Source organism: Scardinius erythrophthalmus (assembly GCF_964197995.2).
Source record: "Scardinius erythrophthalmus genome assembly, chromosome: 9".
NCBI classification, from domain to species: Eukaryota; Metazoa; Chordata; class Actinopteri; order Cypriniformes; family Leuciscidae; genus Scardinius; species Scardinius erythrophthalmus.
In genome coordinates this window covers 5,058,210-5,305,832 of record NC_138229.1, presented here as the reverse complement: position 1 = coordinate 5,305,832, position 247,623 = coordinate 5,058,210, and the positions used below count along the sequence as shown (strand labels likewise).

At 38.7% G+C, this 247,623-nt stretch overlaps 14 protein-coding genes and 1 pseudogene across 20 annotated transcripts in view; 3 read left to right on the top strand and 12 right to left on the bottom strand.

Annotated features, from left to right (window-relative positions):
• LOC308696695 (polymeric immunoglobulin receptor-like) overlaps nt 1-2,037 on the bottom strand; it is a gene marked incomplete at its 5' end in the record, with an annotated part of 37,724 nt that extends 35,687 nt beyond the window's left edge. Inside the window, 2 exons of the mRNA XM_081375590.1 lie at nt 832-1,143; nt 2,034-2,037. Coding sequence (XP_081231716.1) covers nt 832-1,143; nt 2,034-2,037 — 316 coding nt within the window. The remainder of the gene's footprint in view (nt 1-831; nt 1,144-2,033) is intronic.
• A 2,920-nt stretch (nt 2,038-4,957) lies between these two features.
• On the bottom strand, nt 4,958-38,997 carry LOC308695353 (polymeric immunoglobulin receptor-like). Of its 2 annotated transcripts, none has more exons than XM_081373473.1 (10): nt 38,851-38,997; nt 37,430-37,738; nt 37,009-37,317; nt 17,240-17,548; nt 17,111-17,141; nt 10,911-11,005; nt 10,728-10,780; nt 6,191-6,253; nt 6,032-6,088; nt 4,958-5,947 (listed from the first exon to the last, which is right to left on the bottom strand). In XM_081373473.1, exons 1-10 carry the CDS (start codon nt 38,903-38,905, stop codon nt 5,900-5,902), a joined length of 1,329 nt encoding a protein of 442 aa, XP_081229599.1. In that variant the 5' UTR covers nt 38,906-38,997; the 3' UTR covers nt 4,958-5,899. The 2 variants fall into 2 exon arrangements, with proteins under 2 accessions (XP_081229599.1, XP_081229600.1); XM_081373474.1 differs by lacking the exons at nt 37,009-37,317; nt 37,430-37,738; nt 38,851-38,997 and adding exons at nt 16,893-16,946; nt 17,650-17,964; nt 18,145-18,289.
• Nucleotides 38,998-53,630: 14,633 nt separating this feature from the next.
• LOC308695894 (polymeric immunoglobulin receptor-like) lies at nt 53,631-68,941 on the bottom strand. Its single transcript, XM_081374159.1, has 10 exons — nt 68,755-68,941; nt 68,278-68,613; nt 67,900-68,196; nt 67,479-67,512; nt 66,808-66,849; nt 54,932-55,020; nt 54,366-54,418; nt 54,191-54,280; nt 54,038-54,104; nt 53,631-53,952 (listed from the first exon to the last, which is right to left on the bottom strand). Exons 1-9 carry the CDS (start codon nt 68,855-68,857, stop codon nt 54,048-54,050), a joined length of 1,101 nt encoding a protein of 366 aa, XP_081230285.1. The 5' UTR covers nt 68,858-68,941; the 3' UTR covers nt 53,631-53,952; nt 54,038-54,047.
• Nucleotides 68,942-69,678: 737 nt separating this feature from the next.
• On the bottom strand, nt 69,679-71,340 carry LOC308695895 (polymeric immunoglobulin receptor-like). The gene is made up of 5 exons (XM_081374160.1): nt 71,198-71,340; nt 70,796-71,113; nt 70,374-70,682; nt 70,235-70,271; nt 69,679-70,012 (listed from the first exon to the last, which is right to left on the bottom strand). Exons 1-5 carry the CDS (start codon nt 71,256-71,258, stop codon nt 69,985-69,987), a joined length of 753 nt encoding a protein of 250 aa, XP_081230286.1. The 5' UTR covers nt 71,259-71,340; the 3' UTR covers nt 69,679-69,984.
• A 4,649-nt stretch (nt 71,341-75,989) lies between these two features.
• Nucleotides 75,990-88,078, bottom strand: pigr (polymeric immunoglobulin receptor). Of its 2 annotated transcripts, XM_081373680.1 has the most exons (8): nt 87,874-88,078; nt 85,385-85,729; nt 84,239-84,320; nt 83,901-84,127; nt 79,228-79,306; nt 77,337-77,431; nt 77,080-77,129; nt 75,990-76,764 (listed from the first exon to the last, which is right to left on the bottom strand). In XM_081373680.1, exons 1-8 carry the CDS (start codon nt 87,920-87,922, stop codon nt 76,681-76,683), a joined length of 1,011 nt encoding a protein of 336 aa, XP_081229806.1. In that variant the 5' UTR covers nt 87,923-88,078; the 3' UTR covers nt 75,990-76,680. The 2 variants fall into 2 exon arrangements, with proteins under 2 accessions (XP_081229806.1, XP_081229807.1); XM_081373681.1 differs by lacking the exon at nt 77,080-77,129 and having other exon boundaries at nt 87,874-88,050.
• A 285-nt stretch (nt 88,079-88,363) lies between these two features.
• dad1 (defender against cell death 1) lies at nt 88,364-94,740 on the bottom strand. Its single transcript, XM_081374031.1, has 3 exons — nt 94,463-94,740; nt 91,815-91,963; nt 88,364-88,501 (listed from the first exon to the last, which is right to left on the bottom strand). Exons 1-2 carry the CDS (start codon nt 94,671-94,673, stop codon nt 91,833-91,835), a joined length of 342 nt encoding a protein of 113 aa, XP_081230157.1. The 5' UTR covers nt 94,674-94,740; the 3' UTR covers nt 88,364-88,501; nt 91,815-91,832.
• A 708-nt stretch (nt 94,741-95,448) lies between these two features.
• Nucleotides 95,449-102,142, top strand: abhd4 (abhydrolase domain containing 4, N-acyl phospholipase B). Of its 3 annotated transcripts, XM_081374029.1 has the most exons (10): nt 95,500-95,620; nt 95,740-95,792; nt 96,491-96,533; nt 96,607-96,695; nt 97,077-97,181; nt 97,268-97,556; nt 98,619-98,803; nt 99,869-99,980; nt 100,644-100,830; nt 100,914-102,142. In XM_081374029.1, exons 4-10 carry the CDS (start codon nt 96,656-96,658, stop codon nt 101,001-101,003), a joined length of 1,008 nt encoding a protein of 335 aa, XP_081230155.1. In that variant the 5' UTR covers nt 95,500-95,620; nt 95,740-95,792; nt 96,491-96,533; nt 96,607-96,655; the 3' UTR covers nt 101,004-102,142. The 3 variants fall into 3 exon arrangements, with proteins under 3 accessions (XP_081230154.1, XP_081230155.1, XP_081230153.1); XM_081374028.1 differs by lacking the exons at nt 95,740-95,792; nt 96,491-96,533 and having other exon boundaries at nt 95,449-95,620; XM_081374027.1 differs by lacking the exons at nt 95,500-95,620; nt 95,740-95,792 and having other exon boundaries at nt 96,313-96,533.
• An 11,254-nt stretch (nt 102,143-113,396) lies between these two features.
• tgm1l1 (transglutaminase 1 like 1) lies at nt 113,397-150,200 on the bottom strand. Of its 2 annotated transcripts, XM_081373899.1 has the most exons (15): nt 150,058-150,080; nt 149,305-149,404; nt 141,135-141,421; nt 140,852-141,043; nt 139,180-139,431; nt 135,060-135,178; nt 133,955-134,062; nt 131,075-131,252; nt 129,346-129,484; nt 128,916-129,108; nt 127,792-127,945; nt 122,348-122,632; nt 116,302-116,462; nt 116,033-116,169; nt 113,397-115,165 (listed from the first exon to the last, which is right to left on the bottom strand). In XM_081373899.1, exons 2-15 carry the CDS (start codon nt 149,307-149,309, stop codon nt 115,018-115,020), a joined length of 2,358 nt encoding a protein of 785 aa, XP_081230025.1. In that variant the 5' UTR covers nt 149,310-149,404; nt 150,058-150,080; the 3' UTR covers nt 113,397-115,017. The 2 variants fall into 2 exon arrangements, with proteins under 2 accessions (XP_081230025.1, XP_081230026.1); XM_081373900.1 differs by lacking the exon at nt 149,305-149,404 and having other exon boundaries at nt 150,058-150,200.
• A 12,856-nt stretch (nt 150,201-163,056) lies between these two features.
• LOC308695377 (uncharacterized protein) lies at nt 163,057-164,679 on the bottom strand. Its single transcript, XM_081373495.1, has 4 exons — nt 164,645-164,679; nt 163,782-163,834; nt 163,543-163,662; nt 163,057-163,414 (listed from the first exon to the last, which is right to left on the bottom strand). The coding sequence occupies exons 2-4, from the start codon at nt 163,831-163,833 to the stop codon at nt 163,314-163,316; spliced, it is 273 nt and encodes a 90-aa protein (XP_081229621.1). The 5' UTR covers nt 163,834; nt 164,645-164,679; the 3' UTR covers nt 163,057-163,313.
• Nucleotides 164,680-167,700: 3,021 nt separating this feature from the next.
• On the bottom strand, nt 167,701-170,121 carry LOC308695545 (alpha-elapitoxin-Na1a-like). Its single transcript, XM_081373723.1, has 4 exons — nt 169,917-170,121; nt 169,260-169,325; nt 168,732-168,851; nt 167,701-168,222 (listed from the first exon to the last, which is right to left on the bottom strand). Exons 1-4 carry the CDS (start codon nt 169,990-169,992, stop codon nt 168,107-168,109), a joined length of 378 nt encoding a protein of 125 aa, XP_081229849.1. The 5' UTR covers nt 169,993-170,121; the 3' UTR covers nt 167,701-168,106.
• A 5,763-nt stretch (nt 170,122-175,884) lies between these two features.
• ly97.3 (lymphocyte antigen 97, tandem duplicate 3) lies at nt 175,885-177,429 on the bottom strand. The gene is made up of 4 exons (XM_081373709.1): nt 177,254-177,429; nt 176,905-176,957; nt 176,485-176,607; nt 175,885-176,384 (listed from the first exon to the last, which is right to left on the bottom strand). Exons 1-4 carry the CDS (start codon nt 177,310-177,312, stop codon nt 176,275-176,277), a joined length of 345 nt encoding a protein of 114 aa, XP_081229835.1. The 5' UTR covers nt 177,313-177,429; the 3' UTR covers nt 175,885-176,274.
• A 676-nt stretch (nt 177,430-178,105) lies between these two features.
• On the top strand, nt 178,106-182,259 carry crygn1 (crystallin, gamma N1; the record flags this gene model as incomplete). Its single annotated transcript, XM_081373926.1, has 4 exons — nt 178,106-178,126; nt 179,386-179,634; nt 180,713-180,858; nt 182,124-182,259. The coding sequence occupies 4 exons, from the start codon at nt 178,106-178,108 to the stop codon at nt 182,257-182,259; spliced, it is 552 nt and encodes a 183-aa protein (XP_081230052.1).
• A 10,111-nt stretch (nt 182,260-192,370) lies between these two features.
• Nucleotides 192,371-194,021, bottom strand: LOC308696694 (cytosolic sulfotransferase 3-like; annotated as a pseudogene). Its single transcript has 6 exons — nt 193,994-194,021; nt 193,730-193,833; nt 193,044-193,164; nt 192,761-192,859; nt 192,507-192,681; nt 192,371-192,417 (listed from the first exon to the last, which is right to left on the bottom strand). The product of its transcript is annotated as a cytosolic sulfotransferase 3-like (transcript).
• A 5,599-nt stretch (nt 194,022-199,620) lies between these two features.
• Nucleotides 199,621-213,862, top strand: acvr2bb (activin A receptor type 2Bb). The gene is made up of 11 exons (XM_081375047.1): nt 199,621-200,136; nt 203,813-204,020; nt 205,850-205,959; nt 206,652-206,803; nt 208,115-208,258; nt 208,372-208,515; nt 208,683-208,828; nt 208,937-209,051; nt 210,229-210,367; nt 211,593-211,723; nt 212,576-213,862. The coding sequence occupies exons 1-11, from the start codon at nt 200,094-200,096 to the stop codon at nt 212,777-212,779; spliced, it is 1,536 nt and encodes a 511-aa protein (XP_081231173.1). The 5' UTR covers nt 199,621-200,093; the 3' UTR covers nt 212,780-213,862.
• A 14,849-nt stretch (nt 213,863-228,711) lies between these two features.
• Nucleotides 228,712-247,623, bottom strand: part of scn12aa (sodium channel, voltage gated, type XII, alpha a) — a gene marked incomplete at its 5' end in the record, with an annotated part of 74,237 nt that continues 55,325 nt past the window's right edge. The window contains 11 exons of the mRNA XM_081375048.1: nt 228,712-231,304; nt 231,602-231,872; nt 231,966-232,066; nt 232,160-232,301; nt 232,696-232,749; nt 233,746-234,018; nt 238,380-238,502; nt 241,257-241,430; nt 241,651-241,805; nt 241,912-242,029; nt 245,682-246,104. Of these exons, the coding sequence (XP_081231174.1) occupies nt 230,073-231,304; nt 231,602-231,872; nt 231,966-232,066; nt 232,160-232,301; nt 232,696-232,749; nt 233,746-234,018; nt 238,380-238,502; nt 241,257-241,430; nt 241,651-241,805; nt 241,912-242,029; nt 245,682-246,104 (3,066 nt within the window). The 3' untranslated portion in view covers nt 228,712-230,072. The remainder of the gene's footprint in view (nt 231,305-231,601; nt 231,873-231,965; nt 232,067-232,159; nt 232,302-232,695; nt 232,750-233,745; nt 234,019-238,379; nt 238,503-241,256; nt 241,431-241,650; nt 241,806-241,911; nt 242,030-245,681; nt 246,105-247,623) is intronic.

Here is a 247,623-nt window from a genome sequence, read left to right as displayed (position 1 = left end):
CACATGCCTGTCCTGTCTCGTGTAGCACATGTGGTGTTTGTGTTCCTGTCTCTGTTTTGACCCCACCCTCCTTGTTATCTCATTATTGGTTTCATTTGTCCCACCTGTTGTTCCCTCATCACCTGCCTGATTTGTCCCTTTTATAAGTTCCTTTGTGTTTGCAGTCTTTGTCAGATTGTTGTCTTGTTTACGTCTCCTGCTCTCCTGTGAAACCCCAGTATGTGTTGTTTTTGACGTTGTTTTGTTTGATATCATGTTTTCCCCCTTGTGGGTTTTTGTTTCATTTTATGTTTCTATATGACTTTTTGAAAGTTATATTAAACTCTCTTAAAGGGGTTCACAAACTGTCTACATATGTTCACCATGGTCCATTTCTATGATAAAGAGTATACATGCTAATCTTATAAATCTGTAAACTAATCACATCTTAGTAATATAAGTCAAAATTGGAATCACTTTCAATCTTTTTTAAAAGTATTTTTTTTTTACATATGTATCATTAGATATTTGAGTATGTTGAAACCCAATTCTTTAAAGGTGTAATTCGGTTTGCTTGTGTGTACAGAAATACATATTATAACCCAACAACACTTAGCCTACCTTTTATATTATTTACAATGTTATCTATAGCTTCATTATTTCATTTTTATATTGTATTATATTATATTTATAATAAATATATAACCCAACAACAACACTTACCTTTTATATTATTTATAACGTTATTTATAGCTTCATTATTTCATATTTATATTATATTCTGTTTTAACAAATTGCATTGTCAGAAAAAAAACTGTAATTCGTATCGTAATTTGGAAAGAAGTTTTTTACCTGATTGTACCGTCAGATACAAATAATAACCAGCGTCTACAGTGCCACCAATCTCCACAGCGCACCAGTAATATCCAGAGTCGGAGATCTCCAGTTTGTCCCATCGCACTGTAAAAATACTCTGGTCTGGATAATCAGTGATGGAATATTTTCCTTTCTTTCCTGCATATATATGGCAAGTGCCCCAATTTCCCCCCCAACACAAATATTTGCGGTTTTCTTTATGTTGTTTATCATACACACATGGAAGAATGCCAGATGATCCAGATTTCACTGCTATATTAAGTTTCAGTGTATTAACTCTAGCAGCACCTGTAGACAAGAAGAAACGGGGGAGAAAACATAAAACACAAACTGCACATGATGTAGTAGAATTATAACTTTAACCATTTAAAAATTTAACAACAGACTGTACAATGGTTTAGTCAGTAGCGTACCGTGGGGTTTCAGTCAGGGCCTTCAGTAACGATCTACCCCCCCCCCCCCCCCAAAATAAAATAAAAATACAATCATGCACTGTATGCACTGCGTAACATCAACGACGAGACAGCTGATCTTCAACCTCAGCGCACACGTACACCACTGTACATTATAAAAGCTGAGCTGAAACATCTCGCGCACGGATGTAAGTTAGTAATACAAATAAATAAAACATCTCCGGTTAACTAGCAGGACATTAATTTTCGTTTGTTGAATAAGATGCATTCTAGCGCTGAAATGTGTTGTTCAAGCTGAGTGCTCGTTGCCGCTGTTATCAGTGGCGCGGATACAGTGTTCTCTTGTGGCTCGCGCACAGTTTTCACTCAGATGCGCGCTTCAATCTAGCGCCGTTGCGGAGACTTTCTATTCGTTGAAATCTTACAAAACAAAATGCACACAAACGCCTTGCTTGATATACAACCACTGATGAACATATTCGGTAAAATAAAAATAAAGAACTATACAAGTGTGGACTCGAACCCATAACCTCTGACACACTTGGCTAAGGTTCTACCACTGGACCATCGTCGAACACTAAAGTTGCATAGTTATCAATGGATTTACTCACGTGGAAATTCTCGGTATTAACAAAATTGGTAGATCTAGAATGACAAATGTACCCAAAATGACCCAATGTACTAATAAAATTTATTTCTGGACATCGTAATGTTATTTTTCCTGAAAATTGTTATTGTACACAAACATGTATTGTATCTGCCCACCCATGTCGATGACATCAGCGCGGGCTAGCCGTCGACACATCGCTGGGCCTCTGGGGCGTTCTGTCATACGCATCACAATTTGATTGGCTGATAAAACACGTCAGTCAAAGTTATGATCAATTGGAAAACGGCAGCTTCAACGGAAGGCTAGCTATACTACTAGTGCTGGTCCACGGCGTTTAGATGACATATGTAAAATCCAGCTCAGACTCACAAAAAATAACCATATTCTTTCTGGAAATATAATTGTAACGTACTGATAGACAGTAATTGAATTTAGACATGTTCAGACACACATTAATTTAATTTTAGAAAAAAAAAATTCTATTTTGACAGGGCCAGCAGAGAAGGCCCTGCTGGCTCTGACGGCACACCACTGGGTTTAGTAATACTTTAAACAAATTTTTTTTTATATATATATATATATATATATATATATATATATATATATATATATATATATATATATATATATATATATATTTTTTTTTTTTTTTTTTTTTTTTTTACCTGAGATGTAAAGTAAAATCCCAGAGAGAATCAGAAGGTAAATCATGTCTATAGCGGAGTGTGTGTGCTATAGCTGAGTGTGTGCGCTATAGTGCAGTGTGTGTTCATGAGAGGAGCTGGTCACTTCTTGAACTGTCTCTGTTTCCTCCTGTTTCCGTTTCAGAGCAGAAATATCATCATCGCCTGAAACCACATAAGCGTCAGCAAGTGAACAAAGTAGCAGCAGCAAACTCAAACTAGCCACAACACAACAACAATCAACATTTTACTTATGGCTAATTTGATTTGTGAACAGGTTAAAGCATGTTAAAAGATACTGTAGTAGTGGTATAATCTGAATAAGCAGATTCTCTTGTTCAATTTGATATAAAACATTTACTTAAAAATACTAAATAAAACACTTTCTTCACCCACAATTACTGAACAAAAGTTACATTGTTCAAGTCACCATTTTGACAAAACTGTGAAAGTGATTAACACAAATTGCTATGTTTTGTTATTTAGTTTTTTAATCATGGGTTTTACAATATATATATTTCAAATATTACAACACAAAATATTTCAAAACACAATTCATAGCAAAGAATATGGGAAATTATATTAAAGTTTGAGATAAAAAGTATTGCAAACATCCCCAGTGTCTCATATTTCCTTGTCATCCTTTAAAATATTTAAAAATGTGTTGTGGCTACATTGGTTCCTGTAGTGAGCATGCAAGTAAAATAATAATGTGTGAGTGTGAATCTGCACTGTGGCCTTTGGACAGAAACCAACCACAAAAACACACGAGTCAGTAAAGAAGCAAAACATTCACGCAGAGACTGACCTCAGCTCCACTGGCACTGTTCACCACATGGACATCAGATACAGTGTGATACATATATGGGCAGACAAAAAAAAAAGATGTCTCTGTTGACGGCCATTCAAAAGAAAAAAGTAGTGTATATCCAGAATATATAGCAACATATTACATGCACCAGACGACAGACCAGGGACGGTTGTAACATTTTTGACATTTCTGTCTGTATCTTGGAGTTTTTTTAAGCAAGTTCAAAATGTGATTCAGGAACTTGTTACAAGTGTCAGCTATTAAATGACATGGCTGTTATCTTTGCAGCACAAACAGAAATATGTGTGGCTTAGTTTCAAACGAGGAGTGAAATGTTACAATACACCCAGCATAGTCCGGGTTAGTTGAAACATACCCAGAGGTGAGATGTAACATTAGAAAATGTATAAAAAGTTAATTTTGAAAGGTTTTTATTCAACACAAGCATTTTAACATAATTGGTGTGTGTGTGTGTGTGTGTGTAACAAAACTGAATAAAATGAGCAAATGTGCACCAGCTTCAACAATTGAACACTATTTGTGTGTTTGTGTGTGTTGTAGTTGCAAAAATTGGAAGCGTTAACGTGTTAAAATCATTTCAGGTCTCCCTATACACATTACAAAACAAGACAGGACAATAGAACATGAAGCCAAAGGCTATCAAAACAGAACACACACACACACACGTTAGGTTTCAGTATGTGCTTGGTACGTTTTTCGTCTTCAAACCAAACTTGGGTCTCCAGCCAAACTTTAAATCCCGTCTGGCTAGCACACTTCTCATAATGTTTACGCATTATGTCAGTAGGTGAAGAGAAGACGGTCCGTTGAACAAGCGTCTGGATGCAGTCTCAGGATAAAGACTTGATGCTTGATGACTTGATACTTGAGTCAATGGTGTTAAAGTTAGAATCAATTTCTTCCATGTTAAACAAAGAAATGATGACAAACTTGCAATTTTAGTTTGACTCTGTGATGGTTGAGGAAGTTACACATGTCTTGATGTGTTGAGGCCTGTCTTGATGTGGTGTGTGAGCTCTGAGGCCGGGTGAGTTCACACTCGAACAGCAACCAGAAGACGCAGAAAAGAGAGAGGAGAGACTGGACTTTAACTCTTCATTGAGCCAATAGGAACTTAACCCATCACAGAAAACCTTCTGCATTTTTACATTATCAATGTCAAAATATCACACAATTTTCTGTCTTTGAGGGGACATTTGGAGAACGACAAACACATGGGTTTCCATGTTTTATGGGGAGTTTAGACATAATGATTTTTATACTGTACAAACTGTATTCTATCCCCTAACCCAAAACAATCCTACACATCTCAGAAAACCTTCTGCATACATTTTCAAAAAACATAATTTAGTATGATTTATAAGCTATTTTACTCCTGGGTTCCAAAAAAAGTCCACAAGATCAAAATTTCTGCTATTTTCTGGTACACTTTGTGCTCGTCACACACACAAACACACACACACACACACACACACACACACACACACACACACACACACACACACACACACACACACACACACACACACACACACACACACACAAAAGGAGTCAAAATATTTTTTGAACTACAAAATACTTTTATTTTTTTATTTTAAAATGTGCATGTTTGTAAAAATGCAAATGGAAACAGAAACAGAATACTGTACAAGTAAACTAAAAGTTTTTTTTTTTAAAGTGAAGAAATGATACTCACACACATATATAACTACAAAATATATAAATACTGTTAAAAAAGACTATCACATTTCAAAGAAGGGTAGTTATGAACTTGACTAATAGATTCATTTACGGTCTGTATAACGCTGTTCATATGGGTCCTTCTGAAAAACAGGGCAGGGAGGGGGATCAAGCAAACGTAAAGTTAACTTAATGTGTTTGTGATCTGTTGGATGTTCATGTAAAGCAAGCCTAAAAAACTACTCTTGTGATAGTTAGTCCTGTTCTGTTCCTGTGTTATTCTCACTGTTGGTGTCAGTGATTAATGACACCTCTCTATGTGGATCTTATCATTTGTTAACCCGTGTAAACTAGAGGAGGGAAATCGAGTCTCGTATCAATCGCTTTGACTCAATTCTCAAATTAGATTTTTTTTTCTCAAAACAATAAATTCAGATCTCTGAACAATTACTTTCTTGTTCATGCCAGATTTTAAATTCTTCTGCATTTAAGCAAATTGAACACGTTTTGACGTGTAAAAAGTACAAAATATATAACACTGTTAAAAAAGACATCCCATTTCAAGAGACAAAGAAGGCTAGTTATGAACTCGCCTAATATATTTATTTACAGTCTATATATATATCGCTTTTTTCTTGAAACCTTGCATCTGTTCATATGGGTCCTTTTAAAAAAAAAAAATAGGGGAAGGAGGGGGATCAAGCAAACGTAAAGTTAACTTAATGTGTTTATATCTGTGGATCTGTTAGATGTTCAAAATTTAAATCATGTAAAGCAAGCATGAAAAAAAAAGCCTTCTGTTCCTGTGTTATCCTCAATGTTGCTGTTAGTGTGGAGCCACAGTGCTGTATATTGTTCCACCTGCTGGAGGCTTCTGGAAGTACGAGATCATTTTCAATATATTGCCAGCGGTACAATTAATACTGCACATGAAATCATATATTTCTGTAAAACTTACTGCGTCACTCACAGGACCATCACCAATAGTACTGTAGGTTACGTCCTTGTTGGAATCCTGTGAGGATCGTAATTGAAAATTAGATATATTCATGAAATCTTACTCTTAAAATGTCATATTTCTGAGCTATCGTGTTAGTAGTATGTCTGGTTTACTTACTCTTGGGCGTTCATCATCTATAGTGTTGTATATCACATTATTTTCTTCAGGTTTAGAGTACATCTGCATTTCACACAAACACACAGAAAACAATAAGCAAAAATAAATATATATCAACACATGACTCAATGGACACATGGTTCCATGGCCAACCCAATGTAATGATATGAGGAGTATGGGGTGGGGGGTAAAAATGTTTTCTTTTCTCATATTTCAGTCTAAAAAGGTTTTGTCTGACCTGGAGACTAATGTGTAATGGGGATTGTTGCATTTGTTAACCTGTGTAAACAAGAAGAGGAAAAAAAGGTGTCTTGTATCAATCGCTTTTGCTCAATTCTCAAATGAGAATTCTTTCCCCTCAAAACAATAAGTTGATCTCAGAACAATTACTTACTTGTTCATGCAGTATTTAAATTATTATTCATTTAAGCAAATTTAACACGTTTTGACGCGCGAAAAAGTAGGCCTACAATTGTTTACAATTTGCACAATAATAAAACATTTTCCTCCATTCGGTCTCCTGATGGAGTTTGGGTTCCTTGCCACTGTCACCTATGGCTTGCTTAGTTGGGGACACTTATTCAACAGTATTATTGATCTGACTGTACTGACGCCGTTGGATGAGAACTGAACTGAACTGGACGATGACATATTTTTTGCAGAACTGCTTTATAGACGAAATGAACTAATTCAGGTATTGATGATCTTTACAACGGAACTGAATCAACACTGAACTGAGCAACAGTAGCATTTTCCTGTTATCACTGCAAAGCTGTTTTGTATAAAGCGCTATAAACAAAGGTGACAAAATTTCTGTTCACCATATAAGAACTTACAAAAGGCATGTAAATGAATTTTCAGTTTAGACTGCATAAAGGGAAATAAATAGGTGCGTTCACGCCATGTCGTAATTACCACAATTACATGATTTAAACTTGTAAAAAGCGTTCACATCCTCATAAAGCTCGTAATTGCAGCTTGTAAGATGTGAACTGTATGAGAGCTCCTACTTATAACACGTGACTGCTGTACCACCTGACCACTGCAGATTCATTCCAAACTTAGCCCACATCATGCTGTATGAATTCCAAACTGCTTTTTTGCACCCTTGAAGGGCACTTCGAGTTGCCTTTGTTGCCTTTGGCTTGCTCAGTTGGGGATATTTTGGGGATATTTAATTTGATTTTATCAATCAATAAATTCCACTAGAAACAAACCTTGATGTATTATTTTAATTTAATACTGTGAAGCTGCTTTGATACAATCTGTATTGTGCGCTATACAAATATACTTGACTTGACTTCGGGAAGGGGACGCCATTTGTAGCAGCGTTCCAAATGAAAGTGAACAACTGAATCGCTTCACGAGCCCTTCAACAAGTCCGTTAGCAAAGGGAACTCTTGCGATGGTCACTTCAAGGAAGTAATTTAATCGTTTATGGTCATGTGACCCATGGTGACAAGTCCTTGTGCACGATTCATTTTAAATCTGGAAATGGCGGGGGAGTTGGAGTTAATGTATAAAATAGAATTATTCAAGATGTTGTGTTGTGATATAGCTATTACACACATTTTCATGCGTTTCATATTGAGCTTAAAAAAGTTTCAGGTTCTTGTTTAGAAAAGTTGTGAAAATGCTATCGTGGATTTTTTCTTCTGCTATTAGAGTAAATTCGAATAGAAAAATTATATTTGCTGTCATCTCCCATGACAACTTCTGCTTGTGAGAAACACGGAAATATAAATTGGGTCCATTATGTACGGTGGCCGAGAAGGGTCACAACACAAGCAAACGCCACAACAACTACATATTCAGAAAACTCCTCCAAATTCAGAAAACACATGCAAACCCCACAACAACTACATATTCAGAAAACACATGCAAACCCCACAACAACTACATATTCAGAAAACACATACAAACGCCCAGAGCCGGTTCTAGACATTAGGAGGCCCTAGGCAAAATTCATGTTGGAGGCCCCCCACCCCCAATAAAAAAAAACACTTGAAACAAATATGATTCCTAACCTTTTTATTTATACAACATTTAATTTTAAAAGCAGTATATTTTTACTTACACAGTACATAAGTTTGGACACATTACTATTTTTAATGTTTTTGAAAGAAGTCTCTTATGCTCATCAAGCCTGGATTTATTTGATCAAAAATACAGAAAAATAATATAGTGAAATATTATTAAAATTTAAAATAATGGTTTTCTATTTTACTATACTTTATATTTCTGTGATGCAAAGCTGAATTTAGTGCCACGTGATCATTCTGATTTATTATCAAATGTTAGAAATGGTGCTTAATATTTATTTTATAACCTGTGATACTTTTTTTCAGGATTTTTGATTATTAAAGAGTTGTTTTAAAAAAGTCTTCACTATCACTTTTTATATATTTAACACATCCTTGCTGAATATTCCTGTTTTTTTTTTCTGTATTTTTGATCAAATAAATGCAGGCTTGTAGAGCATAATAATAAACTTCTTTCAAAAACATTAAAAATAGTAATGGGTCCAGACTTTTACCGGTACTGTACATATTAATCAAACTTTATCTACGGTAATCTCTTTTTTGTTTAATGAAGATGTTATTGTTGTTGTTGTTATTTTGCTGTTTTATTCAATTTATTCACAGTTCCAGAATCCCACTTCAGTAGATGAGCATAAGAGCTTTTATATTGCATTGCTACCTTATGCTATACACAAATCAAGTGGAAGAGAAAGACACGATCGCTACTGAGCAGAAAAAAATATATAAAGTGCAATTATTGGCGTAATGTCAGGAATCTAATCATCAGCAGAATTTAGAAGATAGACCCATAGATATGAGATCCTTTAGACTATTTGAAACATTTAAAAATGTTGTAGTGTGTTGGCTTTTTAACTTAGAATACAGACGTCTTGTCTTTTAATTTTGTAGCTTTTTTACTAGTCAGCTCCCGACGCGATGTTATTCATTGTACGCGCAAATTCAAAGCGTCGCGTCTGGGCACGTTAATGACGCTCGCGCTCTTTTAAACTCGTAGTAAAGCGGTGAATGTTTTTCCAGAAATGACGCTGATCTACAGTACAAGTTTATATTTAGAATACATTGCAATCACTCCAAAATAGATGACGACAACTCACACACCTGCATTATGAGCTGTGCTTCTTTGTGTGCTTATTAGGCTTTAGCCTCGCAGCATCTGATGGATGCGTTCGTTACTTTCAGAAGCTGGCACACATTAATTGGTTTAACTGCAGTAATGTAACAGTCTATGGTTAAGATAAACATCGTCACTATTTTTAGTGAATTAATAAATATTGAAATAAATTGTAGATAGGACATTTGTACTTTTTTTTTTTTTTTGTCCCTCTGTCTGGGCCCCATCCCGCCAATCGGGCCCTAGGCACGTGCCTAGTTTGCCTTTGCGTTAATCCGGCTCTGCAAACGCCACAACAACTACATATCGAGCAAATAGGGAAACGAACTGCAAACTGCAAAGACACAACGGAAATGTTTCCAGGGGGGCCATAATCAGTGACGGCTACAAGAGGCAAGTGTTTCCAGAGCCCGTCCACTCCGGTACCAGAGCACATCGACAAGTCTGTCATAATAAAAGAGAAACACCAGAGAATGTCTAATAAGGCCGCAGACGGGCTCTGGAAACACTTACCTCTTGTAGCCGTCACTGATTATGGCCCCCTGGAAACATTTCCGTTGTGTCTTTGCAGTTTGCAGTTCGTTTCCCTATTTGCTCGTGCTGTGAATATTTGCAGCGTACATGATGTGAAATCGACAAAGTTGTTTTCTGAATATATAGTTGTTGTGGCGTTTGTATGTGTTTTCTGAATATGTAGTTGTTGTGGCGTTTGTATGTGTTTTCTGAATTTGGAGGTGTTTTCTCAATATGTAGTTGTTGTGGCGTTTGTTTGTGTTGTGACCCTTCTCGGCCACCGTAATTATGGGAACATTACTTTTGAATGAATTCTAAGAATGATGTATTAATAATGTAATAATGTATTCTCAGAACTTTAGCTAATGTTCTGGCAAAGTTCACTCAAAGTTATAAACAAACGTTCCTACAGTATGCTAATAGAATGTTTATATTCTTTATAATGTTCTTGTATAATAATGTTAATAATGTTAACTTGAATAATAATAATGTATAATGTTTTGAGCAAACGTTTTGAGACATTATTAACATTCTATTAACATACAAGAACGTTTGTTTATAACTTTGAGTGAACTTTGCCCGAACATTAGCCAAAGTTCTGAGAACGTTCCTTGTTAGCTGGGATATTTTTTCTGTGTTCAAGTTTGACTTTTTTTCCCAGTAAACGTTTAACTACTGTTTACTATCTGTTTCTATTCAGCTCAGTGTGATACACAAAAGCATCAAGCTAGACAAAATTGACATTCTTGCATCGTATTGAAAGAAGCGAGTGTCAACAGAATAAACAATTTAACAAAAATGAAAAAACTGTATACACTGATATTGTCATATGAACATTTTCATAACTAGATGCTATAAATTAAGGACTTACTGCGTCAATGGTTCTGCTGTCGTTTCGCTCTCTGTTTTGGTGTTTATCTTGCTCTTTATTTAAAAAAAGGGGAAACAACAATATGACATTAACAGAGGTTATGTATGTGCTGTTGAAATAAAAGATAACATGGCATGAAATTAACTTAGAAAGAATTAAGAATGGAGTGCAGGTCAAACTGACTCTGTTTCCGTCTCCAGGTGAAAACACCGACCAGAATCAACAGCAGCAAAAGTGCAGCTGAAACTGGAAGCCACACAGTCAGAAGACCTTTATCTCTGTGGGAAACAAGAAAACGTACTGGTTACTTTCGTAACCTCGGTTCCCTTAGAGATAAGGGAACGAGTACTGCGTTGCAAACGCTATGGGAAAACTCCTTTTCTCGAGAATATTGAAGCCTTTATTTTAAAACGCATTTGCTACAGCACAGGCGAGAGCATCAGACCCACGTGAGTGAGCTGATAGGCTGTGCTGTGGGCAACTGCACGAACCAATGGCAGATAGACAGAAGCGCGCGAGCCAATCAGGGCGCTTGGCGCTCTGTCACTGTCAAGCGCGCGAAACTACACGTGACCATAACATATAAATACAGATAGAATCCGCCATTTGACAGGTATAATCGACTGAAGCGACAAACCTGCCATAAGAAAAAATAGCACGGCAAGGCAACGCAGTACTCGTTCCCTTATCTCTAAGGGAACCGAGGTTACGAAAGTAACCAGTACGTTCCCTTACGAGAACGTTCTCTCGTACTGCGTTGCAAACGCTATGGGAACGTTTCCATTTAAAACGCCGTGCTATTAATCTTTTGGCCGCTCTGACTCACCAGAGTTCCGGGAAGTACAGAATAGCCAGGATAAAAAGAGACCGAACATCGGGCCCATCAATTATCCGTAATAAAGACTGGCCAGAGCCAGTCATTTAACCCACAAGGTGATAGCCGTGTGTTTAATATCAAACTAGTCTGGGTCAGCAGAGCCAGAGTCTAGACTGAAAAGACTGTAACTGCAAAGCAGGGACATTAAAGTTATAATTCATCGGATCTGGCCAGAGCCAGTCACTTAGCCCACAAAGTGAAAACCGTGTGTTCAATATCAACTAGACTGGGTCACAGAGCCAGTGTCTAGACAGAAGAACTGTAGCTACAAGCAAGGGCATTAAAGCTATAATTCAACAATGTGGACGGAGCGGATATCCGGCCGCCGCACATATGCTATAGATGGGAATACCCAAGTGACCATGGTTCAAAACTAGTCTGGATCCACAGAGCCAGAGTCTAGACAGAAAGAACGCATGTCTGCAGAGCAGGGACATCCAGCTTATAGAATCTCACAAATGTGGACGGAGCGGACCAGCCGGCCGCCGCACAAATGTCTTCAATGGGAATACCACTTGACCAAGCCCACGAAGAGGCAACACCTCTCGTGGAATGAGCTCTAACACCTATGGGACAAGAGAGGCCCAGTGAGGTGTAAGCCAGGGCAATGGCGTCAACTATCCATCTGGACAGTGTGGTTTTAGTGACCGGGAGGCCCTTGGATCGGCCCCCGAAACACACAAAGAGCTGTTCAGACTGTCTGAAAGAGGCCGAACGCTCCAGATAAATTCTCAAAGCTCTGACTGGGCAAAGTATGAGAGAATCGCTATCCTCCTCGGAGGAGGGGAGAGCTGACAGAGAAATAACCTGGGCTCTGAACGGAGTTGAGAGCACCTTAGGAACATATCCATGTCTTGGCCTAAGAATGACCTTGGAGTCATTAGGACCAAACTCCAGACAGGAAGCGCTGGTAGACAGCGCCTGTAAATCCCCTATTCTCTTTACTGACGCCAGTGCTAGAAGCAGGGCGGTTTTCAGAGAGAGAGACTTAGGATCAGCTGACTGAAGTGGTTCAAAGGAAGGTCCCTTAAGAGCCCGCAGGACCAAGGAGAGGTCCCAGGCCGGAACAGACGGTGGCCGAGGCGGGTTAAGCCTCCTGGCGCCCCTGAGGAAGCGAACTATAAGGTCGCTTTTTCCTAAGGAGGCCCCGGCTTCCAATACGTGAAAAGCAGCAATGGCTGCCACGTACACTTTGAGAGTGGAGGGGGAGCGACCCGCGTCCAACATCTCCTGTAGAAAAGACAGTACTCTTGGTACTTCACAAGTGTATGGGTCGAGGTCTTGAGCTAAACACCAGCTGGAAAACACTGACCATTTACTGAGATAGAGGCGTCTGGTAGACGGAGCTCTAGCTTCCTTTATAGTATTCAGGACGCCCTCTGGGAGGTTCTGGGGTACCCGTTGAGTGGCCATACATGTAGGGCCCATAAGTCGGGACGGGGATGCCAGATTGTCCTGTTGGCCTGAGTCAGGAGGTCGCGCCTCACTGGGATTGGCCACGGGTCTGCTACAGACAGCTGCATCAACTCTGGGAACCAAACCTGGGTCCGCCAGAGAGGAGCTACTAATAGCACTGCGCTTTTCGTGTTCCTGATCCGTTCGATGACCTGAGGGAGCATCGAGACCGGGGGGAACGCATAGAGAGGAAGGTTGGGCCAGTCGTGGGCCAACGCATCCCTGCTCTTTGAGAAAAAGATTGGGCATTGACAGTTGTCTTCTGAGGCGAAAAGATCTACTTCTGCCTTCCCGAAGACCTCCCAGAGTAGGAGAACTGTCTGAGGGTGGAGAGACCATTCCTCTGGGGGAACTCTGCCCCGAGAGAGCATGTCTGCTCCTGTATTCAACGTGCCTGGCACGTGAGCTGCCCTGAGCGAGCGCAGATTGGTGTGAGCCCATAGCAAGAGCTGTGAGGCTATGGCAAACAGGTTGCGGGACCAGAGGCCGCCCTGGCGATTTATGTAAGAGACCACCGACATGTTGTCCGTCCGTACCAACACGTGGTGTCCCGCCAGGTATGGGAGGAATGTTTTTAGGGCTAGAAAAACTGCTCTCATTTCGAGGCAGTTTATGTGTAGGCGTTTCTCCGAGCTCTACCAGAGGCCGGAGGCAGGCCTGCCCTCGTACAGAGCTCCCCAACCGGAGTTGGAGGCGTCTGTTGAAATCATCCTCCTCTCTGAAACTACCCCCATGCTTACGCCCTGCTGGTACCAGCTGGCGTTTTTCCAAGGGGCCAGGGCTTGAACACAGCGGTCAGTATGAGCCAGTCGTCGAGGTAGTTTAGGATGCGCATTCCCCGCTGTCTCAGGGGGGAGAGAGCTGCATCCATGCACTTCGTGAATGTACGAGGCGCTAGTGCCAGTCCAAATGGAAGAACTGTGTACTGGTATGTCTGCCCCTCGAAGGCGAATCTCAAGAATGGCCTGTGGTGGGGGTTCACTTGAATGTGAAAGTAAGCGTCTTTCAGATCTACTGAGAAAAACCAGTCGCCTGGGCGAATCTGCGTCAGGATATGTCTGGTCGTGAGCATTCTGAACGGCCATAACATGAGAGCCTTGTTCAGATGTCTCAGATCTAAAATGGGTCTCAGGCCGCCGTCTTTCTTTGGAACAAGAAAGTATCGGCTGTAAAAACCTGACTCACTCAGAGAAGGGGGGATCTTCTCGATGGCCCCTTTCGCCAGCAGACTTAACACTTCGGTGCGGAGGACATGACTCAATGTGCCTCTTACCGTGGTTTGTATAACCGCGCGAAAACGCGGTGGTCTGCGGGCGAACTGAAGCGAGTAACCATGCTTTATGATGTTCATCACCCATACTGAAACTCCGGGGATAGCTTGCCAAGCTAGAGCCCGCAGAGCTAGAGGCATTATCATATCTGGAACACCCAGAGTGGGGGGCTCGGACTGACATGTATGCATGTGAGAAATTATGCTCGATTTGTGCTTTGTGTGGGTCGCTGTTAAAACAGCGTTTGTTTGCAGGGGTGCGTGACATGTGACGGGCCCATGAACTGCATTTAGAACTGCTGCAGCCGCCTGAACTGAAGAGGGAGCCGTGAGCAGTAGTCGAGCGATTTTTGGGGCTGGTCCGGCCGCAGCGGGACAGTGACCCCTCTTTGTGCCGGTTAGGACGGCTTCTTGGGCTCGTGATCGAGCGTCAGCTTCGGCCGCGGGCCCTGGCGCTTAGGGAACGGGAACCGTTTCGCTGGCTTCATGTGCTTACTGGTCTCAGCCGCTGGGCGGGGCTGGAGGACCTGGGACACCACTTTCTCAGGTCGCGGCGTGCTCTTGGGGCGCCGTTGGACTGAGCTGGAGCGCTTTGGTAGAAAGTGTCTCATGGCGCTGGAAGCCTTCTGAGCTTCAGTGAAGCGATCGGCGAAGCCGCTGACAGATGGGCCGAAGAGACGTGAGGCTGTGACGGGCGAGTCGAGGAAGGCAGATTTATCCGCGTCCCTGATCTCGGTTAAGTTTAGCCAGAGGTGGCGCTCCATTACCACTAGGCTGGCCATATTGCGGCCCAGGGCTTGAGCGGTGGTCTTCGTGGCCCTCAGTGCCAGATCCGTGGCACTCCTGAGGTCTTTAAATGTGTCTAGGTCCGGGCCTGACTCATCCATGGAACGGAGAAGTTTGGCCTGGAAGGCTTGAAGCGTCGCCATGGCGTGAAGTGCAGAGGCGGCTTGACCGGCGGCAGCGTATGCGCGGCTGGCAATGGCCGAAGTAGTTCTGCACGGCTTAGAAGGGTGCACCGTCTTAGACCTCCAACTACCTGCAGTGGGGGGGCATAAGTGTGCAGCGACCGCTTCCTCCAGTGGGGAGAGAGACACATATCCTTTCTCTTCAGCGCCGTCAACAGTGGAGAGCGTAGAAGAGGCGGATGAGCGCGTTCGCGCTGAAAAGGGCGCGCGCCAGCATTTTGTGAGCTCTTCGTGAACCTCAGGCATAAATGGAGCGGCGCGCTGACGAGGGGCCTGCTGGCGCCCCGGCAGGTACCATTCATCGAGGCGGCTTCTGGCGGGATCAGCTGGAGAAAGCCAATCGAGTCCCAACTCGTCAACAGCGCGAGACATGACACGGAGAAGTTCGGCGTCAATGCTCGCTCGAGTATCAGAAAACTCTAGCTGAGAGGGGGGGGCGGGGTCCGCGGAGCCCGACCAATCCTCGCTCAGATGCCGCCATAGAAAGTGCGTCATCGACGTCATCCGGAGATGCGCCGACAGAGACGAGTCCAGCCGCTTCAGACGAGGGGCGCTGCTCGCTCCGAGAGAACAGGAAAGGCGAAGAAGGCGTGGGCGAGGCACGAGGAGAAAGGCCCGGCGTGCACTCGCTAAACTCACCGCGCTCAGGACGCCTCTGATCGCGCCGCTTCTTCCTACGGGGCTCGTGGGGCGCCGAAGACGGAAGGTGGGCGGAATCGGTCACCGTCGAAGACAGCCTTGAACGGAGAACGGAGACAGGCATCCCGTCGCAGAATTGGCAGCCGCCTTTCATGAGCGCTGCCTCGGCGTGCTCAGGGCCGAGGCAGGCCGCACACTGGGTGTGTCCGTCGGATGCATGCAGGGAGACCCCACAGCTCTCAGATGGAGAGAGGCATTATGCCGCGCTGTGAAAACAGCGGTTTGCTCTTTTAGATAAATATGCAATGAAAAGGATATAATTTTTCGTCGGATGCCACAGGGAAACGCTCAGCTGGCGAGATGCCGGGATGCGAAGCTGTTCCGCTGGACGGCTTTTCCACGACGAGGGCTTCTTACGACCGGAGAAAATCAGCGACGAGGTGAGTCGAGCTGAAGGAGATTAAATCTGTCAAATGGCGGATTCTATCTGTATTTATATGTTATGGTCACGTGTAGTTTCGCGCGCTTGACAGTGACAGAGCGCCAAGCGCCCTGATTGGCTCGCGCGCTTCTGTCTATCCGCCATTGGTTCGTGCAGTTGCCCACAGCACAGCCTATCAGCTCACTCACGTGGGTCTGATGCTCTCGCCTGTGCTGTAGCAAATGCGTTTTAAAATAAAGGCTTCAATATTCTCGAGAAAAGGAGTTTTCCCATAGCGTTTGCAACGCAGTACGAGAGAACGTTCTCGTAAGGGAACACTTTAATATCGGTTCATTCAAAAAGCTCAGAAAGAGTTGTGGAACTAATTCAGCTGAATAAAAGCACCAGAAAACAAGGCATCTGGACTAAATTTCCACCAGGCCATTAAACTTTAAGGCATTTCAGGCTAATAGTCTTAGAATTAGTTTAACCTTATTTTATTTTATTTTTATTTTAAACAATACAGATGTATTACTTTTGTTCATTACTGCCTTCAGCTTTACTATTATTCTTGTTTCCTGTTTCACTTCTGCAAAGATAGAAAAAAAAGAAAGAAAAAGCACTAGGGCAATAAGGAAATGATTATGTAAGCATTAAAGAGAAAGAAATTGAGGAAGTAGAGCATTGATGACAAAACAGCCAAATATAGAATAATTATATGAAGGTTTTAATGAGAAATATTTCAGTACTAACGAGTCTCTCGGTTTGTCTGTGGCCCCGTTTACTGTTAAAAGTAAAATTTGAAAAGTTTACTGCAAAGCAATTTTAGTTGTGTTTTATTTAAAATATAGTAGAAAAATATTTATTATTGAAATATTTTACCTGGTTCTGCCTCGATTACAGTGAGATGAACAGGATTCAGTGCCTCTCCAGCAGAGCAGAAGTACCATCCAGAATCACTGAGTCTCAGTCCAGTCATCAACACAGTGAAGGAGCTTCTCCCATCATCACTGATCTGGACTGATGGATTCTGGGATGTGTCAGTCCTCTTCTCAGTGTAACAGCTCTGATCTTTATATCTGCACCACTGTTTGGATTTATTCTGATATCCACAACTGTAGAAACACTGGACACTGACATTATCACCTTCATGTCCAGATACACTGCTGCTCTTCACATACACATCAGGAGCTGAACACATAGTCATTTGAGATTATTAAAAGCATACAGTATGTGTGAAGTCAGAGAATTTGACATTAGAATGTGATTAAAATAATTACAAAATCTCATACCAGACTGAACCCAGAGATGAAGCTCATATGTGACAGTCGGTTTTCCATCAGTCTCCATAGTACAATAATAATCCCCATTATGTTTTGAGCTCTGCAGGTTTCTCATAGTCACAGTAAAGAGACTCTGATCAGGATGATCAATTACTGACAGATTCTCCTCTGTTGTGTTTGTGTATGTACGATTAGGAAGGGTTTCTGAGAACCAGTATTTCTTCTGTTGTGGGTTTTTCTCATCATAATGACATGGGATGGTGACAGATTCTCCAGTCTTAACAGTTATGGTGTGATTTGACCAACCGCTGAAGCATTCAACACCTACACAAACAACACACAAACCGTTATTATGTCCAGGATTAACAATAATTCACTCCTTAATTTGTTCTATTTTCACATAAAACACATTAAAAGCATAAACAGCTGAGCATAACATCTGTCATTCCAAAATGATAAACAGGATCCATTAGAAACAAAAACAGCACAACATTTAATACTCACCTAAAATGAGCCAAAACCCGATTGAAATGTAGATCATTTTTTCCTTCGCGTATGTGGCCATTGTGAAAGTCTCTCTTCCTGTATCTTGAGTTGTCTAACTGTGTTTGTAGTGACTGCTGCACTTCCCTTTTCCCCATCATATAACACTCAAACGTCTTGCGCCATCTGGTTGTGCAGTGAGGATAGACTCTAGATTTCAAGTTATGTTCTTGTCACACTTTCATTTACATCTCTGTTTCAGTCTGGGGTTGCAGGTAGTAACACACTAATTTTTATCAATCACAAATAATTTATGATGACACTTTACCAGCACCAAGCTCCATTTTTCTGCCTGAGAACATGATGTGTGATCGTTTTGCTTTTTGAGTAATTACCACAAAGAAATAAACAATGTTTATTTTAGATATCCAACATTTTTCTTACGCAGGCAAAAGTTTTGGTTCTTCTAAATTTAAATAATATCTGTTTGATTTGTATGTTGACAAGTTAAAGGACAAATCAAGTGAAAAATGAACCTGGGGTTAATTAACACATGGTTACCGAGTCGATCGTTCCCTGCGATGCGTTTTCATGAAAATCGAATGTAAAGAGTTTTATCTTTAAAAACAGATTAGCTCATAACAGTAGTATATGGGGCACAGAGTAAGTAAAAATAAATCGCTAGTTAATACCACTAACAAGGCTCAAAATAGCCTCACACTAACACGGCAACATAATGAGGGTCCTTACATACAAACCGAAGCATTGAGAACTTTGTAAGTGTACAGACAGTTTAATAAGAAGACACTTTATAAAGACAGTACATTACGCGTTGACATGCAGGATCCATCTTGGAAAACAGTCTCGACTAATCGAGCAACGAACGGCGTCGATAGGATAGCTGGTCGATAGGAATTACGTTTGTGAAATCTAACGTAGCACGCCGTTCGTGGCTCGATTAGTCGAGACTGTTTTCCAAGATGGATCCTGCATGTCAACGCGTAATGTACTGTCTTTATAAAGTATCTTCTTATTAAACTGTCTGTACACTTACAAAGTTCTCAATGCTTCGGTTTGTATGTAAGGACCCTCATTATGTTGCCGTGTTAGTGTGAGGCTATTTTGAGCCTTGTTAGTGGTATTAACTAGCAATTTACTTTTACTTACTCTCTGCCCCATATACTACTGTTATGAGCTAATCTGTTTTTAAAGATAAAACTCTTTACATTCGATTTTCATGAAAACGCATCGCAGGGAACGATCGACTCGGTAACCATGTGTTAATTAACCCCAGGTTCATTTTTCACTTGATTTGTCCTTTAATGCTTTTGCCCCATAGCGGTTACAAAATTAAACCCATGTATTTTGCATACATTATTTTTTTACTTTTTTTTTGTGATTCATCTCTGCTCATCTGTGTGGATGAATGTGGTTCACGGCACAGCTGTACACAATGGAAACAAGTGGCGTTCACTGCAGAACCAAATGACGTCCAGCTTCCCTCTCTGGACATCATGGCTGGAGTTTGACCTGATTCAGGTTTAGGGATAGGGTTATGGGTAGGGATAGAGTGTGGCGGGATCTTCAAGCTCCACTGCAGTGAGCAAATGAAAATACAAAAAAGTCATTAAAGTTAGACATAATGAATGCTTGTCTGATATTGTCAAACATTTATAATAAACTCATGCTACCGTTAGAGAGTTACTGTATACTATTGTATACTGAATACTGTAGTTATCCATAGCACTGTAACATTGGTTAGTGAATTTACATTATATCCCATTTTGTTTGCTAAAATTCAGTCAGTTATTATTATTTTTACTGTAAGTATAAACTAAGGGTATACTTATTCTACAATTATGATACAACAATCTTACTTTTGGGAGCAATTTAGCGAACACACGTAATAATAGTGTTCCAATACATACTGTATAGGCTTTTTAAAAATCACAGGGTATACATATCTGTGCATTTATACAGTAAGTTATTTATATATTTATTTTTGATTGCAAAAGTGCATATGTTTTAGTTTGGGCTTACATGTTTCAAGGCAAGTAAAAATAAAACTATGGCATTTTTTTAATTTTTTATACTGGGTAAATATACTCTTGTTACATGTTACAGGGTAAGTGTGACAGCGGGCCTGTAAATTAAAGTGGTGCTTGTTACCCTCTTTTTCCATGTTACAGGGTAAGTATACATATAATACATACGCGAAATCTAATATCACTGACTCAGAATCCTTTATTTGAAAGACAATACATATGTCCCTTATACTGACATGTAAGTACATTATAGGTAGGCCTACACTATAATTACCGAAAGTATCAGCACAAACGCTTCATACCAACTTTCCATCACGATGGTGGAGGGGTGATAATTTGGGCTTCTTGCTGTATTTGAGTCGACCATGAACTCCTTTGGGTACCAATGTGAGGGCATTTGTCCGACAGCTAAAGCTTGATGGCCAAAATTGGGTCATCCTACAGGACAATCTGGGGCGCTGTAAAGGGGGGGTAAACGATGACGATTCTCGGGGCCCATGACTAAGAGGGGGCCCAGAGAAGCCCCCAATAAAATTGTGGTGCTAAAAAAAAATATTTGATAGTAAAAATTATTAACTTTAAATGATTCTATTTGCTGTTTCCTGGTGTCAAAAAAATGTATTTGTTTAGGAAACACAAACGTCCGTGGGCCCCTCTCCCCCTCTCGATTATCATAAAATGGTTCAGTCCGCCCAAATTGTATCCAGGCAACACAAACAGCTTGACTTCACTTATAGCGCAGGTGTGATGAAGTATCATAGAACCGAACGGTACGTTGGACCATTTTTCCTGCCGACCAAAATTTCATTATTTCAAATGTAGGCGCGTTGCGCGTGGCAAGCGCGCTCATAATGTAAGAGACGCCGGCGCGACCACAACATTGTCCAAAATCAAATGTGCAAACGTAATGTAAGCGGAATGAAACTGAGCTACTCGTTATTGTGTGGTTGACGGACCGTTGTTTATCAGTTTGGACCAAAGCAGCGCGAGCGATCTTGATCAAGCGACACTGTTACACAGCGGTAATAAGAGATCCAGTAAATAAATCATTTTAATTCGCCACAGAAGTAATAACATCGCTGTAAGATCTAGTGAGAAACATTCACATTTCTCCGTTATTAACGGATCAAACAGCGCGTGGAAGCCAGGAAGAAACATTGTGACATGAATGAACTATCTAACGTTAGTGTCCACAGATCAGCAACATTCACCATGGATTTACTGTAGTAACACTAACTGCAACCATGGAAGTTTGGCAGGAATAGTAGGCTATAATGCCTTCAAGTAACATTACGTCGGTTTTATTTTGACATTATGAATACAATTGCTGCCCTCAAATGTTAATCTGAACTAAAAATAGACCTTTGTTTATAACTACTACAATATTAGGTTACATTTCATTTTTTTCCAAGGAGCTGTTTTGTTTATGCTCCTAAGAAGAGTCTATTATAGCTCCATCATTGGTCAAAGTGTATTAGTTTTAATAAATAAAATAATAATAAAAAAATTCTCTGGCATTTATTTATTTTTGCTGTATTCGAAAAAGTACCAAACCGTGACACAAGTGTATCGTATTGAACCGAACCGTGAATTTTGTGAACCGTTACACCCCTACTATCTATATCTCTCTTACCTATCTGTCTACCCCTCTGAAGCAATGGCTGAAGCAATTTGAATGCTGAGAAACTTTACTAAGACGTTTTGAAAAGTTAGTTCATCTGTTTATTGTTATGAATGTTTGATATTTACCAAAAACATCACTTTGCAGTGTGTTGTTGAATGAGTTTTTTTTTATAATAGGCCTAAATGTATTTTTAATTAAACATTTGTTAGTAATAGTCATTATTGGGATTTGATCTGGTGTTTTACGACTGCATAATGGGTGCGATGTAGGTGGTGTTAAAAAGGTCTTTAAAAAGTCTTAAATTTGGGGTGATCAAACCTGGGGAAACCCTGGAAAGGTTTTCTAAATTGTTAGTGGACCGCCCGTGACAATGATCGTAGCCTACAGCACTTTTCTGTGCGTACGTACGCTTTGTACATGAAGCCCCAGGTCTCTACGGTAGCATTTTTCGACAAGTTGGCACGTTTCGATAGAGCAGGGTGCAGGGTGGACGGCTTTGCCTCACATACTGTACATACAAATATAAATATATGTGAATACACTATATGACACATGTACAGCTATGCACAGTATATACATTATACAGTACTGAAGTAGTGCAGTATTACAGAGGACAAATTACGGGTGTGGACATGGGATGGAGTTCAATTGTCTGATTGACTTAAATATATGAGAATGATAGTCAAAATACCGTAAACCATGATTTTATGTAAATTAATATGAAAAAAGTCTCAGCTGTGTTGGGGGCCCTGTCAAGATTATTTTCATGGGGCCCAAAATCCTTAGCAGCGCCCCTGAGGACAATGATCCCAAGCACACCAGCAAATCTACAACAGAATGACTGAAAAAGTAGAGAATCAACGAGTTGCATTGGCCCAGTCAGAGTCCAGACCTCAACCTGACTAAAATGCTGTGGCGGGACCTTCAGAAAGATGTGTATAAACAGATGATAATTGATGCTAAGGTGGTTCTACAAGCAACTGAGTCATAGGGTGAACTTAGTTTGTCACACATGGCTTCTCAGTTTTGGCTTTGTAGTTTACACGGTGTAACGAGTTAGCTCAAAGAAATATTAATAATCAATCATAACTTGTTATAATTTATTATGAATATTTGGATCAGTTTATAGAATTAACTTAATGTAGTAAAATTAATATTACAATCAACCCACCTGTTCGTCCAGTGAACACTCAGTGTTAATTGTTTATTAATTCTAAGAAATATTAATTTCCGGGGGAGGGAAATGTCTTTCTTATTGTACAGTACTACTAAGAGCCTGTAGTCAAAATCTAAATCGTAAAGTAAACTTTGTTGCAAGCAGAGAATCAGAACCAAATACGTATTGTGCACAAGTGTTATTAACTAAATCATAAACATAACTAATCTAAACACACATACAAACATGCATAGGTAAAATGGTGAGTGACAGAATGGAACCGGAAGCAGGAAATGGGACTATGGAAAAGATCCATTTGACTATGAAAAGATCCATCGTCTTACCATTTTCAGAGCACCTCATTAAATGTATACTTGCTTGGTGTTTGCAGTGGAAACAATTCTTGAAGTTCTTGGAAAAGGATGTTGATGGTTCGGTGAGTGTCAAACGTGGAAGTTGCAATTGTTTTATTCTCCGTTGGATGAAGAGGATATGATGAAATTGAGTGGTTTGTTTGACTCTGTTCTGGTTGAAGGTTTTCTCTCTCTCCATGAGTACATGGCTGACCACATGTAGATTGTGACCTGCCGGCCCTGGCCAACCAAGGAGTGTGGAAGTCGAAGATGGTTGCCCATTCAGTGATGGTAAAGTTGCAGTTTTCTTCTGAGTTGTATTGAAGAAAATAGAGTGTGACTCTGTTGGGAGATTGAAGGCATAGCAAGCTGTGACATCAACCAGAAGAAGCAGCAGTGAAGGCCAGAAGAAGAGGGGGAGTCATTAATAAAGCCTGAGAAAGGCCCCACCTCTCCGGGTTTGCTTGACCAATGAGAAAGGTGGAATTTCCAAGCGGGAAAATTCCTCTGTGGTTGATTTATGAATCATTGTTTTAAGCGTGCTCATTTGCATGTGCAGCTGGATTGGTTTCTGATGAAGAAATTAAGAAAGATTCTTGTAATACTAATATGTTGCGCAGCTATCGGCATATCATGTACACAATCATTTCGATCTTCAAAGTATCAATTTATAGAGACCAAACATGGTATAGGTGAGGTTACATTGACCGTTGGCTCTATCATAAAATACATAGCATAAAAAAAAGAAGAATTAAAAGACACTACACAAGACAGTAAATCATTCACACAATTTTCTGGGATGCATGTTTATTTATAGATCAGTTTGTCTATAAATGAATGCAGCAAAGTCTGTTTTGAGGTCTGTTTCTGTCTTCCCTATATGTCTCTGCCTTGACCACATGACCATATTTTTAACAGCAACTTATCTGATCATTGCATTTTGAAATGTAGAGTTGGCATATGAATGAACAAAATGTGGTGTTGTTGAGTTAAGAGATTAGAACAAGTACGTTAAGTATCGGTAAACGATTGTTAGCAATTGTAAAAAAAAAAAAAAATAATAATAAAAAATAATAATAATAATAATAATAATAATTTAAATACAGATTCAGACAGTAGGAAAAGATAAATACTGTAGTACAATAAAAGACAACTAGAAAAATGCATTTCCGGAGGAACTGCAAAGTGTGCTTGCTCGGGTGCAGTGCACTAACGTTAGCAGGTAGTGGATAGATGCGAGATGCGAGAAAAAATGCGAGAATGCGAGAAAAAATATGTCAAACTGTCTTTTATTTTCGAATTTAATTCCTCAATCAGCGCTGGACCGGCATTTTCTGTCTTCCGCTGAGCACTGGCCGTAGACAGATCATGTGTTTTACCCTGTCAATGCAGTGGTCTGCGTTGCGCTGATCTTATTCACACTATCGAGTGTAGGTGCAGCATTCTAACATTGAGTCACAATGAGCTGTTTATGAAGAAATTATCCGCTTCCTAATTCATTTTAATCACGAAATTGAAACATTAAAAAACAATTTGCTCTTTATGGTGTGCGTGTGATAGAGCGCGGCAGCAACGAACCATCAGCTTGCAGCGTAACAACATTGAATGCTCGGCCGAAAAGCTGATCATAGCTGTACAGGGCGCCTTATTATTTTTCATCTCCATAAATATATCTAGTAGTAAAGCTAATGCAAGGGCTAGAAATCTAGTAATCTTTTGCTGATACTTCCTTAGCTGTGTCTGAAACCGCTCACTCGTTCACTAATCCCTACATAGTGAATGGCAGTTGAGTGCACTACATCAGCAAAGAATTTGGACGCTGACATGATTATCACGCGCCAGAGAGCTCGGACAATTTGTCATAAACATTACCTACCCATCTTTAATATTTCCTTTTTTTGGCTGTATGAATTGTATGTAACCATTGTATGCATGTATTTTTCACGTTTATTGCGTTATTTGATTAAAAAAAAAAGATAATAAAAACACTTGCTTGTCATATTTATTTACTTTTTTCATTTATATGTGAAAATAAAAGAGAACAAAACACTACACAACACATTTGATTTTTCAAATATAGATATAACGGTATATATAAATAAATAACCAGGCGTCTGGTCTTATAAATGATTGTTTTCTAACTCGCGTGCACCGTTGCCATGGTGACATTTTTGTTTATTTTTCATTTGCGCTCTATCGCCTTATCGTGTTGGATTGTGGGAAATAGTTTCTCAGCAAGTGTACATCGTATGTACACTCGAATTCAGAGAGGATTGTGGATAAAAGTAGTGAAGAATGTAGGGAATGATGTCGTTCACTCAGAATTCGGACACCACTACAAAATGGCCGACACCCTAAATAGTGCACTATATAGTGGATAGGGAGCGATTTCAGACACAGCTCTTGTCATCATGGAGAGCGCAGTTCATGGTTGCCGCATAGCAACGACAGACGCCACAGGAGAACAAGCGAAAGGAGACAGCGGCGCGCTCGCGCTTTCCACTTGTTTTTACACATCTAATGTGCGTTCCATTCGACAGGGTCAATGTTCACTGCTCCCCTACTCCCTGAGCACGGTATATCAGTTGAAGTGGACTTCACTGACAATAACCGCTCATTTGAAATGCCCAGCAAATGTCATCAAAGAAAGTCAACGACGGAGTCGCGCAGATTATGATATAACAAATACATATAGGACTACATTCATATTTTATTTTTTTTATTATTATATTATATATTTACAATTATATTGCACTATTTTACAACTACCTAAAATAAAATCACTTTACTTCACAAACTAGCTAAGCTGGCTGCATTCACGAGGTAAATTATAATCATCATAAATAGTATATGTAATATTCACAACAATTATGGGGCGCCGTTTGTAAAGCGGCTCACGCTGAAAATAACAGCAACATTTTGTCACATTTAGCTTCAAACAATGTTTAAAAAAACTGGTATGAATTTTTTGACGGTCACTTTTTACCACATTTACAACAATATTTGTCAACTTAGAGATATTTTAAATAGTTAAATCTAAATATTAAATGTTACACCTAAATGTTAAATATCTAAATGCTAAATATAAATCTAAATGTTAAATCTAAATCTAAATCTTAAATCTAAATATTAAATCTAAATCTAAATGTTAAATATATATGTTAAATCTAAATGTTAAATCTAAATATTAAATCTAAATCTAAATGTTAAATCTAAATCTAAATGTTAAATCTAAATGTTAAATCTAAATGTTACATCTAAATATTAAATCTAAATCTAAATGTTAAATCTAAATGTTAAATCTAAATCTAAATGTTAAATCTAAATCTAAATGTTAAATCTAAATCTAAATCTAAATGTTGAATCTAAATGTTTCGGGTGAAACTAAATATTTAACTAATATGCAAATTCAAAATGCCGGTAAGCGGAAGTGCCAAAATAAAAGCTTGAGGTGGTCAGTGTGTGTTTATAGCATGGTTTATAGTGTCAAATAACGAATAAAAAAAAATCTCATAATAATAACTATAATATAACGATAATAACTACCTAAAATAATAAACACGTTTGGAGAAACTGTAGAGTTTCGTGATGAGAGTAATGACATGACATTCAGTCAAAGTGAGCCCCCTAGTGGCCATAGCTGGCTATTATGGCTACAGGTCATAAGTCCCGCACTTTTCATAAAAGTGACACTAGCCTACTCTTCAAATAAAGTTTCTCCAAATGTGTTTATTATTTGAGGTAGTTATTATCACGATAATCTATGTCCAAGTGTCCATTTCCTCGGATGAGATGTTTTTTATTCGTTATTTGACACTATAAACCATGCTATAAACACACTCTGACCACCTCGAGCTTTTATTTTGGCACTTCCTGTTACCGGCATTTTGAATTTGCATATTAGTTAAATATTTAGTTTCACCCGAAACATTTAGATTCAACATTTAGATTTAGATTTAACATTTAGATTTAAATTCAACATTTAGATTTAGATTTAGATTTAACATTTAGATTTAACATTTAGATTTAACATTTAGATTTAGATTTAACATTTAGATTTAACATTTAGATTTAACATTTAGATTTAATATTTATATTTAACATTTAGATTTAGATTTATATTTAGCATTTAGATTTAACATTTAGATTTATATTTATATTTAGCATTTAGATTTAACATTTAACATTTAGGTGTAACATTTAATATTTAGATTTAACTATTTAAAATACTATTTAAGTTGACAAATATTGTTGTAAATGTGGTAAAAAGTGATGTAAAAAATTCATACCAGTTTTTTAAACATTGTTTGAAGCTAAATGTGACAAAATGTTGCTGTTATTTTCAGCGTGAGTCGCTTTACAAACGGCGCCCCATACAACAATAACCGTTAAAAATACTGTCATTTGTATAACAATGGCGAAATGTATTACTTACACACATACGTAAACTCCTCCATCGTTAGTTATGACCGTTCTGACTAGTGATGACGTGGTGCGCGAAAGTTGGGTGTGTGATCATCGCTCTCCACTTCCTGTGAAGTGATGTATCGATGTTCCCTTATTCCCTATGCCGTGCGCAGTGCCCTTCGAACTGAACATGTTTGCTCCCTTCGGATTAGACTCTAACTTAAGATGGCGGAATACCCTGTGAAGTCCACTTCGCAGTCCACAACGCACCTCTAGAGCGACGTTGTTGATTGTTTGAGCATGTGACTGCGCGTTTCTCCTTGTTTTCTATTGTTATGCGCAGCATATTTCCCGCGCGCACAAACACAGCCACAGACAATTAATTGTTTGTTCGGTTATCGAAGAAGAGCATGATGTATTTTGTATAAAGTTTTTTTTATTTTTTATTAACTGCTTTGAGGATTGGAAATGCACAATTCATGCATACAAATCTGTATATATTAATAAATGAAGATGATTAAAATAGACCAATGCAAAAAACGAAATTCATGCCTGCATTTATTAAGACAAACCTGGTAAAAACGAATGCAGTCCATATACACTGACTTGGCTGCTCTGTGAAATGTAATACAACAGTGCCACCTACTGTCTAAATAAATGCATTAACATCAAAAGGTGAAACACTTGCATAGACATAGGTAAATGGGTTTGTCTATTAGCCTGAAATAAAAATAAAAATAAAAAAAAAATTCAGATCTTGTGCTTCCTCACATTGGAGTATCGAGTTAATGTACAAAGTTTGGTTTCGATACGTGACAGCGTTCCTGAGATATGAACTACTTCCTGTTTTGGCGACTACGCCGCCGATTTCGTTTGGCTGTGACGGGCAAACGCTTCCGAAAATCAAAAATCCTTCTAGTAACTTATGTGAGGCTTGGTCCAAGGATCATGTACGTCCAGTTTCGTGAAGTTCGGACCAAATTTGTGACCTGTGAAACTTTAGTTTCGCTTCCTGTTCAATCCACTATGGCGGACAAACGACATGGACTTGTGATGTCATCTTCGCGAGCAACTTACACCGGTACTGACCGAACGTTTTAAAGTTGGAACGGTGTCTCTGTCTCAAAGGGCCTAGGCGCAGGAGCTGGCCAAAATTTTTCTCCCGGGAATAATAATAATAATAATAATAATAAGAAAACTTAAGAAGAACAATAAGTGTGCTGCTTTCAGCAAGCACACTTAATTAACCTTTGTATTTATACATTACATTTATTTTTGAAGAAATATGTTATATAAATTGAACATTTATAGTTGCTTTGTTAATTTTTACACAATCTATTATGTCTTCCCCTAACACCATCACACATTCCTCCTACACTGTAAAAAGTTTAACTATTATTTACTCAATTTTATTGGTGAAACATTTTTACACTCAAAAAAATTGAGTAAATTTTAAAGCTGTGAAATCAATGAAATATACTGTATGAATTGAGTAAATGCAAGTAAAAAAATTAAGTAAATCTGAGTAACTGCATCTGGTACATTAACAAATAAAATTGAGTAGAAATAATTTAACATTTAAACATTAAAAAAACAATATTTATGAGTAATATTAACTGTTTTTATTAATGAGTAATATTAACTTTTTTATTTTCTCTAAACCTTTGTAAAATAGTACTCCAGACAACCACCATTATACATTACATTGGCCTTTATTTTCAATGAGTACAGCAATACAGCACATTTTAGACTGTTTTTTCATGTATACAATATTGCCTGCATTTAAACTTATTTAACAAGTAAAAATGAAATATTTAAACATTCAGGTAGCCTAATTCAAGTGTAATCAACCACTCTGTTATCCAATATCCACCGAATCTGCGCTGGTCCTCGTGCCGGAGAAAGACTCGCGCTCTGCGGGTGAACTTTGAACTTCATACCGCCATCCTGCGTTTCACTCACAGTCACTGTCTGAGTAGTCTCGCGTAGCCAGACCTCCAGACTGACGGCTGAAGGTCTGGAATTCATAGCAGTTTTCTTTGGCCAAGGCCCGCCCATAAGGCCGTTTGACCGACATGTCAAACAACCAATTACAGTTCGTTTCGTTCAGCGTCACGTTTCGGGGCGTGGAAATGTCCCCACAACAACAGACCGGCGTGCAACAAGTCAGTCAGCATAGAAAATCAAAGAAGGAGAAGAAAACAAGCAGTAAGTCATTGAGCTGTTCGTGCACGTATACTACGTTTAGCTGATCTTGATAAATGCTCATTGTCACTCATGTAAACACAACAGTTTTTCTTCCGCAATCACACCGAAAATAAACGCGACACTCGCGCCCCCCGGAAATCCGATAAAATTCAACCAATCAGATGACGACTTCGACATTCCTGAAGTGTTTCCAGTTAAGTGTACCATATGCATCAGACGTTTAGCCAACGTTCCGTGGGCGTGACGTCTGAGGCTGAGACTACTGTCTGAGGCACAGCCGAAATATACTGCGAGCGACTGACATAACCTGCCAATAAACAAAAAGTGATAGTTCTGAGGACATTTTATCATCCAAATGATAATAATTATATTCATTATCATTATGAAAGTCAGTCATGTGTTTATGCAAAGCGTTTCAATCACGCAAAAAGACAAACGCGGCTCTCGTCTCGTTTAGGTGTCGAATTACGCCTCTGTAGGCTATGTTGTTTTGCATTAAATATGATTTAAAGCACAGTAATGATTTTATAGATAAAATAAAACATACACCAACCTGAATTTCACAGTGAAAATGCACAAAATCTGCGACGCTGAGAAGAGAGCTGTTGTTCTGGAGACTGGAGAGTTCAAACAGCCACGCTCACTCCAACCGTCGAGTTTTCGTCACGTCAGAGGGTGGGGGAGGGGGGGGGCATTGTTTAAATTGAGTAAACTTACTCAATTTTAAGAGCGTGTTAAATATATTAATAATATTGATTTGAATTAAGTATTTTTTTTGTTTCTTGAAACAGATCAGTTTAATTAAACATTCTCAAATATTTTGATAGAAATTTCACATATATATTAAGTATATTATAAAGAAATAATTGGTTAGTCAAATACTAAATTATTTTATTGAAAAAAACTTAAATATATCTGTAAATTTTAGCTAAAATTAACTGTTGGATTTTTACTCAATTATTTTGGTATGTTTAACTCAAACAATCAAGTAAACGATATACAGAGATTTTATTAAGTTAATAAAGTTAAAAATTTCTGTAATATTTACTAAGCCACAGAATAATTTTTTACAGTGTATTGCTCTTCCACGACAATTCGAGAATTTAGCCAAAATGTTTGAGAAAAGCTGTAATTTCCAAAGTGCCACTGTGAGTTGAAAAGTGTTCAGTTCCTCTCCTGCAGAGCTCTCAGTCCAGTCATTCTCACTGTTAGTGTGGAGCCACAGTGCTGTATATTGCTCCACCTGCTGGAGGCTTATGGAAGTGCGAGATCATTTTCAATAAATTGCCAGTAATGGTACAATAAATCCATGGAATAATATATTTTTGTAAAACTTACTGCTTTACTCCTAGGAGCATCACCAATAAAACTGTAGGTTATGTCTTTGTTGGGATCCTGTGGAGAATGGGATTGTAATTAAACATGATATATTTATGAAAACTTACTCTTAATATGTCATATTTCTGAGCCATTAATGGTATGTCTGGTTTACTTACACTTGAGCGTTCATCATCTATAGTGCTGTATATTGCAGGTTCTTCAGGTTCACAGTATATCTGCATTTCACACAAACACAGAAAATAAGAAAAATGATACATCAAGAAATCAACATGTGAGAAATAAGGTTGAAAAAAAAAATCTAAAATGCTCTAAAAAGTTTTGAGTTAATGACACCTCTCATGTGAATCGTAGCAATCGCTTTGGCAGTTTAGTAGTTTTTACAGTTTAGTACTGTGCATTGAGCCAATCGCTTTGGCTCAATTCTATTTTATTTTAATTCAACTGTGCAGTTTTGTAAGTGTTTTAAGGGAACATTGCATTTTATCATTTTGCAAACATTTGCAAACAACGTTACTTTTGAATGTTCTCTGAATTTCCTGAAACAAGTAGTAATATTTCAGAAATAAAACGTTCCATGAACGTTGCATAAATAATATTTTTGTGCTAACATTTTGTGAAAATTATTAACTCTGAAAGAATGTTCTATTAAAGGGATACTTCACCTCTGGAAAGTTGAATGTGTATTTAAAATAGGTAATTTAAGTAGAAGAAATGTGGAGAAATTTTTGAATTTGGAGCTTTCTAGACTGAGAAAAGCCAGAAAATGTATTTTTGGCTTATGTGGATGAAAGACAACAACTCCCAGAATGCACTTGCTTCGCTGCCTTAGGAGGCCACGCCTACCGGTTAGAGAGCAGTGAGCACAGTTGAAAACAACAAGGCTAGCCTAAGTAAGTGATGAGTTTGCCAGGGATTTAGAGACCCAAAATGTCCGGGATTCGGCTTTTGCGTTCTACAGTCGCCATTCATCATGTTTACTGTGGCGAGCAGGACGAGGCTGACGGCCGCGGGAGAACGGCGCGAGGCCGGTGCTTCATTACTGAGACGCGCCTGGTCTCGTATCTCTCACGGAGGAGCGAAAATTTTCTTAGCAAGGGTAAAGCGCACATCAACAGATCACTTGTTTAGCGTTCATGTAAACACTAGGGCTGTTTTCGACTAAGGATTTTCATAGTCGAATCTGATTCGTTAGATTTTGCCGTAGTCGACTGATAGTCGAACCTTTTTTCTTTTTCTTTTTTTTTTTAGATAGCAGCTAGATTTTTTCCATTTCAAACAAAAGAGCTAAAAAACACATATATATCACACATATATCATAACATTTCATAAACATGAGGAGCAATACGAGAGAGAAATTTGGTGATGGTTGTTTAGGTACATTAAACCACGTAAAGCTTTTTCACGCCCATGAGAACCGCGTGGAGTCAACTCACAGCCGCTCCGCTGCCCTGCTGAAAATGTGAAGCAGAAACGCTTAATATCAGATAACGTCCATAATAATTGGACTCTGGGTTCGATTTTTTGACCATTTTCAGTGGTTATGAGGAGCAATATGAGAGGGAAATTTGGTAATCGTTGTTTAGGTACATTAAACAACGTAAAGCTTTTTAACGCACATGAGAACCGTGTGGAGTCAACTCACAGCGTCAACTGGCAGCCCTGCTGAAAATGTGAAGCAGAAACGCTTAATATCAGATAACGTCCATAATAATTGGACTCTGGGTTCGATTTTTTTTTAATCATTTTAAGTGGTTATGTGGAGCAACATGAGAGGGGAATTTGGTAATCATTGGGTACATTAAACCATGTAAAGCTTTTTAACGCACATGAGAACCGTGTGGAGTCAACTCACAGCCGCTCCGCAGCCCTGCTGAAAATGTGAAGCAGATTTTTGAATACATTTTTATTTATTTACATTAGTAAGCTACAGGACATTGTCTTTCAAAACATGACCTGAAAAAATAAAATAAAAATGGTACCCAGCCCTTCTGAAAATGCGAATGCGTCTCTGTCCCCAGCACATTTCAAACCAAACTGACGCCCATGTATTCGACTATGAGGTTCATAGTCGAATCAGACCTCTCCGAATCGAATCGTCGAATCCTCGACTATTAGAAGTCAGCCCTAGTAAACACTACAGTCAGATTCACCGATCGGAATTAATTCAGTTAGATTGAAACGAGAGGTGTGCATGTAAACAATGAATGGCGACCGCAGAACGCAAAAGCCGAATCCCGGACATTTTTAAGTCTCGCCCGCCGGACAAGTCCGGGAAAAGGAAGATGGTAACCCCTACTTACTCAGCTTTCTCCTATTATTCAGCTTTCTCCACAGAACAAGAGCATGCTAGCTTAGCTTCCAAAGAAAGACGGCTGATACTGTGTACATTCTGTGAGTGAGATCCCATCCTGTATGGGCGGGTTGTAAACATGCGGAACAACGCCATCTACTGGCTGTAGTCTTTAGCCTCTGGACAGAAAATCCTCCGATGACGCAAAATGACGATTTTTGCGTCATCGGAGGATTTTTTCCAGACAAAAAATACATAAATCTCTCCTCTCAGGGGGATATGAGGGGGGAAAGCATGGTAATTCGAAAATACTACAGGTTTTCTACTAATACAAAGCTTAATGCTAAATCCTGAAGTAACCCTTTAACATTAAAATAACGTTTGTTTAGAGAACATGCTTGTTAGCCAAAGTTCTGAGAACTTTCCTTCTTAGCTGGGATAATTTTTCTGTGTGCTGCTTTATTGATTAATAAACGTTTACTTTTGAAATCTGTATCTAACATGCTCAGTGTGATCCACAATAACATTTAGCTGAACAAAAATGACATTCTAGCATAATACAGTAAGAAGTCAGTGTCAACAAAAAAGTAGAGCAAAAAAGACATTTGTATATTGCAAACATTCCAGTGTTGACTGACATGTAAAAAAAACTTTTTGACCAGCATGGTTCACACAATAATTTCTTCATTTTGGTGGCACTGGCCAGTTTACGTACACAATAGTTTTGAAGCATGAATTAAATGTTTTGGGCGAGTTATTACATTTTGCAGACGTGCAATAGGGTTTTGATTTCCCATAAATATAGAATAGTAAGACTAAAAACGAGCCAAAGCGATTGGGAAACTGTAAAAATACACAGATATTGTCATACTGTCACAGGTTGTGAGGGAGAGACTAAACACACAACGAAGATTCATGACGAAATCAAATCAGTGACCACGACGACCAACAAAGCAGGGAGAAACGGTGAACGAAAACAAACGAGTATTTTATGGTGTGACAGTACGCCCCCTCCCGGAAGGTGCGTCCTCGCGCCGTAGAGAGGAGGAACATGAGGAGAAGGCGAAGGGGTTGGCGAAGGGTAGGCGAAACCGGCAGAGGATACATGAGGAGGTTCTGGAGAAGGACGGCTGACCGGGAGGAGACAGAACTGAAGTTGGTGAAAGTCAGAAAGGAGCCTTGAGCAGGGGCATGATGGCAGGTGCCCAAGCCACAACCAGAACTGTGCTCTATAGTGGCGTCGACGGAGACAAGAACCATGGTGGTAGAAGTCCTGACACCCCCATGGCGCTGAAGAAAGAGACCACCGCACAGCCGAAGATCCGAGGCGATGGAGCGACGCCGAAGACTGTGGCGGCCACGCCCCAGCAACAACCTCACACTATGACAGAGCAGATCCAGAGGACAGAGGGCGAGCTGGGGTGACCGAGGGCGGTGGCGGAGCCTGAGGGACGACTGAGTGTGCCATAGTCAAAGGGGTGGAGGGCCGAAGCGCAGCGGACGGCATGCAAGGTCTAACCCAGGTGGAGCCGACTGACTGAGGGAGCTCGGCGAGGCCGAATGGCCGATGGTCCTCTCTGGAATGGTGGGCGGTAGGAGCGCAGGAGCAGGGAAGTCAGGGAGATGGGTCGAGGAGGAGCGATGTCCACCAAGGTTGTAAGTGGAGTTGTGGGCTCCTCTTGCCCAGGCTGAGATGGTTCACAGCTGGCCCAAGGTGGATCCGCACCACTGAGAGGAGTAAACACAGAGGGAATGGTGGGAGACAGTGAGGAGTGGGTGGCAGGAATGAGGGCTGAGGATGTCAGAAAAGTCAGAAGATGTGGGTTGTCCTCTAAGGTGGTGGGAGAGGGAGGCAGGGTGGTTCTGACGGGACAGATGAAGATTCTCTTCATTCACAGATGAAGAGGTAAGATTGTGTTGCTGCCTTGCGCTTCGGTGTCGGGCTCGACGTCTACGGTGGGCTCAAACTGCTTTCTTCTGACCGATGGGTTTGGAGTGGGGCTGGTGACGTCATCAAAGGTGAGGGATGATCAGCAGGACACCAGCACCCACTCCACAAAGTCGCCGAAGCTCCCACAAGGAGGTTCTCCAGACAACTGAGCTCGAGTGGCGGTGTTGAGGCCAACCCGAAGAAACGTGCAGAGGCAGTCATCCAGGAAAGTGGTCTGATGAGCCAGATCCAAAAATGTCTCCAGATGTTGCTCGAGGGAGCGTTCTCCCTCCTCAAGGCATAGTAGTTTAACAGCAGGGAAGTCCATGAAATAAAAGCCAAAACAAAAACATGAACTGAGACGAAGAAAAACAAACACCAATGATTCACCGTTTAACTTTTGATTCTGTTGTGAGGGAGAGACAAAACACATGATGAAGATCAAGAAGATAAAGATTAATATTCCAACAGGCAAATCCACGATAATCCACACACAATGTACTCATTGACATAACCTGACAAAAAGACACACCAACTGATCTGAATTTAAGTAGGGGAGATAATGACATGCACACACTTGAACACAATGACGAAATCAAATCAGTGACCATAATGACAAACAAGGCAGGGAGAAATGGTGAACGAAAACAAACAGTCTTTGATGGTGTGACACATACAAACATTTTCATAAACATTTTCATAACTCATAATTTAAAGGACTTACATTGGTTCTGCTGTCGTTTCTCTCTCTGTTTTGGTGTTTATCTTGCTCTTTATTTTAAAAAGGGGAAACAATAATATGACATTAACAGAGTTTATGTATATGTGCTGTTGAAATAAATGATAACATGGCATGAAATGAACTTTAAAAAGAATTAAGAATGGAGTGCAGGTCAACTGACTGGGTCTCTGTTTCCGTCTCCAGGTGAAAACACCGACCAGAATCAACAGCAGCAAAAGTGCAGCTGAAACTGGAAGCCACACAGTCAGAAGACCTTTATCTCTGTGGCAAACAAGAAAACACTTTAAAATCGGTTCATTCAATAAGCTCAGAAGAAAAGGTGTGTGATTAAGTCATCTGAATAAAAGCACCAGCAAATAAGGCATATCTGAATTAAACTTTCATCAGATCTTAATTAAACTGTGTTAATGCACTTCAGCATTAGAATTAGCCACAGTCTTAGAATTAGTTTAAAGCTTTATTTTATTTTAAACAATACAGGAGAAGTACTTATTTGGTGTGCAAAGATAGAAAAAAGCAAGAAAAAACAGGGCAATAAGTAAATGATTATGTAAACAATAAAGAAAAATAAATTGGGGAAATAGAGCGTTGATGACAAAACAGACAAATATAAAATAATTCTAGGAAGATTATTCATTTTAATGAGAACCATTTAAATACTAACAAGTCTCTTGGATTGTCCGTGGCTCCGTTTACTGTCAAAAGTAGAAAGCAAAGAAATTTTAGTTGTGTTTCATTTTTATATGTCGATGCAAAATATTACATTATTGAGAAAAAAAATTAGCCTACCTGGTTCTGCCTCGGTTACAGTGAGATGAACAGGATTCAGTGCCTCTCCAGCAGAGCAAAAGTACCATCCAGAATCACTGAGTCTCAGTCCAGTCATCAACACAGTGAAGGAGCTTCTCTCATCATCACTGATCTGGACTGATGCATTCTGGGATGTGTCAGTCCTCTTCTCAGTGTAACAGCGCTGATCTTTATATCTGCACCACTGTTTGAGTTTATTCTGATATCCAGAAGTGTAGAAACACTGGACACTGACATTATCACCTTCATGTTCAGATACACTGCTGCTCATCACAGACACATCTGGAGCTGAACACACAGACACAAGACATCTGATTATAAAATATTATAAAATACATGTGTGTGAAGTCAGAGAATTATACATTAGAATGTGATTAAAACCATTATAAAAATCTCATACCAGACTGAACCTTGATATAAAGATCAAATCTAACACTCGGCTGTCCATCAGTCTCCACAACACAATAATAGTGTCCAGTATGTTTGCTCTGCAGGTTTCTCATAGTCACGGTAAAGAGACTCTGATCAGGATGATCGACTACTGACAGATTCTCCTCTGTTGTGTTTGTGTCTATATAAGATCGATCATTATCTGAGAACCAGTATTTCTGCGGTGGGTTTTTCTCATCATAATGACATGGGATGGTGACAGATCCTCCAGGCTTAATAGTTAAAACATAATTTAACTCATCGCTGAAGCATTCAACACCTAAATAAAAACACAAACCGTTATAATATCCAGGATTTACAATAAATCACTTCTGAATCAGTTCTATCCTCACATAAAACACAGGGCTGCCAACTCTCACGCATTGAGCGTGAGACTCACGCAATTGACACTTTTCACACGCTCTCACGCCACACATCCATTTTCTCACGCACAGAAAAATTGCGGAGCAAAGGGGTACTTTTAATATTAAACTAATTCTCAGCTCTTAGATTCCGTCAATTTTATTACGAAATTCAGACAAAAATACGTTTGGCGCTTGTAAATGTGACGTGACAGATCGCTGAGCGCCTCGATCAGTTCAAATGCACGTGAACCGATCATCTGTTACTTTTTTATTTAAAGATACAGTACAACTTACCGAAAGTATACATAATATCGACCACTCGTGGATTTTTCAACCACTGAAAGAGGTCAATATATAACAGCAGGAGAACAATTATGTCACATAACGTTACATTTACCTCAGGAAAGCCATTTAATGACCATGTTAATTGAATAGAAAAAATAGCTAGAGAGGAGATTTTGCTGAGCACTATATTACATATTTATTATATTTTTACTTATGCCATTAAATAATTATTATTATAACAAAAACTGCATTATATTTAATTTGTTATTTTTAACCTTTAATAATACCAGCAGATTAGGCCTTCTATGTTTACAGCATTAGGTGAGATTATTTTTTTAAATAAAATTTAAAATAAACATGTATCCAAATGAGTCAATATTGATTCAAAATCGGAATCAAATCACAAGAATGGAATTGAAATCTTGAAATGTTTGTCAAGCAATAATAAAAACTGTATAGCCTACTACCAGTCATTGTACAATGTAAACATTGTAACATGTTGTCACTAAACTTCATGAAATTCTATTTAGTTACCAAATTTTTTTTGGTAACTAAATAGCAAATCCCCCCCCCCCCCCCCCCCCCCCCCCCCAAAAAAAATCTCACTGCAAGCTAAACTCAAAAGTTGGCAGCCCTGAAAACACGTTAAACACAACATGAACAGCTGAGCATAAAATCTGTCATTCCAAAATGCTAAACAGGATCCATTCGAAATAAAGACAGCACAACATTTAATACTCACCTAAAATGAGCCAAAACCCGATTGAAATGTAGAACACTTTTGCGTATGTGGCCATTGTGAAAGTCTCTCTTCTTGTATCTTGAGTTGTCTAGCTGAGTCTGTAGTGACTGCTGCACTTCCCTTTCCCCATCATATAACACTCTTGCGCCATCTGACTAGATGAGGATGGTGCGTTCAAGTCCTCCTGGGAAGTTCGTACGTACGAGGTGGGAAGTCGTGCTTATAACGGCATGTGCGTTCAAGTCACTTTCGTCGGAGCAAAATGGCGGAGTACTTTCTCTTAATTAATTACACAAAAATACAGTAAGGTTCTTAAACTCTTGTTCTAGAAAATGAAGAACAAAGAAATGTGCATCAGGTGTACTTTGTAGTTTTATTTTTTTAATTAATTTATGAAGCCACTGCCAACACCATTACATGTTGCATTGTTATACTATCATATTCTGTGTTGGCGATTAGCTAACTGCGCTGTAAATAGAAAAGCCTGACAATATCACAGCTAAATACCTTTACGTATTGTGTATTCCGCCATGTTAATCACTGACACGCCCCCAACTCGTAAAGATCGGAGCTTAGAGAAAATCCCGAGCTCCCCACTGGTATTTACGACATTGTGGTGGCGTTCAAGTGCGTTCAACTCGTAAATACGATCTATACGAGATGACTTGAACGCACCAGACACACATTCATTTGTATCTGTTTCATTAGTAGGGGGTCTGGGGGCAATTGTAACACTAAATTCGTCAAACACAAATAATCTATGATGACACTTTCCCAGCTAACAAAAATATGTTCTAAAATAATTTTGCTAATGTTCCCATAAAGTAATGAAAATGTTATTCCTGAATGTCTAAACTTTCAAAACTTTAAGCGTTTAAAAAAAAAATGTTTTATGAATGTTAAGGGAGCATTCAATTTCACCATTTTGCAAACATAATTTGTTTATGTTGAATATGTTCTCTGAACATTCTGAAACAAATAGTAACTGATTTTGAGATAAAAATGTAGCATATCGTTAGCCTCATAGCATAATTGCCTAAGTCATAGTTATAGCTCCTGTTAAAATCCATCTTGTAGTAATTTTTCGCCCCCAATTGGGTACCTTTGTAGAGGAGCTGGATGTGCTGCTGTCCTCATTCCCTGAGTATAGCAGCACACTTGTAGTCTTTGGTTATTTCAACATTCATCTAGAAGTGGTTCTCAAATGGTTTGGCCATGGGAACCACTTTTTCCCATGGTCATCAACCCATAACCCACTTTTAAATATATATATATAGAAAACATTCTTAGAATAACATTCTCAGAACATCCTTATAATGTTATTTTTATTTGCAGAATGTTTTCATAAAGTTTTCATGGAACGTCCATGATGTGATTTGTACTTGATGATTGTTCTCATAATGTTGAGATGAAATGTTCTTAGAACATATTGTTGTTATCTGGGGTCACTTTAATAACAAATAATTTATCGGGAGTGTTTATGATGGAATGTGTATGTTGTTGCTATAGGCGACAGATAACTTGAAACTATTTCATGACATTCTTTTGAAATGTTTTTAAAGAGGAAGTGCGTCTCCTTAGTCATTGGTTAACTCCCACCTATGCTTGCCTGTTATGAGGCAAAGAAAGAAAAAATAGAATGAACATCATGATGGTTTGGTCATGATAGTGTTTCTTCTGCACTAAAACCTGACGTCAACTTCCTCTTGTCTTCTGTGAATTATGACAACATCTCACCCAAAAGTCTTACCAGAAATATTAATCAATTTATAAATAGTTCAGCTATAGGCTTGTGGCAAGCAGGACGAGGCTGAGGGCCGTTAGAGAACGCACAAGGCCGGTGGCATGATTGATGATGAGCAGTGTCGTATCTCTCACGGAGGAGCTTCGGAAGCATAAAAGCAGGAGCGACATCAGTGAAGGATGAGAGAGGACCAGGCCTGGACTTTACGTTGTGTTTTGTTTATGTATTATTATGTGTGTGTGGCAGGTGTCTGTGATGGGGTTGCCACCTTTACTTTCGTTTTGTGTTTGTTTTATTATTAAAGTGTTTGAATGTTTGCCGGTTCCTGCCTCCTTCTTCCCATGACAACATACCTTGCAATACAGGCCTATTTGTAGCGGAACTGGTCTCACACCACAAGAAAACCCCCACGACACCACTGGCTTCGGTGGACCACGTCTGCAGTTTATTGACAAGAGGACAGACAATTAACACACACGCCTTCAGGTTCACTCTCTCTCTCAGCTGACTCTCTCCAGTCACAGGCTGTTCTGCGTTTTATACAATAAAGTCTTGTTTTACAATAATCAATTTCTCTGTGTCTTATTTATGGAAATTCACATTCACAAAAATCAAATTAAAGAAATAAAATTCCATTAAAAGTACATATTATTACATTAAGATTTTAGCCAAAATGTCTCAATTTGTTAGATCGTATAGTGGATTTTTTCTTTTATTGTTAAACATACCTGCAGTTTATTGACAAGAGGACAGACAATTAACACACACGCCTTCAGGTTCACTCTCTCTCTCAGCTGAAGGATGTATGAGAAAAGACACATTAAGTACTGTCCCCCATTACAGAAACTGCAATTCATCTAATACAGGCCACACATATGGCTATAAACATACATTCTAGCATCCAAACTAAAGTTACAGACATTCAATATACAAAACAACATTTCTACAGACTCAATCCACCAAAATTATATTTCAAGAAATGTATTTACAAGGAAAAACCCGCACTCTAGTTTGGCGCGCGGGCGGCAACATCAAACAAACACGTGCGTTCATGAAACTCAGAAAATGCATCAAACTGTACTCAGAAAAGTGAATATATCAACTTGTTTCGGTTTCATGACATTTCTATGATAAATATTGACTTCGAACATCACTTTATACAGTATATTTTACTCTTAAATGAAGAGCACTGCACAGACATACCTGACTCTCTCCAGTCACAGGCTGTTCTGAGAGAGCAGGCGCGACCGGTCCATTATCAATGACGTCACTCACAGAACAAACTCAAAATGTTAATTATAAATAAAAATACACATTTTCCTTGTTGCAGAGAAAAATAAAAATTGCATTAAGAATGTTTAAAGTATTTGTTTTGACTTCTATAACCGATTTAATTATTGAACAAATAAAAGTTTGCTGGAACAGTTACCATGAAAAACTCCATTCACTACACTCTCCCCTCCTAAATTTCAGCAAACTTTAAGGCTGTAGGTGAGACATTTTCCTTTAATGTAGAATTCCCAGACTTAAGTCATTCACGTGAATAGCAAAACATTTTGCTCGGGAGAAATATGCCCTTATACATATTACCATAAATTCCCACAAAAAGTACTTCTCAAATCCTATCAAAGCTCACTCAGTTCTTAATTCTGGTCAGTTCTTAAGTTCAGCTTAACATTTTACTTTAAGGATCAATTTAACTCTCTATCAAACTTGACACAATTTTGAGCAACTCTGCGAGAGGATCTTTTTGCCCCGATTCAGTCAAGATCATGCTCATACACTCGAGCAGGCGCCTGACAGGTTTCACTAGCCTTCCTGCCCTGGTTCTCACTGTTCCTTCACTTGGTTCTAAGGCAGTATCTGCTACAGTCACCGTTCTTAGGGACTTTCTCTGTCCATGTCCACTTTTGTAACTTGAGGCTTGGTGCTTAGAGCTTTTGAATGATCTGCTCATTGAACTGGCATTACTTGACATGACGATTGATTCACCTTGAACACTCTGATTGTCAACAGATTTTTGGAGCCTTTTTCCATCCCTACAGCATAAGTGATCTGGTTTACATCCATGTACACTATTGTCATCCTCAGACTGCTCACTGTCAGAGTCTGTATCTCTTGCTTCATGTTCATCGCTAGAACTTTCAGTATGTCCGCTTTCACTCCTTGTAGAAAGATCTTTCTCTCTTGTTTGACTTATGCAGACTGATTTTTCCAACTCTGTGACATGTTCTTTGGTCTCCTTTACAGCACATTTTCCAGTACTCTGAGGCGCTTTGAAAGCGGCACCTTGAAAAATCCATGCAGCTGTTCTACTGCTCCTTGATTCTCTTCCCATACTGAACAAAGATCTTTGATCTTCTGTTTGATCTTTTTCATCTCCTGACACTGTTGATAAGACTGTTGATTCAATGTCCGGCTCTTCCAATGGAAGGAAATTGACTGGAAGGAGGAAGTTACGATGGACAACTTTGCTTTTCTTTGTTGTGGGATTCTCAACTCTGTAGATGGGCATTGACGGATCTTTCCATATCACTACATGAACTGCTGAGTCCCACACATCCGCCAACTTTCCTTTTCCTCTTTCCTTTTTATTTACTAAGAGAACACGGTCTCCAACCTCCAGAGGAGCGCCCTTGGATCTTTTGTTATACCCTTGGGCCTGTTTTCTCTGTGCATCAGTAGTATTGCTTTTAGCAATGTGCACAGCTTCTCTAAGATCCTTCTGAAGAGATTTCACATACTCATCATAAGTCTGAACATCCTCATTTCTGAGGGCACTTCCAAACATGACGTCTACAGGTAACTTAGGAATCCTTCCAAACATTAAGTAGAAAGGCGCAAACCCTGTTGTTTCATGGGTAGTACAATTGTAGGAAAACGTGAGTGTCTGAATGATTTGCGGCCACTTTTCCTTTGCTCGAGGCGGCAAAGAGCGGATCATGCTCCCAAGGGTGCGATTAAACCTCTCTGTCTGGCCATTGCCCATAGGATGGTACGGTGTGGTATGGGACTTTTCAACACCAGACACCAGCAACAACTCCGCTATCAATTTGCTCTCGAAATTTGCACCTTTGTCAGAATGTATTCTCTGCGGAAAGCCATACACGCAGAAAAAGTTGTTCCACAATTTCTGAGCCACTACTTTGGCTGTTTGGTTGGGACAGGGGAACGCATGGGCTAGTTTTGTGAAATGGTCTGTTATGACCAGAACATCAATACTCTCTCCATGGGTTCCTTCTGCAGACCAGAAATCTATACATACGAGCTCAAGTGGTGCATTCGTTCTGATAGACTCTAGTGGAGCCCTGGCCTCAGGTTCCTGTGTCTTCCCAACTACACATCGTTTACAATGCGAGACATACTTCTTAACATCTGTGTCCATACCAGACCAGAAAAACCTCTGGCGTACAAGATGAAGGGTTCTGTTTTGTCCTTGATGGCCTGCATCGTCATGAGTTCCTCTGAGAGCAACAGTTCTCAGTGACAGGGGAAGCACAAGCTGATACCTGACTTTACCGACCCGATCTTTGGACCTGCGGTACAGAACTCCAACTTTTACTTCAAGCTTTTCCCAGTGTTTCAGAAGTCTCATTACTGGTGCAGTTTCATTGTCTCTCTCTCTACGTGATGGTCTCCTTTTCCTTTCAACAAAGAATGCAACACGGGACACAGTGGGATCTGCTTTCTGCTTCATCCGTATATCCTCCACAGAGAAGACTGGAAGAGTGCTGACACCTCCATGGACAAAAGTATTATTCTGGGCTAGATGAATACTCTGAACTGGACTACTGGCTTCCCAGTTGAGACAGGACTCAAAGACAGCTTTTACCCCTTCACTACTAACCACCTTCAGGTTTTCAACTTGAGAATCCATGCTGCTTTCACCCATTTGATGGTGCACATTCACTGATAACCGGAAAGTTTCCTGAATGGTTTCGGAAGTCACATGTTTAGATTTAGTCTCAAGTGCATCACAGACTTCTAATGTTTTGGCAAAAGGTCGGCGGCTCAAAAGATCAGCAGGGATGTTTTTGGTACCAGGTATGTATCTGAGATCAAAGTCAAAAGGGGCAAGCTTAGATACCCATCTCTGCTCGCAGGCATCTAGCTTTGGCTTTGACATTATATACGTGAGGGGGTTGTTATCAGTTAGCACTGTAAATTTAGTCCCCTTCAGCCAATGGGCGAATTTATCACAAACTGCCCACTTCAGTGCATAGAACTCTAACCTATGAGCAGGGTAATGGGACTGGGCTTTTGACAGGGTCTTACTTGCAAAAGCGACTGGTCTAGGTTTTGTCTCATCTTCTGGAATCTGACTCAAGACTGCACCAAAACCATCCAAAGATGCATCGGTAGACAAAAGAAAAGGTCTATGGAAGTCTGGGTGGGCAAGAACAACAGTGTGAGAAAGTGCATGTTTTATATTTTCTACAGCTGTGTCACACTCTGCAGTCCAGTCTTCAGGTCTTAAACGCCTAGGTTTGGAAACGAAGGGTTTCTTTTGTCCATGTCTTCTCCCGACTTTCTGTCCAGCAGTCAGTTTAAATAATGGTTTAGCTAAAGTCGAGAGACCTTCAATGAAATGGTAATAATAATTCGCCATCCCAAGAAAAGATTTAATTTTGGTTGGTGAAGGAGTCTTTCCGTCTACTTCCATCAAGTCTGTGGATTTAATGTCACTGATTGCAGACACTTTTGCAGGATCGGTTGCTATGCCACTCTCAGTCACAATATGACCCAAAAACTTGACTGTTTTTCTCAAGAAATAGCACTTCTTTTGCGCCAGTTTCAGGTTATGCTCTTTAAGTCGGGAAAACACCATCTCCAGGCGATCAAGAGCTTCCTTCTCAGTTTTGCCAAAGACGAGTAGATCATCTAAGTAGCAAAGAAGCGAAAGGAAGTTCTGGTCTCCAAAAATAGATGTCATCATGCGTGAGAACGTAGCTGGGCTGTTACATAAACCTTGAGCCATACGATTATATTCATAAAGCCCTACTGGAGTTGTGCATGCCGTATATTTCCGATCATCCTCATGAATTGGAATGTTATAGAAGCCCGATGTTAAATCCATGGTGCTAAAATAACTATTTCCTCCTAATGATGCGAGGGCATCAGCTTGATGGGGCAAAGGATACGCATCCTTTTCTGTCCTTTGGTTGAGCCATCTAAAGTCTGTACATATCCTTAGCTCTCCAGAAGGTTTCCAGACTAAGACTAAAGGTGATGCCCATTCACGGTTTGATTTTTGAATGATACCACGCTCCTCCATCTCATCCAATGTTTGTCTCAATTTCTGATAATGGGTGGGTGGAACCCTTCTGTAGGGCAGTCGGAAAGGCTTCTCATCTTTGAGTCGTATCCGATGAACAGTGTTCTTTACTTCACCGCAATCTAGCTTGTCACGAGAGAAGGTACTTTCATACTGTACTATGAGATCAGTCAGCTCTCCTTTCCAGTAATCACTTACTTCACAGGACTCAATGTCAATTTCTGTCAGGCCCAGATCTCTAAACTTGGCTCTATAGTCAGACTGCAGCTTGCTTTTCTCATTGAGCTCATTAACTTGGACAATATTCTGCTGAACCCCTTCCTGCAGGTATTCTGTACTTTTTTCTGTGAGATCTAGTTCCTCTAGTGCAAGGCATGGGTGCACGTTAGCTATTTTAGTATTGCGGCGCAAAACAATGGGGCGGTCAATCATATTGATCACTCTCATAGGAATCCACTTATCACCCCAGAGTGGGCAAACACTGCGAGCTACCATAACATTTCTTGGTGCAGAACGGGAAGTGGAGGGTTCGAGCATTACTGTACTTCCAACAGACAAGGGAACCTCTTCCTTTAACCTTCCCCAAACCAAATGTTCTTGCTGTGGCTCTAGTGTAAGACATTGTCGCAATACTACCGTGCCAACTCTCTGCGGTATCTTATCTCCATGCCAGCGGTCAACATTAGAAAGCACATTCAGCAGGGGTTCTTGAACATTATCTTGAACTGGTTGAGATAAGCTTTTCCAGTACCACTCAGTTTTCCTCATCTGCTGAGTCACATGCCTGATGACATTCGATCCAACTATCATTTCATCTTTTTGGCCTGGGACCACTAGAAAGTTGATTGTCATTTTACATTCAAGCATATCCACATTCAACTCATATGTGCACTTTGGTTTTGTTTCATTCCCTCCACAGCCAGTAAGTACTTTTTTTGTGGGTTTACTCGAATCTGTGCAGATCAAGTTCCAGTCTTTAAGCGTGCGTTCAGCTGTTTCACTCAATGTACAGGTAACAGATCCACTATCGACAAGAGCTAATAGTTTCACTTTCCCCTCAACTAATACTGGAGCATAGAACAGATCATCTTCATCATTAATTCTCTGGTAATTAGCTTTTGGAGCCTCACAGGTCGTCTTTTGCTGAACTGCAAGTCCTTCACTTACACTGTTTTGACTTAAGTGATCACTTGTAGTTACCTGAACAGTCAATGGGCTTTCTGGGGTCTTTACTTGTCTGATACCCACACTGCCCCCCCCACAATGCAGGTTTTCTAGTTTAAATGGTGCTCAGGTCTAGTGGCTACGCTGGCTGTGACTTGTTTTACTTGTCTTTTGTCAGGGCATTCAAAACCTCTGTGCCCTGTCTTGAAACACCTAAAACACAGCCCCTCCTTAAAACAGTGAGTCTTTGTCGTATGATCTTGAGCCCTACATATTTTGCAGGGGACTGCAGGGGATTCAGGCACGACCTTGCCCTGTTCAGTTTTCTGTTCTTGCTCCTTCTGTTTGACTAGGAACTGCTCTAGTAGAGAAACCACTCGCCCGAGGAGAGCAGAATCTGAACCGCTTGGCTGATTAACTGCAGTGGACTGCTGTTGGGTCATGCACCAGGCGTTAGATGAGGTTTCATCAACCCTTCTCTCTCTATCTACTCTTATAGACTGTTTGTCTCTGTGGTGGCTGTCAATTAATGCTTGAATGTCTTGTGCATTCCAACTTTCCAATGGTTTGCTCCGAAGGGCAGTGTACAGAGCAGGCTCAGGACAATGCCTCACAAACATCATTGCCACTTCGTGACTAGGGTCTTCAACTCTTTTTCCTTGTCGGTTTAGGCATTCATCAGCTAGGTCAACTGCCTTATTTAGTCTGATCCAGTAATCCAAGCCACTTTCTGACTGCTTTGGCAAGGTGTCATAAAAGTCTCTTAAAGGTGTTGTGGAGGAAATTGCATCTCCAAAATGTTGCCTTAGAATTGAAAAGATGACATGTGGATCTCTAGCCACATCAATCAGGGGATTGTTGCGAATACATGTCCTCACAACATCTTTAGCATGGCCCATTAGCTTGTCGAGAATCTCTTGGCCCTGTTCAGATGCACCGAAGCCCTTCTTGTTTAAGTAAGCTTGCATCAGTTCTTGCCATTCACTAATGGTGCATCGATCTGTCTTATCACCTCTAAAGGTAGGCGGTTCTTTGATATCTTGATGCCTAACTATTAGGTTCAAATTTGACAAATCAGGACTCTGAGGTGAAGGCTGTTGGGCATTAACATAATCTCTCTGGGGATTTTGCCCTGCAGATCTCAGGTTTGCAGAAATTTGGTTCCCTATTTCGCTACCCAGTTGCTTCATTAAATCTGCCATCGTTTGCCACTGATTCACTGGTTCGCCCACTGGGGGGCAGTATAGTCTTTCTCCATGAGGCACTGTTGTGTCACTACTCATGCCTAGCATAGTTGGGCTACTGGTTGAGGGACGTACTGGAGTGGCTAGATGTACTGGGCTGGCTGCCATATTTTGTTCTAGCATACTATTTAACTGAGCCCCTCTCCCCATTCCAGTAGAGAACCTATGTGAACTTAAAACACTACTCCTAACATAAACAGGTGTCACGTTTGCAGGATTAACATCTGCATCTGCCATGTGTTCTTGTGCTTTGTTGTGTGTAAAACCGTAACTGTCCATGTTTAAGTCACACTGCTTATCTACCACAAAAGTTCTGTTGACTGGTGATGTCGATGACTTTTCCCGGCGATCTGCAATGGCTGATCCCTTGATCCGGGTCACGGCACCAATTTGTAGCGGAACTGGTCTCACACCACAAGAAAACCCCCACGACACCACTGGCTTCGGTGGACCACGTCTGCAGTTTATTGACAAGAGGACAGACAATTAACACACACGCCTTCAGGTTCACTCTCTCTCTCAGCTGACTCTCTCCAGTCACAGGCTGTTCTGCGTTTTATACAATAAAGTCTTGTTTTACAATAATCAATTTCTCTGTGTCTTATTTATGGAAATTCACATTCACAAAAATCAAATTAAAGAAATAAAATTCCATTAAAAGTACATATTATTACATTAAGATTTTAGCCAAAATGTCTCAATTTGTTAGATCGTATAGTGGATTTTTTCTTTTATTGTTAAACATACCTGCAGTTTATTGACAAGAGGACAGACAATTAACACACACGCCTTCAGGTTCACTCTCTCTCTCAGCTGAAGGATGTATGAGAAAAGACACATTAAGTACTGTCCCCCATTACAGAAACTGCAATTCATCTAATACAGGCCACACATATGGCTATAAACATACATTCTTGCATCCAAACTAAAGTTACAGACATTCAATATACAAAACAACATTTCTACAGACTCAATCCACCAAAATTATATTTCAAGAAATGTATTTACAAGGAAAAACCCGCACTCTAGTTTGGCGCGCGGGCGGCAACATCAAACAAACACGTGCGTTCATGAAACTCAGAAAATGCATCAAACTGTACTCAGAAAAGTGAATATATCAACTTGTTTCGGTTTCATGACATTTCTATGATAAATATTGACTTCGAACATCACTTTATACAGTATATTTTACTCTTAAATGAAGAGCACTGCACAGACATACCTGACTCTCTCCAGTCACAGGCTGTTCTGAGAGAGCAGGCGCGACCGGTCCATTATCAATGACGTCACTCACAGAACAAACTCAAAATGTTAATTATAAATAAAAATACACATTTTCCTTGTTGCAGAGAAAAATAAAAATTGCATTAAGAATGTTTAAAGTATTTGTTTTGACTTCTATAACCGATTTAATTATTGAACAAATAAAAGTTTGCTGGAACAGTTACCATGAAAAACTCCATTCACTACATATTAGCATTACATATACCGCTTTGCAGTAAAGGCTGGCCACCACAGAGACTATGTATGCCATAAAATATGTACTTTCAATATTTTCATGTTGTTAAAATATGAAACGTGTGTGTGTGTGTGTGTGTGTGTGTGTGTGTGTGTGTGTGTGTGTGTGTGTGTGTGTGTGTGTGTGTGTTAAAAATAATTTTCAAAAATATTTTTGTTACTATGTTTTCTGATTAATGAGTCATCACCAGTTCGTCATTTGAGTTCAGTCACCATGTGTATTTAAATTCCTCACCATCATCTTCATCTGGACTTATACACTGGAACGTTTCTTAGACATTATGCAGAATTGGGGCATGTTCCTCAAGGTGATGAATGACAGGACACGCTTAAAGGGTTAGTTCACCCAAAAATGAAAACTGTCATTAATTACTCACCCTCATGTCGTTCCAAACCCGTAATACTTCCGTTCATCTTTGGAACACAAATTAAGATATTTTTGATGAAATCTAAAAGAGATTTTTGATCCCTCCAGAGACGCAACATTACAATCCCTTTCAAGGCCCAGAAAGGTAGCAAAGACATTGTTAAAATAGTCCTTGTAACTAAGGTGGTTCAACTAATGTTATGAAGCGATAAGAATATTTTTTGTATGAAAAAACAAAAAAAAAAAAAAAAAAAAAAAAAAAAATAACGACTTTATCCAACAATTTCTTCTCTTCCATGTCAGTCTCTGATGTTGTTCACGTGAGCACCACGAATCATGCGTGTGATGCTGATGCAGGAGTCGGCCAATAATGAGCCGGCGTTCAGACGTAGAACCCAGAAGCGCTGCACTGTGTTTACTATGTCAACAACACAGGAGAATGACACAGAAAAGAGAATAAGCTGTTGAGTAAAGTCCTTTTTGTTTGTTTTTTTGCACACACAAACTATTCTCATCACTTCATAACATTAAGGTCAAATCACTGTAGTCACGTGACTATTTTAATGATGTCTTTACAACCTTTCTGGGGCTTGAAAGTTGTTATAATGTTTTGTCTATGGGGAGATCAGAAAGCTCTCAGATTTCATCAAAAATATCTTAATTTGTTTTCCAAAGATGAACGAAGGTCTTACGGGTTTGGAACGACATGAGAGTGAGAAATTTCATAGATAGTGTGGATTTAGTGTGCGTTAAGCGTGGCATTTTCCAGACCAGAGACGTCTTGCATACTTACTTCCTGTCATGTACACGCACTCTCAAGTGGCCAAGACCCCAAGTCAAGTCAAGTCAAGTCAAGTTTATTTATATAGCGCTTTTCACAACATAGGTTGTATCAAAGCAGCTTCACAGTAATAAATTAAAACAATACATCAATGTTTGTTTCTAGTGGAACGTCCACGTTTGGTAATGCTGATCAATAGTATCGTTGATTGATTAATTAAATTAAATATCCCCAAATATCCCCAACTGAGCAAGCCAAAGGCAACAGTGGCAAGGAACCGAAAAACTCCATCAGGTGACCTAATGGAGAAAGAAAAAACCTTGGGAGAACCCAGGCTCAGTCGGGGGCCAGTTCTCCTCTGGCGTTTATGAACTAGAGAACGGATTTAACTGTAAGATTAAAAGTATTATATGAATGCCTGGCTGAAGAGATGCGTCTTTAATCTAGTTTTAAACTGGGAGAGCGAGTCTGAGCAATGAACAGTATCAGGAAGACTATTCCAGAGTTTTGGAGCTAAATGTGAAAATGCTCTCCCTCCTTTGGTGGATCTGGATATCCTAGGTATGACCAAACGCCTCGAATTTACTGACCTTAAAGAGCGCGATGGATTATAGGGCGATAGAAGATCCATTAAATAGACTGGAGCTAAGCCGTTTAGGGCTTTATAAGTCAGTAGCAATACCTTGTAATTAATACGGAACTTTATAGGTAACCAATGTAGTGATGATAAAATTGGTGTTATATGATCATATTTTCTTGATCTAGTTAGAACTCTGGCGGCGGCATTTTGGACTAACTGTATCTTGTTTATTGAGGTTGCAGGACAACTAGCTAATAAAGCATTACAGTAATCTAGTCTGGATTTAGACTTGGACATCTTGAAATGGGACCTGTCCAAATAATCAACAATAACCAACCCCTATGATATAGGCCTATGCTTTAGTCATTAATTTATATATCTTAAAGGGGTGGTTGATTATGATTTCACTTTTGTAACTTTAGTTAGTGTGTAATGTTGCTGTTTGAGTATAAACAACATCTGCAAAGTGACAATTAAAGTTCAAAGCAAAGGGAGATATTTGCTTTTAAAGAAATTGCTTTTTAAGGACTACAACAAACGGCTGGTAGGGACTACACCACATTCCTCCCGTGTTAGTGACATCACAAACCCTACAATTTACATAAACCCCGCCCCCGGAACACGATTTATAGATTATCAAGACAAAATATGCTAATCAATGACTAGAAGATAACTACACATAGGCAACATAAATTCATCAGTTCAATTCAGAAACGTCCTGTTGCATTCTACATGTTGTCACTTCTTGAGTCTCTCCATCATTGTCTGAATCCGATTTGAACATAAAAGGCTAAAAGTTTTTGAAACTTTCAGTGTGTGAACCTCTGTGTGAGGTAAAAGGTTAAAATTCATCTTTACCACGATATCACAGCAGTATAAATTAAACTTTTGCTGTGTTCCCTTTATTTCACTGACGACTGCTTCTCAAATCTCAAAATTCAATACAGGATTCACAAACCGCTTGCTCTTGAAAGATGGTGTTCAAAATACTTAGTTTTGAGTTTTATATTGTGTAGGTATCCTGCTAACTGGCTAACTCACGTTATTACTGTCTTACTGAAATACTTCTGCTAATCAGTTTGTGGGCCACGATTACATATATCTGTCTATTAAAGGTTGTGTAGGTAAGAATTGTCTAAAGAACTTTTTTTCAAATTGGCTTAAACTGTCTTTATATACCAATACATAATTAAAATGTAAGTACTTTGAAAAAGAGAGTATAAAAATTGAGTGACTATAGTGTATTTAATCTTCAAAAAACACAGCTCATTAATTCCTACCGGGACGAAACAAGTGATTGGCTTGCGCGACTGTCACTCTCCGTCGCCATGACTACCGCCGCTATTACTGGCTCTGCCCACGTGCGCGCAGTCGCGCACCCGTTTTTAGGTGGGAGTGAATGGAATTAATGAGCTGTGTTTATTGAAGATTAAATACACTAGAGTCACTCAATTTTTTATACTCTCTATTTCAGAGTACTTGCATTTTAATTATGTATTGGTATATAAAGACAGTTTAAACAAATTTGAATAAAAGTTTTTTTAGACAATTCTGACCTACCCTAATGCAGATTGTCTGTCGTTCTCACTACTTTGAGGAAATATTTGTTTTACCAACGTTTACGTTACATCAGATCTTTCACTCTAGAGCTCGGCTAATGTATACTGGCAATGTTATGGCAATGGGCATTTTTGTTTTCGACGTGGTCGCTGTACACGGTAGGCCAATCACAACAGACTGAGCTGTCTGGCCAATCAGAGCAGAGTATATCGCGGAAAGGCGGGATTTAGAGAGATTGATTCATTTGACGAGTCATTTGAGAGTCATGGAAAATGTGATGCTGTGCAAATGTATATTATGAGGAAATTAAACAGATTTTTTTTTTACCTTTGATGCACATAAACTATGTTGTAGGAGACTCCACAACAACATTAGGAAACTTTAAAATAGCATAATAGGGGCCATTTAAAAAAACATTTCCATATTAAAATACTACCCTTATTAGACTCCTGCTATAAAAAAATTGCAAAACACATTAAGAAACAATAGCCTATAGCAAATATTATACGCCTGTTTTTTTTTTAAAGTTTTTTCTTTTTATTTTATTGTCACACTTAAAGCAAGCACATTACAACTTCGCAAATATATTATGTTTTATGCTTTTTACAATCAACAATTTACACACTTATTCCTAAATAACGCTTAAACTGAATTTTCATTTCATAGTAAACCATTTGTTTTGTACATGTACTTACATTGTGCCACCACAGGGGACTGTACATTATAAAGCATGATACAATCATATAAATATAATTTTATCTGAATTGAGAGTTTGCTTGCTTTGCATTGTAACGATGCATGGAATAAAAAAATGTTAGCCTGTTTCAAGTTCAGCGCTATTGTGTTCATATTTTCTCAGGAACATGCACCTGTGATAAAGAGATTAAACACTGAGATGAAATCACATGTTCAGTGTCTGTGTAAAACATCCTGTGATCATTAACTTTAACAAACCTGTAACGTCTCACTGTTTGTGCACAGAGCTGTAGGTCACCTCGTCCTCCACTGATGCTGGGCTAAACTGGAGAGACCAAAGATGATTAAGAAGAATACTGACAATTACATTACAGGACAAATCTCTGTGCATGTTCTTGTGAGTTCACTTACTGCTTTAGTTTCAGTTTTAGGTCGTACTGTCACAGAGCTGTAAGTCACGTCATTCTCTGCAACCGCTGATGATGAACGGACACTGTTTCCCTGTGAATAATTATAAACAAATCTGATTATAATGAGACTCTCAGTTATGAGTTTTAACTCAAATCGGTTGTCAGCTCAAACCTACTGCATCACTGTCTCCATCTCTGGTCACCTCTGTATTGTGGGTGTTAATTCTGTCTGTTAGTGAGAAAACAAATGATGTTATCAGTCTTTCCATTAGACAGTTCTTAGACATCAGCATCAAGTTTATAAATACACACTAGCACTCAATTGGGTCAGTAAGTCTGATGAAAGTTTGATGTAATACTGCAGTCCTTCATAAATCATTCTAATATGATGATCTGCTGCTCAAGAAACATTTCTTGATTATTATCAGTTATTATTATAAGCAGTTTTGCTGCTTCATATTTTGTGGAAACTGCAGTGATAATTTTTTTCAGGATTCTTTAATGAATAGAAAGTTCAAAAGAGCAGCATTTATTAGAAATAAAATCTTTTGTGTCATTATAAAAGTCTTTAATGTGACTTCTGATCAATTTAATTAATTTTTGCAGGAGAAAAAAAGTATTAATTTCTTTAAAAAAAAAAAATACTGACTGCAAACTTTTGAACAATAGTGTGCAAAACTGATCAAACACTGAATGGCTGATGGAATAGGTCATATAATAAGAAAAGAAAATCCATACTGACTGTTCTTCTTTCTCAGTTTTACAGCTGACACGACAGTCACCAACAGCAGAAACAACACAACCGTCGGAACCCACACCTCCAGATAATGCCTGTGAGAATAAACAATACAAATGGTTCATATTATACATGCATATGAAATGATTACTGTTATTGCAGTCATTATCATGACAATGGTTATTTTGCTGAAACTAAATTTACCATGGTGCATTTTTCTATGGTATTTTGAACTTTTTTGAACTTGTTCATATTCATATTTGTAGTGAACTCTGTGTCACTCGCAAAAATATTAGGTAACACTTTATATTACGACCCGCAAACAACTGCGTAAGTAAACCGAAACTACGGTGTACGTTTCTGTAATTATAGTGTACTTCCGAGTAGGTATAAGGGAACAATATGTTAAGTTTTGGGTAATAAAGGGGTACAACCAGATATACAAGCAAATTATTTATAATGTAATTATTTTAAAACTAACAGGTACCTATTCTGTATATATTCCAGGCAAAAATTGTACGTCTGTTGTATATAAAAGTTTTTATCACATTTCTGGAAAAATATGTTCTTGTGCAATGTAGTTACAGGGTAATTTTGACATCTGTGGGTTGTAAATTAAACTTTTTGGCAATGCTATTTATTGGCTTTTCTTACTAAACTACTTAACGTTAAGCCAAAAAAAATAGTTTTTGCTATGATTTTAATTTAAAACGTACCATGTAGTACTTAGTCCTTACCTTATCACATTGTATTGCAATGACACTTAAATGTCAGGGCAAATATACTGTGTAATTAAAAGTTTTTTTGTTTATTTTTTTTTAATAAGAGTACCTTTCTCTGTAATTACTGTGCAAATAGTGTTGTTTCGTATTGTTACATAGTAAGTAGTGTTTGTTACCCGTTTCAACTGTGTAGTTACAGGGTAAGTGTAACTCCTGCGGGCTGTAAATTAAAGTGGCGCTTGTTACCCCCTTGTTCTGTGTATTTACAGGGTAAGTGTAACTCCTGCGGGCTGTAAATTAAAGTGGCGCTTGTTACCCCCTTGTTCTGTGTAGTTACAGGGTAAGTGTAACTCCTGCGGGCTGTAAATTAAAGTGGCGCTTGTTACCCCCTTGTTCTGTGTAGTTACAGGGTAAGTGTAACTCCTGCGGGCTGTAAATTAAAGTGGCGCTTGTTACCCCCTTGTTCTGTGTAGTTACAGGGTAAGTGTAACTCCTGCGGGCTGTAAATTAAAGTGGCGCTTGTTACCCCCTTGTTCTGTGTAGTTACAGGGTAAGTGCAACTCCTGCGGGCTGTAAATTAAAGTGGCGCTTGTTACCCCCTTGTTCTGTGTAGTTACAGGGTAAGTGTAACTCCTGCGGGCTGTAAATTAAAGTGGCGCTTGTTACCCCCTTGTTCTGTGTAGTTACAGGGTAAGTGCAACTCCTGCGGGCTGTAAATTAAAGTGGCGCTTGTTACCCCCTTGTTCTGTGTAGTTACAGGGTAAGTGCAACTCCTGCGGGCTGTAAATTAGTGGTGCTTGTTTCCCCCTTGTTCTGTGTAGTTACAGGGTAAGTGCAACTCCTGCGGGCTGTAAATTAAAGTGGCGCTTGTTACCCCCTTGTTCTGTGTAGTTACAGGGTAAGTGCAACTCCTGCGGGCTGTAAATTAAAGTGGCGCTTGTTACCCCCTTGTTCTGTGTAGTTACAGGGTAAGTGCAACTCCTGCGGGCTGTAAATTAAAGTGGCGCTTGTTACCCCCTTGTTCTGTGTAGTTACAGGGTAAGTGCAACTCCTGCGGGCTGTAAATTAAAGTGGCGCTTGTTACCCCCTTGTTCTGTGTAGTTACAGGATAAGTGCAACTCCTGCGGGCTGTAAATTAAAGTGGCGCTTGTTACCCCCTTGTTCTGTGTAGTTACAGGGTAAGTGTAACTCCTGTGGGCTGTAAATTAAAGTGGCGCTTGTTACCCCCTTGTTCTGTGTAGTTACAGGGTAAGTGTAACTCCTGCGGGCTGTAAATTAGTGGTGCTTGTTACCCCCTTGTTCTGTGTAGTTACAGGGTAAGTGCAACTCCTGCGGGCTGTAAATTAGTGGTGCTTGTTACCCCCTTGTTCTGTGTAGTTACAGGGTAAGTGCAACTCCTGCGGGCTGTAAATTAAAGTGGCGCTTGTTACCCCCTTGTTCTGTGTAGTAACAGGGTAAGTGTAACTCCTGTGGGCTGTAAATTAAAGTGGTGCTTGTTACCCCCTTGTTCTGTGTAGTTACAGGGTAAGTGTAACTCCTGTGGGCTGTAAATTAAAGTGGCGCTTGTTACCCCCTTGTTCTGTGTTGTTACAGGGTAAGTGTAACTCCTGTGGGCTGTAAATTAAAGTGGCGCTTGTTACCCCCTTGTTCTGTGTAGTTACAGGGTAAGTGCAACTCCTGTGGGCTGTAAATTAAAGTGGCGCTTGTTACCCCCTTGTTCTGTGTAGTTACAGGGTAAGTGTAACTCCTGCGGGCTGTAAATTAAAGTGGCGCTTGTTTCCCCCTTGTTCTGTGTAGTTACAGGGTAAGTGCAACTCCTGCGGGCTGTAAATTAAAGTGGCGCTTGTTACCCCCTTGTTCTGTGTAGTTACAGGGTAAGTGTAACTCCTGTGGGCTGTAAATTAAAGTGGCGCTTGTTACCCCCTTGTTCTGTGTAGTTACAGGGTAAGTGTAACTCCTGCGGGCTGTAAATTAAAGTGGCGCTTGTTTCCCCCTTGTTCTGTGTAGTTACAGGGTAAGTGTAACTCCTGTGGGCTGTAAATTAAAGTGGCGCTTGTTACCCCCTTGTTCTGTGTAGTTACAGGGTAAGTGCAACTCCTGCGGGCTGTAAATTAAAGTGGCGCTTGTTACCCCCTTGTTCTGTGTAGTTACAGGGTAAGTGCAACTCCTGCGGGCTGTAAATTAAAGTGGCGCTTGTTACCCCCTTGTTCTGTGTAGTTACAGGATAAGTGTAACTCCTGCGGGCTGTAAATTAGTGGTGCTTGTTACCCCCTTGTTCTGTGTAGTTACAGGGTAAGTGTAACTCCTGCGGGCTGTAAATTAAAGTGGCGCTTGTTACCCCCTTGTTCTGTGTAGTTACAGGATAAGTGCAACTCCTGCGGGCTGTAAATTAGTGGTGCTTGTTACCCCCTTGTTCTGTGTAGTTACAGGGTAAGTGTAACTCCTGCGGGCTGTAAATTAGTGGTGCTTGTTACCCCCTTGTTCTGTGTAGTTACAGGGTAAGTGTAACTCCTGCGGGCTGTAAATTAAAGTGGCGCTTGTTACCCCCTTGTTCTGTGTAGTTACAGGGTAAGTGCAACTCCTGCGGGCTGTAAATTAAAGTGGCGCTTGTTACCCCCTTGTTCTGTGTAGTTACAGGGTAAGTGCAACTCCTGCGGGCTGTAAATTAAAGTGGCGCTTGTTACCCCCTTGTTCTGTGTAGTTACAGGATAAGTGTAACTCCTGCGGGCTGTAAATTAGTGGTGCTTGTTACCCCCTTGTTCTGTGTAGTTACAGGGTAAGTGTAACTCCTGCGGGCTGTAAATTAAAGTGGCGCTTGTTACCCCCTTGTTCTGTGTAGTTACAGGATAAGTGCAACTCCTGCGGGCTGTAAATTAGTGGTGCTTGTTACCCCCTTGTTCTGTGTAGTTACAGGGTAAGTGTAACTCCTGCGGGCTGTAAATTAGTGGTGCTTGTTACCCCCTTGTTCTGTGTAGTTACAGGGTAAGTGCAGTAAATATACAATAAAGGATCCAATTTAATTTCTGACTTTTATTTTACAAAAAAATGTCAAAACTTTTTCATCTTAATAAAACATTATCTTTTCTACAGTATACTCAAACAACAAAGTAACACATTATCCCCCCCCCCCTTTTATTTGCATCTCTTGCTTTTCTTCTTCTTTCTTTTCTTGCTCTCTTGCTCTTCTTTTTCTTAACTTCCACTGGGGACTCTGAAGTTAAGGAGTTGATGGAGTCCCATTGGTCTTGCTGCACTGCAAAAATATGAATATACAGTATATACATGCTCTTAGCAAACTACACCTTCAATTTTACGTTGTCGAACAATCCTCCACTCTAAACATTTTGTGCCACCTGATATTACTGTAGTAACTGTAATTTTGAAGAAAACACAGTTTGGTGAAGTTTGAGGCAGATCATGGTGGGGTTGTGATATTTTATAGTGATAATGACTGTAGTGCAGCAGAAAATGTTTTTTAAAAAGGCATAGTTGTTCTGACAGCAAAAAAAAAAAAAAAAAAAGCATGAAACACAAACCTGAGGGCTGTGGCAATAGTTCAATATTTCGGATTGAGCTGATCAACAAACGGACAGGGAACTACGTCATCACGTTGAAAGGTCACGCCTGCGCCGGCCGAAGTACCGCCCCACTGTTTACAATGCGACCGTACGTAGGATGATAATTCAAATAGTATTGTTTGCGATTATATATATAGAAATAGTATTCAGTGAATATGAATAGTATATGAATAACATTCTGATGAATATGAATAGTAGTTCAAATAGTATTGCCGGCGCAGGCGTGACCTTTCAACGTGATGACGTAACTTAGTTCCCTGTCCGTTTGTTGATCAGCTCAATCCGAACTATTGAAGGTAAAAAGTCTATAAATTATATATTTCTTTTTTTTAAATGACCTATCGTTTCGCTAGATAACAACCTCTTCTTCAGCTGTGATCGCGTACAGCCCTTTTAAACACTTAAAAGACTTTTGAAACTGCATTGATTTGGACTTAACGATGGTGACCAATGAAGTCCGTTGTAAATTTTCATTTTGGGGTGAACTAATCCTTTAACAAGTGCATTTATAATGTACAGTACCAGTGATGTTTAGTTCTTAAATTTGATGTTTTAAAAAATAGGAAAGTGGTCACAAGTATAAGCCCTGGAGTAGGGCAGGAGTAAAATTTAAACGTCTAACCTTTCTTTCTTTCTTTCAAAGATAAGATTATCACTCTTAAAGCAGAGATCACCTTGCTCAAAGATGAGTGTGATTTTTTGAAAAAGGAAATTGAAAAGATGAAGTCTGCTGTCCCATCTGCAATGACACAAAGATATGCTGTTCCTATAGTGCCACAGCCCTCATGTTTGTGTTTCATGCTTTTTTGTTTTTTTTGTTGCTGTCAGAACAACTATGCCTTTTTTAAAAACATTTTCTGCTGCACTACAGTCATTATCACTATAAAATATCACAACCCCCCCATGATCTGCCTCAAACTTCACCAAAATGTGTTTTCTTCAAAATTACAGTTTTAAATAACGATGTCCACAGACAAGGTAGAGTATGTTGCATGATTTTATGAAAGTATGAAAAATTGCGACATCAGTAGTGGTGGCACAAAATGTTTTAGAGTGGAGGATTGTTCGACAACTTAAAATTGAAGGTGTAGCTTGCAAAGAGCATGTATATATATAATATATTCATATTTTTGCAGTGCAGCAAGACCAATGGGACTCCATCAACTCCTCAACTTCAGAGTCCCCAGTGGAAGTTAAGAAAAAGAAGAGCAAGAAAAGAAAGAAGAAGAAAAGCAAGAGAAGCAAATAAAAAAGGGGGGGGGGTATAATGTGTTACTTTGTTGTTTGAGTATACTGTAAAAAGATAATGTTTTATTAAGATGAAAAAGTGTTTTGAAATGTTTTTGTAAAATAAAAGTCAGAAATTAAATTGGATCCTTTATTGTATATTTACTGCACTTACCCTGTAACTACACAGAACAAGGGGGTAACAAGCACCACTAATTTACAGCCCGCAGGAGTTGCACTTACCCTGTAACTACACAGAACAAGGGGGTAACAAGCGCCACTTTAATTTACAGCCCGCAGGAGTTAAACTTACCCTGTAACTACACAGAACAAGGGGGTAACAAGCGCCACTTTAATTTACAGCCCACAGGAGTTACACTTACCCTGTAACTACACAGAACAAGGGGGTAACAAGCGCCACTTTAATTTACAGCCCGCAGGAGTTACACTTACCCTGTAACTACACAGAACAAGGGGGTAACAAGCGCCACTTTAATTTACAGCCCGCAGGAGTTAAACTTACCCTGTAACTACACAGAACAAGGGGGAAACAAGCGCCACTTTAATTGACAGCCCGCAGGAGTTGCACTTACCCTGTAACTACACAGAACAAGGGGGTAACAAGCGCCACTTTAATTTACAGCCCGCAGGAGTTACACTTACCCTGTAACTACACAGAACAAGGGGGTAACAAGCGCCACTTTAATTTACAGCCCACAGGAGTTGCACTTACCCTGTAACTACACAGAACAAGGGGGTAACAAGCGCCACTTTAATTTACAGCCCGCAGGAGTTACACTTACCCTGTAACTACACAGAACAAGGGGGTAACAAGCACCACTTTAATTTACAGCCCGCAGGAGTTACACTTACCCTGTAAATACACAGAACAAGGGGGTAACAAGCACCACTTTAATTTACAGCCCACAGGAGTTGCACTTACCCTGTAACTACACAGAACAAGGGGGAAACAAGCGCCACTTTAATTTACAGCCCGCAGGAGTTGCACTTACCCTGTAACTACACAGAACAAGGGGGTAACAAGCGCCACTTTAATTTACAGCTCGCAGGAGTTACACTTACCCTGTAAATACACAGAACAAGGGGGTAACAAGCACCACTTTAATTTACAGCCCACAGGAGTTGCACTTACCCTGTAACTACACAGAACAAGGGGGAAACAAGCGCCACTTTAATTTACAGCCCACAGGAGTTACACTTACCCTGTAACTACACAGAACAAGGGGGTAACAAGCACCACTTTAATTTACAGCCCGCAGGAGTTGCACTTACCCTGTAACTACACAGAACAAGGGGGAAACAAGCGCCACTTTAATTTACAGCCCACAGGAGTTACACTTACCCTGTAACTACACAGAACAAGGGGGTAACAAGCGCCACTTTAATTTACAGCCCGCAGGAGTTAAACTTACCCTGTAACTACACAGAACAAGGGGGTAACAAGCGCCACTTTAATTGACAGCCCGCAGGAGTTGCACTTACCCTGTAACTACACAGAACAAGGGGGAAACAAGCGCCACTTTAATTTACAGCCCGCAGGAGTTACACTTACCCTGTAACTACACAGAACAAGGGGGTAACAAGCGCCACTTTAATTTACAGCCCGCAGGAGTTAAACTTACCCTGTAACTACACAGAACAAGGGGGTAACAAGCGCCACTTTAATTGACAGCCCGCAGGAGTTGCACTTACCCTGTAACTACACAGAACAAGGGGGTAACAAGCGCCACTTTAATTTACAGCCCGCAGGAGTTACACTTACCCTGTAACTACACAGAACAAGGGGGTAACAAGCACCACTTTAATTTACAGCCCGCAGGAGTTGCACTTACCCTGTAAATACACAGAACAAGGGGGAAACAAGCGCCACTTTAATTTACAGCCCGCAGGAGTTGCACTTACCCTGTAACTACACAGAACAAGGGGGTAACAAGCGCCACTTTAATTTACAGCCCACAGGAGTTGCACTTACCCTGTAACTACACAGAACAAGGGGGAAACAAGCGCCACTTTAATTTACAGCCCACAGGAGTTACACTTACCCTGTAACTACACAGAACAAGGGGGTAACAAGCGCCACTTTAATTTACAGCCCGCAGGAGTTACACTTATCCTGTAACTACACAGAACAAGGGGGAAACAAGCGCCACTTTAATTTACAGCCCGCAGGAGTTACACTTATCCTGTAACTACACAGAACAAGGGGGAAACAAGCGCCACTTTAATTTACAGCCCACAGGAGTTACACTTACCCTGTAACTACACAGAACAAGGGGGTAACAAGCGCCACTTTAATTTACAGCTCGCAGGAGTTACACTTACCCTGTAAATACACAGAACAAGGGGGTAACAAGCGCCACTTTAATTTACAGCCCACAGGAGTTGCACTTACCCTGTAAATACACAGAACAAGGGGGAAACAAGCGCCACTTTAATTTACAGCCCGCAGGAGTTGCACTTACCCTGTAACTACACAGAACAAGGGGGTAACAAGCGCCACTTTAATTTACAGCTCGCAGGAGTTACACTTACCCTGTAAATACACAGAACAAGGGGGTAACAAGCGCCACTTTAATTTACAGCCCACAGGAGTTGCACTTACCCTGTAACTACACAGAACAAGGGGGAAACAAGCGCCACTTTAATTTACAGCCCACAGGAGTTACACTTACCCTGTAACTACACAGAACAAGGGGGTAACAAGCGCCACTTTAATTTACAGCCCGCAGGAGTTACACTTATCCTGTAACTACACAGAACAAGGGGGAAACAAGCGCCACTTTAATTTACAGCCCGCAGGAGTTACACTTATCCTGTAACTACACAGAACAAGGGGGAAACAAGCGCCACTTTAATTTACAGCCCGCAGGAGTTGCACTTACCCTGTAACTACACAGAACAAGGGGGTAACAAGCGCCACTTTAATTTACAGCCCGCAGGAGTTGCACTTACCCTGTAACTACACAGAACAAGGGGGTAACAAGCACCACTTTAATTTACAGCCCGCAGGAGTTACACTTACCCTGTAACTACACAGAACAAGGGGGAAACAAGCGCCACTTTAATTTACAGCCCGCAGGAGTTACACTTACCCTGTAACTACACAGAACAAGGGGGTAACAAGCACCACTTTAATTTACAGCCCGCAGGAGTTGCACTTACCCTGTAACTACACAGAACAAGGGGGTAACAAGCACCACTTTAATTTACAGCCCGCAGGAGTTGCACTTATCCTGTAACTACACAGAACAAGGGGGTAACAAGCGCCACTTTAATTTACAGCCCGCAGGAGTTGCACTTACCCTGTAACTACACAGAACAAGGGGGTAACAAGCACCACTTTAATTTACAGCCCGCAGGAGTTACACTTACCCTGTAACTACACAGAACAAGGGGGTAACAAGCACCACTTTAATTTACAGCCCGCAGGAGTTGCACTTACCCTGTAACTACACAGAACAAGGGGGAAACAAGCGCCACTTTAATTTACAGCCCGCAGGAGTTACACTTACCCTGTAACTACACAGAACAAGGGGGTAACAAGCGCCACTTTAATTTACAGCCCGCAGGAGTTACACTTACCCTGTAACTACACAGAACAAGGGGGTAACAAGCGCCACTTTAATTTACAGCCCGCAGGAGTTACACTTATCCTGTAACTACACAGAACAAGGGGGTAACAAGCGCCACTTTAATTTACAGCCCGCAGGAGTTGCACTTACCCTGTAACTACACAGAACAAGGGGGTAACAAGCACCACTTTAATTTACAGCCCGCAGGAGTTGCACTTACCCTGTAACTACACAGAACAAGGGGGTAAAAAGCGCCACTTTAATTTACAGCCCGCAGGAGTTACACTTACCCTGTAACTACACAGAACAAGGGGGTAACAAGCGCCACTTTAATTTACAGCCCGCAGGAGTTACACTTACCCTGTAACTACACAGAACAAGGGGGTAACAAGCGCCACTTTAATTTACAGCCCGCAGGAGTTGCACTTACCCTGTAACTACACAGAACAAGGGGGTAACAAGCACCACTTTAATTTACAGCCCGCAGGAGTTACACTTACCCTGTAACTACACAGTTGAAACGGGTAACAAACACTACTTACTATGTAACAATACGAAACAACACTATTTGCACAGTAATTACAGAGAAAGGTAGGCTACTCTTATAAAAAAATAAACTTTTAATTACACAGTATATTTGCCCTGACATATAAGTGTCATTGCAATACAATGTGATAAGGTAAGTACTACATGGTACGTTCTAATTTAAAGTCATAGCAGAATTTTTTTTTTTTTTTTGGCTAAACGTTAAGTAGTTTAGTAAGAAAAGCCAATAAATAGCATTGCCAATGTTTTTCGAAATCAGCTGTTTATAAAATTGTTTCAGATTAAATTTTTATCATACTGTGCTTACATACAGCCATATATACAGTATATATATATATATATATATATATATTTAATTTACAACCCACAGATGTCAAAATTACCCTGTAACTACATTGCACAAGAACATATTTTTCCAGAAATGTGATAAAAACTTTTATATACAACAGACGTACAATTTTTGCCTGGAATATATACAGAATAGGTACCTGTTAGTTTTAAAATAATTACATTATAAATAATTTGCTTGTATATCTGGTTGTACCCCTTTATTACCCAAAACTTAACATATTGTTCCCTTATACCTACTCGGAAGTACACTATAATTACAGAAACGTACACCGTAATTTCGGTTTACTTACGCAGTTGTTTGCGGGTCGTAATATAAAGTGTTACCAAATATTACCTCATCAGATTACATTTATGTGATTGTGGCATCTGTTCTGCTGAGATCACATTTGATATGTAGTTAAAAGGCTGGAGTTATTGTTGGTTTAAATTGATTTAACATGTTTTTTACTTCTGATTTACATTATTTGCTTCAGTATATCTTTAATTAAATGTCTGTAATGAATTGAGCTGTTTAATTTCTCTTAAAGTGACAGTTCACCCAAAAATGAAAATTATGTCATAATTTTCTCACCCTCAAGTTGTTCCAAACCTGTATGAATTTCTTTCTTCTGCTGAACACAAACGAAGATATTTTGAAAAATATGGGTAACCAAACAGTTGATGGACCCCGTTGACTTCCATAGTATGGAAGAAAAGAATACTGTTGAAGTCAATGGGGTCCATATTTGTGTTCAGCAAAAGAAAGAAATTCATACAGGTTTGGAAGTAAATATTGACAGAATTTTTATTTTTGGATGAACTATCCTTTTAAAGGGGGGGTGAAATGCTCATTTTCACTCAATCTCCTGTTAATCTTGAGTACCTATAGAGTAGTATTGCATCCTTCATATCTCCAAAAAGTCTTTAGTTTTATTATATTTATAAAAGAAAGATAGGCTGTACCGAGTCTTTCCGGAAAAAACCGAGCGTCTGGAGGCGGGCCCTGTGGGCGAAGCTAAAGCTGTGCTAATGTGCCGAGCTAACAACACACAGAGACATTTGAAGCAGTTTTACTCACCGCCTGCGACCGCGAACCTTTATCATTGTGACTGCTCCATCCTTAAGCATTAGACGATCTGCAAATCCGTCGGTCTGGGCTTTGTTTATAAAACAATCATCGTCGAAATGCAGGGAACAAACAGTCTTGCACAAAAACAAACAGTCTCTGAAAAAACAAACTCCATCCACTGGTCCCTTTGCGCTGGGTTCTTTACGAATCTGTGCAGGGTTGTCTTGCCCTGGCAACTAAAAACCCACTTCTTTGGTGACATTGACTTCCAAAAGCTGAGCAGAGCGCTTTGATGGGCGTACTGCTTTCGTTCTCTTCTCTCTCTGTCTGGTCTACGAGTGCGCGCGCGCCCGCGGAGAAGTGCCCTTAGGACCCATATAAGGAAATTCCGCCCCAGCTGACGTCACGAAGACCCATACTCGAAAAAAACTTTCCAATTTAAGTTTAACGTACAATTTAATTTTTTAAACTTTGTCCATGTTTAGCATGGGAATCCAACTCTTTAACAGTGTAAAAAACTCAGTATGCATGAAATAGCATTTCACCCCCCCTTTAACAACCATTAAGTTGTAGTTTTAAACCATTTCACAAGCGCCGTATTGCAAAACTAAAATAGACACATGAAAAAGAGGAAGATGGCCTCACTGATGCAGTTGCCGTTTTACTGTATACACCAGTTACAGTCATAAAATGAAATCATGTTGCATACAAATAACCTTAAAAACAAAACTTACAATAACAATTGCATACAATCTGGTTACTTAAAAGTTATTTTCTGTTTGCAGGATTTTAATCTACAGTATTTGAGCATTAATACTTATTCTGCTGCTCTTCACTGCTTGCTGTTGAATTGTTGTTGCTATAAAGAAGAGAGAGAAATAATATATACTTCAATAATTAACTCGATCAGTTCTGACTAGAAAATGAAAGGAAAAAGACCACACAGAGAAACTGACAAAATGTTAAGAAAGAACATTAAATACTCGTAAAATAAGCATTGTATTATGTCCATGATACAAAATATCAATCTTAAAGTCCCCCTGTGATTAAAATCAAGTTTTTAATGTTGTTTATATGTCTATGTGGTGTTTTTAATATGCTTTAAGACAAACCATGTGTAAATTCATAAGTCAGCACCATTGCTGAGTATTTTCTCCTTAAAACTGCAGTGAACCAAAGACAGTCTCAAAAACACGCTTTGAAATCGCTGGTGTTTCTGACGTCACAAACTACCTTGTAACCAATCAGATCAACTTGTGATCGTCAAACGAGTGGATCTCTGAGCTGGTACTCATTTGCATATTCATAGAACCGCATATACTAAATGAGGCAAGGGTGTAGAGTTACATTCAAGCTATTTGAAGGCATGAAGAATTTAGTTTTCAAGGAAAAAAAATATTAAAGATGAGTTTTAAGAGATAAAATTATTGATTACAGGACGACTTTAATATTTTAGCAATATTTAAGATTGATTAATTAGCTACTAACCACTTTTCGTCAAGTTCTTCTGTAGTCACAGCTGCTGTTGAATAAAAATGCGGAAAATATATATAATACATTTGTCACCACCAATAAGATTTTAAAATCACTACAAAAACAAAATACACAATTCTTTTTTTTTTATGGAATATTGCAGCATTTTTGTTTATAAATGATTTATCTGTGCACATCATTTAATTTTTTATTCATGTGCCTCATAATCTTGAATGAAAATAACTTTCATCTCCCTCTTGCAGCAACATCTCTTCTCTGATGGGTGGGGCAACCTGTCACTCACATCAGATCCACCAATAGCAAACCACAAGCATACAATCAATTCCCTATGAAAAAATATCAAACCTACATTTTTGTTGTTGTTTTTTACTATCATGAACTCCTGTGTAGGTCTAAGTAGTGAATGGGTTTTTACCAGTGATCGCGAGTTGAACAGAAGCCTGCAGATCTCCAGCAGAGCAGAAGTACCATCCAGAATCACTGAGTCTCAGTCCAGTCATCAACACAGTGAAGGAGCTTCTCCCATCATCACTGATCTGGACTGATGAATTCTGGGATGTGTCAGTCCTCTTCTCAGTGTAACAGCGCTGATCTTTATATCTGCACCACTGTTTGAGTTTATTCTGATATCCAGAAGTGTAGAAACACTGGACACTGACATTATCACCTTCATGTCCAGATACACTGCTGTTCATCACAGACACATCAGGAGCTGAACACAGACACGAGTCATTGTGATTTATCAGGAATAAGGATCAGAATTATTCATCTGAATGTGAAACTCATCTCATACCTGATTGAACTGTGAGATGAAGCTGCTCTGTTTCATCCATTTGAAATAATCCTCTAATCTCCTCACCACACCAGTAAGATCCAGTGTCTTCAAGCTGCAGGTTTCTCATAGTCACAGTAAAGAAACTCTGATCTGGATGATCGATTACAGACACGTTTCCTTTGGTTTCATTAGCATATGCCAGAATAGAGCAGTAATTATATGCTGATTTTGCATCAAAGCACCAGTTTTTCTTGTGTTCTGTGTATTTCCTGTCATAATAACATGGAATAATGACAGATCCTCCAGTCTGAACCGTTAACTTTCTGTTTACTGATCCTGTTGTGCATTCAGGACCTGCGCAAAGAAAAGATCAACTTTAGTTTGACTTTAATTTATCAGTAAATGTATAAAAGAATTAGCAAAATGCATGTCATACAGCAGGATATGTAAACTTGTATGTGTAAAATTAATTGTAAGCAAATAGAGAACACTTGCCTGTTATGAGCCAAAGGAAAAATACAATGAACTTCTTCAAACTGACTGTCGGTCTGTCGAAAAGTTGCAATGTTTCTTCTTTCTTTATCATCATCATTTCCATGCAAGTTTAAATTTTTAGGTTAATACTATAGAAACAGATTCTCACTCAAGGAGATGTGCATAAAGACTAAAGTCATCATAGAAGAGAGTCAAACAAAATGAGAAGTATTTATGTGCAATACAGTGAATGTCAAAGCGTTTCCGCTCCGGGATTCACATGCTTCCTTCTCTAGTTCTCTTTTTGCAATTATAGGTGTCACATCAGAAACTGGCTATTTTTAGTCTGTTTTGTGGTTGGGTCAACACATTTAAGCAAAAAAAAAAAAAAAAAAAAAAAAACCTATCAACAGAATTTAATATGACTTGAAAACAAGATGTGAAAGTATAAATGGAGCACTTTTCTGTATAGAAGTTATTAATGGAAAAATGCTTTTATCATTTTTGTATGCTAATCAAATGCATGACGACACAGCCTCAGATTGGGTAAAAGGAGAAACAAGGGTATTCTCAGTGCTTCTGTTATTGTAAACGTTCACACATATTTCACACATTGTCTGCAATGTTAGTTGAGAATAACCGTCCATGAGTGGGAACACATCCAACAAGACTTGTATAGGCAGATGACATGATACGTGGCATAAAAATATTCATTATTAGCTGAGAAGATTGGGCATTTAATTATTTTTTTGGTGAATATGTTTTATTTTTAAGTATGTTCAAATTAATGCAAACCAATTCACATTTGGAAGATATATGCATTTAAAAGTTATAGTTTCTCTCTACATATATATATATATATATATATATATATATATATATATATATATATATATATTCCATATGCAATATTTTTCATTTATAAGCTCTGATGCCTTTGAATTTAAACCCAAATCTCTTTTATCTGTATGTTGTTGGTTAGTTAACATGATGACATATGCAAATACTTTCACTGGATAAAATTACATTATTGCGTGAGGTCAGTACATCATATTGATATAAAAAATGGCTACATCAAAAATAAAAAAAAATAAAAAAATAAAATACATTTGAAGAAAAATGCTGAGAAAAAAAAATACATTGCAGACATAGGCATTTAGCAAATGTAGACATCTAATACATTCTACACACAGACCTTTCATCTGAATGTGTAAAGCAAAAGTTTTCTTTCAGCTCAATGTGGAGAAAACTCTAGTTCTGTGACAGACAGAAATGCCATCTGAAAGATAAAAGACAGTAGCACACTATCAAGAGGCAACTGAATATGTTTCTGTCACATTAACTTGGACACATTTAAGCCCTCACATTACAGAAAATATTAGTATTCACATTTTTTTTCAGAAGGAATATTGGAAAAAAAAAATATTATGTAACGTTATAGACACGTGAAGTATAGATATTGCTAAAGAATAAGCCACAATAATGAGAATTTGTTACTTACTTGTCCTTCTCAGTGCCGGTGTCTGTGATCACACTTACTGTCAAAATAAAAGTTTTATTTTGTATTGTAAAGTATTGTAATAATTATGGATTGAGTTTTACATTTTTAGCATTTAAATACAGTATTAAATATGTTTTACCTGGTTCTGCCTCGGTTACAGTGGGATGAACAGGATTCAGTGCCTCTCCAGCAGAGCAGAAGTACCATCCAGAATCACTGAGTCTCAGTCCAGTCATCAACACAGTGAAGGAGCTTCTCCCATCATCACTGATCTGGACTGATGGATTCTGGGATGTGTCAGTCCTCTTCTCAGTGTAACAGCTCTGATCTTTATATCTGCACCACTGTTTGAGTTTATTCTGATATCCAGAAGTGTAGAAACACTGGACACTGACATTATCACCTTCATGTCCAGATACACTGCTGCTCTTCACATACACACCAGGAGCTGAACACACAGACACAAGACATCTGATTATAAAAGATTATAAAATACATGTGTGTGAAGTCAGAGAATTATTCATTAGAATGTGATTAAAAACCATTATAAAAATCTCATACCAGACTGAACCTGGATATAAAGATTATATCTAACACTCCGCTGTCCATCAGTCTCCACAACACAATAATAGTGTCCAGTATGTTTGCTCTGCAGGTTTCTCATAGTCAGAGTAAAGAGACTCTGATCAGGATGATCAATTACTGACAGATTCTCCTCTGTTGTGTTTGTGTATGTATAAGATTGATCAGTATTTGTATAAGAGTGCCAGTATTTCTTCTGCGGTGGGTTTTTCTCATCATAATGACATGGGATGGTGACAGATCCTCCAGGCTTAATAGTTAAAACATAATTTAACTCATCGCTGAAGCATTCAACACCTAAATAAACACACAAACCGTTATAATATCCAGGATTTACAATAAATATCACTAAACAAAAACAGAACAACACTAAATATTCACCTAAAGTGAGCCAAAACCCAAATGAAATGTAGAATATTTTTGCCTTCTCGTACGCGGTCATTGCGATTGCTCCTGCTTATGTGTCCTGTATGAGGTTTTCACTGCGAATTCAGCAGCTCAACTGCTCAGCTTCTGCTTTCTGTGCTCATGTTATCATAGACGGAGGAGGAAATGCCCTTAAATATCTTGGACTACGTGGATAAGGGGTGAACAGACTGTACATAAAATACAGTGCAATCAATATTTCTTCCATTGTTTGATGGGTGTTCAGTATCAGTTTTCAAAAGTATCAAAGTTTCAATTTGTGATAGTTAATACTTCAGGTTTCTAAGAATGAACAACACTGTTTTAACGTTTAGATTGATATTAATTTCTGCATACACTAATACACAAACATTAATTTATTACAAACAAAAATGAATTAACTACGAACAAATTTATATTTATAAAATAAACCTTAATAAGTAAAAAACAAACAATACATTTAAAAAAATCACTCTAGCAGTAATGCAAAACTAATTGTAATGAACTGAATGTTACTGTAAAGGGTTACCAAGCTAAAATCTTTTATTTTTATTTTTATTTTTTTATTGGCATGCATGTCTATGTCACAGGTAGTAATGCATCTTTTGCAGGTATTAAAAGTCTCATCAACTAAAAGTCTAATTTGTGTAGTTTTGCTTATGTCTGTGCATATTAACTTTCATGATGCTACACAACCCAGTTTATCTTGCAGATTTAAGACCCAAAATGAGAGATATGAGTGTAACACATGATGATCGATTAACCAAACACAACATGAACTAATGACAATTAAATCTCCAAATACTGACATTTCATCCAGTTCTACTTGTGACCATTACAGATGTAACTGACATTGGGATTTATAGGAGAATTGACAGGAAAGAGTACAATTTTAGCGGGAAGAAATACAGTGTCTCCAATACACAGGAATCACCAGCTGACGGATTTATGTTCTGAAAACTTTGTGGGAACAGTGATTTGCAATATTTCTAAAATCATTCTGTGTGATTGGAAAATTATTTAAAAGGTTACAATAATGTTAGTACAACATTCTCTTAACCTTATTTTACTTAAAACATAATATTGACATTGAAAATTTTAAGAATATTAACATTACGATTCATCAAATATCAATAACATTATAAGGACATTGCAAGAATGTTGTTCCAAGGACATTTTCTGTCAGCATTATATGCAAAAATTCATCAAGTACAAATAACATCATACGGATGTTCTGAAAATCGTTCTCAAAACGTTCTCTCACTGTTATGGGAACGTTCAAATAAAAAAAATATCATGAAGACGTTCCAGGAACGTCTATGGAAGTTTTTTCTCAACATCATGAGAATGCATATCAAATAATGTTAAAAGACCATTTTATAAAAGTTATTTAAAGACGATTTTATTTTAACATTTACAAAATGTGAAAGTTGTGGGAACATTCTCTGTTAGTTGGGCAGATATATAGACAGAAACATACACATTTTGCAGTTACACTGGTTGCTAAACATCTCTCAAGATTAACATACAAAATTCATACTGTGTTCATTTGGAGTCCTGTCACCAGAGTTTAGTTGGAGTCAGTAAACTAGAAACTGCATTATTATTAACTTATTATAAACTGCTTTATTATTTTCTATAGTCTTTCATGCCACTATTTAATTATTGCAGTAACTGGTTTATGATACCCCCCCCCCCCCCCCCCCCCAAATGACACTTAAAAACAAACTGAACTGTGGTTGGCCACTTTATGTGTCAATCAGACCATCACTTCCTGTCTGTGCGCGCGTGTGTGTGTGTGTGTGTGTGTGTGTGTGTGGGGGGGGGTTCTTTAGTTCTGCAGTTGGAAGTCCTCATTGCAGCATAATCCTGGCCAAAATATGCTGCAATGAGGACTTCCTACTGCAGAACTAAAGTCTTCTAACTGCTAACCTTAACCTTGACAGTAACAAATACAAATCTAATGAGTTTCACAAAACCTGTTATTTATCGACAGACAAAAGTCCTTCAGGTCAATGTGGAGAATAGTCTGATCTCTAATTCTGTGACAGACAGAAACGCTCCATCACGTCCCATCTGAAAGAGAGGATATAGAAAGATATGACAACAGCACAAAGATAAACATATAGTGTTTATACATAAGTTAAAGATAAGTGCTAAACAAGATGCATCATGTAGATTTAAGTCACTTTTTTTCTTTTTTTTTTTACATTGCTCATACTGTATTTCAATCAATTTGAATAATGAAACCATGTTAATACTAACGTGCTCCTCTCGGTGTCTGTGCTTACAGTTGCTGTCAGAAATGAAAAACAATTTAAAAAAAGTGGGAATAGAGCACATTTTTATTAATTATTTGATGCACTTATATTACCTGGTTTTGGAAAAGGAAAAAGACAACAACACATGCAAAAAAATAGACAAAATGTTTATAAATACAAAGAATTCAACTGTTATTTGAATAAATTGGTTACACTTATTTCGATAGTCCACTTTAGACATTCTTCTAACTATGAGTAACTTTGCAACTTATAGTTATAGTATTAGCAGACTGTATGGTTACGGTTATGATTAGGGTTAGGGTGAGAAGAATAAGTTGACAAGTAGTTGCAAAGATATGTATAGTCAGTAGAACGTCTGTTGGGGGAAAATAAAGTGTTAGCGGATATTAAGCAGACAGTCTATAACACTCTAATGATGATTGCTAGTTGAAATGTAGGTGCAAAGTTAGTATGTCTAAAGTGGAGTATCGAAAGTGTAACCAATACATTTATAATCATATAATCAGGCCATGACAGAAAATATAAATCCTGATTAATATTAATAGCTTATCTAACTGGTTGCTCTCAAATATTTCTGTGGTCACAACTGCTGTCAAAGAATAAAATAATAAAATAATTTATCATGAATTTATCATAACCATTAGTAAGAGTCTGCATTACCTGGTTTTGGTTCAGTGACGGTGAGAACAGGAACATGTGGATCTTCAAGAGAGACATCAGGAACGGAACACAGAAAAAGATGCATTTTTTAGCCTTATCCCCTTTATTGTCCAGCAGGAAAACCTATAAAGATTTGATTAGTGAATGAGTTTTACCAGTGACAGTGAGTTGAACAGGAGCCTGCAGATCTCCAGCAGAGCAGAAGTACCATCCAGAATCACTGAGTCTCAGTCCAGTCATCAACACAGTGAAGGAGCTTCTCCCATCATCACTGATCTGGACTGATGATTTCTGGGATGTGTCAGTCCTCTTCTCAGTGTAACAGCGCTGATCTTTATATCTGCACCACTGTTTGAGTTTATTCTGATATCCAGAAGTGTAGAAACACTGGACACTGACATTATCACCTTCATGTCCAGATACACTGCTGTTCTTCACATACACATCAGGAGCTGAACACAGACACGAGTCATTGTGATTTATTAGGAATCAGGATCAGAATTATTCATCTGAATGTGAAACTCATCTCATACCTGATTGAACTGTGAGATGAAGCTGCTCTGTTTCATCCATTTGAAATAATCCTCTAATCTCCTCACCACACCAGTAAGATCCAGTGTCTTCAAGCTGCAGGTTTCTCATAGTCACAGTAAAGAAACTCTGATCTGGATGATCGATTACAGACACGTTTCCTTTGGTTTCATTAGCATATGCCAGAATAGAGCAGTAATTATATGATGATTTTGCATCAAAGCACCAGTATTTCTTGTGTTGTGTGTAATTCCTGTCATAATAACATGGAATAATGACAAATCCTCCAGTCTGAACCGTTAACTTTCTGTTTACTGATCCTGTTGTGCATTCAGGACCTGCGCGAAGAAAAGATCAACTTTAGTTTGACTTATTTGTCAATGTTAATGACAAAAAAAAATCATATTTACATGCACATACTATACACCATTTCTTTTAAGTATCAGTAAAACAATTAAACATAATAATACATAGGCAACACAAAACATGCAATTGGACTTTTTTTTTTTTAAATCAAGATCAAATCAAAATCAATATGAATGTATAAGGTATTTGTCTAACTAGTCACTATTTCTTTCAAAGGCACTTTTTATCTTCACTAAGGTTAATCTTAAATAGTCCAGTGGCATGACAAATTAACTTCTCTATTAATAAAAGTCTGTAATAATAAAATAAATATTGCAAAATGCTGTTTGAAATAATTTTAGCTGGAGTACAGCATGTCATACAGCAGAACATGCCAACTAACCGTATGAAGAAACTCAACACTTGCCTGTTATAAACCAAAGGAAAAACACAATGAACTTCTTCAAGCTGACATTCCTTCTGGAAAAAAGTTGCAATGTTTCTTCTCTCTGCATCATCTTTGCATACGTCTTCTTTTCCCTTTCTTAATACTACAGACACAGCTTATCACTCGAGGGTTTGCCTATGAGTTAAAGCTCTAGCTGTATTAGACTCACTTCCTGCATCCGTGCTCTGTGGTTGCTTGTGGCAAAAAACTTTATTTACAATAAAATGTCATAATGCTTGATTGCAAATGTTACAAAAATCACAAATGCATCACCTGGACAAGAAGTCTAAAATAATTTTGAAAAAGAATTATTTACTTTTACATGCAATGCAGTCGACATAAAAGCGTTTCCTTCTGGTATTACTGAGTTGTGGCGATGTTTCCTTGTCTACTGTAGTTCTCATTTTACACTTATAGAACTACTGCAGTCGGTCACACCATAATTGGGTTGTTTGTGGTCAACACTTGTAAGCAAAAGAATAGACAGCAGGTGACAAACAACCTCAATTAAAGATTTTAATACAGCTTGAAAAAAAAATGTGAATAAAGCACTTTTTCAGTACAGAATTTAATAATGGAAAATTGCAGATAAAAAACATGACAAGACAAAAATAACAAGAGTGAGACACTCAGTACGTCCCTTCTTCTAAAATCATTCACAAGTGTCTCACACATTTCCTTCACTGTGTTTAATAAACAGCGCTTAGTAAGAACACATCCATTCCACACTACACTACTCACTCATAACAAGTCTTGTACAAAAGCTGCGTTTTTACCATAATTACTAGATGACAATCCGTGATGTTCTACTCAAAGCTGTTCTCGGACTCAGAATTATGCGTTATGGCAGCACTATCAACGCCAAAATGAACTGCAGCAGTCAGGTGGTACAGCAGTCACATGGTACAAGTCAAAGCTTTCAGAGTTTAGAAGTTGGAATCTCGTAATTACGATATTTCCGAATCCACCTTTACTTACAGACAGATAAACATGAAATACACAACATGAAAAATGCACTGAAATGAAAGATTATACTCCATTTAACTGTTAAATGTGAAGAAATGTCAAATATAACCCCAGTTTCTCAATTCTGCAGGTCTTTCATTGACTAGAGTCATAGTGTCCATCAGCTCACTTTAAATTCTCCATCATCAGAATGTCCATGAGTTGTTTCCCATCATGAGGCTCCTCTGTTAGAGCATTTGGACCTGCTGAGCTGGAGCATTCAGGAAAATCACTGAGGTGTTCTTATAGTCTCCTTCTCTCCATGGACACATCTGCAAACAAGCAGAATACTATCAAATACGCACCCAGAAGAACTTGTCATCAATATTTGCATCATTAAACATCCACTGGTCACCACAAGAGCTTTATATCGCAATTACCCTTTTTTAATTGCTAGTTTATATCTCACAATTCTGAGGGAAAAAAAAGTCACAGTTGTGAGATAAAAAGTGGCAACATTTTTATTTTTATTTATTCTGTTTCCATAATAACATGCACCAATCATCCTCAAAGAGACAAGGTTATATACACGAAGAAAGTAAATTGGGTGATGTGACTGTTAGATAACAGAGATAAACTGCACTGACTGTGAAATTATCGTTCGTTTCATTTGTCCTTTGATGCTTCTGCTTTTTCTCTGCAAAATGAACCAAAAAAATAGTTGTGAAGCATTATTCACAGAAAAATGAGAACACAACCTTTTGAGTTTGAGGTTAAATGAAGGAAAACAGGTAGTCTACAAATCCAGAGACATCATTTAAGCTTAGAAATCAGAATGGAGTAATGTTCCAGACGAGTTTGTAAGTAACAATAACTTTTTAGGCCGCTTAAAACACAAACTTACTATAATGTTTCCGCAACTTCCAAAGTGCCAGAGAGACAGTCATGACCAGAAGTACTACTCCACACACCACGAGAACAGACTCCCAAACAGGACGGCTGAAACAGACATGATGTGTTAGTCGAATACCAATATTAGTGCTGGTCAAATATCGGGTTCACTTTATTTTGATGGTCCCTTTAACACATTCTACTGACTATAGGTAACGTTACACCTAAATGTCTATTAACTCTCATTAGAGTGTAAGTAGATTATTAGTAGACTGGTAGGGTTAGAATAAGTAGTTGCAAAGTTACTTATAGTCAAGTCAAGTCGCCTTCATTTATATAGCACTTTTAACAATATAGATTGTTTCAAAGCAGCTTTACAGTGATAATAGGAAACAGAGATTGTTTAGGCTTTACAGCAGCTCTAGAATAAAGTTATTGTCCAGCTAAAGTTAGTTTTGATTGATTCACTTCCGTTCCGCTGCAAAGATCATTAGTTATTAACTTAGGGGCCGCTAACACAACACCGCTCTAACAGAAAACCCTTAAACGCACTCCGGCTGCTCATTCGCACATCAACAGTGCCTGGCGGCTCGAGAACGCAAACCTTGAAACAGGTTCCAAGGTGCAAGCCTTGAAAAATTGAGAACAAAAAAAAAAAGTTCTCTCTGTGCAAACTTCAAAAACTCGAACCTGTGAGAATGTGTGCACATGCGTATTACGTGTTTAGTCTATAGGTATGCGCGTTTGAATATATATGTGCGCAGGCTCTTTCTTTACAAATTGACCTCAACAAATTACTTGTCTGGCCTTAAAAATGCATAATGCAGAATTATTTAGCCATGTGAACCGGAATTATTTTGACAGCGTTTTATCTTTGCAGAGTTAAAGGGAAGGGAAGGAGGCCTTCACAGGTGAGAGACTAGTTGACACTTCAGGACTGCGTTGTCGTCGTGTCCAGGCGCAGGTCCTTCATCAGATCTGGATACGGCCTGGATCCGGCGGACTGAGGTAAACATTGGGATAAGCAGAGAGACTAATATTAGCGTAGACGCCATTCTTCTTATGATGTAACAAGTACATCTGGATTTATGGGAAGTGTTCCCGGCTGACCTAATCTATAGACCCTAACATTGAATTATAGAAGATTATAATGTGTTGTCAGTTTAAATCTAGACTAAAAACACATCTCTTTGACCTGGCATACACATAACACATTATAATCTTCTATAATCTGCTGCTGGACATGCTGGATCTACCGCCAGCAGTCGATTTTGATATTCTAGGTATTATCAACTGGCCAGAATTTTGAGATCGCAATAGACGTGAAGGACTATAATGCGTTAAGAGTTCGCTGGGGAGCTAAACCATTTAGTGCTTTTTTTTATAGTCAGTAGAGTGTCTGTTGGAGGAACAATAAAGAGTTAGCAGATATTAAGCAGACGGTCTAATACTCTAATGAGAGTTAGTTGACATGTAGTTGCAAAGTTACTTATAGTCAAAAGAATGTTCAAAAGGAACCATCAAAATAAAGTGTTACCCAAATATCAACTAATGGTAAAAGAATATTCATTCATACACTCTTATAAATAAAGATTCCAAAATGGGGTTTTCACAGCAATACCATAGAAGAACCTTTCAGTGATCAGTTCTTAAAAGAAACATTATTTTCTTAGTGTGAAGAACATTTTAAAAAATCGAAAGAACATTCTTCCACTGTAAAGAAGCATTGAGCATTTCTGTGGATTGGAGCATTTCCATGGATTTTAACGGTTCTTCATGGAACCATCAATGCCAATAGAGAAGAGTGTATTTTTAAGAGTGTATGTTACAGATCTCAGTATTGCTCATTGCTGAAAGCTTTTTATCCCTTCATGTGAAATCATGAGGAAATATACAGGGGTCACCTGTGAGGGTCATTTGTGCCCATTACAGATGGAGTCCGGACTGTTGTCTTCAGATACTGGACAGGAGACACTGTGGCCCCTGGCACAAGGACAGAGATCAAATGTCACAAAATTGAGCAGAGTTTAACTTCAGATCAGTGATGTATGGAAGCCTGTTTCCACCACGTGAAAAAGGTAATTGTGACTTTTTAATCAGACAATTCTGACTTTTCATCTGTAATTGCTGGACCAATCAGACATAATTATTTGTTATATTTAACAATCTTTAAAACCCCTCAACCAACAACAAAATGAGACCCCAAGGTATCTCTGGACAACCCCCGGAGAGCAACTAACACCCAGGCATGAAAGCAATTTACCAAAAAGAAAGTGAAAGACTCAACTCTTACTCTATACCCCTTTTGAAACACTCATAATGACCATAAAAAAGGACTCTTCCACATTCATTCATAGAACACCCGCTATGAAGGAACGTGCATATCTTCAGAACATTGTGTGTGATTATTACTGTCCTTTATAGTGTCTTTTGTGTTGTATACTGTTTTATGCATGCTTTATGATAGAACCACCAGTTAATGTAACCTGACCTATACCATGTTAGGTATCTACGAATTTGTATTTTGATGATCTAAATGCTCGTGTATATTATATGTTGATACCTATGCAACATATTTGTAACGTTCGGACAGAGGCGGTTGGATCCATGTGCAGCACTTTATTTCAACTTAAACACAAGCAGACATAAACTCCGGCATACAGTTAAACAAGGGGCAATCCAGTAACTCGTGTTGATAACAGGCTTAGGTCGAGGCAGGCAGCACAGGTTCATAAACAGTCCAGAAAGCAGGCAAGGGTCAAGAGTCCAGGGAAATACAGAATACTAAAACAGGGAATAATGCTCAGAGATGTACGCTTACAGTGTAACAAGACTTTGCAAAGGACACAGGGATCACTCAGGCTTAAATAAGGAAATCAATAACCGGTAATCAAACACAACTGAAACATAATTAAACACAATGAGTCCATGGTGAAACATAATACAGGGAGAGAGTGCCCTCCAGTGGCTCATGCGGGCACTCCACATGACATAGCCCCCCCTCAAAGGAGCAGCTTCCAGACGCTCCTAAGAGCTCCGGGGGGAGGTCAACGGGGGCTGGGATGGAGGGCCAGGCCCGTGGATAGGCAGGAGGCCAGGCCCATGGAGAAACCTGGGGCCTGGAAACCAGAGCAGGCCAAGAGACCATGGGGAAGCATGCGTCGTAGGCAACCAGGGTGGAACACACTTGACAGGAGACCAGGGTTGAGCACACTTGGAGGGGTACCAGAACAGAACACACTTAGACGGAGACAAGGGCGGAGCAAACTCAGGACTGGACGTGACCAGTTGCATGGGAAGCACAGGACCAGACGAGACTAGAGGCATAGGAGGCTCAGGTGGAGATAGCACAGACAAGGTCCATGTCAGCGCCACCTCCATGGCCATCTCAGGGTACCTACTGCCCCCCCCCCCCCAAAAAAAAACACTTGGGGAAATCCACGGGAGGAACCTCGGGGCTGTAAACGGGTTCAAGAGAAGCCTCCCGGAGCTTGAAGGGTGCAGGCGAGGAGCAGAGGCGGGGCCGGCAGGGTGAGGCACAGAGGCGGGGCCGGCAGGGCGAGGCGCAGAGGCGGGGCAAGGAGTCTAGGTACGCTCACCGGAGCCTGGCGAGCTGAGCGAGTCCTCTTCCTCTTCCGACGGCGCGCTGTTGGAGCTAATAACTCTGGATCCAGGGGAACAGACTCGTTTAGCTTAACTGGACCTGACTCCATAGATTCAGCCGAACTTGACTCACTTTCCTCACTGAATTCACTTGATTCGGGACTTGATCCACTTTACTCAGGGCTAGATTCACTTGACTCAGGACTTGACTCGGGATTCGGTTCACTTGACTCGGGATTCGGTTCACTTGACTCGGGATTCGGTTCACTTGACTCGCTTGACCCACTTGATTCACTCGACTCGGTACTTGATTCTTTTCGAGTCGGCTGGCACGCGCTCAAACTCCAGTTCGGCCGGCGAAACCTCCGCTGTCTCTGGATTAGCAAATTCAACAGGACCAGTGCGAAATATGGGCTCGAGGGGTCCGTCACGATGAGTGGGTTTGGCAGAAACGGTATACTTGAAAGCCCCTCTGACGGTCATCAAGGGAGGATCGAACAGTTTGGCGAGATGAGGCTTTAGCGGCGTGCGGAATGAGTGAGAGAAATCCGCCGCATATGAACCTCCCCGGCACAGGGACAAGAGCAGTTCCTCGGGATCCTCTTCTCCTGCGGGGAGTTCAAAAGCCTCTCTGAATAGAGCGATAAACACGTCATAAGAAGGGAACGACATATGACCTGGTTCCCAGAACATGCCTACCCACTCCAGAGCCTTTCCAGTGAACAGTGAGCAGATGAAGGAAACACGGTCGTCATCCGAGGTGTAAAACTGGGGCTGATGATTCATATACAAGCTGCACTGCTGAAGGAATCCTTCACACGCCACAGGTGAGCCACTAAACTTTTCAGAAAGTGACAGACTGGGATAGTTAGATGCAGTACTCACACTGGGTTGTGGTGGAACAGGTGCAGCGGGAGCTTGGGCTTGATTAGCGGCTGTGCTTGAGCTCTGCGGAGACAAAGATTGCATAGAGCCTGCTAGTTCCTTGAGGAGAGATGTTAGTCTCGCCAGCTGTAAATGATGAGAGGCTAGCATGGAAACTTGGGTCTTGACCACGGTGGATAGATGCTGAAAGTCTGCTGGATCCTGTGGTGGCAAAGTCTTCTGTAACGTTCGGACAGAGGCGGTCGGATCCATGTGCAGCACTTTATTTCAACTTAAACACAAGCAGACATAAACTCCGGCATACAGTTAAACAAGGGGCAATCCAGTAACTGGTGGCGATAACAGGCTTAGGTCGAGGCAGGCAACACAGGTTCATAAACAGTCCAGAAAGCAGGCAAGGGTCATGAGTCCAGGGAAACACAGAATACTAAAACAGGGAATAATGCTCAGAGATGTACGCTCACAGTGTAACAAGACTTCGCAAAGGACACAGGGATCACTCAGGCTTAAATAAGGAACTCAATAACCGGTAATCAAACACAACTGAAACATAATTAAACACAATGAGTCCATGGTGAAACATAATACAGGGAGAGAGTGCCCTCCAGTGGCTCATGCGGGCACTCCACATGACAATATTAGTATTACAAGAATAGTTGTCTTTAATAGTTTCTGCATCAACAGCCAATCCAGTTAAATATGGAAATTACCATGCTTGAATAGAAATCATCATAAACTTTCCCTCCGAAAGCTTAAGTTACCACAGGCTCATGACCCCTATGAGAGACCATCCTCAAAGGTTAAATTGCACAGATCCCACTTTCTTCTTCTCTGCATCTTCTGGTTGTTCTGTGGGACTTACCCGGCCCCGAAGGCCTCGACTAATGCCAGCTATGTTTAAACAATCAGACTAACATCGCAACTTCATCAAAATGTCTTCATTCAACACGGAAGAAATTGATTGCAACTTCAACTCCATTGACTCACAGAAGCACCAAGACTTTATCCTGAGACTGCATCCAGACGCTTTTTCAACAGCTAACGCAATGCAAGTATCGTACAATTAACTAAATATGAACTAAACTGAGGTTTATTATAAGAGGTGGACCTCTCTTAACAAGGAGCTTTGAAGTCAGAATGGTTCTGTTTAGATGGTTAAATGACTCTTTTCGTTTCTTCATTCCCTGTTACTGTTTCCAGTTTCATTCACTTTCACTTTCCATTTTACCCATGTATGCAGGATTGTGTGAATGTGTTTGTTTAGATAGTTATGTGTTAGTGATTTAGTTAAATAAAACGGTGTGTACATTCACACAACGAGTGGGTTCTGGTCCCTTGCATGTAAATCAACGTCAATTTAACGATGCTATCACAGCTACATGCTAAGGAAACAGTTCATTTTCTGTGGCCATAAAAAAATATCCTTTCTGAGAGTTAAGACACGATCAATACTAAGTGTTCATTGGATGAACAGATTATTTGATTGTAATATTAAATCAGCTACAAGTTATTCGATTAACTGATCCAAATATTTATAATTAATAATAACAAGTTATGATTACTTATTTATATTTCCCTTTTGAGCTAAATTGCTACACTTACTAAACTCGTAATTTTAAGAAATAAAGTCAGAATTGTGAAATATAAACTTGAAATTGCTATTAAGTCAAAATTGCGAGACAAACTCACAATTACGAGTTATAAACTCAGAACTGCGAGAACTCAGAATTATGAGATAAGTTCATTAGAACTCACATTTATTTATTTTTCACAACTGCAAGTTTATTTCTCGCAATTCTGATGTTATTCCTCACAATTCCGAGTTTATGTCCTGCAATTCTGAATTTCTATCTAAACTCATAATTTTAAGAAATCATAAGTTATAATTGCGAAATAAAAAAGTCACAATGAAGTTATTATTTTCTATTCCCAAACAAACTTCCATAGTGATGCAATGCGGGAGCAACCATACAGCACTTAAAACATGTTGACATCTGACATTGTGACAGCGAGTTTGGAAGACACGTTTCTACAAAAAAACTGTAAGAATGTAGTTTGTGATGTTAGCGATAGGCTGTGTGTGACGTACGTGTAGTGGCTCGTGGTGTGACCGACACATGAACAGCCCCATGCTGCTGACCAGCTCCACACCAGTACCAGCCCGAGTCTCTCATCTCCAGCTGCGTTAGTGTCACAGTGAACATGCTGTTCTTGTCATCGTGGATGAACACGTTTCTACCGCTGAATGTTCCTTCAGAACCCGTCACCATGCAGGAGTTCCAGTTCCCACTGCGACACCACCGCTTCTCACTGGACCTGCAGTGAAAACAGGATTGTTACACAGGATTTAAAAACAAAAAATGAATCAGCGAAAAGTTTGGCATAGACAAAATTTTAATTACATATGTATATGTATATGTAGGTTACCTGAGGTTCTTACTGTAGAGACATTGAACAGTGACACTTCTGCCTTCATCTGCACTCACCATACTGTTCACCACTGACACACCTGCAACAAAACCACCATGAGTTACTACACTTCTATGACACCTTCACAAACGCTTCAGTGGTTTACAGATTTCATTTAGGGATGCACAAAATATCAGTATATCAATACGAGAAACAATCACTTTAAATCAATACAGTCAGCAGAATAGGTCACATTTCAAAAGGGGAACACACACACATTTATATACACTACTGTTCAAATGGTTGGTGTCTGTAAGATTTTTTTATGTTTTTAAAAGACTCCTTTTTCATAAACGTGTAAATGTATTTAATCAAATACAGTAAAAACAGTAATATTGTGAAATATTATTACAATTTACAATAACTGTTTTCTATCTGAATATATTGTAAAATGTAATTTATTCTTGGAATCAAAGCTGAATTTTCAGCATCATTACTCCAGTCTTCAGTGTCACATGATCCTTCAGAAATCATTGTAATATGATGATTTGCTGCTCAGAAACACTTATTATTATTATCAATTTAAAAAAAAAAAAAAAAAAAAAAAAAACCATTTGAAGGAGTATTTTAGGAATACTAGGATTTTTTTTTATTCCCCCACCAAATCATCAAATTTGACTTAGTTTTAAATCAGCATAAACTAAAGGATGTACAAAAAATACTAGAATGATGAATAAAATGTTTATATATAATTTATAAATATTTTAAATGTATAATTTCATTTTTCCACAGTGCAGTAATGTGAATGAGATTTTTCTGCATTATAGTACATAATACAAATTTAGAAGGAAATGTAATTGTCATGATAATAATAATCACAGTGATATTTTTCTTTTCTTTTTTTTTTTGTGGGGCAACCTGAACATTTTCAAGTTTTGTTGAATTCACATAGCAATATCATTTAAATAATTATCAGCTATATAGGCAAATGTTTTATCTATCACTATAACATTAACAATTTTATTTTAAAAATGTAGTCGTTTTTTTTGCTAATTATCTTTTTTGATGATACAAGATATAGTAGTGTGACCGATTTAGCATGGTCTATATTTTAGTTTGTGAAGGTTTAGTTGTATTTTCATTCATATGATTTTCTTAACTCACCTTGAATGACGCTGATATAAAGGGAGGCAGTGCTGTCAGCAACCCACATCCCTCCGAGCTCCACCCCACACCAGTACCACCCCGAATCCCCCTCCGTCAGGTTCTGCATGCTCACGGTGAACACATGCTGAGTGGGGTCATCCGCGATCGTCACCTTTCCCTTGACGTTAGGGGCTGATGTGGGGTCATCGGTGCGCGCCAGGCTGGAGCAGAAGTCCTTCATCCGGCCGTAGCACCAATACTTCACATGGCTGATATACTGCGGGTTATAGTGACACGGGACAATGACGGATTGACCCTCCAGCACAGACAGATCTCCTACAGTTGTCACGGTGCAGTAGGAACCTAAAAACAGATCGAACCAGATAACGGACAGATAATGATACCAACTTTACAATAAGGCTGCAGTTGTTAACATTAGTTGATGTAATAACTAACATGAGGTAACAATGTTAACATCATTTGTCAACCTTTGTTAATGTTAGTTCGCATTCACAGTGCATTAAAGGTTATAAAAACTGCATGCATTTTGCAGAAGAACATTGTTTTGGTTGTGCTTCGGCTCTGTGTGACTGTGCGGATGAATGTGACCCTTCACAATAGATAATGCTTTACAGGGAACTATGTTGGAGAGCTATATGATGCAATTTATCAGTTCGACAAAATGTCTTACCAGTTGAATAATAATCAACTGCCAATATTCAGCAGCCATATCACCCTGTAGCCCAAGACTAATGTTGATTCTTGTTTTATTACGAGCTCTGTCGCTTTTGCCAGCAGACTCTCCTCTTTAAATGGGTGATTTCCTGGAGGTTTGAGATTTAGCTGCTCCATGTCAACCTTTCTCACTCGTGACAACTAACCTCTGCCACACCAGACACGGGTCAAAGTAGCCGGAGCAACTTTTCTATTTATTTATGACTTACTATTCTGCAACATTATTGAGTTGAATGCACTGACACGATTGGATAAGAGCTGAACTGAGCTGGTTGCTTTATAGATGAGTTGAACTCATTTCACAATTGATTAACTTTACAGTTGTTGAACCAAACTGAATCAACACTAAACTGAATAATCACTGTTTACTAATGTCCTTTTAGAGCTGCTTTAAAACAGAATTGAATTCTGTTTGTATTATAGAATCATTATTTTCCTGTTTATCCCTGTAGATGGCTAATCTGTATTGTATAAAGCACTATATAAATTAAGATGACACAATTTCCTGTGAAATCCACCCAGGTCGAAACATAAACACTTATAATAGGCAAGACAAAAACATGCTTTGGAAGAAGGAACGAAGATGCATTGACTCATTCACATTTTATTAATTTTAAACAAAAAATGTACCTTTAAATAATGTTAGATACAACTTTTGATCTTAAAATCGTATTAGTAAATGCAGAGATTAACTAGATTAATCAAAACTGTAGATATATTGTTTATTGTTAATGTTAACAATTGTAGTTAACTATAATGAAACCTTGTAAGTTGTAAAGTGTTACCAATATTACAAATAAAAGTATTATATTGGCTATAAACAGCAATAAATTACAAAAACGAGTTCATGGCAATTCAAATATATTCTTTAATGCAAATATATCATAGTTGTCAGAATTTTGTTTCTTGACCTCAATAGACTCAAAATGTCTCTTCAGTGATATGCATACTTTCTCTGAATGCAGATGAACAGAGTGAATGGCTCTTAAACCATCAGTACATATTCAAATTACTATGGCTTATTTAGTCATTTACATAATTTTGTAGATTTTTGTGCATTGGTGCCTGCAAATAAAATGCATTGGTTCATTCTAACATTAATAATAAAGCCAGAATGCTTTTTGTATTATTTACACTCATTAAAGCAATAAAAATCAAATAGTCACAAAATGACTGTCATCATTCTTTATAAAGCTAAAACTCTTTAGAAATGTTAAATTATTGAAAATTGTAAATATCTTACAATGGCTGCATTAAATGTCCGTTTGTTACTGTGACCAATAGGGCCTGTTTTCACTGTCCAGTTTTTTACTTTCACTTTTTCCAAATAAAAACTTATGAAAGTCAAAACATCCACAAGCTGTTGTCCATCATTCTTCCAAAAACGACAATCAAGCATAAAAGGCAAATAACAAAATATAAAATTTCCACATGTATTTTCAACAGACTCTTTTGAAAATGAAAACTTAACTAAAAACATTGTGTTTGGAAAAGTTACACTAGACGACACTCCACAATACTTGGAATTTAGGGTCACAGCCTTTTCCTTCATATGAAAACTCAACTAGGAACGCTTTTCAATTCTGGGTTTTAAAACTGCAAACAGTTCAATATAATATTCCAAAGAGAGGAAGTTTAAACCCATGACCAATTTTAGCAGCAGAACGGCTTTCTAAACATGTTTCCAAGCTCCCTTCCATATAACAGTTTTGGAAAATGGTTTCAATGCCTCATTAACATTTGCTTTTGCAAAAGGAATGATAAAAGCTCACCTGGCAGTTCGCCAAGAACAAGAATGGTTAGAAGTAGCGGAAGAGTCATCGTTGATAAACCATCGGAGTCCCTCTTTTCTAATGACAGCTGTTGCGAGAAGGAATTCTTCTGCGTTTACTCTCACTTCCTTCTGGCTAAACCATATCCAGATGTGGGAGGTTTACCATTTGTGTTCCACACTGCAATTGTGTTCAGTGCAATGCTAATATATGGTGGCCTATTAGCGTTATGAAAAAAATGTTTTTTCACACTGATGCCTGCAAATATGAATTGCTTCATTGTCACATTAACTATAAGGTCACAATGATGCTGGTTTCATTTAGACTCAACATAAAATAAAATAGCTTATTGTTCAATGTTTTCATTTTAATATATTTTTTTTTAAATAAACACAAAGATTCAGATGAGATATGTTACATAGAATAAAACACCACAAGATCATTGAATTGTTTTTAATGGCATTTATTTTTCTTTCCATAACTTTCAGAAAGTTTTACAAAAGTAGAAAAATTAAGGAACAAGACGAGAACTGATCATGAATGACAATTCTGTCAAAACATATATTAACATTGAGAGATCCACAGACTGTTGGGTTTGTAGTTGTTCTGCAGGATTTGGTCTTCATATCTGTGGAAAACAAATATAATTCATCAAAGGTTGTTGCAAAATACAAGACCAGTAAATCTTGAGAAAACAAGTTACACAAAAAAAAAATAGTGCTGTCAAATTGCTTAATCGCATCTGACATAAAAGAACACAGACACAAACTTTTATGTTAGATGTCATTAATCGACTTGACAGCACTAATAATTTTTTTTTTTTTTTTATAGACAATTAAAGACAATATTTTGGGATGACTTCTTCCTAATGCTCAAAATCATCCTATCATGACCATATCATGATGATGACTTTACATTGGACGTTTACATTTCTCTAAATAGCATATGTAACCCTGGACTACAAAACCAGTCACATGGGTCATTTTTTTTTTAAATTGAGACATATACATCACATGAAAGCTGAATAAATAAGATTTACATTGACGTATGGTTTGTTAGGATGGGACAATATTTGGCCGAGATACATCTATTTATGTAAATAGTTGTTTAACATATAAAACAAAAATAAATAATAATAATAATAATTCATTACATTTTATATAGCGCTTTTCTCGACACTCAAAGCGCTTTACATAGAAGGGGGGAATCTCCTCAACCACCACCAATGTGCAGCATCCACCTGGATGATGCGACGGCAGCCATATTGCGCCAGAACGCCCACCACACACCAGCTTACTGGTGGAGAGGAGACAGTGATGAAGCCAATCAGTATATGGGGAGGATTAGGAGGCCATGATGGACAGAGGCCACTGGGCAAATTTGGCCAGGATGCCGGGGTTACACCCCTACTCTTTCGAAAGACATCCTGGGATTTTTAATGACCACAGAGAGTCAGGACCTCGGTTTAACGTCTCATCCGAAGGACGGTGCTCTTTTGGCAGTATAGTTTCCCCGTCACTATACTGGGGCATTAGGACCCACACAGACCACAGGGTGAGCACCCCCTGCTGGCCTCACTAACACCTCTTCCAGCAGCAACCTGGTTTTCTCAGGAGGTCTCCCATCCAGGTACTAACCAGGCTCAGCCCTGCTTAGCTTCAGTGGGCAACCAGTCTTGGGCTACAGGGTGATATGGCTGCTGGCAGTGAAATGTTTTATATATTTACGGTAGGAAATTCACAAAATTTCTTCATGGAACATGATCTTTACTTAATATCCTAATGATTTTTGGCACAAAAGAAAAATCTATAATTTTGACCCATACAATGTATTGTTGGCTATTGCCACAAATATACCAGTGTGACATGTGACTGGTTTTGTGATCCAGGGTCACATATGGTAACTGAAAGCCTTATTGAACGAACATGAACACAAAATGCTGTAACAGAATGAAAGATAGAATTAAGCAATGACAGATTAATGGGGAACTATATTGTGCCCCTTTTTACAAGATGTAATATAAGTGTCTAATGAGTCCCTCATCATTTATCATAGCTTGTCAAATTTGCCCCTATTTGGCTGTGAACAAAAACACAACATTTTTGTATGTGTCCCTTTAAATGCAAATGGGCTGCTGGACCCCACCCCCTTTCCAGAAGAGGGCGGAGTCTTTACAGCTTGTGCTTCGGATACTACAGCAACAACAAAACTGGAGAATGTCACGCAGCCAAAACGTCAGAAATTGCCAGTTGCGGTGTTCAGCCTTACAGGTTCAAACCGGAGTCTGACACAGATAGAGACTCAGAAAGAAGTTACAACATTTCTGAAAAGTTAGTGGGCAAATTTATGTAGCTGATGTGGAGTTAAAGGGATATTTCACCGCTGGAAAGATGAATGTGTATTTAAATTGGGTCATGTAGTAGAAATGTGAAATTATGTTAGAAGTTGGTGCCTTCTAGATTGAGAAAAGTCAGAAAATGTATTTTTGGCTCATGTGGATGAAAGACAACAACTCCCAGAATGCACTTGCTTCGCTGCCCTACAAGGACACTCCCAAGCCACGCCTACCGGTTACAGAGGGCAGTATCGGGAGAAATGATACAGCTAGGCTACTAGTCGACTGGAAACTGAAAAGACGGTGTTTTATGGTGAGATTCCCCTATGGGCGGGTTGAAGACATGCGGGACGAGCTCCTCCCACTGGCTGGAGTCTCTCGCCTCTGGACAGAAAAGCCTCTGACGACGATAAATGACGATTTTTGCGTCATCTGAGGTTTTTTTACAGACACACAATCCAGAAATCTCTCGTCTCAGGGGGACATGAGGGAGGGAAGCACGGTCACTCGAAAATACTACCGGGTTTCTACTGATACAAAGCTTAATGCTAATCGGTGAAGTATCCCTTTAATTTGATTCAACTCATCGACTAGCATGTACAGTCATATTAATCTAAAAATCTTTCAGAATCAACTTTTAGGAAAATCCAGCATTGCACTGACCCTCATCTGTGAAGTATTCTGGCGTAAAATGATTTGCGCAAATATATTACACTTTAACGACTTTCTTCATAAATGAAATTCAACTACAGTGTCCTCAGTGGCTCAGATGCCAAGAGTCTATTGAGACTCAAATGTTCATTAATACATCCAATAAAAGAACATTTGTAATGCTTTTGGTGCATTCATTGTAAATCTCCAGCTGCTACAGTGAGTAAACAGCAATAGCGAACTGTTCACTCAGGGTGTGATCTATGCTAATTAGGGCAGATCGTCACCAGTCATGGGCGGGGCTTCTGGAAATCTGGAACCGCTTGTTTGGAGAGACTGTTTATGAATTATGGAGATTATAGAAAAAGGAGTGGGTGGATTTTACCATTATAGGGAGGTTGTTTACACACACTGTGACTGCATACACACATCTGTGTTCAAACACCTTATAAATGTGAATTCTGCATAATAGGTCCCCTTTAATGCACTTCTGTCCCAACTAAATATTTCATTGCACACAAATCAATATATGACATGAAAAAGGAAGCATGTACAGTTGTGTCAGGTCATTTGTCTATATTAGGCACCAGAGGGTTTATTATCTGTCAGCTAGAGAGTTTTTAGAGAAATTAGCTTAGGAAGCAAGCAGACTTTAAAATACACTCTAAACTGCTTGCTTCCTAAGCCAATTTCTCTAAAAACTCTCTAGCTGACAGATAATAAACCCTCTGATGCCTAATATCGATTAAAAGGATCAGGATACATATCTGCAATTTTGTTGTTTTCTTTTCTGGTTTCTGAGCTATGAGACAGTTCATCTGTGCACAACAGAACCTCATATACAATTGGAACTGAATCACACACAGATTTTACTAAATATATTGTCTAACAAATTATACACATGAAAAGTGATTTTAAACCATTTTTAAAACGCAAGCATCTGCTGTACACACACCTGCTGTGACGCTCTCATTCAGCCAACAAAATTGACGACCACTAGATGGAGAACGGTGTGAGCGAAGAGGAAGTCAGCAAATGCTCTCTCAGGAGAGACGGTCAGGAACTCTCCTTTATTCTGAGGGTTGATCTGGATGCGAAGACAGACTGAAGATAGAAGAACATAAAGACACTAATGATCAATAAATTATAGCCTACTTTATGATTGACTACAGCACTAAACACACATACAAGACCTGGATATATCAACATTGTTTGGTGTAGGTGGTTATTTAAATGGTTAAAGATTAGAAAACATGGGAAGTTTTAATATTTTGACTGATACCAATTTTATAAAATATTAATCTGTCCGATTGCCAAAACTCAGATATGAGGTTCTTTAAATAATTACATTCACATTAAATAAATAAAGATAAAACAATGCAATATAATTAACAAATATGTATCTTATATTATAATATGCTATTATTCTTTAATATTAAGTTGTTTTGCCATCTAAATGGTATATATAACACTATATATATATATTTAATGTATATATCTATATGTATATATATAGACTGAAGACTGAAATAATAGCTGAATAGTTTACATTTTAACACACATTAAGCAAGTTATTTTAAATTGCATGAATATTTCACAATTTTACAGTATTTTTGATCAGATAAATTCAGCCATGTTGGGCACAATATAGTTATTCCAAAAACTTTTTTTTTTTTTTTAATTATTGCAAACTTTTTTGAACCCGTAATGTATGCAGAGCCGGATTAACGCAAAGGCAAACTAGGCACGTGCCTAGGGCCCGATTGGCGGGATGGGGCCCAGACAGAGGGACAAAAAAAAAAAAAAAATAAATAAATAAATGTTCAAATGTCCTATCTACAATTTATTTCAAAATTTATTAAATAACTAAAAATAGTGACGATGTTTATCTAAACCATAGACTGTTACATTATATCACATTAACGCGAGGCGCCAGCCAGTTAAGTCCGAGGGGACGTCAGCGGCGGTCAGGGGCGGTCAACGAACGCATCCATCAGGTGCTGCGAGTGCGAAGCAAAAGCCTAAATAGGCACGCAAAGAAGCACATTTCGTAATGCAGGTCATCGATTTTGGAGTGATTGCAATGTATTTTAAATATAAACTTGTGGGCTACTGTAGATCAGCGTCATTTCTGGAAAAATAATTCATCGCTTTGTTAGTCTACGAGTTTAAAAGAGCGCGAGCGTCATTAACGTGCCCAGACGCGACGCTTTGAATTTGCGCGTACAATGAATAACATCGCGTTGGGAGCTGACTAATAAAAAAGCTACAAAAGTAAAAGACAAGACGTTTGTATTCAAAGTTAAAAAACCAACACACTGCAACATTTTTAAATGTTTCAAATAAAAGATCTCATATCTATGGGTCTATCTTCTATATTCTGATGCTGATGATTAGATAATACCCTGACATCCTAGCCTATACGAATATTAGTTTAGAATTTTTTTTCTGCTCAGTAGCGATCGTATCTTTCTCTTCCACTTGGTTTGTGTATAGCATATTTAAGGTAGCAATGCAATACATAATATCATATTACTGATATTAATAATATGACAATATCTGCAGTCAATATTGATTAAATGGGAGGGAAACATCCTGCCCATAACGTAGCTATGAAAACATTTATAAAAGCACGTTCATGTTCATCTACTGAAGTGCTATTCTGGAACTGTGAATAAACTGAATAAAACAGCAAAATAACAAGAAGAACAATAACATCTTCATTAAACAAAAAAGAGATTACCTTAGATAAAGTTTGATGTAGTAGGCTACCAGTAAAAAGTCTGGACCCATTACTATTTTTAATGTTTCTGAAAGAAGTTTCCTATTATGCTCTTCAAGCCTGCATTTATTGGATCAAAAATACAGAAAAACAGGAATATTCAGCAAGGATGTGTTAAATATATAAAAGTGATAGTGAAGACTTTTTTAAAACAACTTTTTAATAATCAAAAAATCCTGAAAAAAAGTATCACATGTTATAAAATAAATATTAAGCACCATTTCTAACATTTGATAATAAATCAGAATATTATAAAGTTTTCTGAAGGATCACGTGACACTAAATTCAGCTTTGCATCACAGAAATATATTTTAAAGTATAGTAAAATAGAAAACCATTATTTTAAATTGTAATAATATTTCACTATATTATTTTTCTGTATTTTTGATCAAATAAATCCAGGCTTGATGAGCATAAGAGACTTCTTTCAAAAACATTAAAAATAGTAATGTGTCCAAACTTATGTACTGTGTAAGTAAAAATATACTAAATTTAAAATTAAATGTTGTATAAATAAAAAGGTTAGGAATCATATTTGTTTCAAGTGTTTTTTTATTGGGGGTGGGGGGCCTCCAACATGAATTTTGCCTAGGGCCTCCAAATGTCTAGAACCGGCCCTGAATGTATGTATGTGTGCATATATTATATACTGAAATCATAAAGACAATTAAAATAAAGATTTACATGACCGTATGCCTTTTTGGTGCAATTTTATAAGCATTATAAACAGACATAAATATATATAAATTGGACAAAGATACAATATACTTTTAACAATAACTTTTTATTCTATTTATATATTATTAAATATGCGTAAATACCCGCCAGTATGAAGCATCCCACACATGAAATGAATCCAGATAAGAAGCTGTTGAAGGGAAACGTTCCCACCAACACACAGTACAAGAACTGAAACACTCCTGTCAGCAAAATATACAGCATATAAGCGTCGATCATCTTCAGCTTATTCGGTGTGCTGCTCCTGTACTCCTCCACAAAACGCGACAAGACAGAAAATACCGAGTTAGACATAATTTCTCCTCAACACGAGCACAATATCCCCAGAAATCAAGCAGCAAGGAAATGAATGACGTGTAAGCAGAGAGAGACAGATGTGCGTCCACTAAATGTTCCCCATTGAAACTGCAGGTGAATTTTAGTTCCGATGCTCGTGAAGCGTTCGTGTTCGAGAAAACAAACAGGTATTACAGAATCATATTAATTAACAACAATAAACTATGAACATTGCTATTGATCAAAGAAAATAATGACGTTAAACCCAATTCCTTTAACACTATAAAAGACTGACATATGATGTGACACCCCTACACACACATACACATATGCCAAATGCTCAGCTATACAATTTCCTTAGATTGCAAAATACATGTCTAAAACAAGATAACACATCAAATACATCAATTATAACTACACAAACCAATTTTCTGTCAGTAGGCCTATAATTTCCCAAATCCACTCGGAATAACTAGAGACAATTGTGAAACTAAAGAATAATTTTCCAGAAAACCTAATTATGCAGATAAATTCGTTGTATTGCATATTATTGATACGAAATTTCTGTATTTTCCAAGTCTTCCAATTCCAAAAACTATCAAGAAAATGCTACAGGAAATAGATCAGAGCTAAAATTTTTCCTTATCTTATAATCTCATTACCACAGTAATGTTTTAAAACATAAAAATTTCCAATATATATGTTCACGAATGACGAATTGAGACAATAGTGCGTTTCATGCCATTTCACCCACTTATTTTATTTCTATGATGCGGCTCCTTTAAATGAGCTTACGTCAGTGTTACAAAACACAAACACGGGGCCTTTAAAGGGACTCGGTGTGACAGGTCCGGTAGCAAACATACGAATCTGAAGTGTAACAGTGTTTCGTTTTAGATTGTTCTTGTATTATGCTTCATAATGTCTCCTGCAAACGCCACAATGCAAGACGAGACTGACACAGAGTGAGTACCGTAATATTTTAATAAATACAGTCATATTATACAATATGTGAGTCGCTCATGTAACATGAAGTGTCCTTCTATTATGTAACACTGTATGTTTAACATTTCACTATTTTCAGGATCCCTGCCGTGAATGTCTGAAATGAAGTAATAGAATAAATCATACATGCTGGTATGACTTGTGTTGGATGATTTCATAAGGTTATGCAAAGTCATGCTGAGTTATTAGTCTACGTCACAGTAGTTATGGCTCAGTTTTTCAACCAGATAACAATATAGAATACTGTACAGCTTATTTTTTTGTTGTATTATCATATTAATTTTAAAATTTAGGACTTAAAATGTAAATGTTAGTGGCACCTTTTATTCATATGATGTACAGTGCAGACTATAAATAAAAAAAATATTGAATAATGAAGTGATGCTCCTAACATGATTCACATCTGTCTGTAAGACTAAAAATTTAAATGTAAATGTTAATGGCACTTTTTATTCATGATAGACCAATAAAAAAGTAGACCATTAAACATTTTATAATAAAGTGATGCTTCTACAATAATTTACTTCTAAAGTTTTTAGTCTTATTATTGGTATAGGAATATTAATGTTTAAATGTAAGAGGTAAATGTTAATGGGACCTTTTATTCATATGATGTAGGCCTACAGTTTAGAGCTAACCATAAATAAAAGTATTGAATAATAAAGTGATACTCCTAACATAATAACTTAACTTTTCTGTCTTATGGGAGTATCATTTTAAAATGTTTAATAATAATTAGCTGTTTATTTGAAGAAAAAAAAAATATTTTGTGTGCTTGTGAATGAATTGTACTCAGAAAGCATTATTAATACCAGGTTTATTGCCAGCAGGTGACAGGCTTGTACTGTGTATAAAGGCAGATGACGTAACGCAGTATGTACACAGTGTCATAGACCTTCTATTGCTCTCACCCCTTCAGTGACTTTACATGTCTCTGTCTTTCCAGGCCGACCTCTGGGAACTGGTCCTGGTGGCCCTCTTGGAGACCAACATCCATGTCCTTATTGAAAAGTGCCGAAGCTAAAATTATTGCCTGTAAGATCCTCACCGTTCCCTTTAAATATTTAGAATTTGTATAGGATACATTGGCAACACTTTACAATAAGGTTAATTAGTAACATTAGTTAATGTATTAACTAACATGAATTAACAATGAGCAATACATTTGTTACAGTATGTATTAATATTTGCTAATGTTAGCTGTTCATTGTTTGTTCATATTGGTTCACAGTACATTAACTAAAGGTTAACAAATACAACAGGTATTAGTAAACGTTTAAATTCATTTTAACTAAGATTAATAAATGCTGAAGAAGTATTGTTCATTCTAAGTTCATGTTAACAAAGGTAGTTAACTAATGAACCTTATTGTAAAGTGTTACCGATACATGTTTTCATTCTATTTAATATGTCCAGGTATCCAGAATAACGTTTGGTCCAGATTTGTGACTTTGCCAAATCAAAACAGAATATGGACCCTTAAAGTCACCAATAAGACAGCACTCAAACATAAAGACCAAGGTAGAGTTTCGAATCTTCGTCTACAGTAGCTGCAAAAGTATTTAGCACACTTAAAAAAGCCTGACTGTGCCTCATTCTCTCTCTAGCCGCTCAGACGCCCCTAGTGATGATCCACGGGTTTGGAGGGGGGGTCGGCCTCTGGATCCGTAACTTGGACGCATTGTGTCATTCTCGACCCGTCTACGCCATTGACCTGCTGGGCTTCGGGCGCAGTTCTCGCCCGTCATTCCCATCTGAAGCCTCATTGGCCGAAGAGCAGTTTGTTAATTCAATAGAGCAATGGAGACAATCAGTGGGGCTGGAACACATGATCCTATTGGGCCACAGCTTGGGTGGTTACCTAGCAACGTCATATACCATTCAATATCCAGAAAGGTATCTAAGAAAGCTTATGTAGTCAAATTATAGCGCAATAGTAGTAATAGTTTACAATAGGAGTTGTCAGCTACTCACTAGTATTTCATTTTAAACCCATTTTCTATTTTATGGAACACAAAATGTTACTGATCCTTTTTATAGTTGCTTTAAAATATCTATGCATGTTATGCAAAATTAAAATTTGTGTAAAAAAATATATCTTAGCTTTTGTCAGTCTGATCAAATAGTGAGACAAAAAAATATATATTATATTAATGGTATTACTTTTGGTTCATTCCTCACATTGGAAATGAAAGTTTAATTTGAGCACTTTGCAAAGTATTTAGACATTTAAGCCACAACTGAAAATGTATAAATGTATAATTTGCACATGTTACATAAAATATAAATAAATACAACAATATAAATAAAAAATACAATACAAAATATAAATAACATATAAGATCTTACAGCAAAATAATGGAATGAATTGATTATATTCCTCTATTGCATAAAAGCATCTAAATGCGTAAATGTAAATATATAACGACGTATTAATTAATATTAAAATATCAAACCTTGTGAAACTTTATTTTTTGCAATCAAAGTATTTAATGCAATTAATTTCGTAGCTTTCAAAATATGAAAAATAAATATATTGTTCAAAATGAAGTAAAATTTTAATTCTGTCATTAATTACTCACCCTCATGTCGTTCCAAACCCGTAAGACTTTCGTTCATCTTCAGAACACAAATCTTTTTAATGAAATCTGAGAGATTTCTGTCCCTCCATTGACAGATCCGCAACTAAATTCAGTCTGTTCATCGTATATAGCGATTAGTTTTACGAACTCTATGAACTTTTTGAGGCGTCAAAGTGGTAGTTGTGTAGCTGTCCGAAAGCTCTCAGATTTCATCAAAAAGATCTTCATTTGTGTTCTGAAGATGAACGAAAGTCTTACGGGTTTGGAACGACATGAGTCTGAGTAATTAATAACAGAATTTTCTATTTTGCATGTTGGACACCTTTAATATATTGAACTACACGACCCTAAGACCAGTTGTGTTTTTGTCCACTAGAGTCAGTCACCTCATCCTGGTGGATGCGTGGGGTTTCCCTGAGAGACCCCAGCCTCAGTCACAGGAGTCAGGAGGTCAAGGGTCAGAGCTGAAGAGGGTATCGCCACCTCGCTGGGTGAAAGCTCTTGCTTCAGTGTTCAGCCTCTTCAACCCACTGGCCGTCATCAGAGCAGCTGGACCGTGGGGTGAGTGTGAGAACCATGACCATGATCAGTGATGTCCTGCAGTGATGTCTAGTTCCTACAGAGGCACCAACTGAAATGAACATCACATGTTACTGATCTGGAACTATGCATAAGCATAAATGAATATTCAAACACAAGTCTTTTCTTATTCATATTAAATATATAAATAATAATGAACAGCTATTTGTAACTGATACTTTTCAGTATTAAATGACTTATATTTATAATCAATGTTTCTCTTGCTTCTTCTGCATTCTTGTTTTTTTCTGATCACAATGCATCATGAGACTAACATCTTTGTGATTCAAATATATGATTACGCCTAATAACTTTGATCGTAACTTGGTATCTTATGCTAGCCTGGAAATCCAGACCTAAATCTGAAAGATTAATGGTCTGGCATCGACTAATGAAAATCGGCCAGCTCGAGGGGCGGCACCAAGCATGCATTTGAAAATCTCACTGCACACAATTGGATAACACTTCGACCAATTACAACAAGCCCCATACGCTTAGCTACCAGCGGAGCTAACTGGTAGATTAGGCTTTGGCCGTATACGGTCGGCAAAACGGCAAAAACGCCCTTCTAGCAAAGGAAGGATTCGAGCGCCGTCTTCTGTTCCTCTTTTAGATAAAAAGCCAAGTCTAACTCGTTCATTGTAGCGGCCAAAGCTGTTTCAAACAACTGATGTTCATCCATAGCCATCTTGCAATGTTTACTAATGACTTCGACGTCACAGCGCTGTCGTGTTCAGTTTAGCTCGCCTCTGGCCCGCCTATATCAGATAACCCGATGTGATTGGTGCAGCTCGGATACAAGGGCATATTTAATGAGCATCATTACTCGACGCCAGAGTAACTCGCTGAGCAAATTCAACTTGTGCTCTCGTGAGAACTCTGGATTTCCAGGGTATGCTACCTTGCTTATAATGCTGTCTATTTAGGCAGCATACTAGGCTTTTGACAAAAAGTTAATGTTTATCTGTTAGTCAAGAAAACACTAAAGCACTTCATTTCCACTTAAAAAAAAATAAACATTTGCTCACATCGCGTCTTCATCTGCAGGTCCAGGGCTGGTGAACAGATTCCGTCCTGACTTCAAGAGGAAGTTTGAGGATCTGTTTGATGACGACACCATGACACAATACATTTACCACTGTAACGCCCAGAGCCCGAGGTACAGTCGTATTAAACAATATCTATTATGCTTTTTCACATTTTCAGCTTTCTTTAGTGTGTAATGTTGCTGTTTGAGCATGTAAAAGTTTTGCAAAGTTACAAAGCACAGAGTCCCTCCAGCGGGAGTTATTCTCTATATCAGTGTCACTGTTTCTAAAGTGCCTCCATTGCAGTCTTGAGTTTTCTTCTGGGAACAAACACATCACTATTCCTCATTAAAATAATTCCTGTACAAGGCATACGTAAAATAAAGAGGCGGGGCCTGGTTGAGTTAGTTAGTAGTGTGTTGAAACTCGTGGTTATGGTAAGGGGCGGGGCGTTTCCCAAACATGCTCAAAGTGCTTAACCAATCACAACACACTGCTCCAGCCGACCAATCAGAGCACATTGCGCTTTTCAGAAGAAGGAGCTTCATAGAGACAGGAACTAAACAGAGCGTTACTGATAGACTGGTAAGAGAGAAGCTGCAACAATTTCAAATATGTGAAAAATAATGTGTTTTTTAAACATTTAACCGTGAAAAATATTGTGGTAGACCCCAGAAACATAATCAAGACTTTGTAAAAGGGTATAACATGGCCTCTTTAACATTGACTTTCTAGAGATGCATTTCTTTACAGATGTAGAAGCAATAGTGTATTTTATTCTCTTTTCCTCTCAGTGGTGAGGTGGGTTTCAAAGCCATGTCTGAGTCTCTCGGCTGGGCCAAAAGGCCTATGGTTCAGCGTGTGAACCTGCTGCCACCGGCGACACCCGTCAGCATGCTGTACGGATCGCTCTCATGGGTGGACAGCTCTACTGGAAACACTGTCATTCAGATCAGAGGCAAAAACCTCACCAGTGTCACGGTGAGCAAGAAACGACAGCGTTTGCACGTTTTACATTCATGGAAAAACAAAAATGAGTAAATGTTGTTGGCTTTTCTCTGCAGATGATTGAAGATGCTTCCCATCACGTCTACGCCGATCAGCCGGACGAGTTCAACCGAGTGGTTGAGAATATCTGTAATACGGTAGACTGAATGTGATAAGACAGGATGGACATTGATTTGTGTTTTGGCATTTCTATCTTTGAAGGAGTTCTGTCCTGTGTTTGTGGGACGATCAGATTGATAGAAACATTTAAAGGCAAAGCTGTTCTCAGACCTTGTCACTTCATAATCAAATTGTATTGTTTGTGGCCTTTAATGTTGAAAAGCTCAATGACTGTACTGCAGAATTTAATGGAAGCTGGTTGTATTTGTATTTTCTAACCTATATTTTATTCAGATTTCTTTTTTTAGCATGCACTGAGAAAGTCATGCTACCTGTTAAACCTGTGCCATGAATGCATTGACAATGTTTGGACGGTCATATTGACTAAGAGATGTTTAATAATTATTTCATTCTGCATTATAAACGGTTGTCTGTATTTTATAACGTGCATATCTCAATACAAGGCTGTACCTTTAATACAGTGTGTCTGCATTTGTTTCTCTTTATTTTTAACGTATTTCTGGAAGCAGTTCTCATTCCTCTTGTGATTACAATTAAGTAACACTAAGAGGTGCTAGATGCAAAGTTTGGGTTTTTCGGGTAGAATAATGCAGCTGATTTCATCAGAGCATTCCCATTAAAACTAGCTCATAGCATACACTGTATAGTTCCTGCTATTGTAAAAATGGCATGTGAATCAGTATGCAGTATGCAACAATAAACAGCTATAGCATGATCTCACTGTATCACAAATATGATTTTGTATTTTAATCCAATTTAAAATAATCTGCTTCACGGTTCAACGTGTTTTTCTATTTTTCGGATCATTCTCTATAAATCCTAGAGATGGTTGTGCGTGAAAATCCCAGTAGATCAGCGGTTTGTGAAATACTCAGACCAGCCCGTCTGGCACCAGCAATCCTGCTACGTTCAAAGTCACTTAAATCACCTTTCTTACCTATTCTGATGCTCAGTTTGAACTTCAGCAGATCGTCTTGATCATGGCTGCATCCAAAATTGCATACTCTTAAAGTACTTATTTTGAACAATTAATTACGTTCATGACTGCTAAAAAGTACGTTCTATATTGTATGCATAGTAAATAGTATGAAATCTACTACACTGGGCATGCTTTCATTATCATGTGACCTACCAGCATCAGTTGCGTACGCAATCATGGGATAGTAAAAAAATAAAAAAAACTCAGTGGAAGTAGTTGGTCATCTGCCAGTTGCACCAACAGGGCTTTACTAAGCCTGGTCCTAACTGCTAAGTAGGTCTTAGTTAAGACCAGTCTTCAGAGTTGACCTAACGTCTGTTGCACCAACCAAACTTAAGCCTAGGCTTAACTACGCCTGGTCTTAGCGTTGCGCGTTCATGTGTTGTTGACCAGCAGCGCGCGTTGCTAGGTTACGCTGTAAACTACAGGGTTCTCAAGTTTTATCAAAATCTTGGAGTGAGATCACATGCGGTTGGGGGAGGAGCCCTAATGGAGCCCCGCCCCCACCTGTCCCCGCCCCCCAATTTTACCCCTTGTTCATAATTAACCAGCACAAATTAAAAATAACAATTGGTAAATCTGATAAATGACAGAGCAATTAATCACATCAAATATACTCTTTAATGTTATATTTCAAAATTACAACTAAGTTACAAAAATTACAAAAATATAACAAATTGCTCCAAACAGTTTGGAAAAACAAATATTTTTGCATTTTGAATGTGTCTAGTCGAAATGGTATAATGATTTATTGTGTGGTGGGACATTGAGAACAAATGACATATTATTAAGGTATGTTAGTGTGTTTGTGTGTGTGTGTGTGTGTGTGTGTGTGTGTGTGTGTGTGTGGACATGTTTTTCTACACCGGTGGGGACTTAAACCTGAATGCACACAGACTCATGGGGACTTGTGTCACCGTGGGGACCTAAATTGAGGTCCCCATGGGTACAAAAGCTTATAAATCATACAGAATTAGTTTTTTTGAAAATGTAAAAATGCAGAATGTCTCCTGTGATGGGTAGGTTTAGGGATAGGGGCAGTGTAAGGGGACAGAATATACAGTTTGTACAGTATAAAAACCATTACGTCTATGGAGAGTCCTCACAAAGATAGTGCACCAGACATGTGTGTGTGTGTGTGTGTGTGTGTGTGTGTGTACACACAAGAGTACACACTCCAGCTTATGAAATGTGTTTTGTGTTGCTAGTGTTTGAAAAATACAAATGCATGGCAATCAATGATTAAAGTAACGTTATGTTTTGACAGGATATAAAATATTACCCAGAGCACTCTTGCTTTAATATGTATGTCTTAATGTAACCAGAAATACTATTAATACAGTATAATATATAATACAATTCAAAATAAAATAAATACATTTAAATTTATTTAAAATAAAATGAAGAAATACATCTTCATTCCTTCCCATACCCACTAACATTTCCCTTAGTTTCAGATAATGTAAGCTAGCCAAACTGAGCCAAAGCTTCTGGCCTGGTTGCAAAGTAGTTGTAGAGTTTTTGACTGCATCAATAATAATGTATACTATGGGCTATATATGAAATGTTCCAGCCTTAAAAATGTTAGACGAGCTTTCGTCCAACTTACCTTCTCCATCACGACGTGTGTTCGCGCGATGTTGTTGGTTACCTAGTAACGAACGTACGGTGGCCGAGAATGTTCCGTCAACTTCCGTGTGTTCGCGCATCTATGTTGCCTAGTAACGAACGCAATCTGGCCGAGATACGTGCTGGCGGCAGGAAACTTCACTTTGTGTGCCCGCGCCTCATATACAACGTTATATATAAAGCTTGTATATGAAGGTAAAACAGTAGCAAAACTCGAGAGCATGTAAATGTGAATTTGAGAACTTGTACAATAAATATTCGTACTTGTACATGAACATTTACACTCACAGCCCCAATGTGAAAACCTGTAAAATAAAAATCTGAAGTTGAATTTTGAAATTTGCACTCGCAGATAATAGTCACAAACCTGTATTCTGAATCTGAAGCTGCAGACAAGTAGACACAAATGTGTAAAATGCCATTCACAGAAATACAACGACAGGCACAAACTTGTAATATATATTTTGCGTTTAATCTTACGTTCACATTCGCGGTACTACCTCAAATAGGCACTTGCAACTTCTCAAATCTGTCACTGCAAGTTCAAATTTCGCGCCTTGACTTTTGCTACTCTTTTCGCGATATATCAGGTGCAAAACTAACTTGTGCACTTGAAACTCAGAGGCGGTGAGAGAGAAAGGGGGGCGGGAGGAGGGGGGGTCAAAGGAGACGTTTTATTGGTTGGCACCTAGCCAATGAAATGGGAGTTCGATGATGTCACGAAACCCGCGTGCACTGAAACACTAACATGGCTTAATGCATTAGACTGATATTAAAATAAATAAACGATATTATCAAACTCAGTAGACACAATGCTTATAATGCATACTACAGAAAAGCAGATGAGCACAGAATATGACGTAAAACATATGACGTATGCCATATATATTTGCCATATCTGGTATATATATATATACCATAGACTGTAGGCTAAAAGTGTCACGGTTGTTGAATGCATTGTTTTCTTCTTGTCTCGTGTCATTGTTGTTCATGTGTGAGTGGGCGTTGTCCCGCTCACGTGTCTGTCAGCGCTCCAGCTGATCATCATCATCATCAATCACTGTTCACAGCTGCGATTCATTTCCGTTCCTATATATACTCACACCATTCTCTGTTCCAGTGTCGGATTGTTTGTTGATGTCCTGTGTCCTGCCGTGTCTGTTTCCCCGTGGAGTTGCCGTGTCTGTGTTCGCCTCGCCTTGTCTTCCTGCCGTTGTGTTTTCCTTGGGTTCACCGCACTCCAGCACCAGGATTGGGATTCACCACTGTCACCGCACCAGCGCACCACAGATCATCTAGTCCCTGCCTGAGTCTGAATCGCCGCCGTCCTGTTCTTTCTGTTTTTTGTTCAATTTGAGAATAAATATCACTTTGAGTATCTGCGACTGCTTCCTGGTTATTCGATCATGACAGAACAATCCGACCATTCCATGGAAGCAGCAGGTGGCGCCGCAGCAACGATGGACGACTTTGTTCGTGCAAGTATTCAAAGGATGGACGCTCAGGACCGCCAGCAAGGAGAAGCGGCGCGCGCGATTCAGGCTCTCGTCACGCAGGTGTCCGAGCTGACCCAGCGTTTTCAACAGCTGCAACCTCCCGCTGCGCCAGCCGCACCGCCCGTCCCTCCCACACCACCGATGCCCGCCTCCCAGTCCGAGCCACGCCTCCCGACTCCTGAGCCATACTCTGGTGAGCCTAACTTTTGCCGGCCGTTTTTGACTCGATGCAGCATGCATTTTGCTCTCCAACCCAGAACCTTTGAGAGAGAGGAATCTAAGGTGGCATTTGTCCTCACATTACTGACTGGGAGAGCGGCACTATGGGGGACGGCGGTGTGGGAGAACAAAGAACCATGCTGTTCCTCGTTCCAGGAGCTCTCTCTGGAGATGAGAAGAGTTTTTGACCGCGCGGTTGCGGGGAGAGAGGCTGCCAGGGTCTTGTCTGAACTACGTCAGCGAGAACGATCTGTTTCGGATTATGCCATCGAGTTCAAGACCCTGGCGGCCGAGTGTCGCTGGAACGAGGAAGCGCAGTGGGATAGGTTCCTGCATGGGCTGGCCGACCGCGTCCAGAGGGAGATCTACGCCCTGGACCTGCCCCCCTCACTGAACGGACTCATCGACCTGGCTCTGAGGGTGGACGCCCGATTAGCCCGGGTCGGACCACGCGCTCCACCCAGCCTGCCTCGTGGGGGGGTGGAACATCAATGGTCCAGCGGCATGGACGCGGCCGGTCCCTCCGATCCCGAGCCCATGCAGGTGGGTCGAGCTCGGCTTTCCCGGGAGGAGAGGGAGAGGCGGAGATCCCTTGGCCTTTGCCTGTACTGCGGGGGCGCGGGACATTTCGCTAACAACTGCCCGGTAAAAGGCCAAGCCCGATAGTAAGCATGAGGCTACTATCGGGTGGGATCTCCGCCGAGAAGTCCTCATCCACGTCCACCATCCTCCCGGGAAGACTTAGATGGTCTGGTCACGATCATCACTGCACCGCACTGGTGGACTCCGGGGCTGAAGGTAATTTCATGGATCGCACCTTTGCACTGCAGTTTCAAGTCCCACTCAGAACACTTCCCCAGAGAATCACCGTACATGCACTCAATGGACAGTCACTACCTACCATCTCCCAGGCCACCGAGAACATCACGCTCATCACCTCAGGGAATCATGCAGAGACGATATCATTTTTCATCACGGACTCACATCACACACCCATTGTCCTGGGTCACCCCTGGCTCAATCAACACAACCCCCGCATTGACTGGAAACAAAGATCCATATCAGCCTGGAGCGCTGAGTGTCATAAGTCTTGTCTTGTGTCTGCCTGTTCTGTTGTCTCTGTTCCTGTGTTGCAGGAGGAAGCAGTGGATTTATCAAACGTGCCCGTGGAGTACCGTGACCTGAGGGAAGTGTTCAGTAAGTCAAGGGCTGCCTCTCTTCCTCCGCACCGTCCCTACGACTGTGCTATAGATTTACTGTCAGGTAAGTCTCCGCCTAAAGGCAAGATTTATTCACTCTCGGTTCCGGAGAGGGAGGCTATGGAGAAATATATTTCTGATTCTCTAGCATCCGGGTTCATCCAACCTTCCTCATCTCCAGCGGGGGCGGGGTTCTTTTTTGTGGGGAAGAAGGATGGATCGCTGCGACCTTGTATTGATTACCGGGGGCTGAACAACATCACGGTAAAGAATACTTATCCTTTGCCGTTGATGTCTTCAGCCTTCGAGAGGTTGCAGGGAGCATCCATCTTCACAAAACTGGACTTACGTAATGCTTATCATTTGGTCCGTATCAGGAAGGGGGATGAATGGAAGACTGCCTTCAACACCCCTAGGGGGCACTTTGAATACTTGGTCATGCCTTTCGGTTTGTCCAACAGTCCCGCGGTCTTCCAAGCACTCGTCAATGACGTGCTGCGAGACATGATCGATCAGTTTATTTATGTTTACCTGGATGACATTCTGATCTTTTCCTCGTCTCTCCAGGAACACGTGCAGCACGTCCGACGGGTACTCCAAAGGTTGCTAGAGAATGGGCTTTTTGTCAAGGCGGAGAAATGCGCTTTTCATGCACAGTCGGTCCCTTTCTTAGGACACATCGTGTCGGCTGAGGGTATGCGTATGGATCCTGACAAAGTTAAGGCTGTGGTAGAGTGGCCAAACCCAGATTCCCGTAAGGCCCTACAGAGGTTTCTGGGGTTCGCCAATTTCTACCGGCGTTTTATTCGCAACTTTAGCCAACTAGCCGCACCTCTGACTGCCTTGACCTCCCCCAGAACTGCGTTCAGGTGGTCGGAAGCAGCCGAGACTGCTTTTTCCAACCTCAAGAGCCGCTTTGTTTCGGCTCCCATTTTAATCGCCCCTGATTCCTCACGTCAGTTTGTGGTGGAGGTCGACGCGTCAGAGGTGGGGGTAGGCGCAGTTCTTTCTCAACGCTCACCTTCAGACAACAAGATGCATCCATGCGCGTTTTTATCTCATCGTTTATCACCTGCTGAACAAAATTACGACATTGGCAACAGGGAGTTGTTGGCGGTCAAGCTAGCCTTGGAAGAATGGCGTCATTGGTTAGAGGGGTCCGGGGTACCCTTTATCGTCTGGACGGATCATAAGAATCTGGAGTACATTAGATCCGCCAAGAGGTTGAACTCCAGGCAGGCTCGGTGGGCACTTTTTTTCGGCCGTTTTGATTTTACCCTCTCGTATCGTCCGGGTTCCAAAAACGTCAAACCCGATTCTTTATCGCGTATTTTTGATAGATCCGAACACGCACCTACTCCCGAGCGTATTTTTCCTGAGACCCTAATTATCTCTACGCTCACTTGGGAGGTCGAAGCGAGAGTCAAGAAGGCTCTAGAAGGGGTAACGCCTCCGATCCGGTGCCCATCGAACCGCTTATTTGTGCCGGAGGAACTACGTCCAGACGTTATTCGGTGGGGTCATTGTTCTAGTCTAGCCTGTCATCCAGGAGTTAGTCGCACCCTTTATTTGGTCAAACAACGATTCTGGTGGCCACTTATGGCTCGCGATGTTCACGATTTTGTTTTGGCTTGCTCAGTTTGCGCTATTGGCAAGTCGTCCAATCGACCCCCAGATGGGTTACTCCAACCGCTGTCGGTGCCTTCGAGACCCTGGTCCCATATCGCACTAGATTTTGTTACCGCCCTCCCACCCTCCCAGGGTAACACGGTAGTTTTAACCGTGGTGGACCGATTCTCGAAGGCAGCCCACTTTGTTCCCTTGCCCAAATTACCTTCAGCCAAGGAGACAGCGGTTGTAGTCGTTAATCACGTCTTTCGGTTACATGGCCTCCCGACAGACGTGGTTTCCGACAGGGGTCCCCAATTTGTGTCCAAATTTTGGCAAGAGTTTTGTAGGTTGCTGGGGGCGACGGTCAGCCTGTCTTCTGGGTTTCACCCCCAGAGCAATGGCCAAACTGAGAGAGCCAACCAAGACCTGGAGAGAACTTTGCGATGTACGGCTGCCAGGAATCCTTCCTCCTGGAGTCAACAACTGCCTATGGTGGAGTACGCCCACAATTCGTTGCCAGTGTCTGCTACGGGCCTATCTCCTTTTGAGTGTAGTATAGGATACCAGCCACCAGTTTTTCCCAGTCTGGAATCCGAAGTCGCGTCCCCTCTGCTCACGCCTTCGTCCAGAGGTGTCACCACACATGGACAAGAGCCCGTGAGACTCTCCTCCGTGTGCGGGCGCGCACCAAGGCCAAAGCCGATCGCCACCGGTCTAGGCCTCCCGTATACGTCGTCGGTTCCAAAGTGTGGCTTTCTACTAAGAACATTCCGCTCCGCTCCGTATCCAATAAATTGGCTCCAAAATTCATTGGCCCGTTTTCTGTCACCAAAATTGTTAGTCCGGTGGCAGTCCGCCTCAAACTTCCTCCAGTGTACAGGAGAATTCATCCGGTATTCCATGTGTCCAAAATCAAACCCGTTTTTTTTTCCCGTATTAATCCGCCGGCCCCGGTTCCCCCACCGCCGCGTCTCGTAGACGGGGAACCAACCTATTCGGTACGTCGTATTCTGGACTCTAGGCGGAGGGGACGCGGATTCCAGTACCTGGTGGACTGGGAGGGTTACGGTCCGGAGGAGAGAAGTTGGGTTCCGGCTCGTGACATCCTGGATCACTCTCTTATCGATGATTACAATCGACAGGTAAGGGAGTCTGGGAACGCCGTGAGGCGTTCCTAGAGGAGGGGGTACTGTCACGGTTGTTGAATGCATTGTTTTCTTCTTGTCTCGTGTCATTGTTGTTCATGTGTGAGTGGGCGTTGTCCCGCTCACGTGTCTGTCAGCGCTCCAGCTGATCATCATCATCATCAATCACTGTTCACAGCTGCGATTCATTTCCGTTCCTATATATACTCACACCATTCTCTGTTCCAGTGTCGGATTGTTTGTTGATGTCCTGTGTCCTGCCGTGTCTGTTTCCCCGTGGAGTTGCCGTGTCTGTGTTCGCCTCGCCTTGTCTTCCTGCCGTTGTGTTTTCCTTGGGTTCACCGCACTCCAGCACCAGGATTGGGATTCACCACTGTCACCGCACCAGCGCACCACAGATCATCTAGTCCCTGCCTGAGTCTGAATCGCCGCCGTCCTGTTCTTTCTGTTTTTTGTTCAATTTGAGAATAAATATCACTTTGAGTATCTGCGACTGCTTCCTGGTTATTCGATCATGACAAAAAGACACACACACGTACGTACGTATATATATAATTTATTTATGTTTTGTTTGTTTTTGTGTGTCCAACAGTTAGGCTAGGGTGAATATTTAAAACATTTACAATACATTTTTCCAAAGCGACTTGCATTGCATTTCAAGGTATACATTTTACATTCTTATCAGATAATTTAGGTGCATTTTCATTGGAATTGGCATATATATAAGCAAATGTGTGTTCAGTGCAAATAAACTCGCTGCCTGTGTTTTATTAATAAAGGAACAAATTATGTGTTTTTTTATTGTTTTTAATTTTTATTTTATAACTGTTGGTCCATTAAGCCTCATTAAGTGTTTTCTTGGGTTCGAGGAAAACGTACAATTAAACGCGTTGCGTTCATATTCTGTGCTCATTTTTTTTCTGTATGCTTTATGGTGTTTCCTGAGTTTGGTCTTTTAATACCACTGTCTCAATTAAACGCGTTGCGTTCATATTCTATAAAACTATTCCAGTAAAACTAATGATATTTCATAAAAATATTTTCCAAGCGTTTTAAAAAATAGCTGATACATAAGCATAAATGTTTTCATTGTGGCTGGCGTTGTTCATTGGTGAGGCATCGACCAATAAAATGACTTCATTCCGACCCCAGCCCCGCCCCCGACTCTGCTCTCTCAAGTCTGCATTTACAAGTGCACGAGTGAGTTTTGCTACAGGCATATCGCAAAAAGAGTAGCAAAAGTCAAAGCGCTAGGATTTGAAGCTGTACTGCCAGATATGAGAGGTTGTGAGTGCCGACTTGTGGTTGTACAACGAAACTGAACTAAAGCACAAAGATAAATGTGTAGTACACAATTGTGCCTGTCATTTTGTTTATGTAAATGACACTTTACACATTTGTAACTATTAATCTGCAACTTCGAATTCAAAACACAGGTGTTCTGAGTATTGTCTGTGTGTGCAAATCGATAGATGCAGCTTTTCACATCAGAGCTGCAAGTATAAATTTCAACTTACAAATACAAATATTAATTTTACAAGTTCTCACATTCAAATTAGCAAGCTTTCGAGTTTTGCTACTGTTTTACCTTCATACTTGTAGGACAACTTGGTTGGCATTGCCTTTTCAGCGTGAGAAATACACGGTGTGGCGTGTGAGCGTGTGAACTGGTTGAATTGCGTGTGTCTCACGGCCAATGCGTGAGACTTGAGAACCCTGAAACTATATCTTCCGCTGTTTGGTTAACTTGTAACGTTAGCCGTATCAATGGAGGAGCAAAGAAAAAGACAAGGAAATTTCACCGACATTGAAATACGAAAGTTAATAGAGCAGTACAGTCAGCACAGACACACACTGACTGCCAAGCAATCAAATACAATGACATCTGCGGATGGCCCGACATGCGGTGGATTTGTGGACATTAATCATATCTCCAACAGTGTTTTGAAACGCACCATTTGCATAAAAACGTAGCGCTATTAATAGCTGTAATGCTGGTGTCAATGCTGCGTTGTGGTCCGATACATACTGTAAGTCGGGTGACAGCTCTTCAACAAGTTCATATGTATCCCTCCGACAGAATCGAAACCTCTCTATCAGCTCCTCATCATTGTAAAGGTCCAGTGGATTGCTTCTGTCCCGAATAACTCTCTCCCGTCTAAAAGCCCGCTCATTGTAAAGTCTGTGTATAAGGCGCGCCATGTCTTTACTACTGTATTTACTTATGTGGTTACGAAGTGGTTACTATAGAAACATTATCTATCGGATAACGGCTATTAACGCTATTATATGCCTAGATTTTGAATTTACGCCTGCTACTGACTAGGCGTAAGATTTACGCCCGGTCTTAGCGAGAAGAGGACTTAAGCCTGGATGGTGCAACGGTCGTAACTTTTAGGTCGGACTTAGAATGCTGAGTTAAGACCTACTTACCTTAAGACCAGGCGTACGCCCTGTTGGTGCAACTGGCCCCAGTGGTTAGTTTTGCCTACTCTTTTATGAGTACTGTGAGTTTGGACATGCTTCTTTTGTCACATATGGTGTTTGCAGAGAATATTTATTCAATATATAATTATCAGTTGTAGCAGCAGTATTATGAAGCTGTGAGAAATAATAATTACAAAGGTCAGATGCGTCTGAGAAAGTCGTGTGGCCCACTGACCAGTGATTGTAAAGATTTCCATCAAACAGATGACTGTGAAAGACCAAAGAATACTGTAAAAAGTGAACAGTTGGATCAACTTAAAAAAATTACTTCAATTGGTAACACCTAAAGAATTTAAGTTTTCTCAACTTAAATTATCATGTTTTACGTGATAATTTAAGTTGAGAAAACTTAATTACTTTAGGTGTTACCAATTGAAGTAGTTTTTTAAGTTGATCCAACTGTTCACTTTTTACAGTGTATATATCAAACCATTATTAAAGAAGTGTGAAATAAATATGTCTTTTGGAGGCATATTGACTCTGGGAAAGGGTTGATTGTCCTTGGAAAATGTTAAATTAAAGATTATTTGAGCATCTTGCCTCTGGGAAAGGGTTGGTTATCTACTGGCAGGATTCCAGTATTTAAGAGACGAGAGGAGAAAGATTTAATTATGGGAGAAAGGTGGGGTGAATCTTTAAAAAAATAAATAAAGTTGCATGTTCATTGCCAAACAGCAGATAAGCAATAATCGGGGTTCAAGAGTTTTAAGACATTTAAGCACTTTTGTAAAAAGGTATTATGTTATATTTAGCAAGCATCTAACCACTTAGCTCAGATGGAAAAGACCATTTACAGCCAATACAGGGATTTTACCAAGGAAATATAGTAGTTTTAAAGCTTTTAACAGTTATCGTGGTTCAGCCAAAAACCTAGGACTTGTTTGCGAAAGTATTTAAAAAAAAAACACTTTAATATTTAAAGAACAATTCGGTCCGTTGCTCAGAATGAGGAGTTCTATCATATGGTATGAATGTCGTGGGCATGTGCGAAAAATCTTGTGATATAGGGCAGAGGCCTACAATCCTTTACGCACTTTGAAAAACTCAAAGGCGCAATTTAGGAGCCATTACAGACTTTTGATTGTTGTATCGCCACCATCAGGCCAAGTGGGGCGAGCCGTGGTGACGTTGTAGACGGTGTGGGTACTACCATCCCTCAAAGTTTCAAGTCTCTATGACTTATATGGTTTGGTCTGCCCAATCACTTTTAGGGGAAAAAACAGATCCTTGGAAATTCCGGCTGTCATCTCGGCTTTGTCCAATAAAGTCTTATTTTAATTTCTGTAACTTTGCCTCTTGAGCTCCATTTACAAGAAGGAAGACTTTTCTCCACAACGTTTTTTACCTACCATATTGTAGAGAAGTGTGTGATTTCGATGCAGCCACCGTCTACATGCCCACATGCATCGAGTTGCCATGTGACTGGCTGATTTGATATTTGCGTTGATGATCAGTTGGTGATGCACAAGTGTTTGGTGTTATTGGATTGTTTAATAAAACTCTTCAATGGGTTATCTCAAGAAGACAGATGACATTTGTTAAAATGCAAACACTAAAGGGAGTGTTTTACTTCATCTTTCCAAATCAAACACACATGTCTTGTCTTGTTCAAGCAGGCCAAACATGTTCAAAAACAACTACAGAGAACAAAATATGCGGTTAATAAAATGTCATTTGTTAAAGAAAAATACATTACATAGATAAATAATACAAACATACATAAAACTTTTATATTCTTCAATATATAACGAAGTATAAGTAACTTCATATGTCTTCATAGTTTAAGTGTACAAGAATAGTGTTAGTTTACAGTTTTTGCAGTAGCAAATTAAGTGAAGATACAGCATTTTGCATAAGACCAATGAAACTCAATATTAACTCAGTTCCTTGAAGGCACATTAAACAAATTCATAATAGCCATTATTGTGAACAATATCCAATATAAGGCAGCAGAAAGGCAAAAAAAAAAAAAAATTGGCTACAAATATTTTTTTTAGATTCAAATTCATTATGTAAAATTATAATACTCATATATGGTAATACCACAGGCCTTAGTTTTTTCAGTGGTGAACAGAAACATTTGATCAGCTAAACTGAACTAACAAACAGTTCATACATACAGTGAAGCAAAGCAAAACCATTTTTTAAATAAATAATGTGTAAAATGAAATAAACGATATAAAATCAGGCACATACAGTAGGTATTTCATAAAATAGTGTGTTGAAAAAGAGGGTTATTCTTTAAGATGTCTAACCTTCAAATAATCATTATTTCTAACCAGAAATAATCGTGTGGCTCAGTGTAAACCACTTAAGAATGGTTAATGTAGTTCATTAACAGGCAGTTATGACCAGTGTTGGGGTAACTCATTACAAGTAACTTGAGTTACGTAATCAGATTACTTTGTAACCTGTAAAGTAACGCATTACTTTTTCAATGAAAAAAGTTACTTTTTCAAATAAGTAACGCAAGTTACTTTTCACATTTATTGACTGACAGCTCTCCTGTCCACATGTTGAGAGAAATAAAGTGAGGTGTGTGTGTGTGTGTGCGCGCTGTGTAAACATGATGGTTATTATAGTTCTAGACTAAATGTGAACATGCATTTGCTCATCTCACTTGCACGAAAACATTCAGTATTCCTCAAAATGTATAAAAACAGTACAATGCAATCTCAGTATGCAAAACTTTTATAATGAACTATATTGAATTACACAAATATACTTTATGTATTCAATCTCACTTTATTAACCAATGTCTTTGCTGCTGACCTTCAAGATCTAATTCAACCATACTAATAAGCAAAAATGACTTTAGATTAGATTTAGAAGTAAGAGTGTTGAACTTCCTTCTCCTGTATCCTATTGTTCTTTAATCCAGAATGGCTGAAAGGTTTGTTTGAGCGGCGTCCTCTACTGTACAGGCGTAAACATGCATTTCCTTTAGCCTGAGGCTTATTCATTTCACTTTTGGTGTGAAAGGGCCTTAACATTTGCCAAAAATAGAACTTTTTTTGTTGTCATTAAAAAACAAGCAAGCCCAGCCCAGGTGAGTAAAAGTAATGCAAAAGTAATGTATGTAACGCATTACTTTTCATAAAAAGTAACTAGGTAACGCAATTAGTAACTTTTTTGGGGAGTAATGCAATATTGTAAAGCATTACTTTTACAAAAGTTAAAAGTAACTTTCCCCAACACTGGTTTTGACACATACAGGATCTGATGATACTGAAATAACACCGTGAAGGGATACAGTCCATAACAGCAGACTGAATTCACTGGCTTTCGAGAACGTTGATGTCGGCTACGCCGTGCACCTGCGAGAGCTGTTTGCAGTCCAGAGACGCCACAAGCTTCCTCTGGCCGGCGATCGTCGGGATAAAGTGCTCCGTCACAGTTACATTGGCATGCTTGCCTACATCACTGAGAAAACAAGGAAGAGAGAGATAAATGCAATGCATTCATTAGTGGGAGAAAAGCGAGGACTTCTATATGTGTCACTATTCAAACACTAAGGCCGTGTGTCCACCAAAGCATTTCTTCACGTGTTTTTTCAATTGTTTTCAATGGGAGTGCTGCGTTTTTAAAACGCCATGAGCGTCACGAGGCGTCTTTTTCACGCTGAAGCGCTGAGCGTTCGCCGTTTTTTACAGGTCGCCGAGAGTTGAAGAATGTTGAACTTTGGGTAAAAAGCAGCGTCATCACTGTCATTTTTAACCCAACCGTCCAATCACAGTGGAGGAGGGGCGGGACTAATACCACACTGACCAACCGCCACATTCTGCTTGTAAAACGTAAACAGATGACAACAACAAGCATATTAATGGAACAACATCATTTAAAACAAGAGCCAGAGAAAATACATTACATTGTATCGACATTTTAATATAGAATCAACACAGTGAAATGAGATACTAGTAACACTTTCGCGGATATTCCTTATCATAACAAGCAAAGTGTCTCAACTGAAAAAAACGCAACGCTACCCACAGCTAGGCGTTTTCAGCTGGCTAAAAGCATTTTGGTGGACACACGGCCTAAGACACAAGAGCAATAAACTGAATCAGTCAAAAAGATATAGGCCTAGTTTCACAGACAGGGCTTAGCCAGGTTTAGGCTTTAGATCAATTATGCTCTATGGGATTCACTTTTTGTTGGGTTGCTATAAGAAACAATCCCATTAGAATCCTTCAGAATTGTTTCCAAATGGTAAAATTCCGATGGAATCCTGCACATGTTCCATTCTAATTAGTGAGGAGGAGTAATCTTGAATAATTTTGAGGCTCTTACCCCACTTTGATGGGATGGAGGTCTCTCAGCCCCAGTCCTTCCACTCGGACCACCACATTGCGCAGAGTACAGGGCAGAGGATTTGTGAACGTGATCTTCGCGGACGTCTCCTTGCCCACATACGCCTCTCCTATAGGCTACAACGAGAAGCAAAGCATATTTACAAACCCTCTCATTTGTTTTAATATGAGACAAATTTTAATATGCAATAACACAAAAATTTGATCTGTACAGTGTTAAAATGTAGCTGAAGGTTCTGGGTGTCTCACCTCGATGTGGATATCAGGTGTTCGGAGCCTAAAGCTGGTCTGATTGGCCAAAACCTGCTGGGTCTCACTGACCCGTCCAGACAGGGTCAGCATGAGCGCGGCCTGGTCCACCAGCTGATTCTGATACTGTGTGTAAGGCAGGATCCAATCAATGATCTTTTCTGAAGGACAAAAATAAGAGGAATCAGCAATGATCATGAGCTTTACACATGAGAGTATATACTGTTTAAACACTCTCTTGATTAAATAAATGATAATGAATGTATTTAAAAATATATATAATAACATTATTTTTTCTTTGTTTACTTATCATTTATATTAAGTAAAAATGTGTTTTATTTATTAATAGTTTATTAATTATTTAATTTATTTAATTTTAAGTGCTTTTCTAAAGGATGTAAAAAAAGACAGAAGGGTGAATTTCAGCAATGGTTATGAGCTTTACTCATGAGATTTCACAGTATATACTGTATAGTGCCTATTTTTTTACACTGTGGATTAAATTTAATAAATAACATAATTGTTAAAATGTTAAGAAATAAAACTTTTTTTTTCTTTGTTTATTTATCATTTATAATAAAACATTTAATTTGATATAAATGTGAAAAACAAAAAAAAGGTATCAATATTTTATTAATAACTTAATTCATTAAATTTAATATTTTTAAAATTTAGTTCATTAAATTTTAAAATAAAAAAGGTATCAATATTTTATTAATTACTTAATTCATTAAATTTAAAATAGTTGAAAGAAATCATTCCTAGTAAGTATGCATGCATGTATTCATAATTTACTCATCCTCAAGTTTTTCTAAACCTGTATGAGTTTCTTTCTTCTGCTGAACACAAAAGAAGATATTTAGACGAATGTCATTAACCAAACAGTTGATGAACCCCATTGACTTCCATAGTATGGAGATAAAAAAAGAATTATGGCTTGGTTTGGTCAAACTATCTTCTTTTGTGTTCAGCAGAAGAAAGAAATTCACACATGTTTGGAAAAACTTGAGGGTGAGTTAAAGTACAAAAATTGCTCAAACTGAACAATAAATAAATGAATGCTATTAGTGTTCAATTTACCATATAATGAATAAAGAACATGTTAAATGTGGCATATGTGGTTTTATGTTAAATGTGGCAGGAAATGCATAGCAGATTGCCTAATGCAAGTATATTATACGTTCAGAAAATCAGTGCTCGAATTGAGGGGGGGCTGGGGGGATCCGGGACCCCCCATAAGGTATTAGGGACCCCCCATAAGAAGTAAAAAATAGAATTAGGGGGGTCCCTCGGATATTTTTATTTTAGTAAAAATAATAATGACAAATCAAAATAAATGCATGCAAAGGATACAGTAAATATCGTGAATTGATTATTTACAATAATTTATTGTGTTTATAGGCTAGTTGTCATGTCTCTTTAAAATGTAAACGCCCCGCCTAAAGAGCGCTGTGCTCCAGTAGCAGTTTTAACATTAAGTGACATGGCATCTGACGCACAGAAGCCAATGGCACATGTCACTATGCGCATTGGCACATCCGGTGGCACATCCGGTCTTCATTGGCACGTGCCAGTGGATAGTGGCTTGTGTCACTGACATTATTGGCATGTGCCACTGACATCGCGACACACTGACACTGACATGACACCTGACTGACACCGAGTCGCGGAACATGCCACCGTGTTGCGACACCTCCAGTAGTGACTGACAGATTAATCGAACACCTATAGCCTACTGACGTAATTGTGCCACAAAATCCTAAATAAATAGCCTAATTTTGTGATATTTAAAATATCAATTAAACGAATTAAAGTAGGCTACATTAATGTTTTTTCAAACGTGTTATTTATGTCACGTCTGTATTTGATTGGTATGTGTCACTGAATGTTTTGTAATACCAGTGCTACTTTATGTTGTTTATCTCGCAAAGTCACAAACTGGCCATTCTAGGAAAGACACGAAATAAATCTATCATGGGTCACTACGAATAACGCATGAACAGTCGCGTCCGTTACTGTAAACCTTTATTTTTGCGTGATGCTGCACAGACGCACGCCAGTAGGTGTCAGTATAAGTGAGTGTAACACTGGCCAGCGCAAGATTCTTATCCGTGGCTTAAATATTTCAAAATAATTGTATCGAATTATGTATGTTGTAGGCTACACATTAACTTAGCGATGTTATAAATCATATTTTTTGACAGCATAAAGCAAATTGTTATGCAAGTGGCATATGACGCAATCCATTGGCACATCTCACGTTTTAGTGACACATGTCAATATCCACTGGTACATGTGTCACTAAAACTGACATCTCTTTATGTTGTGCCACCTCCAGTAGTGACACCTGCAGCTGTCTGCCGTAGTATAATGTAGATTATGTACCATATGCACATCGTTAATTTGTAGAACAAAAATGTATTTTATTTATTGAATAATTACATAAAATTATTTTTTAAATATTAAAGGTACCGAGGAAGGTCCTGCGCGACCGAACGTTTGTTGCACTGAGGACTTTTTTGCACTTGTACAAATAAAGAATATTGCTAGTAGCTCGCTCGGTATACTCCTTTTCAGATACATAGCCTAACAAACATATGATTTTTAATAATTAATTTGTTTACACTTTTTGGAAGGACTTGAAATATTTAAGCCACAGATAAGAATCTTGCGCTGGCCAGTGTTACATAGTTACACTCACTTATACTGACACCTACTGGCGTGCGTCTGTGCAGCATCACGCAAAAATAAAGGTTTACAGTAACGGACGCGACTGTTCATGCGTTATTCGTAGTGACCCATGATAGATTTATTTCGTGTCTTTCCTAGAATGGCCAGTTTGTGACTTTGCGAGATAAACAACATAAAGTAGCACTGGTATTACAAAACATTCAGTGACACATACCAATCAAATACAGACGTGACATAAATAACACGTTTGAAAAAACATTAATGTAGCCTACTTTAATTCGTTTAATTGATATTTTAAATATCACAAAATTAGGCTATTTATTTAGGATTTTGTGGCACAATTACGTCAGTAGGCTATAGGTGTTCGATTAATCTGTCAGTCACTACTGGAGGTGTCGCAACACGGTGGCATGTTCCGCAACTCGGTGTCAGTCAGGTGTCATGTCAGTGTCAGTGTGTCGCGATGTCAGTGGCACATGCCAATAATGTCAGTGACACATGCCACTATCCACTGGCACATGCCAATGAAGACCGGATGTGCCACCGGATGTGCCAATGCGCATAGTGACATGTGCCATTGGCTTCTGTGCGTCAGATGCCATGTCACTTAATGTTAATACCGCCTCTCCGCCAGCACGTATCTCGGCCAGATTGCGTTCGTAACCAGGCAACAAAGATGCGCTAACACACGGAAGTTGACGGAACATTCTCGGCCACCATACGTTACTAGGTAACCAACAACATCACGCGAACACACGTCGCGATGGAGAAGGTAAGTTGGAAGAATGTCTAACATTTTTAGGCTAGAACATTTAATATATAACGTTAGCCCATCGTATATTATTATTGATGCAGTCAAAACTCTACAACTACTTTGCAACCAGGCCAGAAGCTTTGGCTCAGTTTGGCTAGCTTACGTTATCTGAAACTAAGGGAAATGTTAGTGGGTAACGTTATGGGAAGGAATGAAGATGTATTTCTTCATTTTATTTTAAATATTATATAATTTTATATATTATACTGTATTAATAGTCTTTCTAGTTACATTAAGGCTAAGTTACATGTATTTAAGCAGAATGCTCTGGGTAATATTTTAATTTATACTACAGGGCCGTTGAATGCTTGAATCTGATTGGTTGACGAACGTTCTAAGGTATGCATTATTTTCAGGGAAACGCACAGCTAAAGTAGTTCCAGGCAGGTCTTGACCGCATTACAGCTCCATATCACTTCGCGTAGTTAACGGAAAATAGGATACAATTCATAACAAGAAAAAACATTTAGGCCCCGTCCACACTACTGCGTTTTAGTTTAAAAACGGAGACCTTTTGCTACGTTTGCACCTCCCGTCCACACTAAAACGGCAAAAACGGAGACCCAAAACGGAGAAGTTTAGAAACGCTGCTGACCTGTTTTTCGTTTTGAATCTCCGGAGGGCGTTTTAGTGTGGACGGGTCAAAACAGAGGACTTTAGAAACGATGACGCAGAGGCTCACGCTCGGCTCTATGATTGGGTGTCATCAGTGCTCTATGATTGGGTGTCATCAGTCATGGAGTACACAGGTAATATTCAGTAAACTTCACCCGCTGGAACAGTTTCTTACAGTAATAAACTGCCGCGTCTCAGGCGCGGCTCGCGCTGTAAACGCGTGCATATGTTATAAATAGAACCGACGCCTATTTTTCATGCGATTTGCGATAGGTGTTGGAAGCGTTTCCAGGCAAAATAGAATAGGAAAATATGTAATTTTGACACAAATACATATTAATAAATGACATTTTGATGTTTGAAAGCATTTTTTTACAGTCTATGTCTGAAAGTCTCTATGTTTACACCGGCACGCGCATGCCCAGTGTTGGTGAATAGTCACGTGATCCGCGTTTTCAGTCGTTTTAATGTGGACGGAGATCAATTCTAATACGCAGCTAAAACGCTGGTGTGGACGGAGATCGTATTCGTTTTAATTCTCCGTTTCTAAACGAAAACGCAGTAGTGTGGACGGGGCCTTAGCCCCATGCGCTTGATCTGGAATTTTCAATGTCTAGCTTCACAATCAATGGAACATGCAGTTTAATTTGAATAAATAAAGTATATAGTCCTATCTATAGCCTAATCAATAGAAAATTAAACTGAATATAGGCTAAATAAATGGATAGTCCTGCAGCACGGATTATTATTGCAGATAATATAACAAATAAATAATTATTGATAGGCCTACTTGTTAAAAGGGCATTGTGTTTCATTTATTTGGCTAGTCTGTCATCTGTCAATAATATATAAAAAAAGAATGAATTCGAATTAATTAAAAGGAATTGAATTAATAAATAAATAATAATATTGATGCACATGCTTTTTTTTATGCTGCGATGAAAACAGTCAGAGAATGTGTCAGCTAGTCGTGTGTCCCCAGCATAGTCTGCTATCAGTGGCTCAAACCTCCGTTACTAACTCTAAAATGACGTTTTGGAATTAGCAACGGAGGCATTGGATTAGATGCGTAATAAATTAGTCCTACATACAAGAGCGTTTTAATGACAAAAACTTTACAAACGTCTTGAAATACATAATCTGATCAATGTTTCGAGGTGTGGTAACTGTAGTATAAGCAGAATAATTGACTTCAGGCCGGAGTGGCCGTTCACTTCGGGTGTGCATTATTTTTCTAATAATTCAACGGCCTGAAATCAATTATTCCTTACTTAAATGTCTGGCATTGAGCCACAGTGCTTCAAGTGGGAGCCCCCTACCCGTTATCAAGGCATCAAAATGTGCAACAAACACTTACAACACAAAATACATTTCATAAGCTGGAGTTTGTACTCTTGTGTACACACACACACACGTACACACACCTTAATACTCTAATATGTAATTTGTTCACAATGTCCCACCACAAAAATCATTATACCATTTCGACTAGACACATTCAAAATGCAAAAAGATTTGTTTTTTCAAACTGTTTGGAGCAATTTGTTATATTTTTTGTAATTTTTGTATATTTGTAATTTTGAAATATAACATTAAAGAGTATATTGATGTGATGAATTGCTCTGACATTTATCAGATTTACCAATTGTTATAATTTCAATTTGTGCTGGTTAATTATGAACAATGGGTAAAATTGGGGGGCGGGGACAGGCGGGGGCGGGGCTCCATTAGGGCTCCTCCCCTAACCGCATGTGATCTCACTCCAAGCTTTTGATAAAACTTGAGAACCCTGCTACTGACGTTGGTAGGTTGTAATGACAACATGGCGAATGTAGTACTTCGGGATTACATTCATAATACACATTCATATTGAACGTTTCTTTTTTTGGCAGTTGTGAAGTAATCACTTCATTAAAACTAACTGACCTTCATTCGGCATGAGCTCCACGTTAAGTTTTTCCTTCTTCATTGTGTCCTTCAGCACGCCGGTGTAGTACATGACCGCCACCTGGCTGTGAATGGTAGTCCTGCGAGGATGAGAGCTTGTGTTCTTCACCACGATCTTCAGCTTAGCGTCTCCTCCCATGCGTGGACCTTCTCCCTCCATCTTCACCTCCACCTGCACGTCCTCAGCAATGGGACTGGAGTAAACATCAGGTTTACTGCCGTAGCGGCAGGCCGTCTCAACAGCGATGCGCTCCTCCTCTGAGTCTGATGAGGGAAAGAAAATTACAAATGAGGACTTTAAGCAGGGATCACAACACTTCCCAAACTAAATGACATAAGCTGCTCTATATATATATATCCATCTCACAGCTCTTTACTCTTACTTTAAGTCTACTCCTACTTTTAAGTCTGTTTAATTGTCTCATCTGTGTATTTTTTCTCTAACTGAGACAGTGATGCCATTGTTTGCTGTGGGTGGGTCTCCGTTAAACTTAAACTACCGTTTGGAGATAATGACAGGTATTTTGGTGTGAAGGCAGTGGAATGTTAAGCCAGTTAAACTGCACATTGTGTGTTCTTGGCTGCATCTGTCCTGGCTTTTGCCAGTAATTCATGCTCTGTATTGTAAGACAGCATTGGCTAAGAATATGAATTTACAGTATGGATAAAACTCCATGAAGTTGGCACCCCATAATAAAACTAAATAATCCCCAAAACTATGCCATTCGTTTGTGCTACATTTGTGCCATGTGGTGGTTTTGGAGATATTGAACATAATTTTTTTTTTGGTTATGATGTCGCTCTCCATCTCATGTCGTTCAAATCGCTCCAAACCTGAGCCATTTGTTTGTGCTCGGGTTTGTGCCATTAAAATGAATAAACTGTATCTATTTCCCCTCCTTAGAAATAACCAATATAATTCTGAATCTGTGACGTCACTCTCCACCCCATGCCATCCAAATCGCTCAAAACCTGAGCCATTCATTTGTGCTTAATTTGTGCCGGTTTATGCCAGTAATTTTTTTTTTTACTACAACCGTGTCTTAAATATATCGGAAAAAATGTTCAGGAACAAATACGTCACTCTCCACCCAATGTTGTCCAAATCGTTCCAAACCAGTGTCGTTTGATTGTGCTCAATTTGTGCCTGTTTGTGCCATTAAAAAGAACAATACAATAAATTAATTAAATATATGTATATACGCATTTATAAATATGAACACATTTTCTACTGCATGTATGTATACATACAATTATAAAATCTATATTTATAATTTACGTTTAATAATTTTTGGGGGGGGATTTAATATAAATAATACATATTAAGAAGAAATAATAGTAAGATTCTGAATATATTTATAGTAATACATTCAGGGTTTTTCCTGCATAGACAATTATGAGGCGGCCGCCTCCGTCAAATTTCGTGCCGCCTCCGCCTCTCGACAAAACTCGGACAGACAGTCACGTGCTCATACAATTTTTCCACCGTGACGGTTCTGTTGCGGTTCCCGCTTGTGTCCATAGTGCTGCACGGATCATAATCCGCCGGTCGAGCGGGCCAAGTAATAACAACATTCCATTCAATCAAAGGTGGAAGACAGATAAATCATTATAATGTGTTGAGTGTAATAAAGACACGGAACTCCCATCCAGGGGCGGACTTTACCATTAGGCAAAGGTCGGCAATTGCCTTGGGCCCCAAGCTACCTAGGGGCCCCCAAAATGCCCCATTAATTTATGCTTAAGTTTTTTTTTTTTTTTTTTTTCGCAAATTATATATTTCTAAATCTCCATTTGCGAAAAATGGCATCAAATCATTAGTCGCAGAAAGGAGGGGGCCCCCCACCTCACTACATTGGACTATTCCATTATCTCACGCATCTGCGAAAGTGACAAGGCTGTATTGCGACAAAAAACTGACAGAGAAAAAGAAGTGATTGACAGAGTGTACAGAGTAGTAGAGTAAAAATGAAGCGAAGCTACACAAGCGGTGCTGAAAAAAGGAGGAAAAATTGCAGAATAAGGTAACAAACTTTTTTGTGATGCCCGCTGACAATGACAACAACGATACAGGAAATACACAAACAGAGCAAGATGAGTCTAAACGTGAAAATTAAAAGTTTCGAAGTTACCCAAGCGTCTCAAAAAAAAGAAAAAAAAAAAGACTCAGATACTGTAAGTAGGCTATTTGGGAAAGCTGCCAAAGATGACAAACTTTTTTATGGCTAGGAACAACAAACGTCCAACGCACAGAAAGATCGTGAAGCAAAGAGGACATGGAGACCGACAGACAAAACAGAGCAGTTTAAATTACTTATGATATGAAAAATCTCAGGTCTCAGATTCTGTCAATTCTATTACGAAATAATAAATACCGTTTGGAGCTTGTAATGTGACGTGACCGATCCCTAGAGGCACGTGAACTGATCATCTTCGGTAATAACTTACCAAAATGTATTCCTTATTCATAATATCGACCAATCAGTGTTTTTCAACCGCGGAAAGAGGTAAAACAGCTGGAGAACAATCGTCACATAACATTTAGCCTAACGTTCCTCAGGAAAGCCATTTAGTTACCATAATATAGGCTATAGCATGTTAGTTGACTAGAAAAATAAGATATAAAGAGTATTTAGCTAAATAGGGCCTATGTGTAGGCCTACTATATTATTTATTTAGTATATTGTTTACTTATAATTTAATTATAATAAAAAAGCATTGTTTAATTTTAGTTATTTTTAACCTTAAATAATACCAGCTGATATGGCTCTCTGTATGTTCACAGCATTATGTGAGTTTTTTTTTCTTGAGAAAAATTAACGCCTATCTTGTGTACCTAATATGTATCCAAATGAGTCAATATTGAATCAAATCACAAGAATTGAATCGAAATGGTGAAATTTGTCAAGCAAAAAAAAAAAAAATAAAAAAAAATAAACAGAGCTTACCAGAAATTGTACCATGTAAACATTGTAACGTTTCTGTTTAGGAGTGAATAAGTGTATGCAAGGTTTAAAGGGGAAGTTTTATTTCTCCTCTCCAACCTTTACCTGCCTATTCACCATTCAGTCTGTAAAAAAAAGATTTCGCTCTCTTTTAAAGGTGCAGTGTGTGATTTTTAGACGTCACAATAAGTCGTTCTTCATAGAAGGGGGTTCCCGCGGTTATGTAGATATAAATGACTCATTCTAAGGTAATAAGAACATAACGGTTCATTAAGTAAGGTCTTTATACACCACTGAAAACATAGTTATGGATCTTATATTGCATTTCTGTCAATAGATCCTCAGAAATATGACACATTGCACCTTTAAAGATCGGATGGGGGGCCCATACATACCTTCGCCTTGGGCCCCCAATTTGCTAAATCCGCCACTGCTCCCATCATGGTAACTTACCTAATGTACGGACGTTAACAGCGCTGTTGAGGTTCGCGCCGTTATTTATAACATATTAATTATAATATATTAGTTATATAGGCTACACACGACCAGAGTTCCGTTTTCCTGAATGCCATCACGATTGAAACCGAGATATTGATTTCATAACAGTTAAACAAATAGTTAAAATTAAGTTACTTACATTTTTAGACGCAATGACTGTTTTTGTTCTGTTTCAGCAGCGAAAATAGTTCCAAACAATAGAAACATAGAGCATCTCACAGCAACACGCATCTATGATTCATTACTGAATGATTCAGCGTTTTGAACTAATCACTCGAGTCAAAGATTCAATTACCCATTATTAAACCGCCTCATTCTGAATAAATCAGCCGTTTGAACGAATCGTTTAAATGAATGACTCAATGACTCGCTCATTAAGACGGCCGCCTGCCGCCTCCTACTGGCGGTTTAGTTTCATAAAGTAGCATTCTTTTCAACATTCCTTAAAAAATATTTAAAACAATCTCATAATCTCATTTAATACAGTTATAATTTTTCAATGTAAATTATTTAATTTGATTGGTAACAGCCTAGTGTCTTATTATTTTAATTGAATGTATTGATAAAATGTAAGAATTTGAAATGAAATTTAGAGCATATATTAAATAAAATTAGGGGAAAATGCTCTTTATAAAAGGTACAAAAATTATTCCGATAAGAGTGTTTTCAAAAATGAAACTGACAATTTAAGTTTAAAGGGAGTAAAGCCTCTGTTTAGGCTATAAAGGAAATGTATTTTTGCCAAAAGAACTTTTAATTTAAATAAATGTTAATTTTAAATCAGCCTACTTCAGTGTGATATGTTACCATATTATCATGCTTAATTGAATAATTGTAATGTGATGATCAGATGCAGATATCTAAATCAAAGAATATGGGTGGTTGGCGGGTGGATTATTATTCATTTTTAACAACAGATTCGAGTGACTCAAAGTGCACCAGATTAAGGAATTTATCTTTAAAATGTACAAAATTTTCTCCCGGGGGGGCATGCCCCCGGACCCCCCTAGTGTTACGATTTTACCACCTCCGCCTCATTTTGAGCCAGGAAAAACCCTGAATACATTTATAGTATCAAATGTGTATGTATAAATGTATTTACTGTAGTAATACAAATGTGGGTGCTTTATTTTAATTAAAATTATGTAAAATAGTAAAATACTAAAATAGGCTTCATTTCTTTATGCAAAATAAATTTCCTCTGTTTTCTTTTGATTTTAAAATGTAACATTACATAATATGACTTCTTTTTCGATCGACATTTGGATCTAATACAATTTTCTGGGAAACTGAACAAGTTCCAATAAAAATGCAATTAATGCAATTTAATTTTAAAGCTGCAGTCCGTAGAATGTGCGGCTGTCAGTCGCCGCGCCGTGTGGATACTGGCATTCGCAATCACAGATTCTCCTTTTTCGGAAGTATGACCAACATAATAATTTTCACCGGAAAATGTAATCTGAAGTAAGTAACATCAACTGTTCTGACCAACAAAGGGAGGAAAAAAAAAATAGAGCTTAGTCTTAAGGCCCGTTCACAGCAAGGACGATAACTATAAAGATAACGATAAAGATATAATTCTAAAAATCGTTCTCCAAATTAAAGAATAACAGAGTTCACACCACAACTATAACGATAAAGATATGAGGAACGATATCGGTGGGATCACTTTCAGAACGATTTTTTTCCAGCTGTCGAACGATAAAACACTGACAGCCAATCAGAATCCATTCTAATTTAAAGGTCTCAATCTGGATCATCCGGGCGTGCGCGTGCTTAGAATAAAAAGACCGTTATCGGTCGCTGGTGTGGACGCATATATAGTTATCTTTATCGTTATCCTTATAGTTATCGTGCTTGGTGTGAACGGGCCTTTAGGGCCTCTATTTTACAGCCTGCTGTTGTCTTTTCATGTGGGTGCATGCAGGGCGAGACATTGAGATTGATTTGTCTGAAAGTGTGCATGTTTGTGTTTCTCACCTTCAGGATATTTGTAAAGGTTTGTGATGTCAACACGCTCATCAGAGCCAACAGCCTTCGTGCTGATGCAGTGTCCGACGGCTTTCTTCTCACTGTGGATTTGACTAAAGCTCCCGTCGAGGTTCCTCTGCCAGTAGATCTTATCACTGTTCACCTGCACCAAAAAAAACAGCACAGGTTTAGAGCTGAGAATCCTTTAAAGAGACATGACTGTCAGGATAAATGCAGGTTTCAAACAGGATTTTATGGAGGGTATAAAGAAAATATTTAACATGGATGCCAACAAGTCAGGGCCAGCCCGTCCTCTATAGGACAGGAGTGAAATGAGAGCAGAACTTGATTCTATTTGGGATTTTATTTTATTTTTTATTTTAGTTGTAACTAAAATTATTTCTGAGTAATTAAAATACAAACAAACAAACAATAAAAAATAAATATTAGATGGAAAGTTGCCTTTGCAACTACTGTAACTAAAAAGAAGTAAGTTTATGTGTAAGTTAAAAATGTAAAAACTGAAATAAAATATGTTAAAGCTAAATAGAAATATAAAAAAACTATTTAAAAATGACTAAAACTAAAATGACGAAAACCGAAAATATTAAAATGAAAGCTCATTTAAAATATTAATAAATATTAAATTAGTACACAAATAATACTAAAATAACACTGGTGATGTTAGCCAAAAACGTAAGCTTTTTAAGAATTAAGCTGGAGCAAGTTGTTATATTTTAATAAATGAAAAACAAGCACGAATAAATCATGCACAACTGCATGAATGTGCAATAACCCTATTTTCCTGAAAATAAGTCGCACCTGACTATAAGTGACAAAATTGCATTGTTGAAAAAAAATGCATTGATGCGACTAATATTATATGTGTGTAAGTCACTTTTTATGATTACATTCAGAAATGTAAATTGTCATTAATAATATTCCAGTAATACTATTCTTTATATTCCAGAAAATGTGGTAAAAGAAAATAAGAACCAATTTTCAAGTAATTGTCTTTTATTTGTTTGCAGTCAGTTTGACTAAACTAATGAGCACTTTTGTAGACAGAAAGTACGTGGATGGTTGTTTTATGGATATAAAGATAATTTCAACATTGACGAATCTGGACTCACCTCAGCGAACACAAAAGGTGTGTCATATTTCAAATAGACCTGTCCAGAGCGCACAGCGGCCAGTGACGCCGGCCCGCAGCGGAAAGTCCCGTGACTGGTTTCCTGCGGCGTGGAATCCACGATCTGCCAGCCACCCATTCCAGGAGGCAGATCCGGACGGGCCATCCAGCAATCATTCCAAACATGGAAGTTCCTGAGAAAAAAAGAGGAAATCAGGGATACAGAAAGAGAAATAAGAGAATGTGTACAATTTAAGTGTAGTTATATATATATATATATATATATATATATATACTGTACATATATATGTCAGTATAAAATAATAAATTCCAATATTGACCGACCGATACAACAGCAGTATTGGATTTTATCATGTTATACTGACCCACACCTAATATTAATTCTTCAATGAAAAAACACAAATGCTCACCATACAGAGTCAGAGTTGAGCTCAGGGATCGGTTCCATATTCTCATCGAAATACACGTCTGTTGTCAAGGAGACATCCGTGTCATGGGCAGACTGGAAATTCGTTACGGAACGCGCAGGAATACCTAGACATCTCAATACTGGGACAGATATACATATAGAGAGAGAGTTATTCGTCTGTTTGTAGTGATTCAATTCAGTAATATGCATAAATGTTTGGGGTCAGTACAATACTATTATATTATGATACTATTATTCAGAATTAAACTGATCAAAAGTGACAGCAAAAGATATTTATAATGTTACACAAATTTCTGTTTCAAATAAAAAAAATTATTTTAAACTTTATATTCATCGAAGAATCCTGAAACAAATGCATCATGGTTTCTACAAAAATAGTAATCAGCATAACTGTTTTTAACATTGATAATAATCATAAATGTTTCTTGAGCAGCAATTCATCATATTAGAATGATTTCTGAAGGATCATGTGACACTGAAGACTGGAGTAATGATGCTGAAAATTCAGCTTTCATCACAGGAATAAATTACATTTTATTTTAAGTTTTAATAATATTTCACAATATTTTACTGCTATTTTTGATGATCAAATCATGCAGCATTGGTGAGCATAAGAGACTTTTTTAAAAATAAAAATAAAACTTTTGAATGGTAGAGTGAATCATATCAAACTAGGAAGAGGAATGAATGAGAGAAACCTGAGGCAAAATTAATTCGCTGAAGACGAGTAGTAATGAGTGCAAGAGTCAAACACTTAATGTCAGTGTGTGGAGTGAACAGAGTGCAGACTGAAGTTCACTACTGTTAAACGGGGTCAGCTATGAATGTCACAGCACTCGGACTGCTGTAGAGATAGTGTGTGGCTGGCGACTCCGGATTCCACAGGTTATTTAAACTTGTAAACAATAGCATATTTTTTTAGTCCTATGACATCATATACCCTCCTGAAATCCACTGATATTACAATTTGACCCTGCACTTTTGATATGTAAAACCTCATAAGATCATTGCAGGAAACAGTCCTAATAAATTAGGATATTTTCAGGACTTATTTTTGTCTTTCAGTTGTTTGTGAATTGTGAAGTTACTAGTTGGCCAGTGACTTTTTTTTTATTTTAGGAATTGCAACAAAAAAAAAGCAAGGTTGAATTTTTTGTATCATTCATAGAATGTTCTCACTACCTGACAGATATCAAAAATCAGTTTTTATGAAAACAAATGTTGTTGTTTTTTGTATGTGGAATGAAATGCATTGATAATTTGTACATAATAACACCAAAAACATGCAGTAGAAAAGACTATAATGAACATTTTCGTTTTGTGTTGACTAAGAATAACACATTTAATTTTACTTATACATTATTATTTTTTCTACATTAAGTAATTTTCACTGAATATTTATGGAACATTTGTTTGATTACAGTAAATCTGATTTACGCATGTCCGTCTAGCGCATGTTGTTTACATAGAAAAACCATGACAAATTATCATAGTGCAATGGAAAACTGCATTCTGTGTGAACGGACCCTTACAAAGCTAATCACAAACGTTGATATCAGATTGGCCGATGTGTCTTTGGAGGGAGGGGTTTTAGTGAGAGCGTTAGATACATATGCTTACATTTGATTTTTCACAGTCAAAGTTTTTAATGTTAGAAACTGGAATCCTAGAATCCTGTTCCAGGAATATCCACACACAAACACACACACCTGTGGTCGTGACTCCAGAAAACACCCAGCACTGCCCGTATTTGACAGGCTTTCCTCCTTCGCTGTGGTATTGCCTGAGGATTTCTACACTGCCGCTCCAGGCCGTGGGAGACGTTCCACCCGTGTAATTCCCAGACCAGTTTCCCTCCAGAACGCCAAGGTCATCCGGAGAATTGATCTAGAAAAGGTTAATTCAAGGGTCTCTGAGGTCAAGCGGGTAAAGGGTCTTTGTAAAGAAAGAGTATGTTTTCATGGAGATCATAAGCTGTGATTCATAAGGCACAAGTTTCTACTATACAGTGCGTGCAGAATTATTAGGCACGTTGATTTTCTGATCATATTTTATTTCTAGGAACATTTTGCCAATTCCAAACCATATTATTCTTAATAACTACTATTAATTTAGTATTTAATCATGTATAAGTGATATATAATTGTTCATGAAGGCTGGAAATGAAAAATGTCTTATTTTCAGGTGTGCAGAATTATTAGGCAAGTTTTCTTTTACAGATAAAATAAGCCAAAAAAGAGATTTAACAAAGACTGAAAAGTAAAAAATTATTAAATGCCCATGAGAAGAATGCAATACTAATGCAATACTAGAGATTACAGTTAAGGCATGACCATTGGACAGTGAAATGCTCATTGGGTCAGCAGGGTCAGACAAAAACAGGTGGAGAAGAAAAAACACATGTTAACTGCAAAAGAATGAAGAATTAAGGTGAAGAATTAAGTGTGAAACCATCAGGAACCCTTTAGTCTTCAGCGCCACCATTTTCCAGAACTGCAACCTACCTGGAGTCTCCAGAAGAGCAAGGTGTCAGGGGCTCAGAGACTTGGGTTAGGTAAAGAATCCTAAAAAATGACCCCCACTTAATAAGAATCACAAGCTGAAGTGTTATGAAATACATGAAGACTGTTTTTTTATAGGCTTTATAGACAGACAGATTGAGAGTGACTCTTGAAGGACCAGCACCATATCCTCTTCTACCACTATTAGAAGAATTCATCTTCTAGAATACGTTTTAATAAGTTTTGGGAGTTCATTTTTAGTCCATCTCTGCAAAACGGACTTCAGGGTAGGAGATGGACTAAAAATGAACTCCCAAAACTTATTAAAACGTATTCTAGAAGATGAATTCTTCTAATAGTGGTAGAAGAGGATATGGTGCTGGTCCTTCAAGAGTCACTCTCAATCTGTCTGTCTATAAAGCCTATAAAAAAACAGTCTTCATGTATTTCATAACACTTCAGCTTGTGATTCTTATTAAGTGGGGGTCATTTTTTAGGATTCTTTACCTAACCCAAGTCTCTGAGCCCCTGACACCTTGCTCTTCTGGAGACTCCAGGTAGGTTGCAGTTCTGGAAAATGGTGGCGCTGAAGACTAAAGGGTTCCTGATGGTTTCACACTTAATTCTCCACCTTAATTCTTCATTCTTTTGCAGTTAATATGTGTCTTTACTTCTCCACCTGTTTTTGTCTGACCCTGCTGACCCAATGAGCATTTCACTGTCCAATGGTCATGCCTTAACTGCAATCTCTAGTATTACATTAGTATTGTATCCTTCTCATGGGCATTTAATAATTTTTGACTTTTCAGTCTTTGTTAAATCTCTTTTTTGGCTTATTTTATCTGTAAAAGAAAACTTGCCTAATAATTCTGCACACCTGAAAATAAGACATTTTTCATTTCCAGCCTTCATGAACAATTATGTATCACTTAAAAATGATTAAATACAAAATTAATAGTAGTTATTAAGAATAATATGGTTTGGAATTGGCAAAATGTTCCTGGAAATAAAATATGATCAGAAAATCAACGTGCCTAATAATTCTGCACGCACTGTAGAGGCTTGGGATAAAGCTATTGGTGCACTTTTAAAACCACTTGTTATTGCACAGATTTAGCATATCACTTAACGCCCCTACTTTAAGCGAATTTGAAGTACGAACTGATGTGACATCCTTTCGTACAAAATCAGGCCAAAACAAAGTTCGTTTCGGTAGTTCGGAACAGTTTTCTGAAGCGAAGTTACTGGAAAACACCTTCGAACTACCATTGGTCCATGGCGATTAAATAATAGGTGGGAGTGGCTCTGAGGCTCCGCCTTCTTTGACGCAGAACCTCTGGTTCATTCCTTCTGTTCAGTCCGTTGAGGTCAGATGTGAGTTAAAACATGAAAACACTGGAGAGCTGCATCAGAGTCGAAATTGAAATTGTAATTCTTAAGGGTTTTTCATGCAAAGCTGCTTAATTTAAAGAAACTATATAAATAAACGTGACGTGACTTGACGGGAGAGATGAATTGCAGAGCTCTGATCAATCGATATAATCTGATGCTTTCTTAACTGCTGTTTTCTCACCGCTGTGTTTTTGTTACGCTTATTTTGTTCTTGAGAGGAAAGTGCACAGCAAATATTTATATATTCATTTAAATGCCGCTCTCAGCAGTGTGTGCGACATTGGGATGTTTGCTAACAGTATATCGCTGGTCACGTGTTTCCGACTTCTTTTTGCCCCTAACCGAACAACGAAAAAGAACTCGCCGTGAGTATATTGGGGCCTTTAAACACTCATGCTTCTGTGAAAAAAAGGCAATTGTAAATAGATTGTGTTAAGTATTGTTATTGTTTTTTATATATATTATATGCCTAAATATAATTGGCGGGACTCGCTCAGACAAGACATCGGCAGAGACTGAAAAGCCTGGCGAAGTTGTTGTGGTCTGCGTCGAAAGACCGAAATACAGGCCGATTGAAGATTGAACATATGCATGTATGTTATTTTGCACATAACAAAAGTTGATAACAAAAAAGAATAATACAGCACTTTTTACTAGATGTGTTCCATTAATATAGTCAGGCGAGGTGGGACTCACCATGGCAGAAATGACACGGACCACACTGACAGGATTTCCTCTACCTGAGGGAGGAACCTCGCTATTATCCAGCACAAACAGACAGGCCTCCAGAACTCCTTCGTCAAACTGTGAGAGAGACAATCCGGAGAGACAACTTTCATTTGGTGTGAAATCTCAATGGTGCTGTCAACTAAGTCTAAACATGGTCCAAAATGAACACTCCCTAAAATTAGCTTTGTTGTGTAAACAAATTCTGGTTGCAAAGTCGACACACATTTTCACAGTTAATTTTTCCTCATTGTTTTTTCAATGCAATCTATAATTGTGGTATAATTGATGTTAGATTTACCATAAATTTCACATAAATCAAAACAAACTGTGGTTTGGTGCTTTATGTGTTGTCAAGATGTTTTTTTCCTGTCTAAGTGGGCGATTTTTACGAGAATACGTTGAAAATGCTTTTTTTTTTATACAACAACAACAACAACAACAACAACAACAAAAAACTAACTAGTATCAGTGTTAAAAAGTATTTAAAATTGTTTTTGATCATTGAAAGTTGAAATAAAAGGAAATACAAGTATTAGATGAAAACCTAAACTTAAAAAACTTAGATGGAAATTGGAATTGTTGCCTTGAAGTTGAAGATGAACTAAAACTGAAATAAAATACATGAAAGATAAATAGAAATATTTCTTAAAAAAATAATAAAATTGACAAACGCACATAACCAAATTTTCTAAATCTTAAACTAAAATTTAAAAAATAAAAGCTCATTCAAGCAAAATCCTAATAAATACTATAATGGTGTATTAATAATACTAAAATAACACTGACTGTTATAAATGCTGTGGAGAGGGAAAATTACTAAAACATTTCACACTGACAAAAATATATATTTTACGAAAATAATGTAAAACACAGTTTCACGGCAGGTAATTTCTTTATGGCCAGCAAAGTTCACCTGCCATTGGCATTTGTGGTAGAAATTAAATTTGAGACTCCATGTGTCAATTATGATTTGCTTTGTGCTTTCTTGATTGTATAAGATAAGTTTTCACAAGAATTTTCATTAGCATGTTTTATTTTCCCCGGAGAAAGTGCTCTGTTCTGATCTCCACACCTGGCCGAAGTTCCACGTCCGAGCTCCGATCTGCTTCTCGGTGCCGTAGTAGATTCTTCCAGTATCACTTAAGACGTACTCCTTCAGCTCTTTCTCACTCTCCATGTACACCGTGTCCTCTGAGAAGAAAGACAGAGAGAGTCATAAGGGAGGATGAAAACACAGTTCCAGGATTTGATACGGAGGTTTGGTTCATTTTAAAGGAAAGCAGTGACATCATCAATGTCTGGAATCTGTTCTGTTCTGCTTCCATTGGAATGTTCTCTGTTTCTCCACCAGGGCGTGAACACAAGTGTGGTGCAATCAGACGGGAAAAGGGAGAGAATGGAGGCACTATAAAGTAACGGAAATGATAGTAGAGAACTTAGCAGAGGAAAGGAGAAATGAATGGAAAAGAATGACTCAGACATGCAGGAGAAAGGACCAGTGTAATGGAAAGAGGCCTGGAAGTGTGAAGCAGTGAGACAGAAGAAGATCAGAAGGATCAGCAAGATAAACACAGCAGGATCATTCTTTTTTTCTTTTTTTTAAAGATGTAAATCATATTAGTTTTCCTTTAACACAATATCACAATTACCTGAACAACTTTTAAAACAGTGGTCTAAAACTAAAAATATAAAAAATGTTTTTCATTCATTAAAAAAGGTCAAATAAAATAAAAGATAAAAAAATAGATGAAAAACCTAAACTTGAAAGCCTTGACAACTAAATAAAATAAGTTTAAAGTACTAAAATTGAATACTAAAACTGAAATAAATGAATTAAATTAAATTCAAATGTAAAATTAAACCTAAATGGAAATGGAAACCTTAAAATTACTCAAAATAAAATTGTTGTGAATCGGTGTTCTGTCCTTGGCTTTGGGCATTTATGTGGTTTATGCGAGTGTTCCCGGATACGGAAGAAAGCACGTAGAAAACGCTTTTGTTATTGTTTTGATCAAAGCCATTCGCTGGATAAAACATTTCAGTCATAAGTTTTTTACTTTATCGAAAAAGATGAACTAATAGCCTATAAGAATGGCAAATGATGGTAGATTCATTCATAATGCCGTTTATATGAAACAACGCAAGTTATCATTTATAAGCTATAACTGTGGTAACTCCAAGTACTTAAACTGTATTTGTCACAACCAAGACTTATAAAGCATATTTAATACGCAAAAATGTTTCAAGTATGTAACAGGATATTTTCCACATTCTGAGTTTTCAAAACAATTCCACACGTGTAATGGCTGGAACACTGAAAATTATTTAAATATGCAAAAACTGTTAAGCAATCAAAGCAGTGCGTGTTCACTTCGAAGTCTTGAATGCAAAAACAGGATAGAAAATAGCCTTTTACTTCTAAATTAGGATGTTTTTTGAAGTTCAAATCTTGGACCTGAGAGAAAATGATGCAGTTCATGATCCCTTTAATTGGTCACTTATTCCATTTTTCCAAGCTTTTATTTAATGTTTTGTAAAAATTGGGCTAATAAAAGAATACTCCCTAAATTGTAGCATTGTGCCTTTGTGTAGCAAGTCATAATGAATAAAGAGTCTGAGCTTGACCAAACATTTATCTGAAACTCAGCTACACCCTGTTATTGAAGTACTTCCTTAAATTACAACATTACATTCAGAGTTACAGAGTTCAGCAAGTTCTGAAGTTCAAGAATGAGCCAAATGTAGTGTAATAAAACAAGCCGTGCTGAAAGAACCCAGTAAAGAATGACAGGAAGGGCCTGGAGTGAAAGAGCGGCCAAGGAGGGAGAGAAAGAGAGCGGGAGAGGGGAAAATTTATTTGACATGTGAACTGCCAGATGAGGTGGGACTGTAGAAGAAACGTCAGAAATAAAATGCAGACAGAGGAAAAAAATAGAAGGAGAGAGAAAAGATTACAGTGCCAGCAGTGAAAGGTGATTTGGCAGACCTCTCTCTTTCCTTAACAATCATCTCTGGCTTTCAAGCGCAGGAAAGAGTGCAAAGCCCGAACCACCCAAACAAGCTTTAAAGAGGACCTATTATCTTCATTTTGAGTAATGAACTCTACTAGAGTAATTTTTCATGCTCGAATGTTCAAAAAGAACATAATTTTTCATTGAACATAATATTTAACATTGTTGCAGTTTCTCTCTTCCCAGTCTGTCAGTAACGCTCTGTTTAGTTCCTGTCTCTATGAAGCTCCTCCTTCTGAAAAGCGCAATGTGCTCTGATTGGTCGGCTGGAGCAGTGTGTTGTGATTGGTCAAGCGTTTTGAGCGTGTTTGGGAAATGCCCCACCCCTTACTATAACCACAAGTTTCAACACACTACTAACTAAATCAACCAGGCCACGCCCCTTTATTTCGATTTAAATATTGGGATATTATGTTTCCTTAATCGATTTGTATTTACCAAGTAATCATTGATTAAAATTGTCATTCTTTATCACAAACATCATTGTCCAACTTGTATTGTCTGCTGGTTCAGCTTGCTTTACCTTTATTAGTGACTGTAAACAAAACTGTAATTCTATGGAAGAGAATCTCAAGTTGTTCAAAAGCAAAATCCACATTTGCTGAACTTTTTTATTTTATTTATTTTCCCCCATCAGTCCATTTATGAATTTTGTTTCTTTTCTTAATACAGTTTACATAAATATTAACAGTTAACAGTTCTCACATCTGCATTTTATCGCCTATGCAGATGTAAAATTGCACTAAAATACAGTGATTTCTGTGAAATATTACAAATTAGTTTAGCCAGTGAGTTATAGCCAGTCGTTGCAGTGAAGCCAAAGTAGTTGTTAATCCAAACTTCTGCAACACAAATGGACTGCAAGAACACGTTCAATCCTCCTGAAGACTGATGTAAGTCACTGGGCTACAAGAGGAAACTTGCACCTTCATGTTATATTGCTTTAACAGTTGCCTGTGTAATATTTTAGACTAAATATATCAGCGTTTCTCAGACAAGCTTCAGTGGAGGTGTAGTTTGGCTTCTCGTCAATGGATGAGTTTGGTACAGTCATCCTCCCTGCATTCCGACATTGTGACATGACGTAATTCATAAATGCATTACATTCTCTGTGTTGATGAAAATGGTACTATGGCAATCATGAGCATAAAATATCTTCTTTAAGGATCATGAAACTTACAGGGAAAAATGTAACAATGACCGCACCCGTTGTTTTATTTTATTAAAGGACCCCTATTATACAATTTAAAGGTTCCTAATTTTGTTTTGGAGGTCTACTACGATAGATTTACATGAATCCAAGGTCAAAAAACATTTAATTTTCATATAATATACATTTGCAGCATCAGCTCTTTTCTCACAGTGTCTGAAACGGTTCAATCAAAGATTCGGTCGCTCTAAACTCCTCCTTTCCGAGAGCCTACTCTGCTCTGATTGGTCAGATGGCACAGTCTGTTGTGATTGGTCCACCGCTTACAGCGCGTGTCGGAAAAGAAACGCCTATTACCATATCTGAATTTCAGATCCAGACCTTCCTCAGCACTTGTATACACACACACAGTGATACAAACAGTAACGATCAGTTTTACAGTATAAATTCGAGCCCAACTGGATTTGCATTCGCAGCACAGAAAACAGCGTCTTCTCGACATGTTAACAACACAAACCAAACTTTTCCTGGACTCAGCTACAACTACAGTGTTTGAAGTAGTGTCAAAGTAGACGTTGTTCATAGGGAGCCAATGAAGTCTATATATGGGCATTATGCAAATTTTGTTAAAAACCTACATAGTAAGACTTGATTTACTGAAGACTCGTTTTAAGCAGTTTAGAAACAGTTCTTTCTTTTGTGAGACAATAACTCCATTTGTCGTGCACTTTGATCTCTGAAACTTTGCAGAACTTTTCCATTCACAAACAGCTATATTACACACTAAAAAAAGGTAATATCTGAAAAAAAGCATAATATGGGCACTTTAAAGGGAAAGTGGTTATTTTTCAGTTTTTCAGAGCCGTTCTTTTGGTTTAAAAAGCAAAGTTAAACCAATGCCACGAAATGTGAGGTATACGCATTCATTCAGAGTGGAGACACATGTACATCAGTGTGAGCTTTTAAATCTGATCACTGCGCTGTATTATGAATAAGATCGCATATGTTGGAACAAAGTGTTTTTGTCATACCTTCACACCAGGGATTGAAGAGCATGTAAATGTCTTTCTCAGGGTCGTGTGTGGTAGTTTCGCCCGTCTTCAGACATTGCGTTGCGATGGTCAGCTTGTACTTTCCGATGACAGCAGTGGTGGAGGAGTTGACAGACAGCTTGACTCGGTTGACGTTCTGCTCCACGATCTTGGCCTCCCAGCGTTCATCCTGGAGTTCTTCAACCAATGGTATGATGATGTGCGTGCCCTTTGACACCAGCGGGAGCGTGCCTGAATGATGACATGGACATGAAACACATACTTTGAGAAGAACATGATTAATTTGGTTCTGAGTTTAGACATTTCTGGTAAATTATTGCATGAGGGAGGATTTCAGCCAAATCCAAGCAATCCAACTATGTTGAAATACTGATTCAGTCACCCAAGGTCAAGGTCAGCCAAAAGCAGTTAGCTGGTAATAAAACACATAAGGCTTGCACAAATGATGAAACCTGGTCCTTCCTTTTTCAATTCCTGTTCTTTATGTAGAGGACATCTGACATATTTATTAATAGTTAAATAAGTCATGCATTTATATGTTTATGTGTCAGATGTGAAACATGAAAATAGCTGAGTAAGAAAAATAGTGCACATGCACGGCAGAAAGGAAAAGTCAAGTTATATTTTTTGATGAAAAAATACTTTCATGATCCAATCAAATCCTGATTTTTTTTCCTGACATTTTTTGGGAGTTGAATATCCTGTTTCACTCTGAAATGGATTGCGAATCTGTTCGCATCAGTTAGTTTGAACAGTTGAGTTATCTTGTATCAGTGTGAAGTGGATTTATTGTTAATCTCTCACTCCTTGACCTATCTCTTCAAAATAAGTGAGCTGTATCATTGGGTGCGGCTTGAGAGAGAAATTTTAAAACCACAGATGTTTAAGCCCTTATCAGTGAGACGAGATGAGCACTCCTGTTGTGTTCTCCAGTCTAAATACTCATTTCAAATAATCAGTCAACAGAAACAGTAGAAAGAAAGACTATACTTGAAATAATAACAATGTGATATTTTTGTCCATGAGAAAATGTGTAGGGGGAACTGGGGCTATTTGTCACACATTTTACTCTGGTAAATGTTTTTTTTTTTTTTTCTGAATGTTTAATACCTTGAGGTCTTTACTATAAAATCTCTGAATTTAATTTTTCCACATAAAAAGGGAAACATTCACTGATGCTCCAGAAGGAAACACAAAGCATTAAGAGCCGGGGGGTGAACATTTTTGAACAGGATGAAGATTTTTCTTATTTTGTTTAAATATAAAAAAATGTCATTTACTACTGTCCTTCAGAAGCAACAGAAGATACATACATGTTACCCGGAAGACAAAGTACAAATGACCTTGATCTTGACCCCCAGGCTCTTAATGCACCGTGTTTCCTTCTGGAGCATCAGTGAATGTTTAAACCTTATTTAATAGTTGTGTTTGAGTCCCTCAATTGTCCTGAGTGTGAAAAGCTGGATCTCAAAATCATACAGTCACTGCTGGAAAGGGTTTAAATATGCAAACAATGCTGGAAAACGGAAGAATTTGAATCAATCAATCAATCTACCATCTATCTATCTATCCCATGGTTTTTACTTTATGTTTGAAACCAACATTCAAAATAGATAAAGCACGTATTTATGCGACTTCTCTTCACGCTCACCTGTCTTCAGTTCAAGGTGAAGTTTATCTGTGTTTGGGTTGAAAGGTCGTGAGAGCTCAAGCTCCATTTGAAACGTCTGTCCTCTGCGGATGATGAGCTGGTCACCATAGTATTGATCCGTGTGATGCTCCTTCTTGTTCCGATCAGTTTTCCGGCTGAGCAGATCCACAGAGCGCACTGCTAGAGACAACTCTGATGGGAAAAGATGGAGAAAAAAGATTGAATTTGAGGAACTTCAGGTGAGGTTTTTAGTATTTTGACTGGCTGAGACTGAGCTTCTCACCGTTTAGTTCTGTATCACCGCTAGGAGGAACTGGAGATGCCGGCTCTTCTTTTTCTCCATCCTCGACAACCACAGCATCCTTTTCAGTAGTCAAATCATACGAGTTGCTCTGTTGCCGGAAGCAACATGGACAAGCCTTGCGTAACCAACGTCGACATCCGCTCTCGTCTTTCTTCACTTTGGCCTCGGTCTGTCTCTCAGGGACGGCCAGACCATTGCTATCAGAAACACCGTGGAAACGTCCGACAGCGGAGTTATCTCGGATTGACCGTCTTTCTCCTGGCATCCTGAAAGACATCGTACAAAGTAATTAATACATGGAAAATCAAAGACTTGATGCAAGTGAAATGAGCAGACAATATAAGTTTCACAATGACATTTGTTGATAATGATTAATCGGTGAAGCAAATTCAAAGAGGATACAAACAAGATCTCATTAATCAGAGAGCCAAGAGCGAAGTGAATATATCAATCATATAGTTAAGCATTAAGCATTTCCATAATGCATCTTTCAAGATATAGTTCTCAACTTCGAAATGGAACAAAAACAATTTAGAGATAGATTTGGGCCTGGCTTGAGGAAATGTAAAGTGTGAAGTTTTTGTTTTTGAGGTTAACACAAGACTATTTCCCCTGCTTATGTTCTCTAGCAATACGCATGTAACTGATTAACACTTTTTGTAGGTGACAGACTTTAACATTTGCACAAAACAAAATAAAAATGAAACCAAGGGTCATACATATGCATCCAGTATGAATCACACATAAGATAAATGCATAATGCAATAATGCAATGTAATTGTTTCTTTTTGTATTTTCCCATTCAAGACTGAATTTAAATGGTGTTTAAAGATCATGCTTGAAGTAAAACATTTGCACAAAATAAAAATTAGTAAACAAAATTGGTTTAAAATGCAAAATATATGTTTTTATGATGACAACTGGATGCATCTCATGGAATTAAACATAGCAAAAATGTTGTGCATTCTACCATTAGAAAAGTTAAATCATAGTGAATATGGTTTCCCATACTAGTTTTTTTTATGCATTCATTTGTCTAGGAACAGCACAAAACAAAAAGATTCAATGCACATAATGACTCCCTTACGACGACCCCTTATTTTCCCTAAAAATATAAAATAAGATATACACACACACATTATAAGTTTTCTTATAAGGCTTTCTCCCATGTCGCTTTATCAAAAAGTGCATGAGTTAAAGCCACCATGCAAAGGAATAGTCCACATACATCTGCGTTTCTCCAGTGTTGTTAAAGTAATTGCCTAGTTGGTCATGAGCTGTAAACTTTAACATGCCGCTTAAAGATACTGGAATTTCCCAGCATTGCTTCCACCACCAGATATATGTCTCAGATTGCCATTGCCAAATAAACATCAGTAATTATTCCCAAATGATCAGTGATCGGTAGTTTTTTGGTGCAAAATTGAATAATCAAGAGGATCAGAAATGCTGACGTCGCATGTGCGTTCTGTCCCAGTGACGCTGAGTAAACACTGAAAATGAGAACCATGTGTTTTCCTCCCAATGGCCTCGTGCTCTCCCTTTATCTCCACAACATGTTTTCTTCTGGTCTCTCAAGACATTTCTCACAATTACCAAATTCCAAACTCAACAACCAACCAGCAGCATTTCTGAGACTCATTCCCTTCAGTTTAACAAACCACACACGTCTCTGCAGTACTTTCTCTTTAACATCTCAACGGTTTCTCCTCAACTGCAAAGAGATTGAATGGACAGCAAATTGAGACTTTTTGTAGGATTGTTCTCATCAGAGTTTTCTCTTAAAACCCCAATAATCTCACTTTTAAAACTCTAGAGAAGATTAAAGAGATAACAACTAAAGCTCAATAGCTATGTTTCCATCCATGTATTTTTTATTTATTTTTTTTATTCTGGGATATTACATTAGGCAGATGCTTTTATCCAAAGCGACTTACATTGTATTTCAAGGTACACATTACATTCTTATCAGCTCTTGCTTTCCCTTGGAATCAAACCCATGACCTTAGCGTTGCAAACGCCATCACTCTACAGTTTGAGCTACTGGAAAGCTATTGTATTAAATTGCATAAAAAAACTGGATGGAAACACCATGATGTGCATAAATTCAAAAAATGTATGCACATAAAATAAAAATGTATGCGTTCAATGAGGTAGATACATTTTTGATCCGCTTAGACGTGCATAAACTACAATGGAAACACATTTACCAAATAAATCCCATGACTTTTCCTCAACAGTGGATGTGATTGGATAAATGGACTAACCTGTGGATCAAGTTCTCAAATGTTTGTTTAGTCATTCTGAAATGCCTGTAATCAAAATGATTCGGTTTAATTCCCAGAAGACAGAAGCGTCTCAAACAAACACCAGGCATCCAATTGCGCCAATTTCCCAGGAAGTGATGATTTTGTCCTTTGTCAACTTTGAATGGAAACATAGCTAATAACATAAAAAATCTTCTATTTCTCGACATTTCTCTAGCTTGCTTGCTAATCTACTATTCTAATAAATCTAGCATTGTATATTATGAATACTGAATTCCTGACTCCTTGATGAATTGCTTTAGTTCCTCTTTTGACAGTTGTTTTGGATAAAAGCTAAATGCATAAATGTAAATGTACTGTAAAAACGCAAACGGTGATAAGATTTGTAGAAATACTAACATCTGTAATCCAAAGTCAAAGATTTCAATGTGAAACTCCTAAACTAAACTCCTACTGTATGACAACTATAGAGCTGGTAAGTCCTGCCCCTTCCGCTAACCCCGCTGGACCTCTAGGTTGAAAAATCGTCAATGCAAGTGAATGGGAGAAAATAATTATTTTCTGGTCCCGTTTGAATTGTGCCATGAATGTGAACATATGTTGTCTGTGAATATTTTATATAATCTTTCATGTTACGAGTTTGACAGTATATTGTATGATTCTTCGGCTAGCGATGTTGTAGAAAAGACATAACGAGAAAGACTACATGTCGCCTATGTGACGTCACTCCATAAAGATGATTTACCCGTGGTTTTCACCAACCTCAACGATTTTGTCCTCTCCCTGAAAGAAGGCGGTGAAGTGCACCAAAGACACAGCCATGTTTAGCGGGATCCGTGAGCTAGTGTCCGTGTGCGAATGGTGGTGACGTTTCAAAAGCGTCGAAAGCAGCGAAGAGTTGTAGTCCACAAAGTGCTCTCACACAAAGTCTAACCGTATCAAACTTCTACCCGCTAAATTGTAGCATTATTCACGCAAAAGATTATATAAAAAATTCACAGACAACATATGTTCACATTCATGACACAATTCAAACGGGACCAGAAAATAATTATTTTCTCCCATTCACTTGCATTGACGATTTTTCAACCTAGAGGTCCAGCGGGGTTAGCGGAAGGGGCAGGACTTACCAGCTCTATTGAGTTTCTTTTTTCTTTCTCCAAATAAATTTTATCTGAAACATCTAAGACAAAGGTGATATGTCATCAAAACATAACTGAAAGCTTGATTAAGTCTCTTTAGCTGTGGAAAAACTTGACTCTAGGCACGTCATTAATCTGTTATCCTCTTATTTAAAAGTGTTGTAAGCCATTTCACCCATTTCACTGACTTCCATCAGATTTAGCCACTGAATTAGACCGCCTTTAAACACATCATATAACATGTTTGCAAATGTTTACTATTTGTGACCCTGGACCACAAAACCAGTCACATGGGTCAATTTTTTGAATTTGAGATGTATACATCACCTGAAAGCTGAATGCATACGCTTTCCATTGATGTATGGTTTGTTAGGATAGGACAATATTTGGCAGAGATACAACTATTGAGGGTTGAAAAAAATCGAAACATTGAGAAAATCACCTTTAAAGTTGTTCATGTTCGCGATTGTGCTGCATTCACTCCCTAAAATAAATGTTTTATATATTTACGGTAGGACATTTACAAAATATCTTCATGGAACATGATACTTAATATCGATAACTTTGACCCATACAATGTATTGTTGGCTATTGCCACAAATAGACCCGTGCAACTTGTGACTGGTTTTGTTATCCAGAGTCACATTTAGCTAAAAACGTCCTACGGTTTACCAGTTTAATACAGCCAAACACACACAGTTCTGCTCATAAGTTTGCAGCTGTATATGTGAGCATGTGCAGCACAAGAATGTTTGCAATGCTGCTCTGGATGAGTGTAAGTCACTGAAGCCTGTAGACTACGCCATTAACACTACAGTTACAGGACAGACTACAGAGGACAAATGTGAATCTGCTTTATTGTTTTATTAAATTAGGAAATATGTACTCATGACGAGATGAGGTTGAACTGTGCTATCATGAGATCTTTCACAAGGCGTGATGAGTCGCCTCAAGCTTAAAGATTCTCAAAAGAGCCATTGCTCATTCAAAGACTTCATTCAAGCAATTCTCTGTGTTTAACCAATGAGACGCCCAATTTCCTAAACACAAGCCTCAAGAGGTCACGACCTCTATGGCCCTGGACAGGGGCGTAATTTGTGGGGGGGTTGGGGGGGAGATAACCCCCCCAATATTTAAATCTATGCATTACACCCCCCCCCCCCCCCCAATATTTATACCATGATCACAATATCAGGAGGCATACCCAAACTTCAACCCCCCCAATGTTCAAACCAAATCTACGCCATTGGCCCTGGAGGCAAAAAGTGAGACAACACTGAGAGGATTATATCGGTCAAGGAAGGAGAATCTGTGTAATGTGAATTCTATAGAATAGATCTTAACACTGTAGTCTGACATTTAGAAAAATCACATTTTTGGAATGGAACATTTCTTGAAATTACAAAATATCTTAAAATCTTAAAAAAAAAAAAAGTTTGCATGTGTTTTTTTGTTGAGTATCATATTCGATAAATAAGGCTTTTATAGCCCATATATAGTATAATATAGTGAGAATATGGAGGAAAAAACACCTTAATTTTTTTCAGACGCCCAAACTGAGCAAAAATATGCAATTTGTTGCAGATGCTCATATGTCTACAAAAAAGTAAAAAAATCTGATTAATGAGATTTTTATTACTATATTCAAGATTTCAATAATTCATAGCAAAAAGATCATGGATTTTTCTTTTTCTTTTTACAATTATAAAAAAAAAGCTTTTCTAAAATATCAGGCGACAAAAAGCATGTAGAATTGTGGACAATATTTTGTTTTTTTTTCAGCAAAGTTTTGATTATGTTGATAATTTTGGGGACTTATAAATTTGTGTATTAGATATGATAGGCTTTATGGGGTTAACGATATAACATACCAAAAGATACCAAAGGTATCAAAGAGATCTCAATATTTCATCAATGATCTGTGCTGTTATTATGCACATTCCTTCTATAGCTCTATATTCTTACTGTATGACTATTTTTCAACTATTTCAAACTTTTTTTCGACTTTTAGGAGAAACATCTTTGCTGTGTTTCAGTTAAGCATCCACGATGACTGAGAACAGTTAGGTCTCATGAGCTATATAAGAGCAGCACATTTTTTCACTGGGTGTCATGAGATGCCACAGGGATATATGGATGTTAAGAATGAATCCTACATGTATACATAGACAGCTATGATCAGAATGCTAGAATGTAAACTCAAGCCTGACCTGACCTGACCTCTCCAATGCAGGACAGCCTTTCTCACACATCTGCTCTCTCTAAATCATGATTCACAGTGACCCATGAACCCTGCTCACTAATATAAGTTTTCCAAAAATAAAACTGCCATTAATCCCATTCTTTTGAACTTCCAATTCATCAAAGATCCTAAAAAAAAAAAAAAAAAAATGTATTACGGTTTTTAACAATGTTTTCAACATTGATAATAATAAGAAATGCAAAAAAAAAAAAAAAAGCTTAAATAAGCATATTAGAATGATTTCTGAAGGATCACAGGAATAAATTACATTTAAAAAAATATATTCACATACAAAACAGTCATTTTAAATAGTAATTACATTTCACATATTACTGTTTTGAACAAATAAATGCAGCCTTGGTGAGCATGGGAGACTTCTTTGTAAAATCTTACCAACCCTAAACTGGAATTGATAGTGTGTGTATGAGGGCTAATATACTGTAACTCCAGCAGCCGGTCTAAAGCCAAAGATAGAGCGAGCAACTGACAAATATGTGCACATGAGAGGGGCGGCGGCTGCAGATCTACTTCTCTGAGCTGTATTTAGATTTTAAAGGGATAGTTTACCCCCAAAAAGCGAATTCTCTAGTCATTTATTCACCCTAATGAGCCCCAAACCACTTTTTTCTTTTGTAAAGCACAAAAGGAGATGCTAAGCAGAAAGTTGAAACTGCTCTTTTCGGGACAAATGTAAATACATTAGCTTTGTGTAAGGAACAGTCTCACGTTATTCACTTCATCTCATTCACTGACACTGTTAGTGGTTTGATGTCAATGATGGCTCGAATAGGCAGTGAGTAAATGATGGTGTATTGTCATTTTCGTGTGAACTATTTGACAAAAGCAGTCCACAAGTGTGTGTTCATCTTGTAGGCCTATCTTGGTTTACACATCCAAGTTTTATATGGAAGCCAATTATTTTAATTTCACACCACAAGGCACATTTGGAGGGCCAAACACCCAACTCGGATATACGTCCCAGACTGTTACACCTGGCAACAGAGTTATAAACACACATAACAACACAATGAAAATAAACAACTGAAGGCATAAGTTCACACACCCAATGATGAAAGTTTGAAGAATAGAGGAATAGAGGTGTGTTACATGATGACTCGTGAAGTCATCAAGTAACACACCTCTATTCCTCTATTCTTCAAACTTTCATCATTTCCATGATGCAGACTGGGTTTATCAACGGTTGAGAAAGAACTTGACTCAACATGCTCTTCTTACATCACAGCAAATAGATGTTTTAGATAAGTTAATGTTCTAGTTCATCACAGCTAACAAAAACATGTTCTAACAATATTTTGCAAAAATTCCCATTAAGTTATGAAAACGTTACTTCTGAATGTTCTCTGAACGTTTAAAAGGTTAAAGAAATTACATTTGAAATAGTTATTTATTATTAGTTATTTAGTATATTTATTTTTTGGTTATGCAAAAGTTCAGGAAACGTTCCATTTTATTACTCAGAAAACATTATGGGAACGTTACTTTTGAATGTTCTCTGAACATTCTGAAACAAGTAATAACATTTCAAATATGTCAGACGAATGTCCAACTAAAACGTTTCATAAACAATGTATAAATAATTTTTTGTGCGTTTTGAGTTTTGATTATTAAAGGCCCGATAAGTTTAAATACATGTTCTGTTAACGTTACAGGGAGAATGTTTGCTCATAACTTTGAGAGAACCTTGCTAGAACGTTAGCCAAAATTTTGAGAATGTTCTGTTAGATCACCTTGCAACCAATCAGAACACCCTAGCTTGCTGGGTGGTAATGGTTACCCAAGCAATCACATAGCAACAACCTGGCAACCACCCAAAACAGATTTGGATTGTACCGCTTTATTTGCACCACTGTGGTTCAAATAAAGGTTGTGTGTGCGTATGTATGTGTTGATTTTGGCTGTCAAAACCAGACCCTTATTTTTGGAATGCAATAGGGCAGGAATGGTTAGGTCAGATAAGACTCACTCCAAAACTGCAGCAGCTATAAAATTACTTTACCTTTCCTTTCCAGAAGGTTTAAAAATGTCTCTTGGCTCTCTATTACGTTTATGAGGGACTAAACAGAACATTCACAATATCCACCCAACAGAAGTTTAGTTTGAGGGGAGAAGATCTTACCAGAGAGTTTTGCTATAAATGTTAGAAACACATGCATATGAATTGAAAAGTTTACAGAAAACAAATAATAATTCTGTCAGAATTTTCATCATTTTCTCCATTTAAATGAAATGTTTGTCAATGATAACTGAGATAGATGCTAAACACACAAAAGTTCATGTTTACAGCCGTCGGTGGAGTCATGAGGAGAAGAGCACATGATAATCACTGACCAGTTATGTGGAATACACAAAATCAAATGCGGCCAAGAAAAAAATTCTTGAAAGCATGCAGCAGCCTCAAGAAATTGGACTAGTAAAATAAACAGACACATGTAAAAAGGAAAAACAGCAGGAAAGGCTTTTAAACCATCAGAATCTACCTCATTCATTTATGCAGAAACCAGGGGAGAGGTATGGAGAGATACAGATGATCATGAAGTATCTGAACAATGTGAGGAGCTTTTTGTTCAGTTCCCCACCCTATCAAATCAGAAACAGCTGGAATCCATAAGCAAAAACATCTGGAAACCATGCAGTCAGTCTCTAGTGTAGCTTTAACTGTGTTTCTAGCCAAACACTGACATACAGTATATCCTATATATGTAGATCCCAAAAAATATTTGCACTCATAATTATGAGTGTCATTGCATTATACAGTTATCTGCTCTTAAATGCTGCATAAACATTTGCACAGAACTTCACTTCATAATTTTATGCTCGAAGGCTTGATATTTTGCCAAACAATGAAAATTACATTCAGACGTGTGATTTCAGTCCAAATACGTGATGCACTGCATATCCTTGAGGCATATTAGACAATTACATAAATCAAAAAAGAATAACTGTGGCTTAACTGTGGTTTTAGTTTCCCTGTTCTCAAAAGTTCACACATCAGTCACCCAAACGAGACTACAAATACATCGTGAAAGTGCTACGGTTCACTTAAACACAAACATACGCAGTAATAGTTACTATAGACTAATTATGGATGATAATTTGATCTGCAGAACCGCAAACCTTGGAACGCAAGGCGCGCGAGACGACGCAAAGTCAAGTAATACTTCTGCACAGATCAAACACGACTGAAAGTAAGTCACTGAACAAAAAAGAAAAGAAAAAAGATTTCGCCTTACTTTTGTAAACTGGTTTTCTTCACGAGATTCCGATAGTGTTCTTCAAATGAGTGCAGAACGCAAAACTCGCAGCAGGGTCAGATCAACACTGTACTAAGACTAGCACATTTATAAACCGCGTTCATAATACGCCCATCAGAGACACACGCCCACCCCCTCGGCAATGACGTGCTTTAATCTATCTATCTATCTATCTATCTATCTATCTATCTATCTATCTATCTATCTATCTATCTATCTATCTATCTATCTATCTATCTATCTATCTATCTATCTATCTATCTATCTATCTATCTATCTATCTATCTATCTATCTATCTATCTATCTATGGTCAGTGTCATAAATTTGCTTACATTAGTGACAGAATCGAGATATCAATAATCAATATATATATTTTTTTATTTTGTATTTATTATTTAAGATTATGATCTAGTCTTTTACAATGTAAATTTATTAATGGTACAGTGCTATTTTTTTCTAGAATTAAGTAAAATGTTAAAATGTACTTGTCCCCAGTCTCCCCTTAGCTTGTTACAGTAAATGGACAGTTCTCCTAAAGTCTTATTAAAGGGCTCAGTTCATGAATCGACCTTTGGGATATAAACGCTTGCAGTACCGATACCAGTCTTGATATTTAACTGTATTCTACAGAATTATTTGAAAGGACTGGGTTATCTCACAAGAGCAATTTCCTTTCTGCCCTAATAATAGTTTAGAGGAAGTGAAAGTGTAAGCTATACACCCTTTCATAAAGATCTGTTTTTCTATTGTGTTTTTAAGTTTGTTGGTTAAAACATTATTACATTTGCCTACACTAGGGCATAAATGTTACTTTAAAGTATACCACAGTGTGTTATGCAATAAGAACAAAGCAATGTGTATTGCGTTCTGTCAAATTATTATAATTCAACAATCCACAATCCACAGGGTGAATCGTTCTATCATCTATAGAATCTAAGTTTATTTGTAAGACGTCATAAAATCAAATTTGGACTTTTGAGTCTTTTAGTCCATGTCTCAAAGTTAATTACCAAGTCTTTTAATTAGGCTACTATAATTCAACAAGACCATCCACAATCCACAGGGTGAATCGTTCTATCAAAAGCAATTTAATTACCAAGTCTTTTAATTACTAAGATGACTAAATATAATTTAATCAGACATATACACATTTAAAATCCACTTTCTCTTTTTTGACCAAGAAATTTGATGACATCATCCTGCACTCAGGGGCGTATCCATATTTTTGTCCAGTCAAATAGTCTCTAGAATGAGAATGTTTCTCTCTTTAATATGCCTTATTTGCCTGTTTTCATAGAAACATGTCAACACGGAATCCTTTCATGTGAATGTGAATGTGAATTAGGCTTTTTTTGTTTTTGTTTTTTTCAAAGGTTCTTTGATACTTTTTGGAATGTGCTGAATTCTTTTTACACATACACAATGTGTAACTGATGAGACAGTCAGCAGAAGTTACTCAGGTCAGTGGAAAGTTTTGAAAGTACTGTATGTGGTTTCCAGTAAAACCATTGCACAGGAAAAGAAAACCTCAGAGTTCCCAGTTTCACAAGTGTCTGACTAAATTAATGCAATGTTATCGCTTATTCTTTCACATTAATTGGTCAATGGCATCATTATGCAGTCAAATACTTTTGTACTGTGATGTTAAACTTTATTTTTGACCGTTGCCATCCCAGACTTGTGATTTTCTCATGCAACTGTACTAATTTTATGTTTCTCATAACACTTGTATCACTCTCACTTTCTTCTTAATAAGAAATTATATTTTTTGCATGAAGAGTACCCAGAGTTTATTTTGCAATTTATGACCTAAAAGGAAAAAAAAAAAATTACTGGTGGGCATAGCTTTGACGTCAAGACTAAATGAGTATTGAGTAAAGCAACCTTTCTCTGCTAAATTAGAGAGCAAACGGGAAATGAGTAAGAAGAGTTACGGACGTTACTTTACACTCTCTGATTCATATGGTTATATGTCACAACATATAGTACGTGAATACTTTGTGGGGGAAAAATGAAGGTGGCACGTCCAAATGTGTCAGCAGGATTAAGCAATGAGGGTGTGTCTTATTTTTTCTTATCTGAACAAAAATCCATTCAGAAAAAAAGCTGTTAGGAAATACATCATCATGAGCAGCGTCATTCATCTCGTCTGCCCTTACGAAAGAGAAGTTTAATCAAGTGTTCTATTAGTATACTTCCTTTAAACTAAAAATGAGAAAGTATACTTTCAGTCTACATTTTATATACTTCTCAAAAATATACTTTATGTACTTCTCAGACATATACTTAGAATTACACGTAAGTGTACTTGACTTATACTGAGTGAAAAGTCCAAATATATTTGGCCTGTACTTGTACTCAATCTTTTGATCGAGATATACTTAAAAGTATTCAAAGTATACATGGCTTGTAGTTGTGTTAATCTTTTGATCGAGTAGCCTATTAAAAATACTTTTTTTACATAGTTTTTCATATATACAGTCTTATGAAACTTAGATTGTTTGAAAATATTGATTAGAATATTGATATAAAACAGATATGCTTCTAATTCTGCGTATCTGAATTTTTGTGTAAGCTAGTCCACTGGTAGTGTATAAGAACTGAGATTCTAAATTCTTCTAGATTGCAGGCTTGTGTAATTCGAATTTGAATTAAAGGAAGCAGAATTGCAATTCAATAAAAAAAACATCATATATTTTAAGTGAAGTGTTTAACAATGAATCTTTATGTCAGATATGATTGCATTATAAATGATATTAGTTTGAACTACTTGTAGATTACATTAAAATTACATTTAATGTACATTAAAAGGATATGTTTTCCTCCAGCAATGAATGTTAAAAACTCTAGTCACAGAACAAATAATTAAGTTTGATTTATTGTAATTGTAATTTTGTGGAACATGACGGAACATGATTCCATTTCCCAGAATGCTTTACTTTAACCAACTATTTAAAATGGTTGCTAAACAATTTGAGGTGGACATTTGTTTGAAAGCACAATTTGATGGGCAACACTGGACTTTTTAAGTTTCAGAAGTCCCTTACAACTTCACTCTGCACCTGTTGAGAGAATCTTTAGTGTTGCAGGAAAGATATTCAGACCAGAACGGTGCAGACTCAATGACAAAACATTTGAGGAGCTATTGAGAATTAGATGCAACAGTGTTGCTCAGTATTTTTTTGCATTGGAATAAATGATAACTGCATTTACAACAACTTTGTGTTTGTGTGATTACTTTGAAATGAAAATGACATTGGAACAAAACTAATTAAACAACATTGAGGGGGTAATTTATTTCAAGAATTTGATCAATATCTATTTTAGAACAAAATGTATGCAGGGTTGAGGAGTATAGTTAGGTGAAATGAAATTTCTGTTATTAAATTACAAAATTAATGTAATTGTATTTAGTTGTATTACTGAGGTAAAATGTTTAATTCAATTAGTTACTAATCACCTTAAAACAAAATTGCTTTGCATTAATAAAGTTATCCAAATAAAGTAATCCAAACCACATTTATAATGGGTAACTAAGCAATAACATTTCCAAAGTAACCTTCCTAACACTGAATGCATGCGAGACTCAACACATTCTTTCTGTTGTGTGACTGTGTGGAATTTCTTTGAATTGTCATGAATTTGATTCCACTTCCTGTCATTCCAATTCAAATTCAATTCAACCTCCTGTGGGGCGGAGTAAATTCAATTCAAATTCAAATTCATGAATTGAATGGAGGCCAATTCTGAAATTCTGAATTTTGTACAAGCCTGCTAGATTGTAGAACTCTGATTCTACTTTAGTATTTCCACACCATTGACTGAATTTTCCAGCTATCCATGTTTTCAATGTTATATGGTAGGGGCCCTATGACACATCCAGTATAGAATCTCCAGATTAAAACACAGGATAAAAAGAAGCTGAAACAAGTGATAGAAAATTGCTCACTCAAATGTAAAATAACGTGATCATCAAACATTAGCGTGTAAATCAAAACTGCTTAATATTACCAATTGAAATGAAGCGTGACCCATGAAGAGAAAACGACTGTGAAGCTTTGGGGGTGTTGGACTCGATCTACTCCATCTGTGTTTTGACACCTTTCTGAATCTGATAAAGGCGTGTAGTCTTTGACAAAACTCTTTTGTTTAAAATGTTGCCTTTCTTTATGAAACTTACCGACATTCAAGTGTTGATAAAAAAGGATGCATGAAGCTAATAAAATGTTTTTAAAATGAAAGAACAGTTAAAGGTATTTTTCAAGCATAAAAAAATAATTTCTACATTTGAACATAGTAGTATACTGCAAGTGCAAAAATAATATATAAATAGTAAACTAAAAGTATAATGTTATGTTGACTTAAAGAAAACTTACAAGTATACTTGCAGTATAAACTACTAAACTAGTAGTTTACTGAGAGTACACTTCAGTGTGTACTTTCATAAACTAAAAAATGTACTACTTGTATTAAAATAGTAAACTAGTAGTATACTTATAAGTTTACTTGTAGTACAGATGCATTACAAATGAGAAACCTAGTTGTGTACTTAAAGTTTACTACACTTACTGTACACTAATAGTACACTTAAAGGAACACTCCGACTTTTGGGGACTTTAGCTTATTCACAGTATCCCCCAGAGTTAGATAAGTCCATACATACCTTTTTCATTTCTGTGCGTTCTGTAAGTGTTATTTGACGCACCCACCGCTAGCCTAGCTTAGCACAAAGACTGGATGTAAATGGATAAGGTAGCATACTAATCCCAATAAGTGACAAAATAATGCAAACATTTTCCTATTTACATGTTGTGAACTGTATAGTCACAGCGTGTACAAATAACAAGGCTATATGAGACAGAGACCATTTTTAATCATATAAATAATGGGAACTATATTCTCACTAGGCGTAGGAGCACAGCTACTTGGGCGGAGTGATTAGCGTAGCACACGAGACGCCCTGTTAATGGTTCCGTAAACAAAACAAATGTGACTAACTAGCTAGTAGCGAACGTGACTCGTGATCATGGCTGACTTTGAGGAATTGTCAGAGGAATTTTACCGGGTATCAAACCAAGATCCAGAACCATATCGTTTTGAGCCAGAATACACAGACGAGGAGTAACAAACTTTGGAAGCTGTAAGACAAGATACAGCGAACACCCATGATTGTAAACTATAAATTTACTATCTAGTAATTGCTGACTCTATTACTCCAACTCTGAGTGAACTCTCTGCTCCTCACCACAGGGCGTCTCGTGTGCTGGGCTAATCACTCCGCCCAAGTAGCCACTCCGCCCAAGTAGCTGTGCTCCTACGCCTATTGAGAATATAGTTCCCAGTATTTATACGATTAAAAATGGTCTCTGTCTCATATAGCCTTGTTATTTGTACACGCTGTGACTATACAGATCACAGCATTTAAATAGGAAAATGTTTGCATTATTTTGTCACTTATTGAGATTAGTATGCTACCTTATCCATTTACATCCAGTCTTTGTGCTAAGCTAGGCTAGCGGTGGGTGTGTCAAATAACACTTACAGAACGCATAGAAATGAAAAAGGTATGTATGGACTTATCTAACTCTGGGGGATACTGTGAATAAGCTAAAGTCCCAAAATTTCGGAGTGTTCCTTTAAACGTATACTTTTATATAATAAAAGTGGGCCAATTTAGTCCCAAGCAGTATTGAAATAGTACACTTACAAGTTTACTACAAGTACATATTGATATTAGTATACTTACTACATAAAGTATACTTAAAAATACACTTAAACATTACTTAAGTATACTTCATAAAATGAACTTGATGTATACTTCTTTTTCGTAAGGGTGATTCATCCATAAAACATCCACTTCTCTTATCTCACAATCTAACCCACCCAATTCAGATCACACAGTACACTACTAACTAAAATGAGTTGGGTTAACTAATTTAAAGAGATAGTTCACCCAGAAATTTAAATTCTGTCATTAATTACTCACCCTCATGTCTTTTAAAACCCATAAGACAATCGTTCATCTTTGGAAAATATGAGATATAAAGAGATTGTAAAACTAATCCATATGAATTGAGCGGTTTAGTCCAAATTTTCTGAAAAGATTCAATCGCTTTATTAATTTAGGCTTTTATTCCTTACTAACATTCAGCGAACATAAACATAAAGAAGCTCAACCGAACCTGCTCGATGTACGAAATGTGAATATGTGAATAAAAGCCTAAATTCAATCTGTTCATCATATAAAGCAATCGAGTCTCTTCAGAAAACTTTTTAAAGCATCAAAGAGGTAGTTGAGTAGCTGTCAATAAAGGGACAGAAAGCTCTCAGATTTCATCAAAAAGATCTTCATTTGTGTTCTGAAGATGAATGAAAGTCACATGAGGGTGAGTATTAATGACAGAATTTTAAATTTTGGGTGCACTATCCCTTTAAATCAGATTTGACTGAACTGTAATACTGTCTAATTGGTAGTTGTTGTTCTGTGAAAGCTATCGCAAGCTTTTGCTGCTACCAAGGGCAGGGTTATTTTGGAGTCACCGAATGCTAAAGATTCACAGAATGACGGTTACCATCCAGGAAGACAAGCCCAAACTGGGAAACACTGATCTTGAATCATGGAGTGCCCTCTAGAGGCAGAGGCCATATATAAAGCTCTAAATGTCTCTCTTTTTTGGGTTCTGATTCTGAGGTCTTCAACCCTGCTCCTGGAGACCCACTGCCCAGCAAAGTTTCTATCCAACCTTAAACCTGCTTCAGCTTGTGATTTTCAAGTGATCCTGGAGAGCTCTTTTAGCTGGTCCAGGTGTTTGGAGCTAAAATCTGGAGGACAGTGGTTCCCCAAGAGCAGGGTTGAAGACCTCTGCTCTAGTGACCCAATCAATGCATGCTATATTTACTAGATTTGCACTATATAGTAGGCTAAGTATAATGTCTATAGTATGTGAAATGTGTTTTTGCATAGAATAACTGGATGACCCACAATACAAGGCAAAAGTGTGAGGTATAGACTTGACCTCCTATTTTTGATTGTGACAAATGAATCTGAATTATAGCTGCAATTTCTTTTTTGGACAGAGAAAGAAAATTAAGGGAGTTTTGTTATTATCACGACACAATATTACAAATTCATTGAATTTTGAGGCCAAAAAAAAAAATGCTGACTTTTAAATAAGGTCTGCATTGGTACTGCATCTAACATATGTCTAACAGAAATCTCTCTGCTTAAATTATATAGGGCAAACTGATTCATACCGGAAACTCGTCCCTTTGAGCTATTAATAAACCGGCTCATAAGAGTCTTTTGTTTCAGGAATGATACCAATGATCCCAATCCACAATCTGACTTGTGATGCAGCCTGTAACATTGGTTCATTAGCCAGAGGAAAACTGGTCCCCTACTGAGCCTGGTTTTCTCCCAAGGTTTTTTCTCCGTGTATGTCACCTGATAGAGTTTGGGTTCCCACTGTCACCTTTGGCTTGCTTAGTGGGGCACATAATATTCCACAAAATTATTGATTTGACTGCACTGAGACTCACTGAACTGAGCTTTACGCTGATATCACTGTTTTCTAAGCTGCTTAATAACTAAATTTAACTAATTTCATATTTGATCACACAGTAATTGAACGGAAATGAACATTGAACTGACCTACAAAACGGTGTGACCTTTGGGTGTGTTCACATGTGTAGTTCAGTTATTTTGGTCCAGACCAAAAAAGAAAATGATACTTTGGTAGCCTACTTGGTTCACTTAGCGTTCACACTTTTAAGACTGAACCTAAAGATTCAAAAAAAAAGGGGGGAAAAAAACGTTTTTTATTACTTTTTTGCTTATCAAAGATCCAAAACAATGCTGTGTGCTAAAAGCGCACATTTAATGTATGTGCCTATATGATGGTATTTTTACCAGCTGAGCTGAGTACTTGTGAAGAGCTTATAAAATATGTGAAGGAGTCAAAACAGCGACAAGAATCCCTCCGTTGCACACATAGCCTACAAAGATCTGCTGCAAGATCTGCTGTTTCCGACCCCTGTACTGAACTGTATGGGCAACATCAAGAAAAAAAAGTGCTAAGTCTGAATATGCCTACTTCCATACTTTCACGAGTATACTGGACCAGTCCTCCTTCACTGCTATACTCCCTCACTCACACTCTGGACTACACTTCCCAGAATCCCTCCTGATCCTCACCTGCACTCATTCAGCCATCACCCGCACCTGCCATTGATCATCATGGTCTCATCAACACACACATAAGCACAATCCTCGCTTAGTCTCCTTTTGAGAAAGGACTCTTACCTTCATCCCCAAAGCTTGTGTATGTTTTTGCTCTTCTTCAGTTTGTCTACCTGTATGAGTCAATTAGATTACCAGTCATACCGCCATCAAGACAAGGTGTGTGCTTGGTCAACCCTCTTCTCTTTCTCGATCTCTACCATCACCTGCAATACCGTAGTGATGGGCAAATGAAGCCCCATGAAGCTCTGAAGCTTTCTAGTAGAGGTCCTGGGTAAGATTTGTATGCAGTTCATTTAGCGGAGAATATCTCAACTGTTATAGACTAATATGACCCCATTGAACAACGTGTGATGTGTGCCAAAATCTCTACCCGGGACGAAAGTCCTGAAAATGACCACAACCTGTGACACTATTATCACACTACAGGTGAATGGGACTTTTTCTTCCCTTTATAGATATCCTCATACATTTCTACCAGTTTAGTTTTCATATTAAGAGAAATACTTTTTGTATTACACTTTGTATTAAAAATAAAATAAAATAAAATATGCAAATTAGGCAATATCTCATTAAATATGCGTACATATATAAACCCTTGAAGCTACAGATTTTTTGAGGTGATTACAATGTTTACAATGACCATGATGAGAAAGGTCTCCTTAAAGAAACTTGATCCATCCGTCAAGACATTCCACGACTTAGCTATTGCTTGACATTTAAAGCTGGAGGCAACTGTGATGAGATCCATATCGTTTTTGATACTTACAGAGAGGACAGCATCAAACATGGAGAGAGGGAGAGAAGAGGAAAATCAAAAAAACATGGTTGTCTTTGATGTGATATCACCAAAGCAAAATGTTCCAGTGGTATTAGAGAACTTTTGGTCATCTTCCATTAGCAAAACTGCTTTTCAGGCATTCTATGTTGAGTGGCTGGTCACCAATTACAAAGGCTCCAAACCACTATACCATGGTATATCACCACAGGCACGGATTGTGTCAGCTGTGAGTGCTACTCCATTCCCTCGGCTCAACTGCACACACGAGGAAGCTGATGACAGGATGATGTTCCATGTGCAGGACATTTTAAGTCACCGTACAGGATCTACGTCACTGACACTGTCATCAGGTGACAATGACTACGTTTACAAGCTGTCAATATTCGGGTTATGGTCGGGTTAAGGTCACTATTTGGGTTTCTGAAACATTCGGAATAACCCGTTTACATGCGTGAGTAGAGAGAGTTACTCCTGTATACATGGAATTTGTAATCAATTGGCAATATCCCGATGTAAACGGCGACGCACGGTTAGCGTCTGGACGTACGGACAACCTTAAGACGCAATATGCGTCATTTCCGATACTTCTTCCTGTATCCAAAGACAACAACAACAGCAGCAGCACGCGGATAATGAATAGTTTGGGGCAGATAGCGATCGCCTTTGTTTGCGCTTTCTTCCTCGCTCCAAAACTGTGGTGCTGTGCTGCGTCTCGCCATGTTTACCTCTACTTCTTGTTTACTTCCGGTATACTGCACACGGGTTTTTGTATGCGCCGTCTCTCTACTCAAAAGACCAAGATTAGAACATGCGCAGAACACAAATCAATGTTCCTTTTGATGGGGATATGCCGATACGCGTTTACATGACCAAATATTTGGGTTAGAAAAGGGGTACCCCAGGGATCATATCCGGGTTTTTAAAAATCGGGATATGAGCATATTCGGGTTTTTGCCGGTGTTTACATGGCCGTGCGCGACCGGGTTATTGCTAATATTCCGGTTTTGAACGGATTATTGGCTGCATGTAAACGTAGTCACAGATGTCTTTGTGTGCCTATTATACCACATAACAGTCAATTGGAGAAATCTTGGCCTCCAAGAGCTCTGGCTCATCCGCAACTCAGGAGTGAAAAGATCAATATTACCACTTCATGATATCTGCATAGCGCTGGGAGATGAGCTCACAGTGTCTCCCAGCACTGCATGCGCTGACTGGGTGTGATACAACCAGCAAAATATTAACCAAACTTGCAGCTCTGAACACTGTCCGTAAACCAGACAACTCGTCTCTGATTCTCAATTTCAACTGTCCACAGCTAACAGAGAGTGCAATACAAATGGTGGAAACATTCTTGGTCAAATGTCTCAAACCATCAACGGATATGGAGACATTTGACGACATGCGCATTTCTGCGTTCGATAGTAATGCCCTTAAGATGGACTTTGAGAGGACCGCTTGCACCTCAAGTAATGCAAGAAAACATATACAAAGAGCCTATTATCAACAGCAGCTTTGGGTCTAAGCACCATTTACAGACGCCACCTCGATCTTAAATGCAGATGCTTATGGTTTTGTAAGAAAGGGCAGTTTATTAGTCCCTGAGATTGTAATCTCAAAACCTGAAGGTTTGCCAGATCCCTGCTCGTGTGGCAAGTGTGCACACAAGAATAGGTGTCCCTGTCGGGTAGCTGGTATCCGTTGTTGCAAGTACTGCAAATGAAAGGGAGTCATTTGCAGCTATGAAATAGTTGTAAAAATCCTATCACTGCTGAGCTCTCATCAATCATCATCCCCATACCTGGACTCTGTTGTGAAAGTTTTGCAACACAGGGAATAAACCTGTTGTTTTGTATTTCTCACTTTAAGTTAACGTTCCAATGATAATAGCAAGGCTGGATATAAAAAGTCTGTATATTAATCAAATGCTTGTTTTCTTTCTTTTAAAAAAGTCCCTTGTTTGTATACAATATTATTTATAATTTTCCATTCAACACAGCACAAAACAGGACACACCCCCCCCCCCCCCCCAAATGGGGTCATATTAGTCTATAACACAGATATTCTCCGCTAAATGAAGTGCATACAAATCTTACCCAGGACCTAGACTATTCCCCTGATTGTTAAAAGATTCAAAGTTCGAGAGTGTCGAAAACAGCGCCATCTGCTGTAGCAAAAAATAAAGCAGCCAAACCCCTGTGAAAGAGCTTCGTCGGACGAGGCATCCACCACACATTCCATAGACAGTTTCATGTTATGTGGACAGTGCGTGTGTGTGTGTGTGTGTGTGTGTGTGTGTGTGTGTGTGTGTGTGTGTTGAATTTCTCTCTGTGATATATTAATGTACCCATTAAAGTTTGATGGGATTAAACTGTGGAATTTGATGCCAGTATGGATATCAATATGATGTAATAGAATAATATTGCACACATATTAATTGCATTATGTCAAATATTTTATGTTCCTATTCTTTGTAATCACTTGTATGACTGGATATTTAACAATATAATTGAATAAGTCTGAATGAAAACTCGTAAAGTAAGATCTGGGGGTTCGAACATTACGTCGCACGTGATTGGACAGAAAGCGAGGCTTCGTTTGTCATTGGTCAAGTCATTTCTACGACAAGCCTCGAATCGCGGCTTCATCTGGCACGCCCATTTATGCTCAACACAAGCTCGAAGACTCGGTTCAAATGTCACATCATGGTTCGTAATTTCTATTTCGTAACTTGAAATAGTATGGTTCGTAACTTCTATAGGCCTAAGTGAGGAGGTGTGTGTGTGTGTGTGTGTGTGTGTGTGTGTGCGCGCGCGCGCGCGTGCGCGCTGTGTAAACATGATGGTTATTATTCTATCTAGACTAAATGTGAACATGAATTTATCTCACTTGCACGAAAACATTCAGTATTCCTCAAAATTAATAAAAACAGTGAAATGCAATCTCAGAATTTTACGTAAATTTTTTATAATTAACCATATTAAATTACACAAATACTTTATTTAATCTTACACTTTAATTTAAATATACTTTATACTTTATTTAATCTTATACTTTAATTTAAATATATTTTATTTAATTTTACTAACCAATGTCTTTGCTGCTGACCATCAATGAACTAATTCAATCATAAATTAAAAATGTATAAAACCCCAAAATAATTTAATCCAATGTTCTAATGTTCTTTAATCCAGAATGGCTGAAAGGTTTGTTTGAGCAGCGTTCTCTACTGTACAGGCATAAGCATGCATTTCCTTTAGCCTGAGGCTTATTAATTTCACTTTTGGTGTGAAAGGGCCTTAACATTTGCCAAAAATAGATTTTTTGTTGTTGTTATTAAAAAACAAACAAGCAAGCCCAGCCCAGGTGAGAAAAAGTAATGCAAAAGTAATGTAAGACATTACTTTTCATAAAAAGTAACTAAGTAACGCAGTTAGTTACTTTTTTTGGGAGTAACACAATATTGTAATGCATTACTTTTGAAAGTAACCATCTGGGTTCAGATGGCACACTTGTTCAAATGAACCGCACTAAAAGAGCAATCGCACCTGAGTTTGTTTTAATCCAAACCTTGCAAGTGTGAATACACCTGTAAAAATAATGGTTCCAGATGTTTTTTTTTTGTTTTGTTTTTTTTGTTTTTGCAGAGATGCCATAGAAGAACCATTTTTGTCTCCCTAAAGAATCTTTCAGTGAACAGTTCTTTTTTTTTTTTTCTTGGTGTAAAGAACATTTTATAATCAAAAGAACCTTTTTTTACACTCTAAAGAACTTTTTATTAATATGTACCACAGTAGTCTTAGTTATGCTCTATATAGCACACAGTATTCTCATTTTCCTTTTACATGCAACACCAGAATGACCTACTGTATAGTAAATGGTCATTTAAGAATGTTTTATTTATTTTGCATCTGTCATGTGAAAAACTGACAAAAAACTTGAAGACACAGTAAGGATGATGGTCTTACAAAATCATGTCTTTAATGCAACATTTTATCCATGCAACAATCATGTTTGGCTGTGGTATGAATATGAATACAAATGTGAAAATGTCCATATAGTAGCCTACAGATTCACACAAATTCAAATGTGCATGTTGTGTAACATCCTGTAATTAAATAGTGTATGTTGGTCTTGCATTAGTAAGTAGTTTGAGTCATTTCCCCTTTAAGACTGTATATGTGCGTTTAAAGGACAGGGGTCTGTTGCTGTGTTTAATTGCACAGGTCTGTCTGGCAGCAAGTGGCTGTAATATAGGGGCTGGATTGAAGAATCATGCAATCTCCCATGCCAATGCACCTCCGGAAGTAGGAAACTAGAGGAATGTAAAAGTAAATGAGTGTCTTTGTTCATCTTGACATATTTTGCTGTAAGTCTTTCTAAACGTTCTATATTTGTGTGCAAAATCTGTTCCACACATGACAATTTAAGATAGAGACTCACAGGGATATGTGGTGAATCTGGCAGATACACAGGCGTCTTGTTTATAGCCACATGTCTCCTGAGTGGTCACACATCTTCCTCCATTGCGGGGGACACAGTTGTTACATTTCAGGGCAGAGACTACAACACAGTTCAAGCGATAATGAACTATTGCAAAACATATGACACTAACTATTGCATCAAGATGGAAACATTTAGCTTTTAATACTGGACTTCTGGCTTTAAACATGCAAACCCACCATTTGCCAACACCAGGGCGAGAGCAAGAGCCAGCAGCAGAACCTTCATCATTCTGTTGAATAAAGTCATAATCATAATAAAAAAAAAACAATCCATTTACTAATCAATCACATTTGTTATTAGAACAGTGTTTTAAGTATCAGCCATGCTCATTCTTTGACAACAGTTATGAAACATTTAATGCACCCTCATATTTTAATGAGCAATAAATTCATGTAGTTTATGTTGTTCAAATATGTCCCTATATTTGTTTTTGAATTGCAGTACTTAGACCACAAATATGAATTTTGAAACTTGTCATTGTTATATAATTATTATTAATTATATGGAAAAATATATTTATTTATTTATTCCTTGAAATTCTTTTTTTTTTTTTTACATTGTGACTTTTTATGATAATTTATTCAAAAGGTAAACTATTTGCATAGCATGGCAACATTTGTTGTATTTAATTGTGGAATTTATTTATCTGATTTTAAAGTACTACTGCAATTTACTGCATTATAATACTGAGACCTTGAAGAGAATTATATTTAATATATTTGTTTTCATGAAAATATGTTACGATGCAAAATGCAGTTATTTAGATTTTAGAGTGAAAAAATAACGTTTTTCTCAACATTATTGTTAAATTATCTTTACATTTCTTATTCTAGACTAATCAGAGAACAATATGACTGTCAAAGAGTTATTAAGCTTGTCAAGGTCCAGTACCTATTTTCATTATTTCATACAATTCTTCCATTAAAAGTACAATTAATATGCACTGAATTTAACTTATTACAGTCTTATATACAGTATATATATATATATATATATATATATATATATATGACAAAGTTGCATAATGCTGTAAACTTACCTTGACTGTGAAGCAGAGCTGAATTCATACACACCTGTGTTGTGTGTCCCTTATATACTGTGATTCTGCCTGTAAAGTTCCAGGAATCTTTGTCAGGGATTGGAAATTCCTTGTTGGATTCAGGCCAAAGAAACTAGTAACACAATTTGATCATTGTGTGCTCTGGCTAAGTTTCAGATGATATGTGCCACTTTTATTGGTTTATTGCATGGTCAGTGTGGTTGTGTAACTTTTGTTTTGTTCTGATCTGGTCTTTTCCAGTTGTGCAACAAAAGGTACATTGTTTTTCCCTTATCGTATTAAATGTGGTTAAGCAACATTTACTGGAACGTTTGATAAAATGTTTACATGTAGATCATGGTTCCTCAAATGTGCCGAGTTTTTAGCCCTGCAGTGTTTAGCTCAAAGCCTGATCAAAATCACCTGCCTATTACTCTGAGCATCTTGATTATTAGGGTTGGAGTTTGTTTTTGGGATCGACCTATATAGACGTTCATGCTTGAATGTAAAGAAGAAAAAAAACATTATTATTCACATATTTTACACTATTGCAGCTTCTCTCTTCCCAGTCTGTCAGTAACGCTCAGTTTAGTTCATGTCTCTATGAAGCTCCTCCTTCTGAAAAGCGCAATGTGCTCTGATTGGCTGGCTGGACCAGTGTGTTGTGATTGGTCAAGCGTTTTGAGTGTGTTTGGGAAATGTCACACCGCTTACCATAACAGCGAGTTTCAACACACTACTAACGCAACTTAACCAGACCTCGACCCTTTAACATTTTTCAGTTTTCTTACCTTCTTTCCCACCCATATATATATATATATATATATTTCTTTTGCATTGGTGAGATCTGAATGGACACCCAAACATGTCCTTTGAGTCCTTTCAAGATTTAAGATTCAAGATTCAAAAAGCTTTTACATTGCCAAAGCATTAAAACACTATACAATAAAAATAAATAAATAATTAATAATAATAAAATAATAATAATGAAGAAAAATTTAAATAAACATAGAAATAAAAATGTTTAATCTTCTGATATCTATAACAGTGTCTCTAGGCACATAGTGAGTGTGTTGGTAGCTCTGTCCCACTGGAGGCTCTTTTGTCGTGACAGGACCTCAGCTTTGAGCCAGGTTTGAGCTTGCTGGGCTTTCTCCTAGCTGGTGTGGGAGTTTGTCCATATTTCTTTTCTGATGGAGGTCTTTCTGGTGGATTGTGAAATGGGGATAGAAAGTGCCCCTAATGTGTGTAATTAGGGCTGGATGTCAGAAAGTGCAGCTCTGTTTCCACTTGATTCTCTGTGCAGTGAGGACACAGCCGCTCTTCCTTTGGCAGCTGTGTGTGTGTGTGTGTGTGTGTGTGTGTGTGTGTGTGTGTGTGTGTGTGTGTGTGTGTGTGTGTGTGTGTGTGTGTGGTCGGACTGTGTTCTCTGAGTCTGCGTGTGAATATATGTTAGTAAGGCAAGTTTACTGTATTTAAAAGGCACATTTCATACAGTGCTTTACATAGAAACTGATGCATAAGAAGTAAAAATATAATCCATAAGAATACCGAATGATAGTGTGGTATTTCATTTTTAGATTCAGAATATATTTCAATATGATATTACTGTAGAAATGTAGCAAATTACGGTCTTATTCATTTTTGTATTATGTTAGGTTTTGAACTCAGAGCTGCAGTCTGTAACTTTTTTGGGTTAAAAATTATCCAAAATAAATTGAGCAGATACATAACCAGCCAGTGTTCAAAACTATCTGCTTCCCTTGGCTCAATTCAAAACGGTAGGCTTGTAATATTGTTTTTAATTCTAGTTCTACTGGTGGATTTCCGTGGGAAATTCGAGCATGTCTTTGCGTCATTACGTCACATCTGTACACATAAAGAAATGTAGGTGTGTGAGGATGTTGGAGGTGGAGATTTATAGACTTTTCTCACTATAAACTTATCAATTTGATGGCGGATCCAGAAAGGTTCAAATGACAATCACCAGTGACAACTGGAGATTCACCCGTTGTAAAATGCAAAAGACTTGCAACCGGGCCCATGCGAAAACAAGGTCATGCAATCCTGATGTTGTTAACATTAACAATTTGAGAACAAAGTATAACCTAATTTGCACGGTTTGACGTGATATGATAAGTGATCGTTAGATTTAATCAGTGCGATTTACTACAATGCTTTTTTTTTTCTTTCTTTCTTGGTTGGTCAGAGCAAAATTGGATGTTACTTACTTCAGATTACATTTTCCGGTGAAAATTCTTATGTTGGTCATACTTCCAGAAAGTAGAATCTGTGATTGCGAATGCCAGTATCCACACGGCGCAGCGACTGACAGCCGCACATTCTCCTCAAAACATTGGATTCATCCGCGCTGTGCCGTGCCGAGACACAACCCACGTAAAGTTGATAATTCCGCGAATAACTGCAGTTGCAGATTTCGAACAGAGTTGGCGACAAAGAGGAAAAACTACGGACTGCAGCTTTAAGTTTGTCATGTAATCATGTGCAAATTGGCCTGTAGGTACATAGTTTTGGTGGTGTCTGTGTCTAAGTGAGAAAATAATTCATGTAATTTGAAAGATTTTGTCATTGAATGCATTTTGTGCCAAAGCAATGATAAATGATCCATAGTTTAGCCCACATAAACTGTTGTTGTGCTCACTGTGGGAAGAGTTTTGAAAAAGTGACCTAAGTATTGAGAAATGTGATGTAGCGATTGTAAAAAAAAAAAAAAAAAAAAAAAAAAAAAAAACTAGGTTTGAGGTGAGAGTGACACCAAGTGGTCTGGACTGGAAGCTGCAGGTTTACTTGGATCTACTGTTTAGGGATATTCACCCGAAAAGGAACATTCTGTCATTAATTACTCACCCTCATGTCATTCCAAACCCATGAGAATGTAATTACTCTTTAGAACACAAATTAAGATATGTTTGATGAAATCTGAGAGATTTCTGTCCCTCATTGACAGCTACGCAACTACCACTTTGATGCTTCAAAAAGTAAAGACATCATAAAACTAATCCATATGAATTGAGCAGTTTAGTCCAAACTTTCTGAAGAGACTCAATCTCTTTATATGATGAACATTTTTAATTCATATAAACATTAATCAGCAAATATAAACAGAAGCTCAACCGAACCTGCTTGACGTGCAAGAACAAATGTTTTCCAGAAGCTCAAACAGAAACAGAAGCAGAAGCTTGAGCTTCAGTTTACCACAACTTATGTGAGTTGATAAATGATTATATAATAATAAAAGCCTGAAAAAAATGAACATACAGTATCACTGTCTGCATGAATCAAAAGACAGAGGACATTCTGACAATGTGTGTAAATTTTTTTGTATTTTTCAGAGAGGAAAAGAAATGCTATAAATCAGGGAGCTGGTGAAGCCTCTTGAACTGTATTGTAAACATGAAAGGTTTATTAGCAGATTTATGCTCTGAGATGACAGAACGCCGTCTACAAGATGACCACGTTGTTGCAGAGGTCCGACTGGCAGCATTTAATCTTCATGGCGGTGTTAATCTGGAGAAGAGCACACTCAGTCTTACTGCTGCATCTCCGAAAGCCCATGACTACATCAAACACAAAAATAAAAGCAGTTTATGAACATCATGACTCGATATAATCACAAAGTGAAAACTTTTCTGCGTATAATGAAATGCAAAGAATCTCTCCTATGCTTCTCCTGGGTGTTACAGATTATAAATAAAGACTGTTTGTTTGTTTGTTTGTTTGTTTGTTTGTTTGTTTGTTTGTTTGTTTGTTTGTTTGTTTGTTTGTTTGTTACTCCGTTTGCGCTTGATGCAATCCACTCGTGACAATTTCAAGTAACAAAAACGTTTTTTAAGGTTGTAGTTAATTATAATAATCCTGGTTCATGTCAAATGTTTGAACACACCTCCTCATTTTTATTTGTTTATCTCATTTATATATATATATTATACAAAAAAAAAAAATTAAATGAGGTGGTGTGTCCAAACATATGACACACCTATATAAATAATTTAACTCTTTTTTTTTTCAGGACATTTATATGCATTTCTTAGTGTGAACTAAGAACTGACAGAAACTTTAAACTCACAGGGAGGGAAGTTGAACCTGGCCGCTATACAGGCATCTTTTCCAATGCCACAGGTCTCTTGAGATGGCGTGCAGTGTGTTCCAGACTGAGGAACGCAGTGGTGGCATTTCAGTGCAGATCCTGCAAAGGATTATAGCACACATGTGCATAAATCAGCACTGATGTAAAAACTTTTTTAAAAACCTCTCAGTAAGAAATAGTAACACTATTGCGGAATTTTAGTATGGGGATTTTTCAGTCACAACATGATTATGTTGCATCAATAGTTTGCACAGTCAGATTCGTTAGATTAGGACCATTGTTTATGATCTGTAGAACAGAAACCGTTCTAACTAGCTTCATTTGGAGCCAGAAACAGCAGTCATGTGACATCAATGGAAAAATTATTATTTTTCAATTCATTTTTTGAAGTAATGTACACTTATAAATCACATTAACATACATTAACATACTCAGTAACGTACCGAGACAATAGGGTACATTTAAAATGTTTTATGTTGTTATTAAAATTCAGCAGCTTTAACTCACCATAGTTCAACACCAGAGCGAGAACAAGAACCACCAGCAAAGTCTTCATTATTCTATTGATTGGAGCTGAGAAAATAATTATTAGTATTATTAATAAGTACAACACTCATCAGTATCTGAGTTAAGAGTATGTCTGTGGTGGAATTTCGTTTTTGGTTGATCAGCTTGCCCAGACAGCAACATAGTGTCGGCCCAGATGTGGAAATCCACATGTACCAGATGTGGGCCGGATCTAGGCCGACGCTATGTTGCTGTCTGGGTGTTCAGTGATGCTTTTGGCAAATGCAAAGGAAAATGAACTGTACTCTCTTGCAAGTCAAGCATTACTGTTACTATAGTGTTAGAGCTTCGAACAAACCCCTAACCTTATCTATTGCACTTGAATGATTTGACATGAATTATTCCTCAATTCATGTGTCAGGTTGAAGAGATTTGTGGTGTTACTTTACTAAGCGATTAAGCTTAGATTTTCACCAGGCAAATTATAAAACTTGTGTTAAAGCGCTTAGAGAGCGTCAAATTATACGAAAGTGTTAAATTGTATACTGATTAAGTTTAAATTTAGACATTAAATCAGTGCAGTTTAGCCAAGAACTGATCTCTAAGGGTGCAAATATCTAATGTGTATTGTTTTAGGATAATAATGTGAAAACTTACCTCCTAAGCGATGTAGTATTGAGAGTTTTGTAAGTTCATAAGCACTTGTGTGTATCTCGAATCTCTTATATAACATACTTGTCAGTCACGCACTCAGGAGTGAATCATTTCCAGTAATTAAGGAATTCCCAGAGAGTTTGGAACTTGTTCATTGTGTTAAAATGAGGCCACAAGACACTCAAGGCTCAATAACATTTGCTCAACTGTGTGTTTGATCATTGTTTACTCATGCATTAGCTTCAGATCTTCATTACTGATTGTGCAATGTTCTTGTGCAAGATCCTGTTCTGTCCTGTTCTACTACAATAAACCAACTTGTTTTTAATGTGGCATATTAATTACAAATATTTTTTTAAATATTATCTGCATTTGGGTATCAAACACAAATATGGTGGTGCAGGCCCAGAATGGCCATCGGGAGCATTGGGATTCTCTGTGGGCTGGCCTTTTTATTATTATTATTATTATTATTATTATTTTATATTATTTCCTGTCCAATGTACCAAAGTGATAATTTTACGAGTTCGGCATTCAATAATAAATCAATGATAAATCATGAATCTGTTAGTCCTGACTAGCGGGCGCCTAATATTTTCAGGTAGGTCTAACAGTATTCGGCAGAAATTGAATAATCAAATGTAAAGTAACACTGCATTCGATTAGATAAGATTCTTTTTAATTTTTGCAAACATCATTTGGGGTCAGAAAGACCCTGAATAGCTTATACGGGTTAAATGATATACAAAACAATGTAAACAACGGTTGAAAAATTAAATAAATCCCCTAATTCAACTTAACTTAAGTTCGGGTGCTGCTTTAAATTAGGTATAATCAAACTGGCTCTAGTAATTTCAAACGTTTAAAAAAAATATTGCCTATAGTTGAGTCTTTTATAGCTTAAATTTTTTTATTAAAATTGGTTAAATTATTTTGATGAGTTAAAGTAACGGAAAACCATTTGTTGTCATGATTATTGATCAAATGTTTTTTACAGTGAAAATGTTCTTGTACCCTGATGGGGATTTATGTCAAATTAGTGTCCCTTTTCTTTAATCTTCCATCTTTTACTATATAATGAATTAGTGAATGATGGTCAGCATCAGCTCCCCTTCAATGGTTCAGGAAAGGTCAGAAAGGTCGATTAAACAGCATGTCTGCCAATGAGTCGCATGAGAACATGACGGACACCTTCCCATCACTGTGTGTTGGACAAATGACAAATGTTTTCTTCTCAAATCCAATGAGGAAAGTTCAATAAAGCGGAGGGACACGAGAGCCTGAGGGGAGAAATATCAGATTTAGGATTAAGAGATATATTATATCTTTTTGAGAGGTTTGGTGATGTAATTCATGAGCCTTTAGCAATATTCTAAGACTTTTGATGATTGTTAGTGTCTGAATCTGTTCTGCAAGCGTTTACTGGATTTGAAATGTTCCAGAGAGTGTGAGTACTGTTTATTTGGGGTCCAAGGTACATGTGTGCACAAGGTTTTAATGTCTGTTGGATTTAGCTCTGCTCATGGCTTATTTAACTAGCTAATGAGATTGAATGAAAGCTCATCATCTTTGATCTATCAGTGATTAATGCTCTTATTATATGTAACATAAGACCTGTGATGTAAAGCTCATTGATATGGCAGTCAGACAATAGTTGCCATTTTCAACTTATTTTATTTGCTGGTTATTGAGATTGAAAGCTAATTGAATGTTAGTCACTGCAAGAAAAAAAATCTTAATATGTTTGTCTTTTTCATTACAGATATCTTCTAAAAAAAGTATACAAAAAATAAAAAATTACCTGTCCCTTTTGTAAGAAAAAAATGCATTAACTAACATGAACTAACAATGAGCAATACATTTGTTACATTTATTAATCTTTGTTAATAAAAATCCAGCTGTTCCTTTTTTGTTCATGTTAGTTCACAATGCACTAACTAATGTTAACAATACAACTTTTGATTTTAATAATGAATTGGTAAATGTTAAAATAAACTAAGGTTAATAAATGCTGTAGAAGTATTGTTCATTCTTAATGTTAACTAATGACGTTATTGTAAAGTGTTACCAAATATTATATGGTTTTCTCTTTGAATTAGGTTTATTTTTCTTACCCCACTGACAGATACTTTTCTTGGTTTAAGCACAAACTTATTTTTTAATCTTTTTCAGAAAACAAGACTTTCATTTTGCTCTTCAAGTAAATTAGGCTAATTTAATTCAAGAATGTTTAGATATTTTTACTGTCATACTGTCATATTTTTACATTCTTAATTCAAGATTGTCACATATTTTACTTCTGATATTGACATTCACTATGGAAGCTTGTTCCCAGCAAAGAATAAAACAATTTAAAAGATAATTGTAGCTTTTTATCTCACAATTCTGACTTTTGTTCTCAGAATAGCGTGATAGAAACTCACAATTGCGGGAACAAAAGTCAGAATTGTGAGATAAAAAGTCGCAATTACCTTTTAAATAGTTTTATTCTGTGGTGGAAACAAGCTTCATACCTCACAGCTGTTAGGCTGCCCTTGAAATCTGTGTTTGAAAAATATTATAGATGACATGCACTAATAATATTGCAACATTTCACAATGTGATTCGCTCATCTTAATGTTTTAACATGGAAAGGTTATGTCACGGTTTGGGTTTTGTTTCTTGTTCTTGTCATTAGGCTTGTTTGAGATGCGCCTTGCCTCGCCTGAAATGTATGCGAGAGTAGGCGGCTGCAGTGAGGGGAGGAGTGAAAAAAGCGCAGGCAAGCCGGACAGTTCTCTATTCTCGTAGTGGATCTGACACCTGTGAGATCGAAGATGGATATCGCGGGATTCACGGGATTCACGCTCGTGCACTGTGTTGCTAATAAACTGGATGGAATTTAAGTTCTGTTGCTTTTATATTAAAATAAATATAATGAACAAGCAGAACAACACACCAAAAGTAGCCTACTTAATTCATTCCATTCCAAATACATGTTTATCAATCTTTTTTTCTTTAATACAGACATTATGTGTTTTTATTATTTATTTATTTTTAAATAAAAATTACATTGCATAACCCGGACTGTCAGATAGTTTGGGGATATTCACACATAACATATACACATAAAACATGATATCAGAGCTTTAAAATCAAACATTTTAAAAGAGAACAATACATCACGGTTGTTTAAACCAATTAGAATTAAGCTGTGTCGTCAGTAAGTCGTTTCCCATCATGCTTTTGATCAGCGCAGTCAGTAGGCTTGTTTGAGATAAGCAAAATCTGCGCAGAATCGATCACCGGTGATCAGCGCGAGATGCATGCCGGTTAGAAATGTGTCCGAGTGCGGCCCGCCTTGCTCTGATGTCATGCTGACGTATGTCAAAAATCTCTCGCGAGCGCAAGGCGCACCTGTCGGATTCTGCAGTCGAGCGCAGTTGCTCTCCACTGACTGCGCTGATCAAAAGCATGATGGGAAACGACTTGCTGACGACACAGCTTAATGTTCATTGGTTTAAACAACCGTGATGTATCGTTCTCTTTTAAAATGTTTGATTTTAAAACTCTGATATCATGTTTTATGAGTATACGTTATGTGTGAATATTCCCAAACTATCTGACAGTGCGATCTCTTTGGGTTATGCAATGTAATTTAAAAAATAAAAAAATAAAAAAAATAAACACATATGTCTGTATTAAATAAAAAAGATTGATAAACATGTATTTGGAATGGAATTAAATAAGTAGGCTACTTTGGGTGACTTGTTTATCATATTTATTTTCATATAAAAGCAACAGAACTTAAATTCCATCCAGTTTATTAGGCTTGTTTGAGATGAGCAAAATCTGCGCAGAATCGATCACCGGTGATCAGCGCGAGATGCATGCCGGTTAGAAATGTGTCCGAGTGCGGTCCGCCTTGCTCTGATGTCATGCTGACGTATGTCAAAAATCTCTCGCGAGCGCAAGGCACACCTGTCGGATTCTGCAGTCGAGCGCAGTTGCTCTCCACTGACTGCGCTGATCAAAAGCATGATGGGAAACGACTTGCTGACGACACAGCTTAATGTTCATTGGTTTAAACAACCGTGATGTATTGTTCTCTTTTAAAATGTTTGATTTTAAAACTCTGATATCATGTTTTATGCATGTGTGAATATTCCCAAACTATCTAACAGTGCGATCTCTATGGATTATGCAATGTATTTTTTATAAAAAAGAAAAGAAAGAAAAACACGTCTGTATTAAAGAAAAAAAGACTGATAAACATGTATTTGGAATGGAATTAAATAAGTAGGCTACTTTGGGTGTCTTGTTCATTATATTTATTTTCATATAAAAGCAACAGAACTTAAATTCCATCCAGTTTATTAGCAACACTGTGCACGAGCGTGAATCCCGCGAATCCCGCGATATCCATCTTTGATCTCACAGGTGTCAGATCCACTGCGAGAAGAGAGAACTGTCCGTCTTGCCTGCGCTTTTTTAGGCTTGTTTGAGATGCGCCTTGCCTCGCCTGAAATGTAGTCGAGAGTAGGCGGCTGCAGTGAGAGGAGGAGTGAAAAAAGCGCAGGCAAGCCGGACAGATCTCTCTTCTCGCAGTGGATCTGACACCTGCGAGATCAAAGGCGGATATCGCGGGATTCACGGGATTCACGCTCGTGCACAGTGTTGCTAATAAACTGGATGTAATTCAAGTTCTGTTGCTTTTATATGAAAATAAATATAATGAACAAGACACCCAAAGTAGCCTACTTATTTAATTCCATTCCAAATACATGTTTATCAGTCTTTTTTTCTTTAATACAGACGTGTTTTTCTTTCTTTTCTTTTTTATAAAAAATACATTGCATAATCCATAGAGATCGCACTGTTAGATAGTTTGGGAATATTCACACATGCATAAAACATGATATCAGAGTTTTAAAATCAAACATTTTAAAAGAGAACAATACATCACGGTTGTTTAAACCAATGAACATTAAGCTGTGTCGTCAGCAAGTCGTTTCCCATCATGCTTTTGATCAGCGCAGTCGGTGGAGAGCAACTGCGCGCGACTGCAGAATCCGACAGGTGTGCCTTGCGCTCGCGAGAGATTTTTGACATACGTCAGCATGACATCAGAGCAAGGCGGACCGCACTCGGACACATTTCTAACCGGCATGCATCTCGCGCTGATCACCGGTGATCGATTCTGCGCAGATTTTGCTCATCTCAAACAAGCCTTTTCTCTCCTCCCCTCACTGCAGCCGCCTACTCTCGCATACATTTCAGGCGAGGCGAGGCGCATCTCAAACAAGCCTATTATCAACACTGTGCACGAGCGTGAATCCCGCGATATCCGTCTTTGATCTCACATGTGTCAGATCCACTGCGAGAAGAGAGAACTGTCCGGCTTGCCTGCGCTTTTTTCACTCCTCCTCTCACTGCAGCCGCCTACTCTCGCATACATTTCAGGCGAGGCAAGGCGCATCTCAAACAAGCCTAGTGGAGAGCAACTGCGCGACTGCAGAATCCGACACGTGCGCCTTGCGGTCGCGAGAGTTTTTTTACTTACGTTAGCATGACATCAGAGCAAGGCGGACCGCACTAGGACACATTTCTAACCGGCATGCATCTCGCGCTGATCACCGGTGATCGATTCTGCGCAGATTTTGCTCATCTCAAACAAGCCTCTTTTGTCATGTTTCTGTGTCTTGTCATGTGATCCTGCCATGTGCCTTGTCATTGGTTAATCCTCTGATCATTGTTCACAGGTGTTCCTTGTCACCTAATTAGTCTGTGTATTTTTAAGCCCTCATGTTTGCCCTATGTATTGAATCTGAGTTCTGAGTTCTGAGTTCTGACCTTGTTTGGGTTCTCTACCAGCTTGTCTCCAGTGAATTAATTACAGGTTAACTGCAGTAGTCTTCTATTGTATATTGCTATATTGTGTGAGAATGAGTATGTATTTGTTTGATATTGTGTAAGTAAATCACATCAACAAAAATGCTAACATGCTTTTATTTTAATGTTAATGACATGGTTTTCAAAATCTTTAAACTATTTTTTTAAATGTTTACATTTTCATAATTTTAAGAGCAGATTTAAAATGATCTTTTAAAAAAACAAAGCAAGCTGATTTGATAAACAATTTTATGTGAATGAGAATGATATATTTATATGATATATCTGTATTAAAAAGCAAATTGCATCACCAAAAAAGAAAAAAAAAATTTAATGACCAATTGCCACTTTGAGACAGACTGTTTATTTGTAACTTGAACAACTAAAAATTGCTTTATTTTATTTAAGTCACAAATCAGAAGCATAGTCATCATGTGTAATTTATTTTATTGCAAGCTGTTTTATGAATCCGGCTCACATACGGCTCAGATCAGTCAAAAGTGTTGCAGAAGTCCTTCTGGCAGCACTTGATGTTGATGTAGGCGTTCTGTTTCTGCATCTCACAGTCTGACATTGACATGCACTTTTGGAAATGACCATCTGTTTCAAACAAAACCAGATTTTTTAATTACATTAATAATAGTGGATTGTCTAAATACAGCCCATTTTTGTTATTGTCTGAATGGACATCAACACTCACATGGACTTCTGCGAAACTTGGCGGCGGCACACGCGTCTTTCTCCGGTGGACAGGTTACAGCGGTGACCTCACAGGACCCTCCTGCTTTAACTGGGGTGCAGAGATGGCAGTCCAGGGCCGTGCCTTAAACACACACGGGCCAATATTTGAAATCAAACTTCCCTTTTGTGCATAAAAGCCTTTTTTAACCCTTTGTGCTTGTAGTTTGGTCATGTTTTTGCTATTCTTCATGTGGACATTTCAGAAATGTCACAAACAAAACCTGCCCGCACACCACGTACAGTAGTTAAACTACAGGTGTTAACTGACTTATTTTCCTGTATGAATATTCTCATGTATTTTTCAGCACACAAAGGAGAGTTTCATTGCATCTTAAATTATATAAAGTACGTTTTATGACGGGAAATCAATCACACTCACCGCTTGTTACGACCAGCATGAGAACAACAGCCAATACGAGGAACCTCATCTTTCTGTGAAACAAACCGAAGAAGAGAAGCGATTCATTTATTATTGGTAAAAAAAAAAAAAAAAAGAACTCTAAGAGTATTAAAACTCACTAGAGCAACCAACCAATTCAAACCAAACCCAAGCATCTTAAACATACTAAAATTAACCTGTAAATCTGAGGCAGTATCTGGTCAAAGGCCATACTATTGCCAAGAGTAGATCAATAAAGTTTTATCTTATGTTTTATGATGCATCCCTTAAGTATGTTTTAATGTACTGTAAAAAAAATAATTTCAATGAATAAAACTGCGTAACTCACCTTTGTGCTGCAGTGGACTGAGTAAAACTGATCCGCTTTCTGTCTGTATGTCTATACATGAAACCTCACCTTTATCCTACAGTTTCTTATCACCTCCCTCCTCTCTCTCGTTCTTTGTGCAAACAGACCAAGCCTGGTCATACTGCGTGCAACACAACTATATCAATATCAAATATGGTCTTGGCCCAAGAAAATTAAACAGTATTTCTCAACTTTATGGGTGTAACTGTGTGTTTGAAAGAGATGTCTGCAACTTCCTTCCTGTGCTGTAGCTTTATAGCTGGGGTCAGATAGATAGATAGATAGATAGATAGATAGATAGATAGATAGATAGATAGATAGATAGATAGATAGATAGATAGATAGATAGATAGATAGATAGATAGATAGATAGATAGATAGATAGATAGATAGATAGAATGACGGATAGATAGAATGACAGATAGATAGTGCATCTCTTCTAGTCTAGTTCTTCTCTTGATGTTTATGTTCTTGCAGCTCTGATCTGTGAGTGTGTGTGTGTGTTGTGTTGTGTTGTGTTGTTTTGACTGTCTGCCAGCTTCAGTCGTTCACACACCCAAACAAGTGACTGTAAATCGGAGCTTTAACACAATAGATTGTGCCGTTGTGTTTCTCGCCCTCCTGAACACCAATATCAGCAGAGCCCAGTGTAAGAGAATCTGTCCATGATGCAAAAACTGCTAAGCTCTTCATTGTGCCGCTTTTGTGGGCAAAACCTCGCGATAAAACCTCGCAGCGTATAGGCCACATATATCAGACAGTCCGGATCTTTCCCTCCGGTTGCTCTCTCTCACTCCAGTGGATCGGTGTCCAGGATCCAGGCAGGGAAAGATGTCACAGTATTCAGGGAAGGTGAGTACCGGAGTTTCAGGGAATGATTGACTATAACCTGCTGACCAACCAAAGCAACATTTATATGTAATACATATATGCATTCTTTTATACACACATATACAATTTTTTTAAATTTATTTTACTGCCATTGTACCAAATTCTCATGCACCCATTTGCTCTCAAATTAATGCATATATATTTACATTATACATTTCAATGCACAGGACTCAACAGTAGTTCTAATAGATTTTAACTTAATATTTTTTAATTAAAATGAATTATTTTCACTGACCCCAATATAAAACAAGTGCATTTTATTTCTTAGCAATTTGTACGTCAGAAAGAATATAGCCTTCTATGTTCTTCCACAACATTAAGTCTTTTGTACAGAAAAACATGAATCATATAATTTATTAGGTTTAATTGGTAATATTAGCTGTAAATTATAATGTCTAATTCATTAATCATCCAATTTAGCTTATTACACATCATATAAAGTATTACTTTCAGCTCATTTTAGCTTAAGCTTCCCTAAATATAAAAAATATTTCGATTTAAACACAACTCTATCTGTGTTAGCAAGCTAGATAACTTTTTTGTTTATTTTTTCCCAAAAAAAGATTTAAAAAACAGATTTTTGTTGCAAAATTTGTGACAACAGTGCAACCAGATGTTTATGTTTGCAAAGCAGAAAAACTCCAATGCATGATGTTATTGAACAGCTTCTGGTGGGTGGGTGAGTGGGTGTGTGTGTGTGTGTGTGTGTGTGTGTGCGTGTGCGTGCGCATCCGTGTGTGTGTGTGTGTGTGTGTGTGTGTGAGAGAGAGAGAGAGTGTGCGTGTGCATGTGTGTACATCCAACTCTTGTGTCTTTCTGTACTTTGTGTTTAGCATTTCCACTTTTTTGGACCAAGTGTCTCCTCTAAACTAAACTGGGATCTAATTAAGATTCAGACAGTCTACCTCTTCAAACATGATCAAAAGTTGGTAATATCTCTGACAGGTTTCATCTTCGAAAGTAATTGATTTTTAAAATAAGAATTATTCCAGAAGTAAGTAAAACCAAAAGATAATTAATGCATTTGACCAAACAAGCTGTTCTAACTTCCATTTGCCTGGTGTTTAATGCCGGGGAAACTTCAGAAGAAGTGTTACCAGTGTGATGCTCAGATGTAGCTTCAGTTTCACAGAGTCTGTTACACCACCAGTGATTGCAATTGAAAGAAAACCCTCAGCAATAGTCCCGAAAGCACCTGACACGCCTCCATCTTCTCGCAGATAGTGTTCTACGAGGGCAAGTGCTTCACTGGCAGGAAGCTGGAGGTGTTTGGAGACTGTGATAACTTCCAGGACCTTGGTTTCATGAACAGGGTGAACTCCATCCGCGTGGAGACCGGGGCTTGGGTGTGTTTCGACCATCCCGATTTCAAGGGACAGCAGTACATCCTGGAGAAAGGAGAGTATCCAGAATTCCAACGCTGGAATGCTCACAATGATCACATGGGCTCCTGCAAGCCAATCAAAATGGTGAGTGTGAAAACACTATGAAAAGTTACTGTTGTAACCACATAATGCTCATCTATCCGTTTTAAAACCTTCAATGCGTGAAAACATGACAAACAACCAATTCCAGACATAAAAAGGAATCTGCAAATACTATAATGCATTATGAAAACATATAATGCATTATAACATTATTAATACATTTGCAATACATTATACATAAAGGCTTTAAGTAAAGTGTTATTGACAATTTGTTGTCACATTGCATCATTCAATTATTTAAATCAAGTGGAGTCCAGACTAAAAATTGGTATTGCATTTGATTTGTTTCATTATAATTGTTTATGTAAAAATGTCTTAATTTTTGACAGGCCAATCAAATCATGAGATCATTTATCACTTTTAAAATGAATGGTAGCACTGAAGGTCAAGTCACAGCAAAAAAAATGACATTGTTCCTCAGTAATTTTTGTATTGTTTTCCAGTATAAATATCTATACATTCTTAAATCAAGATACATTTACTTGAAAGCAAAATGACCCAAGTATTCGGTCTTGTTTTCTGAAAAATTTATCAAAATTCTGTACATTTTTGCTTTTCTTTGGAGAAAGAAAAATAAACTAGTTTTCCATTTGAATTTAGTTTAGTTTTTGTGATCCCATTAGCAGATATTTGTTCTCAATTTTGATGATTTTTTTTTTTTTTTTTGAAAAACAAGACTTAAAGGGATAGTTCACCCAAAAATGAAAATTAATTTACTCACCCTGAAGTTGTTCAAAACTTGAATGAATTGCTTTCTTCTGCTGAACACAAAAGATATTCTGACAAATGTCGGTGACCAAAAAGTTGATGGACCCCGTTGACTTACACAGTATTTCCCAAATGTCGATGGGGTCCATCAATTGTTTGGTTACCCACATTCTTCAAAATATCATCTTTTGTGTTCAGAAGAAAGAAACTCATACAGATTTTGAAAAACTTGAGGGTGAGTAAATGATGACAGAATTTTCATTTTTGGGCGAACTATATCCCGGCTTGACTGTATGATATTTTTGTAATGTGTCACTCACCTTGCTACAATGTGCTTCTCTGTGTGTGTCAGCACGGGGAGCAATACAGGATGGAGCTTTTCGAGGAGCCGAACTTCACTGGTCAGTGTGTTGAACTGTGTGACGACTGTCCCTTCCTCCAGAGCACTGGAATCAGCCAGAACTGCCTCAACTCCGTTAAAGTCTACGGAGACGGCGCGTAAGTCTTGCAGGGCCAAACAATGTTAATCCACGAGTGAAACTGAATGGAACTATTATTCCAATGTCCCAAACGCTTTAATAGTTAACTCTTTCCCCGCCATTGACGGAATTTTCCATGTATCCATGTTTTCACTGTTATACATTAGAGGGTGCTATCACGCATATACTCTGTGTTGATACTCATCAACACAGGCGGAGAAGAAGAAGCAGAAACAGCGATAGAAGCATTGCTTTTGCACATGTAAAATAGTGTGATCGATAAACAGTATAGGCTATAAATCAAAACTACCTAAAGTTACCGAATGAAATGTTGACTCTATAGGACTATAGCTATTGGAGTGTGAAGTATGGCAAGCCGTTTTAACAATTTTTTGATATCAAGAATTCAATTGTTGATATCAAGAATTCAATTGTTGATATCAAAAAAGTAATTGTTGATATCAAAAATGTAATTCTTGATATCAACAATTCATATCCTGGAAATGAATAAAAGTTAAAACGGCTTGCCATAGTGAAGGTTTGTGGGTGTTGATGGACTCGATCTACTCCATCTGTGTTTTGATCATCATCGTTCTGAACCCGATCCAGACGTACAAAAACGTGAATTTCTCATCTTTTTGTTCAAAATTATATATTTCTTGTTAAATTTAAAATGTACAAAAAAAAAAAAAAAAAAACCACATCCGTGGAAAGAGTTGGAAAATGCTTGCACTGGGTAAAAAAAATTCTTACATAGTATATTTGTCAAGTTTTGCAGTACAAACAAACATCTAAACATAAGATGACACAAGATATTAAGTCTTATTTTCTGAAAACATTTATTAAAATGAAGTGAGTTTATGCTTAAAACAAGGATTGTTTTCTACCAATGGGTTCAGAAAAAAAAACTATATAGTTGCAAAACTATACGTTGTTTAAAGCAATTAAATATGTTTTAATCAAAACTGCATAGAGCAAAAGCTCAATATATTATTAATCGATGTGAATCCCTATTGCCACATTATTTGCATCAAGTTTAGCATTTGTAAAAGTGTTTAACTTGATTGAAAAATGTCAACTTAATGTACAATTTAAAAGATGCACAAATGCAACAGTGTCTGATTTAATGTCATTCACACAGCAGAGCTCATAAATCATACATGTATCCCACATAAAATGTCTTTCTTTCTTTCTTTCTTTCTTTCTTTCTTTCTTTCTTTCTTTCTTTCTTTCTTTCTTTCTTTCTTTCTTTCTTTCTTTCTTTCTTTCTTTCTACTGGTTTAGTTGGGTCATGTACGAAGAGCCGAACTATCGTGGCCGCATGTACATTGTGGAAAGAGGAAACTACTGCTCATTTATGGAGTGGCAATCTGAGAATCCCAACATTCAGTCTATCCGCAAAGTGGTCAACTATTTCTAAACTTTTAAAGCAGCCTTGCTCTCTATACAACATAGATCAAATTATCAGAATTTTACCCTTTTTTTTGTATTAATGAATTACATAGCTATGTGCTTTTTATCCTCAATGATGAATCGGTTATTTTAAAAGAATATGCAATCATCACAAATATTCTTGTTTGTTTTATTTTGTATTTGTACTGAGGCAATAAGCTAAGAATAGAGAAAGAAATAATTGTGAAAGAGTTGTTCTCATAGTTTTTTTTTCCAGAATTCCAAACATTCAGTGGCATTCTGTAATAAATACACTGCAAAAAAAAGTATTTTTGTCTTGTTTTCCCGTACAAATATCTCAACATTATTAATTCAAGATACATAAACTTGATAAGCAAAATGGCAGAAAGTCTTGTTTTCTGAAAAATGTATGAAAATTTAGTGAGATTTCTCTTTGAATTAAATCATTTTTTTACACAAACATTTTTCAGAATCTTGATAGTTAGTTACTTGATAATTAGTTTCTCAAGTGAAAGTATCTTGATTTAACCCTTATGTGCTGTTGGGGATGTTTTCATCCACTATGGGGTATTTTTGAGTCTAAATTTGGCCATAACTTTTTCTGTGTTTCAGCAAATGGGATGATTTTTGGTGACAAATCTTATTTTGACACATATTTTGGGAAAATGCTTTGAAATTTTTCAAAAACTCAACAGTTCACTGTGGGCAAATTTACTACCCTTTCGTTATGTTTGTGGCTGAAAACAGCCACTACTTTAAACTGCTGTAAAAATTTATCAGATAAATATTTTTTTCAATTTTTTTTGCATAAATCTATTAATCAACCTCAGTCCTGCTCAAAAATACTAAATGTTTTAAAAAAAATCAGGATTTTAACTCTTTAATTGCCAAATTTGTAAATGATGTCACTGATTTGGGGAAAAAACACACACAAAATGACTCATTTTCAATATAAAATGTGATTGTGGACTGGATTTTTTTTTACCTTTTATCACAGTCTTGGACATGTCAAAGATTAGAAACAACATTGGTTTTGATGCATTGTTAGTTTTTGTGCAGCATCAGATTTTAACTTTTTCTCCCTCATTTACTGTTCGTGGCTGTTTTTGCCCCATTGACTTCCATTATAACCACATTTTTTGATTGCAAAGCCATGACACCATATAATCATGCATTTTTGATTGTTGGTGGTTTTCCCTGTTGGGAAGAGGTAAAATTTGTAATTTTTACTGTTGATAACCGGGTGGCACCATTAACCCTTTAGATAGGCCTGTGCCAAAAAAAGCTTAGTTTCTGGCTTTTACATGGAGTTATATGGAGTATAACAGCATAATAAAGTGTGTGTGTGTGTGTGTGTGTGTGTGTGTGTGTGTGTGTGTGTGTGTGTGTGTGTGTGTGTGTGTGTGTGTGTGTGTGTGTGTGTGTGTGTGTGAACTCACCTTGATGCGTCTGAGAAAATCAAAATATGCACCTCAGCTCTCAGAACTGCATGGAGTAAACAAAAACAAAGTGTATTTATGCACCTGCTGCCTTTTGATGGTGAGAAATGCAGACTAAACAAAAACAAAGCAAGTGGATTTAAACGCGTGCATGCAAGCCTGCTGGTCATTTGATGGTGAGAAGAGCAGCAAGCAACATGAGAAAGGGCTTGACTTGTAGTGAAGTTTTAGAGATGATTATGCAGCCTGACCCTTCCAGCGAGCTGCAGGATGTTTCGTCTTCTCCCTCTGACACCACAGACTCAGGAGAGTCAGATCCTGATTTGGATGTGGCACCCTCATCATCCTCTCTAGCTTCCACTGAAGGCGAGGAGGATTCGGAGGATCCTGGATCTGGGTGGATTGGGAGAAACGGCGAAGTGTGGTTTTCCACCAACGCGGAGACAACTCCCTTTCTTCAGCCTGCCAGAGGCGTGACTCCAGGGCCGACGCGCTATGCCTTCGCAAGGGTCCAGAACATGGATTCCGTGTTCAATCTGTTTTTTACGGAGGAGATGATTGACCTCATTGTCAGCATGACTTGCGTCAACACATACATGTTTGTACAGTCATACAAACATGTATGACTATGCCTTGTGATGGCATAGCGTGTCGGCCCTGGAGTCACGCCACTGGCAGGCTGAAGAAAGAGAGTTGTCTCCGCGTTGGTGGAAAACAACACTTCGCCGTTTCTCCCAATCCACCCAGATCCAAGATCCTCCGAATCCTCCTCGCCTTCAGTGGAAGCTAGAGTGGATGATGAGGGTGCCACATCCAAATCAGGATCTGACTCTCCTGAGTCTGTGGTGTCAGAGGGAGAAGACGATACATCCTGCAGCTCGCTGGAGGGGTCAGGCTGCATAATCATCTCTAAAACTTCACTACAAGTCAAGCCCTTTCTCATGTTGCTTGCTGCTCTTCTCACCATCAAATGACCAGCAGGCTTGCATGCACGCGTTTAAATCCACTTGCTTTGTTTTTGTTTAGTCTGCATTTCTCACCATCAAAAGGCAGCAGGTGCATAAATACACTTACTTTGTTTTTGTTTACTCCATGCAGTTCTGAGAGCTGAGGTGCATATTTTGATTTTCTCAGACGCATAGAGGTGAGTTCACACACACACACACACACACACACACACACACACACACACACACACACACACACACACACACACACACACTTTATTATGCTGTTATACTCCATATAACTCCATGTAAAAGCCAGAAACTAAGCTTTTTTTGGCACAGGCCTATCTAAAGGGTTAATGGTGCCACCCGGTTATCAACAGTAAAAATTACAAATTTTACCTCTTCCCAACAGGGAAAACCACCAACAATCAAAAATGCATGATTATATGGTGTCATGGCTTTGCAATCAAAAAATGTGGTTATAATGGAAGTCAATGGGGCAAAAACAGCCACGAACAGTAAATGAGGGAGAAAAAGTTAAAATCTGATGCTGCACAAAAACTAACAATGCATCAAAACCAATGTTGTTTCTAATCTTTGACATGTCCAAGACTGTGATAAAAGGTAAAAAAAAAATCCAGTCCACAATCACATTTTATATTGAAAATGAGTAATTTTGTGTTTTTTCCTCCCAAATCAGTGACATCATTTACGAATTTGGCAATTAAAGAGTTAAAATCCTGAAATTTTTTTAAACATTTAATATTTTTGAGCAGGACTGAGGTTGATTAATAGATTAATGCAAAAAAAATTGAAAAAAATATTTATCTGATACATTTTTACAGCAGTTTAAAGTAGTGGCTGTTTTCAGCCACAAACATAACGAAAGGATGTAAATTCTAACAATGCACAAGGGTTAAGTATGTAGGCTTACATAAGTAAATGATGATTTTGAAATATCTATAATAATAAAAAATGTTATCCTTAGTCAAAATCAGCATAGATTCCCCAGCAGAAACACGTGCATTGCGACACATGCAGACATTTTCACAATTAGATTGAGATTAAGATTTTTTTCCTTCCTGAAGAGCATGAATCATCCACCAGGGGGCAGAAGACATGTAAAAAAAAACGAAGACAGACAACCTAGCAACCACCCAGCACACCCTAGCAACTCCATCGCAACACCCACATTGCAGCAGTCCTGTACATTTCTTTTTTAGAAATGTATCACATTTCAGAAATGTATTGCAAGAACATGCATATAGGAGTTATTTGTGTCTTTCTCATAGCCTATACACTGTGATATATAGATTATAGTTTAAAAAGTTGTGCGTCAGAAACAGAGCGCGCGCGATCATCTCTCCACTCATCTCTTTCGATTGTTGTGTAGCGTCGCCTTACGTTTAAATTGTAACATATTTAATTTAGCTCACTATCTTAGTCTTTTTTCAGTTTATTAGGTGAGGTAAACTGATAATATTAGTGATTCTCGTTTCTTTATCAGAACACAAAAACTGGTACCGTTTTGGAGAAAAATTGGGTATTTTTTCAATCTCTCTATTTAACCCATCTCATGGTGTGTGATGCTGAACTATCGTATGAGTTTATAAAGGTTTTTGAATTCTTTGCACAGTTATGAACATAGATATTTTATGTGTAACAAGCATGCTCAGGCTCAGTGGCCTTAGGTCTAATTTTAAATGTTTTTATTTTCCAGACAATATGATTTAAATGGTGGAGTGAACTGTTTTGATGCATTTTAAAAAGATGGATATATATTCTTAAATCTTTCTGACAAAGAACAGAAGATAATGTGAAGTACAGTATGTACAATATTTTTTTTTTTTTTTACTTCATTAATTGTAGTGCACAGTGTTTATAAGGGGGTCCGCAGCTCAGTACTCACTAGCCTACTCATGAGTAGGCTACTTTTAAATAAGCTACTTTTTTACTCTTACTCAAGTAGTGTTTTGAAAAAGTAGTACTTTTTACTCTACTCACACTACATTTTTTGGAATGTAATGGTACTTTTACTTGAGTATGTTTTTTTTTTTTTTTTTTTTTGTACTCTTTCCACCACTGGTCTCTTGATACTGTGTATATAAATGGATCACATTCACAAGTGTTCAAAAACTTGTGTTTTATGGTTGTAGCACAAACTTAGATTTCTTGGCCAAATAATATCTAGGCTACACAATAACAAGACAAGCAGGCATGATACTGCAACAGATGCCAGAACATAGGAGTCACCAACAAAACTAGCAGGCACGATATCAACGTTGATTCAATTTGCAAAGCCGAAACACAATTCAACATTGATTCAACCTTGGTCCCTGACGTTGATTCGCCGGCTGGGACATTTCGAGGCATGGATAGGCTACCTAATACAAATAAATAAAACATCTCCAGTTAACTAGCATTCATTTAGTTCGTTATTTAATAAGAGACGATCTAGCGCTAAATCAGTGCTTTTCCTCTGCTATCAGTGTCTTCAGTGTTCTCTTGAGTCTCGCGCACAGTCTTCACACGGACGCGTGCTTCAATCTATCACTTAACGTCGTTGCGGAGACTATTCGTTCCAGTGAAATCATCACAAAAATGCACACAAACGTGTCCCTGCTTTATACTGTAACCACTGACGAAAATATTCGGTTTTGATGAGAAAAAAAGAAGAAAAAAAAAAAAACCTATACGAGAGCGAATTAGAACCCTTAACATCTAACACGCTTGGCAAAAGTTCTAACCACCAGACCATTACACGAACGTTTTGCGGATCTATGCATTTATTCGCGTGAAAATTCTTGGCTCTAACAATATATATTGGTAGATCTCATTTAAAACACGAATTAAACCCAATGTAACATTACTACTGAAATGGATTTCTAGAAATCGTAATGTTATTTCTTTCCCTAAAATTGTTATTGTAGGCTACATATATTTAGCATTGTATTAGCAACCTATTTCCCCCATAGCATATCCTTTTAGCCTCACTGTTAGTATTTTTTCACAGAAACACAAAATGACAAATAGAGCACCTGTGAACACATGTGAACACCTGTGCCTGCTGCGTCCCCAAATGGAGCACCTGTGCCTGCTGCGTCCCCAAAGGGAGTACCTGTGCCTGCTGCGTCCCAAAAGGAAGAACCTGTGCCTGCTGCGTCCCCAAAGGAAGAACCTGTGCCTGCTGCGTCCCCAAAGGGAGCACCTGTGCCTGCTGCGTCCCCAAAGGAAGAACCTGTGCCTGCTGCGTCCCAAAAGGAAGAACCTGTGCCTGCTGCGTCCCCAAAGGGAGCACCTGTGCCTGCTGCGTCCCCAAAGGGAGCACCTGTGCCTGCTGCGTGCCCAAAGGAAGAACCTGTGCCTGCTGCGTCCCCAAAGGGAGCACCTGTGCCTGCTGCGTCCCCAAAGGGAGCACCTGTGCCTGCTGCGTCCCCAAAGGGAGCACCTGTGCCTGCTGCGTCCCAAAAGGGAGCACCTGTGCCTGCTGCGTCCCCAAAGGGAGCACCTGTGCCTGCTGCGTCCAAAAAGGGAGCACCTGTGCCTGCTGCGTCCCCAAAGGGAGCACCTGTGTCTGCTGCGTCCCCAAAGGGAGCACCTGTGTCTGCTGCGTCCCCAAAGGAAGAACCTGTGCCTGCTGCGTCCCCAAAGGGAGCACCTGTGTCTGCTGCGTCCCCAAAGGGAGCACCTGTGTCTGCTGCGTCCCCAAAGGGAGCACCTGTGCCTGCTGCGTCCCAAAAGGGAGAACCTGTGCCTGCTGCGTCCCCAAAGGGAGCACCTGTGCCTGCTGCGTCCCCAAAGGGAGCACCTGTGTCTGCTGCGTCCCCAAAGGGAGCACCTGTGCCTGCTGCGTCCCCAAAGGGAGCACCTGTGCCTGCTGCGTCCCCAAAGGGAGCACCTGTGTCTGCTGCGTCCCCAAAGGGAGCACCTGTGCCTGCTGCGTCCCCAAAGGGAGCACCTGTGCCTGCTGCGTCCCCAAAGGGAGCACCTGTGCCTGCTGCGTCCCAAAAGGGAGCACCTGTGCCTGCTGCGTCCCCAAAGGGAGCACCTGTGTCTGCTGCGTCCCCAAAGGGAGCACCTGTGTCTGCTGCGTCCCCAAAGGAAGAACCTGTGCCTGCTGTGTCCCCAAAGGGAGCACCTGTGCTCATAGGGTCCCAAAAAAGAGGAAAACTCAGGATCCCTGAACATTTGACTAAACATCTGAAAAAGGCCACTTTAGAAACACCCATGCCCATCCAGTCTCTGAGGGCACCAGTGGCTGCCTCAAAGGTGCTCACATGCACCTCACATGGAGCACCAATGCCAGACATGATCGGAGCTAGGCCAAAACTAAAGCCCCCTAGAAGGCAGTAGCTGCTGCAGCAGAAGCCTCAAGCTTTTCTGTGTCATGCAACTCCACAAAAACTGTGTGTGGAACTGAGGTGCTACAACCATCCAGCCCCTCAGATAACCACTTCACAACCAAACCGGAGAACTCGGAACAGACTTCAGCCCAGGTCCCAGCCGACCCGACCCGGAAAAGAGCATTATAGACCCTCCTATCTCTCAATTTAACTAAGATTTAGAAACTAAATACTTTAATAATTTAATCTGGGATGCGAATCATATCCTTTTCAATTCAGACGCCTCATATCGAAATGGTAGAAGCAATTTTTCTTTAGATTTTCTTTAAGAATCACTCATTAAACCTGGTCACTGTTCCTTCAACAGGACAGTGCAGGAGTGGACGGGTTACCCCCACAAAAAAAGCAGCGGATGGCAATCTTGAAGTCAACAACCAACGGTCGGATCCAGGTAGCTTAGAAAAAATTTACTATTTATGTAGCATATTTGCAAAATGTTGTTTAATTTCAAATATTTATATTGTAATTGTACATGCCTTATATGAATGCATGTACACATGAAAAAAAGGTTTTCATTCATCCAATTAATAATTAGTCTTTCAATTCATTTTACCATTATTTGTTTTATTTTTCAGGTAATATTTTTTCGTTCAAAACATTGTTAAATATAAATATTTTTATTAAGAGCTCAACTAAGAAATATTTGTTTCGACAAATGTACAATTTCAACTTGGTTACACACAGGCCAGCGCAGCGCATGGGCATTAATGTCGAATCTCGACCAGTCACCAGACCACTCTTCAAGTCTACGTTCCGTCGATCACTTTCCTGCACCAGAGAGAATCATCGGTTGCATTGCGGAAAAAAACTGAAGTAAGTGAAACAAACAACCATTTAAATGTGCTGCTGTATTAAGTAGCCTGTAAATTTTATGCCAGACATGTTGCTCTGCTGACTTTCTCTGGTAAATAAGTATATGTACGTTAGTTTGAATAACTTGGTGTTAGCTAGCTTAGTTTACACTAGGTAAGTTAACGTTAATATGTCGACGTTAATCAATTCCTGACCAATTACAAAAGGGAACATAAGTTTACCCATGGCTTATTTTGATTTTACAATGGTAAGTTAAACCTGAACGTTTAATCATTGAACGTATCTCGAGTCAGCGTCATAAGAATAACATCAAAACCGTAGAAGTTAACCTGATCAACAACTAACTTAAATAAATGAGCTACATGTAAAGGGACTGGATTACACGTGTGATTAATGGTAAGGTTGGCTAACAGTTGTGACTGGCGACACACACAATGGCCATTTATTTATGGCTTGTATGTATATAAGTATTGCTGCATTGGCGCCAATCGGTTGATGTCGGTTGGTTTTCAAAAAAGTGTAGTACTAGCCAGAGGACACTGGGGGGCAGTAAACTTTTTTTTTGTGGCGTTAATAGGGTTGACACACTATTGAATCATATCGTAATGATTATTATATCAACTGATAACGTATATTGTGATAAAGATTGTTGACCATAATGTCCGGCCCTACCCTTCTTACCACATACCCTCCTGAATGTCTCTACTTTTGAATGCATCCATGTGCATGACCATTCCCATTCATTCATTCCTACATAAACTAGCTCTCAATCTCAAACTTAACAAACCTTGACACACTCACAGTAAATGAATGGATCGACTTAACCAGTTATATTCATTTTTACTATCTTGATGCAGGATACTGACACCGCCACAAAGAGGGAGATTGCACTTAAATGTCTCATCCTTTACATAGGAGAAGCAGTGGAGGACCTCATCAAAGATTTCCTGGTAAGACAAGATTACTTTAGAGATGTGAAAATGCTAGCTAATGCCTGGCTCACACTACAGGAGTTTTAGGCCACATTTACACATAGCCAGGTATTTAGAGAAACGAATATTAACATTTAAGGATATGTCTAATGAATGGCGTCAGCGCTGGTCAATACAATGAATCAATGCCATTGATCATGAAGTGACGCATCAGCTTCAGCGTTGCCCATGTGCCGCATTGCTGCTCAGCTGAGCCTTGTAAAGTGGAGCTCAAAGTTCAAATTAAATATTAAAATAATTAACAGCTTGTTTCATTACATCTATCTTTGAATGAATACGCATATTTTTTTTACATTTCCTTTGAATGAACAGTTTAATGACTCACTCAAAGACTGTCCCTTCCCGCCACCTGGTGGCGTAACAATGTAACTGTTTGTAAATGTAAATGTAAATGTAACTTTTTAGTTTTGGTTTCATTACTGAACATGTACTCGTCTTCATGCCTGCTGACCACAGCGTAACACTTATTTATTTAGCAATAAATAAATGGAGATGATAACGCATCGCTCTGTTGAATCACTCAAAATTACCTCAAGGGAAATTCCTTCACCACGACAGCCCTACTTGTTTCTTATTGGCTATTTTGGCAGTACTGACGCAATCACAGTCTTGCTCATCCCGATTTAAAATCCTAAAAATCAAACATGTTTGATGTGATCGGGGCGAGCCCGATTTGTGTGAGCAGATAGGGAGGTGCAAGATTCGATTTGTGAACGCCTCACATTACCAGATAATCTGCGCCGAACATCGGAACCGGTCGAAAGCAGCCTAAAACCCCTGTAGTGTGAGCCAGGCATAACCCTTGTGAGGTGTTCATATTTTTGTTAATCAGCCAGTGTTCGTGGGTCTGATGGACCCGCTGCATTTTTGGGTTTTTAATTCAACACAATCAAACAATTTTATGTAAAAATACTCAACAGATGTTTACTTCATCCCAATTACAAGCAATATAAACAGCATATATGGTTAATATTTTCTCTTTACCTTTGTTAGATCACATTTAAGAATTGCAACCTTGTGCGGGAACGGCAGGGGTAGAAACACAAAACTCACTCTTGCACTCACACTTACACACAATCTCTCTCTCTCTCACACACACACTTGGATATGTGGTTTACGGGGACTCTCCATAGGCATAATGGTTTTTCCAATGTACAAACTATCCCGCTACACTAACCATCAAATATGAGACTAATTTAAATTCTGCTGTAAAGCAGCTCTAAAAAGACTATAGTGTCATTATTCATCTCAATTCAGTTCAGTCTTTATTCAGTTAAGCTCAATAACTGTAAATTTCATTAGTTATGAAACATGTATGTGCACTATTGCTTATATTTTTAGTGGATTCAAATGAAGTAAGATCCCATTACTCGTGAATATTTTTAATTTGATTTATTCAAAAAATGTTAGTGATTTAAACACAATGGGTCTACTCAGTTTTATTTGTCATCATGGTACCAAATAGATCTACTAAATAACTTTTAACTATACATTTACTCAATTCACAAGGCAGATTCTAACTTACATTTTTGTAACATACATGTGACATTTCCAGTCTCCGACTTTACCTTTTGGAACACAAATAACAAGAAGAGAAAAGCAAGTCAAAGGACAGAACTCAGAAGAAGATAATTAGAGGATTCAGCGGTTTATTAACCTTTCCGCATGAAGGGTGAGATCTTGAAGTCCATGAAAGGGATTGTGACATGGTTGATCATGTTGTTCTGTTTCATGGCATCAAACTGAACCCCTTTTGTTATTTTCTCCCTTTCTTCGACTGAAGTGGACAAACCCAAGAAGGAGCTCAAACGTTCCACCTCACGTCCAGTGTCCTGGAAAAGACCAGGCAAATACACATTTTAGACATATTTCTACTCTTGATAAAATTGTCACTTTGTGAATTTAACTTACTTCAGCCAGATCCTCATAGAACAAGTACAGTAGGTTAGAATATGTCTGTTTTTTTCTCCCACCATCCGCTGACATGATCATACCAAGGACCAAACACGTCTGGCGGGAAATTACTGACGTGAAAACAAAACCTCCAAGACAAAGTTCTTGATTGATAATGTAGGGGTTGTAATTAAGAAATGAAATATATTTACATTCTCAATGTTATATTTATAACATCCTTTTTAATCAAGACATTAAAATTATAGATTGCACCCAAGCTGTGATTGATCAATCTACTTACTTTTCCTATATTTCTGTATAAAGCTGTTCCAATCTCCTGGTTCAGGCTGTACCATGTTCATTCGATCAACATGAAAATAGGAAACTGCATTGTCTTTTGCATTACGTGCTACATACACAACCTGGAATAAGTGAAAGAAAAAAATATATATTATGACATATCACAGGACTTGCTATGATATAGGCCTATGTTGTATTATGCAAAACTATCCAGAGAGTTACAATTTCATTACATTCATTACAGAACTACTTAACTTTTATTAAAGCTGCAGCGAGTTATTTCTGTTCCACCAGCGGGACCAAACGTAATTCCTTGCATAATGACTATTTCCAAACAGGTTTCACAAACACCTGCCATTTTTCAGTTTGTCTATAGAGTAGATAATATTGAAAGTGGCCCACTGGTTCAGGCTCTGTTGACACGCAATATTTTGGTAGCCCTATAGAGCAACATTTACACTTTTCAGAGAACTCAAGTTTCAAATTAGTTGCATGGAAATATTAGGCATTATTAGAAACCTCAAGACATAAGCAAGCCTCTCATTGGTCACATTTATTGAAAAGGAAGTTTCAAAAGCTATTCTTTTAAATCTAAATGAAGACAATATCCAATAGAATGTCAGATTTTGGCAGATATGATTACATTTATCATCTATTCTAGCAGTCAAAAGACCCAGAGTACTTTACCCTTGAGTTCTGCTCTCAGAAGGCTCTCCAGAACTGAACAGGTAAGTGAGTTTTGATGAGACGAGGAGAGGTGGGAAGATTATCAGCCATTTCTGTCCCTGTAACTGATAATTAGATGCTGTTTAAAGTGTCATTATCATTGTGGTTATGCCAAAACCCATTTGAGGCCTTTAATAAACAATTTATAGTTTACATTCCAACATTTTACATTCCAGCAATCTTGGAACAGATGAAAAGGTGCAAAGTTTAAAGAATCTGGGTTACTTTTATTCCGATGGTCCACTTTAGACATTCTACTAACTATATTTAACTTTGCAACAACAGGTCAACGTTAGACAGAGTCTACTAATACTCTAATGATTGCTAGTTGACATGTAGGTGCAAAGTTACTTATATTATAACAATAATAATAAGTTACATTTATATAGCGCTTTTCTCTGCACTCAAAGCGCTTTACCTGGAAGGGGGGAAAATCCTCAACCACCACCAATGTGCAGCACCACCTGGATGATGGACATCACACACACACACACACACACACACACACCCACACACCAGCTTACTGGTGAAGAGGAGACAGAATTATGAAGCCAATGAGTATATATGGGGATGATTAGGAGGCCATAATGATGGACAGAGGCCAATGGGCAAATTCGGCCAGGATGACGGAGTTAAACCCCTACTCTTTTTTTCGAGGACATCCTGGGATTTTTAATGACCACAGAGAGTCAGGATCTCGGTTTCATGTCTTATCCAAAGTACGGTGCTTGTTACAGTATAAGGAGCTTTCGCATCGAAGGAACCTTTTCATCGTTCCTAGAACTATTGGTGGAAGTTCCCGGATTTTGGCGCATTCGGACCGCAGGAACTAGGAACGATTTTAGTTCTAGGAACTCCTTTTGAAGGAACAAATTTACTCCTACTAGAGAGTCGGTCTAAACCAGTGCTATAGGAACTATCCGTGACGTTAGTGACGCTGATTGGCCGAACGCACGCGAAACACCAGCAACTCTCCATTTAAAAAAAAAAAAAAGCTATGTAAACACAGATTATAGCCTATATATTTACTCCACAAACTAACTCTACGAACATGGAAAACAGTGATAGATGGACCTCTTAACCTTCACGCTGAGGAGAAAATCCAACGCAACTTTGAGGAGACCAAGAGAAACATGATTATGTATTTCTGCTCAGCTAGCATCTCTGAACATCAACCACATGGCATTCGCTAATACCTTTTCATTACTGTCTACTTTCTATGTATAACAGTTCTATCTAATATCGTATTAGACAGGACTGTTAGACAGATCGTAAACTAATGAACAAAGAGAATGCGAGCAGTGTTTGCTCAGGCTCTGGCGTTCTCAGCACCATCAAAATAAGTCACAACAACAAGTGCGGCTTATGTGACTTCAGAGTTCCTACTGCAGGAAAACGTTCCTAGGGGAACCATTAGTTCTCGGGGAACCATCCTGGTGGCTAATACCTGGAACTATCCTGTGCGAAAGCCCCTAGAGTGATGAAGACAATCAGTATATATGGGGATGATTAGGAGGCCATAATGATCGACAGAGGCCAATGGGCAAATTTGGCCAGGATGCCGGGGTTAAACCCCTACTCTTTTTTTTTTATTTTATTTTTATTTTATTTTATTTAGGACATCCTGGGATTTTTATGACCACAGAGAGTCAAGACCTCGGTTTAACGTCTCATCCGAAGGACAGTGGTTTTTGACAGTATAGTGTCCCCGCCCCGTCAGAATGACAGCTCTCGAGCTGTGGTTAGAAGCAGAGTTTCTTGTTTGCATGACATGCGAACTTAATAAATCCTTATCTTGAGCAAAATAAGCAAGTTGGCATTCAGTACAACTGTGTCTTTTATTTAGAATACATACAAATGTCATTTACGTTTTTTAGTTTGTCAAGAGATTTAAAGCACCGTTTTTAAAGAGTTAAATTGATCTCAAACAGTTTCATTAAAAGAAGTTATTACTCCTCCACGTGCATGACGTCATAAACCGACGTGGTTGAACAACCACTTTGCGACAATATGGTTTCGGCAAACAGTCATGACTAGCTAGTTGATTTCTATAATGATGCATCGTACTATGATAGTGAAGCAGTGAGTTACGTCATTGTATGGGAAACACACCCCAGGTACTGACCAGTCCAGCTACAGGGTGATATGGCTGCTGCAGTTAGTGGAATGTCTAAAGTGGTCCAGTGGACAATCAAATTAAAGTATTTGGAGCTTTAAACTTATTCAAAGGTCAAAGCCCATGGATCAGGCAATTTGGCTAAAATGCCAATAAAATAAACATTATCTAAGGAAACAGGATAATGGCGAAGATCTAACTTGGGGAGCCAGGAGGCAAGGCATTGAAAAGGACATGGAAAGTCACCACACAACTGTTATAGACTTTAAAGTCCCCCTGTAGTCCATCATTTTATCCCTTAAAACTCACCTTTGATCACCAAAATTACATATTTAAGCTTTTTTTCCTTGAAAATGTTTAATTCATGCCTTAAAATATCTTGAATGTAACTCGACACCCTTCCCTCATTTAGTATACGCGGTTCTATGAATATGCAAATGAGCCCCGCCTCCACTTACTCACTCACTCAGCTCAGAGATCTAGGCTGAGTCCCAATTCGCCTACTTATACTACGACCTAAAAGTATGTACTTTTTTTGTGATGAAAAAGTACATACTTTTGAGTGTGTAGCAAAAAAGTATGCACGTTCTGGGACATACTTCGATGACGTCATGCAACGTGAACTTGAACGTGGTTGCCTAGTTACGCACACCGCGACTGTTAACAAAACATTTAACATTCCATTCATTCTTATATATCCAATATAATTTTATTTACTATTCCCATCTTTTTTTCCACAATACATTTACAATGTGTTTACCAAATTGAGGAGTGAAGCAGGGCGTCGTCGTAGATCAACCAAACGCAGGTCGTTTGTGAGGCGGCTGGTTCTGACGTTCATGTGCAAATGTGTGTAACGAAAGCTAGCGCTACTTATTTTCTGAGTTAAAATATTTAAAGTTTATAGTGTAACTATTGTTTAACGTATTTTATACTTAATCTTATACTTATGTATAATACTTAAAAATACCCCGATGAAAATGAACCATGCTTTTACTATAGTAAAAGTGTAGTAACCATGTTTCTTTGGTTGGACTGATAAAGTTAACATATGTACAGCCACAGTATTACTAGCCTACAAATAAGTCAGACAGAAACAGAAATACATAAAAAAAGACACTTGCATGACACTGTAGGCTACTAGAGCCTTTTTATTTATTGTTTTGTAGCCTGCAATGAGGCGCTCGGTATCTTCGTCGGACCCTACAAGATAAACACGGTACTTTTTTGGCACAACATAAACCCATTAATATTACGAGACAATAAAACATAACTTTAATTAGGGTTAAACATTTGAATTCTTACACTTAAAAACTGAGGGCGCATCTCCGTTGCTGCATCCGACTGCCAGGTTTACATCACCATCATCACCGCAAAGCTCCTCCCTCCCGCACGCAATGGGTTGTGGGCAATATTAGCCGTTAGAGTGTGCATTGATCTGCACTTCGAATTCTAACATTTCAACATGCTACGATTTGGGACGTACTAATTCTAGTTTCGCATACTATTTAGGACGGATAGTATGCGAATTGGGACTCAGCACTACTCTTTGACGATCACAAGTTGATCTGATTGGTTACAAGGTAGTTTGTGACGTCAGAAACACGAGCGATTTCAAAGCGTGTTTTTGAGACTGTCTTTGGTTCACTGCAGTTTTAAGGAGAAAATACTCAGCAATGGTGTCGACTTATGAATTTACACATGGTTTGTCTTAAAGCATATTAAAAACACCACATAGACAAATAAACAACATTAAAAGCTGGATTTTCGCCACACTTATGTCATTCCAAACCTATATGACTTTCACATGAAGGTATGAAGTTTCTGTCTTTAGAGGGTTGAATTTGAGGGGCTCTGTTAGCACACCATTTTTCACCTACAGTAACCAAACTTCATACACTTATGGATCTCATCGGGCCAAACAACTTTCGCACACTAACACACCAGCCCAACAGGAAGTTGGCTATTATGGATGTTTGAAAAACAATTGTCACTTTCAAAATGCTTTTGTTTATATATATATATATATATATATATATATATATATATATATATATATATATATATATATATATATATATAAACCTTGTGGTTCACAGTCATGGTGGCATCAGTTGGCTGCAGTAAATCGGGATAGTGTAAACCGGGGTGGGGGTTGCGCTGGGGCTTTGGCCCGTCATCGCTGCTTGCAGCTATATTTATTTTCTTTTTTTTTCAGTGTATGATGGCTGTAATATACTGACCAGTAATGATTTTTACAAGCCTAAATTAAATCTGTCGATCATATAAAGCGATTGAGTCTCTTCAGAAAATTTTGACTAAACTGCTGAATTCATTTGGATTAGTTTTATGATGTCTTTATGAACTTTTTGAAACGTCAAAGTGTCAGTTGCGGAGCTGTCAATGGAGGGACAAAGAGCTCTCAGATTTCAACATAAAGATCTTCATTTGTGTTCTGAAGATGAGCAAAAGTCTTACGGGTTTGGAACGGCATGAGTGTGATGACAGAAGTTTCATTTTTGGGAGAATTAACCCTCTAAATCTCAAGGTAACAGTCCTGTTTGCTCCTTGCTTGGACAACAGTGCGAGTCTTTGTGCTGGTAAGTCTGTGAGAGGGGAATATCCTGGGTTTGTTCATGACAGCTGAGTATCCGGGGATCTGTGGGGTGGAATGTGACCCTCTGAAGTTTTTTTGTTAGCGGAGGGAACAGAGAGGACAAAGCCATGACCTCCGGGGTCAGCCAGCGCTGGGGGTTTCTCTCACTCTCTCACAATCTGTAGCGAAGAAAACATTTGACCTGACCAAGATCAGCATGACTTTCAATTTAAAAGTCCATCCCTGTCATAAAATAATGTCGTTTAGTATCAGGTGATATTTGCGTGTATTTTACAATAGCACTGTTTGAACAGTAAATGTATTCCAGTGATCAAAGCTGAATTTTCAGCATCATTACTCCAGTCTTCAGTGTCACATGATCCTTCAGAAATCATTCTAATATGCTGATTTATTATCAATGTTGGAAACGGTTGTGCTGCTTATTTATTTTCTTTTTTTATAACCAGTAATACTCTTTTCAGGATTCTTTGATAAATAAAAAGTTAAAAAAAGAACAGCATTTATTTAAAATAGAAATATTTTGTTATAATTTACACCACTGTTAAAAAGTTTGGGGTCAGTAATTTCTTTTCTTTTTTTTTTTTTAAGAAATGTATTATTTTATTCTGCAAGGATGTGTTAAATTGAGATATATATATATATATATATTAATAGTGGTAGTAATTAAAATAATATTTTGAATAAATTCTGTTCTTTTTAACTTTAATCTATTTGACAGCACTAATATATATTAGGGCAAAAGTCCACCCTTTTTATGTATTTTGAAATAATATACATTTTGTTTAAGTAGACTATATAGGACAATATTTTATTTATTATTAATTATTGGGTTGTTGTGCCTTTATTCGAGTGGGATGTGCCATTACTTTAAAGTCCACAATGTTTAATTTAACATTAAAAATGGGGGCAGTAATAATGCAATTGAATGAACCTTATTGTTCAATTGTATAGGATAATTGTATTTTAATTAATTGGTTTATTGTTTTAATGAATTTTAAATAGATACAATTAAAAATAGTAACTGCAATTGAACTTAATCAAGTTTCTAGTAGAATTTTTTTTCTTTCTTTTTTCCTGTCGTTTGACTTGTGATGATGAAGTGCAGCAGTGAATCCACACACACACACACACACACTAGCCCTGGTGAACATCCGGGTTTCCCGCTGGCACCGCTGCTGTGGCTCTCAGGAGCCATTTTGGACGCTGTTCAGCTTTTCGTATGTCAGTCCCTCCTGCCCCCTCCAACTGCCCCGGCAGAGGGGGAGAAACACACGAGCTCGTGCACACAAGGGGGCTTCGCTTCTACTCCAAGCGTCCGCCAAACTCGCGCTCCACCACGAGCTTCTCCATGCTGGCCCGGGCAGGATGAACTGCTGGATGATTGTGGCATCAGGGACTTTATTTCCGATCTGCTCGCTTCTGAGGGATACATTGTGTTGTTGTGAATGAGAGCTCGTGTTGTTATCGTAGCGTTGAAGAAACGCGCGCAGGCCCGCAGCTCCTTCGCGTTCAAGTGTTTTATTTAATTCTTAAATGCTTTCACGGCATAAAGGACAACATTTAGCGCCATTTAGATCCTCGAAGGAAGGAATATGTTTGTTCCCTGGCTGACTTTTGCACTCATCTGGTGCACAGGTAAGGCGTTCGTTTACAGAGATTTGGTTCATCTTCAATTAATACGATAGTATCTCGTTGGCTTTGTTACTAAACCTAGTCAGCTGCCTATCTAGACAGCGTTCTAGTTCGCACGTGAAGCCCAATAATGCTACCTTGGTAGGCAGCGCACCAGGTTTGGAAACACGGCCAGTGTTACCAAACCATTCCAGCGAGTGTTTGGGTTCAATGTAACATTAATCTGTTGTTCATTCACGTGGGTACTTTGATATAGTTCTTTACTTGTGGTTCTTCAGGTAGCTCGACCTGGCTGTTGTAAAGTTTCTCGTGAGAGATTTCTGGTTGTTTAAAGGCTCAATGGGCACAAAGTAAAAAACAGCTGGTGGCGTGTTGAAACAATCGCTCTCCACAAAACATTTAGCAGACTCACCTCATGTTTTCATGCAACATTTGGTTTCCCAACTTGGTTTGTTTTCAGGGCAGGTTTATAAGACATTTTAGATATAAAATAATAATCATCTCTCATTTCTTGGCTGGGATTGTTGCTTTTCTACATTGTGTTCAGTCCTTTATAATATAAACAAACACAATATTGTATTATATTTAAAGCACTTTTAATTTATGTATTTATTATTATTATAGTCATGAGCTCATTCAAAACTGCAATGCACTTTAACAGAGATTAAACTAAATTAATTAAATATAAAAAAAAATTATAACAATAACACTAAAGTAAGCATCAGGTTCAGTGCCGGTGCTGTCAAATAAAAAATATTAATTTATTTTTAAATAATTATTTTAATAAAGGCAAATAAAAACTTGTCTAATGCTTATAGGTTGATCATTGGGTTTAATGGTGTCAAAAAGACAGAAAAGAAATACAAATGTTATTAATAATAATGAATCCATGTATCTTTCGTTCAATTTTGTTTAAAAAGACAAGCCACATTAAGAGTAAATAATAATAACAGGCTGAGGTTGTGTAGTGACATAAAAAACAAACACAAATAAAAGTTAGATTAAATTAATGTATATAAGAATATAAATCTAATAAAAAGTGGCTATATATATATATATATATATATATATATATATATATAGAGAGAGAGAGAGAGAGAGAGAGAGAGAGAGAGAGAGAGAGAGAGAGAGAGAGAGAGAGAGAGAGAGAGATGAATATATAAGATGAATATTTGTGTGTGTGTCCTTTGATATAGCCACTTTTGATTTCCCTTAGTCCAGTCTGTTTGTTTGACCAGACAAAGGTTCTGCTTTGTCCAGTTATTGATGCTGATGTATAGATTTTGATAATTATTTTAAGGAACAGTGAGGATATCTTATCCTTAAAGCTGATTTGTAGGAGTCCCTTACAGGTCGCTGTGAGGAGGAAACCCCCTCAAAACAAAAGAGTCTTTGATACACCCCTCTAGATCAGCGTGTGTGTCAGCTGCGGGGTGGTGACAGGGTGAAGAAAGGTAAAATCTGGGCGCTTCGGCGTGAAAGCGCACCACAGGGGATCTTAGAAATACACTACTGTGTGTGTCACAGTGTGTGTGTGTGTGTGTGTGTGTGTGTGTGAATGAGGAAAGTGGAGTGCTGTGGGTTTTAAGTAGGGGGCTGCTGATGTAATTCACTCTTATCATGTGACACCCAGTATCAGTGACAAAGAAGCTATAGATCGAACATGTGCAGATCTATAGGCAAGAATTAGCCATTAAAAGCATGATGAACATCAATTTACACCATGAACCCTGGTGCTGAAGCTCTTGTAGCCCTTATTTCTGTTGAATCCTGGGTGCTTTAGTGAGTAGGTGGGGTCACATTTGCAGGGGGGATGGGTGGCCGGCAGCTATACGTCGAATTTAAAGGGGCAGGCTTTGTTTTTATTTTTATTTTTTAAAGCATGCAATGAGCATAAACCTCCTTGTCGGTGTAGCCCATCCAACATTATGTCATAATCTGTATTTTCCCCCATTTAAATCTGACCCTATGAGGTCTTTCTCCTCGCCTGTTGTGTGGATCTTATGCTATGTAAACATCTCACAATCCATGACCCAGTTCTTTGTGCAAATGTGTGCGGTGATGCACGCAGTCGGTTATCTGAAGAAGTGCCTTTTGACAGCTGATCCGACATCTGGATTTGATTTGGTGGTTTTCTTAAAGACCACAGAAACTCAATTCACGGGTCTTAAATCATCAACCCCTGAAGCATGTGGTTTGTGGCTGTGTGTTTTGGTACTGAGGTTTGATGGCTAGTTGAACACACACTGGGGTTTCTGATGAAGGGTTTTTAAGTGTTCAAATGTCTCATTAGGCTTTGATTGACAGGTAAATGTTGCTTGTTATCTATTGAACTACTGTGCAACTATGAAAACCAATATTTGATATAATAGTTGTTCAGTTATTTGTTGACTAATACCTGGATAGATGCAGCCACACTTCTAATGCATTATGCATTCCAATATATATATATTTTTTAAAGATAGCAAAAGCAAAACATTTGTCTTTTGTTGCAAATCATTTGCAATGCTTCATTTGTTTGCATACACTATGGTTTTATATTTTGTTTTCTAATACACTAGTTTATTGTAACTACTGTGCAATGCATTAAAAAGGTGGACATAAGTGAATCCCAGTGAGCTTCAGAAGACATTTTAAAATATATTTTTCTTAATAGAGCGCTGCATTGATGTATTTTTTTAGCTCAACCTGGAAGTTAGCATGACCCTTTTTCACTCAACAAAACCCCAATAAGATTTTTTCATTGCTTTTTGGATTATTGCCGAAAAAAGCTCTGTGACCAACAAAAGTTTATAATTTTAATTCACTTTTTGTTCATGTTGAGATTCACAGATGAACTTTTATGAATTTTGAAGCCTAAATACAATCGCTAGAAGTAAAAAGTTAAATGTAGGCTGTAAACGAACTACACAAGTCGCATGACTCCAGTCACCACCAATAAGCTCCCGACAGCTCTTTAAATCCTTATTTAAAGAAACAAAACAAAAAAAAACATTGATTTTCTCAGAAAGTTTGAGTTATAAGAGTTTGCAAGAGCGTGATTTATGAAAGCGAGGGAGTAGATGAGTTTACCTATTAGCCTGAAGACGTAACATCCCTGACAACCTATATAGTCTCATTTAGACACTTGTTAGCAACCCCCTATTACAAGACAAGTAAAAGCTTTTTAAAAAAATATCACAAGGGGGTATTACTGATGTATTTTACGTCATAGAATAAAATGTGAAAATATCTTAAAGCATGTGTTCACCACAGACCTTATTTCCGGCATTTAACCAAAAACTTGGCTGTGTCCGAAATGACCCCCTATACCCTTAAATGCAACAAAAGGGGACAGTCATTTGTAGTGGTGTCCGAAACCATAGTGGACATTATCAAGTACACTCATTCAATCCCACAATGTACCGTGATTACGAGTGTACAACCGATGTACGCTCAACAGCTAGAGAATACCCATAATGCACTGTGAGAGCCTGCCAAATGAATTCCCACTCATGAAATGCCGCCCCCAGCTGAATCATCCATCCATTTTCCAAACACAGCCATTGACTTCAGGACGATGGAATCGGAAGTGCAACTGATTTCTGGGTTCTAGACTAGAAAATTGTCCCTGGCCAATGTATTAAATTGAAAAATGATTCAATGTATTAATATCTCTATGTCTGTCTTTCTCTATCAGGAGCCAGTCATGCGGAGGTGGCGACCAGAGAGTGTGTCTACTACAATGATAACTGGCGGACAGAGAAAACCAATCAGAGTGGCTTTGAGAGGTGTGAGGGGGAGAAGGACAAGAGACTGCACTGTTACGCCTCCTGGTTGAACTCCACCGGGACCATCCGCCTGGTCAAAAAAGGCTGCTGGCTCGACGACTTCAACTGTTACGACAGGTCTCGTCAAAACCACCTTTATATAATAATGTCACTGTTTGATTTAAAAAAAAAAAAAATCACTGATATGGTCTGGTCATTCCCCACAAATGTTTTCATCACAATCTTTTGCTTCTAGTTTTAACAACATGGTTTAAAATCCAAAGTCACTTTAAATATCACATGCTTCTTTGGCTGTATTGGATAGAAGCTATTTAAGCATACTCTATTGTTCAAAAGTTTGGGGTCGGTAATCTTGAGTTGAAAATTTATTTTTATGCTCACCAAGGCTGCATTTATTTGATCAAAAATACTGTAAAAAAACATTAAAGGATTAGTTCACCTCAAAATGAAAATTTCCTGATAAGTTACTCACCCCAATGCCATCCAAGATGTTCATGTCTTTCTTTCTTCAAGTGGAAAAGAAATGAAGTTTTTTGAGGAAAACATTTCAGGATTTTTCTCCACACAATGGACTTCAACGGTAACCAAACCAAACCAAATGTTGAAGTCCAAATCACTGCAGTTTCAAAGGGCTCTGAAGTGCTTCAAAGGGCTCTGCACAATCCCAGCTGAGGAATAGGGTCTTATCTAGCGAAACGATCGGTCATTTTCTAAAAGAATAAATAAATTATATACTTTTTAACCATGATTGTTCATCTTGTGCTGGTCTGCGATGCGCCAGGCATTACGTAATCACGTTGGAAAGGTCACGCTGGACGTAGGCGGAAGTACCGCCCCATTGTTTACAAAGCAAATGAAAAACTCCATCTCATTTTCTCCTCCAACTTCAAAATTGTCCGACATCATTGTTTGACCTTTTTTGTTAAAAGGCGCTTGTATTAGTCTTCGCACGTTCGCTTTGTAAACAATGGGGCAGTACCTCCCCCTACACGGTACTTCCCCCTTTTTGTTGATTACAATCTGATGTAAATGACGACAATTTTCAATTTTAGATATAAAAAAAATAATTCAGCCAAGAGCCATCTTTTCTTAAGTGAACGTGTGCAGATGTAGGTCACATTAGAAAGTGATCAATGAGGACTGGAAACATGAACTTTTTGGAAAAGCCGAAACAATGGTGTTTTTGCAGATGTGCTTTCTGGTTTTCTTGCAGACATCAAAGTTCCTGTTTACAGCTTTAATTAAGATGTGTTTCAGTCGATCGGATCTCAAGTAGACGAGGGAGACACATACCCGTTTACACCTGGTGTTTTAATCCCTCTCTTCTGTCAATTTTCAACCACTTCTGTCCTGATTTTTTCAAGAGGAGGGTCTATGGGCGGGTAGCCTAAATGTATGGACTTTTTCAGATCTTTTGATCTAGTTGACAAAATAAGCTCATGCAATTTACACATGAACGTGCCTGGAGAAGGCGGAAAAACACATAGAGAGCATTAGCTTTAGTTTCTGCTCTGAGCCAGGAACAGCCGAACACTGTGAGTGTGTGTTAGAAATCAGGAATGATGAGAGAACATTGTGATTGGTGCGTTTTTCATCTTTAAACCAGTAGACGGAGATCAGACGGTCTTTTGTGGCTGTTCCAATCAAATGAGCGTTTACACTACGAAAGCAATCCGGTCAATGCGTTTTCAACTACCTCTGGAAGTGGTCGAAAGTGGACAAGCTCAAAATGTTTTAGACCCCGTTCACACCTGTACTTAGTGTTGTCCACTTGTGATCCAATCGACCGAAACGCATCTTAATACCAGGTGTAAACAGGGCCAATGATCTATAATTTAGCAATGCCTTTCTACCACGCTGTCTTAAATAAAATTAAAAATCAGTGCAATTTTACAGCAACAACTCATTTTCAATTCATCCCCTTCACTGTTTCTCTGTGTGAGCAGACAGGAGTGTGTGGCCACAGAAGAGAGTCCGCAGGTGTTTTTCTGCTGCTGTGAGGGAAACTATTGCAACGAGAGGTTCACACACCTGCCAGAAGCCATCGCCCCTGCAGGTAAAGCAGACTTCATGTGTCTCCTCCTCCAGGCTCCTCTGGCCAACAATATCTGTGGATGGGACTTTTATTGCCATTTGGACTGCAAATAGTCATGATTTGTCAATGTTTTGTGTAGAAAACAACCTGCTTGTCATGTTTTTACCATGCTTAAAGGGTTAGTTCACAAAAAAATGAAAATTCTGTCATTAATTACTCACCCTCGTGTCGTTCCAAACCCGTAAGACTTTTGTTCATCTTCAGAACGCAAATGAAGATCTTTTTAATAAAATCTATGAGATTTCTGTCCCTCCATTGAACGTCTATTCAACCAAAACTCTGACACTTCGAAACGTTCATAAAGAGATCATAAAATAAATCCATATGAATTCAGCGGAAGTCTTCTGAAGAGATACGATCGCTTTATATGAAGAAGGCTTTTATTCACATATAAACTTTGATCAGCGAACATAAACAGAAACTCAAGTGTACTTGCTTGACTCACGAGAACAAAACTCATTTGTTCCTGCTTCCGTGACCATCACAGTATATGATGGATTAATATTAATATAAAGTTGATGTCCGGCCATAGCTGAGGGATTTTATAATGGCTTCAAACCTTTTTTTATAATTTGCATTTTATTTTACACCCGAATACATTCCTTGTCTGCTATTGCTGTTGAGTTGATAATATGTTGTGTGTTTTCTTCTAGTAAAAATCCAGCCTCCAGACCCGGGCCCGTCTCTCCTGGGCGTGCTGGTTTATTCCCTTCTTCCTCTGGCCATTCTCTCTCTGGTCCTGGTGCTCGCCTGCTGGACATACCACCAACGGAAACCACCCTACAGACACGTCGACATCGGCCAGGTCTGACAATTATGTGTGTCTTAGGGCGTTTTCAGACCTGTAGATCGTTTGCTTTGTACCGAAAAAGGGGCTCGATGGTGTTTTTAGCCCCCAATGGCTCCCTGGAAGGCGCCGTTGGGGGCTAAAAACACCAAACAGCGAAACAGGGACTTAATTTTGCATTTTCTTCTAGGTTCGATGCGTACCAAAATGTTTATGCGAGTACAACTGTCCTTTTATACATCAGCGTTTCCTCCGTGTCATCCATCAAAATGGATTGACAAGTTTGCTCCACCAGCATTTTGTGGCTTTATTTGTTGCGGCACATGCAGACGGAGCCGTCATTCCCTCTCTAACTGATAAATGATACATAATACAGTTAGAGTGGGAATCAAGGCTTCATCGGGACAGCGTTCTTGCAATGCACAGAGAAGAGCAATTACACAACATTTTAAGATGAAGAGACACTCTTTGGTGTTTAACTGCAATAGCTATTATGCTCACTCACAGAGTCAGACACTGCTGCTTTTCAAATTACACATTTCCCGTTATGAATTCTGATACCGCTTGGTTCATTGGTCCGTTGGGTCAGATTGCTTTCTCACCTCCACAGAACCACTCTATGGTTTGTTTTTAATCTGGCCGAAACCACCTCGGTCAGGCAATCTCGGATTGAATGTTTTGGTGCGGATCCGAGCATGATTGCCGTGTTCACATATATGCCTAAACAAATCGAACTAAAGCTCCAAACCAACCAGATTTGAAAACGCCCTTGAATAAAAATTTTTTTGCTCCATACACTACCATTCTTTCTTTTTTTTTTTTAAGAAGTTCAGTTTTATTCAGCAATGATGCATTAATTTTATCAAAAGTGACAGTTATAATGTTACAAATGTTACATTTCAAATAAATTCTGTTCTATTGAACTTTCTATTCACCAAAGGATCAGCAAAGAATTGTATTACGGTTTCCACAAAAACATTAAACAGCACAGCTGTTCTTAACATTGAGAATAAGAAGAAATGTTTCTGGAGCAGCAAATCAGCATAACAGAATGATTTCTGAAGGATCATGTGACACTGAAGACTGGAGTAATGATGCTGAAAATTCACATGAATAAATTACATTTGAAAATGTATTAAAATAGAAAATGGTTATTTTAAGTTGGAATATTTCACAATAATACTGTTATACTATATTTTTGATCAAATAAGCATAGTGAGCAAAAGAGACTTTTCAAAATGCATGTCATACTAAATGTATTTTCTTTGATTATACAGCTGCACTTAAATGTGCTTTTAAATGAGTATTAATTTTGATTGTCTTGATTAGGATGCCGGGCTTCCTCCACCGTCTCCTCTGGTTGGACTGAAGCCTCTGCAGTTGCTGGAGTTGAAGGCTAGGGGGCGCTTTGGCTGTGTGTGGAAGGCCCAGTTACTGAGCGAATATGTGGCGGTGAAAATATTTCCCATCCAGGTGCATATTCCACTCATGCACCTTGAAAAGAGGATTGCTTGCTTTTGATTTCTCAAATGAGTTCTGATGCGTGTGTGCAATGCTTGATTCTATAACAATGTGTATATTAACAGGACAAGCAGTCATGGCAGAACGAAAGAGACATTTACCTCACAGAGGGTTTTAAACATGAGAATATTCTACACTACATCTCAGCAGAAAAACGAGGCACCAACCTTCAGATGGAGTTGTGGCTGGTCACAGAATTCCACGAAAGGGTCAGTGTGTGTTTCATTTTTCTTCAAATGTCCCTATAACACACAACCTCAATGTGCATGGGGTGAAATGGACCAAATTATATTTTAAAGATGCACCAAAACTGTTGTATCTAAAGATATGCATAGAAGCAATCATAATGTCATAAAAATGTCTTTATTCATTGCAGGGCTCACTAACAGATTACCTGAAGGGGAACCCGGTGAGCTGGCCTCAGTTGTGCCATATTTCCGCAACTATGTCCCGTGGCCTGGCGTACCTTCATGAAGACCTTCCTTACCGTGCAGAGGGACCTAAACCAGCAATTGCACACAGGTACACAAACCTGATCTTGCAGCATTTGATGTGTACTTTTAAAAGAGTTTTAAATATTATACTCTTGCTGTTACTCTATGCATTGGGTGATTGATGTTTGTTTTGCAGAGATTTCAAGAGTAAGAATGTCCTGCTCAAGATGGATTTAAGTGCAGTGATTGCAGACTTTGGGTTGGCGGTCCGCTTTGAGCCTGGGAAACCGCCTGGAGATACACACGGTCAGGTGAGGATCTGAGTGCAAACAGATGAAGCCAAGCCTTTGACTACATTTCACTTCATATATCCACATAAAATATCATTTTGAAGTAAAAAAAAACAAACATTCTGCAGCAATATACTCAACCAGTTTTGGGTCAGTAAGATTTTCTTTTTTCCTCACCAAGGCTGCATTTATTTGTTAAAAAAACACACAATAAAAACAGTAATATAGAACTGTTTTAGAATTAAAAGAACTGTTTTGTATTTGAATATGTTTTAAAATGTAATTTATTCCTGTGATGCAAAGCTGAATTTTCAGCATCATTACTCCAGTTTTCAGTGTCACATGATCCTTCAGAAATCATTCTAATATGCTGATTTGCTGCTCAAGAAAAATGTCTTATCAATATTTAAAATAGTTGTGCTACTTCATATTTTTGTGGAAACTGTGATGCATTTTTGCAGCATTCTTTAATGAATAGAAAGTTCAACAGAGCAGCAGTAATTTGAAATATAATTTCAATTTGAACTTTGAAACTTTATCATTGTCTTAACTGTGAATTCTTATACATTTAATGCATCCATGCTGAATAAGTTATTTCTCTAAAAAAAAAAAAAAAAAAAAATCAATGACCCCAAACTTTTAAAAGGTTTGTGTAAAATTGTATATCAATTTTAATTGTTGGTGTTCAGGTGCATAAATTCAGAAAAAATAAAAACAAAATCTGCTCACCTAGTTGAAACCTATAAATGCAAATTCAAAGAAACACTAGTCTATTATTTTCCATTGTGTACTGAAAATATTGCTGCTCTCATGATAAAGTGCTTGTGATGTTTCTCTTCGTCTTGGAATAAAAGCATCTGCTAAATAAATAAATGTAAGAAACATGAAGTTTTCAGTCTGAGATCAAATCAGTTTTACAGGAGGATTATAAAAATGAAAAGAAAAGGCAAATGTGTCAGTCCCAACACATCTTCATTACTTCAAATAAATAATGTTTGAAAAATCTGAAGCAAAAAAATAATAATAATATATATATATATATATATATATTTATTATTATTGATTAAATATAATTATAAGTTAAAATAAGTACACATTTGAATCATAGGATGTTGCCAGGTTGTCCCAAAACTCCACTGGAATGACAGTGAACCTGTGTCTAACACGTGTGTGTGTGTGTTTTCTGTATCCGTCACAGGTGGGAACGCGCCGTTACATGGCTCCAGAGGTGCTGGAGGGAGCCATTAACTTCCAAAGGGACGCCTTCCTAAGGATCGACATGTACGCTCTAGGACTGGTGCTCTGGGAACTGGTGTCTCGCTGCACCGCCTCTGATGGTGAGTCCACACACATATCGGGATCTCCGGATCTGTGTGTGCAGTCAATGAGTTGCTTCTGGAATTTATGCATGTTCATATTAATTTAATTACTTACTGATGAGAACACTAAACCATAATGAGTGTATAATATATAAAGAGCCTAATTAGCGCTCAAGCTCACACATAAAGCTTGCTGCAAAGCACCAACAAAAGTAAAGATTATGAATGTGTCAGTAGAAAAATTATTTATTAATAAACTAGTGTTTTTTGAGTCAGTGTCGGCTGCCATCTCCGCTGTATAGTGAAATGCACCTTTCATACGGGTTACATAATCAGAGAGTATTTCTATTTTAGTTGAATTGGTTAGTTTAAAAGTAGACATTTTCAAGCTTTCTATAGATATATATCTCATGTCTGTGACGCAAGTATCCTGAGTTTTGGTTCATTTTTGGGACGTGCTCCAGTTCACGGAGACGAGGCGTCACAAAGCACATCCTGTTTGCTTTCTTTATTTTACAAAGGCACATCGTTTTCTCGTTATTGTGAGTTTACATAAATAAAAGTAGACCCTCTACACTTTCGAATGATGTATTACTCTTGTATGACCAAAAATGACACAGTATCTTAAAGGGGTAACCGGATGCCCATTTTCCACAAGTTGGTATGATTCTTTAGGGTTTTCATGTAAAGTTTGTAACATACTTTAGTTAAAATTCCTCAACGGTTGTGTAAAACAAAACCCTTTTTACCTCCTCCAACAGCCTTTGCGGACAGTATACAAATGGCTGATGGTGGAAATATGCTAATACAGGAAATATGCTAATACGGCACAGTTCGTCAGCGATCATGGGTGGAGCATGAGCAATATGACACCATATTGCTCAGACAATCCAAACGGCTTGATTATTGAGTGTTTAGACTTTGAGGATTATAAAAAAGGTGTGAATGGATTTTTCTCATATCCAAACACCATATAAAAGTGAATTTTGCATTGGATGACCCCTTTAAGTTTACTTTCGCTTACTTTAAGAATACTTTAGCTTCCACACTCCACACAAATGCTATGGATATTTATCTAGGTTAACATTAGAGCAAGCTAGTAATTTATTTTTATTTATTTTTTACCGGCTTGTAAAATTTTTGGTTGTCTCAGCCTCTTCTAGTCGACTAACGTTTAGTCCACTATTAGGGGTAGCCCTGATATTGTGTGTGCTGCAGCTAATGCTGTTGCTGTCTCACTCAGGTCCTGTAGGTGAGTACCAGCTGCCCTTTGAGGAGGAGGTGGGCCAGCACCCTTCACTGGAGGACCTTCAAGACGCGGTGGTCCACAAGAAGATACGGCCCACCTTTAAAGACTGCTGGATTAAACATCCGGTGAGAAAATACATTTGAATAGGAATTAGGGCTGCACTGTTAATCCAAATAAAACCAAAATCACGATACGTGCTGTATTGTCACTGTGTTCCTTTACACGTTTTCAGCGTCTGAGAGCGACTCGCACTAAATGCTGATCCACATAAACTTCATCTCTGCATCTGCTCTGAGTTTGGGCTCTTGCAACATACATTTGGGACACAACATGCTCCAAACATCTTTTTAATAAAATAATAATAAAAATTATCATAATAAAAACATTATTATTACTATTTTGTAGCCATATTGATAAATGACCATTAGATTTTGAACATATTGTGCAGCCCAACAAACAAGCATTTCTTACATTTTTTTATTGTTTACATTTTTATTTAGTATTAATAATCATCATTATTATTATTTTGTAGCCATATTGATATACATTTACAACATTTTGGACACATTGTGCTGCCCAACAAACAAGCATTACATTATTTAGTTGTAATACTATTATTAATAATTATTATTTTGTAGCCATATTGAAGGAGGGGGGGGGGGGGGGATTTAGTAATTGTTTACATTTTTACTTAGTATTAATAATAATAATAATAATAATTATTATTATTTTGTAGCCATATTGATATATTCACAAAACAAGTTTTTTTTGTTTTTGTTTTAGTCATTTTTATCTAGTAGTAAAAGTAATAATAATATTATTATTAATTTTATAGCCATTTTGATATTCACAACACAGTAAACCTGGATTATTATTTATTTTTAATTGCAATTTAATCAGAAACCCCCCCATTAGGCCTCAAAATCAAATATTCTAAATAATCAGAGGTTTTATTTTGACATCTTTCTCCCCACCAGGGTCTGGGCCAGTTATGCGAGACCATCGAGGAGTGCTGGGACCACGACGCCGAGGCTCGACTCTCTGCGGGCTGCGTGGAGGAGCGCATCTCCACCGCCTCCAAGGCACCCAACACCATCAACACGTCTACCTCAGAGTGCCTGGTCTCCATGGTCACGTCTGACAGCGACACGGACCTTCCTCCCAAAGAGTCCAGCACCTGAACCTGAACGCTGCAGAGGAATCAACCTCTCCAGTAATGTGAACTTTGCTGCTAATTTGATCTCTCGATCGTCATGTATTTAATTTTTTCGCATCGTTGGATCGGTTTCACCAGCACATTCATCTACTGTATTCTTCCTCTCGGAAGGCAGACACAAAATAAACCTCAAACGTGAGAAGACTGAACTCTCAGAGGGCATTCAGGGGATTGTTTCAGACTGCTGGGATATGAGCACACGTTACCTCATCAGTTTTAATGCCATTTTTATGTTGTTGTTTTTTTGCCTTCACTCCATGAATACCTCCATCCGAACGCTCTACCCCGATTTTATCGAGACTACGCGACGATCTGATGACTGTTACACTAAAGCAACCTTCCCAAGAGCACACAAGGTCCTCTTTGTTCTCAGTGAATTTTAGCCTAGTTTTATTGCTGTTTACCTGTACCCTTTCTTCCCTTAAATGTCTCGTGGGATGTTGTTTTTTCTTATTTGCGTTTGTGACGGCAGTGGTCTGGGACACTGGAAGCTGAAGGCAGCAGGACTGTTATGATTTGAGTTGCCTTTCGGAGCGTCGGGATTGATTTTAATGTAGCATCCGCTCGTCGTTGACGCATTAAATTGAAGTATCTGAAGTGCCATCAGTAGAGCATCCCGAGCGGCGTGTTTTAGCGTTCGTTGTATCTGCGTGACAAGAGCTGCAGTTGAAATATTATTTTGCGCTGCGGCCGCACAAAGACCAGCGCTGCGTTAAAGGTTTGATTTTCAATCACAGGTAAATGTATCGGTGCATCAGGAAAGTGTGTGATGTTTCTCCACTACACTACTCAGGTAAACTCTGTGCACGTGATTGTGTGACCGCTCACTCTTACAGCAATAGTTCTCAGCAGTATGGTGAATCTCACTAAGAAAAACCTGGGTCATAAATCATCTTCAAATCAAAATGGAAAAAATATTGAATTAAACAGTTAGGAAAATTTGCGCTCAAAGAAAGTAAAGCTTATTTTTAGGGCCAAGAGTGGCATTATTTTCAGAACCGTTATGCACATTTGCTCCAAATTATCATTGGCGTAATGCTAAACAATTAAAATGAAAAGAATTATTAAAAATAAATTAGTGTAAGAAATTTGGTACAGCAAAAACTACCTTAAAATATATTTAATTTGTAGAGCACAATTGGAAAATACATTTACAGATGTGCTTTACAAATTAAAATTAAATTCTTGCATCAGTAGTGTAACTTTTTTTTTTTTTTTGCACATCACAGTGAGTGATTTTTATTATTATTGCCAAAATGGGTTTAATTGTCATGTCACAATATTTAAAAAATCATATTGGTCCTAAAATGGGATTAGTTTTCTTTAATTTAGCAGAAATTAAAGCAAAATCTAGCTTCTCCAGCATACATTTTATAACCGTAATTAAGCAACAGTTCTGTCCCCCTAATTATCATTACCGTAAATGCAAAACAACACTGTCCCGCATTATAGAAATAATTTTAAAATATTTTTGTGTTCTATTGATGTGAAGCACAACAAAAATGACATTAAATACATTTACAATCATATTTTACTTTTTAAATGTTTTTTTCTCGAGTGTTTTTTTGCATTACTGTAAAGACAACAAAATGAGCTTAACTACTATGAAAATGTCAAAATATAAAAAACAATGGTCCTAAAATAGGTTTCATTCTCTTTATGGAACATTACATTTTGCAGAAAATAACGCTTTTTTTATTGCCCGTTTCAGCATTAATTTTATAACAATTAAACATCATTATCATGATGCAAAAAAATTAAAGCACGGATATAATTTGTTTTGCACTGCTGCAATGAGAATAAAATGTCTTTAAAATAATGTCACAATATAAAAAAATCATAATGGTCCTAAAGTAGACTTTATTAACTTAAGGCAACATTTTAGTTTCTTATTTTTTCTGTTGATTTTTGAGGTGAAACATGACCTGGACATTTCTTGATTCACGATCATCTCGGCAGTGGTGATTTCTCAGAGCTGGCCTGTTTCACGCAATAACTTCAGCAGTGAAGAAGACTGAATGTCCGTAGTGCTGGAATCTGCTCTGTCAAACTGTTCAATCATCTCACAGACTCCCGGTGTTGTTCAGAAACAGGCAGCTTTTATCAAACTCATTCAGCGTGACACTAAAACCTTCACTGAATATCCACCTTCATACGCTCAGTGATTAGATATACCTCAGATATTGTGAGTTTTTTTATATACAGTATAAATATATATATATATATAAAAAAAGTATTTTATTCTGTTTTGTGGTAGCAATATAATTTAATATACAGCTGCTTTTCTGTGATTTAAAGGAGATCTTTTTGTTTTTAATCAGTTATTTTTAACAGAAGGTGCTCTGAATTTGATCGCCAGGTGCTCGGTGCATTTCACAAAGTTTTTTTTTTTTTTGCTTCGAGTCAAGCATCCGCAGGTGAAAGAATGACTGTTCTCTGAGGACATGCAAACCTTTCACAGTTGTGTTTTTCGTTTGTTTGTTTGTGTGGTACATGTATCTTCTTCCTTCTCCACCTTAACAATTGTATTAAGTTGGATTTGTCTATTATCAAATCAGGGATTTGAGATATAATTAAAGTATTGCAGTGCAAGTTGTGCAAATTTTAGTTTAAGCCAAACTTTGTATCCTATATCAGGTGTTGATGTGTGATGTATATAACGATATTAGATCCGCTAACTGATGTAGTTGAAGCATCTTTTACTCTTGTTATATTTCTCTACGTTTCACACAAACTGAAGAAGTGTTCATCCATTAGGTCAGGGATAGACAACTCCGGTCCTGGAGGGCCACTGTCCTGCAGAGTTTAGCTCCAACCCTAATTAAACACACCCGAACAAGGCAATCCGTGTTTTCAGGATTACTAAATAGATACAGGCAGGTGAGTTTTTATCAGGGCTGAAGCTAAACTCTGCAGGACAGTGGCCCTCCAGGACCGGAGTTGTCTATCCCTGCATTAGGACTACCTGAGTACAGATTTCCCATGATCCTTTGCTGGCCTGATGTGGGCTGGTTCTCATTAAGGAGATGATGGAGGTCTGTTGATGTGTTTTTTTTTAATTATTTTTACTGCTGCTAATGTAGTAAATGTGTTGTGTTGCCCCTGTTTGGGTCATTTCAGATTCTGCTGCCATGTTCAGTATTTTGTTGAATTAAACATTACCCATGTTTCTCACTTAAACGTCCTGTTTGTCGTTTGCTGTAGGATGTAGAGACTTTTATTTTTATTTCTCTGTCTCTTTGATTGTTTATTCTCTCGTCTTTGTATTAGCCCTTAAAACTTGACACATTTTTTTTCTTTGAAAATGTTCAAAAAGAAAGGTAATTGCGACTATAACTGGTAGTTCTGACTTTATTTCTGTCAGAATTTCGAGATGTAAACTCACAATTGAATGTGATTACATAAGATGTGTCTTAATTCATCTGACCACATTTGTTTATGTGAACGAGTAGGCCTATATTTTTTTAGACAACAAACACATTCTAACCTGTAGTTTTTGTGTAATTATCAATTATACAAATACAGGTTTTTTTTTTTTTTTTTTTTGATTGCATTCACTCACACACTTGACGCTCTGTTATGACTATATGCAGCAGCAGAGGGCAGTATGTGTTCTCATGATCTCTCAGCGCATGCGCTCATGTCGGACAGATGTTGAATGCAAGGTTAGGAAACAGGACATATGGACTGTACCAAATATTTAATTTCCGCAGAAATCTCGCCAGACTCCTCTGTCCCTGTAAGGATCTACAATAATACACCAGGAATGACAAATGACTGAAATCCCCAGAGAGAGGCACACGACAACCTGTTTAAAATAGACGTTAACGGTTCTATTGACAAGACGATTCATTTGACCGTGAGTGTTTTGATTTATCAGTCAAAATTGTGAAAAAAACTTCTTTCCTAGAAACCTTTTAATGCAAGTTTGTTTGCTTAAAAAGGTCTTAATTCACTCTTCCACAAATTAAAGCCTTAAAAAGGTATTATTTTAGAACAGAAAGTCTCAAATTCATGATGTCATGTCATTAAATGCTGCACGCAATGCAAAACATGAGTAGCCTATTTTCCTCAGTTTTTGTCATGTTTTCCAATACAGATATCCTTAAATCAAGATACTTGAGATACAAAATAAACATATAAGTTTTGTTCCCTTAAGAGCGGTAACTACATTGCATAGCAACGCTGCGGGAACTCCTACCCTTCTCCACTTTTGTTGAAATCTTATGGGCTAACACCAGCTTGTTGCGAAGTATGCAAATACTGACAGGCTCGCGGGCAGTATAAAATTAATGGGTGCGACAATTGCGTCAGAATCTCTTTCTTCACGCTGCCATCGTGGAAGCTACACCAGGAGGACTAGCAACCTTTTCCTCCAAGCATCCGATGGCTTCATCTTGGAAGATTTGTGCAGGCCCCATCGGCCCGCTGACGAACATGAGTTCTGCGTCGCCTGCCTCGCCCACGCCGAGACGGACTCCACGTGCGCCCACTGCGCCAAACCAGGAGGGATATGGTTTGTGCTATAACGGGGACGAGGCCCACTGCCGCCAGCAAGCTGCTGGTGGGCCCTCCCCCATCTGGAGGCGAAGATGACGACGGGGCCTGGAGCCGCCGTCATCCATCGTCATCGTGCTCACCTGTCATCTTCAGGGACCCCCAACCCCCCCCCCCCCCCCCCCCAACGTCACTGCGGACTTCGTTTCCTTCGGAGCTGGTGGGGATAACGACTCCATGTCACTGTCGGCATCGAAGAAGGACTGGGCAGCGTCCAAACCAGGCCGCCCCGACCAAGAGGGCCCTTTAGACCTCGAGGAGGGTCTCGTTAGGGTCCTCGGCAAGGTTTGTCAAGGAGCTGGACTTGACGTTGAAATGCTCCGGATGAGCCTACTAAGAGTAAGCTGGACACGTGTTATCGCCAGTCAGGCCGCCGCCTGGCTGCTTCAAGGAGGAGGACTCCATTCTTTCCGGACGTCCACGAGCACGTTGTGAAGTCATGGTCTGCACCCCAATCGGCTCGCACCCACTCTGCCACGCAGGCTATGTTTGCCCACGTTGACGGGGCGGAAGCGAGGAGAATATGCAGTCGCTGCAGTTTTGGCTGAAAACCCGAGTCCTGCCAAGTGAGTGGTCTTCAGGTCACGTGCGCATTCCGGTCACTCACAGTTGAGTCAGCGCTCTGAGACCGTGGCGCTACCCGGATATGTTCAGCCCAGGAGTGCCTTTGGGAATAGTGACACAACGCACCGTTGACCTCAGGCTGGGGAGCAGTGTGCTTAGGCGTGCCTGCCTCAGGTTTGTGGTCGGAGTCACAGGCACATAAACCGTTTGGAATTAAAGGCGATGTCCTTAACCCTGGAAGCTTTTCGGTCGAGGTTGGAGCAGCAGCATGTACTGATTCGAACCAACAACATGTCTGTGGTTTCGTACATAAATCACCAGGGCGGTGTGTGCTCCAGAGCTCATTTCAAACAGGCAGCGAGTCTCCTGTTGTGGGCGGATCGACTCTTTCTCGCCATCAGAGCGGTGCATATCCCTGGTCTCCTAAACTGCGGAGCGGACATACTTTCGAGGAACAGGATTCCTCAAGGAGAGTGGGGGCTTCACCCAGGATCGGTGCGAATGATTTGGGATCGATTCAGGAGGGCAGACGTGGATCTGTTTGCCACAAGCGAGAACATGCACTGTCAGACGTTCTTCTCGCTATCTCACTCCCCCCTGACGGGAGATGCTCTGATATCATGTTGGCTGAAAGCCAGAGTTTACGCGTTCCCTCCGGTGAAGATTCTGCCTATGGAGGAGAGAGTGTCAGTGATCCTCGTGGCCCCGAACTGGCCGAACCAGCCCTGGTTTGCGGACCTGAGAGAGATAATGGTGGCTCCCCCATGGCAAATCCCCCTCAGGAAGGACCTGCTGTCTCAGGCGAATGGCACGAAATGGCACCCCAGCCCCGAGCTGTGGAACCTTCATGTGTGTCCGCTTCAGGGACCTTGAACGAGTGAGACACTGCCTTCACGAGTGCTGGGCACACTCGCGGAGGCGCGCGCGCCTTCTACTAGGCGCCTTTACGCTCTAAAATGGGGAGTTTTTGCAAAATGGTGCCATATCCGTGTCGGATGTTTTGCGCTTCCTACAGCACAGACTGGACGCTGAAGGTGTATGTGGCCGCTATTACTTCGTTTCGTTCCCCGGTTGACGGGCAATTGATCGGTAAGCACACTCTGGTGACCAGATTTCTCAGGAGAGCAAGGAGATTGTGTCCATCACGGCTGCCATCGGTGTCGCCGTGGAATCTAGCTTTAGTTTTGAGGGCTCTCTCTCTACCTCTCTCTACTCTTCTAGTTGTATGCAGTGGTTACCGATATGCTGTTGACTCTGTGTATATGGCTACCAGTGTTAATACAGCTGTCACCGCTACAACCGTTGACACTGGTTTATTGTATTGTGTCTGCCCTGGATCAGTGCAGCCTTCGCTTTCTTTGCGTTTGGATATGCAAATTTTGATAGTGTTGGAGCTGATGTCTCATTGGTCTAGTTCTGCCTATCAGATGCAAGCACTCCTAGCGGCGCGGCTATTGGCTGACTGTCTGTCTCTTCCGCGGCTGGTGTAGCTTGTAGCTTGACTTCAAGCTTTCATTTGTCATAGTTTACGGCTTTAACATAAAATGAAGGCTATTGGCTAATTGAAAAAAACAAAAACAAAAACAAAAAACAAGACCTTTAATATGCCCCGCCTCAACTTCCTGTTTAAATAGGAAACACTTCAACACTGGAAAGACAGCTGCGTTCGTCAAGCCATTTCAAAAGATCTTTAAAAGTAGCATGTCTTGAGCATTACGTCCAAGTCTTATATAATGACTTTGTGTTAGAAACAGACCAAAAGTGAAGTCTTTGTTCAAGCAAACTCTCTCTCTATTACAAATATTTAGACTGCATGGCTTGATGTTTTCGATTACAACATGCGAGAAACAATAGCGCATTGGACAGAAGCTCAACTGAAGCATCCCCCAGAAGAACAACAAACCGGTAAGAGACACGAACTTTAAATAAAGCAAGACAGGTTAGACTGTAGCTATAAATGATATCTGACAAGTTGCATTGTAATAGTATGCAAATTAAGTTTTATAATAGTATGCAAATTAATGTTGTAACATTAATGCAGTGTGGAATCATTTCAACAGATTTTAACGTTGGGTCATGAGACATTTTATTTTGTGATCATGACATGCTGACTCTATTCAAGATTAAATAATGGCAAAGGAAATGCATTAAAAAGAACAACAGCAAAAAAACAAAAAGCCTTTTTCCGGAAAAGTCTCTTTTTCAGTTTAGTGGAAATAAGCAGAGCTTCCCTCCGGGTCAGGATTTCTCCAAACCTTTCTAAGCCTTTGCTGCACCAACAGATGGACGCCGTTAATTGCATTTTTTCATTTTTTTTTTTTCTATGGCGGATTATTATGATCATATTATGATTTTTTTTTTGTTTCTCAGAAGATGGTGCTGTATACACATTTGCTTGTGTATTTCAAGAACTGGAATCATTTTCCACTGTAGTGTTCCATGATGTCATCATATGAACATTTATTAATTCATGCATCTATTTACGGATTAGTTTGAACCCACAAATTCCCACAAATGAGTGTGGGAATATTCCTTAACATTCAAATATTCTTATTCATATCTCCCAAAAGTCTTATCAGAGACATCAAAATAGCAAGAGACGATATGATGATATACATTTTTGGGGGGGATTTCCATGAGGTCAGAGGTCACAAATGTGCTTTACTGTAGATGTCATGCACTTTAGAGCTTCTGAGAACCTTTATGACTCAATGTCAGCCTGTTTTTTTCACAAACACACGCATGTAGATTTTGCAGTCTTTATGACTGTTATCTTTTCCTAATGGCTCAGGAGTTTAACCCTGCTTGTTGTTATTAATAAATATATATCTATATATACACACAAACATTCATGTGTATTTGATGAATATAAATGTATAATAAAAAAATATATAATTATATATATATATATATTCATATACAAACATTTATGATGTGAATTGAGTATGTGTATCACACACGCGCACACACACACACACACACACACACTACTCAAATACACATCATGAATGTATTTAGAGTTAGTGACATCATCAATTAATTTAATTTTGTAAACATGAATATGCATATATTATCAATAGTACGTACCTTTTCATACAGGTTTTGACTTATTTGTAGTTTCTATTATTCATTTTTAGTCTATTGTGATAACTTAATCAGAAGGCTAGACCAATCAAGTGGAGCTTTTCCATGGTGGCCATGGCAACGGTAATGCACACATCCTGATTAAGAGTGTTCACATCCTTAAATCCAGGAAGTGGACAAATGATTATCTTCATCAGTCACTCCTCTAGTAGTACTAATCTAATCGCATTTACTCATTGATTGCTTTATTTTGCTGTCTAAATAAAAAAATAGCAAAACACTTTCTGTTTTTATTTTGTTAAAAAAATCACTTTTTTTTTGTTAATTTAGATGTGCACGTGTGTGTGTGTGTGTTTGTAATTAGTTATAGTGCATTTTAATCTTTAATAATGGGTTCTCTTACGAGAGGTTCTCTCGTATTGCGTAAGCTTGCTTACGCAGCGGGAAAAGCCTTCTTTTCTCGAGATACTGAAACCAAAAAATTATCCTTAATTTTCATATTTTGTCAACGCAGTGCAGCTGTAGGCAGCTGAGCTAGAGCGGCATACTGCGCGCTCATTGGCTGCCTCGCGGCAACTGCTTAAGCCTACCAGTGAGCCTGGCGTGACGTCACGCCCAATAGGGGCGCGCGCGACCTCGCGCGTCACAGCCCGCCAAAAAGGGCGGCGTCAGAGCGTATATAAGGAAGGCTCGTAGGCTATATTCTCTGATTTCTGTCTTTTCAGCGAAGCACTCGCATCGCTGATCTCTGAGAAGAAACCGTCGCCGTGGCCTTCTTGGATCAAGCTAAAGAGCCAGCTTAGGACAGCCTGAGGAAGCCGGACGATCTCTTCGCCGCCTTCAGCCTGCCGTGCCAGCTCAGCTATCCGGCGATACTTATCCTTTTCTTGCATTGCATTGCATTGTGTGTGTGTGTTCTGCTCGTTTGTGTGTGTTTTTCTACAGCACATCCTGGAGCGGAAGCATTGCTCTAATGCTTCACACCACGTGCGGCTCATGCCGCTCTACGCTCAGCTACGGAGACCGCCATCTTATCTGCGCTCTCTGCCTGGGCCGGAACCACGCAGCCGTCGCGTTGTCTTCGGGCGGCTGTGTTTTCTGTGAAGAGCTTTCGACGTCGACCCTGCGGGCTCGACTCGACCTCTTCACGGAACCCGCTCCACCTGTCCCTGGGCCGCGCGGGATTCTACGCCGCTCTCAAGGACCAACGGAGCCCGAGACCCGAGCCAGGCTTCCGCCGGAGCCCTTCCCGCGAGCCTCGCTCTCTCTTTCTCCATCCCCGCTCCCCGACGCGCAGTCGACGGCTCTCGCCCTCGATGCCGTCGCCTGGGAGGACGAAACGGAGGATGAAGCATCACCATCCGGTCGAACGGGCGGTCGCAGCGCACCTTTGCCCCCATCCGCGAGATGGCGCTCAAGGTCTGCCCTCCCGCCCAAAACCAGCAGGACTACTTCGGCGTTTGTCAGCCGCGCTGTCTCTGCCGCTGGTCAAGCCGCTTCAGCCCTGCACAAAATGATGGATCTCCAGACTCACATCCTCCGCTGGGTGGACGACGGAGGTACGGATAAAGCCACCTTAACCGACCTGCGCAGCGCGACGGACCTCTCCCTTCGCGCTACGAGGACAGCGGCCCAAGCCATGACTTCGCTTACCGCTGAACAGCACAGGCCGCCACATCCGCGAGGCCCCCGGTCTAGAGTTTCGCCGAAACCCAAGCCGGCAAAGTCCTCCTAGCACTCGCTGAGAGAAAAAGACGGTTAGGTCCCGCTGCGGCCGGACCCCTGTCAAAGCTAACTTGATTCCCTCTGCCAGTCCCCTTGATAAGGCTACTGCAGTAGTGTCCACCGCAGCCAACGAGCCAGTTTGTCAACTCTCTCGCCTGCACACAAGCGCCGTTTCTACGGCAACCCAGATAAATCAAATAAAAAGTGTAAGTCTGGTCATTCGGCTCGCGCCGTCAGTGTTATGAGTGTAGTACATATGCCCACGACCCTGTGTTCATTGCTACACACAAGCACAATTTCCCCCGTGTACCCCACAGAGTGCATTCACATAAATTCGGCTCACGCCGTCAGTGTTATAAGTGTAGTTATATGCCCATGTTCCATGCTCATTGCTACACACAAGCACAATCTCCACTGTCCATCCACGGGGGCATTTACACGAATTTGGCTCACGCCGTCAGTGCTATAAGTGTAGTTTATGTGCCCACGTTCCGTGCTCATATAGCTACACACAAACACAATCTTTCCTGTGCACCCCACGGTGTGCACTCACATAAATTCGGCTCACGCCGTCAGTGTTATGAGTGTAGTAAGCTTGCCCACTTCCCAGTGCTCATCGCTACACACAAGCACAAATCCCCCTGTGTACCCCACAGAGTGCACTCACATAAAGCGCGCTACGGCCGCTCGAGTGATAACTGTAGGTCACGTGCCCACACTTCAGTGCTCACACCTACACAGTGCTCGCTCTGTCTCACACGCTTGGGGAACAGATCATTCTGCCACTGGCCGCGTGTTAATAAAGAGCCCTGTGCCCGCTACACAGCATGCACACTCTCATGTGAACACGCACGAGCCAGCCAACGGCTGTGTTAATAAAGAGCCCTGTGCCCGCTACACAGCGCGCACACTTTCATGTGAACACGTACGAGTCAGCCAACGGCTGTGTGTTAATAAAGAGCCCTGTGCCCGCTACACAGCGCGCACACTCTCATGTAAACACGTACGAGTCAGCCACCGGCTGTGTGTTAATAAAGAGCCATGTGCCCGCGCCACAGTGCGCACACTCTCATGTGAACACGTACGAGTCAGCCACCGGCTGTGTGTTAATAAAGAGCCCTGTGCCCGCTACACAGCGCGCACACTCTCATGTAAACACGTACGAGTCAGCCACCGACTATGTGATAACAAGGAGCTCTGTGCCCGCTTTACAGCACGCACACTCCGATAAACATGCTCGAGCCCGCCCCGCTTCCGCGCCGCGAGCCGTCACACACAACGCGCCCTCACAGCGCCGTTCAGCCGGCTGCCGCCATCGGCAAACTCCCGTTCCCCCTCACTGCCACTGCGCGACTCGCGCTTACCGCCACAGATCCCCCGTCCCGCGCTGTGCGGCGGGCGAGACTCAGAGGCGATTCTACCCCTAGCTTTGAGTGCAAATGCATGGAAAGCTATTCAGGGAGTGTCGAAGTGGGTACTGAACACAGTGATAAAGGGCTATTCGCTTCAATTCGCTCGCCGCCCGCCGCGCTATCGCGCTCGGGCCGAGATTATAGTGAATGCAGATGCAGCGCATCTGCTTCACACAGAAATAGCGAATTTGCTGCACAAAGGGGCGATAGAACGGGTTCTCCCTCCGGGTTCCGAGGCAGGCGTATACAGCCGCTATTTCCTCGTACCCAAGAAGGGCGGAGCACTCAGACCTATATTGGACCTGAGATATTTGAACAGAACGCTTATGAAACGGCCGTTCAAAATGCTCACAACCAGTCAAATCCTCGCGCAGATTCGCCCGGGGGACTGGTTCATATCTCTCGACCTGAAAGACGCGTACTTTCAGATCCAGATTATACCCCGTCACAGGCCATTCTTGAGATTCGCCTTCGACGGCCAGGTATATCAGTACACCGTCCTGCCGTTCGGCCTATCCCTGGCACCCCGTACAATTACGAAGTGCATGGACGTGGCTCTCGCACCCCTGATATCGAGGGGAATGCGAATCCTGAACTATCTGGACGATTGGCTCATTATAGCACGCTCAGCGGAGGAACTAGTTTCCCACAGAGAAGCGCTTCTCGTTCACCTGCAAAGCTTGGGACTTTCCGTGAACTGGGACAAGAGCTCTTTAACCCCCAGCCAGTCTATAATTTTTCTGGGTATAGATCTGGACTCGGCGGCGATGACGGCCAGACTGTCCGTACAGCGCGCGTGCTGTGTTCGACACCTCGCCGCCTCCTTTCAGGAGGGAAAAGTTTTTCCATTAAAAACTTTTCAGAGGTTGCTGGGCCACATGGCATCAGCAGCAGCTGTCCTGCAGCTGGGTTTACTCCGAATGCGCCCGCTTCAACGCTGGCTAAAAACGGAAATGCCCCGCAAAGCATGGACTTTGGGCCGTGTTCCAATCAGAGTGACTCAGCGCTGTGTTACAGCCCTGCAGCCCTGGCTGGCGGCCGAATGGTATCAGCGGGGAGTGTCGATGGGAACCATCGCACACCACAAAGTGATCTCGACAGACGCGTCCAATATGGGTTGGGGAGCGACTCACGAAGGCAGTCCGATTTGCGGCCCGTGGTCGAATACGGAAAAAGACCTTCACATAAACTGTCTAGAGATGCTGGCGGTCGAGAAAGCGCTGAAGTACTTTCTACCGCTCCTACGGGGACACCATGTGCTAGTTCGCTCAGACAACATGTCAGTGGTGTCGTACGTGAACCGCCAGGGCGGAATCAAATCCAGAACCCTGTGCGCGCTCGCAGAGCGCCTCCTATCCTGGGCTCAAGGCCCGTTGCGCTCCATAAGGGCAGCTCATGTACCCGGCCGTTTGAACGACGGCCCCGACAGACTGTCCAGAGACAACGTTCCCCCAGGGGAATGGTCTCTACACCGCCAGACGATACGGACGCTTTGGCGTCGTTTCGGCGAAGCGAAGATCGACCTCTTCGCCACGAGCGAGAACGCTCAGTGCCAGAGTTTTTCTCGAAACAGGAGGACGCGCTGGCCCAGACCTGGCCCAGCGCCCCGCTGTACGCGTTCCCACCGATCTCGATGCTACCTCAAGTGCTAGCGAGAATCAGGGAGGCGAACTGCGCAGTGCTCCTCATAGCCCCGCACTGGGAAAACCAACCATGGTTCCCCGAGCTAATGAGACTGGCAGACACAGCCCCATGGCCGATTCCGGTGAGGAGAGATCTTCTCTCTCAAGCCCGAGGCTCGATTCTGCATCCCCATCCAGAGCACTGGTCTCTGCATGCGTGGATAATCAACGATTACTCGTTGATCTGCCAGAAGGGGTAATTAACACGATCACGCAGTCCAGAGCCCCTCGACGAGGCGGCTCTATGCGTCTAAATGGTCAGTGTTTAACAAGTGGTGTGTGAATATGGGTTCTAATGCTCAGACCTGTGGAGTCTCACAGGTATTGGAATTCCTCCAAGAGACGTTGGACGCGGGCAGGTCCCCCTCCACGCTCAAAGTTTATGTCGCGGCCATAGCAGCGTTCGCTGAGTCGGCGCGCGGCCGTGCACTGGGCAGGAATGAACTCATTACCCGCTTTCTACGCGGGGCCAGGAGAATGAACCCTCCGCGGCCCCCGTCGGTTCCTATTTGGGACCTGTCTCTGGTCCTAGAGTCATTAAAAGCGCATCCCTTTGAGCCTTTGGACTCTGTGGAGCTGAAATACTTAACGCTTAAGACCGTTTTTCTGCTAGCTCTGGCTTCAGTTAAACGTGTGGGTGATTTACATGCGCTGTCCATCAGCGCGTCGTGCCTCGAGTTTGGACCTAACGACTCGTTAGCCATTCTCAAACCGAAGCACGGCTATGTCCCCAAAGTGTTAGGCACTCCCTTCAGGACTCAGATCATTACCCTGTCGGCCTTGCCGTCCTCCAGCAGCGAGGAAGGGGTTGACCGCCTTTGCCCGGTTAGGGCGTTAAGGTGTTACGTGATGCGCTCTGCAGCCTTCAGGCTCTCAGAGCAGCTTTTCGTTTCGTTTGGCGGGCGCACCAAGGGTTGCGCCGCTTCGAAACAGACACTGTCCAGATGGATAGTAGACGCGATTGCAGCAGCTTACGCGTCCAAAGACCTGCAATGCCCGCTAGGCATACGGGCTCATTCCACCAGAGGCATGGCCTCATCGTGGGCATGGTCCAGTGGGATTTCCATTGATGACATTTGTAAGGCGGCGGGCTGGGCGTCCCCCTCCATATTTGTTAGGTTTTATAACCTGGAAGTTCCCGCTATGCAGGTTAAACTTCTGTCAGTCTAGTCGTGTGTCATGTCCTGCCCAAGGGTCAGGCTGTGTTACCGATTAGCTTGTCTGTTGAGCTGCACGCTCAGGGTATCAGTGACATGAACTGGCAGTGCCGTTCTGTGTTTTTTCCCTATGTGTGCTTATGAACATGTGTTGGCCCGCTCCGCTGGCCACCTGTTTGATCACCTCTATGCTTTTCTATGAGTCATATGTGATTGTTAGGCTCGCACGGCGTGGACAAAGGGTTCCCGCTGCGTAAGCAAGCTTACGCAATACGAGAGAACCTCTCGTAAGAGAACGATACTTGGTTACTCACGTAACCTCGGTTCTCTCTAGAGAGGGAACGAGTATTGCGTTCCCTGACCGTGCTGAGCCTATCGCTCGCGTCGCTTCAGTCGACAGAAAACAGAGAATATAGCCTACGAGCCTTCCTTATATACGCTCTGACGCCGCCCTTTTTGGCGGGCTGTGACGCGCGAGGTCGCGCGCGCCCCTATTGGGCGTGACGTCACGCCAGGCTCACTGGTAGGCTTAAGCAGTTGCCGCGAGGCAGCCAATGAGCGCGCAGTATGCCGCTCTAGCTCAGCTGCCTACAGCTGCACTGCGTTGACAAAATATGAAAATTAAGGATAATTTTTTGGTTTCAGTATCTCGAGAAAAGAAGGCTTTTCCCGCTGCGTAAGCAAGCTTACGCAATACTCGTTCCCTCTCTAGAGAGAACCGAGGTTACGTGAGTAACCAAGTATCGTTTCCTTTAGTTGAGCTTAATCCCAGCCACATGTTCAGATGTTTAAACATCAGATCAGTTACGCAGGCACATTCATTAAAGTGGATTTCTTTAAAGTGAAACACAAAGAATTAAAATCTGAAATCAGAAAATAACCGGACAAAGTTGTAAAAATAAAGTGTTAGACAATCAAATCAAACAAAAATAATGCTCTCTATAGAATGACTTGGCAAATGGCAATTCCAAATCTACCATTTTGGTTCAAGATTTTCCATCCATCACAGTTCATATTATTACTTTTTAAAATGAATTTACCATCATTTAGCCAGCATTATACAATTCATTAGCACTTGAAGACTATTAGATTGATCATTTTTCTAATGTTTTAAATCTTTGAAAAGAAATATCAAGCATTCACTTTTGCAAATGGAAAAGGCAACCACATTTGTGTGTTTCTAAAAGTTATCAGTTTTAAGGTCTGTGACTGTGTGACAGAGAGCGAACTAAAGTATGCGTGCATTTGTATGTAATTAAAACAAGTGATTATTTTCCGCTGGGATTATCCTGGAGGTCCAGCTGGTCTGTGGAGGATTTGAACACCCTCGCCCTGGGCTGGAGAAAGGGCAAACTCCCAGGGGACACAGCCAAATTGGCTCCCTAACCAAGAGCCCAGAGCACGAATCTATGCATACGTTACCAAATCAACAAAAACTGCCCCGCTGTTGAGTATGAAGAACCTGTTTTTGAATGTTAAACATCATGTGGACCAGTCTTTCTTTTACTGGGAACAAAGACAGACAATAGCTTCTTACAGACCCAGCTCTTTGATGTTTGAGAAGAGATAACAACTTTGCTGATAAACTAATTATATAATTCTTGGCATCCTATTAATTCCCAATTTATGTGATTCACAGCAGAAGAGCTAGAGTTAGATCGAAATATGTGACTGTCATCCATCCATCAGTCATTCTCTTAAAGCCTAAACATTTTTGTAAAATGCATTGAGAACTTTTATTGTTTTTTATGTTTCATAAATGCCCCATAAAATTAAATACATTTTGTGGAAAGGAGAACTTTGTTTCGTTAAAAAAAGGAGTAGAATATCTTGTTGAACACAGAAATTGATATAGGCCTACCTGTACACATGCATTGATACATCTGTACGTTTCTTTCCATTCGCTTATGTACATTATATTGGTTAACGTAATTAGTTTAAAATGTCACAGAAATTCACTTGATGCACGTGAATTCATATTCCTTATTCATGAAAAACGGTGATTAGGGTATATGAATAAAATAAAAATGTGTATTCTATCAGCAAATATCAGTCATATTATTCTGACATACAGCATGCATGGTTACCAGTAATTAGTAAGTATTTCCATGTGCCACATATTGACAATGCTGCAGTAAAAAAAGCCCTTGAATTAAACACAAGAGCTGAAGGTAATTTTAGCTAATTCAGATTTTGTATTAAAAATAGCTGTATAACCATTTTATTTTAGTTTAAGTCAACATGAAATCCATTTTACTGCTTTGAGCTTAGTGACACAGGATTGTTTTTAATCCATTGGGAATTGATTGAATCATTAAAACTGGGCGTTGCATATCAAAATGGAGGAAAGCAGTTGGAGAGAAGAGATTGAAAAATACATGACATCATCTTGTAAAGGAAAGTTGATACATTTTGAAGAAAGATTACATAGACATGTTCATTCTTTGGAATAATGTGTGCCAAACATGCACAGTACATAATGACTCAAATAATCAATTTCGATTCCTTATTGATTTTATACCCTTTTTAAACAGTTTCCTGCCTGTGTTCAACAAGAAAAACAAATTCCTCAAGCATGGATAAAAATGCAAAAATCACTCACTTTGTAAGAAGCATTCAAACTGCTTTTAGGGCCTTTTTCCTTGCACCAGTTACTCAAAATCACAGTCACACTCCTCAAGTGTAAAAAAAGTGATAACATGCCTCACCTGAGCAACAGTAAACTCTGCTTATATTCTGTAATCCTGGGAAAAAAACTATATGTGGCCTGTTAAGCTTTATAGGAAACAATAAAAATAACATCTGTGCAATATATTACAGTTGTGATATGTGCAACACATCTGAGCTGAAGTACATTCTCTACCTGAAAGGTTAGCGTGTACATCCTCACTTTGATATATCCATGTATATTTGTCTGTTTACCATGATGCCATGTCATATTTTTAGACAAAACAACATAGGTTGTTGACGTTCTTATATATTAAAAAAGTGAAATCTTGTTTAGGATTCTTCCTGATTAGACACATCCAAACGAAGTAAAAAAAGCAAGCAAAGATGGTCTACTTAGAAAAAAGTTCCTAAAGAAAGGTCTCGTCATACGTCTCTTCTGATTTATGAGGCTCACCGGATCTGGAGTCAGATATTAACATCGTGAAACAGTCACTAGGACCCCTTGTTACAGCCTCATAGGATGGCGGAGAGGAAGCTAAGTACAGTGTCCGCACCGGTGGCCCCTTCTTGGGACCGTAGTGCTCTTTAATCATAGATGCTATGAGTCCTTCATGCTCCGGAGCGCCGTCCTCTTCTGACCAGAGTGTGTCTTGGTTTATGTGCCTGTACAAGTAAGAAGCCTGCTTCATTTGCCGTCTAACTAGGTGCCCTCTATAGGCGCGTTGGATCAGGGTTGCCGAAATCTCCTCCTGCTTGCGCCGGAGTGTAGTGGTGATGGGCTCATGGGACATCTTGGAAGGGTTCGTCATCATGAACTTCTCCTCCATTTGCTGCTTCAAAGCGTCCATTTCCCCGGTTTCCCCGAGGACCCGCTTGGTGAAGGCGAACAGGATGTCCAGGCAGTGGATCCTGTCGCCGCTGACCATAGGAAGGTCCATCTGGACAAGCTTGATTTTATTGGGTTTGGCGATTCTCAGAGGTTCCGAAAGGCTGTCGGCGAAACTGGAGAGTTTGGAGTACTCGATGAAGTGCGTGGCCTCGACATCAAACTTCTCCCACACCTCGTAGAACATCTCAAAGTCGTCCTCGCTCAGGGGTTCTGTGCTCTCCTCGGTGGCCACGCTGAAGTTTTCCAGAATGATGGCGATGTACATGTTGACCACGATCAGGAAGGAAATTATGATGTAGCTGACGAAGAAAGTGATCCCTACTGAGGGATTGCCGCAGTTGCCCTTAGTATGAGTTCCAGTGTTGATGAAAGCAGAGCTGCACTCTTCCGGTGAGTTGTTCAGAATGGGATCCAGCAGGTTATCCCAACCGGCTGATGTGGTGATCTGGAAAAGGCTGATAATGCTGTTCCCAAAGGTTTCAAAGTTGAACATGTCGTCAATCCCACCCTGCTTCTTTACGTAGGCAAAGTTCGCCATGCCAAAAATGGCATAGATGAACATGACCAGGAAGAGCAGGAGGCCGATGTTAAACAACGCCGGCAGCGACATCATTAAGGCAAAAAGTAACGTCCTTATTCCTTTAGCTGCTCGTATTAGTCTGAGAACTCTTCCTATTCTAGCCAACCGGATAACTCGAAACAAAGTTGGGGACACAAAGTATTTTTCTATTATGTCAGCAAGGACAATTCCTGTTTGGAAAGACAAACAAAGAACAGAAATCAACATATGCAATGAAAAATCTTTTGAGGAATTGAGAAATGGCACTTTGAACATCTCAGATCACTTCAACCCCATTGAAAAGACCAGCTGGTGTCTCTCCCAAGTTTATTAACTATCTTTAACCAGCAAAACTTCCTTGGCTTCACCATAATGGTGACCAGATAGACCAGTACTAACTAGTATAAACCAAGTTGGTCTTTTCAGAAGGGAACGTATCTTACATCAGCCACACTACCACTTACCAGACTGGAAAGTCGTGCACTTACCAACGATGGACAGAATGACAACAACAAAGTCAAATATGTTCCAACTAATGGTGAAGAAATAACAGCGAAGGGCAAAAATCTTGATGAGGCATTCGGTGGTGAAGATGGCGATGAAGGCCAGGTTGATGTTATTGAGGATGGACTCCATGCGAGCAGATTGTTCATCGGTCTCGACCATCATGGTTATCATGTTGAGGATAATGAGCATCATGATGGTGATGTCAAAGGCTTGCTTGGACACCAAGTCAAAGAAGAATCCTTGTAGAATGTTCTAGATGGAAATGTGTTTATGGTTAGAAATTAGAAAGGGCATTCGTTATGAGATCGATAACTAATTTTTTGCTGATAAAAATCATACTCTTACCATTGGTCTTGGAATTGGCTTCTGTGGCTTTTTGGATCCAAGTTTCTTCATCGCGTTGTAGTACTTCTTCTGCTCTTCGGTCATGAATATATCCTGGCCACCTTTAGTACAGAGAACAACCAGCTGCTATTATTTTCATGGAACACATTAAATGTAAACTGGATGCTTTTGGAAAAGAAGTAAATCTTAAACACCTATCATTCGTTTCTGTTGATTGAAGTTGTCGATGATGACACCAATGAACAAATTCAAGGTAAAGAACGATCCAAAGATGATGAAGATGACAAAGTAGAGGTACATGTAGAGGTTTATCTCTTTGACGGGCTGCTCCTCAACCTGACAAACAAGAAAAACATAAAACTTAGGACAGTTTTTTTAGACAATCTAAACTCTTAAAATGAAGGTTCTTCAATGGTTCTTTGCAGCACCTCAGGTGAACCCTCTTTATTTTTTATCAAAAAAGTTTTTATTATTTACTATTTACTATACAGTTACTATTAGTTTCTCTGGAGGTTAAAAAAGTTCTTGTTTAATTCTAGGTTCTTTGAATTGACTTTCTTTTTTTTGGAACTAGATTGTAGTTTAAGACTAAAAATATGAAGGAAGTTTTTTATTACACTTGTTTTATTGCATTTGCTAACATTAGTCGGGACCTTCTTGTAAAATGTAAAGTATAGCTTGGTTCTTATTTTTTGTTCATTAATTTTAGAAATGAAAAAAACATGCTTACTCCACGAGAGTCTACGGCTGCATACATGATTTCCATCCAGCCTTTGAATGTTGCCTGAAAAACAGAATACTCAAGTATTTAATCATTCAAAATGTCCATCTAAAAGAGAAAGATTGTCAATTTATTCAAATATATGTTCTGTTTCTAGGTGAGCACATTTCTTTCAATGCCTGACTGTGGCAAAACTTGACATTTTAGGCTGAGGTAATTACACTTTTACGAGTCATTTCTTTTCTGTAAAGACAAAGGGTGACTCACCAAGAGTCAGCATGAATGCTATTAAGCAAGGCCATTTTGGGATGTCGTTGCCATGGTTACAGAAATTATAACCTGTGGTGATTTGAGAGACTGTTCTTAGAGGTAAATAACAAGTTAAGGCCCATAGAGGAGTTGCAGGGCCCTGAAGAACTCTGGTTGCTTGGCTATCAAATATGAAGGATGATTCTAAAGCACAATCACCAAAATTGTTGGACTAAATTCAACAATGTACAGAATTTAAAATTTAAGAATTTGCTCCCTTGAATTTTAATTTGAATTGGCCACAACAATGAAATGGAAGGACAGGAGGAATTTACTGAATCGCAATTCAAAGACATTTATCAGTCAAATTGCAGAGGCATTTTACAGGTCCAACATAAGTTTTCTGACAAACATAAATAATCACATCATTCATTTGGACTAATTATGCTAATTTATTCTCTGATGTGTAAAATACATTTTTCCCAAACTGAAATATTCCCATGCACTTTACAATTAACATTTTTTATTAAAAATAAATGAATAATTTAAAACTTTGTTGGATATTTTATTTGTATTGATATTTTATTTTAAGAATAAATATTGACATTAAATATTAATATTAAAATATTGTAAAAAATGTTTCTACCCCAAATGTTTTGTGTATGATAATGCTTAAAAATGTAATTGATAATGTTTAAAACTAAACTTACAGCAGCATTCCATTTTTATTCCACTTCCTTAAATTTTAATTTAAATTAGAATTCTGCCTCCTGTTTGCCAGTTCTGGAGCACAAGCTTCAAGACACTCACCACCTGCAGAAGCGAGAGGTAGCCAAGTCCCACGTTGTCGAAGTTAACTTTCACTTTGGTCCAGTAGAACTGGGTGTCATTCATGGACTGGCAATCAGTCTTGTTGTTGACCAGGGTTACATTGTGGATGTATCCTGTCCTGTTGACGCATTTCCCAAATTTCCCAGCGAAAAGATTGACTCCCATGATGCTAAATATGAGCCAGAAGATCAGGCACACCAGCAGTACGTTCATGATGGACGGGATGGCCCCAATCAGTGCATTCACTACCACCTGAACAACAGAAATCAGGATGTGATACCATGGTGAATGTGATTTCACCAAGTGCAACATCTCTGTTGATCCAAGAACAACATTTCAATCAACCAATCAGCTTTGAGGACCAAGTTTACGGTTTAAGTCAAGTTTAGGCTTACAGCCCGGGTTAGGTGCTTCTACATCAGTTTTATTCATCTTCCCCTCTGATTTTAGGAATAACTTATTGGGTAGGGTTTGGTCAGGGGTAGGGATATGGTTAGGAATACATTTTCAGACAGGAATGTGGTCCTGGAAACATGTCTTACTTGGCAACATCCCGGTGACTGTGATACCATACAGAAATCAATCATATTGTGACTGCATGCAGATACTGCATTGCTAGATCAAACAAGCAATTCAAACATAAAGTAATCAGATCTGTCTGCTAAATAACAAATTCAGGCATGTTTTGCTCAAGATATACAAATGTAATTTAATCAGCTTTTTAACTACTGATTCTTGGGGGAAAAAAGTCTGCTGATTAGCAAAGAAGGCCTAATATTAACAAAGACTTTAAAGGGGTCATATAATGGTACATGCACTTTTACAAGTTGATTGCACTGAAATGTCTGTTGGCAGTGCCTGTACACAACCATCCTATCATGATTAAAATCCATCCAGGGGTTTTGTTTTAATCTCCTTATATGTTTGACCATCTATGAAATCAAGCCGTTCGATATTGTGACGTCATAAGATCGTACGCCCCTCCCGCGATTGTGATTGACAGCCGTGCTTCAACACAAGACCCGCCCTGAGCAAGCTGTGACAGCCATCGTCATAGTAGTCCGCCATTGTTGTTATGCTGGAGTAGAATGGCGTCTACGCGATTGTGGTGTTCTGTTCTTAGATGTAATAAGGAACACAGCAGTCATTTGGATGTTCCTAAATCTGAGCCGTTATAGATGCAGTGGCTGAGTTTTGTTTTTGAAGCGATATGCCCAAAGGATTGACGCGGGAATTCCCTCACGGGGATTCCCCACGATCGTCCATGCTTTCATGTTTACGCGAATCATTTCACAACAGACAGCTTTACAAACGAGAAAAAACGGATCGGTACCAACGTGTTACTGCTGAACCTCCAGAAGATGTGAGTGTAATGTTTTATTAACCTTTATATTAGTATTTATATTAATCTTTGCGAAATTTGCAAACCTTGCTGCAGGCTTCACGATGAATGCATCTAAGGTTTACACTCAGGGTACATTACAGCATGTTTTCCATGTATGACGTTCTCAATATAATTCATAATCCCAGGTTTATAATGAACAACGCGTGGTTATTGTGTTACAAACGGTGTACGCACAGAACAGAGGGGCGGAGTGAGCAAAGCTCATTATCATTTAAAGACACATGCACTGAAACGGCGTGCTGAAAACAGAGCTGTTTTTGACCAGGTAAAATTAGTGTTTTCTTACAATACTAATGAGAATTTTTAATTAAAGTATATTACAAACTTTTAATTTAGACCCTAAAGAATCATATTAGCTTGTACAAAAATGGCATTATATGACCCCTTTAAATATACAAATATGGTGCACTCATATTACTACAGAGTGGTGCAGGGATGACGTTTTGTGATGAGATTTTACTAGGGGGTTTTATGAGTTTTATTTTTTTTTTTTTTAATTTAGGTAATAAATAGTCTGCAGTAAACATAACTTAATTGAACATGATGTTCCACAAAGTAAATGACACACACCAATATCGAAAATGCAAATTTATGTTTCTAATACATAACTAGATAAGAGCTTTTTGGGTGCTGTGAGTGTGTGCCGTTTACATTGTAGAACAAAACGTTCAAGTATTGTCAAGTTATGTTTACCACAGGCTTTATTTTACTCATAAATGGAAAAACCCCATTATAAAACCCCATTGGAAAATCTCAAGTTAACTAACTGGAAAATCAATCTTCTGGGTTTTGACGTCACCCCTGCATCACTCTTTTGAATGGGAGAAAGTGCAATGCGTAATAAGGCGAAATAAATCCCACGTTCTAAATAAAAGTGTCATGATTCTGCCCTCGTGTCCTTGATTTTCTCTAGTCTTGAGGCAGGATCATGACAGACCCGTGTTTTGTGTGCAAGTGTTGTGTTTGTGTTTGTGTTTGGGCCATGTGCTTGTGTTGTCTCGTTCTCTTGCCCCGCCCCTTTGTTATCCTCGTTTTGTCATTATTGCTTTCCCTGTGTCACCTACTGTCATTATTAGTTTCTCCCTATTTAATCCCCTTGTGTTTGCTGTCCTGTGCCGGTTCATTGTCATTCATTGTGTGTATCAATCCGTGAGTAACCTGTTGAAAGTCTTGTCTAGAAAGAAGAGTTTGATCCTGTCTTAGCTGTTAGTTTATTGTCTAGTTTATTGTCTGAGTCTTAGTCTAGTGTTGTCAGTCTAAAATAGTCTATCCTGTCTTGTTTTGCCCCCTCGTGGGTTTTATTTTCTGTTTTTGTCGTTAATAAACCTTGTGTGAAGTATTTACTGTCTGCGATTGGGTTCATCTCCGCAACCTCATAACAAAAAGAGCCAATTGCCAATTGGTAAAGTTATTGTGTCACTATGCACTATGCACTATGCACTATGTCTGTGTTCTGAGATCCACGTTTATTCACGCTTACATGCACATTGGTCCAGCCTGAAAATTTTAGCGTTTCGAAACAAAACAATTGTATGAGACAGTTGTTGTCAGATTTCATTTGAGATCTCAAATATGAAATTTAATCGTAATCTTGGTGAACAGCTTTGGAGAATTTGAGCTGTTGAGCTGATATTTGATTGCACTGTATTCCTCCTTTTGATTCTAAACTGAACTCAAATGGCACTGAGAATTGGGTAAGAGAGAAACATAAACCACTTAATTGGGGAACTTTAGAGATGAAACCATGCTGATGACCTGGGTCTGTGGTGGAGTAGTGAGTTTGATGTGTAATTAAACTCGAGGTTCTGTGGGGTGCGGACTGGATTGATTCCATATAGAGCTTCCGAACAAATGGGTTTTTGGGGTGCGGACTGGATTGATTCCATATAGAGCTTCCGAACAAATGGGTTTTTGGGGTGCGGACTGATGGGGCAGTGAACCCGAGGTCAGTCCTAGAGCTCGTCCTGTCCGATTTTAGGGGAAAATCGGGTCCATCTGAGACGTCCAATAGATTACTTAGGCACGCCGAAAGAACACCACAGACACAGTGTAATCACCATGGGAAAATCTCAGAGTGAAACTGGGAGTTGTGAAAAATATGTTTTGCCAGATGAGAAGTTTATCTATAGCCCTATTTGCATGGGATTAGTATTATCTGGGGACCTTGTGTGATTTAGAAATTACCCACCCACCCAATTATTACAAATGACTAGAGGTCACCTGGTAATCCTTATCCCGTGCGAATAGGGCTTAAGTATCATACTTTTACTCTTTTAATTAATTTTCTAACTGTATCATATATCTCTTTTAATTTCTTTTATAATCGTTTTAATTTTCCTATATTTGTGATTATTTTAATTCCTTTCTGTAAAGCACTTTGAATTGCCATAGTGTATGAAATGTTCTATATAAATAAACTTGCCTTGCCTTGTTCCCCATTCAAAGAGATAGGAGCTGCACTTGCATGACTGTAATAGCTGCCTGAGAGGTGTTTCAAAGATGGCCGCCGAGTTAAATGATTTGGCGGAAAGGGACTTTGATATTACCTAATTTGATAATGCTGAGTTAGAAGTTATTAATAAAACCTTTTTTAAAATTATATATACAGTATTTCAGCTTTAATGCACTTATCAAAATATTAAAAGCCGTCAAAGGTCAAAAAGAAGCATTCAAAATCGGCAAAGGGGTGGAAAAATATGTTCAAATAGAACTTTACAAAAACACAGGTTTCTAAAAAAAATTCTGTTGCTGTTTGGATGTAGTAAAACACCCACAGATGTGGGAGAAAACATCTGGGTCATGATTACATTTCCTTGTGTCACCGGCCATAGTTCTAAACTTGAAATCAGAGTTGGGCATAAAATAATGTCAAGCATGTGAAAATCGGCTGAGAATTGAACAAATAATTCTAACCTGGCTCAGAGCAAGTTAGGAATCATGTGTTTGTGGCAGTTTTTCTGGTGATTAGTGGATGATACAAGACTTCTTAACCTTACAAAGGTTGTTGAAAGCAAAGATGCTATGAAATGCACATTTTGTGAGAAAGTGTGACATGCTAGAGCAAAACGAATCAGCACGCCACAATTAGTAGGAAACAAGAATTGGATTTCATTCAGCAAATATGATGCAGGGTGGTGTAATCTGACTAGATTCCCTGAAAACTCGACATGCTTTATCAGTTTTATAACATATTTAGAGAGCATCTTACCCGCATTCCTTCGAATCTAGACAGGGCCCTTAATGGCCTCAGAGCTCTGAGAGTCCTTAAAGATTTGATGGCCCCAAAGTCCGAGTAGCCCAGAGAGTTAGCAACCAAGCTAATCAAAGACACCTGCAATATGAGAAAACATACAGAACTTTTTAATAAAATATTTAATTCTAACAATTATGAATGGCTTTTTAGATTTAATAGTGAATCTAAAAAATGGCATAAGACTGAAAATCGTAATTTAAAATAATAATAATAATAATACCTAATAAAGATTTTTGTAGAGACATTTACATTCTACTGACAGCTAGTAATGCTATATCAAAACAGCATAACCAGCATAAAATAATAAGAAAAAACACACGTTTTGACTAAATATTTATGCTTTTTTGGGACATTCTATAGGAACTTATTTATTAGGGCATATAAATCAGATTGGTTTTACAAATCGCAATAGGTTTCCACTCTATTCTACAGTCAAAGTCGACAGACAGTGTAGAACAGAATGGTCTTCTGCTGTAATGGCAGGTTGTGGCTCACAGGTACAGTAGGATTTTGTTCGATGAGGTGAAATGAAGACAAAACATGGACAAGTATGCACATATGTACATCAATGTACATACCCACATACTTAACTATATATGCATAATCAATATGCATATATATAAAAATAGAGTGAGGTTTTATAAAGAATTTGGGTTTTTCTTTTGAATCATTTCTTTTGATCACAATTTATTATTATTTTCATCAGTCCAAATAGTATTCTGAATTTCCAATTAGGATGTTGTTTCATAGTGTGGCTTATTAAATTTAAAAGTCCCAAGAATAGTAAGTTCTTTATAAAAAACTATTTCTATAGTTTCCCTTTTCACTGCAATATATCTAAAGAAGATATTTCTGTGCAATTGGCTCTAAAACAAAACTTCAGAAGATAAAGAATGAATGACATAAATAAAAGTACAAAATTAAACAACTAAAACTCATAAAAAAGTCATAAAAACTTTACGGTATAGATCATATTTTCTTTAGTTACTAACACGTCTCACTGTAATGTACGTTTACAATCATTGATTTTATTGACAGTCCTAAATGTAACTGATCTTCTCCAGATAATTCTTTGATACAGTGTGTATATTCTGATATAAAAGCCAAGGTCCTGTAAAGATACTTATCAAACATCACAAACTTGACACCATGTTAAATTACAGGTCGAAATAAATGCTGACAGAGAGACAGTGGCATTTATATCTGGATGAGAAGAGAACTGCAGCTGAGATACAGATGTGAGCCTTCGCTCACCTCTGACCTTTGAACTATGAACTTACCCTATCATTAGAGGTGTGTGTGGAGATCTGTGTGGGTCAGATGAGCATCAGGTGAGACACACTCACAGAATCTGCTAGTGTTAGTTGAGCTACTCCATGATGCTTTCATTCAGTGTGTTCATGTATAGTTGTGTGTACATGTATTTTGAGCGAATTATCAAAGTGTATGAGAGATGTGTTTCCATAACATCTCAATTTTGACGTACAATCTGCCATAAAATGTTTGAGGTGTCATACAAATGGCAGTAGCACAAAAACATAAAACCAAAACTAAGAAAATTTCAAGTCTTTAAAATGAAATCTTTGCACTATAGGCCAGATTTACTAACAGCTTGTTTCATCGCAAACCCTCTTTTGGCATTAAAAAACTACTGTCAAGATTTACTAAAGACACGCAGAGAAAAGTTAGCGCTGAAAAGGCATGGACAGGGTTATTTTTGCGGCTGACCTTATTGCATATGCATTTGTAGGAGTTTCCCTTTAAGATGCTTAATTTATGGGAGGAGAGTATTTATATGAATCATGCAAGGTGATTTACTAAGGTTTGCGCTAGTCAATTTACTGGTATTTGCACCATTATTTACCTCCCAAAAAAGAGCATGTTTTAAACCAGAAGCTAACTGCTAGTTTGCGTTGATCACTATGGAAATTATCCGGTTGCGTCTATGTTCATTAATTTGCGCGTTATCAGTAGATCATGCGCGAAAACTTGCCACTCCCATCAGTGCTTTTATGGGAAATAAGTAAATCTGGCCCTATATCTCTAATGTAATTGTATAGCTCAAACTCTAAATCCTAAATTTGCACATCTATTTTAATGCAACAAGTTACTCTATTGCTTTCCAAATGTAAACAGCCTACAGTAAGAATAATGCTATTATTTATGGAAGAATTATTTATTTATATCGTTAATAAATCAAACTATTTATTGAACGTTGGTGTTTTTATAAGATTGCTGTTGCAGACATTTTATAAAAGCGTTGTGCGTTTTTCCATGACTAAGGACACTACGTTTCATATTATTTGTGTTAAAATCACTGTAACAAACAGCCTTCAAAAATCTGCAAAATGAATGATTCCTCATGTTAGACCAGTTAGAATGTATATAGTGTAACAATATATTGTTATACTAAATATTATACTAAATCTAATACAGTATAAACTCTTAAAAATAAAGGTTCCAGAAGGGTTTTATCACAGCGATGCAATATAAGGACCATTTTAGGTTTCTCAAAGAACCTTTCAGTGACCAGTTCATACAAGAACCGATTTTTCTTAGCGTGAAGAATATTTTAATAATCTAAAGCACCTTTAGGGTTAACCCTAACCCTAACCCTTACCTTATAAATAAACTTTCGAGGAACGGAAAGGTTCCATGTTTGTTAAAACCTTCAATGCCAATAAATAACCTTAATTATTAAGACTGTATGTCATACTAAATATCCATCTCAGAAGCATCTTGGCCTAAATTAAATGATCCAAGTCTACCAGATGGAAACGCAAAAGTTCAACCCTGATCCAGTATTCAGCTAGAGAAGATTCTTCTACTCACATCCACAATCAGGAAGTCCAGCCAGCACCAGTAATTGGTGAAGTATTTCTTAAAGCCGTACGCGATCCACTTCAGAAACATCTCCAGCACAAAGATGTAGCTGAACACCTTGTCAGCATATTCCAACATCACCTTCACCACCTTCCGCTGTTCTATGTAAATGTCTTCAAACGCCTGTCAGAAGAAGAATATCATTACACAATGAGAACAGGAAACTTGATTCTGATTAATCTAGCTACACATTTAATCACAATATGGACCAATTTAAAGGTACCCTGTGTAACTTTTGGTTCTCTAGCACTCAATGAACAAAACATGGTTTAGAAGATGGGTTTTGCTTTGATATAAACAGTAAACGAATGGTTAAAGTTCACCAATCAGCTTTATTCCTCACCAGAGCTCCGCTACTGAGGAGGATCATGAAGATGATGAAGGTCTCGAACCAGCTGTGCTCTACAATCTGATAGCACGTCTTCCTCAACCTCCACCACATCTGTCCCAAACCTCTGGTTGTGTTTATATTACAACACTTGCAGTGCTGCATACAGACTGGAGAGATACAGAGAGATTAGGTCCTGTAAACACCATGCATAGTGCAATGTTCACAGGAGAACAAATATTATAAATAGTCTTGTTTCGTGTTTTATCTGCTTACACTCAGGGAAACACTCTTCTGGATCCATGACATCTTCTCCCATCTCAGAATATTCCTCCTCATCCTCCCCAGGCTTCCTCAGGTCCACGGTACTTCCTTCAGAGAGGCTGATGACTTCCTGTTGAACAAGGCAGCAAAGCTTGCATTGAGTTTTCATTCGAATTTAACAACCATTACAGTACCATTCAAATCCACCGTCAGTTTTAATGTGTTTAAAAGAAGACTCTTCTGCTCACCAACGCTGCATTTATTTGATCAAAAAATATAGTAAAAACAGTAACATTGTGAAATATTAGTTTAGTTTAAAAAATCTTTTTTTTTCTATTGCAATATATTTTAAAATGAAATTTATTCCTGTGATGCACAGATGTATTTTCAGCATAATCAGTGTCACATGATCCTTCAGAAATCATTCTAAACTTTTACTGCACATTTTACGGAGAACAGTTTCCAGAACCACAATGCAGGCTACACACAAAAGCTTCTCCTGAAATGGAGTTTCCACTTTGTCAGGACAATCTAGTGTTGGATCACAACTTGCAAGTATGTCTTATTATTTTTAGTTGCATTTTCTATTAACAGTTCCAAATATGAGTTTTATGTTGTTGCTACGCTCTCCTGCTAGCCAACATTAGTGTTGATATAGTGTTGTTTACTCTCGCTTTTGAAAAGCTCTCGCTTTTGTAAGGCTGTTCACTGCCTCTTAGGAAATTAACCATGATTTTGTGATTGATTTCTGTTTGTATGACCATAGTTTTCCGACAAATATCATGATTAAATGGTGGATAACATCATATCTATAATCTATAAGAAAAACATACCACTCTGAAACATCCTGTGAAATCTGTGCATTGCAAAGTCGGTGCATGAAATCCTTTCCGGATGATCCTCTTGTTTGTTAACATTGTCAGGGTCTGAATCGACCTCGAATTGGTTTAAAATTGCTGCTATCCTTTATATTTACACTAGAATAGAGCTTGCAGGTATGGCTCACAGTTATGGATGAATTATCCTAGTTCCGGACATTTCCTGAACACACGCTAAGCGCTGCCAATCACAACACATTTCATATTTCGGAAGGAGAGGCTTCATCGAAAACGACTCGTTCGGGACAGACTGGGAAGAGAGTTTTAATAATGTAAAATATGTGAAAAACAGTATTTTTTTAACAATCAAGCATGGAAGCATTTTCTAGTACACCCCAAAAGCAAAATCAAGACTTCATAAAGGGCATAATAGGACCCCTTTAAAACACAACTTTGAGGGGTATTTAGCATTATGTTCTGAGTGTTACTGAGAAGTTTGGAAACTGATCCACCTACTGCTACTTCACCCAACAAATTATGATCAGTTCTTTCCAAGTTTGGCTCAGATGATCTTAAAATCATGCTGGACCTACTGATTGGATATATTACTGTATGTATGTGTGCTTGAACGGACAGGGTAACTTATGAACCATCTCAGTTTTGCATTTCTACATTATATTCCCTCTGTCTGTTCATTCTTCATCTAATGCTTAATGCGATGCATAATTATGCTACCATTTAGTTGCTTGGCCTCATAAATACTGGTATTATATCTGTCAATTCAGTGTATCTTTGCACATATAAGCCAGGAAATCAACACTGATTGAAAAAACCTCTGGGTTTGGCATGGAAAACACAGACAGCTAATAGAACACATGCATCCCAAGATACATATGGCGCGATACTAGCATATGCATCTAATCCACGAGACAAGTCAAGGTCAGTAACCTCCAGTATAATCTGAGATGGCAAGATTTCAGATTATACTGTTTCATTCTCCTTGTTTCTTTGTAGACAGTGGGCCTTCTTAATACAATTTTGATGAGATTTTCCCTGCATGTAATGGCAACATATTTAAAATGATTTACGGAGATTACTGGTCCAAAGGTGCCAGCACAATCCAATAGTGCTGCTTATGTAATCCCACATTACGAGGCAAGCGAGTGTGTGTGTGTACGTATGCGTGTGAGAGAGAGAGGCTGGATTACTCTTAATTTTGTGCCTTAAGACGTCAAAAAGGTTTTGGAAGAAGTTTGCAACCAAACAATGCCAGAAAGTTCATCCTGAGATGCTTTTAATGCAATGAATGATTCACACTATATAAAAGGTAATATCTGAAAAAGCAGAAAAAGCAAACGTCTGCGTTTTCGAGGTTTGCGCAGAGATAACGGATAATCGTTTGCACCTTCGAACCTATCTCAGGGAGTGCGTTCTGCTTTGTGCGGATGGGCAGCCAGAGCACGTTAAGGATTTTTCTGTTAGAGCGGTGTTGTGTTAGCGGCCCCTAAGTTAATAACTAATGATCTTCGCAATGGAAGTCAATCAATCAATCAAAACTAACTTTAGCTGGACAATAACTTTATTCTAGAGCTGTTGTAAAGCATAAACAATCTGTTGCGGTGATTTCCTATTATCACTGTAAAGCTGCTTTGAAACAATCCATATTGTTAAAAGCACTATATAAATGAAGGTGACTTGACTTGACTTGACGAAAAGATGTGTCAGCAGGACAATAATGCAACATAATCTTGATACACCATATTATAATAGATTGAGGTTTGAGAGATACAGCAAATACCTACAGTAAATAACAACTAAATTTCAGTTCCTAACAAAGCTGTCGTCTGAAATATAACGCTGTTGTATGGACTACTTTTGGTGGTACTTTTTTGGTCCACCATTCCACCATTTTATATCCATATTCCTATGCTCCTCTCGAATCCCGTTTCTCTTATATAACAAATATACTGTATGGCATGTCTGTTGGGTTCACCTTGCCTGCTTTGCAGCTTATCAGCTTATGAATCTGGATGCCCCCCCACCCTCCCCACCTATACAGCCACTGGCTCGCTTCCTCACACGTGTTATATCATATCATCTCTCTGACCTCTGACATCACTCGCTCGTTTGAGCTCCCAGCCACTCACAATAGGGATAAACAAATAAACTATTATATGCAGTATATGAAGGATTTAGGGTTATATATCTAACTGGTCCGGATTCCATTTATGCATTTGGTTGTCCTAGAAATCCAGACATTTGAATTTAAACAGTGTAAACGCAAGTTAGTTGGCATTACTGTACAGTATATCAATATGCGAAATAAATTGCTTGTCCATTGTTAAGTCCAAATTTGTGATACCAATTAAAAAAAATTGGTGTAATTTCTTAAAAATTCAGATGTATAAGCTACTAATTAGGGATCATAATCAAAATAAATTATATTATTCTGGTTTTGAATTTCAGTTCTATTTCACAGAACTAAAATGGAAATGATTCCGGTTTCATAATAAACAATTCCATTAACAATTAAGGATGAAAAAATAGTTGGTCCCAAAAAACAAAGACTTTTGTCAAGTATTTATTTAAATTATTAATGAATACTCATTAATTATAAAGAAAACATGTACTGCCTTTAAGTTAGATCCAGGGTTATTAAAGATAACTAAAACTAAAATTAAAATATCAACTAAAAATAAAGCCTCCATTTCTCATTTTAGCTAAAATAACTCAAACTGAAACTACTAAAAATACACAAAATTACTTTTGCATCTCAATAATACAAAAATAACACTGAGTGGATCAGAAAACGAATTAACCAACCAAAAGTGTTTTGACCAATCCATTAAAAAGAACCGACTCCTATGAATCATTTGCTCGTGAATCGGACTACACAACCTCAAGGACCTAATGAACCAAATTCCCAACACTAATACTAATAAATCACCTCTCATAACCTCTCACCGGTTTCTGCTCTTCATCCTCTGATGACACCGTGTCTTCATCATCCTCCTCCTCCTCGAGAAATTCCACGTCTGATTCTCCTGGTGCGATGGGCACACAGATGGTAAGGTTGGGATTGGTCATGTAACTGTCCTGTCCTTCTGGAATAACGGACTTCTCTCCATGCTGCCCCAAACTTCCCAAACCGCCGTTGCACTCAGCATGGTTCTCCTTCAGGGGCGCCGGCACCTCCTTGGCCTTCTGTCTGTGCCCTGCCAGGTTCCCGTTGCAGAGGTCTTTGATGGCGTTCAGCAGCCAAGAGAAACCACAGTGGATTCGAGCGATGGCTATCTGGAGGTTGTTCATTTCTCCGTCGTCATCGGGCGCAGACAGGTTATCAGAGCTGAAGGAGCTCAACAACAGGGCCAGAAACAGATTCAACACCTAAGAGAGAAACAAAGAATGCACATTTCTGGGATTGTTTTAAGATAGCCAATTGAGATTGTGGACCCAACACTATTTTAGAGTGAGATAATTATATTTTCTGATGTTGCAGCTGTGCACAGCGGTACATTTACTGAAATGGTAAATCTTGATATCCGACTAGGATATTGTGAGCACAGTTGTTGATCTAAATACCTTCAGTTACATCAAATGTTTCCATGACAGTCCTCCTGTGCCAAGCTCTTGTTCTATTGCAGGAATGTCAATTGCTTACAAAAATGTCCCATGTTCACAACAGGCTTTTTTCCTGCAGTCTGGTCTATTATAAGAGCCACTTTCCGGGCTGTCATGGAAACCTGATTAGTTGCACTCTGACCTTTAATAAGACAGCAAAGATAATCCCAAACTGACTTCTCAATCCCAGACAGATCTCACCGGAATGTGTTACAGAGGGTTTGAGGAGGCTTATGCGAATAAGGTCAATAGGTGAGAAAATATTCTTGCAATTTACGTTTTAGACCCAGTTCAGATTATAAAATGATGTTTGATTAAGTGGTCTGTGATTAAATTGAAACAAACACCAAAAAAGACACACATTTTCTGTAGAAATGGCCATTTGATCATTTTGGACCATATGTCATCTTAGTGATTTTAATTTAAGACCTTCACTGAGAGATCATCCACACCACTTGAAATGTGAGGCTTTTTTGTCCTTTTCTGGACAAAGGACAAAGTGCTTCACAATTGTACATGCCCATGCTGTCTACCCTTCTACCCGGCTTTAAAAAGAATTGTGAATGAATTACCAATGTCGGCTGCTTCTGTAGCGTGTTTTTTCTTTTTTTTCTTTTTTACAACATTTATAGAGTACACAAGTTGTCAATTTTGAGCTGGAAAATCCAGAATAGGACAACAGTGTACTTAAGTATGCTTAAGCACAAGCCTTCGGACATATTGAATGTGTTTCCAAGCGACACACAATAGGGGACTTCTGGGTAAAAAAATAAAGGCTAAAATGTGCTGATTTTTCTTTGCTAGTCAGGGTTTACACTATTATTTGAGGAAAACATGACTTTGAGGACAGTACGTTCAAATGGTTGTACTTTTGTGTAAATTGGTGTCAATCATTAGGAAGGAACGTATTGAAAAAGTCTTTCCAAAAAGTATTCTAGTGCACACACAACTGTACAAAATATGTACAGCCAATAAACCAGCTGTTTCTATCCCTCAATGACTTGTTTCCGTTTGCATCACCCTACATAGCATCTACCCCGAGGTTTCCTTTGTTTGCAATCTGCCAAACACAGTAAACCAGGATTATCACACCTTTTGCCCAATGATTTTTAATGTTTGTGATTATTGGCTATTTTAAAAGCCATTTTATAGAGATTGAAAATAATTGCGCTTGTTACATCAGCAATTTCATTCTTTGAAACATCATCAGTGTCTTATTTTAGGACAGTCATCATGTCAAAACAGGAAAACTTAGGAAGGATAGCTTAGTAGCGTCTTATTTTCT

Coding starts and splice junctions, on each gene's coding strand:
- abhd4 (XM_081374027.1), top strand. CDS start 96,442: ATGAATTGTACTCAGAAAGCATTATTAATACCAGGTTTATTGCCAGCA. Junction 97,182..97,267: donor ACTCAAACATAAAGACCAAG/GTAGAGTTTCGA, acceptor TTCTCTCTCTAG/CCGCTCAGACGCCCCTAGTG. Junction 100,831..100,913: donor AAAACCTCACCAGTGTCACG/GTGAGCAAGAAA, acceptor TTTTCTCTGCAG/ATGATTGAAGATGCTTCCCA.
- LOC308695895 (XM_081374160.1), bottom strand. CDS start 71,258: ATGACCGCGTACGAGAAGGCAAAAATATTCTACATTTCATTTGGGTTT. Junction 71,114..71,197: donor TGGGTTTTGGCTCACTTTAG/GTGAATATTTAG, acceptor GTGTTTATTTAG/GTGTTGAATGCTTCAGCGAT. Junction 70,013..70,234: donor ACCGGCACTGAGAAGGACAA/GTAAGTAACAAA, acceptor TTTATCTTTCAG/ATGGCATTTCTGTCTGTCAC.
- LOC308695377 (XM_081373495.1), bottom strand. CDS start 163,833: ATGATGAAGGTTCTGCTGCTGGCTCTTGCTCTCGCCCTGGTGTTGGCA. Junction 163,663..163,781: donor CGCCCTGGTGTTGGCAAATG/GTGGGTTTGCAT, acceptor ACTGTGTTGTAG/TCTCTGCCCTGAAATGTAAC. Junction 163,415..163,542: donor CAGATTCACCACATATCCCT/GTGAGTCTCTAT, acceptor ACATTCCTCTAG/TTTCCTACTTCCGGAGGTGC.
- tgm1l1 (XM_081373899.1), bottom strand. Junction 134,063..135,059: donor GGACGTGGAACTTCGGCCAG/GTGTGGAGATCA, acceptor TCTCTCTCACAG/TTTGACGAAGGAGTTCTGGA. Junction 129,109..129,345: donor CTCAACTCTGACTCTGTATG/GTGAGCATTTGT, acceptor TTTTTTTCTCAG/GAACTTCCATGTTTGGAATG.
- LOC308695545 (XM_081373723.1), bottom strand. CDS start 169,992: ATGTTATATAAGAGATTCGAGATACACACAAGTGCTTATGAACTTACA. Junction 169,326..169,916: donor AATACTACATCGCTTAGGAG/GTAAGTTTTCAC, acceptor TTATTTTCTCAG/CTCCAATCAATAGAATAATG. Junction 168,223..168,731: donor CAGGTTCAACTTCCCTCCCT/GTGAGTTTAAAG, acceptor TGTTTGATGTAG/TCATGGGCTTTCGGAGATGC.
- ly97.3 (XM_081373709.1), bottom strand. CDS start 177,312: ATGTATAGACATACAGACAGAAAGCGGATCAGTTTTACTCAGTCCACT. Junction 176,958..177,253: donor CAGTCCACTGCAGCACAAAG/GTGAGTTACGCA, acceptor TTTGTTTCACAG/AAAGATGAGGTTCCTCGTAT. Junction 176,608..176,904: donor CATGCTGGTCGTAACAAGCG/GTGAGTGTGATT, acceptor TGTGTGTTTAAG/GCACGGCCCTGGACTGCCAT.
- pigr (XM_081373680.1), bottom strand. CDS start 87,922: ATGACTCTTCCGCTACTTCTAACCATTCTTGTTCTTGGCGAACTGCCA. Junction 77,130..77,336: donor GAAGTTGCGGAAACATTATA/GTAAGTTTGTGT, acceptor TTCATTTTGCAG/AGAAAAAGCAGAAGCATCAA. Junction 76,765..77,079: donor AAACGAACGATAATTTCACA/GTCAGTGCAGTT, acceptor GCTTGTTTGCAG/ATGTGTCCATGGAGAGAAGG.
- LOC308695894 (XM_081374159.1), bottom strand. CDS start 68,857: ATGGAAATGATGATGATAAAGAAAGAAGAAACATTGCAACTTTTCGAC. Junction 68,614..68,754: donor TTTCCTTTGGCTCATAACAG/GCAAGTGTTCTC, acceptor TTCTTTGCGCAG/GTCCTGAATGCACAACAGGA. Junction 54,105..54,190: donor CTAAAACTGAAACTAAAGCA/GTAAGTGAACTC, acceptor TGGTCTCTCCAG/TTTAGCCCAGCATCAGTGGA.
- acvr2bb (XM_081375047.1), top strand. CDS start 200,094: ATGTTTGTTCCCTGGCTGACTTTTGCACTCATCTGGTGCACAG. Junction 200,137..203,812: donor TGCACTCATCTGGTGCACAG/GTAAGGCGTTCG, acceptor TTTCTCTATCAG/GAGCCAGTCATGCGGAGGTG. Junction 210,368..211,592: donor TCGCTGCACCGCCTCTGATG/GTGAGTCCACAC, acceptor TGTCTCACTCAG/GTCCTGTAGGTGAGTACCAG.
- dad1 (XM_081374031.1), bottom strand. CDS start 94,673: ATGTCTAACTCGGTATTTTCTGTCTTGTCGCGTTTTGTGGAGGAGTAC. Junction 91,964..94,462: donor GGGATGCTTCATACTGGCGG/GTATTTACGCAT, acceptor TTCTATCTTCAG/TCTGTCTTCGCATCCAGATC.
- LOC308695353 (XM_081373473.1), bottom strand. CDS start 38,905: ATGGCCACATACGCAAAAGTGTTCTACATTTCAATCGGGTTTTGGCTC. Junction 17,549..37,008: donor TGTAACCGAGGCAGAACCAG/GTAGGCTAATTT, acceptor CTATGTGTTCAG/CTCCTGATGTGTATGTGAAG. Junction 17,142..17,239: donor TGTAATCGAGGCAGAACCAG/GTAAAATATTTC, acceptor TACTTTTAACAG/TAAACGGGGCCACAGACAAA.